General features: G+C 40.7%; 1 protein-coding gene across 7 annotated transcripts; it reads left to right on the forward strand.

Annotated features, from left to right (window-relative positions):
• The first annotated feature begins 38794 nt into the window (after positions 1-38794).
• Positions 38795-145821, forward strand: ATXN10 (ataxin 10). Of its 7 annotated transcripts, XR_007508627.1 has the most exons (13): positions 38795-38940; positions 44615-44806; positions 47846-47928; positions 67734-67830; positions 68769-68933; positions 81237-81317; positions 87160-87325; positions 92281-92389; positions 95576-95745; positions 99838-99859; positions 100178-100430; positions 125120-125183; positions 143996-144014. XR_007508627.1 is itself a non-coding variant. In XM_049821491.1 (12 exons), the coding sequence occupies exons 3-12, from the start codon at positions 44619-44621 to the stop codon at positions 144181-144183; spliced, it is 1311 nt and encodes a 436-aa protein (XP_049677448.1). In that variant the 5' UTR covers positions 38888-38940; positions 40030-41211; positions 44615-44618; the 3' UTR covers positions 144184-145821. The 7 variants fall into 7 exon arrangements, 5 of the variants coding, with proteins under 5 accessions (XP_049677446.1, XP_049677448.1, XP_049677447.1 ...); XR_007508628.1 differs by lacking the exon at positions 100178-100430 and having other exon boundaries at positions 143996-144023; XM_049821491.1 differs by lacking the exons at positions 99838-99859; positions 100178-100430 and adding an exon at positions 40030-41211 and having other exon boundaries at positions 38888-38940; positions 143996-145821.
• The last annotated feature ends 88596 nt before the right edge of the window (positions 145822-234417 follow it).

The raw sequence follows: 234417 nt of genomic DNA on the forward strand, positions 1-234417 counted from the left end.
TGTTTTGTGTATAATAAAATTAAAGAGTGCTTAGTGCCATGGTCACTGTGACGTGTCTTAACTTTTAGTAGATGAGCATAAAAAACCTAGGTAATTCAGTAATGGTAGGAAAGATTAAATATTTGTCTCATCCAAACCTGTGACGACAAAGTTTCATTTGTTGCAAATGGGACAAAGTAAAACTACTTGTAATTTTCATTGGCAAATCGTTAAAGCAATTCAAGTGTGAGAACGTGCTTATGAAATTGTCACCGAGATCCACTCACTTTGAGGGCTTTTCTTTTGCTGTGCTCTCCTTGGATCGATTAGATCTAAATTCAAATTATTTGCATTGTGGGGAAACAGAATCACATGCAAATGAGCATTTAGAAGAAAACAATGAGAACAAGTATAGACTGCTGAGTGTTCATTAGTCTGCTTTTTAAGAGTCATCTGCTCAGTCATACACAGAATGGTATCGTGTGCCTTGGAAAAACAATCGCGCACCATTAAAAGAATGAGTAATAATAACACACAATTACAGATACTACGTAGGATCAAATTACCTGATAAACCAATGTATTTGACACTAGATGAGTACAGAGAGACAAAAATCACTCGAATGAGCAAAGGCTCACAGGTGCTAGCCAGATTCCCGATGGGAGGAGCAGCAGGTCTCAGGTCGTTCTGCTAAAAGTCAGGAATTCTGCACAGATGGGAAGACTTCTTGTGTTCTGCAGGGACTGCTTCTAGGACAAGTCTTATGACAGAGAAAATTGCCTCGGAGTTTTTTCTAGTGGGATTACAACAGTTTGAGTTGCCTGAGTAAGCATTCCGTGTACGTAGACGGTTCTGAGTAATCGGGGCCTTAGCCTTAGTCAAATAATTACAAACCTGGAATATTTCAGATCAGTTTGCTGATAGACTGATGTACTTTCTACTTCTTCCGTTTAAAAATCACTTCCTGATGGATCCGTAATTTATTAGCAGGTAGAGAAGGCAAAATAGCGTAGAATATGTGATCCTAGCGTAGTTGCTCCTTCTACAGAGGGAGGGCACGACAGCCAAGGACGATAGCAGTGGAAAACAAACAAGTTTCATAACAGTGTTCGAATCAGTACATTCCACATATGGTAGCTGGATAAGCTTGTGCAGTGATGACAAAAGTTATTTCGTGATTTGGAGAGAAATACCGTGCGCCTTTCCAGGGTAGCTGTCCTAACTCCAGTGTATGGTCACTCTTGGAAGGCGCCGGTGACTGACTCTAACACTCCAACATGGCAAATTGCTTGTCAGCGCTGAATATGTCCATTATTTGGAGCTCGTGCAGCATTAATGTGTTCCTGCCTCAACCGCAAAATCACACTACGCCTGAGTTAGGCCCATGAAAAAAACCATCGCGTCCACTTTGCCCGGCCAGTTCGTGACTGCTGCTGTGCCTGAACACATGCAATCAATCAGTGCTGCGAGCAGCCCTGGTGAAATCTGCCTTGGGCAATGCGGGGTGGAGAGAAAAGCACGGTCCAAGGTTCTGGAGCAGAGTGAGTTACACCAGTGTCACCACCACGTGCACTTTTTTTGGAAGCAGGCTCAGTGCAGTTGTGTTCTCACAACCACGCCGGTATAAAGGAATTAAACCAGAGACGGTTTCCAGATTAGATACAAAAAGTCTTTGTAATGGTCTGTAGCTGAATCGGCAAGTGTGTGTGGATGACAGCCCGTATTTCAAGCCAGTCAAAAACATGCATACTGGTAACTGAAGTGAAGGCAATTGTTATTTAATATCTAATTCTGAAGAGTGGCACAAAGCCACCAATTTAACACTGGCTGCCTTGTATCAGCTGGTATGTAGGTACGGCTGTGAAGACACCTCCTTCCAGGAGCAAATGTCAGAAGATGTTTAAATACGCTGTTTGTTCCACTGAAGACAGAGAATATGCTCTGCTCATCAGTCAGTGTGATCTTGCTAGCTTTATTTTTTAAATAACTATTTGTATTTTTGGTCTGTTTGTGAAAATGTAATTGATGCAGATAATAGTAGGTGCCTGCTGTGACAGAAGAAAGGAGCACAGGCTCTTAGAAACGTTTTCTGTGAATAACAGCCTCTAGTGATCTTCTTGCAATGTTTCAGGGGCTTGGATTTAGAATTCCGTAAAAGGCTTTTACAGGGATGCATGACTTTTCTGTATTCTGTGATGGTGTTAATCCATATTGCGTAAGAAAATTGTGTATATGTATGTATGAGGTGTAGCTTGCGAGGTAGGCTCTTCAGAACAAGAAATCCTGATGCCTGAGCAGCGATTCACACCTGCTGGAGTGGAGAAGATGTTCATGCCATGACCACGTTGCCTTTTTATCTTGCCCTTCTGAGCTTGACGGCTCGTCTCCCAGGTCTCTTGCTCCTGACACTAGCGAGATCACTAACGCAACTGGACAGGAAACCCAGCCCAGGGGTGCCGTCAGTGGGACGGGCTGTCCCAGGTCGGTGGTCCTTCACAGAAGTGAAACGAAGGGTCGGTTCCCTTTGCAGTCAGGTGTGTTACATACGGAGCCATTTTAATGTCGTGTGTTCCAAACTTCCCGTGAAGTTGCAGCAAAGTCTAGCCTGTGTCCAGTCAGGGGAAACTGCTATTAACAGATGAGCTAGGGGAAGCTCACCCTGAGTTTTTTCCTGTTAAAGTCCAGGTTTAGAGGCAGTTGGGTAAAAATGTATTTCATCCGAAGTAAGGGTGATGCACTTAGTACTGTCCCTCTTAAATACACTGCCAGATGACACCCTTTTTGAACACGACAATAATCTTACTTGACAGCTTGACACATTTACTGGCCAGCTGAACCTAAGACATTAAAGTCCGGCCTGGAAGACCCCAACGTGGTTGGGCACGGCAAACGTGCAAGCGCCGCTCGGGCAAGGGCCAAGGCCGAGGGCCCCGGTGCGGGTCCCGAGTCGATGCGTGTGGTGGGCCTCACGCCATTTTCTCCACAGGGGCCAGCTCAGCGTCACTGAGCCGGCCCGGAGCGCCGGTGGCCAAGGTCCCAGGTGGGGAGTGGGGGGAAGCAGCTGGAGGGGAGGGTTACGGAGAGAGGCCATTACAGGTGGGTTGTGCTAATTAGTGCTTGTTGGTACATTCAGGGCTGCGACAGGACTTGGTACCTTCACAGCCGCCGTTACGGGCAAATAAATCTGATGGTAATGGAGAAGCTGAAGAGCAAGGAAAATACGTGGAGGAAGTTACGAGAGACCAGGCAAGTCGGAGCAAATGCATTTATGGGTTGCTGAGACAGGAGCGACTCGCACGGTGGCAATAAAGCGTTTACAGACACCCCGTGAGCGACCAGTCAGTAGCACTACAGGGATTTTGAGACAGGAACGTCAACTACTTCAGCTTACTTCCATCTGAAGTCAAACCCCAGGTGTCCCATGGGGACGTCCCTTGCTTTTGCTACGCCAGGCGTCACAGGGCAGGAGATGCTGTACCGTTTGAGAGCCCCCACACGAGTGGGCGATGCGCACCAGTTTCGGCGGCCAACCGCACCCTGTCTAGCTCCCTGTGGGTCCTGCACCCCTCGACAGCCGGGCTCTCCGCAGGCTGCCTCTGTGGGAAGTGCCACGGCTCACAGCCCGCTGCCCGCAGCAGCCTCGGTACGTACGGGGCTCCGGGTCCGGCCATGCCGTACGTGTCAGATGAGCACAGATTCCTCCACACCCTCTCTGGTAGTAATTCCCCGAAGGTCATGTCACCGTGACTTATTTCAGAGAGCTTTTGTGAACGTAAAATATTGCTCGCTCTTCCTTTACAGAAATGGCCGAACGACCGAGGGATGTCGGCTCGCTTGCAGTTAAGTGCCTTCTCGGCATTTTCTCTTCTAAATGAGATTGTAAAGTGTATGGAAAATAATCTTGTCTTTTGCACATGATCTATGTGCTGTACTAGATCACTACAAAAGTAAGAGTTAATGTAGAAAACTGTTTGGTTGTCCCCCGCCCCATATCTGTTTCATTTAACTTTTATTGCTAGTAAATTGTGAGGATACTATTTGTAAAAATAGCAGGAAAAATATTCATGCAGTGGTAAACTCCACTTTTCTCTACTTTTTGCTTGATGATCTAGTGCATCTCAAAATAAGCAAACGATGTTACGGACAACAGAGTAACTTAAGTTTTGGGGGTTCAAAATGAATCCGAGGTAATTCCAAGCAGAATTCAAGACAAGGGTGTCAGAATTCAGTAGAATCAAAATAAACAAATGTGCTCCTTAATATTATTTTCTTTTTTTTCTTTTTGAGAAGATAAAAATCTGCTTATGAAAGCATTCTGCAATTTTTTTCTACTGTGGGCATACCTACTGTCTTGATGTTACATCTTCTCATTTGAAAGGTATTTGTGTTCTATAGCAAGATTTGAGTTTGGGTCCACTGGCTGCCGCTTCGCTTTTGCTTTTTAGTACATTTAACACAGTCGGAACTAATTAAACATATTCCTTTTGATTTGTGGAAAAGGCATTCTCTCTGACAGGACAAAAAAAAAAAAATCCTTCTCTTCCCTAAGCTGGGATTTTTGCTGGCTCTTTAAAAGATGTCAGCTGAGGTCTCCCAGGGATGCTCATTCCAAGGGCGTGCAGTCAGTCGCCCTCGAAAATAGCGCTTGATTGTTCTCTCTTGGCCGAGTCTGAAGCAAGCGCACTTTTGATAAAAATGCCAGAGCCACTTCTGGTTGGCCGGCGTGTGCTCAGCCATTAGTTAAGAAATACCGTTTCTCCTAAGGAAAGCAGGAGGGACAAGAATATGATTTAAATCTCGGGGTCCCGAGTTTGGCTGAGGTTCCAAACCTGCCTGCAGGCAGTCCCGCACCCTCGCCTGCCCTCCGCACACCTCAGCTTCTGCCATCACGGCCGGGGCTCCCCGGCGGCCCCACGGGGCTGTGGAGGACGCCCTTCCCTCAAATTACCCATCTGGTCTGACGCTGAACCGTCGTCCCCGCTCTGCAACGGCAAGGAATGCCAAAGCCCTTCCCAACATCACTTCTGCTTTCTGAGCGCCTTTGTTCCCTGCTGCCTGTGGTGAGCGCAGGAGGTGTGAGGCTGCGTGGAAATTGCTGCTACTAGACAAGAGAGACATAAAGTACACCCACCAAGTCTCCAAAATCACTGATCTGATGAAAGATCTTTCATTCCTGCTGTGGCTAAGAATGCACTATCTGTTCTGTAATGAGCCCTTTTTTTTTTTGCTTTCACCTTATCCTATTTCATCTTTTTTCCCCCTCTCCCTTTCTTTTTATTGGATTCTCTTCTCCCTCTCCTTATTTTCACTCCTAACATCCATCTTTTTCTTTTCTTCTATCACTGAGTGTTTACTTGTAACTGAGCAATTGAAGTTAAACATGTCCACCAGACGCAGAAGAGAGGTCTTGAAGAGCTGCGGAAAGAAAACCTATCGCTGCAGACAGACAGAGGCACGCTTTCATACCCCAGACATTTATTTTACCATGGCACTCTGAATCACATCTAGATCATGCCAGGATGGACACCTGCGTGGGACAATTTACGGCCACCCTCTTTTCAACTTATTTTGTACAATCCACGTACCTCATCACTTCGAAGTGCAATAGCTGATGTAAAGCATGGGGCAATAGAGAAGACCCAAAAGCCTTCTTCTGTAAGATATTCCCATATGGGATGTGACTTTGCCACTCCCTATGGGAAGAGAGGCCGCACAGGGTGTCAGTGAGCTTCCAACATCTGTGGCAAGGAGAATATGTGAGTCAATCATGCTTCACCTACACTGGGTCGGAGGATCCGGGTTAAATCCCTGCTGACCGTGGCTGATGCAGAGAAGCAACGCAAGCACAAGATGCAAACACACTTTCTCCCTTCTGCTTCCAGATCTGTTTTACTGGGGTTTTCTCTGTGCGTGTGTGCTGCGGATGAGAGAACGGGCTGACACGTGTCCTTCAGGCCTGCATGGCTGTTTGGGGGAATCCGCCACGCTCTTTGCCAGCTTCAGTCCCAAGTGACACTTTTGCCAGTGCCGCTGAGGCCGATGAGGGTCAGTCCCTCATCGTGGGCCCACACTAACGGACTGCAGCACGTGGCACTGGGTCAGGGCTGTGGGGAACCACCTCATGGAGCCTGAACCACTTGCAGACACAGGTTCCCCACACTAGTTCCCATGTCCTACCGATAGCGTGTTCTCACCTACCATGAAATGTCATGGCCCCACCACCAACTCATGCTACAGTCAGGTTCTTGGTGCGTTAGAGGACATTTGGGGTCTGCCTGTCTTAAACAGCAACTGGCAGAGCTGGCTTGTTCCATCAGAAGACCTGAGACTTTGAAAACAGCAAGCTGGGACTTTCCCTCCCCTCCTGCAACCAGTGCTGGTCGCTCGCTGGGGAAACTGGGGTCTAGAAGCACAAGAAAGGCTCTTCCCTGGAACCGTGCTTAATAGCTGAACTAAATGTCATGTGGGCAACTATGAACAACTTGGAAGTTTTATGCTTGTAGCACTGAGATATGCCCCAGCTCATGCTGAAATAATGTTTGGTAATGACAAAAAGTGAGGATTAAGGATCCGGGCTGTTTGATACTATTCTGGTAAGTGGGTGTATCATCCGGCCCCTCCATGCCTTCATCTACGCATCTGCTAGCGGCTCTAGTAACTTCATAACTTCCACTGAGCCGCCGACCACGAGGAGCAAGGAGACAGGACTCACGACTCGCTCCCCTCTACTTCATCAATGGCAACTGGGCCACGGGAGTTCCTCTGCTCTGTGGCGAGAGGAGCAGGTCACCAACCAGTGCGCGATGATCCACGCGGTGTGGAGGTGCAATGCAGGATTTAACAGTATGCACAGCGTTTGAGATCACGTGAGGGCAAAGCATGGGTTTTTTATGATCACACCTAGCTTAAGTGTGGCATTGGTATTGCTCTGACGGAAATTGATCCCCTCACCCCACTTAAATAAAAAAAAAAAAAAAAAAATCAAATGAAAGGAACACAGTTGTATCATGCCTGACACCACAGGTGATAAATATCTTGGCCCAGCAATTCTTGCAGAGTGACTTTTGCAAGTTGATTCCCAAGATGGTGATTAGCTCTTTTGTTTTGCCGCTAGTTGATGGTTCTCACGTGAGTGAGATCTGGTGCAGGTCACGCAGTGATGGTGGGGGAGAGCTGATAAAAGAGAAAAGCTCTCAGGTTTCTCTAGTCAGGCTGACCCTGGCAAAGGCAAGAGCAACTTTCTCTGAACCTGCCCCATCAGTGACCTCGGACCTGATCAGAGGGACCACCCTCAACTCTGGATGCGAGGTAAGTTAAATTACATGCTGCTGAATTGTCCTAATACTGCCAACATTTTGGGCAGAAGTTGTAATAATGATAAAAAAGCACCAGTGTAATGGATACCATCGTAACTCTGTAACTACAGTTTAGGTTTTGAAAATTACAAATATGTGTTTAACTAAGGCTAACCAGAAAGTACTAGATGGTGCTTTAACTGTGGCCAGCTGTCTAGTATTTAGAAATTAGAAAAGAATGTTTTTTCCCTTCCAAAGTGGAAAAATTGCTGTACATTTGTACATATTGAGCCGGTGACCATTTGTCCAGCTCTACCAGGAAGCATCAGGTTATCTGTGGTATCAGGAGATGACAAAGTAATTTGTAAACCAACTGCACAGCAAGGAAAAATGAACTCTGTAGCCTTCAACTTATGATGTGCTTCACCTCTTATGGATTAGAGACCTCATCTGCAGCCACTAAATTCCATACTTTTTTTTATCAGAGCCCCTCAGTTCACAGGTCACGGTAAACTTCATTTTCTTTAGTAACAGTGAGTTTCATTTTATCTTGAATTACATGTGTGAAACTTAGTTCAGTGATGTTTCTTCTACTTGTAGAGGCAACTCTGTTCCTTCCAACTTATGTACCTTTGGCTGCTGATCTCTTTCAAAGTGTTTATAATTCCTTTTTTCCCCTACCCTGAGTAAGCTTCACACCTGACCCCTTACTCCACCTTCCCCTCCTTAGGTTTCTCAGATGTGGAACAGCTGGGAACATGCAAAGCGTATTTCAGCTGCCAACGTCTGTGTCAGCCAAACTGAACTGAGATGTTCTGCTCCCATAAGACAACATGTTTGTAAAGTTTCTGGCTCCGTGTCTGAGACCCAGTGAAGAAGGTTATGTGGATGACATGGGCAGATAGAAGCAGCAAGCCAAGAAGCGGGCATTAATGCAGTCTGAAAACATGTGGGCTTCCCTGAGTTCCTCCTAGGCGAAGGTTAGACTGAAATCATTGGTGGTTCAGGCTTGACTTTGTTTTTGATGTCTGGCCAGACACAGTTAGCTGATAGGCGTGGGTGGCTGGAAGATTGCTCTCATTGAAGGGTATTGACAAAATGAGACTTTTTTTTTTTTTTTTTTCTAAACCCACAAGATTTCCCAGATCTGCAGATGAACAGTTTACTGGGACGGGGTTAGAAGGGAGCCAAAACAGAGCTACGTGTCTAGGGCAGAGATGGGCTTACCTAGGCAGTGGCAGAAGGGCTCTGAACAGGCACAAGGGCTCGGTTGAGGTCAGACCTGGAGATCTGCTCTTCAGTGGTGGTTTTGTACTTGATACTTCATCTAGAGGCTGTCTCTGCAGGAACCTTTCCGGAAGGAGACGGGAAGGAGAATAAGCAGTTCAAAGAGCAGTTTGGTCCACAGGATATCTCTGCAGCAGAACTCAACACCCCCTTCTCCGGACATCGGTCTCCTCTGAAACATGGAGGCAATGGGTTCGCAAGATGGACTGGGAAACACCTGGTTCGGCCTCTTTTCCATAGCAGTCCATTATGTTTTAGAAAAACAGAGAAACCACTCCTACTGAAGCAAGGAGGAGGAAAAATAAGAGCCAACAGGATTGATCTCCCAGCTGGGAAGTGTTGGGCAGAGCTGGACGGACAGTCGTGCGCTGTTCAGAGCTGGGGAAGTTCCAGCTGGGGGGAGTTGAGTGAGCCTGTGGAGGGAAGGAATGAGATTGTAATAGGAGGAACGGCTCGTCACGTCTTTGCTCTCTGCACAACACCAGGCGTACAGGGACACCATGCTGGCTCCACTCATTTCCAACTGACCGCGCTTGTTGTGCCAGACCTGGCTTCCTAGCTGCTCTGCTGCCGCGGCATGGGTCTGGATGGCTTCTCCGCTGCAAGCCAAGGAGGCCCAGTGTGGGGTTCCTGAGCTACAGAAAGCAGTATTATCCAATTGCTCTCCGTGACTGCACTGGGGTCGGGACGTTTTGACTTTTATTTCATCTCCTGGCACAAATACTAAAAGCCTGAATTGGTGTCCATTGAACTTAATGAAAAGTTCATGCTTTGTCAGGCACCCAACATTATGAAGAGACTTTGGGCAAGCATTTCACCTCTTCACACCATGTTTAACCCATTTCTTCTGTCTATGGAGACTATGTAGGTGGATACCTGAAAAATCCATGTTTTGATGTTTTGTTAATAAATGCAAGTTGTACTAAACCCTTGGGTGGCAGAGACTCTGTAGGAGAACAAGAAAACTATTAATTGGTTTATCTTAATAGGTAGCTTTAGCTGTATCAAAATGTTAAAACCATTTGTGGAAATATTTTAAGCTCATAACCCAGAAACTTGACAAAAACAGTGGAAAGGCTGGCTGGGCCCACTGCAAGGTGGCGGTAGTAATTGGGGAGGCCAAAAAGAAAGGTATCTTCTGCAGTCCTGAGCTCTGTGCAGAGGTCTAGCTTTGCACCCATGTTGCTGTGGGGTGCTCACCACCATGTGCTAACGGGGTGGCTTTTGTCAGCTCCCGCGGTCTGCAGTGGCATATCCTGAGCTGGGACGGTCCCAAAGGGGTGGTTTGATCTCACGGAGCCGGTCTAAGGGCTCAATGCCCTGTAGCGTGGTACTCCCACCTGCAGCTCTTGGTCCCTGGGGCCCTCTTTCATTGAACTGACTGAAGTCTTTAAAATGACATAAATACCTGCTTTTGGAGTGGGACAGGCAGGTTTTTTCCTGGTGAGCAGGTGGGAAGCAAAGGTCTCGTGAGCAGCAGAGCCAGGAGGGAGGAGAGGCAGCGGCAGCCTGGGAGACCATAGACCATGTTGTCAAGCTGCCTCCCAAGGAAACAGTGGCTCCCTGGAATAGCCACCTCTCGTCGGTCTGAAAACACCTACTGATGGAAATGCAACTGTCTGAAGTAAAAGTAAGACAGGCTGTTAATCTGTAAGGAGTAGTCTGGGGTCTCCAGGGAATTTGGTGAGTTGGTGGCTCATGGTGCCCAGCTGCAGAGGCTCTTCTCCAGCATACCAGTCCCTGTGCATTAGCCCCCCGTGGCCTTCAGCTAGCCCACCCAGTCCTGCCATAATGACCCCAGGCAGACTGGTAAGCAAGAGTTGTGTTTGAAATCGTCCTGCTCTCCCCCACGTAGCTCCAAGACCGCACGTTGTGAAGGTGGAGGTTCAGTCAGAAATACCACTGTCAACAAGGACCTGGCGGGCGGGTTTCACTTGCTTAACCATGAGCATCTAGTGCCATCTTAGATGTCTCAGGGTGGCCAAGACATCTGTGTGTGGCTTGGGATACGACAGAGGATTTCCAGGAGACCCACACCCTTCTGGAAGAGGATGGAGACCAGGGGGCATCTAGGCTGTCATTAATTGCCTGGATTTCAGCATGTGAACCCCATGCCCAGTGCCAGGTCCAGGGCACCCTAAAGCACTAAGGCCTCCTGGTGGGGAGACGCAGGGTGGGTACCGCTGGTGTGGCCACATCTAAACTGGTCGTGTCTTCTCGGTCTCCATTAGGCAAGAGCTGGCTTTATTTATGCAGGGTTGGATCCAGGTGTTTGTGTCAACAGGAACTTCACCACTGAATTCAGCAGCATAAAAACCGGCACAGCTTCACGCTGATGGGCTTTCGTAACCATTTGTTGACAAGCCACTGTAAAAGGGAAAATGAGGTTTAATCTAACAGACATAACAGGAAAATACAGAATTGTGTAGACAAAGAAAAAAAGTTTTCTGTCATCTCGCCATGCTCCTCAGAGAGGATAAGCAAAAGCAGATGCTATCAGTAGAGGAAGGTCTATAAGCAATGAAGCAAATCTGGAGAAGATTTTTCAGTATTATCTTACTTAGCTGGAAGATGGAAAATAAAGACCGAGCAGTGACTGGGCAAAGAAGCTGGAAATGTTCAACTGAGAACTGACCAAAATGGAAACACAATGTAGGCAGAAAGAAAGACTGAACAAGGAGTTGGGGAGAGCTGGCAGTTTATGCGTTTTCTTTTCTCTTTTTCATCTGATTAAAGTAATTTCAGCCCAGTGGGTTTACATCTAAGTGGTTGAGCGGCTGCCAGATAATATCAGTGCAACTGCTCCAATGAGAAGAGGGTTTGATAGCTACCTGTATGTAAATCAGATAATGAGTTATCTATAGACCACAAACTCCAATATATGAATGAGAGGTGCTATCACTTGGCTGGTTCTTGTCAGAAAAACCCCCAACAATTAGACCTCCCAGCCTGCCAAAAGCTATACCCAGGGAGACCTCTCTGTGAAGTACCTCTGAGGGTCTTGTGGGATCCATCTTTGTGGATCTATTGGTGGGAACTACTAACAGCAGTCTAGGAAGTTTAATTCCTATTATTTTTCTGTCATGTATGAAAAAGCAGAGTTAAATGAATTTTTTTTTAACCCATTCACAGAAAGCACATCAAGATTATGGTTCAGGATGACTTATTGATGAAGTCTGAATGAAACAAATCTCATCTTCTTTTAAGGCACACTGTTAGTTAACTTGCATCTTTTTATTAAAATAATATTTTTAAAAATATATATAAAATACATAGACACATTTTACAAAAATAAAATCTAATAAATAGAACAATACAGGAAACCACATCAACTGCATGCCATAAATAAATATAGACGATCAATGTCTTGTCCAAGGAAACCGTAATTGAAGGAACTCAATTCTATCTGTAATCTCTGTTGCCCAGTGAATCTTAGCAGGGGGCCAGCAAGGGTCTGTAACGGAATCCTCCTGAAAAGGCTGTTGAACTGAATTCACTCCGATAGCAGGGTCTTTTTACGGAAACTGGTGTGAACTTTAAATGCAAAACTCTAAATCACCCTGTTCTGCTCCATTTAACTGGAATTTGAGGACTTCAGTCAGAAGGAGTCTGAAAAGAATAATCTTATTCTATTGACAGATCCCCAGACTGGGAGGGAGGCTGCAGTCTTGATTTGACAAGAAAAGAGGGAGTTATAAACGCTTGTTTTCCTTCACTTCTGCTCCTGATCACGAACATTTGGAAAAGTAAACACAGATGAAGTAAATGCAGTGAGGATAGTGCTCATTTGGAGAGAGAGGATGTCATAACAACAACAAAAAAGATAAATATAGCTATAACCAAATTAGCCATGACTAATTTACAATGCTGTGTTGGGGACTATCACATACAGATAAGTTCAACAAATCCACTTCAAACCACAGTTCCCTCGCACAAAGTTTTAAGCCCCACATGTGAAACTAAAGGAAATCCAATAATGTAATTATTTGCAGCATGTTAAAGAGTTTACATCAGATTTTTTGAAGGAGGGGTTTGTGAAAGCAGGTGTATTATAGCCTGTTCACAGGCTAAATACCAACCTGGCAATTACATTCTGCTTATTTAATTTCCTTTGCAATTCTAATGGCATGCACAAGTCATCTTCCTCCCTGCCCTCTACATCTCTTCAGTACCTGCCATGCTTTTTGGCATTTCTTTGGAATATCACGTCAGCCACTGTGTTGATGCAAACAGGCACTGCTCTGTTCTGCAGCTAGTAAATGATGTATGAAACTTAATTCACGCTCCGATAAGGAGCACTCAGGTAATTGCAGCCCTGGATCTGGCTCATAAATGCAATGTGCTAAAATAACTGAGTAGCATCCATCTCCGAACTTATACTGCACATATGTCTTGTCCAGACAATATGCTTTTTATTCCCTTCCAGTTGTGGTTCATGGCCTGAATTTGCTTTCCTGAAGTCAATGGAGCATTGCCATTAGTTTTGACCAGAGAATTTTATTAATGACAGAACCTCTTTCTCTGTTGCTCCTCACCCCATTTTCTTTTTCTTTGATTCTTCTACAATGCTAAATGCATTAGACCCTCTATAACACATCAACCTTATTTTGTATTTACCAAAAAGGAAACTCTTTGGGGGGGGGGGGGGGGGGAATGCCCCAACAAATATTTGATAGGCTCTGTGGATTTGAAACCATTTTCCACATGGCCACGTTTCTGAAGATCTGCAGATGCCTAGTGAGATTGTCATAAGAGTCAAGACAGATTAGTTCTCTGTGATATTTAGGTATGTCAATGCTTTTTTTAATCAAGTCCTTAATCTCCTCAAAATTTGGCTGTATAACAAATCAGAAAGTATGTGCTAAGGTATTTACAGAAAGGCATTTTTTAAAATACCATTCTTTCCTGACTAGAACATGAAAATGAAATATATTGGACTTGCTAGAAAGTAACGTACTTTCCCACTGCCCACCCTTAAATTTAAACCAGAGATTATGTAAGTAAAACTTGAAGCAAAATGACAATGGTATTGGCCCTTCAACTGGGACTGAGGAATAGACATGCTGATATTCTATAAGACACCAAGGCAGTACGATCAACTAACTGTAAACCACCTGCACAGCAGAGCCAATAATCACTAGTTAAACAGTGGAAGAAGGTCTCGGCTGATGGAATGACTTGCAGCCTCTTCACCTTCAGCTTACAGTCAATAAATCTCACTTGAAAAGTAATACTGCCCACTTATCCTTTCAGCACGAAGAGGCTGTCGTCACCATGCTATATTATTTCTGGCTTCACAGTATTTGCCCTGCTGACCTATTATTAGTCAGGTTATATCATCATCCATGACTAAGTAAGTTGCCTTGTCAGAACCCAGTGGGTGGAATTGTCCCAGGCCACTGTGAAGCTCATTGATGGAAGTAAAAGCACTTTTCTATGGGAAAGAAAGAAAGATGAGAGGGACAGGCTGGTGACAGATCAGGTGTGCATCCTGATATGAGGCTACATGTAGCCCGAGATGTTTGGATGCCATAGGTTATAACCGCACACTTAATTGTGTCACATCTTGAAGAGGTAAGAAGCAGCTCGGGAGGGCTGACCTTTATCTTCACACTGTCCTTGATGTTCTCTATGGCCTTGAGCAAGTTGTCTAGGCTTTGTCTACGCTAGCAAGCAGTGCAGCATAAAAGGATCAGAGCCGGAGACTGAAGCAGTTGAAGGTAAGGAGTTGACGTTCACCCTCCATAAACACACAAACTCTACAGGTTGGGTTTTGTTTTTTTGGTTTGGTTTTTTTTCCAAAAGAAGTTTAGTCTTGTCCATAGTACCAAACACCCATGAGGCTGGAGCACATTAGGAGCCCTCTGGGTATGCATCTTGATTTACTGTCATCCAGGGTGAATCCACCATTCACTCTATGACTTTTCCACAGTGTAAATGAAAGCAGAGTAGGGGAGGACAACCAGGAGATTAACTTCAGAAGTGCACTAATGGTGCAAACTGAAATGCCAATGCGGATAACCCTTTTACTCCTGCTGCCTCATAGGGATATTGCTACATTAGCTTCATTTATGTGTGACCCACGTAGCTACTATGATAATGATAGTAGATGTAATAGCATACTTTATTTCAGCATTCACTTCACAATACGTAAGCAAAAATTAAATTATGCTTAGTAGGTGCATAATTAGCAACTAACAAGGAGGTAGTTCTTCACACAATGGGTGATTAAGGTGTGGGGTTCCTTGCTACAGGATATTGTAGATACTAAAACTTCACAAGGTTACAGAAGTGGGTACACAGATTCCCAGAAGTAAAGTTCATGGAAGGGTATCTTTTCAAAGACTTTTCCTGTGTGTTAGGAATTCTGAGCTGTGAATTGCTGGAGGATCAGAGAGTGCGCTTGGGAAGAATTACTATGTGCTTGCCCCAAGTACCCAATATTGGTTGCTGCCAGAGACAGGATAATGGAGCAAGATAGACCTCTGATCTAACAGGTTATACAGTTCTTGAATTGGTCACTTCTTTAAAAGGCTTTAGATTTTTCAAATTTAGTCATTCAAATAATTAATTTCAATGATTCAGGTTTTGAATTATTTTTATTTGAAATATATCTCTTTGGAAATTATATTGGGGTTCCCCAGCGAGAGGGAAACTGGCTATTCCTTCTTCCAGAACAGCTGAGGTCCTTCTACAGACTCAGTCTCACAATAACACCACAAGTCTTCCCCCAAAGTTGGGAAGTGGCCCCTGATGGGAAAGGACACAAACTTTGCTGTCTCAATGATGTTGTGGTGGAGTACTGAAAACTGAATGTTGCTACTTCAGGCTCAGTGTTTTGGGGACTGGGCATTCACATTTTTACACAGAACTATGATTTCCCTGGAACCCAGATGCTTTTTATGAAAACAAATCTGTTCAGTCCAAATCTCAGCGTCCCACCAAACAACAGGCAAAACAACAAAAAAAAAATCCCATACTGGCTCACATTGAAGCTTTTAATCTGCCACTGGTGGAAGCCTCAGTGTGCACATAAGATGCAGTATAAATCTACAGCTTATATGGACACAAGCAGCTAGTGTCACTGTTGGCCAAGCTTGGATTTTTCCATATTCATCAGGGGTTCAGATGTTCTGGTGGCTCAAACCAGGTCTGAGAGCAGCTCCATAATACTCAGAGGGGTTATATACCATGCGATGGGTTTTCTTCTCAAAGCCAGATTGAGAATCTGCTGCTCAGCAGCCTTTTCGAACCCTCCCTGGTGCTTTGCAGTCCCATCATCGGGGTTGATGCAAGTCTTTAAGAATTTGTGTTGTGAACCAAGTCTTTTACACGGTTTGCATTTAAAAAAATAGCACTGTTTTGCTGTGGAAGGTGTTTTAACCCAGGTGCTTTTAGCAGTCCAGTATATAGATCGTAACCTTAAAAGATCACATAAGCACAACAAAGCAGCTATAAATAGCAGCACAAGGGTGTGGAAAAAAAAGAAAAAAAAAAATACCTCCACTTTATCATAGAATTAAGGTACACACAGTTTGCTGTGCCTATACTGGTAGTGACTGTAATTCCTTTGTCCAAATTTTGGCCTCAAAGCAAGCAGCCTTCTTCCACAGTCCCACGCACAGTTCTTTGTGCAATTCAAAATGCGGACTTTTTATCCAACCTGCTTGACATTGCAGGAAGTACTGTTTAACCCCTTCTCCATAGACTGGGTGAGGTCTGGCACTTTTTTCCTTCTGGATCTGTCTGTTTCAAGCCATAAAATTTTGCTGGGGGGTGGCGATTAGGAAATCCCATCTATGGAGGTGAAGCAGCTGGTACTGATCTATTGCATCCTAGGGATTAATAAGTTCTAGCAAAAAAACCCAAACCAACCGAACAAAAAAAGTGTCACGGTGTGAGCCTCCTGGTTTGTAAAGCCTGAGTAAATTTTTTTCAAAACCTGTCTCCATCCTTTCAGAGTAGTTAATTTCTCAGAAAATTCAGAGGTAAGTTAAACCACTTTCTAAAGTTACCTGAAAGTGCATTGGTTCTCATTATCGGAGGTATGTTTATAAGTATGGAGAACGCTGCACAGATCAAAAGCACTCTGTGCTGCAAAAAAGGAAATATATGGTAACTGATAGTAAGAGGCAAACTCCCAGCTCCTCTTTTCTGCTTTACAGGAGGAGCTGGCAGTGCAGCCTACCATTACTTCTGCTCAACGCTCCCTGTTACATGATAATCTTTTCAGTGCCAGGATTTTGGCAAAATCTTAGTGTTTGGGAAGAATCTTTTCTATGCCTCAGGTTAGTTTTTGTTTCTTAGCTAAAACAGTCCTGATGTTTTCAAGGATGAAGCTGTGGCTGCTGAGCAAGTGCTCCCTAGTTCCCAGGTGGGATGGTGTTTCTGTCAGGCAGGCAACATTTTCCATCTCCAAGAAAATCTACAAAAATACAAGAACTGAGAAACTTTTGGAAACCGGCAGCCTGCAAATGCTCAGTCAATAGGGGTATGTTAGGCTTCAGCACCTAGCCACTACATCTTTTTAAGCAGGTAGAATTTAGGTGCACATCTGTTATAGGTGATACCACCAGATCTCACCGAGGCTCTTTGGTATTGAATCATCTTAAGTTTTCATCATCAAATGGACTAGAAGCTTAAATCTGTGCCATGGAGCACGCCCTGAAGTGTCAATCTGACCTTCGAAATTCCTGCCTCCTGCCTTAGGTCACGAGGGATTCATGGATCGGGCATCTCTGCAGCCTCTCAGTTCCCCAGAAAACCCAGCTAGTCAGGTGTGCCGGCCCCTTTTCTTCTCAGGCTCTAGACTAGACTAATTATATGCCACCTTTAGGTTAGGCCAAATATTCTGAAGGGGACCTGGCTGTAATTGTTATACTACCTTTGAATAAAAAGAGGTGATAAAAAGATAAAGAGAAATCTTAAAATGGAAAATGGGGTTTGAAGGAAAAATGCCTGCAACCAATGGGGTTAAAATACTGATGAAATTAACTGTTTTTCAAGAAAGAGTATTTATTTACATGAAACCTCCCAAACCCAAAGCAATTCTCAGTCCCAAGGGTTGTCATGTAATTGTGGTATGGCATTCAAGCTGTTCTGCTGCAAGAGTCTGCCTTCAGCTACATTGCTTGAGAAAGATTAAATGTATCCTGTCTAACTGCTGTGGCACAGAGCTGTGAGAAATAATACTGTGGTTACTTTAGCTTAAGCGATTATATTTTGAAATGGGAATAATGAATTCAGGGCAGAGCTGAAGAAAGCTTTGTGGTGACTTTAATTACTCAGTTCTAGTTGTGTAACTGGATTAAAATGGCATTGCACTGTACTTGACATCCCGATTTTTCTTCCTTAAAGGGTTTTCCATGTCTTGAGCTGCTTATTTTTTCCTTGTGATAAGATTCGGGGTGCCAGTTTGGATGGGTTAGGTAAATGTTTCAGCAATATCAGGATCACGTTGTTTTTCTTTACCTTTTATGTTATAGTGATATAGAAAATTTAAGATGCCAAAAAAAGTGACCGTAAAACCATAATACATGTTCATTTTAGCAACCGATCTGTATGGAAAGCAGCATAGTGTGTTTGTTATTAAGAGCTGCTTGTAAAGGGATGCACACGAAAAGCTGTTTGCAATGCATGGAAGGAAGTGATCTGGTCTGGGAGAAGTAAGTGCCGTCTATTGGGACTTTATCCATCTGCAACTGGCATATCTCCACACGTATCTCCCTTCCAGGATGTATTACTATGCCCGTTTTCAGTCTGAGGTTTAAATTTTGTGAAATGGAGCTGTGCAGCATGGGCAGAAAATGGCCAGATGCTCAAAGGAGTCAGCACAAAACAGCGAGATCTGGAGCCTGGAGTAGAGTCCTGGGAGTGCCGGAGCAATGGCACCGCGGTCCCGTTGAGTTCGACTGCTACACTCCAGCGTATTTACCCATGCATTTATGCAGTTATTTTGTCTCGCCAGCATCCCAGGGCATAAAAATGAAGGGCAGAAACAAGAGCCGGACTCTCCAGCTCAATCTCTCGCAGAGATAATTTTCTTGCAATTAAGGAAATTCACTCTTACTCAGCCAAGGCAGGTGTCGGAGTCCAGGTCAAGCAGGCCACCATCTCTGCTTGCGCTCCCTGTCTCGCAGCTGCTTTCCTGCCTTTACCCTCCCGCTTCCTTACTTCTCCCCCAGCCCCAAGGAGACGTTGGGTCTCTGCTTTGCGTGTGCTGGCTCCTCAGCCTCTGCTTTCCAAGAACGGTGCTTCCCTGGACCCTGGGCTGAGTTTACCTAAGCATTTCCCAGGTATCTGCTTGTACTCTGTGGTCCGCGACGGAGAGCTAGACCTTCGGTCTGACCCACAGCCGTTGTGTTCGTTGCTGTCATTTAGCTCCTGAGCTGTCCCTTGGGATGCAGATGTGTGAAGATGGTTTCTTGGCTGGGATGTGAGGCAGGCAGGTTTAGGGGCCAGCCAAATTTCTGTAATGAGAAATCTCTCTTGCACACAAAGTGTAGCTAATGCTAGAGTTTTCACTAAAGCAAGACTGGAAAAAACCCTAAAGTCAAAAGAATTCAAGGAACAAATTTTCCCTTTCGCCTCTGAAGAGTTTAACTCACAGGCCAGTAGATACAGTTGACAAAAGGATTGGAAAAGCTGATACATGCAGACAGATGCAGGCATGTGTAAGATACATGAAGTAGTTACCTGTAGGCATAAGGATTATAATACAAACATACTGATGTTTGTCCTTGCAAAGGTGGGAATGTCGGTATAAACGCTGGAGTGCTGGTTTCTACGCCGTCACGTAATGATCCATTTTTGACCCTTGATACTGTTTGGGGCAAACTTACTTATCCATTCAGCTGATGAGCACAGAAGCAGTCCGCCCCTCTGATGGCACGGTGCTGCCTGGACAGGCTGCAGGTGTCTGAAATCGGGTGAGATCTTTTCAAGACTGTATTACAGCCTACCTGGGCTCTGGCTGCCCCTCCGGAAAGGTACATATCTTCCATAGCTCCTACACCACATCTGCCAGGCTGGTGTGTGTATCTCGGCTAGCCTATATCATCTATTATGGTGCTGCACATCTGTGTTCAGGCACCTGAATTGCTCCCCGCAGGAGCTCTGCCGGAGCCTGTATTCAGAGAGAATTATGGCCAGGCAACAGTGGATTTTCATCATTGGGAAGACCAACACACCGTGGAAGGAAGAAAAAAATTATAATAGATTACATAGGGATTGCCTGACTAAAATGCTACCAGCTGTGCACAGGAGCGGGGAGTTTTGTTACCGCTAGCAGGAAAGGGAGTAAAATGCCCACTTTATTAGTTGGGGGAGACCCAATTTGTAAAGTTCAAATCTGCATTCAGACCAAAGTCCAGGGTTCTTTTGATCAAAGGAGTGAGTACAGCCTGCTGCAGAGACAAAAAACAATAGCCCGACTGGACTGGCAGAGAGCGAGCTGAAGCTTTCAACCACCAGCTTCCCATTTCTTGGAGTATTGAACCTGGATACAGCTGTCCAGGAGTGAAACAGCGCACAAAGAAGCTGCATTTGGGAGCACAGAGGCTCTGTTAGGTAGATAAGACACGGAGGAGATTAGATTGCAGTGTGCTGAAGGAACATCTGTTTTGGAGAACAGCAGGAGGAACAGAACGAAGACGACAATATAATGTAGGGAAGTTAAGGTTTTGACAGTATCATCAATGATTTGAATTAGTGCATTTCCAGTAAAGTTCTCCTTGTTCTACCATTGATGAACTTTCCTGCTGCTCGCTGCTGGCAAGGAGCTGTGTCGTTGCAGGAGGTGCACGGAGTTTGCAGATAATGGATTAATGGATACTGCAGTGGAGAAGGGCCAGCTCAACGGCCATACTTGATTTAAAGTGGTGAACGGCACTAAAGACAGCATTTATGATGTTGTAAAAGAAGCATCTGCATTGCTCAGGGTTATTTAAGAACTATCTTTATTGAATCACTCATCGGGTCAGCAACATGAATTTAGCAGCACAAACCCCTCCTGCTCACCTCTTTTATCCCTCTGCGTGATGTACTCTTGTCCTGAAAAAATCCAAATAACTGGTCCTGACAACAGTCATTTGAAGAAATAAAAATGCTGACAGGACAGAATTGCTCAGCAGCAGATAACAATTTTGCATTTAGGGTTGCAGAGGCTTCAGAGAGCTCCAAGTGCTGCATTCCCGATGAGGATAACATCATTGATTTATTTCATAATTTCACCTGCCTCTCACTGATAGATGGCTCCTTATTCTGATCCCTGGAAAACAGTTCTGCACAATAACATAGGTGCATTGAATGCCCCAAAGGTCAAGCAGCTTGAGCATGGGAAAATATTTGTGAATGAGGCCCAAAAAAACTACTGAAAGAGGTGATTTCTGGCTCAAAGATTAGTCTTCATTTAGAGACTGAGAATTTATTGCTGCCCAAACCAGCATTATCAGCTTTCTGTCAGCAACAATCATCAGGATTTCCTCTCCCAATCAACGTGAGCTGTGACCTCATCGTTGCAAAGGTGAAACCCTGACAGGGATTAAAGGCTAATAGAGAGAAATGAGGTAGCAGGGCTAAACAAAGAGGAGATTGTTACATGGCAATAGCGAACTCGGGCAGAATGTAACAGCTGAAACATGAACCACGGAGCCAAAGGGGAAAACCAGTATTTTTATGAAGAGCCTGAGTAACGCTGGGTCGTTCTGTCTTTCAGTGGAGAAGGAAGGCAGACTGCCATCCTTGCCATCAGAGATTTTTTGAAGCGGGATTAGCGTAGCCTTGTGGTTTGTCGAGTGTTTAATTGCAATTCTGCAGGGACGCGGCCTGAAAGACACTGGAAACCAATTTAACAATCATGCCTATCATTATATACACCAAATTGCTCCTGTGCACATACAATATTTAGTAGTCTGAAACAGAGATGCTGAGTCTGGGGGCAAGATTTAGAACATGAAAAGTGATGAAAGGCAAATACATGTCTGATACTCATCAAAGCAATTTAATCCACAGCTGAGTAGTGAAAAGAGGTAAAAAGGATCTTTATGTTATTGATCTGTGAGTTATTTTTTTTTCCCACTCATCCCTTCACTTTCTGGAACCAACAAGTGAGGATATTTATTCGGGGGGGGATTCTCCTCTCTTAAAGATGACTCTTGGCCGCTGCAGTGTCTTTGCGTCTGAAAGCTCACCGCAGACATGATTCAAGTCCCAGCAGAAGCTGTGTGGACGGTAACTTCCAGCGGGCTCTGGATCAGTCCCTTCGGCAGTCTCCAACATGCCCCTGTTTTTTTCCAGCAGAGGCAGACTTGCGCTGTAGTCCAGATCCAGGCGTTTTGGAAGTTCATGGCATCCAGGTCGCTTTCTGCATGTTTCAAAGGTCTTCGGCGCTTCAGTACAGGGTAACATCTTCTCCTGCTGCGTGCTGGGCCCTCCCCAGAAAGGGATCGGATAATTTGATCTCCCACCGGCGCACAGAAATCGCCTCACAGTGCTGAAAGCACTCAGCACCTTACTGCATGAAGCCTCTAGGTTGCAATCACTTGTGAGGGTGCAAGTGTGTGATTAGAAACCAAATCCATCTCAAATGTACAAGAATAGTATTGAATTTGATGTGGACCAGATGCTGTTTTATTTGACATGGTCTACCTACAGAGCATCTCAATCTGGCACAATGATTTTGAGTGATCTTAAGCAGAAAGGATGGATGAAAACGCTTTTATTATGGTGATGATAAGCATATATATAAATTGGGGTCCTTGCTGATACCGAGTAGCCTTCAGAAACTACTTGCAATAAAAATATCTCCAGCCTAAATCATTTTAGGGCTTTCTGCGAGGAATCAACACATCTTTAAAACCTCCAAGGGTGCTTTATTCTTTCTATTCGAGAGATTAATGTCAGCCACAAGTACAACAAGGTTAAGTCCTTCTCTAGTAAAGAAATAACCAACTCAAGCAATCTGGTTGATCCCCAGCTCCCAAAAGGTGGAGCTGCAGGAACAGCCTTCAGCTGCTTTTGAGCTGTTTTTAAGCTTGCTCTGAAACTTGAAGTCACGTGTGGATAATCCCCAGCCCACAAGGAAGCATTAAGATGCAAGGTTCATATCTGCGGAGGGTAGCCTGACTGAAATTTGGTTCCTAACTAATGATAAAAACATGCAGCAGCTTGTGGAGGCTGGGCAAAGTCAGTGCCCTTTCTGGGCTTAATTGTGTGTTATTGGCATGGCTGAAACTTTTCACTCAAGGGCATTAAAATATTTAATCGTGTGAAAACCTTAGAAGTATCAGGATTTAGCAATGCTACAGCTTGAGCTCTATTTTTAGTGCTATCAGGCTAAGAAATATGAAGCCTACTGGGCGTATAAAGAGTCCTGTGGCAAAACCCAAAGCTATCCGACACCGAAAGGCAAGTGGCAGGCTTTAGATTTGTTAGACAACAGTTTTCAGAGAGGAAGACACATACATCATGCTGAACTGAAGGGGAAATTTAAGTAGGCACAATGTAATTACCTTATCTGGAATCAGGCCAGGAAACCAGACTGGGATCTTTATTCTCAATGAAAATTGCATGGATTTATGCTTGGCAAACTAATTGCCATGAATAATTTATTAATTTATATGCTGTCTTTTGTTTTCAATTTAATATTTAGTGACCCACAAACAAAGTTAACTTTTCTCTTTTTTTCTTCCTATCTTCTGTTGTGATCAAACACTCATCAAGATCCATTTCAGTTGCTGCCCTTCTTGCAAAGGTCTTGTTTAATTTTATTCTGTTTTCTTTTGGTTTGTTCATGCTATCTCTGCTGCATGGATGACTGGATCTCCAGGTGCAAGAAAACGAAAAAGATTGCAAGATCTTAGCCTATTTAAACGTCAGGTTTAAATGTTTTAACCAACACCTGAGTTTGGGGGATGTGGTTTTGCAGACTTTTACAACATGGGAATATTTTAAAGACAAAATCAACAAATACCGTGTCACTTGTTAACATGTCTTTATCAGGAATGAACATGGAGGTTTCACGCTGGCATGTGGCATAAAGCACCTGTATCTCCCTCAAATTACGGATGTGCGGGCACCTTAATTCCCACAGTCCTGTCAAAACTTTTACCATACAGAATTAAGATATATTCCTTTGAGGTCTTTGGCCTGGTGTGTTTCAATACATTTTTATTTGTATTATAATCAACTCTAAAGCACGCCAGCTAGGGAAAATAGCTGTGCTTTCCGCAACATAACCTATTAAGGGCAGAGATCATCATTACTCTGCTACAGCTACCAGAGCCTTCTTCATTTCCTCCCTCTCTCTGCAAACACACTCTAATTTGGAGTGAGCTGGAACTATTTTTTTCACTACATATATTGAAGACAGACTTGGTGTTTGTGTTGGCCCAGGGCCTGACATGGCATTTGTGAGGATGAACCACAAGCATGCGTACTCCAGCTAAGCTGAGCTATGAAAATGCGTGCTACGACCAGAAACTACTTCTTCTCCCCCACCCCTCTATTTCCAAACCGATAAAGCAAGGGGGAAAGAGCACTTCAAGCTTCTCCTTTCTAACCTGTAGCCACGTACTCCTCTCTTACACCCCACCACTCTGGACAGGCACGCACTGAGACCGCTTCGCAGCGCTTGGGATGGTCAGGGCTGCTTGAGCAAGCTTTATGGGATGGCTCTTGCAGGGGCGGGAGGGCAGGAACATGGAAGCGGTCATAAATGGATGGCGCTTTGGATTTTTTTCCAATAGTTTGTGAGGCAACACAGCTAAGCTTTCATGGAGGAGAAGATATTATGCCCCTAATATGGGTAGTAATTGAGCAGGTTCCCAGCTGGAACAAGGAGGAGAGACTACTCCAAGGAGGCAATTATGCCTCTATATCCCAGTTTTATCCCTGGTGTGCTCCTGGAGTAGGTCTGCCCCTAGCCCCTAGCTAGCAGTAACTCACACTCACACGTTGCAGTGAGCAAAACTCCCCTGCGTTATACAAAGACGCGTTCTGTAGTGTGGCATAATCCGAAATGGTGCGATAGAGCAGTTTGGCGCGTGAAGCAGCTAACGAACTGCAGAACCTTTTGACTTGACGGTCATCAGTTCAGATCTCACCCAAGCTGGTAGCAGCTAAACTCCCCCAGACAGAGACTGTCCTGTTCTTGGTCGTCTTTCACAGGGAATCGTGGCTTTCTCACTGCTGCCCCAACACCCAATACAAATAACACCTCCCTTCCTGGTAGCTTGCCTGAGATAGACTGGTCCTGTGCCAACAGAGCCGGTAATTGATCGTGTTTCAACAGGCACCATTTTACGGTTCTACCTTTGCTGAGAGACGTCAATGGAAGTGCTAGAAACGGAATGCCAGCCGAGACCCAGGCTGTTTCTGTCCCTTAGAATGGGAAAAGCTCCTGGGATATTGCCCTGATGGTATTCATGCTGTACGCATTCTAAGGGCGAACCCAGACGTTCTTTTCCAATAAATTCACAGACTGATGTAAGGAGGAGATGAAGTTCGTCTTAGCATATGTAAACCAAATCTGATTTAGAGTGTAAGGGCTCTCCAAGGACAACTCACTATAGAGCAAAATAGACCAGGTCCAGTCCCTGCGCATTAACAGCGATGCTGGGAGCTGCAGGAGGCGATCAGAGTGTAAGGAGGGAATGGCTCCTGTGCACAGGGATCACGGAGAGGCTTGTCCTTCTTTGAGATCAATGGGAGCTTCTAGATGGCCAAGTAACTTCCATTTTCAGAGCCATTTACTTTCCACCTGTGCTCAGCAGAAGGTTGTTCGTCTGCTGGAGGTAACTCCTACAAAATACCTTCATTTGCAGCGTGACTGGAAAAAATACCATCACTTGAGCTCAATCAGCTCATGTGACCAATAAATTCAGTGAAACTAAGTATTTCTTTTGCTAAACCAGCAAATTAAATCTGTACTTTTTTTTCACAATATTCCTTGAGGCTGTATTGCTGGCACGTAGTATCTGCAGTTCCATACTTAAACTGAAAAGTAGTTGTGTGTTGTCATTTCTACTTAGATTAGGCTGCACTCTATTTCCTCTGGTTTTATCCAAGCGCTGCAAAGCTTTTAATGAAAAATTCCTTCCTCCTTCACATTAAAATGTTTATAAACATTTTTCATTCCCACTTCAAAACCTGGACAATTTCACAGAACTATGTATCTGAGAAAAAAGAAATTGTTACTGTGTTTGAAAAAATCTGAAAAACACTTTATTTCATCCAAATTCAAAATGTTATGAAGATAACGTCATCCAAAATTTGGAAAGATTTCATGAGCTCTGAGACAGGTAGATTTATAAACCATCACAAAGTGGATATAGCCTGGTGGGGTTTTTTGTTATTGAAATGGGTAAACCCTCTTTACATTTACTGTTAGCATGAGCTAAACTGAGACAGTCCACCTCAGCATCTCCTCTACGTGAATTATTAAGAATGCAAAGGTAGACACATTGAGAAACTGCAGTTAATATGTTTCCCTAATACATTCCTCAGTCATTTACACATTGTCTTTTTGTTTAATCATTAAATCAGTCAATCTTTTCTTCTCTGCTTCATGTGTGTGTCTAAATTACATTGTTGTGTAGGGATCTCAGACATTTTTTCCCTCAGCAACCCTGCAGTGATTAACAAAATGTGTTTATAAATCAAATATAAAAAAAAAAATAAAATCAAGAAAAGGGGGTTTGTCTTTGTACAAGCAGATTGGCTTAATTTCTTTTGGAATTATTTCCTCCTTTATTCTCATTATGAAAAAAATTATCTACCTAGCTAGCTTCCTGTGAAGTCCTATCAGCAAGTTTCTTAAATGTGAAAGACAAGTAGGACAGTGCTTTTAAGAGAGATTATTGGACAAAGTGTCTGTAGAAGTTGAAATACAACTATAAAAAGAAGGTATTTTTAAGAATCTTGGCTTGAGGAAGGAAGCTGGAAGTTGCTGTCAGCTCAACTCTTTATTTGCCAGAGGTCAATGAGTGATGAGAAGAGATTACGCAGCAAGTAAATAATGTTGAGTAACGAGCTTTGAAACTCTTCTGAAGCTTTAAGCTTGCGTTTACTTCTTTCATTTATTCTACATCAGTCTGAATAAATCTTCTTAATTAAAAAAAATCAACATCTGGAACAAACATTGATTTGTCATGTAAACCACAGCGCTCGAGAAGCCGTCTTGCTGTTTCTGGCATTGGCAGAGTGCTGAGGGTGAGCGTGCGGCTGCGCCCGCGCTGTACCTGCACAGCAGATGGACTCGGGGGGGGGGGGGGGGGGGGGTGTCCATCCACCCCTTCTCAGGAAGGTTTTCCTCCCTGGACCTAATTCTCTAGAGCTCTGTCAACTGGCAGCTTTCTGCCCTGTGTCCCAGCCTGGGGACAGAAGGGATGCGGCTGGCATTTTCTGGTTCAGGAGTTGCCTGTGGCTCGCTTGGGGTCCAGTCTGGGCTAGGTCCGCCGTAGCTCTGGGCGGTGTCACAGCACTACAGGTGGCCGTCTGCCCAGCACAAACCGCAAAGTTTATCTTCCTTTCCAGCTCTGACCTGTCTCCCCAAAATCACCTGCCCTGTCACGCTTTGCGGGAGGGGTGGCAATGCCAGTTGTCACGTCCTGTCCCCTCACACTCCCCGTCCCACGCTCCTGCAGGTCTCCATCTCCTCCCTTGCGTTAAGGCGAGCGTTGACCCACCACGTGGTGGGCAGGTGTCGGGAACTAATGAAAATAATGACAAGAATATGCATATGGATATGATGTGGCAAAAGCGGAACGGTCAGTTTAGGTCACCAACCCAGAAGGATGAGTGGTCACAGAAACACTCGCAGCAGCAGAGCGTGGGAGATGGGGAGGTGTGGGACACCAAGGGCAGGCGGGAGGAAGGAGGGCAGAGAGTCCCGGAGTCGGCTTCCAACCTTCCTGCTGGATCAGCTCGTTCTTCTGCCAGGTGACTGCTAGACCTCAAAAAACAGAGCGAGGGAGGGAACTGGAACCCGGGACAAAGCAGGACTTGCCCCTTTCCGAGAGCTGCCAGCTCCGACATCGGTCTGCGGCCGTCACGTTCGCCTGGCTCAAGTCCCTGAGCTGGATCATCAGCAACCACCACCAGTGCAGGAGGGAGGCCAGACATTTTTAGGGCAGACAATTTAAGTCATCCCTGGCTTCTGAGAGGTACAGTGTCCCACAGTGTATTTACTGCTCTTTCCCCCATCCTTGTCTACCTGCCAGGGAATGCCGTTGGACAGAAGTGGGGCTGTGAGGATCACTGGCAACCTCTTCTTGACATTTGCCCTTGCACCAAGGGCTGAAAGGGCCCTGAGGGGTAAGAAGGGCTGAAATGTGCCCCAGTTAATGATGCCCCAGTAAAATACCAGCATACCAGAGCAGAGCTACATTGCTCTTGTTTAAGGGAATACATGAGAGGCCAGACTGTTGAGAATGAAGGTATCCTTTAAAATAAGAAGAGGAATTTCTTAGAAAGGCTCTTTGTGGCATATCAATATGCATCAATACAGGAGCAGAGCAGTCCAACTCAAGACTGGGAACGTTGTTAAACAGTGAACACAGTGGCTGAATGTGCCGTCATGTTTAAATGTCAGCTATCATTAATGGGATAGGAGAGGGGAAGAAGAAAAGACAAAAATGGCCCATTCACAACAAAACCAGTCATTATTTCTTCCTCTACAAACAACGGGTAAAAAAGGGAAAAGTGCTCTCATGAGAACCTGTATGAATTTCCTTAAGAGGGTGTACTTTAGCTGGTGAATAAGCTAAATTCTGTGAGATATTTGGGTTACCAAGGTAACAGTACAGCATTTTGAATACAAAAGCAAATAGATGTATAAGCCCAAAGTAAATCATTAATGTGTATCAGTATTTTTGAGATGGTTGGAGTGACTTATATATTGTAGTCCCTCTTTATTTAATATTTCAAAAGTGTTCTTTGATTTAAAAGCAAACACTCAATAGGCCTCTTTTCAGACAGTTATGCTCCCTTTTCTACACAGCACTCTGGGAAGAGACTGGTTATTGATGCTATCTAATCGAACAAACACACAAACTTGGTGGAGCCAAACAGAACAGAGGGGCCTTGGTACATCAAGAAACTTAAACATGGGTGTTATCTGAAGGTTGCTAACCATCCCAAGACTGCTCAGTTTCTTGCAAACTTGCATTGGTTACAGCACGCTGCTGAATTCGAGCTCACTCGGTCAATCCACGTTACACTTTTTAATTGCAGTGAACAATTTTTAGGAACAGCATTTTTTAACTAAGTCTTTCTATAATAACAAATGAAAAAGCAACTATAGATAGGTTGAGGCTGGTCATAACTGTTTTCCAAATAATTATCTTATTATTCGTACCTTATTTTCCTTGTTTAATACAATTAATCCAGTACAGGAGACCTGTTTGCAACTGCATGATGAGTAACTCCTAAAGTCAGTTGAAGGGATTTTTTTACAGGATCATGACTTGTCCTTGACAAGTACAGAACCTCTGCTTTCTAATGGTTGCTAATAACTGTGAATAATCATTTTTTTACCCAAGACCCAACCATTGTTCCAACATCTCTTTCCATTTTCATCGGTATTCTAGTGACACACTCAAAGTTTGGGCCACATATTTAGCAGTGCTAAAACATGGTCATTTAAAAATGCTACCAAGATGGAACAAATAGAGCTAAAGGTACTTAGCTCATTGAAGTTTATGACCAACAACAGAGGATTATTTCCCAGAAGAAAAAGAATACACTGCACACCTAACAAATATGGAAGGGAATTAAACTATGATCTGTAGGTAGAAAATCTTTGTAACTACTTTCATTGGTCCAGCAGAGAAACTAAGGTCTTCTCTGATATAGGGAGTGTTAAATCTGTGGCAATTCATTCAATGCTGGAGTTTCTACAGTTCATAATACACTTGAATGATTACAAAAAATAAGTTCTTAAGAATTTAAGTAGTCTTTCTTCCCAAGATTATTTTTGGAAGCTCCTATTTGCTGTATGTTACTTGTGTCCCTTCTGTCTTGATGCATAAGTGACAGCTAATTGGTAAGCAGCTTCTCTTGCAGGTCTGAAGAAGGACGTGGGTACAGAAGAACCTCTCTGGTTTCTACAACTCTGTTAATGGTCTAACAAAACATACCTTTTCTTGCAAATCTCGCCTCTTTTAGACCATCCTAACCACAGCAAGCTCCCACCACTTCCAGACACAGAGGACAACCTGCTACTGGGTGCAGGCTGCAAAAGTGCCACATCGGGACGCTTCTCTCCCAGGACATCCCGCTGACCGTGCCATGAAGCGATGTGCACGTATAAAGGAGAGATGCGGGAGAGCAGCTGCACGGCTAAGGCTCGGCACGCGGAGGAGGGGGAACTCTGCTCACTTTCCCTGGGAAGCTCCCAGCCGGATGATGGTGCCACACCACATCACTGCTGACAGTTCCCTGAGCAGATTCCTTCCATGGGTAATTAGCCTTCACAAAGCATGAATGGACTAGTTTTCTATCAGGAGACTGAATTTTAGCTGACAAATTAGACAGATTCCCCGAGGCCAGAGTTATGCAGCTTTGCCAGTCTCACTAAAAATGTGATTTATAACAGATTCCTCGGTAGAGGCACTCCTTGCTTCAGGAATGAAGGTGCACACCATACTCAGACTCTTCACCTAACATGATGGTCTTATAAACCTTTGTCTTCTGCTAGGAAAAACTGACTGTTACCTGCTCTTGATTTATCAAGTGACTCCTCTTTTGTCCAACTGAACGTGACAGTGCTGGGAAACTACAGATCGCATTCAGAAGTCAGGCATGCATAGGTGTAAATAACATTTTAGGAGGCAAGGGGTTGTTAGTTTGGGAAGTTATACCAGATGTAGCTGGATGGAGTTTCTAGCCGGAAAAACAACTCCACAGATTTCATCTAAGTTACGACTCTGTCTTTCGATGATGTTGGCATAAAACAGAAGCAGAAGAGCAGAGATCGTGTCCCGCAGAGTTCAGGCCTCTTACCTTGCGTTAATTATATGAGAAATATCTCATCCTGCATGTTCCCCTGCACCAGGGCACTGAACAGTGTGAATCCCGATGCCTGTTATTTCTCAGCACAGCCCCAGGGGCTTGATGAGCCCGCTAGCCGATTCACCCTGTGGGCAAGGATGGCTATTTCATCACTGTGGGGAGAGCATGGGTAAAAGACAAAAATGAAGTCTAGCAGACACGAATACCATATTCTGCTTTATTGCCCTTCCCGTCCTGCCTCTAAATCAGACCACACAGAAAGGGAGATAAACAAGATGTTTTCCCAAGACTAATGGGAAGACCCAGAGCCTTGTGCAGTTGCAGAGTCCCAGGTAACAAAAACGATGGGAAGGAGAAAGGGGAAGAGAGAAGTCAGGAGGGACTTTGGACTAACATAATCCCAGACCCAGTTCTTGCCAACCGAGGCTCCACCTCTGACTCACCACTGGGTTTTCTCCTTATTTACCCCTCCAGTGAAACCGGTATTTGTATTCGTTGAATATCAACGCTTGCTCAGATCAAAAAGCGGGCTCGCCCATCCCTGACAGTGTCTTGAACATGCCTGTGTTTGCACGGTATTAATAGTTAATATTTATTTTAATTATTAATTTATATTACTTAATAACTGCACGCAGTGTTATTGAGGTGCCAGGCACATCCAGAGGCTGGAAATGATGGGGGAGAGGCTAATAAAACTGATGTAGTCTAGATCTAGGAAGTGGATAACGTGTGGCAGACAGATGCAGACACAGTGGACTGATTTTTTTTGTATGAGTTTTGGGCTTAAGGAGGACATTGCACAGGTGAACAGATGGAGAACCCCCTCCTTCGAAATTTGCTTTTATCTCCAAGTGAGCTGGGAAATTTATAGCTCCATAGCATTATTACTCCCAGTCATTAAAGACTGTGGGAGTTTTAAATTTAGAAAATCAGAATCGTGTCACGAAAATACAAATAATGACTTCTGCAGAGGCCAGATCTTATAATCAGCACATGCAGAAGGAAATTATCTAATGTCCTTTATATTCGTGGCTGCTTAAGGAAGTTAAGATGGTGGTTTAAAAAATAATAATCTATAAATCACTTAACTTTAGTCTATGGACATGATCTTGTGAGGAAAAACATAAACCACGAATGGCTTAAAGCTTCCCTTCAGATAGACAATTAAGCAAACTTTTTGGACAGCCTTTACATACTGGTTTAAAAGAAACATTTTTTTTTTTTTTTCAGGTCCACAGGTATGACAGCAAAGTTTCATCAGATATTTCTTTGGTGTGTTAAAGTTTTGAAATTAAAAGGCAATAAAATATCCTGATATCCACAAATCTTCTGAAGATGTTACTTTAATAGCAATATTTGTTCCCTTTTTTAAAGTTTAGGTTCCATGTTTCTTTCAAAGGAATATAAAGCTGGTATAGGACAATAAGATTGGAGATTTTTAACTAGATCTTCATGAGTTTCATAGTATTACATCAAAATTAATACAATTTTCACTACCTTCTTCTCATGACTACTAAACTTTCCATATAGCTGCAAAAATTGACAAAGACCTAAAGAAAAAGATTCTGGACAACTGAAGTTTCAATGCTTTATTTCTCAGTTCTGTATCTGCCAGTCAGTCAAACAACTCTCTCTATATAATTGGATATATTTTGCCCTTAGAGATGGACAGATAATGTATGTGGCAACTTCCGAGTTAACCAATAGCATCTTCTCAAATATTATTCTTAAGGTGACATATGTCTGGCTTTCATAAATGCTCTGAAACCAAACTTTATAGGTATTTGTTTCCTAACACCTAAGATACAAATCCCAGTCCTGTTGCCCTCATCTTACAAAGCTTATCTGCTGACACAGTATTGTAAGTACAGAAAACCTTCTAAAGTCTTGGCTTTATGTGATTTAGTTAGATCCTAATCTCATTTCTGTGTAGGCTAAATGAAATGCTGCAAATTTACCTATCATCTCCTGTGATTTTAGTTTACAATAAAGACTCATAGATTCACTCATGAAATTATTTTATATTTCACAAATGGAAGTAACGAATTAAATGAACAGAACATCTGCAGTGAATAATATGAACTCAGTATAGTCATTCACAGAGACGATTTTAGGTTGCATTCTGCAGCCCATTATTTTACGTCCACTAGATGTCAGTCTGTTGACAGAGCTGGAGGGGTTTAATCCCTATTTCATAGTAAGGAGCATGGTCAGGATCACAGCTACAATTCTTCACTTCCAGTCACCAGCAGTAACCCAAAATAGGAGATACTCTGAGTCACTGTATTGGTTTTTCTTGTTCTTTGCTCTTTTAGCCCGTCTTTTCCCTCCAGGAGATTTCTCAGCATTGACAAGGTCCACAAATGCTGATAAATGGGAGCAGCGCCGAGTAACGCTGGATTCCCTGTGGGCATTTCCCTTTGCTCATCAATTCATAAGGGGTCAGGCTTGACACATCTACTCAGGAGGACTACTTCACATGTGTGTTCCTCAAAAATATTTAAGTGCATGCCTTTTGACTCCCTGACAGTGACCAGGTGGTGAGGAGCTTTTTGGTTATTTCTGTTCCTTAGTAGGGATAATTATTTTTATTTTCTGGGGAGAAGACATAATTTCTGAAAGTACTCTCATCACTCCAATAGTATCTTTATAAGACAGCTGAAGGAGCCAGACTGGACTGCAGGCTTAGCAGATGCATTAGATTTCCCAAGCAGCAGAATCAGGATTATATTTCTAGGACCGTACACAGGATTTTGGAGGATTTTGCTCACAGATGCTAACTGGTGGCTTCCACAGCCCCCAAAAGGTAAGTTTCCCATGTGCAGCTCTGTAAACATCATGCAAGCCCAGCATGTCAGGTTTAATGTGCACGTGGAGAGTGACTACACACTGCGTGCAAAGGCAGCGAGCCTGCCTGAACTCTGTCCTGTGACACGGAGCTACTCCGCATATACACAAAAGCCTGGTGAGCTCAGTATAGAGCACAGGAGTGATTTATGTGCACGTACTTAATAGCAACTTTTTGGATGCTCAGCTGTCCAGGCTGCTGGAGTTCAGAAAAACTGTTGCTGCTATCAAAACACAGTAAAAGCCAAGATTTTCACTTGAGAGATGAGATCCGATTGTATTTGTATGGGAAATCCGTATTATATGGCACAACTTTCAAACTTAGCACTGCTCATGGGAGCATTTTCACACGGGAGTCTAGGACTTAAAATAACATTGGATAGTTGAAAAGGTCACAAGAGGAGACCAGTAACTGCACACTCTCACCTTCACAGTCCTCATCAAGAATCCTCCTTTCCCACAAAACTTTACACAAAATGCTCGCAACTTATTTCAGATATCCTGTCTCTTATGTAGCATGATACATTTCTGGGCATGCCTTTCTGTAAACCCGCTGCTTACTGTCGCCTTCCCCACATCCATCTTTTCTTCTTTAGTCTCAAGATCAGTGTCAACGGCAGCCAGCCTTTTGGAGAGGCATGTCCTTCCCTGCTTTGTGTATTGCCTGGAGCATCCCTGTCCTTTCCTACAGACATTAAACTGCAGTAACTGTTTTTTTTCCCAGCCACAGTGTTAAACTCTATTATTGTGAACTGACACCCAAAAAGGAAAAATCAGTGACTTTTTAAAGGTTTAGTTCTAGCCAAATTTGCACTACCTCAGCATACCGGAAAAAGAACAATGTCATACAGAGGGTCTGGTAGAGAGTGAAGTGGACTGTATCCCACTTTCTCCTCTATGCATCGATTTTCTATTTTGGCTACGCTCACCTCCTTTGCCATCCCAATCCATACTTATCCTGGCTCTCACTCCTCATGCGCCAATCTGAGTCCTAATTTAGCGTGTACTGTACAATAACAGAGAATAACTCCCTGTGCTTTTTACAGGTCTCTCCGTCTCTGATATGCCACGGTTTTACACATGTAAGCAGGTGCAATCATACATGCAGGCATGTACAAACTGAACCGGGTGTCCACTTCTGTAGAGGTGGGTGCTGTGTCCAGCAGACAAAAGGGATCCTGTTGTGCCCGTCATTCGCTCAGGTTCTAAGCAGGCAAGCCCTGTATGCAACGCTGCTCCTCCAACACAGGAGTTTACGGGTTTTGCCTCTGGGTTCCTCCCAGTCCTGGTAATTAAATCCCAAACACGGGATTTAATGTCAGATCCTGTAATAGGGAGATTCTCTATCCATGAGAATAAATTTCTAAACAGAAGGAGGCCTCTTCCTAACTGAGGTTTTTTGCTTTGTTTGTGCCCTCGCAGCATGGCAATTGCTTCTTGTCACAACTACAAACTGAGTGGGTGGGAAGAGGTTGCCACGGCAAGGAAGGGAGCCAGTGGAAAGGCACTTCTTAGGATCTCCGGAGGATGCCTGGCCAACTCGCATCCAAGCTCAAGCAGCCAAAGAGGTATTTTCAGCTGGAGGACAGGAGAGGCGGCAGTTGGGAAATGCATGGAAGGTGCAGGCAGAGCTGCACATAGCACATATGGGTCAGGATGGGGAAAGGGAGGAGGTGGTAAAATAGCACGAGCTTTTCCTCTGTCCTCAGAGGCAGCTGTTGCCAAGGGAAAAGCTAATGACAAGCAGAGAAAGAAAAAATTACTCTTGCCTGGGTGTTTACTGTTTAAAATCAGAATGCTGGAGAACTGCAGAGGTGATGAGCCAGGGCTGGATGCAGCCCTCACGCTCCCAGTGCTGACATGTCCTCTACTAATGTGTAAGACAACCTCTGTGTCCCTTTCACACAGAAACTGCAGGACTATGTACGTTAGCACACACGTAGCCTCCTTTAACTTAGCACCAGACTTCTTTCAATTCAGCTGCCATACCAACCCAAAACCCGACATTAAATTCTACATAATATAAATCAACTGTTACATGAATGAGGTGAAATTCATGTACCATGAAATTCCCCAGGTTATGAAGGAACTAGACTTTGGGTACCAGATATCCTAAGTAGCGTCTCTCCGATCCAGCTGAACGGGGCATGGTTTGTGTCCTTTCATACACTTGTGCAGTTGCCCAACATGATGATGATAATGCTGGTTCCTGGAAAAAACACTCCATGCAGATGTGGCATAAAAACGTTGTGAAGGGCCGATGACAGTTACGAAATTCCTCATTCACTCTGGAAATTGGACTGCACCTAACAAATGAGGTGAGAATATCTGCAGGGACTCTGAGCCTGACAACAGTACAGAGGACAGTGTTTCGTTCGTATTTACTTCTTGGAAGACACCATTCGTTTCCATGACAAACTGCAAGTGCTTTGAACATCTCCAGGGCCTTGCAGGCTTTCTTTCCAGATGGAGGGATTTCTTTCTTATGAAGAATTAAATTTATTTCCGCTATTACATAACAAAGGAGTGACACGTACATCTCGACATCAAATGCAACCGCTCTTTTATGGCCCTTGGACACATGTGTAACATCTCATCTGAAGGCAAATAACCTCTGGAGTTGCTGGCTTGGGGCTGCAATAACTGTTCTTGGGATTAAGACAGTCTGCAGTATCCATTTCATATGGATTCTTCATTGCTCTTGGATACCTCTAAAAAACTTAAAAGCTGTTTTGTGTTCCACCTCTCGTGGTTAAGAAGATGGTACTACCTCCTCTCAGATGTGCTCTTCCTCGTCTTAGCATAGGTGTTCAGAATTCCTTGGCCAATTACTGTAATTTTCCTGGTGTAAGTGGGAAACTGAGGACTGGCATGAGGGTAGTGTGTGCTCCACAGCTCAGTGGATCTGCTGTGGGGCTCACTGCTCAGCAACAAAGGCTAATCAAAAGCATTTTCCCAAGTGCATCAATCAATTTCACTGGATCCTATTAAATACTAGACCTAAAATAAAAGCTTTGGTCTACAGCTTCAAAGCTCTGTGGCCCAAGTCATGCTTAATCTAATACAGGCACAAAATAAGAGACGGAAAACTAATATTTATGCCGGAAACATAACATGCTGTGGGATTTGCTTCCTTAGTGTAAAGTAACTTTTTCCAGAGCCCAAATTTTATCTTCTAATGGAAGTTACCTCCAATAAAAAAGGGCAAGGCTAGTATACGTGTTGTGATTAGAATGTGTGGCCATCTCTCAACATTTGAGACGTGAGGGATTCAAAGTCTTTGACCTGCTTTGCCTCCTGCAGAGCCAGTGTTTGGTGGAACTGGGCAACTGTCTCCTTCCAGAGTCTCAGCTGGGATGGATCTTTCTCTGCGTCCAGCTTCAAACACTGGTGCCTCAAAAGACTGGTCTACCTCTTAATTTGATACAGAACTCTTAAAAATAGGTTCTGCATCATTTTATTTTCAGATGGAGTAGTCAGCTCTAGGTGGATTATTTCCTTTCTTGTAGTTCTCTAAAACTGTGCTAAGAAAAAGAACGTTTTTTAGACTGTAAGCTCTTGGGGGGGAAACTGGATCTTTAAGGGATCTGCCTGTGTTCACAGAATCAGGCAGATCAGATGAGCTCAAGATATAACATCTGTGAGTAATCTGGTAAAAATGACTAAATTCTATAATTGATATCCCCAAGACCCTGCAAAACTCCTTTACGAGAAGCCTATCTCGAAATATTGCATAGCCTTGTAATAAAGATGGTTTCGAGCATGTTGTTGAGAATGAATGAAAGCATGGAAAGACTAAAATGAGGAAAACCAAAACTGCTGTGGCTGTTTAAGGTAGAAAAAAATTCAAAAGAGATCATATACATAGGCAAAACTATTTTTCACGAGGATCCCTGAGTAATAATCAGTAATACTGACTGAGGAGGCATTTGATGAAACAGGCAGCAAGGTAAACAAGGTAAAGCTGGCCTATGGAAATTGTTGGAAGAGGGTATCACCAAGATCAGGACTCTGTTAAGACTGCCAGGGAAAAAAAGACTTTTCTGTTCTACACTGCTTTCTAAGTGTTCTTAAAAAGAAAATATTTATACATGGAGCTGCTGTATGCTATCTAACCTTGCCCCAGGGTGAGCATGAGTTACTTTTGTCTTTATGTCAGCTGGGGTTAAGTTGAAGCCTTAACAATGTACTAGTTTGAATGAGAGAACTAATGCATCTCCATACTGATGTCTTGGACATCTATGGTCTAGTCTGTATTTTCAGCTATTTGATCTGAAATATTTTGCAATGTAACTCATCAGTACACTACATGAAAAATCTGTATACTTAATGGAGTAAAAGCTGGTTAACAGTCACCTTATAACATCAGATGTTTAAAAAAAAAATAAATACCCAAAAAGATATGTTTATAAGGGGTAAATAAAAAATTGTTGCTTACAAGATTCGTGTTTGACAAAAGACAGGTAAAATGTCAGCTAAAAGATGAAGAAAGTGAGTTAAATTGGACCGCTGGGCAAACTGCGTCCCTTCCCAAACAGGGCAGGATATAATGAAATACCAAATTATGTATTTGCAGATAATTTTCACAGAGTGCACGACTGTCTCGTTGGCTTTTAGTGTACTCTACGGCTTCCTTCCTTCATTGAAGTTGTGATCTGCTGGTTGCCCAGACCTACTGAATCAGCAGTCGGCGAGAACACGCAGAAGAAAGTCGTTAGGTGCTATAGCCGTCTCTTCCCCGGAGCCATCCCTGTCGGGCACAACATACTCGGCCGCAGCCAGGACTCTTCTGATGCTTCACTATTCTTAGTCTCAAGTTTCACTGCATTGGAAACAAATTACTCTTTATTCATGAACAGGCAATTCTCAGAAGCAACAGAAACTGTTGGAAGGAAGAACTTGCACGATTGCAAGAGGCCTTGCCCAGCATCTTTTACTTACTTAACTTCTATTTGATTTTTGAAGCTATTTTTGCTACAGGGCTGGTCGTTGGTGCGTTAGTCACACACAGTAACTACCAGGAAGGGGCCTGGAAACACCACTTTCTAACGCACGAACAACTTTGACAGCAGACATAACATAAAGTCTGCCCCACTGGCAACCCAGGACACGCAGATTTATTCCTAAAAGAGGGTGCGTCCTTCAGACACCGGCGGCGGAAGGGCTAGCTGTGGCACGGCGGCGAGGCCCCCTGCTTAACATGCCCTCGGGTACCCGCGACACCCCTCTCAGCACACAGCCCCGCCGCCCTCACCGGCGCGGCGGCCATTTTACCTCCGGGCCGGCCCCGCGAGGCGAGGCGCACCGCCCGCCGGGGCCGGGCCGCCGCCATTTCCGCGCGGCGGGGGGGGGGGGGGCGGAGCTGGGTCGCGCCGGGGCAGGCGACGGCGATGGCGGCGACGGCGGCGGCGGCGCTGCCCGCGGCGGCGGCGCGGCTGGGGCGGGCCGTGGCGGCCGCGCCAGAGGCCCGCTTGGAAAGCGTGCGGGCGCTGGCGGGCCTGTTCCGGGAGGAGCAGCCCAGGTTAGCGGGGAGGAGGGACCGCCCGCGGCCACGTGGGCCGGGGGAGGGAGCTCCGGTCAGCGGGAAGCGGCGGGCCGGGGCCGGGCTCGGCTCGGCTCGGCTCTGCTCCGAACGCCGTCGTGGCCCTCGGGGTGGTCGGCTGCGGGCTCCGCTACGAAAGGGGCCCGCGGAGCAGCGGCGGGGTGCCGCCGTGTTCCTGCCGTGAAGTCTCTTGCTTCCCCCGGGGCTGTTCGTGTGGGACTCGGGGGTCACCTGTGGGGACCGGGGGGGGGGGGGGGGTGTGACTCGTCCCTTCTCCTCCCCTCCTTTCCCTCGGGGTCCCGTGGGGGGCCTGGCAGTCCACTCGTGCCCCTGCGCCTGTGGCAGGCCCGGGGCAGGGAGGAAAGGTTCGCGTCCCCCAGTCACAGGTTGCCCTCCTAGGCGGGTGCGCTCAGGTGGGTTGCAGCCGTGGGAGTAGCCGCTGTGGGGCAAAAAGCCACGGTGAGCCCCGCAGGGTGGCTGGAAATGGGTAAGGCCTGCCGTGTGAGGCCTTGCTGGGCGACGGCCGAGACCAAGGCCTGGGGATGAGGGTGGAGGTTGTAGGGCCTCGGTGGCGGCGGGCACTGGATGGGCTGCGGTGGGGGGACAGGTTGGGTGCCCCTTAGCATCTTTAGGATGGGGAAAGAAAGCGTGGGGTTACAGGAGAAAGCTAAGGGGGTGGTATGGAGCGTTGCTGTGCCTGTAAAGTCGGGGGGACCTCTGCGATACCGCACAACACTTGGCTTCAGCAGAGGTTGGGCCTGCAGGCAGAGGTTCAGCTGCATGAGCGGGTTTGGAGTTGGTTTTGCTCTTCTGGAAGGTGGGAGGAGGCATAGGTTGGTGTGAAGCTTGTGCTCGCTCCTCTCAACAGTAGCTGTTTGAAGGTTATTGCACCTAAGAACTAAGAAATCAGACTTCTAAGCTTAGCATAAGATTGTGGTGGTTTTTTTTGTTTTGGTTTGGTTTTTGTTAATTCCCAATACTATTTTTGTTAATTAAATTCCTGTTTAAAAATGGTGGTGGAGTTAAGACGTACTTACAAACATGTTCTTACGATCTTTGTGTGTACAGGAGACCTTCTTCTGGTGTTCATTTCAATTTCTCAAGAAAGAGAGGAGGACCTGTGCAAATTTTGGGCTTACGTGCTGATGCTTTCTCTGCCTGTTTCTAGCCTTCCTTCCTGAAACCTCTGCCACTGTGTTTTACAGAGGAGTAGATATTTGCCAAATAGCCAAGTTTTGCAGGTGCAGGTGGGCTGGAAGAGAGGCATCGTAATTGCCCTTCCAGAAGGACAAAGCTATAGTGTTAGCTTACATCCTATAGGATGTGACAGAATGGATGTGAGAGCAGCTTTGGCAATAAATTTGCCAACTGTGGAAAATACTGTTGTTGGTGCTGTTGAACCAGAAGACACAACCCAATGGATTTCTGGTATACAAAATTGTGATATTTAGTGACGATTCTTTTGTTGTTATGTGATTGTTCAGTGCTTGTGGAAACAAAGTAATTTACAAATGTGAGTTCTAGTGGTCTGTGATTCAGAAGCAAATAAGGTGAGGAAATAATGCCCCAACTACGAGACCATGGTGTAGAATCTGGGAGACTTCAATTCAGCTGTGTGCTTTACTTGGGACTTCCAGTGCTTTTGAGCAGATGTTATGCTTCCATTACTAATCTACAAAAGGAAGAAAATGGCATTATTTTATTACCAGGAATATTGTGAAGTTAAATACTCTAAAGGCTTTTTAGGGACTCTGCTTAGAAGAGTGGAATTGTGTAAGTACCTAAAACATATAGTAATGCAGAATTGCAAACTTCTGGGATATTCGCATAATTCCTGCCTAATTTAATGATTTTCGGAGCCCTGTCTTTTGAACACGGTTGCATTAATGTTTTTAACTCAGTGTTCACTAGGATGTTATTGCGTACAGTTTCTATTTTTAACAATCAAGCACGTAGGTCTTACAAGGAGTGACAGTAATCTTCCTTTTGGCATGAATACATGAATTCTGACTCTCTGTTTTGACTTAATACAAAACTGTGCATGTCTTCCTTGTCTGAGAGCTGGGCTGCTGTATTCTTTGCTTCTGCTTTCTTTTGTATTCCTGCAGAATACTTCATGCTGAAATCAAGGACAGGTGGCAGTAGCAAATTGTGAAGATCCTTTCTTAGGCAACAAAACATAGGAAACGCGTTTATGGAATATCCACAGAGCAGTTCTGAATGAATTTCAAGGCCTGTTTACAATAGAAGGTATTTTTTAATCTAAAAGCTACTTAGCAGGCTCTTTGCTAGTTTTACAGATCAATATTTAAATATTAGGGAAAAGGTTATGGAAGGAAAATATTTTCCTTTTCAGAAATACATTTTAAATACTTGTAGCCGCTATTTTTATCTGTATGTGAATCTTTGTCGTACTGCTGGAAAAAGATTATTTTTTTTAAACAATGGTTGCAAGCATTGCTGGGCACCAGTTACCTTAAATCACCCTTGACAGATTTCTTAATGTCAGCTAAACACTTCATGCCCTCCTTGCTAATGTGAGAATTTCGTTTTTTGTGCAGAAAGATAATTTTAATTAAAATTCCTTTGTAGTACACACTCAAATTGCAATGATGTATAAATGCTTAAGTCCAAGAGTTGCACTTAAATTTTCTCTGAATAGAATCCTGCTTTACCAAACAACCTTTAAGTCATTCCTTGTTCATTTGGAATAACTTTTGCTTGTTCACTTAGGTTTTTCTTTCCTGTTGTAGGAAGAGATTTGATTTCTGCCCCAAAAGATCTGGCTTAGGAATGTTCATTTTCTTTCATATTGTGTAGAGAGAGAGATTTGGAGTTCTCTCTCTCTTAGCTGATATGTAAAAATGCACATCTACTTCCATGTTCACAGTGAGGACAGGCACTTCCTTGTGTACCTCACACTTGCTCTGTTACAACACACGAGTTTAATCTTCATATTTTACTGGAAATGGCTACACTCTTAGTTGTGGTTTTTGGTTTTTTTTTTTTTTAATTTTCAATCTAATATTAAGAGAAAAGTTGTCACAATGGCCCAGTATGCTTGTGATCCAGTAACTGACTAAAACTGTTCTGCTGCGTAACTAGGTAACGAGAGTGGAAACTTTTCCAGGATAAGAATAACTTTAAGGTGTCCTTTTACTGGTAGAGTCACAGAAACATGCACAAAAGTACTTGCAGTTTTTTTCACTTCTGTTTTACCAATTTCAAATAATTGAACGTTGTACAATAGTACATGTCTTGCACTGACCACTGACTTCTGTATTTTGAAGCTGGGTCAGGAAATGACCAGTTTCATGTGATAATCCAACACGTGGCATAGGCAAATATAAAGTGAACTGGAGCTGGACTGAGAGTTTTCCTATTTTAGAATAATTTCAGTGTTTAAAAACTCATCTGACTAACAGCTAATAGTTCTGTATGGCATCTTCACTCAATAGAGAAGACATGGCTTTTGTGTGTTTGGGATGGGGCCTGTCTGGGTGCTCCTTTACCAGACCATAGCTCTTCTGATGTTTAGAAAAACTTGTGTCTGGATGCATTTACCATGGGTACTGTGGTACGTCAGTCACTGAATCTTCTTTTGGTATGCATGCCTGTTACGGAACAGCAGGAGCTGCACCACTTCTTGCAAGTTAAAGGTTCAAGTCCCATGAATGTTTTTTCTTATGTCTTTAAAAAAACCCCCAAATTCCAAACCTTCTTTCTGTTTATAGAAGCTCCACTGTTTTCTTTATAGCTGAGGGCCAGCTCTGCTTTTGGTCTTTGTTGTGCCACTTCGGTGTTTTCCCCTCAGTATTACACCACTGTAAAAAGTGTAAACTGTGGTGGGTTTTTTAATGTAGATGGAGATTGTGTAAGTGTGTTGGTCTTGATCAACAGTGAGGTTGTAGAGTGAAATACATATTTCCTAGAGATCTGAAATCTAATGTTGTTTTAAGTTAGTGATGTCATTTGTGTACATTGTTGTATTTCTTGCAATGCAAGTGCTCTCCCTTTGTAAGTCTACTCCACACCCTAACAGTCCTTGATATTGCGCACACTGTACCGTAAGATGTAGATGAACATGAAAGTGTCACTATTGGAGCAACAAGAATGGTAAGAGGCGTACAAAATGTGAACTGTGAGTAAAGGCTGAGAGAATTGGTTTTCTTTAGTCTAGGAAAAAGAACATGGCAGGAGCAGGGGTGGGAAATACGATAGTCTTCAGACATGTCTAAGGGTGTTACAGATAGGACACGTAGATGTGGCACTTAGGGAGATAGTCTAGTGGTGGAGCTGGCAGTGTTCAGTGGTTGGACTCAATGATCTTAAGGGTCTTTTCCAACTTAAATGATTCTACGATTCAATGGTTTGGTTTATGGACATGTGATCACTTGTGATAAAGAGTGGGTAGAATTTCTAATGGCGTAAATGTTTAGACATTTGGACGAGCAGCAGAACATGGGTAATACTCTATCATCCACTAATGTTTGATCAAGAAATTTTTAAACTCTCCCTTAGGAAGAGTGTTCTATGTGAATATATTTTGTTTAATATTACTTTCCATTTCATCTCACTTCTGTTCATAGCTTAGGAGGTATTTCTCAACCTTGTTTCAGATCCTAACCTTCCTGTTTGATCTTGAGTACACGAAAAGTCTGTTTAAGATTCAAGGAGGCTGCATCTGGATTTTCCTTTTTTGACTCTGGTCAGAAGTATGGGATGAGCAAATTTATTGAACTTTCCTGTAGCAATGCTATAAACACTCTTTGGTGTGGCTTCTTTTCACCAGCACGTAGTATCAAAACCAAGTTAGCAATGTTTGTAATGTGTTGCCCTCAGATCCTTTCTGAACATAGAATCAGGGAAGAGAGTATGTGAATAGCCGTGGTTTGAAAATGTGCATATCTGTGTGACATATCTGCAGATGTGCATGTCAGTCCTGCGGAGTCTGGTGAATCATATGTGATGCAGCAGCATCAGCTCTCTCATCCATTCATATAATATCTGTCTATATGCTTATGGTTTTGTAGTGTTGTTTTCCTAGGTCTTGATACTCTAAGGAGCGGCATGGCATTTTTTGTGTTGGGGTAGTTGACTGCTGAAGTAGACAGAGTTGACTTTCTCCCTTGGCTTTGATTCACACACTTCAGAATGATGCTAGTGCAGCCGCCAGCTTTCTTCACAGTTTTTCTTTCTCCCTTTGGTGAAATTTGTGGCAGGCTGTTTTATAATAGAGCTTCCAACACCACCTTCTGAAACTTCTAGTGCTGGACATCTAAACTGTGTTCATTAATTAAAGCAATTCCCAATTCTTAAAACAACATGCGGTGTCATGGATAAACATGCTAGCTATATGCATTATAGAGACTTTCTTTTTTTTTGAATTAAGATTCCAAAGAGCCGTTGGAGAGCTGTGAGGAATACAAGTAATATACAACTCTCTCACAGGCCCTTTTCTGAAAAGGCTGGTGGGATGATTGTGTGCATATATTTTGCTCTTTCTACTTGAAGGACCTTCTATACTATAGATAGTTAAAAACCATTGCAGAAACATCTTTGGGTTTATGGTAAGAAGTGTAACTGTCACAATATAGGCTTTTTGATAGCAGTGCATTTTTTTGTTCACTACGAATTTATTTATTTCTTTCAGAGAAATGGCAAAAGAAAGTATATTTAGGGATCTCCTGGAAATCCTGATGAGCACCTCAAGTGAAATTGAGCAGGCTGATAAGGACTCCTGTGAACTGGTAGATCGAGACACCTGCCTGCTGCTCATAGCAGAGTGTTTCAGATGTCTGAGGAATGCCTGTGTTCAGTGTGCCAAGAATCAACATGTCATGAGGTATAGTTATGATCCATTTTAACACATACAAAAATATAACCTTCTGATGTTTGTGTGGTTTTATATAGAGATTCTTATTTTACACTGCTGTGTTAGTTGATGTATTAACTGGTATTTCCTGCTTGATGCAGTCATTTGAAATGAAGTATGCAAGAACCAAAAATAGCTGACCTATTTGTAGGTCAGAGTTTGGGGCACTGCTGAATAATAGAACAAAGTGTTTGTGACCTTAGTATGAGTTTTTTTTTCTTGTTTCTTTAATTTTTTGGAAAACATAATAAGTAAATAGTTTTAATTATCAGTTACAGGATTAGTATGGTTTTTAAGGTGCGTTTAGAGCTGTCTGTTACTCATGGCAAAGTATAGCGTGTAGAATTGTGCATATCAACCCTGATACGTATAGTAAACTGGTATTAATGGATAATAAGTAGTCAGTCTGGCTCCTTAAGTTATTTAGCCTCTCGGGGGTTTTTTTTTGTCTGCATCTGTTGCAACATTGAGGGGATGCTTGGGATACAACCAGCTGTAGTTCCTGAAAATCTGGTACTCTACCTGCTGTCTTTTTTTTATTTTTTTTTTTTTAAAAACAAAAAACCCCCACCCCAAAACCAACAACAAACACTCCCCCTCCAAGAACCCAAGACCACCCAACCAAAAAAACCCAAACACCCCCCAAACCCATTGCAAGTTTGTTAGATAACAAAGAATTGTTGTGGAGTACAGTCTTAAAATTTGGTTTCTTGGGAATTGTCAGATTTGGTTTATTGAACTAAATATAATTTTGATATGACACGAAGTTGCAACTTCTGTGCTGGGGCAGAATTTTGTTAATGCCACAAAAGTTGCAGGACTTTTTGTAGAAGGCATTAGTTTTAGAGTAAGGTAAATGTAAGTTCAGGCTCTTACCTTTTGTTCCTGGCCATGCTAGCACTTGTGATCAGGCTGTGGGTCAAGGCACCCATCTGACAGAAAATTTATATGCTTGTTTATAAATTTTTGCTAGGTGGATGTTCAGCCAGACTGGGTTCCTTACTGTAACTTACTGTAGCTCCATAGTTACTCGTTAAAACAGGGTGAACAGAATTGCATGGCTGGGAGTTGGTAGGATTGCCTTTTTCAGTAGCATGTCAAATACAACCTAGTTATGGATACCTGAATTCCATTAGAAAGTAAAAAATTAGTTTTTACTTCCTAATGGAATTCAGATATCCACCTGCTTCTGAACAAAAATGTGCTCTGCACTGGTTATACTTGTGCTGCGTACTTGCCCTTCCTAGGCAGTTAGCGTAGCCTTGCTCATGTAGGAAGCTGAATGCTAATAATTGTGCTGTCCTTTAGACTGCAGGAGGGAGAAGGCCTGTAGAAAGCTCTGACCATGTTTCTAACAGTGAAGGACTCAGTGGGTCACTCGTTGGATACTGTTTTGGCTTTGTAGCAGCATAACAATTTATGCTCCTTTTAATATCGCACTGGGTGCTTTGAGCCAGCTGTGTATTAGCCATATGTTTGTGTTGATTTTAAACGGTTGCATATGCACAACTTGTTTAGGAATTAAATGTCCTGAATGATCAACAGTTGTGAATGGAAGGAAGGTTATGTGCCTTTGATGTTGAAGTGTGCAACATTCAGATATTCCCCAAAAACCCCCACCCCAAACTACAAATTGTTTGATCAAAATTGAAGCTGATTGTTTCTAGGAAAGAATGGAAAGATTGTGAACGCATGGATTGCATAACGGCTTTTAAACTATTGGGGAATATGAAGCGTTGTTCCTTCCAGGGTCAGTTCTTCTTTGTGTGCTGTGAAGAAATTTGGGGTCTTAAGGAATGGGAAATGCTTTAATAGATTGTATGTATACCAGTGTGCATGTGTGTATTATATATTTATAAATGTATCTTTGGCTTCTCTTCTGTTTTAGAACTTAATGAGAAGGAGTATGTGTTTGTCAGAAAACATCTGCAGAAGACAATTATTCAGTATTCATATGTGATGATATATTTTTTAAGTAACTGATGGATGGGTGTGAAGGTTCGGTAGAGATGGTATTGCCATGTTCTGCAGTTTCAGCCATTCGGTCTTGGCTGATGCCACTCTGCCTTGGCTGATCTCTTCTCAAAAAGTGTGACTACTAAAGTACAAATGAGTTAAAAGCTGAAAACTTCATCTGCTTGTACTGTATTCTTTGACTTAAATTTTTTACTCCTGTTGCATGCACATCCTGGCACGTATGTTGTTTACCTCCAGGATTGCTGATCTCTGGCTGTAGAATTATTTCGGTGTTTTTGATTCCAAATGGCTTCACTTGACTCATTTATCTTCGCTATGACCATGTTTTTTCATGTCTGGGAATGTTCGAGGTCAGGTTGGGTGGGGCTTTCAGCTACCTGGTGTAGTGCAAGATGTCCCTGCCCATGGTGCAGGGGTTGGACTAGATGATATTTAAAGGTCTCTTCCAAGCCATTCTGAGATTATACCTGTGATTCCTTCTCATTGGAGAAAAGATAATGGATTATTTGACCTTCCCTGCTTTCCTCCAAGTGTTTTGTATGTTTCCCTTTGAACTGGCCCTGTTGTTCCTCTGATGGCTGCTAATCACTCTGTTGGTATTTAAAATCCTGAAAGTTTATTACTAAGTAAATGTACATTGACACTTTCCCTGAACACTTGAACTTCAAACAAAGTAAAGTTTTTACACAAGTAAAGCTGTTTAAATTACAGGAATAACCTGATAATTTTGAACATCTGATGTAGAAGAGTAGCAAAAAGAGAGGAAAGGGTACTTAGCTCTGAAGGTGCTATGTCCAGAGTTGTTAATATGCAGGCTGATGCAGTAAACCTGTTCCTTTTGCTTCTGATGGTAGTAGTGTGGCTATTCATAGTCAGGAACAGTTAAGCAGGAGAAAGTGCTTTTTATTTCAGAGTTTCTGAAGTTGTTAAAGACTTGCTGTTAACTTCAGTGAAAAGCCTTTTCACTTTATTTAAGTGTATTTCAAATCAAGTATGGTTATTTTGGTTTTTTTTTCTCCAATTTAATAATAGGAACTTGGGTCTCATCTCTACGTCTGTCCATTTGATCAAATTGCTGCATGGAATACAAATCAAAGAAGAATTGTTATTGACTGGTAAGGCTGTGGATTTTGTTAGATATATAGCCTGCGCTGTATTTTTTTACGTGGGCAGTTAAGAATTGGGGGGGCCTTCTCTTATGCTGCTTGAAAAAATCTCAGCCCCAAGTCTAGTCCAATTGTATTTTCCCTCAACTGTTCCCTGTAGGTTGATAAAGGAAAGTTATGTTGAAATTCTTTAAAATTAACTAGGATATTTGAACGGCAGAAAGGAAAAGTTCTTGTAATACCTCCATTCAAAATATGTTTGCTATTTTTCTGTCTTTTTATTTGATCTGCAAACATAGTGAAATGAAGAAATACTCCTTTTTTATTTTGATGACACTTGAAATAATTTATCTGATTCCAGGAAACAAATTTTGGCTGTGACTTATTTAAAATTATTTTTTAATTTGCATTTCTGTGCTGTGGTTGCTGGCCAGTCAGGGTAGTATCTGCCAAGAACTAAGTACTGATCTGAGTAGTGTTCACATTTCCTCAATGAATGAGTTTTTTCTTTGCTTTTCATGCAGTGAAGAAAAAATCTGACTGTAGTATCCTTCCTTCTTAATGGCAGTTATTGCTATCAATTTCTACCAAACTCATTTCACTTGATATTAAGGCATTTTCAGTAATCCTCTTCACAATCTGCGTTTCCCTGTGTATGGATATGGAGCTTGATACAGGGCATTGGACCCCAGTCTTTACCGTCTGTGGTTGGAGAGAGTAGGGAACATTTGGTTTCTCTTGCTACTTTTATTTCTTTTCACTCCCATTACTTGGATGAGGTTTTTACTGGGTTCCTGTTGCTGCTTTTCTATCATTTTGCGAAAGCAAGTGAAACTACTGTCATACAGTTACTTACCCTCAAACACCTTTATGAAGCTGGGAAAGAGCAGTGAAGTCCAGGATACAGTTTTTCCTTTTGCTGCTATATTTGGCTCAAAATGAAGCCTTTCAGGCATGTGACGGTATTATGCTTAAGCCACGTTCACTCCTTCACCCGTTGCTGGAATCCTCCCTCCAGGGAACGATCAGTGATGCTAGCACAGCCCTTCAGTGTGGGAGGACGAGAACTAAACCCTGTGGGTGGCAAAAAGAGGGCTTGCTTGGTGACCATAAAGAGGAGGAACTGATAGGACACAGGAGTGACTCTCAAGCTGTGTCACAGGGTTGGGCAGGGAGGACTGGGAAAAGGCATGGAGGGCAAGAATGTCCTGCCCCACGGTTGTGAACCCCTCCATAGACCACTAAGAGAAAAGGAAAAGCGAAGGGAACCGAAATGCTGGCTTTGTCCAGCCTGCCATTGTTCCTGCTAGGGTCCTTGACAGCTTTAGGCTTGAAATCTGTCCTGGGCAAGTGGACTTCCCACCTTCAGCTTACTCAAGGCATCAGGAATTGGCGGTGTGAGAATACCACCTTTCAGTGGTGTATCCGAGTATCTAGACGAGAGTGAACAGGATGTACCCCTTGCTGGTTACTGCATGGCCTGAGGTTTCCCCCTTAGTCTTGTGGCTGCTGACCCCTCCTTGATGGGTTATCATATGCATGCATGCTGTTCTGCTGCTGGGACCTGAAGAAGCAGCAGTGAATGTTATTCAGCAAAAAAGAAAGGAGGGGGTGGAACCCAGGAACTTGATTAACTGCTTCAGACTCCTTTTTCTAGCCAGAGGATGTTGTAAAATCTCTATCAGCATTGAAAATTAAGGGGGGCATTGACCAGAAAGTTTTTAACAGTATCTCAGTAAAAAGTGTTTTGTGACCATTACTCTTCGTATCTGTTCAACAAATGGGTTTGAGTTGTAACTCAAATTTGATGTATTGACCCAGGATAGATGGTTTGTTTGATAGTGTATGTAGTATTGATCTCATTGGGAAACGTCTGTGATGAGCATGGCTGAGGTATTCCATTTATGTTAGTACAACAACAACAAAAAAATAGACAAGCAAGTGTTGCTAATTCCTTGCTGAGTGATCTGTTGAACTTTATTCTAAGTGAAAATTAAGCTAGTGCCTAGAGCACCAGCTCCTTCTACAGGGTATACCTTGGAAGTTAACAGTTACATTCAACTGTAGATTATTAGTCATACTTTCAAAAGTGAGGCAAATTGGACTTGAATAGCACTGTTGAAACAGAAGCAAGCCATGAAATTAGTAAATGTTCCTGTGTTTTCTAACTACATTTCTGCTTCATGATTCTCCTCCTTATATTTCATATAGGAAATTGGGTCACAAGGCTAGAGTAGCATGTGTATTTTGTTCTAGCAGATAATTAGGTGTTAAGTGGAATATTTCAGGTTGTTCATTTGGATATGTGTCCCGTTTTCACCTTTAAAGGCTGCTTGGATTTGGTGATCCCTCTCGGTGCCTGTTTCCTTAAGGTATTTTAAATACCTTCATGTTGCATCCATAGCAACAAAGTATAAGGATAAGAGGTAATGCTGTATTGCACAGTGAAAAACAATAATGTTTCAGTTCATGTCCCTGTGACAGATTCCCAGAGCAAGTTATTGTAGGCTAAATAAATTTGAAGTTGCAACATTATATTTATGAAGAGGAGAGATTGAAAATTCTTCATGCAAACTTATTTTAACCTGATCTGTGGTATGTTTTCACTCTTCTATCTGTTGGTAACTTAAGACTTGTAAGTCTCTGAGTGGTGTGGTAGTTTTTGTAGGAAAGTTCAGTGTATTACAATTTGTAATGGATAAAACCATAAATGAAATAAAGTATATATTCTCTGGCCACTACTGTGACCAATGTGGTGGTTCTAAGGGAGGGGACGAACTGCCTGTTCTAATAATATATTAGTGATCAAAGCAGCAAAAAAGGAGGTGCTGTGCAAAGTGGTGTGATTAAAACCTGTTGCTTAGATTCATTCAATTAAATTCGGACTCCTTTACATCATCTCTGCTAGGAGAAATACTTTTTTTAGTACTTTATCTTAGGCCAAAGTGTTACATACATGGTTAATTTGGTTCCTCACTTCAGTATATTTACTGAAACAACTCTACTGCAAGTTTTCAGTATACCTCTTTTCCTTTTTTTTTTTTTTAATGCTATAAAATGTTAGATAACTTCCTGTATGCTTGTAATATACTTGTCCCAGCCAGCTGTGGAAAAAGCTATTGTTTTGAGTACATGATATGCCACTAAGGCAATGGGGCAGAAAATCTGAAGGTAAGTTAGTGTGTCTGTCCTGGAGTAGCTCTTTAAGGCTTCAGATAGGTTTAAAAATAACTAGTTAATTGATACATATGGCATATAAAGGTTGTCCAACCCCAACTGCAAGCCAGCCATCCCTGTAATAATCATCATACCTATATTAAAATAACATTTTTAGGCCTTTACTGTATGGTGTTGCTAGAGATAGCTGTTTGTCCCCATTCTTCCTCCCTTCTTATTTCCCAAGTTAGTTGTAGTTGCATTCCATAGCCTAGTTTCTCTTCTCGTAATTGCTTACGATACATAGTAGTAATTTTTCTTGAGCAATTCATATTCTGTAGTACTTAGAGAATGGAACCTGCTCGAAGGAGTTGCAGAGTGAAAGCCAACAGCTAGATGAGTGCAGACAGTTGATGGGCAGTGATGCTTAACAAGCGTTAACAATTTGTAGCCCTTCTTCTGGGCAGTGCCAAGACTGATTTGTGTCAGATATGTCACACATACTTGTAAATGTGCTCTGTTTTCTTATTGCTCCAGCAGTCCTCCCTCCTTCTCTCTGCAAGAGATAGAACTTCCCGGTCAAGTAGAGAAAAATTCAAGTGCCACACTTCTTGTGACAGTATCTGAAAACTGGTTACAACTATATATGCTGAAAGTCTAGGAAGCAAGTGATTGTGTAAGGACATACTTAACCTTATAGATTACAGAGCTTGGATATTCCTGGTGGAAAGACAGAGAAGATGACAAATGCTGCGCCCCTCTCCCCAGTTCAGAATTAATTTGAATAGGGATTGAAGATGCAGGAACTGTACCTACTCCTGCAGAAATGCTGCATGCAAGAAGGTCCATTACATTTCTTTGTTAACTGATTTGAGACCACAGTCTTCCAACAAATAGCTAGCAAGATACTCAAAATTTCACTTTGAGTCTTAGGAAAAAAATTACATTTCTGCAGAATATAGATTTAATGGAATTTTTGTAGTACCCTCTCCATATCCCTTTTGGTTTTTTTTGTTTTTTTTTTTAATTAAAAAAAAAAAAAAGCCTCATCATAACAAGCTTTTTTTTTTTTTCTGCTGCGGGTATAAAGACCAAGAACACTTGCCAGAAGAGCAGGCTGATGAAGCTGCCAGATGAACTTTAACTGAACTTAAAGCAGACCCAGATCTCTTAAGAGCTAAGAAGTAGTTCAGTATGTTAGGGATTGCAGCAGACATAGGAAATATCCTTGTCAGAAGCCCAAGTAGAAAATCTCCTTCACTTCATAGCATGTGTCTTGTTTTGGTTGTGGGGTTGGGTTTTTTTTTTTCCTTTTTCCTATGGCAAATCTTAAGCTTTCCAGTAGAATCTAGCAGACCTTTGGGAAGGTACATTGAGGTTTGTCAAGATGATGGATCTTTAGATTTCAGAGTGCAAGATCTGGATTTAGGATTCATCTCTGAAATCTGGGAAAAAACAGGTAGCTTTGCTTGTCCTTAATAAAATGCAGTGAGGGTATGCCTGTTTTGAAGCAAGCTTATGTTCAATAGGCTATGTCCCATTTGATCCTTTCATTGATTCCCACCCCTGCCCCATCCCGGACAGAAGGAGCTTTAATCTTTTTGTTTGTAAATAGATCTTCTCAAACCTTTCACCGCTTCGAAATATTGCTGATGCTGAAGAATGTGCTTTGAATTCCAACATAATTGCTTAAAAAGTATTTATCTGCCAAAATACTTTTCTCTCCTCTAGGATGAAAAGGCATTGAATGCCTGATAGCTGCCCTGCGTGGGACAATTTGTTGTGCAAGTTCTCTGAATGAGTTGATTGTCCTCTCTGAGCGGAACTGAGTGCAACTGCACCGTATCAGCGTCAGAGCAATACTGCACTGTTTGTGAGTGCCTGAGAGAGGTGCTCTGAGCATCGCGCCAGCATTCCTCTGTTCCAGGCTGCTGGTGATACTTGAGCTAGCTTTTAACCAAGTAGTGCAGGTATTGTTATGCTGTGCTGGTGCCACCCCCCCTAAGTTTTTAGGGGTTTTACCCTGGTTAGTTAAGCCGCATAAAAATGCGTTAATGGGAGAATGTTAACAGCATTATGTTCATGTCATGGGTACTCCTGGAGATCTCAGTAAAAATCAGGGTCCAGATATGCTAGCTGTTACACAAAGGTTTAGGTCAGTCACTGCTCTTAATGTTATGAAGTCCAGAAACGTTGGGTAAATTATAGTGGATGATAAGCTTGAATCCTTGAACAGGAATTTGAGTTTGCTTCCAATTTTCTGAAAAGTGTTCAGGTGTAGTTAAACTGCTACAGATACTCTATTCAGAACAGAACGTAAAACATTCCTGTAAAAGCAGTGATGAAAGATGACTCTATGTAAATTTTTTAATACTGTGCTTATTATAGTAACTTGAGCATTTTCTGGTAGGATGTTCAGCAACATGAATATCATATGTCTAACACCTGTTCACACCTCTTTTCTCGAGGGAAGATGTGTGGGGAAATACAGAATATCTTGTTTTAAACATTTTCCAAATACTTAAAACGCCATGTACTTACAAGGGAGCTATGCAGAAATGTTTCTTGCTTTGAGCAGAAGAGGAGAAAGCCTGTGATGCTGTTCAGGTAAAGATGACCATGATGAATCTGAAACGTCTTCAGTGCTTTTTTTCCCCCCCTCTTCTGCCTGCCGGTAGCATTAATAATAACTTGGGTTCAGGTTCAGTTAGTGTTCTTTAAGTACATACACTGATTTGGACCTGGCCAGCTATCGTGTATTTTCTTTTAGTTAATGAAAAAACAGTTGCTCTTGACCCATTGCTGCCTTATGGGTTGATCATGGTCTAGGAAGAAAGTGCATTGGAAAGTACTTTGAAATCTGTCAGCGTGGAAGAGAAGTACTCTGCAGAAGAAATGGTAATAAGTAACCTTGGAATTCAGAACTCTGTTAAAATAAAAACAATATCACTCCTTCATAGACATTAAAAAAAAAAAAAAAAGCATAAGGGTGTGCATGTGCTTCAGAAATATTTAAGAGGTAAGGAACCTAGGCTATATATAGCTTCCGGAGATGATATTTGTTGCAAAAGCCAGATGGGATGGAAGCATTTCATCTTTGATGAAATAACAAGACAAAAACTTTCTCCTGAGGTCTGCAGGAGGAGAACATCACACGATTGAGCAAAGAAGGATACTTGATTTCTTTGTAAACTCTTGAAGGTGAAGGCATGCTGTGTTCAAAAAGGATATAACCTGTAGGAGTTAATGTAGTACAAGAAAATGATGTTGACATTTTGTTATGAGAGATCCCTGAAAAGAAATGGGGAGAGATCAGAGATTCCCAGCAGCTGCATTGGGTGGCTTATCCCTTTCTAAAAAGTTGTTAATTCAGGGTCATTTTTAAGGGTTTACAGAAAAGGAGATATTTAACCAAATGTTTTTGTTTTCCTGAAGAAGAATCTGAGCAAAACTGGGAGCTTTGAGTTGTTATGTTTGCAGAAGTATTCCTGAAAACAAAAATGAATGAATACCAGTTAAGTGATTCAAGTGATTTCTACTTCCTCAAGAGAGGCCAGGAGAAGTAAACCTTTCAGTTCTGTCCTCAGTCAGTGAAACAAAACATGGGATGTTTCTTTACTCTGACCTGTTCCTAGTTCTGCACTTAACCATTTGCAAATAGGAATTGCACTGGAAAACTGAGACTGGGTAATTCTGAGGGTATGGAAAAGCAGGGGGAGGTGGTGGTGGTCTCAAACCTGCCAAAGAACACTAAATTGATTTTCCTTTATTCTTTTTAAATGGGCAGCCATGTGTCCTTAACCATTTCTTGATTCTTGCCAATATTTATTTATCTATCTATTTATTTATTTTCTTCCCCTAGAAGGCAATGGCAACAGCAGCACTGTTACTTTTGGTCCCATTAGAACAATTGTATCTTGGCAATAATAGGAAAATGAGCTAGAAGTAAATACTCAGACCTTTTCAGAATGCATCTGAGTGGTACCTTTGCAGAACCAGTTAGTTTGAAAATGAGGGCATTTAGGGCTTATGTACTGACATAGGAGTCTAACTAATCTATGGCCTATTTTCGATACTTTCTTTTTTTCCTGTACCTTATTATTTGGAATGACAGGACATTCAGCAAAGTATTTTGAATTAACAGGAAAGAGAAGGAGAGCGGTCAACTATGGAACCTAAACATTCTTTAACGAATGCCAATATTGACTGAAGGAGGCTGTCTCTTATCTTTTGTGCTTCTTTCTTATTTCCTGTTCAGTATCTTTCATGTTTCTGTTTTATTCTTTAAAAAATTTGCATTCTGTTTTCGCTGCTTTTTGTAGGTATTTAATCATGTTGCACTGAATGGTTTCATTTCCAAATTACTGCTTGTGTTTTATATATGAAAAATAAATATTTTAAAATATACCTGGAAAGTGTGATGGAACAGTAAATTTTTTACTAGACAGACATCATAGCAAATCAGAGCAAATATCCAGAGCTCACCCAGTGCATTTGGGAAACCAATGCTAAGTTTTATTACCTATAAACAGAGGTCTTTTTTGCTGTCTGAACAACAAGTGTCTCCACACAGGCTTGGTTATATGGATTTGATTGTAATGTGATTACAGTTGGAGAAGATGTAACTTTTAAATTGTATCCTGGAGACTCTCAAACACAATGGCTACTAAATTTAAACCAACAGGACTAAGGAAGGAAAGTTAATCCTTCCTCCGTTCCCACATCAGTCCCAGCTATATATCTCTGGAGGAGAATGCATACTGTTTTGTTGGGGAATTTTTTTGTTGTTCTTGTTTGTTTGTTTTCAATGGGTGTTTTATGAGCAAATACTGTAAATTATTACGCTGCAGATTTGTTGTATGAATCATATGTTACGTGCTGATTTACATGGAATGAGGGAATAAGTGGTTATAAAGCTTGAACTACTTTACTTGTCACACAGAGTCAAAACATCATGAGCTGTTAATAGGTGACATTTGTCAATTTATGTTCATATTCATATTAGCGTTTCTTTCAAGGGAGAGGAAGTGGGAGAGAGCAGTTCCTGAATGGACCCACAATCCATGGGGTTAGTTCCCAAAAAGCAGCATAAAAGGAGCATGCCTCAGTTGCTTGGAAGAAAAGAGAATTTAAAAATCTGCAGTTCCATTTATTTTTGTATTTGGGGTTTCCTTTTGCTTACTGCTGGCATAATTAAACTACTTATGTTTTACAGCTTGCTTAAATGGGATGCTAATTTAAACAGACTTTTTTTAGCCATATAAATAAGGGACAGCCCTCATCTTAAGAGTTGCCAGTTTCCATGTGTGATCTTTGCTTTGTCTCTCTAGGCTTTTTGTATGGGGGATTGGTGCCAGTACTTTGCTGCCACTGTTAAAGTAAAAACTATAATTACATTGTCAAAATAATATTTATAGTATTTTCGGGGAATAATTGTGGGAGTGTGACGAATATATTACACTCATCAAACTTTTATGTAAACATAAGCATGAGTTTTTTATTTGAGTTATTGGTGTTGTTTTTGGCCTTTGTGTTTTTCCAATCTGTAAAAATAATATTGGGATTTTCATGGTCTTTGTAGCATTTGCAGAGTGTATGCCCTAACAATCAGTTGATACACTATCTGGTAGAAGTAAACTGCTATTTGCACTTGTATTGGGATTTTGGTTTCATGTTTCCATAGCTTAAGAAAATCCTGTGTTTTTTTGAGTTTTGCTATCCCCTAATTATTATAGCTCAGAGCATTTTACTACTTTACCAAACAGGAAAGTTTTAAGTAATTGGTTTGTTCTCTTGGTACCATTTGGGGTTGTTCGGGGTTTGGGTGGGTTTTTTTCGTTCCTTTTTGTGTTTAGCTCATTAATTTTTTTTTAATTTTTATTTTTTTTTTTAAATTGAAAGTGAGTCTGCGTGCTTTTGGAAGGTGACTCTGAACATCTCCCAGAAACACCTATCCTAGGAAGCGACTACAAGGTTTTCTAACAATAGACAGTTGCCCTTTTACTAGTTAATGGTACAGGAAGGACTTGGGCATTCTTGCTGCTGGGCAATGATAAGTTACCAGATGCACAAATACTTCAGTCCTGCCCTATACTGCAGTTTTAACTTTACAACTGCTCTGTCTGAGCTGTGTTTTGGTGAATATTGCCACAGCGTTGTAATGAACTGTCTTCAGAACATCTACAGCAAGGATTACAGCTGTGCAAACTTCACCCTTGCTAAGCATGTCAACCTGATACCACCTTCTGTGGGCAAGAAGGTTCTCTTGGTCCTCATAGTTTGGTCCAAAATCCATTGAAGGCTGTGGAAAGACTCTGATTTGGGTGGGCCTTGGTTCAGGTCATCGTTCCAGGTCTTTGTTCTTTGGCCCTTTTTTTCAGAAACTGCAAAATAGGGAGCCAACTTTTACATCTCTTTCAGCTGTCTGCAGAAGGAACAGAGCCAAACCTGGACTAAGATAAGTCAAACTGATGAATTGTCCTTAGTTAGCAAACGCTGAATTCTCTTTAGCTCTTGTGCATGTAGTATTGCCCCTATCTGCAGTGGTTAACTCTTGCTCCATTCACTGAGTCCCACACTTTGAATCTTGTGCAGTGTATACAGGCACAACTAACTGTGCCCTGCAGGGTTAGTACAGTAAACTATATTTATGTGATACAGCAGTAACTGTCATTTTGAGTAAATGCCAGTGTTGTTATTGTTTTCAGCCTCACATGTCTCTTTGTGCACGTGGCTTGGCTGTGACTTCTGGTATTAATGTGGAAACTACACATGCCTTAATTTTTTTCTCATAACATCTGGAGTGGAGTGAATTTTGAGGAGAGTAAGTTCAGACCTACTGAAGAAGGGCAGCTTTAGGACCAGGGACACTATTTAAATGCAACATTTTCTTATCTTAATGGAGGAAAAAAAAAAAAAGGAGGGAGTGGGGCTTTCAACAGGCCCTGGATCATCACTACTAGACCCCTGATACCACAGGCAACTGTAGTTGTAGGGTCTTTTGTCTGAATATAGTAAGCTCTAGCTTGCTGTCTTTATCCCTTGTTAGTCCTTTGGAAGGCTCCCCTCTTATTTTAAAACCTTTTCCTAGCTCTGGTCTAAAAGTCCTACTGAGTTTGAATCCAGTGGTTCTTGATAGTGGTTTTTTTCCTACCTTGGGCTTGATTCTCTACTTGAGTCCTGTTGCTTCTGTAGTGACTGACTGATTTAAGCTGTGTTGAGCTGAATTACTTTATTTACCGTGGAGCATGAGTGTAAAAGTGTATTATTGCAGTGGCTTGTTGAGGTACAGTTTGAACTACAGACCAGATCCTGCCTAATGAGGTTCATTCACCTGTCAGATACTGATGACATGGATGGCATTGGAAGCAGACTTTGAAATAGCGACGAAAACGCTGGTGCTTTCCAACAGTTCAACGTTTGTTGCATTGATGATCAAAACTGTCCTTTCCATGGTACTCATGGAAAAATTTTTTGATTGCTGTACCGGGAGACAGAGGTGATGACTGTCTCAGAGTAAATATAAATCATTTTGCTCCTTCTAGGAGAGGGACTAACCTGAGCTAATATCCTTAAGTTATAACAATTAGCAGGCCAGTGGGCTGCCTTATAGGTTTCCCTTTTCTTGTTGCTGATACTGCTTTTAGGCAGTGTGTATAGCTGTTTTGTTTTTTTTCTTGCTCCTGCAATTTGGAGGCTTTCTAGTACAGCCTGCCAAGATGTTGCCGATTTATGACACATGCGTAGTGGTTTTATAATGTGGACTGATATCCACTTGGAGCACAAAGGAAATGGGAGTTTGCTGATGTCTATTTAATTAGAATGGTTTCTGGTTACTTTGGTTGGGGATTGAAATGAACAGTAATGCCTATGTTTATGTGGACCTTTAAATACAGTGTTCTGTAAGCCCTTTCCTTCCTTCCTTGCTCTTTACTGTCCCCTACCCTACCAGCAAATAATGTCAACAGGATTCATAATGAGGCAGGTTTCTAATCTACATAAATACACGTGAATCAAAACTTACAGAAATATCTGTAGATTTAAGATGGTCGCCATTGGTTGACTGGGGGGGAGCGGGGAAGAAAACTACTGTTCTATTACGGATGGAAAATTTGTTCCCTGCCACCTTCTTTCGATGGAAAGGCTGTGGTGGTTTTGCTTTGCTCTGACTCTGTGTGCTGAATCGGCAGCTCCCCAGGGCAGCTCTGGTGTGAGCAGGGCCAGCATATTTCTGATCATCTTACCTTGCAGCAGCTGCTCGGTGGCTGTTTCTAGCTTCCCTTTACATCAAAGGCAGGAAGAGAAACCAGTCTTCGTCTCATAACTTGCTGCTAGACTTTAGCCAGAAAAGGGTGGGCATCAATGGGGTTTGCCAATTATGTACTGTCCCTAATAGAACCTGTTGTTATTGGCAGTGATGGGCATAGTGCAGGTCACATGCTTCTTCCCTGTCTTCTGGCTGTGATGGAGGAGAAGAGATAAGGGTATGTTTATTGCAAAGATTACATTATTTTCTTACAGGATGTGACCAGATCTAGGTTGTTTTTGTTTTTCCCAGCAGGGACCATAAGATCAAGGTGGGAAGAATGGGCTAAACAAACCTTTTAATGCAGAGAGCTTCCTGAAGACAGAGTGTCCTAAATATAATGTAGGGAGAGAAGCTCAACTGTTTTCACATGTACGGAGAGGAAATGCCCGTACTAAAGAGTCTCCCCCAGAGGCCCGAGAGTGCTATAGTTCTTCATCCAGGGAAAGTGAAGATGGAAGAGGGGTGGAAAGGAGCTGGAGGAAGATCCAGGCAAAGAGAACAATGTGAGGCATCTGCTTGTCTTCGGGTAAACTGTTTGGATAAAAATCCAAGTAGTTATAATTATGTAGAAGTTCACCATGGCATTCTCTCGATCTTTTCATTATCATTGCCATGGCACAACTTCCAGATCTCCAGTTACGTGAGCGTTGTTCTGGTGGAAAAGGAGGGGGCTGTCTGTAACTGTGGCTTTCCAGACACAAGCTACAAGACTTTTTTTTTTTTCGATTCTGCAGCATCTTTTTTTGCTAGCAGCTTTGGGATTGGAGAGAAATGCCTCGTGCCCGTCTTTCACTTTTCAGTAAGAATTTTGGGGAATATTGTGAGAGTAGAAAGGGTAAGTTATGAGGTTTGTACCAGGAGACATCAAGTTCTTTCCCTTTCTTCTGTCCTCTGGGCATACGTCGTGATACAGAAGGGACTGTAACAAGGCAATGAGAAGAGGCAAGCTGCATTTATAGGTATAAAAAAACCCAAATAAAAATAAATAGTAATGCCCAAAAGCGTGGATGCTAAAACTGTCGCTGTATACTGTAATGTGGGTATGCAGGTAAAAATACTAAATGTAAGTTTACTTGTTGATCTCTGTCTATTCCAAAAGGACCATCATCCATTTATTAGTCAGATACAGAATATAAATGGTCTGAGGGGGGAAAAAAAAAAAGTCTGATATCCTTTCCACAGACTTACCGAAAAAGATCATTTAGCTTTTCTAGGGAAAATGTAAGCACTTCAGTGGAAATTTTTGGTTTAAATGAAACAACATCCACAGTATGCCATCAAAAATAATTGGAGAAATTTGCTTATAATCTTGGTTACATGTTAATAATTTTCTTCCTTTTTTTTTTTTTTTTTTTTTTTTGACCTGTACAAGGTATCATGCAGTAGTGTGTCATATGGTTAGATACCACGAATAACGCTTAGTGGGTGGCCGGTCCTTTTTGTTATTTTTCTTGGTTTCCTGGCATGGTTTAAGTCCAGGTTGAGACTCCCCAGTACTTCAAACTTGCTGATTTTGCTACAACAGGGTCTTTAAAGAGACATTGTCTGTTAGATTTAGGCTCAACTTTTAGGTTGATTCAAGAAAAAGATTTTTACATCCTAACACATGCAGGAAGCTTATAAATGCAGTTCCCAAGTCTGCAAGCACTTACATGTGTTTTACTTCACATAGGAGAGTAATCTTAGGCATGTGTTTTTGCTACTTGTGGGGATGTAACAGGAGTCCCATTTATTATGCCTTTAGACTTTAATAGATAATTTATTAAAGAAATGAACACACTGATGATGTTTACTTTCTAAAATAAAATGATTCAATTAAAATACCAGAAGATAAAGAGGAACAGTCCTGTTAACTGTATTTAATAAGCCTTGCTAATGCTGTATGAATCTGAATCAGAATGAAACTGACCTCAAGTCAGGCAGTGGGCTGTCAAACTGACTCTTTTCCTGGTAAATGCACAAATACATTTTTTTTTAATCTATCATTATGAGATCTCATTAGAACTTAATTTGCATCAGAGGTTAATTTGATGAGTGGTCTGATGGTTTCTTCCAGCTCTGTTCTAATTTGCTTGTAACTCCACATTTTTAGTAGCGTGGTGGGAATTTTTCTTGCTTTTGAGTCAAAGTGTCCTTTTTAGTAAGAACAAAGTGTTGATATTTTGCCTAGACATTTATCTTCCAAGTACAGAATGGTTGCCCGGTCACTGCACGTAATGTTCTGTTAATATTAGAGTTGGCGTTTCTGAAGGGAAAGAAAAAAAATTTAAGAGTGTTACTTTCTGTTGGAGGTGCAGGAGATGAGGAGTGGGAACAGAAACTTATTAAACGCAACATTCTTGGTATTCCACAGATGGTAAAAATGGGTTACTAGTCTGCACTGCAGCAAGTGCAGTATGATCAAGGCGGAAATATAATCGGTAGCTAGACGTTCATTTTATTTACAGAAATAAAATACTAAGCACTATTTTAAATAACTTTAAATGATAGAGCCCATATATGTATTGTACATTCAATCCGAGTAGTCTAGACAGACTGTTTTCCAAGGAAAATACGTTTTCATCAGTATTTGTGGTATGATTCATGGTGGTGAAGAGGCAAATAACTCTTTTTTATGACTGGAAGTTGCTTTAACTTGCAGCCACAAGGAAACAAGTCAATGACCGGATGATAGTGGTGGAAACTAACATTTTATAGTAATAGAGGTCTACACCTTATGCTGAGTTCAAGGTTTTATTTTTTCCAGGGATGGCAATATATCACAAAACATTCTGCCATTATTTACAAACAACCAAAGGTGGTCTGTGTAATGGCTCACAGTCCACAATTTAGATTTGCAAAGCTCACAGGAGGCTTAAAAGGTGTAGAGGCTGTCAGGAGGCTGTGATTTGGTATAAGTACTTGTAAACCTTTGTGCATACCCCCAGTGTAGAGGGGGCACTCCAGCAATCTCTTTCATGCATAGTTAATGGTTAGCAAAGCATTGAAGAGAGATATGCAAGTTTCCTAGCCTTATGTTTGCAGTCTGGCATGTGATATTGTACAGCTTCTTACATGCTTTGATTGGATTTATTATATATCTCTGTGTAACTCCAGTAAAGGCAGAGGATTGTACTTATAACTATCTCTGTGCTGTCTGTCCCAAATAAAAAGAATGGAAATCTTTTCTTATGACTGTTGTAAGCCTCTGCAGCTAAGGTCAAGGTTTTTCATAGTGATTGGTGAGCAAGTTAATGGCCTCCTGTTCTTGACTAGAGAAATTGTAGTAGGACTTTGAAAGGCAAGTCTGATTATCCACCAGGAAAAAACTCATATTCTGTAAGGAAGATGTAAAAATGTGTATGAATATAAACATTTAAATAATACACACTACAGCAAAATATGTTGCATAGTGACATAATGCTTGTGTGTAGCAATCTAATCAGGAAAGATACTGCGGGGGAGAAATTGCAGTTAATCTTGTTGATAGAGGCTAACCAGCAATAAACTCTTCTAACTTCAGTACTGGAACTTTAATAACTTTTTTTGAAATATTTTCACCTAACCATGTGGAACAGAAAGAAACAATGTATTGCATTTTAAAATCATAATGCTTAAAATCTTTCTCCTAATAACTTCAAGGATTTAAGTTTTCATCTAATACTCAATCTGATTCTCCAAATGACACTGTGTGAAATGACGTCTTTGTGAGGAGCAAGACGCAAGGTCAGGACTGTGAAAGGTTCATGTGTGTCCTCCAGATCATCTGGGTAGTAGTGCAATATAATTGTGAAATAAAAAGTGTACGCTAGAGCTTGGTTCAGTTAGTGTGTGATTGTAAGAGACTGAAAGGAAGAAATGGAGCTGTGATCTTGAAGGTACTGAACTGCAGGAGTGCATTTTAAGTCATCCTCATGCAGGGCCGTAAAGTATCAGCTGCCTCACCTTGCATGGGTGGCATTGAGCAACTCTAAAAGATCTGTTTACATGTAGACAGACATTTAGGTACCAGAATTCATACGGAAAAGTGTCAGGGTTTCCCCTTGTACGTGTTGCTCTGTTGTATAAAGAGGTTTTTTTTTTTGTAGAACCTAGAAAATTCTCCATAACCCATTGCAGGCTGATTGTGAAAGCAACATGTAATCTAAGTATTTGCATTTGCAAAAGAACATCGTGCTTTTATAGGAACCATTGAAATCTCAATGGGGGAAAAATATCTTCAGCTCTAGAGTCGATTTGTGTATCAGAAGTTACATCTTAGTACATGTAATTTCACAGTGGTTGACCATCAGGTTAAAAATAGTCTTGTGACCACACACAGCGTAATGGTTTTTAAATTAAAATTTAGTTGTGCTGATAGCTACAGAAATATTTGTTAAAAGTCAGTGCTTACAGACACCAGCAGCTAGGGGGTGGACTGAAGATGTTAAATAAATCAGTCCTATTGAAAAGACATACTTTTTTAATAATTGTTATGAGTAGTATTTCCCAAATACTAAGCTAATGCAGCTGGAAAGAGTGGCTGACAATATTTTAGCTTCATAAAGATCTGTACATTTTCAGGTAAAAAAATGAAATAGTGTCGTCTTCCTTTTTTCTTTTTTTTCCTTCCCCTTTTCAGAAAGCACATGGCTTATTGAATGGATGGCAAAATAGTTTCAGCTGGTATACTGTGTGGAAGTCTGTCGTAGTTGGTGTCTAGATTTTCTTGCTTTTGCTCTAAGGACAATGAAATTGTTGGAGAGGAGAAAAGCAGTATCTGTATTTTACAGATTTCTAAGCACAGTTGAATCACATGTTGCAGCAGTCAAGTCCAATAGAGGTAAAACAAAAAAGAAACATGGAAATTGAATGCTAAGAATAGAGTTCCATAGTTGGGAATGCAATACTTCACTTGTAGCATTTGCATTTTTTAACACATGCATACCTTGCTGTGAAATAACAGCTCTAGTTGGATTTTTTGCAGGTTTCTTTTTTTAAAGCATAAATACCAAAGTATAGATTTCCAATGGTCATATCAAAATTCAGTGTCACTTGGTAGCTTGGTGCTAGGCTAGTACATTTTACCTGGAATCATCTTTGGAGAAAAACACTGCATATGACACATTTGCATACTCCAAGACCAGCAGGTTCACCTGTGGGGTTTTGAGGGGGAGTATTTGTTTGGGTTTTTTTTTTTAAGCATAACCGTGCAGATGCTACTGTGATGTGATTCACAGAACATGTTGTGGTGAGCTACTCTAGTGGTGGTGCTATAATGACTTTTAATGCTGTTTGCTCCTCTTCATCATTGACTTTCTAACTGTGACTGCTGGACATGGCGCATAGAATCACAGAATGGTTTGGGTTGGAAGGGACCTATAACGATCATCTAGTCCAACCTGCCCACCATGGGCAGGGACACCTTCCACTGGACCAAGTTGCTCAAAGCCCCACCCAACCTGGCCTTGAACACTTCTAATAATGGGGCATCCACAGCTTCTCTGGGCAACCTCTTCCAGTGTCTCACCACCCTCATCATAAAAAAACTTCTCTTATATCCAATCTAAACCTACCCTCTTTCAGTTTAAAACTGTTGCCCCTTGTCCTGTCGCTACAGGCCCTGGTAAAAAGTCTCCCTCTCTCCATTTTGATAAGCTCCCTTTACATATTGAAAGGTTGTGATACGGTCTCTTGGGAGCCTTCCTCTTCCCCGGGCTGAACAACCCCAACTTTCTCAGCCTGTCTTCACAGGAGAGGTGTTCCAGCCCTTTGACCGTGTTCGTGGCCCCCCGTGGACTCGCTCGAACAGGTCCATGTCTGCCTTGTGCTGGGAACCCCAGAGCTGGACGCAGAACTCCAGGTGGGGTCTCACTGCATAAGTCTGTCCAGCTTGTTGGTGAAGACCCTCTTGTCCCACTTGGTCGGGGGAATCTCCTCAGTTCCCAGCAGACCTGGCTTCTCAGAAGCCAAAACATGAGTGTTCACTCTCAAGTACATGAGCCGTATTTGGTGTATGTCGTTGACCTGGCATCACACAAAGTACTCTGAAATGAGTTACAGTTTTTTGTAATAGGAATTACATTTTTTTTTAAATAGGGAAAAGGAGTGTAGGCACTGCAGCAGCAGCGCAGCAGTTACATTGTAGTTGTGACGGAGCACGTGAATTGATTGAACGGATTGTACGCTAGGTCCTGTTGTGTGTAATCTGTACTCCTGGTGTAGCTCAATTACCTCAGGTGTTTGTAGAATCAGATCTTTTTTAATTGCTGAGATTCATCACATGAGATTACTTGCACGGGGAAGTGTTGCATTATCAGGACATCTTCTTTTTCTGCTTACTTGTGAGTAGATAACAGTAGCTTTTCTCACAGATTATCCGCTTGCCCATATATTGAATTGTGTCCTCTAATTAAAGGAAAAATTTTAACCATTACTGGTTAAAAACCAGTACTTGTAGATTACACTGTTTGGGTTTTTTTTCCATAGTACATCCACAGAATCATGGCCTTTTCCTGGATCCTTCTTGTTTGTTCAAAACATCACAATTGAACAAGGGCAGTGTTGGTTGCTTTCAAAAATACTAAGACTCCAATGTGTGATTAATAGAGAATTTGTAGATATTTATTATTGTATTGCAAGTGTGTTCATAGCATTTCATCTTTGTTACAGTAAGGATGGCAACTTCTTTTTAAAAGATCTTTAACTATTATTTTTTTTCCTAGTCTGTAGTATTTTTTTGACAGCTTAATCTCTAATGGCCAAAATGTGACTGATAGCTGGAAAAGGTCAAGCAAATTCAGGTAAAGGTTGGAGTATAATCAACCAACTTCATGTTTCTCATAGTAGAGTAGGTAAGGCGTTCACGCAGAGAAATAATACCCTATTCCTAGGATTTACTGCCTCGTTAGTTTCTTCTAGCAGGGAAGTATTTCCATAAAATGTCTGCTAGAAAAGTAGCGTGCCCATGCTTGCTGTCCTTAAGAAAAATTCTGAGTAAGCAGGATGGGAACCAGATGGATGGGAGAAGCGGAAGCGTAACGACGAGCAGAAAATAATAAAAAAGTGCAGATGTGCAGTGAGAGAGAACAGAGATCTTAAGAACTAAAGCATAAAGGAGATGATTCAAAATGCATTATGGAGAGGACATGCATATTTTGGGCTTAAAAAAATATATATGGAAAAAAAAAGTTACTATTCCCTAAGCCCAAGTGACCTCATTTTAGACTTGCTTTCTTTTTGTTCCCAAGAGGACATATATGCCCAGACCTCTGTAGGAAATCTGGCTGCCAGCTGGCACAGCACCTTTCAAAGAGACCTAATTTTATATTTTCAGAACCTGGAAACATCAGCCACCTCCATCTGTAATAAGCTGGTGTTTGTAATATCTATTAAACTGCATTGTAATGTTTAAGTTTCTTTGCCAACCTATTAATAAGGGCCAGGCTATTGAGAGCTGTCAGTAGGGCCAAAAAAAGTGGTTTAATTTTGTGAGGTCTGTGGGTTCATGCTTTTATTTTGCATGAATTTACATCTTTTGGCACGCTTCAGGATATTAACTTGTATGATGAAATGTCATCTTCCCATATTTTAAGTCTGTATTGAGAGGACACTGGAATAAACCCTTCGTAGCAGTAGAAGTCTGCTGTATTAAATCCAGTGTTAAAATTGGAGGCAAAGTTACTTGGAGTACTGGCTTTAATTTTTCTGGGAGAGAAAACAAAGTATTAAGCACATCATCATATTATATAATGATTTGTCCAGCTACATAGAATTTAATGTGGGTAGCGAGGGAACAGATTCAGTTCTCTTGCTCTGGCTCTACCTGCTGCAAAAAAATTTTCAAGCCGTCCCTGGCCAGCTTAGGGAGGGTGCGTGGGGAGCTCTCTTCGTAGCAGGCAGAGCTGCTCTTGCAGAGTTCAGGTGATGACAGGCAGCCTATTTGTGTTAATATAAGCAAGAAAGCCATCTCAGATCTGGAAGAGGCAAAATGGCCACTGCCATGGGGCAGCCACTGGTTCAGCACGGGTCTGCTTCAGTTTGTGCTAACTGTAGCTCCAAGCGTTCACTAATTTCAATCTGTCTTAAACCTTGACAGAGTCAATCAGTTCTTGTAATCACTAATGACCAGTGTTTAATATTCCTATAAGTCTAACTGAGGAAAAAAATTGATTTGTTTTGGGCATAATTCTAGAATACTTTGTAAAACTATTTGCATTACAAGAGAAAATGCAAATATCTATGTACAATAGCAGTGAAATACTGCACCCAAATCTTAATTTAGATGGATTCTGTAGTGTATAGCTGTCACGTTGAAGTTTGTCATTTATATGAAATTTATTAGTGTTTCTTTCAATTCCTGTTAATATATTTTCTGGGGGTTTTTTTTCAGCTCTTCGTTGTAGTCTCCAGTTTCTTGGAAACATTGCAGCAGGAAATGGAGATTCCCAGAATAGCATTTGGAAGTGTGCTTTCCCAGATCTCTTCTTGTAAGCATGGATGCGGGTTTTTTTTCTAATGTAATTTCTGTGGTTGTATTCAAATCTTTTGTACATGATAGTTGTGCCTCTACTAGCACTGTGAAGCTTTGAAAAATAACTTTGGTGAGAATGGGATAGTTGAGACCATATCCTGTAGATGGTTGTGGGGGTTTTTTTGGTAGTCAACCGCAGGGGTCAGGACCTTTAAAAACCTGCTTGTTCTAAACTAACAGTAAATTGATTTCATCTAACAAACTGGAAGAAAACTCTATTTCAAATTATGAGCTTCAAACACAAGCTTTATTTCAGAGGTGTTTTCAAGTAGTTAGACTCACTTCCAAGAATCATAGCTTTTTCTTTATTCACTTTGCTGCTGTGCAGACCTGTCAGTACTTGTGCATCAGCTGGAATCTACAAAAGTGACTTAGTTTTTGTGTCTTCCAATACTTTTGCCCCCCTCCTAACCTCACCAGAATATCTTTCTGGAGGTTTGAAGACACATGTGTAATGAAATATTACATAAAAGATTTTGTGCAGACACATGACAATATTGTTGATGAGTTTGGCCAAAGTTCTCATATTGAGCTAGTAACAAAGGCGCGTTCATTCGATTTGATAATCATTCTGAGTGTGTTTTTGGAGCCTGCTTGTCAGCACTGGATGTAGAAAGACCTTATGATAGTAGAGGCAGATGAATATTATGGTTTCATTCAATCTCTAGATCTTCAGTTAGCTCCAGTTTAGCATTAGCATCTGTTAAGTTTGACCTTCAGCTGGGAGTTGGATGTTTTTGTTTGCAGATGATTCCTATCCCTCTCAGGCAATGACAAACTCGTGATTCTCTAAAAGACAGCAAAGAAGAACAAGTCAATGAGCTGAATACCACTAGGCTGCTTTTCCAGGGTCAGTTTTAACGTATTCTTTTAACTCCTTATTTTCTCTTGAAGGACGTGCCTAACGTACAGTGATGAGAAGATTGTTGCCTATTGTTGTATGGTACTGTTCACCTGCCTTAATTCAGAGAAAGTGAGAGAACTGCTGTATCCTGGGAACTTGACGGTGGCTCTTCATGTCCTGAAAGTCTACAAAGAGCAGCTGGAGTCTGAGTGGTCGTATGTATCTTTAGATTTTTTTCCCCTCTTAATTAGATGTTTTTCTAGTGTAAATCACTGTATTAAAATGTCTAAATTTGACACTGCTAAGTAGTAAATGAAGATCTATTTGGAAGTTAGTAATTTGGTATAGAGATTACTTTCATGATACTTTCACTGACTGTTTTGATTGCTGCTAAAATAAGACTAGGTATTTGTTGAGGATATAGGCAGGAATTTTAAGATCATGGTCTGTTGGGGTTTTTTTTGTTGTTTAGTGAAACAGGGTTCTAGAATGTAAACTACTTTATACTTGTATGCTGGTTTGTGGAGATTTTGGAGATAAAGTTAACGCAGAATATAGTCTTACAGACTTAAGTTATTGGGTCATGGTAGGAAGACTTGCATGACCAGTGCTTGTGAGTACTACATAAAATGTGGGGGGTTTTCTTCTTTTTTTTTTTTCTTCTTTTTTTTTAAACAGATCCGTTGTCTCGTGCAACATGCAATCACTTTTATACCAAAACAGAGAAGGCGTTTTGTTTGTGAATCTTGCACGTTTCATTTTCATACTTTAAGAGCACCTAATCAGTGGTCTTGTTCCATTGAGCTTTTATATTTTTAGCTAATGGCCATTCTTGTAAATATTGTTGTCAGTTATTCATTTGAGAAATGTTCTGCCCTGCATCAGAAAGGATGCACATTCAGTTAATTGTTATATGATGCATTCCAAGGGCGGGAGGCAGGGAGGGGAGGATAGTTTGTATGTTTTTGTAGCCTTCTTTTGAAGGTCATCTTTCTAACTACATTTTGAATTTAAACAATTTTCAGGGGTTTACTAGTTATTTGGAAAGTCTCTAAACAGAGTTAAGATGATTGAATGAAAAGCAAATGTCATTTAACAGTTTGCTTTTGTACTGAAAAAATGAAAAAAATTTGTTTGTGGCTGGGCTTTTTTCATAACCAGGTCAATTTGCTTAGGACATAAATAGTTTTCAGAAAGCAAACTTAAAGTTTCAGGGTCAGGTAACCAGACTTCTATTTCAAAAGTGACAAACTGAGTCTTTAGTTTTGGTATCTGTCAATATAAACACATGTGAGAGACTGCTTTTCAGGTAATTCTCTTGATTGTCCTTAATTTTCTTTATGTATTGAAGATGTGCTGAAATGTATTTTGACTGAGGTATGAAAGCCAGGGAGAGCTGGAAGAGGTTGTCATGGTGTTAAAATTATATTTTGAAGGTAACTGCAGAATAAATGCAGCATCAAAATAAATGCTGAGGTATCCATTTCCCTGATCTTTCTAGTCTGAAGTGCATTCTGTTGATGTTAAAATGAAAATGTCTTACCTCCACTGTGGATGTTTGATGTGGGGAAACGGTCTCCCTTCAGAGTAGTCTTGAAATTGAAAAGGGTCAAACTTCTGTACAAGATATAAGACCGTGATGAAGGAAAAGAGGTGGCAAGAAAAGAGTAATCCTAGTCCTGCCATAAGGCAGTTGCAGAAAGTTTGTCCTGTAATTCCTGTCAGAAGGCTGAGTTCCCCCTACATGAATGTACAAAAAAGCATTGGAATATCTTCCAGGCATTAAGAAAATAATACATTTGGTTTTCATTCATAGTTTTTTAACATTGGCTAGTTAAGTCGCAAAGCTCATTACCAGTTTTCCTAACTGAAAGAAAAAGTAATGAGTTTGTAGTGTACAATTCTTGGCATTTTATACAGTCGTCTTGAACCAAATCATAAATAATGTTGGCACTATTTTCAAGTCAACACAAGTAAAGTGCATTCACAAGTGCAAAATCTAAACCAAAAAGTGTATTGCAACAGTGCAATATCAAGCATTGAATAGGTACTCAAACAGCATTACCTTGAAAGTAAAAAAATTCCTTGCTAGGAGAGGGCTGATTTTTCTGTCTCTTTGTAGCTCTAGAGCCTTTTTGTGATGCATCTTGTATCTGTTTCCCCCTGTTTCTTGATCCTCACTTCATTTGTTCTTCTAATACTCCATTTCTTATCTCAAGAAACACATTTACTTTCTGGTTCTCCTTTGTGTTTATCTGTCCTTATTGTGAGATAATATTTGTCATGGATGAGGGTAATTTAAATGGCAAAATATGTTCTTTCTTCATATTAGATTTTTTTTTTAAAGGAAGTGATTTCAATCCTGAAAGAAACTATGATATTTATATATTAGAATACATGTAGTATCTTTGGTCTACTTGGTGCAGAGAGGGAGGTAAGAGAGTAACATTATCACATCATTTTTTTAATTAAAAAAAAAAAGTTGGTGTAAGGTTTGTTTTTCATATTTTCATTGGTTATGATTTTTCTGTCTCTCAATTTTTTTTTTTCTTCCCTCTTCCAGTTAGCCATAGGTCAGTGTGTTACACTAATGTAATGCTTTTTTTCTTAGACCATACATGCATCTTGTGAGCCTGTACTGCATGGTGTATTTCTGCGTAGTTAAAGGTTTGGAAGAGCCTACAAAGTTAGTAGTCTTGTTACAAGGAGAACAATCATTGCTAAGTCTTGCAATATCTTTTTTTTTTTTTTTTTTGCAAGCTATCAAGAGGTTTTTTCTTGTTCTCTTGTCAGTATTAATGCAGCATGTATTTTATAGGCAACAAGTTGTTCTTAGTTTAGCTTTAATTACAGAGGGTATTCACTGAGTCCTGTGAATAACTGACTACATTTTCAGAAGGTATCTTCAGCTTGTATCTCGCATTCTTTGCATTTTAATATCATTCTTCCATTTGTAAAGCACATACTGTAAGAGCATTTACAAGTAATACACCTGATGTCACACAGCTGAACCTCCCAATCCAAATAGTTTTCTCTCTTTTTTGTTTTGTTTTTTTTTCTAGAATATTAGAATTGGTTTGTTTTGAGGGTAGCCTTGAGTTGAGTCTGAAAGCCTGTTTCTTTTACTAGCACTAATCCTTCTGTAAGATAAATGTGATGGATACAATCATGTAATGTAATGGTGATGATACCTCCTGTTGCTTGCTTGCTTTCTTACCTTTTTCCTATTGCTAAGCAGCAGGAAGCAAGATGGGCAGCTCTTGTGCTGACTTTCTTGTGTCCTGCCTACTCCAGTAGTTTTCTCCGCCGGCCCTCCGAATTTAGGGGAAAGCTCAGTTGATGCCAGTCATGTTGCATCTGTTTTCTGTAGGAAACTGTTGTCAACTTTTCGCTGCTCTCCGTTTAGTAGTGTAAAGTGCTGCTCTGTTCCTGTGCTCAGAGCGAGCAGGCAGTGTCCAGAAATGGCCTCCTGACACTACTTAGCTGTGAACAGAAAAGCTGAACAGTAACCAGGATTACTTATTTTGGTAGAAGTAATGTTATTTACTTTGGCTGAAGAAAGCTGAAGATTCTTGTCTTGAATATAAGAACACTTTTTTGACAATAAGTGAAAAGCTAAGCTTTGTCCTTGGGTCAGTGTTGGTCCTGACATGTAGTAATGCTGTCTCTTTAGGACAGCTTTTGAAATTGTGTGGGTTTGCATGTGCCTTACGCTGATAATAGCTATCCTTTCATTAGAGCCTTCTATTTCTGAAACATTTTTGGATAACTAATGAATTGCAGTTTTCTGCAATTAGGTGTGTGAAAGATAGTCATGCTGCTTTGAGGGTATGTTTAGAATAAGTTTAGACCCTGGTGTATTGCTGCTCTTGCTTTGGTGTCCATTTTTATCATTGCATATAATCTTCCTGGTTTGAAATAATTGTTGGTTCATTACTAAAGCACTTCCTGTCCCCCCAGATTGAGGGACTATGTTATTTTCTGATACAGAAGAGTATGTGTGAGATAGTCAGGTAAAAGTACATAAAAAAGATTTCTGTCCCTTTTCTTATGAAGTCAAAGCTAATCTTTGGGCGCCTCTCTGGCTGGACTGTAGAAAAAATATATTTTTTTTTTTGTCAGCAATTCATTGAGAATTTGCAGCTGTACTTCAGTTCTCACTGAAGTACATACCACTAGGATTGCTTAAACGAATTTACATACCCGTGGTATTTGCAACAGAGCCAGTACTCTGTTGTAAAGATTTGGGTACCTTGCGCCACAGCTAACAAAGTGCACAGCAACCATTTTTAAGTGGCTGTTACAGCATTATATGGCTGAGCCGAAATACACACTGTTCTTCTTCCAGAAGGTTATGCTCACTGCTGGATTCATGAATGACTAAAATTAACGTGTTCTTACTTTTAAAGTTATAAATATTGCTTAATTCCTGCCTACCTTCTTGTCTCTCAGCTGGAGTATCTGGTTTCGTATTACACCAAATAAAAAGTGAATGCCACGTGTGTTTATTCCTCTTGGCTGGGCTTTCTTGCTGTCAAATGCTGCTTTTAGGTATTGAAAATCTTTCTTGGAATAACGAGGCGAGTTTTGGTTATAGGCAAAACTTTTATTCGTTATTTTATTCCCTTTTCTTTTATTGTGCGCAGAAATTTATGACTTAATGTTCCTCTAAGTTAGTATCCAATGAATTCCACAAATAAACACTTACGATGCTCAAGTTATTTTTGTAGTTTCTGCCATGAACCATTAGGACAGAGAGAGGACATCCAGGACAAATATTTGGATTTAAGGCCATTGGCTGAACTGTAGTCTCTCCCATGGGATCCTCACTACTCCATTCGGCTAGCACATGTTGGGTTTTCTACTCTTCACCTATCGCAGGAGGGCAAGCACATCTTTAAAATCTTTTTTTGGTGAATTGGCAATTCCTCCTCCGTTCGTGATCCCACATTCATGTTTAGAGTCCGGTTTTCTGTCTCCAAGCTAGAAAAGTCCTTGGGGAAAGTTCAGGACAAACCTCTTTCCAAGTGTGATGCCTTTGGCTTCTCCCTCCAATCTCACAGCAGTTCTGGAGGGAGATTTTGTCAGAGGAAATCTGAAATGATTCTGAGCAGTTCCTCAGAGCTGCTTTTTTAGAAGCAGCTGTTGTTAGCAGACCTTTTGCAGTTCCTCTTCTGTCTGCCATAAACCCCTCTCCCAGTTAAAGAGAGCGGAGGAAGCGTCTTTAAAGGCAGGACATAGCTTTCTGGAATTTTCCTGTCACGTTTGCCTACTTCTCAAATCACAAGACGTTCAGTAGAAGACAAGGATCTCCTCCTAATGGGGAAGAAGGAATGTCCGAAGTGTTGGCTCTGCTTCCTAAGAGGGGTGGGTTGTGGGAGAGAAGGCCTCAGTTTAGCGACTTCTGAATCTAGTCAGTGATGGAAAGGCAAGCCATCCACTTTCTAAGCAGTTTTTGGAACAGAGAGCTGTTTTTCAGATCAGCATAGTGAGATTTTGAGACCTTAAGCACTGATGCATTTTTAAAACGTGTTTGTAGATTGACAGCGTAACAAAAATTGCCTCAGAACTTGGAAGAAAGGGAGGTAACAGTGCTGTTATGCACACTTAAGTGTGTCTTCATGAGTGATACGCTTTTTAGTAAGTATTTTCTGTGGCGTGCTATGAGCTAAGAAATAGTTAATAGATTTAGGAAGCAAGTCAGTTCTATAAGGAATGCCCTGGTCAAATTTTGTATTCAGTCCTTGTATGATCATACCTGTTAATCCAGACCAGATGGTCTGAAGGTTCATTTCATTAAGCTTGTGGTTACTTGTAACCATCAGAAATGCTTCTATCTCTGAAATCTGTGAAGTTGCAGAATGTAATTCACACATTTAATAAATATTCTCTTGATTTAAGAACTCCTCCTCTTTCTCTTTTAGAAGCTTGATCCTCTAAACAGCTCCAAGATTTTTTTAATGTTCCTACCTTTGCCATTTTTAATACTAGATGCTGAGTGGCATTTTAGAATAGTATTAATTAACATATATTAGACATTGTCTTTTTAAACTGCCTCTAAACTTCTAGTCAACACGGTTCCTGGACTTGTTTCAGGCTAGCAGTCCTGTAATCTTGAATACTAGGAGCTCTTCTGAGGCTGCTGCTGCTGCTGGTCTAGCTCCCAAGAGCAATGATCTGAGGAGGCAGATTGTGTATCTCCAACTGAGGTTCTTCAAAACATTGCCTGACTGGCTGTATACCCCTTCGTTTTATAGCTTTTGGCTAAAATCTTAGAGCAAGAAGAAACTGGAAGTTTTCAGGGCTGAAAGCCGTTGAAACTTACCTGTCTTGTCCTGAATGTTTGGATCTGTAGTTGGGCTTGCGAAGAGTGCCCAGAGCTTGCCGCTCTCAGAAAGTTTCAAGGCGTATGATACAGAATATACTTCAAAGTGTATGTCTTTGCAAAGACACTGGCTCTGCAGAAACAAGTTAGTTTCCTTTCTTTGATTTGATTTATGGCATACACTAATTAAATGATCCTATCTCCTTGATGGTTCTTTGCTGTGCAGTTGTCTTCTAGAAAACGTGTTGTTCTTTGCAACATGCAGCTACTATCTAGGCTGTTAGCTTAAGAATCAATACCCTCTAACTTTGGTGAAAAACTTCTGTGCTGCTACAGCCTGGTGCGTGAGTGACCGTTCCTGCCCTCTCTGTAGTCCTGACACCTTGTCCTTTATTGTAGGCTCCCCCCTTTCAGAGGTTGGTTACTAGCTGTTGCTTCCAGTTTGCTCTGCTCATGATCACAGCTGTGGGATTAGCATTCCCTCTAAAATACTTCCCTGCACATGGAAAGTTTTTAAACCTCTCGGCTTCAGTTCTGTTGCTTCCACCCTCTTGTGATCTTTTTTTTTTTTCTTTTAGTGTTATGTAGTTCCTTTCTGTTCCCTAGCAGCAGAAGATGTGTCTCTCAAACCGTGATCAGTCTTTCTACATTATGCATCTTTTGGTTCCACTTCTTCCACCTAGTGTTCATCTTCTGTTTCTGCTCAAAGGAATGAGCATGGTTTTCAAGCCCTTGTGAGACAATAATTTATTTTCTATGTGTCTTCCATCTTTCCAATATATGTCTGTAATGGTATGCCGATTTAATTCTTCTGAAGTGTTGACATACTAAGTTGAACATATCTTAAACATGTAAGCAAATGTAAGTTTACTCCATAAGCTAATTCTCTTTTTCCAGTGCTGCTTGCTTTCAACAGCTGCTGCCTATGACAGGATGCTATCAGGGAATTGGACATATCCTTCCTTTAGGAAACAAAGCTGGAATACACTGTTCAGTAACTAAACTGTATTTTCTACTCACTCTATTATTGTGTGATTACTACCAAGGTCTGAAGAGTCCTCTGTAACGAACTCCCTTGCAGTTCCAAATGAAGAAGAAAGCACAAGTACTATCCCATGTAATTTGTGCAGTATGCCAAAGGCTTGCCCAGCACTGCCCTTTTTTTTTTTTTTTTTTTTTTTTCTTTTTCCTGGTAAAAGTTTTTTTTTCTTAAAACATGCAGAGAGCTATGCCTTAGGCTCTGGAAAATTGTGGAGCCTTTAAAAAGTCATTCCTCTGTTTCCCCACACATCCACATTCACTCCCTTTAGGGTTTGTATTAATCAACAGCAGAAAAGCGTGTCACACAGTTCAGAAGCTACTGTATTTAGACAAGAAACCAGCACAGAATGCCACATGAGATCTATTTTAGAATATTGAACCTGCAAACATATGTGTTTTGTAAAACAATTAGGAAAAAGTAGTACAAAATTACATTATAATTTATCCTAACCGAGACCAATGTGTGTTCTAAAATCTGTTTATTTTAGAAATACTTTGGTGGTTCCATTAAAGATGGGAGTATAGCTTGTGTCATCAGTTTTTCCAAGTGGGTGCATGGGGCAGTGTAGCTACTATGGAAAGAAAAAACAGGTTGTATTTTTGATTCCTGAAGAGCAAGGAACAAAAATCCTCCATTTTAAAATAAGAGGCGTAATACGCATTTTGGCTTCCAGAAAAACGATATTAAAAGTGTGGTCAGCTGTTTGGCATTGGAAGTAAGATTTTCTGAACATCAACTTTCTCTTTTTGAAACCACAGCTCAATGATGACTGTAAAGATTAGGATGTGCGGCTCCCCCTCCCCATTTTTTGCCTTTGGTTATTTTGTCCTGGCTTATGGAAAGAAGTGTGGACAGAAACTAGTGCTCCTGTGGCAAGGAGTCTCACCCATGGGCACAGATTTAAAGGCAAAGATGGAACTCCTCAGTAGAGTGCTTGTTGCTTAGTTCGTATGCATGTGGTGGAGAAACCAGAAAATGTTACTTTTTTTTTCTTCTTCTTTTTTTTTTTGGTTTTTTTTTTTGTTTGTTTGTTTTGTTTTGTTGGTTTTTTTTTTCATTTTGGGCTGGCAACTCATATCTCTTCTCTCTGACAGTTTAGGGTTCCCCCTGCCCCCTTCTTCTACTCTCCAGAAAGTAATTCTTATTTTTAATTCCAGGAAAGTTGGAGTTATGTTGCAGGTTCCAAGTTCAACTGTGGTTTTAAATAGTACTGACAATTGGAAAAGTTTCCTTAACTGTAGAGATCCGAGTAGCTTCTACTTTCTATTTGCAGTAGCAGTGTATTGGCACAGATTTCTTCAATCTCTCAAAGCCCAGCCTCACACATTTATTTACCTTGTCACCTCTTTCTTCTTGTATATTTTGTGGAGCAGGCGGGAGCAGGAAGTGATTGTAATTCTAATCGTCTTCCAGTTTTTTTTTTCTCGGTATCTCTTCAGAAAAAAATTATTCCAACTTTGCACATAAGTAAATCTTTTTCGTGCCTTTCAGATGTAGCTATCAAATTGAATGGCCGTGTCTTGTGAATCAGAGAAATGATACAGAAACCTAAACTCAGTTTTCTAGACCTGAGTTGACTTGGTGGACAGTGTCGTGGCCTGTACGGAGGATGCATTCGTTATGGGTAATGCCTTTTGAAGATGGAAGGATGTTCACTGTTGTGCTTGATTCAGCTCAGGAGAGGAGTATTGTGGTGCTTGATGCTTGGGGTTGAGCCTTAAATATGGAAATGTGTTTCCTTATTCTTCTTTGGAGGGAGAAGTGCTGGTGTTTGAGTGGCATGAATTATCTAGTTTCTAGTGGTCTTTATTCCATTTGTTATTAAATAGCTCTATACTTGCAATTGTTTTTTAAGTAGTTCTGATAGGGTGCTTATATTCTTGTGAAAGGACAAAAAAATATTTCTGCTCCTAAAATATTTTCTGGTCCCAAACAATTCCTCATGAGGCATATTGCTTTTTTAGCATCTAAAAAGGCTGGTGATACGGCTTTGAAAGATTAGCTGTCTAAATTTTCTTTTTTTTTCTTCAAAATTCGGATGATTTGTTACATTTGTTTGTTAAACTACAGTAAAAATAGCTATTTTGTTCTTACTAAATATTTTGAATAGAGTGGCATTATTGTAGGATGATGAAAAATGCTTTTGGTTTTGAGATAGGAAGAGAGGTTTGCTGATCAGATAGAGAATTGCTGTGTCATTTTTCTTCTTCTAAAACATTTGGGGGGGTTTTCCTCATTTTCTGCGACTGAGGACACTGGTCTCTAAAGTTGCTAATGGGATCAAATCAACTTAATATGGAGCATGACATTTGATGATAAAGTTGATTGCTTACACCTGGCTTTGGAGCAAGCTTAGTGGTCATTTGGAATATACTGAGCGCAAATGTAGCTTATACCATTTCATCTTGGCTGCTTCTCAAGTTCAATTTGGTACAATGCAGCCCTTGTGCTATTGTAAAGTCTTTGAACTGAACATCTCCTCCTGTATTTATCTACTATGTAAGCACTTGATTTTTTTAGGATTTTAGCCAAACAATTTTTAAAAAGTCAGGAAAATTGGCATATTTAACACTGTTCATTTGTTACTGTGTTACGCTTGCATAACAAGTTTAATTTTCACCATTTCCTTCACTAAATTACAGTGGTCCTCAGTTTATCCCAGTGGTTCTGCTGTTGGCCCCCAAAGAGAGTTTAAATCTCCTACCAAAGCCTTTTGTGTGCATCTGAAATGCCATATTCAGTCAGTAACCCAAAACTGAATATCTTTTTTTTTTTTATTTCAGAGTTGTGGATGGTCTTACTTTCCTCTTCTCCCCTGCCCCAAATGAAAAACAGGAGAGCTGAGGACTAAAGATACTAGATTTAATTTGCCGAGTCCTTGCTTAACTACCACCAACATTTCTGGCCATGGTAGCAAGAGTTGAAAGTGCTTTACTCCACTACTAATTCTTCTGTTACCTTGTGGTGGTGCTCTTGTAAAATATGCTAGGGCTCTATTTATCTGCAGGAAGCAGATAAGGTAAAACAGAAACTTAGATACAGAAGCAGAAATTTCTGAAGTGTTACATCATGTCATGAAATTAAAAGGGTAAGAAGCACATACAGAAGTCTATGATTCTTTGTAAGCAGAAAGTTTATTCAGAAATACTGCAAGCTCCTCAAGCAGTAGAGGTCTAGTCCACAGAACGTGGAAGATACGTGTGAATAAATACAAGAATGTAGACCCAAGTAATGACTAAAATGCAGGTCTTCCACTTTGCAATAGTCATCACTAATGTGCACCCAGTAGCATTAGATCTTTTTGTGATAATTATTGATTGGTTTTTAACTACAAGGCACATAGTCAAGATGATTTCCTCGAAGTAATGTTAGTCATGAAAATTAAGATTTAAATTCATAGTCCTAACTGCAAAATTGAAAAATCGGGCTTCAGTTTGTTAAATGCACTTTTACCATACTTTAGTTGTTAGCTGAAATCTGTGCATTATGAGGCTAAGTATTTTGTTCTGTACAACTCTGATTATTATGCTTTTTTCTTTTACAGCCCCAGATAAAAAGTCTTCGCTTCTACTCAAATCCTTGAAAAATAAAGTCAGTTGTTACCATTCTGAAGGCTTAACTGTGGATGGCTTGTATGCCATGAATTGTTGGTTCAGGAACTGTAGAAGTGTTCCCCTTGACTGCTCTGCTGATGGCTTGATTCAGTTGTTATGGCTGAGTCTGCACTGCTCAGTTGGAATACATTTGTGCTGTTGACTTTGGGGAAGCCTGTAGGTTCAAATTTGTGTTGAGAAACTCTTGAATCAATGCTACACTGCTCGGAATGCCCATTTTAAGTTGATGATTTCCTATGCCTGTACTATATTTTTTTTTCTTGAATGTGTGTACAAATATCAGTTAAAAAAAAAAAAAAAAAGGCACAAAATAGCTTTTCGGCTCCCTCCCCCTCTTAAAAATGTCTAGTTTACAGTAACTGAACCAGATGCTGGCAAAGTCCACAGTTACCGTTAGAAACAGTAGAGCTATTAATCTTTTGGACCTCTTGTTCTCCTGTTTCCCCAGTTGTCACGGAGCATATGTCCCAAAAATACTTCGTTGCAACTGGAAGGCTTCTATGTGATCTTCCTGTTAGCTGTGTGGTGGATTATGGATACACAAAATAAAGGGCTGTCAGCAAAGTGAAAAGTAGGGCGGAGGTGGAGGGAATATTGAAATTGCTTGGCTTTCATAATATTTTAGCTATTCGTTCTCAGTAGCTTCATCAGCTCAGAGGAGATGCTCTGAGATTTGACTTAGAATTATTTTGTATTTAATAGGTAGACATGCCGCTTTAAAAATGCGTAGCTTAGTATGCATATATCTTTGCAGCATATATAACACTGTCAGTACTCCTAGGATTGTAATTTGAGGAGAAAAATATTTTTACATACTTTGTTTTTTCCCCATAATGCTGAGAGTACATGTCTGGGTTGAAATTAAACGACTAGTATCTGCTATTGACTGCTGTGAATGGTGCTTGGGAAAGTGATCAGTGTCAGTAACGGCATTAGCACAAGGGTAGACTGACGATACCTACCTGCCTTGTAGAGCAAGGATTTAGATCTGGTTATCAGCTTAGATTCCTATTAATGAGGATATTTTTTGTAAGCTGAGAACAGTATTTTGCTGCCTTGCATCTGACAAAGAAGTTTCCATTTGCTTTGATGCTTTGCTAGAATTTTTCTAAAAGATAAATTATTTGGGCACTTTTTTGTCTGCTTGGTGGGCTTAAAAACAGTGTCATGATGAGTAGCATAATGGTTTTCAAGCTTGAACTTTGGCCTTTTGCTGAGATGCATGAACAATTCAGTGAGTGTTTTATTATTTGAATTGTGGTGTGCCTTTTGTATAACTGGCAAAAGACTCTAACCAACTTCAAGCATTTGAGTAAAAGTGTGCTGAATTGATGGGAAATGGCCATTGCTGTGTTCAGAAAAGTACTGCAGAACAATGAGCAATTATTTTGTGACAATTTGTATTTATTAGCAAATAGGGCCAGAAGCATGTCACACAGTCATCTACAAGTAAAAATCTGTACAAAGCCAGCATCATTTGGAGTAAATGTAGATGTTGTTTTTGTAGCACCAGTAACACTTTTTTTTTTTTCTTTAGGTTCTTGATTGTTACAGACCATTTGCTGAAATGTCCAGAGTTGGTAAAAGCCCTCTATGCCAAACTGAGCAATCAAGAAAGGTAACCCCAAAACCCAATGTGGCTTTTAGTATTTAGCATTCCATATAGAGTATCCTGTTCACATGATTGAAAAACTGTGTGGTTTCATAGTTGGCACAAAATCTCTAAATACATGTTTCTATGTCAGTAATGGTTTTAAATTGGTTGGTTAACATTACAGCTTAGCCACAACTGGCAGTGATTTATGTAGGGTTGCAGAATCCAGGTTGGCGCCATTACTTGGTAAAGAAATACTTAAAAAAAAAAGACAAGACTTTGTGCCTCTGCCTTTGTGTCTTGATTTCGTAAGAGCACCACACCCTGCAGTGTTTTACAGCTGTATTTGAAATGTCCTCAACTGTTCGTACTCCTGTTGTAATTACAAGAAATTAAAAAGAAACCTTTATTGAAGTTGGAAGTGTGTCTAATACTGGTTAGCAGAACCTAAAAAACATAGATGTGCAGATGCCCATGATTACTTAATCTTGTAGTATTTCCATTACTGTAAATATAAAATACTTCAACAAACCTTCACCTTGAAAGAAACTAGCTAGTTTTCATACAAGTGTTTGAGTAAATGTATGCTGAATTGATGGGAAACGGCCATTGCTAGAATTGGGAAAATGCTCATTTACAATTGCTTTAATAAAGAATTGGGGAAGATAAAAAATTATTTTGTTAGAATCATCAACTCTAGGAGATCCTGTACTATAATTCCAAAGGTCCTCCAACTGTTTGAAGATCTTGTGATCTTGTTTATGTATTCAACATAAACATGTTCCCCATTTGCCCAGGGAAACTGCAAGTTCCTCCTACAATTTTTGCAGGTAAGAGATGAAGCAGGAAACAAAGCAGTCCCTTAATGTTTTTTTTCCTGTGTTTTTTGCTGTGACTAAAGCCAGTGTTATTACCAATGGGGGTACAGATGCTGATCAGAGGTTATAAAGAAACAAAAGGGATGGCAGGCAAAGAAAGAGTATGTGATAGGTTGAGAACCATACACAACATATCATTAATGTATAGGTATGGGATAGAAAACAAGGGATGGGAATGATAAGGAGGGAAATACTGTCGTCTTCCTTTATTCAGGTTGACCAAATGGGAACGAATATGAGCTGTGTGCATACGTGGAGGTAGGGGCTCCTTAACCAGTTAGCAGGAAAGACTGTTCTGAGCGAGCGAGCTAGATTTAATTCTTTTGGGGGATGTCATGAATGGCAATTTGTTTGTATGTTTTTGTAATCCCCTTGAGGACAGCCAGGACTAGGTTAGGGTGTTCAGTTGTACTTACAGCAATAGATGTAATCTGTTTCTGGAAAGGTCTCAGCTGGATTTGTTGTACACACTATGCTATAGATGGCGATGGGCTACCTTGACTGAAAGGCTTTTGGTATAGGCATCATGTGGATGATCATATGCAGGATGGCTAGTCACAGCATATTCACTGAATTTATTATCATTCCCAAGAGTTCTGCAAATGAAGTAAACTCAATTAAGTTTTTTAAAAACATAATCACAGTACAGTTTATTATGAATTTGATACTGCTTAATTTACGTCAAACATGGAAGTGAGTGGTGTAGAAATAGTCCTTTTGCATCTGAGCTATAGAAGAAAATCCTGCCGTGGCATCTTCCTCCCTAACGTTAGCGTATTTAAGAATGCATTCTTTTGAGATATATGAGGAGACAAATCCAATTCAGATAAAAACATTTTGACTGTCATTAACTGGAGAAAAAAGTAACCGTATAAACCAAAGCATAGGGAATTCATTGTTTCAAAACGAGACAAGGAGCCTTCACCGCAAGAGTTGCCGCATTGGGTGTCCAATAAGGCTGACTAAGTCATATAAATGAAGAAAGGACAGATGTGGTATTGAGGTGTCTGGGGAAAGCAGCTTGAGCTCATGAATATATGGTAACTCTCAGTTACAGTATTCTCTATCATGCACATTAAATACGCTTACTTTAAATGTATTTACTGAAACGAAATTAACTATGCTGAGAAAGTTTGCGAATACATACGTTAGTGGTGACTCTTAAAGTTGGCAGTTGCCTTAGATAACCAAAGTATATGCAGTTGCATAACCGCAGTTATTTGCACTATTCACAGCATTCGCAGTATTCAAACTATTTCCTGTAATTGAAATCTAGTGCATTTGTGAAACAGTGGCCATGGTGCGTGCCATGAAGTAGTTCTTGTAGAAGTGGATCTGGAATCTGAATTTTCAATTAAAATAAAATTCCTGACTTCTGGACAACTTTCATTTCCAAGCAAATCGAAGCACTTTGGTTGGTGTTGCATGTCTGAGTTTGCAAATGGCCTGAAATAAATACTGTGATAATATGATCAGCTTTTTTAATGGTATTCTGGCTTTGAAAAGTATATGATGATGTGACAATGCCTGCTGTCTCTCTGCAAGTGATTATTGCAGAAACATATGGCTACGGCATTGAGCCAAAAGATTGTAGATTTTTGAATTCTTTGCCAGATTTGAGATTTCCCTGTACATATGTGCCAGTATTTGGCAGAAGTATTTAGAAAAAGCCTGCATTGCTTTAATCCAAGTTAGCCTTGAGCATGGACAATGTAAGTTAATGCCTTGATGGTCTTAATTACAGTGTACAATCTTCAAAATGAGTACATCTGTGTTGCCCCTTTTAAGAAGGGGTCTTGCTTTAATTAACAGCAACAAAAATGCAACTGTATAGCAACTGAATAGCTTCAGGTGTTTGTAAGATGCTCAACTACTTCCATCTTTAGTTTTGATTTTTGTGTTAATTCTATGTGAAGCGTTCTCAGTGAATGATGTAGCCTTTGATCAAATTACCAGCTGGGAAATGGGCACTCAAGTTGTGTAAGTGGCACCACTTCTTGCTTATGTTCAGCTACAGGGCTGCTAATGTCAATGTTGTGATGGGTTTTTGTTCTTGGTAATGCTCACAGATACAGAATAGCTGAAGGTAGCGTTGGATTATAGTCCTTCATGATTTTATCAATTTTCATTCAATAGGATGTTTACACATCTTGTTCAAAGATGAAAGAATTGAAAGTTTCAAGGAAGGACCTAACTTGTCTCATAGAACCACTGCTGTCGGTGAAGTATTTCAGGAAAGAGAAGTCCTAGTTGCAGAGAAAGGGTGTCCCAAGTGTCTGGCACTTGCTAAGAGGTTATAAACCAAACACACTTGATACAAAAATTGTTTGGCAATAACAAAATTGATAGACTTATACAATACTATTTTTAGACAGGCTTAGCAAGACTTCACTTTATTTTGTAATAATGAGCTTCCAGATTTAAATTGCACTTTAATGCTGTGGTTTATTTGCAGACTATGGGAGACAGCAAAGGGTTTTACTGATGACTGCATATACTTTCTAGTAGTTGTTCTAAGTTCTTGCCAATTTGGTCAACTTCAGGAAGAACTGGTTTAAATTTGGCTAGGGGAAAAAAACACAAGAGACTGACAAAAAGTCTTCTTAAGTGGTGCCTAAAGAAAAGGAAGATGACACTGATGGCATGATCATTTCCAAATAGAAGTATAATAATAAATACAATATACAAAATTATATTTTAGATATTGGACAGAGTGTTACAAAAATTCATGAGGAGGCATGCTAAAACTGGTGCTAGCGGTTGTCATATCTGTTGTATTTAGCTATAGGCAAACAAGCAGGAACAAACTCTGTCATCTGAATGGCTAAACAGACGTGAGATCATTTAAAAGAAATGAGCAAATTGCATTGTGTGGGAGAACTAACTTGGAAAATTTCGGGTGAGTCTTAGAAGAAACCTGGGAGAAACAATAGAAGAAAGGAATGTAAGGGAACTTGCACCAGAACAAAAAGCGTTGCTCTCGGGAAGTTGTTGGCTGAATGGCAAGACTTGCTTGAAATTCAGGGGAAAGATGGGCATGTCCTGAATGACTCTGCCTGGAAGAAAACTCAGGAAAACAGTTTTGACACGAATGCCTAAAGAGAACAGAAAACTTTAAAAGAATTTATATACAGGTGGAGTTTTAATGTCACTCCTATTTCTCTGGAAGGATTGTGGCTGTCTAAAAGGGCACGCGATCTTATTGCAAGAGGAAGAGTAATGCAAAAAATTTCCCTACTGGCAACAATTTCATCTCACTAATTCAGTTTGTGGAAGTATGTGGTGACCCTCCAACCTCTTTACAGAAGGATTGCTTGCCATTTTTAAACGTGTATTACTTGGATTATTGGTGCGACAATAGCTGACTAGAATTCTGTTACGCAGGAGATGATATTTTATTGGAATAATTCCTGTAATCATAAAATCTGTGAGCAGCCTGTTTTCTTAGCTGAACATACGCTTGAAAGGCTCTAAACTTGGTAAAAACTGGCACATAAAACCTAGCCCTGTCTTGGGGATGAATGACATGTCTGTGCACTTAACTTGATTTTTGTATAGCGTGCCAAATCTGAAAGCCTTCGTTAGTTAGGGATGTTGGGTAACTGGACTCTGGTAGTTTGTAGATGGGCAAGCGTCTGGTAGCCAGTTGTAACCTGCAGAAAAACAGAACGCCTGTTCTGTGTTGGTGCTGCGTCACGTGCATAAGCGAAGCCTGTGAGAGAGGTTACCAGTGTTTGACAGCCTTCTGTCTGGAGCCCACCCTTTCCCAAATGTGTGGAGCGCATTTCTGTGCTACCGTGTTGAAAAAGCTTTTTGTCCTCATTCAGATAATTGTTTAATGCAGTTGTATTAATGACATTGAGGCTTGAGTTTAGCAAGAACTGAGTAGCTGTTACGTGATTAATAGGGGTGGGTTCTTGGAGGTTAATAAAGCAGTGACCGTGCTTTTTCCACAGAAAGAGACATTTCTCTTCCCCTTGTGACAACCTGCTTGGTAAATTTAAAAAAAAAGAAAAAGCATTTGAACTATTCCACATGTTTGAATGTCAGTCCTTCCATCTGAATTGCAAATATTTTAGTGAAAGAAAACCCTGAGCCTGCTCTTGAATTCATTCAATAAATAGTGCTCTTTCAGGTTGAGAGAATTACAGTGGGACTTCACTAACCCATGTGCTCCTCTGCGCTGGAGTTGAACAGGGAGGCTGTAGGAGGGACTCTGCCCTGGTAAAGTCCTGCTTCCACAAAACGCTCCCGGATTGCCCTAACAACATGAAGGGATATTGGAAATAAAACAACATTAAAGCTGTTAAAATAAATGACCCAAGTACATTTTATAGAGCAGCTTCGTTATGTGTCCACTTACTTGCTGGTTTAATGCACTGAATAACTCTTACTGGGTGTATGAGTAATTAACTTGGATTTACTGTAGTCCATCTAGTGGCAATTATAAAACAGCTGTAAAGAACCGAGCGTACATACCAATTTTTATTTCTTCTGTTTCTGCTCAGAATTGGTTTGGGGTTGGGGAGAAGAGTTAGCGAAGGACTGCGTGCAAGGCAAGGTCTGTGAAAAGCTGATCTTTTCGAATGGAAGCTGTCAAACAGTCTGGGTTTATTTTGCTGAAATTAACAACAGCTTTTAAGAGCTGTTTTGGTGGAAATTTTAGACATACGGAATATGCACTTACAGTAATGTTATGCTAGGACATAAGAAATTAGAAATTAAAATAGACTTGAGAAAAATATTGACTTGTCTGTCTCGCCAGATTGTATTAATTGAATGATGAATTAAATTAATGGTGTGCAGAAAAAAAAACAGCAAACAGGAACTGATTGTCACTGTTCATAAGGCTTTTTAATTTTTACAAATCAGCTCTGTCATTAGCGTGCTAATAGTTTGTATCGTTTTTAACAACTGTATCTGCTTATTCTATTGATAATTCTGTATGGCTTAGTGAATTTGATTAACAAGTTGTTTTCTGATTCTAGAGTTACTTTGTTAGAGCTGATAATGGAGAAAGTAAGCGAGAAGAACCCAGTTACCAGTGAAGAAATGAATTTGTTCATGAAACACGCCGACTTCCTTGCAGGCTGTTTCGAAGAGAAATGTGAAGCTGTGCTCAAGTTAACTTCTGCAGCAGATGCGGAAGATGAGGTATGACGGATAAAAAGCATTACAGTATAGAATCCCAAGTGGCACTTGTGTACATTCCCAGTTTACTTTGTATTGGGAAAGCATTGACGGAGTTCACAGGAGAATCTGTAAGACAACAGCCCAGTTTTGCTTCTAATTTGAGGATGACAAAGAATACGTTACTTTGAGATAGAAATGTATCTACACAATTTTAAAACTTTTAGATCTTTAACAATGTTGAAGTTTTCATGTGTTTGGATGTTTTATTATGTTCTTACTAAGGATCACGTCTATTGGTTTATTTGGGTTGTGCATTATATTTTATTCAAATATGTGTCAAAACTTAAAATATTTATTTTATGTATAAGTGGTAAGCGGCATCTCCCCCCCCCCCCCCTTAAAATTGGGGTAAAAATGGAGTAAATTTTTTTTTCTAGCGGTACTAAAGTAAGTAAATCTTGGTTTGTTTGGGTTTTTTTTAAACTTAAATAACTGATGACAACTTGATAGTTAATACATTATTAAGGTCCCAAATACTAGTTCTTTGAAGAAGCATTTGGCTACTTGTAAGGCAGGTGTTCCCGATCTGTTTAGGACCTGGAACAGCAAGTTCTGATCATGGGGAGCTGTGGCACGTGTGTGTGATGGGCTCAGTGCAGAGTTGCTGTCTGAAATGTCTAGTGGCCCTCCCTGTAAGCGAGGGCTTTCGTTACTGCCTCTTCCCCATTCTCCAATGATTTGGGGCTCTCTGGTGGACCTTGCACGGCTCCGACAAGGCGGCAGTCCTGGTGCCGGCTAGCATCCACAGCATCAAGTTGCAGAGCTTGCTGGGCTCTTAATGGCAGACGGCTCCTGTCTCCTGAGCACCCAGACACTTGCCCCAGCTCCACTCCACTTGGAAGAAAGCTGTTATTGCTTCAGACTTAATGAACTGGTTCTGTTGAGGATGGCCACAATGAAGTCCCTTTGCAAGCTAAATAGGAAGGCTTTTATGGGTCACAGATGGTTTGTGGGTTGCACTTTGGGAACCTCTGATGCAGAGCTGAGTCCTGGATGGCCTTATTTTATTTCCTCCTTACGAAGTATTCAAGAGTTGCTGGCTACTTGCCACACCATATAGTGCAGTACGGAGGTTTAGGCCATCTAAGGGTAGAGGTCTTTTAAAATAATCTGGTGTTCTATTTTTCCTCTTACTTTCCACAAGCTGCTTGAAGATCTACCACCACCTTTGGGAGCACAGGAAGCAACTTGCACCGTCACTTGAAGTGAGCTTATTTGTGCTGGGTTAGGTCATCCTATTGTGAGCGGTGCCAGGTCATATTGGTCTCAGTTCTCGATCCCTCTCATATAGATAAAGTTTTAATGTTTTCAGCTGATTTAGGGGTGAGGTTTTTGTTTAAAAGACAAGTAGCCAGAAAAGTAAAAGCCTGAGAAATCTAATATGTCAAACATAGAATTAGTTAATCACTGATTCTCACTGATCAATCATGCTTAGTTTCAGAAGTGTAATTAACATATTTTCTTAATAAGATGTTTTGAAAGATATTTTTAAAAAGTCACATCTAGCTTCTACCTTGCCAAGTGACCACAGTGGCATGTTGAAATTGTGTTACCCAGTATATGTGTAGCTGGAAGCATTTTATTGTTAAAACAAAATTAACCTGTAAGTTTCATTCGTAGAAACTCTTGAGAATGGCTGTCATAACTAATTTACTATCAAAGTGAAAAAATATTGATCTTTAAATGCTTTTATATGATAATGTTACACAGTGGTTTACTTGCTGATTTTTTTTTTGTTTGTTTGAATAGACACAAGAATTTTAAATGTATGTTGAGAGGTATTATGAAAAGATGTAAAAAATCACTTTATGAGGAGATGATAGTTGGATGCATAAAACCAACCATACAGCCATCTCTTCTTATCTGTCCAAGAAGCACAGCTTCCCCCCCGCCCCCCCCCACCCCCCCCCAGCTGCTTGGTCTAAGTTATGTTAGAAAACTTAATTGGCTACTTCTGGAAAAGGTTTCAGCTTGGCAGTAAGAGGACATATACTGAGACAGTTCCTTCTATCCCCCTGCCCTGCTTCTCTCTCTGTTGCTCTCTTTTCCTTTGCCCCCCCCCCCCCTTTTTTTTTTTTTTTTTTTTTAAATTCTTTATCCTATGTGGTTACTTTCCAAGTATTCTGTGGTTTCAGTTCTTGGAAAAAACCATTTGTTTGCGCCTAGCAGGAGGAGGTCTCTGTCCAGCTTGAAGGTGCTGGGACAGCAGTATTGAGAATATTACTGTATAACTTGCTCTCTTTGACACTGACTTTTTATCCTTCTCTCACATAAACATGATGTATGATAAGTTGAGTATCACCATTTGGTGGGAAGTGTGGATCATTTAATGAGCACAAAATAGCTTAATAATTGGAGAGCAATGACAAAAAAGTGTGTATATGCATTGTGTGTATACTTTTATTCATAACATACGCTTGCCATGGGAAAAGAGAAATTCCAGCTTAAATTCATAAAACTGTTTCTTTTCTTACTAGAAATGATCAAAAATTGCACCAATTTCTCCTGAATTATAAAAATATTTTAGTTTTTGCAGAACTGAAAAAAATGCAATTATGCATGTAGAGTCTGTCATTAAAAATACTTGAGGCAACATCTGTGATATTAAACTAAACTCTGCCTGGGCTTTTCTGTGGCCTTGAAGCCAAGTGCCTTGGTCAGGCTATGTCTGTACTAGTAAGCTCTCAGCCTCCAAAACTGTGAGGCCACGTTTGAACACTGCCTTTTGGGAACAGTCCTTGAACTGGCCTGACTCCCAAAGTGTTGTCTGGGTGTCCCATCCACTATTTAATTTTTTATATGTACACAATGCCTTTTTTCCCTAAGGAACCTCAGGTCTTGTAGCTTCCATCTCAAACCAATGAAAAGCTAATCATATGCTTCTGCAGTGCTTAAACCAATGTTTAAAATAGCTTTTCCATTATAAGCCTGACTTCAGCATCAGTTTGCTGTCACTAACTTTCAACCATACTTGCAAATAAAACCCTTCCCTGGATTTTAATTTCTTATTTCATCTTTTTATAAGGAACATCTTTTCTGACTCTCTCTCAAAATATGTTTATTTAAAAACTCTTCAATTATTTCATTATTTACTTTTCAGATTATATCCATATCAAGATGGCTGTCAGATTTAAAACTATTTTGGGTTTGAACAGCATCTTGTTGCTGAACTGAAAAAGAAAGTATTCTGCTTTATTGCCTTTCTTTCATACAGGTGGAGGGAGGGTGGGGAAAAAAAAATATTGGAAGGTTGGGGAGGGGGGAACCCAGCCAGAGATGTTTAAACAGTTTTTTGAAAGGATCAAATTTCAAATGTAGTGAAGAATTTGGGGGTTCTTTTGTGCTTTTTAAATAATCTTTTCCTCTTCTCAAATCTAAATGGAACAGTTGCTGAACTGGGCCAGATGGTGGGATAAGAGAAAGGGAGAGATGGTAGTATAAAATCTTGGGACGAAATCTGTCGAGGACAGTGAAAAAAGGCATTTAAAAGAAAACGGGGAGTGTGCAGGTGTGTGTGTGAAAAAGGATAAGGCTCAGAAAGGAGAAGCCACACCTCATAGTATCAGCCCTTGCAGAGCTTGCGTTATGTACGTGGGTAATGGGGTACACATAGGCAGCCAGGGCTGTTGTACCTTACTGGTGTGATTTATAGTTGCCTACTGAAACTTTTTTGCTTTACAGTTGCAAAGCAGGTAAGCTTTTCTTGTGCAAAGGAAAGTGTTAAGTGTATGAGCTGAAGAGCTTTTGGTTAAGCTACTGTCTTGAAACAATGCAAAATGGCTTAAAAATTGTAAGTACCTGCTTACTGTCTCTGAAATACAGTTAGGGTATTCTTACTTTGTAACAGGACAATGACCAGTGTACTCAGAGGCTGGTTTTGTGCTGTTGAAAGCAATTTATTGAATAACTTAGAGCAAGACCTGCACGTCCCTACACCTGTGTGAGGAAAAAAATGAAAATACAGCTTTAGGACTTGGACCCTATACCAGTTTGTTGCCTGGAAGGAGCCTAGAATGGATATAATGGTAGTACTTAATTACCGAACACTATTGTTGATGATTTCATTTATGTTATATTCATTATATTGAAAGTAAATGTTTTTTTGTCCTGGACCTGACAAGGCAGGACTAGTTACTGTGACCTACGTCCGAGTCTTTTCAAGGCTGCTTGCAGTTTACGTACCACACCTTGTGTGGAATCATCTTGCGGTCACAGTCCGGTTCTTGAGCAATATGTGGTGTTCCAAATTATCCCATACGCTCTTAAGGTAGTTTCTGTAAGTGCTGGATTGTCATTATAAGCATGCATCAACATAGTCTGTGAGAAAAAATAGTTCTCTGGCTGAATAAATAAAATGCAAATGAAATTGTGTGTCTTGTACCTAACCAAAATGCTGCATCTACGATCCCAATCCTATTTACCCAAGAATAATGTAAATTCTCGCAGCCAAAGTTCATTTGACCACAGAACTTTACAGAATTCCTGCGGAAAACAAATTGGTGTCTTGCAGGCGGTGTTTGTGTCTTTAAAGTGGGACGCTCCTACTGAATAAACTCAAAGAAAACATTTATACAGAAATAATTTTCTCAGCTAGTAATTTTCTGCATTTCTGCTTTTGGAAGCTACTGTGTTTTTGTTAAAATTTTATCCCTTATGGCTTTGTTTTGGCTTCCCCGTGATTTTTCAGGGCACATATAACGCTCTTTGACGGTAGAAAAGGAATTATTGCAGTGTAATACAGTATTGTTATTGTAGAAAGATGTCCTCATTTTATATAAATTTATTCTTGGCAGTTTAGAAGACCTGCAGAACACCTGAGGTGCTGAGAGTTCCTCTCCTCCGTTTAGATCATCAGTTTTATGTTCTTTATGGTATCCTTCATAAGACATTTTTAGAAATGTGATTTTCATTTACAGGAAGCACTGGTTACAATTCGTCTTCTTGACGTTCTTTGTGAAATGACATCGAACAATGGACAGCTAGAACATCTACAGGCTTTGCCTGGTTTGCTTGAAACAGCCATAGGTGAGTGAAAAGCCACGAGGTTTATTAACTGTTGGCTTGCTCCAAGTCATGTTGCTCTGTGAATGAAAACATGTTTTTCACAACTGGTGGTAATTATGATTCTGACCTTTTAATAAAATAAATAAATAGGAGATTGAGTTAATCTACATTTTCAAATATTTGGTTTGTTCCTGGAATTTTTCCGCTTCTCCGCTTGCTCTGTTGGCTCCTATTACCTAACAGAGCCTTGATTCAACTGTCAGCAATGTGCTATTTGTACAGTAGGAGTTGTGCAAAGGACAGCCGCTTCCTATGTTCTTCCACTGGCTGAATGTGCGTGGAAGAATTTCCTCAAGAAGTAGAAAAAGGGCTTTTCCATGCCTGTTCCCTTCTGTTTCCCAAATCCCTGAAAACTGAAACGAAGTACAGTTTGAATGTTCTTAACCAAATTCAGTGACTTTTAAAGGTCAGTTTGAAAGAGGCTTTCTTCTGCGAAGAAACCACAAGCAAAAGGCTGTACACAAAATTAAGACAATATGGTCCAGAGAGACCCTATATACTTGGGGAGGAAGGAGAAGGAAGTACACGTATGCACGCTGACCTGTGCTTTCCTGAATCTTAGCACTTTCGGAGACTGCTGTATGCCACCTTTTTATGAGAAAATTGTAAAAGTTTATGGATTTTAAAGAGAAATAAGTAATATTTTGGCTAAAAAGCAAAAGGCTGAAACAGCTGTTAACTATGACTATTTTGAGATGTTTAGAGGGTCCTTGCTGTAAAAACAAACAAACAAAAAAGCCCAAAACAACCAAACCTTTATTTTTTGATGACAGGTTCATAGTTTTATTGCTTACAGTAAGATGACTAACAAGATCTGTTTTATGCATGTGTTTGTGTGTGTTTTGAGGAAACTCAGTCATGCATTCTGTCATCTGAATGCTTCTATAAGTCTTTCAACTTAAATGGGGAATTCAAGGAGCTGCAGATCAGTTAAGTTCAGAAGCCTGTGGGCCAGTCCTCCCTCCTCTAGCTGTGCATAGACTGGCTTTTTTTCTACAGCTGTCTCCAGGCTAATGAAATGGGTGCAGGCTAGAACATGGCTACCACGTGCATCCTATGTGTTTCCCACATGCCCTCAGCCGGTAGTTTCTTTTTTAAGACTACCTTTTGGCTACAAGACTCCTTTAATCCTGGATTAGCAAAAAGGGTGAAAAACTGTATTGATGTGTTATATCACCTTCAGTAGTTAGTTCTGAAGACCAGAAGAATAAGGCTAGATAGTGCAAGAGGTTTCATCTAATAGATCTTTTGATGAAGTAGTTCTTCAGTTTATATCATCTTCAAATTGATTGAATGATCTTTTAAGTATCAACTAAGGAGTGTGTTTTTCTATTTTCAGTAATTGTTGGATTTAGACATAAATACTGCAGCGTTGTTAATATCTGTAGCACTGTTAACAGCTTGATTGGACAGTGTTTGGGGAATGTCACCAGGGAGGTAAATGGTCGTTTGGATTGAGGGGCATTTTGGAAGAACTGCTCTTTTGGATAATGAGAGAATGGCAGACTCGACTCGGGTGTTTGAGTTGAGAGCGGGGGTGACATCCTGGGAGCAGTTGCTGTGTTGTGTTGATGTGCAGCGTTTGAGAGGAGCACTGTTCTCTCTGGGTTGGTATCATGGATGGAAGACGGCTGCTTTTCTTCCTTTTTCCTGTACTTCTCTTTCCAGGTAGGTGCACTTCTCATTGCATTTTTCTCTGCATTGTAATAAAATTTAAAGAGTTTTATTTACTTGGGGGGGTGGGGAGTAGTAGTGTTATTTTGTTGTTCATAATCCCTTCTTTCAGCAGTCCCTCTTAAGGGCAGGCAGAAGGTTTGGGAAGACCATGGAATTCCCTCTTATGTGTTTGAGTGGGGGAAAATACTAAGACTGTGAGGCAGGGAAGCACATAAAGTGGAATGCTATGAGAAGGATGTGAGACACTGCTGATTTTTATGAATTTACAAAAGCAAAAAAATTTCTATGAAAGAAGATGGTGTTAAAAGCGATTTTATGATGACATTTTTTAGGGGCAATCAGGAGATTGGTTTTTCCTACTTCAAAATATGAACAAATATAAGTGGTAGCTGTCATACAGGAAGCCTCTAGGCTCTATTATCGTTTCATATTTTAAAAAAACTCCAAAGAATGGAGTTACCTCTTTATCAGCACCGAGATATTTTTTTTTTCTTTCTTCTCCTGTATCAGCCATCTGGGAGTGAAACTATAATATGAGGACCTATGAAGTTTCTTCTAATTTAAATCCAGGAAATCTGGTGCCCATTCCACTATGGATGTTGTCACATCTAGAGCAGAAGGAGCATAGGGCTTAATTACTGCCCTGTGCTATAACCTGGTTTTGCTCCGTCTTGTTGTTCCAGTGTAAGTTGCGTGAAGCACCTTGGGGACAATGGCGTGCCAGGGTATTTATTAGTGTTGCCGGTCACTTAGAGGACAAATACTTCTTAATATTTAAATATAGGCACAGTCTTTAGTGAATTGACTTCTCAGCTGTATGAGCTCTCAGGGGTTCACATGATTTCAGCTTTCCTTCTGGGTGTGGTCTCTGTGGAATGTTGTTTTCACAGATTTTAGTTTCACTTCTCCCTGATTTCTCTCTGAAGCATTGTAGAAAAATCCTAGTTGCTGTAATAGCATTTACCATACAGGAACATTAGTATTTCTTAGTGGACAAGATTATGGCACTGAAGGATTTGTAAAGATGTGTCAAGTTGCTAGATGTACTGGAAATCTTTTCTTATACTATAGAGCTAGGAGCAGACCGGAGAAGAGAGAAAAAAGTAATTCTGTGATTAGTATGTGTTGCTGTGACAAGTTGGAACTAAAAAACTTGGTTTTAGCAACATTTTATGGTGCCAGAATCATCAACAGCCTACAAATTATGACTCTTCAAGTAGAGACCGATAGCACCAGCCTTCAGACTTCATATTGGAATGTAAAAAGGATGCAAAAATGCCTTCTGACCTTTTATAGTTATACTAGCACAAATTAAGAAATAAAGAAAACTTTCAAGGTTCTTTTTACCTATTGCTCAATATCTGAAATTATCTTGATTAACTTGGAACCTAATAATTAGTAGTAAAGCTCTGTGCAAAGTGCTACTAATTTTCATGTGGTAATTAATGAAAATATTCTTGTTTTCTGTAGATACCCTGCGATTAACTCATCTTGCTGGGAAGCAAGCTGTAAATATTTTCACTGCCACACATACTATGACAGGGCAGGAAGAAATTTCGCATCCAGCTGTGGGTTTTAAATCTCATCTCATTCGTTTGATTGGAAATTTATGTTATAAAAATAAGGAAAACCAAGACAAGGTAAGTTTATACATTTTTCTGGCAGAACTCTGACATGTGAACAGATATGTATGCCTGGCCATGACTTTACTGATGAAAATATATTGTTGATCAACAAATAAAGATTGGAATTGGTCAGGTAAAGGAGGTAAATTTTTTTTTTAGTGTCTTTGTCATTAAAAAGTCTGCATACTTGTGATAATAATTCAATGCAATGTGTGCCTGTCTACCTTTTACTTCAGTCCTGTAGAATGCAAGCTAGTGCTAATTCCTTTATTGTTTTCACGTTTGCACTTTCTTTGAAAAGAAAATGTCTGAGACTAAAACCTCAGCTTCACTTTGAAGGGAAATGGATGAGAATTGTTGAATTAACTTAATTTTATATCTTTGAATTAGTCTCTAATGCTCCCCCCCCCCCCCCCCCCAAAAAAAAAAAATAAAAAAATTATTTCATGCCACTTTAAAAATGTAGGGATTTTGAACCCTTTATCTTTAGACTTCCTGTATGGAAAATTACGTTTGTTTCCACAATGAGGAAAAAGAGGAAACAACAGCATGTTTTTAAATATGAAACCTTTTTCTCTTAGAGTGATAAAAGAAGTGGCTTTCCTCCAGGACTTTGTTAGACTAACCTAATTTCAACAAGAAAACCAGTCATTAAATAATGTTGTCTTACAGTTTATCAAAGCACTTCACAAAAATCAAGTAGGTTGCTTTTCTCATTTGGCCATATAGTGTATTACAGTGGCTTCAGTTTAGTGAAAGGTTTCTGTTTCTGTAGTTCCTGTTTGTGAGTTTCTTGTAGAGAAACCCTCTGTTGACCCCTGTATCTTCCTTTTCTTAGAAGTGTCTTTCCTTATGGCAGCCTTGTCCTGGAAGGAAATGGTCTTGAGTAGCCTTTGTTATTCATATTTATTATTGAACAGGGAAATTTGGGATTGTATTCCTTTCTTTATTAATTGAATCAAAGTATTCACCTGCTCTCTAGGAAGCAATTTTTAGGGTGGAAAATTAAAAACACAGAAGGACTGCATCAAAGAAGGAGTAAAAGAGATAATGTAGTATTTTTACTTCTCCTTTATGATGTCAAATGAGGCCCATGTCAACAAGTACCAAAAATACAGTAATTAATACTGGTTACTCTGCAGGAAGTTATGTATGATAAGATACTCTTGAGTCTAATTCTGTGTTGCCGAGGAGCTATCAAGACTGAGTACTGAAAAATCAATCCTTGTTGGAAGCTTCTGTTTCCTAAATTATTTTTTTTTTGGTGATTACTTCATTTTACAAAGATAATAGATTCTTTTGTACTGATGCTATCAAATCTGGTTCCAGCTGCTTCAGTGTCTACCAAGTTAGATTTTTATAATGGCAGCAGGGCGTTTTGTAGTGTATAAGAGGGGCGTTCCCATTTCCATGGGGTTTTTTGTGCAGGGTAGAGAAATGGAAAATCTGAGGAATGCTACCCTCTTTGTCTGACAAATGTTAATAATGTGGGCACGTAGATGGGAAATATGGTAATGATCTTCCCTTTCCCCATTCATATTACGGTCTATAATGAAAGATTTTAATGTTTCTGAAAAATATTACTAATCCTATTAATCACTTGCATATCTCTCTCTGAATTGTTATGATGTAATATGTGTTTATGTAAGTGAAATAAATTTTTGTGAAATACCTTATGATAGTGGAGGGGAGGGGTTTGCTTTCATTTTGAAAGGGTTGATTTGCTGCTTATTGTTCATTTTTGCTGGGCTTTTCAAAGGCCCCTGGAGCAATTAGGCATGCAGGCTTAGTGCTTTCAATGGAAGTTGGGTATTAACTTGCCTTAAATTGCCTGCAAATATTATTGCTTTATGCTGTCTTGAAAATTACTTAGATTCTTGTGTGTGATATCATGAAACATTATTTAAGTGCCGTTGAAACTTTAGAAATGCCAATAGTACGATACCCTGTCTGCACCTTCCGTTTATTTCATACATTTAAATTGGCTCTAATAAACGCACTTGTCATTTTTAAGGCAGTTTCCATACATAAACATGTTCTTGTGAGGACGAGGCAAGCGGCCCATATCATTGCACAGATAAGAAAACTGACGTTTTGAGATGAGAGTGAATTCTTTGAAGCGGTGCATGGGTCAGACCTAGAACTGAATGAAAATAGGGTTAGTTCCTAGGTTCCCATATCTCTCTTCAGAGTAGTATCTCACAATATAGGTCTTATTTTATATCCGTTATTGGGTTTACGCAGAGTTTACTGTATGTATTCAATCAAAATTAATGCAATACAGGGTAGATTGTGTTTTTTATATAACAAGCCAACCGACCAACGCATCTGAGAGACCTTGGGCTTTACCACTGGCTGTTGCTTTTGTATGACTTACCATGTGAGTTGTAGGCACGAGCTGGGGAAGCGGCTTTCTCTCCAGCCAGTTTAGCTGGTTGCCTGGTGTGAGAGGGCTGCGCATCACTTGCCAAAGGCTCTTGAGCAGCACTGTTAGTTTTCTGACTCTTTAATGAACTGACGGTTTCACACTCGTTTTCTCTAATATTTTTCTGTAATTTCCAGTCCCAGCAGAGCTCTCTTCCCAGTAACAATGGTAACGTATTAGTAAATGGAGTAATAGCATGCTACTAATAACACATAATAAAAAATATAGCCTCTATTTTTAGAATATAACCTTAGTGCTTGGTATTGGTCTGCCTGACTTGTTCTGAAAACATAAGTAGTCCCCAAAGACCTGAGGCTTGAACAGTGACTTGGGCTAAGCCCTCTGAGTGAACAGAGCTGCATCGCTGTCTTCAGGACCTTCTTCGACAGTTGGGTGACAACCTTCTTGTTCTCTGGGAGGTGGGTCTTGAGCCAGCCTACGCCTCGGGCAGTGCGTGTCTCCTAAATATGATGGTGCAGTCCTACTGCATGAGGTGTTGGTGGCAGAGTTAAAGCAACAGAGAATGCTTGTAGTGGGAGGATAATTGCTCTGCAAAGGCTGCTTCTCCATCTGTTTATGGGCTCCACCTGCTATAAGAACAATAATTGCAGGGGATTAGTGCACTGGTTTGTTGGCAGTGGTGAAAAATCTTGTAATGCTTTGGAACAGAGAAATACCTTACTAGTGTTTGATTGGTTTTTCACTTTGTTTAAAACCATTCTTTGTTTTTAAAAAGCATTCCTTAGCTTGTACTCTGTTAGCATTAAGAATGCATTCTTTACATCTTCTCTTCCTCATAGTTTTATTTACACTATTGTGATAAGTTCTTAAGATATAAGGGAGTGGGCAGACATTTAAGCTGTAAACTGAGATGCAGCTATTAAAATGGGTCTTGCCAGGCTTACTGCCCACTTGCATGTTTTGCGAGGCTGGATGGGTTGGTATTTGTAAGAAAAGTAATGATAAAATGATGAACTGTTCATTTTGAACTGATAAAAGTTTGGTATAAACATGTCCCGAGTTGCACACACCCTTGCATGAAGAAGAGAGAAGAACAAATAAAAGTGCTGTACTTAAGACACCAAGCGTTGAGCTAGTTCCATGTCGAACCTGCCAAGAGCCTGCAATGGATGTGCCGTTCTCCTGTGCTTTCTCTCTCTGTAGGAGGAAGAGCTGTCAAGAGTGATTGTCATACACGTGGGGCAGTCCTGTGGCTTGTATTTTGTTATGTCTTCTTCCCAAAGATGCATTGTATGTTTTTATGAAATATACTGGAAGGAAGGAGGTGGGTTCTCAGGCTGAGCGAGGAGTGGAGGTTTTGGCTGGTAGTTGATAAATGAAGTTATCAGAAGGAAAAAGTGAAAAATCCTCCATAGTCCCCTCACCTTGTTTGACTTGCCTTCTAAACCCCTCAGCTTTATCACCTGGACAGAATTTGTGCTGTTTTCTTGGCAGGGGGCTTTAGGCATTTATTTTCCACTCTCACTTTTAAAGCTATGAAGTGATAGATTCAGTGCAGCTCTTTCTGCTGGTTTATTGTAGTAGAACTGTTTTAATAAAGAATAAAACTATTGAAAGGAACCTAATGAATGAGGTATAGAGGACATAATTCTTTATTGTAGAAATAAACAAATACTGAATAGGTCATAGCAATTAATCTGCATCCCTATTTCTTTGTTCAGCTACCGGAATATGTACTGGAAGGTAAGATGACTAATCTCTGCCTTATTGCGACAGATAGCAGTGCTCTGCACAACCTTGTTACCTTTCCCTAAAACTGTTGTTTATGTTGTGAGGTGTTTATGCAGTATGACTTGTTGAAAATACTTGATTTAATTACAAGTGTCATCAGTACTTGAATAAGCAACAGAATAATGTCGACCTTATTCTGCATTGTTTCCCTTCCTCTATTGTAAAGAGAGGAAATCGCATAACCTTGCTGGAGTTGGTAAATAGGGAATTGAAAGGAAGTAGAAAGCTGGACAAAATTTAATTGCAATCTTTATTCACTATTCACTTCAGCTCGCTATTACCTCTGAGATCAAATGGGGAATCTGAATTGCCTGGAGGTTCTGTCCTGTGAAAACTATTACCAAAGGATGTAGCGTTGTCTGGAACAAGCTAGATGCAAGACATGAGCTGCATTCCTTGCAGTGGGGGACCAGCCAGCTGGCAGAACGTTGGCGTGCTGAGATCATGCTGTACTGTTGCCTTTTGAGAGGGATCCCAAAGGGAAAAATTGCGACATTTCCAAATGCCAATTAAGCCTAACTTGGTAAGAACAAAGAGCTTGGGTTTGGTGCCATGATCTGGTTGCATTGGCTTCGCTGTCTTTGACTCTTGTTCTGATAGGTAGTTTATTGCTACCTGCTTACTTTGTCTAGCAATGCAGTTAGTATGCTGGGACAGTCTGATACGCGCTGAGACATCGCTATCCCCTGCAGAACAGTGAATACACACAAGTATATTTCTGAGGTGTCTCTTTATCGGCAAAAGCAAAACCGATCCCTTCAGCAATCCATACCCTTATGCCAAGAACATTTTAGGTATTGGGGATGCTGATGCACCCAATGATAGGATGCTAATCTTGGAATGTGTGTATTTCATTGGTAAAGTGGTTCTGTTGTTTATGTAGGGGCAAAAATTTTAAATACAGCGTTGTCTTTTTGGTATTGGCACCTGGCATCTTCTTACCTAAATGGAATCACTCTAATGCAGTGAACAATTTATGAGGGAAACTTTGTCATGCGCCTTTTTTTATTTGAGATGGCAGCACTGCTTCCTCTAATGCAAATATATTGGTTTTTGTCAATGCAGAGTTGAGAAAGGAAGCCTTCTGGGAGAAACGGGGCGGGGGGAATCATCTACAGTTAAAATCAATCTTAATAAAAGTAGCAAGTAAAACATCTGGATACTGTTTAATGTGTTTAATGTAACTTGGATTATTTTTTTATATATATCTAAGCCAAATTGTTTTATATGAGACTAGCTCTCTAATTTGAAGACTGTTCTGCCTGAAAGTATGAACAAGATTTGACTTGTTTGGAATTCAGTTTTCCATTCTCTTTTTTGCTGGGGCAGGGTGTGCAATGAGTCCAGTTAGAATACAGTTAGAAAAAGGTGCCCACATCCATAGATCAAACTGTCACCATTCAGCTCCTTAACTTAATCTTCTTGATGTATTGATTTCAAAATAGAAAATTTCCAACTAAATAATACTTTGTTTTGTTCAACAATTGGCTCTTTCTCACCTAAGGTTTTCAGAAAGACTACATGAGCTTATCTGTCCTTTTTCTTCAAGATTAGTTTAACTTTTTAATATAATTGCATTCTTCCTGGCATGGCAGGATTTGGAGTTACTTGCAGTGAAGAGCGTCCCACATTTATCTGTGTATGCTGTTGCGAGAGGGAGGAGAGAAATAAACCACTTTGACTTCTTCATTAGAAACCTACGTAATTGTGATTATTATATTTTCCTAATGTTAAGCATAAGCCTAAAATGGAAGAGATTCTTGGTTTAGAGTTGAGCAAAAAAGGAGGAGCCTTTTGGATATGGATGCTCTGAAGTGGTGAGCTCCTGCGCACCTAACTGTAAAGTTCTGCATGGTTCCGCTGTTGGATGGGGCTACTCTAATGTTGTAGCTATCTGTGTGTTTTAATGCTTTGCTAGATAAGGACAAAACATTCAGGGTGTTGCAGGACTGAGCCCTTTAATTGGTAACTTTTGTCTAGGCCTAGCCCTGTAAAAGTCAGCAGTAAAACTTAAAATGGACTTTCTCACAGAAGTGCTTTAAAAGCCTAGGTTTTGCTGTGGAAATAAGATCTATACCTAGCTAGTATAGAGATACCCAAAGCAGAAGAGTGTCTGTGGTTCAAGAGTGTCTTTGAAAGTATCTGTTGTGACATATAAGGTAACTTGTCTCTAGTCTTGGTCCCATATGGATTTTATGTTAGTCTTCAGCTTTGTCGCAGTTATGAAGTGCTAGAGACTGTTAAACAAAAAAAATCTTGAGATGTCTAAGTGGTGGGACAATGTGAGTAATAAAGGGTTGGTGTGGAGGGTTTTTTTGCCCAGAGGTCAGAGGTGTATGCCTAATGCAGTATAGTTTGTAAGGCGCTGAATGATTTTTATAACAATGTGATTCATTTGCAGTTAGAGAATAATAAAAAACCATATGCTTCTTTATAGGCAACAAGTTGATGTTCCCTCTTGTCCTGCTCCTATTCCCCCTTCCACCCCACCAATTTTTGGCAATTGATACAGTTGATCCAGTCATTTCTTGTGACTTGTCCAGTTTGACCAATTTCACTTGAAGCCTTGATCATATAATGCGTAGAAAGTTTCCTCTTGCAAGGAATGTAGATGCACTTAGGTACAGTCAAAGTTTCATATTAAAGGCAGTTTCAGTAGTGCAATAAGCTAATATTTTTGGTTTTCTTTAGGTTGTATTTTAAACTGTTTCCATGTGATATTTAAATTGCATACTACATAGAGACATCTTTACATATTGTCTGGATGTATCCTCAATGATTAGGTGAAGGGTAACATACACACAGTACTGTACTTCCCTTCTAGTATATTATTGGCCTGCATCACATGGAGGATTACCATAATTACCATCTAACAGATAAAGGAGTATAAAGATCAATCGATATATTATGTTCTCATGAATCACAGGCTGAGACTTTGACCAAACCTTGAATGTACATAAATGTGAACTACACTGGCAGAGGCCAATGTGAAAATGTCTGTAGAAAGATTTTGTGCAACACACATTTGCCAAAAGCAAGAACAGGACTTGGGCATTTTGGAGTAAAAGAAAGATTGTGGGAGGAGGATTAGTCTTGTGAAGTTAATAGTGTTTTAAATTAAGATGTTGGATAGCTCTAGAAGTTAAATTAATTGATTTGATTTATAGCGGAGAGAGAAGATAGAAAAGAGTAAGAGCACTAGATGTCTTCTAACATTCAAAATTAAAACAATCTGGCTCTGCATACATTTCCAAACAGTCAGTACCAGCTTATAGGCTTGTTGGCCTCTTCTTGACTCCGAACAGTTTTTTGAACCCTATTTGGTGTTGAACCCTATTACCATTGCAGCACAGCATAGGACTTCAGCCCTTTTTAAAGGAAAGCTCAGCACGCCGTTGTCAAACAGCCATTTCCAGACCTCTTTCAAACTCACAGTAAACACTTAAGAGTAAGTGTTGAAACTCCATCTATAGCATTGATATTTCATGTGTCTAAGATGAGCAGCTCTTGTAAAAATACTCATTTTAAGCCAGTTTGAAATCTGAAAATAAGGTATTGAGCTTTACGTGGAAGAATTCTCAAAGGTTCCTGCAACTCCTTTCCTGGTCTGATGGGCTGAATAGTAGTTATACACGTGGCAGACGTGAATTAAACTTGGTGTTCACCAGAGAGTGTTTCATCCTGTTGCAGGCTTTTTAGACCTGCCGGTTTGCTGAATGGCCTGATGTAGGACTTACGTGAAAGGTGTATTGTGTGGCAGTCCTCACTGCTTGGAGTAATTTCTGTAAACACCAGCGTGAACCATATGAGGGGGCTATGCTGTGCTGTAGATATTACAGACGGTTCTTGGTGTGTTACCTCCTTTGTAAAACAGAGGCGTGTTCTCCTGGGCTTTGTGGGAGCTTTCTCTCTTCAAGAACAGCTTCAGCATCTGTTGGGCAAATGCCCTGGTTTGAAGTCCACTGAAATTAGAAAATGCCTTTGCTTTCCTCGGTGATCTTGATCATCGTCATCACTGCTTTTACCAGGTGTATATTTTGAGGCCTATAAAGATGGGAGGTGATATGGGCTAGCTTCTAGAAAAAGGAGTCTGGGAGTCGTGACAACTTTTTTTCCTTTCTCCGGCTTGGATTCAGATGCTTTAGTAAGACATGGGATGTTGAAGTTCTAGCGGCTTGCAAAATACTCTGAGGTATTCAGAGATGGTTTTTTGTTGTTGTTCAAAATATCATTCTCAGTTAAGTGAAGAGGACCATATCAACAGAAAATGTTTCTTGCTAGTTTACTGGGTGCGGAAGAACTGAATTTGTTTGGGGTACTCAATGTTAGGAAAACCGTTACTAAAATAACCACCTTCTGATGTGGCTAATTTAATATTAAAAAAGAAAGTCTCAGAAGACATACTGTACCCTGTATTGCAGGAAGGGGGTTATCTGTGTTTCCTGCTTTTTGCCAGTGTTAGTGATTGCTGAGAGCAAGACCACCATATGTGGAAGAATGTCTACCTTTCTGAATACTTTTCTCCAGCTCACATCTGAGCTGTTAATCCAAGTTCTTTCCACTTTTACTGGTGTCAGATGCAAGTGACATGTTTTTCCATTACTATAACAAGGAATTTCATTAGTTTTCTATGTTGTTTTTCATTGTTCTAACCTCAGCATGAACTTTGAGTTTCCCTATCTTTTATTTAACTGCCATCCCACATACAATTTCCTGGGGGGGGGGGGGGGGGGGGGGGTTTTTTTTTAAGCTGCACCAGACTTCACAGTGGGCTGGTGTTATAATGCTGTGAGTGTTGAACATGATCCCTTTTGGATACATAAAACTTTCTCTTCCTTTCCACTTAGAAGAGGTTGTGTTTGCTGTTTTAATTACCCTGTGAGGCACAGGAATCAATTGTCTTTTCACCTGTTTCCTGGGTAGCTACTAAGTTTTGGCTACTGTAAAATATTAAAGTTTCTCAGCTTGTATTTTTATGACAATCCTAAAGTTTATAAACATAGGTACAAGCAAAAAAAAAAAAAAGATTTTTCTGTTTTGTTGGGTGTTGAGATTTGGCCATCACTACTTGTAATTTGTCAGTTCAGTTCACGTTTTGGAAGCACCAGTAAAATAGTTTCATTGAGGAAATAATGGAACATGACACGTGATAGACTACATTTTGTGATGAATTTACTGCAGCAACTCTTGGCTTTAGTGGTACTCTGTGCTCCATTCAGGGTGAGGAGGACATGAAGGAAGCTTTGTGTGAAGGCTTGTGGAACGAGGTGGTGGAAGATCCCTTACCAGCGATCAGCAAGCAGGGTGCTGAACACACGCCACTGAATCCTGATGCTAACTTTCCCACCAAATCAGAGCTAGACAGAAGCTTACAAAGGTGCTTACAGAAGTCTGGTGTCCCTTTTCTGTTTCATTCTGTTTCACAGTGGGGCTCAGTTACTTAACTACCTCCACTCCTGTGGCAGCCAGTCATCAGGTTCAGTAGAGGTGTAATGTCTTGCAGGCTTCAGCCTGGCTTTGCCCTATCAAAAAAGCAGCAGTGAGCCTTCAGTTCTTGTTGCCTGCATGCTTTGAGCCAGTATAATTTCTGTTACCAGCCCTGAAAATTGTTTGCTAGAACCGTTGAAGCATGTGAGGCCATATCAGAGCACCTAGTCCTCAGATAGAGACCAAGCATTTGGGTTTTTTAGGGGTTTTTTTCCTCTTTCTTCTGTTTTTGTATCTTTGGGAAGAGAAGGAAAGTGCAGTGACTGTCATCTGCAGTTTTGAATTTCTGCCATTGGGTGATGCTGTTTGTTCTAAATTGTAGACCTACAGTATTCTGCTCCTTGCTGTTCAGCATGGAAATGCTTAAGTGAAGTTTGGTGATGCTGGTGCCCAAAGGGAGCCAAAGTACTTGAATAGTCTAATTTTTAAAGGCTGCAGAAGCAGAGTGGGGCAGGGGGGAGGAACGATGATACACATGTCCATGTAGGCAAAGGTTCTGCCTGTTTAGCTTTTATTTGCAGGATTCCACTCTGTTATCTTTTGTACTTGAAATCCAGGGTTCTTTGAAGAGCCCCGATATTAGTAGAGGGCTGCAATAATACAAAAACAAGTGGTGAACACTTTTGCATCCTTTTATTAACTGTAGATTGGATAATCTACTTGCTATCAACAGCCAGTGATTGGAAGAAACCTAACTAGTTTTCGTGCCTTCTTTTATCTATGCAGTAGTAGAACAGGTGAAAAGAGAACTTCTTGTGATCTTTAAGGAGATTTTAGAAAAATATCTCAGTTCTCACATTGTTTAAGGACTTCATAAATAGTGGGGATCTTCTGTCTGTGTTTTGAGGGAGAACAGAGTTAATATTCCCTTTACAGTCTATTGATATCTTTATTTTGGTGATTCACATCAACTGTGCTTTTTGAAAAATTTCTATTCTTTACTCGAAAAAAAGCTCAGTATTTACATAAAGAAGTGGCAAAGATAAAAATTGCCTCATTAGTGAGCATTTAAATGTTTAGAACTGCATGTCTCCAAGTTCATACATCATAATTACAGTCAATCAGACATGTTCAGATTGTTATGGCAGAAGTTGTTTGCTGGAAGGATTTCAAAGGGACATTGACCAAAGATCTAGTAAAGGCACTGGAAAAACAATTGGGTTTTAGTTTAAGTTCCTTGAATGGAGCACTGCCTATATTTAGACGCTGTAGCAGTGGCAGCAACATCAAAGTCAACTATGTCAAGTGATCTCTGTGCTGAAAGTCAGAGCACCACGATTTTGAATTAATCCTCTGCTGTTTGTGAAATGCAGAATGAGCTAAATTTGCAAAAGCCAAGATGATGGCTTGATTGTATGTATCAAGCTTTAGTTGATTAGAGTCTGCTAGTGAGATTCCTTCCATCCTCCCTCCAAGCATTTCCACCAGAAAATGCCACAGGACTGGTTGCTTGCATCACATATCCCGACGCGAAGCTCTTCTTTGAGGAAAGAAGAAACCTGTGCCTCCAGTCTGATTTTTCTTCTTGCTTTTCAGGTTATCACTCAGTAGGGTAAGATTAAGTGCTTGCTAATAATCAGTGTATATTCAGGTGGAGGGTCCCCATGGGTTTAGCTTGAGAGAGAGTACCTGAACAGACAGCAGCATTGCACATCTGTTTATCCACCTTCCAGACACTGATACAGGCTCCTCTGGACTCAAGTGGGGTTGTATCTTCTTGGAAAAGGAAAGCGATAATACAAACATCGTATGCCCCAACAATCCTCGTCTCGAAGACTTGACTTCATAAATTTTCAGATGCATCCTCACAGTCTGAAATTCTGAAATGCACTTTGCCACTGATTAAGGACTGAGAGAAAACAAATATCTGTGTGCAGGTTTCAAATGGCTAAAATAGGTATAGAAGCTCCTGGCAGTTTTGATACACAAATAAGGGACGGATTTGACCAAAGTCATTCTTTGCAAGATAAAGCAAGATTGAAGTTCAATATAATAACTAATATGTAATCATTATGGTGGGTTATCATAAATGTCCTGTAGGTGTAAAAGTTTAGTGATCTGAGGAGGTACAGTTTGTTTTGCATGTACTTTGAGCACTAATCCACATGCTTGTAACAAATTGTTTCTGAAATTGCAAATATAGCCTTTCTTTCAAGATGGTATTCTTGTCTTATTGTTCATTGTTCTCATTTATGAAATGGAATATTTTCCATAATTATAGGGAATAGGGAAATTGATAATCAATAGAAATCAGCTATTTTCTGGTTTACTATCTGTAGTCTGTATAATTTTTTTTATATATATATATATGCATGTGTGTATGTGTATATTTTATATATATATAGGTGCCTCTGTGTGTATATAAATATATTAATGAATATAAATATATAATATATACCTAAAAAAGGAGCGTGGCAAGCAGGTTGATGGAGGTGATGATTCTTCTCTGCTCTCATGAGACCCCAGGTGGAGTATTGCATCCAGCTGTGGGGCCACCAGCACAAGACAGACATGGACCTGTTTGAGCAGGTCCAGAGGAGGGCCATGAAAATGGTTGGAGGCCTAGAACACCTTTCCTGTGAGGACAGGCTGAGAGGCTCTGGGGAGACCTTACTGTGGCCTTTCGATGCTTAAAGGGGACTTATAAGAAAGATGGAGAGAGACTTTTTACGAGGTCCTGTAGTGAAAGGATAAGGGGTAATGGTTTTAAACTGAAAGACGGTGGGTTTACATTGGACGTAAGGAAGAAATTTTTTACCATGAGGGTGGTGAGACACTAGAACAAGTTGCCCAGAGAGGTTGTGGCTGCCCCATCCCTGGCAGTGTCCAAGGCCAGGTTGGATGGGGCTTGGAGCAACCTGGTCTAGTGGAAGGTGTCCCTGCCCATGGCAGGGGGTTGGACGAGGTGACCTTTAAAGGCCCCTTCCAACCCAAACTATTTTATGATTCTATATACATACATACATATGTATATACACACATACAAACTGATCAGTTGTCTCCATATACTACTGGGGGGGGGGGGGGGGGCTTCTTTGGAAAAAATACAGAAGAGGGGTGTTATTTTTGGTTGAAACTAATTGCATTGTACATCTTTGATTTACTAGTCTTCCCACAAGCAGTGTTTAGATTGTATTACTCATACATACTATGAAAGAGATTTTCAAATATGAGACTAATTAATCTCTTGAGTAAGAATCATAACTTTCGTTCCATTCCTGGGAAAAAAGTTGTATTGTTTAATTTAAAAAAAAAAATAAAAAAAATAGAATAAGTTCTATGTACCTTGTTAGATCTTTTTCTCATTCATGGCAAGATATTGTCTTTTGGCATCTCTCAATGAACTTTGTTAAAAAATGAGCTATGGAGCAATCTTAATGAACTGAGAAAAACAACAGTGATACTTCAAAACATGAAAAATTTCATACAAACATAAATTACATGAATTTACAGAGGGTGAAAAAATCTTACTTTGTAAGCTAGCAGTTTGAAAACTACAAGTGCCAAAAAAGTGCGAGTCTTGAACAATGTGTGTATCCCACTGTGCAATTTAGATATGATACGAACCATGGAAATTATATTCCCCTCATGACTGTTTCCTCAGGAACAGAACACCCAGTGTAAGGGGTATTTGCAGTATGAATGGACTGTTGCAATATTTTAATTTGAGTTTGAGATTCATTCTGCTTGTCTAACTTAAATATAATTTTGTTGCTTTTAAGAGTAACAAAAAATTTTAGATAGTTGACTGCCTCTAAAGTAAAAATACCCAGTGTGCTTCATTTCAGTCTAATAATTTTGAGGTGGTATGTGCAATATTTCAGGTTGCTTTAATATTTTAAAGTTATAATCTGACTGATATTTCAAGTGAAACATTGAAACTGGACTTAGTATGAGGATTAGCTTCATCTTGAGAAAAATAAGTTTTTGCATTCTTCATAAACTAAAATAAGTATTGAGTTGCTTGCTTTTTTGTGTGTGTGTTTTGGCATCACAGTCTGCTTTGGTTTGCATTAATCTTACCTATGACAGAATAAGAAGAATTTAGATTTTGGTCTAGCAATTACTGTTCTAGAGCACAATTAGGGAGTTCAGTGAATTCATATTGAAGTTGGTGACATTTCTATTGAGTTTTAGTAAGAGAAAACAGCAACATTTACCTCCAAATCGATTTTTAGCTGTCCTTTTTAGAAAAGGAGGGGTGTTACCCATGGAGCTGTTCAGGGCTTGCGATTTTCTGTAGGACAATTTCCAACTTTTCTAAAAATCCTTTCACCCTTTAGTCCAGCAAAGTTAATGTTGTGCATTTGGCTTTGGAAATATTGAAGGGTGTTATTACAGGCAATTGTTCATATTGTAGGAAAAAAAAAATATTAAAAAATTGCAGTGTTTTGCCTGCAACAAAAATGGAAACAGTTCAGTGAAAATTAATAATAAACTGCTAAGTTCCCTTGAACTTGCATCTAATATATGTGACCTTGAACTTAATTAGACATCACTACCTTGATATTTTCCAACCAGGTCTATTTAGTTGTTTCAGCTCTGCCTGTTCCCCACAGCTCCGGTTATGAGAAGCTGATGCAATTTGAGAGGGCATTCACTACTGCCAGTTCTTCTGGAACTTGCGATCCAGTTGGAGTATTTGGTGGTTGGGAGTGTCGCCTTTTAATTCCAGCTCTTGAGTCATAGAGTTTCGTGAGCACCTCATCATTTAATGCATTTTTGAAGGTGCTTTTAGAATTTGTAGCTGCTGAGGAAAAAACAGCTTAAAAATGCTTTCTTAATTTTAAAAGTAACTTTTAATGCCCTACAATAGATCAACTGGTGGCAGCTGATTGAGGTTCTGATTCAATGCTTTTTCTCTTCTCACCTTCTGACCCACCATTACTGTCAACTTGCTCCTGCAGGCTTCTCTATAAAAGTGTCGACCTGTCCCTTTGAAAATCAACTTCAAAGAAAACAGCGTTTATTAATAAACTCCCATAGAGGTATTCTTTGTTCTTTAAAAAAACCAAAACAAACCATAGTGACTTGTAGATCTTTAGAATTTTTTAAAAATGTTTCTAATTTTATGATTGCATTTATTTTGGTACAAATTTCAGCTACTGAAATGTACCCTCCAGCTCTGTTCATATGAGATCTTTTTTTCCTTAATGGACTTGCTAGGAAGAGTTGCTGTGCATGTGTAGGTTTCCTTTAATGAAGTTTTAATAACATGGTGTATATATGTATACTTAATGTAGAGTAATGAAACAGTATCTTGAAACAAGAACTTTTCTAGTTTTCAGTTAGAACCTGCAGTCTTGACTTTATAGGTACAGACCTGTAATCAAATTAATGATCTGGTGCAAGAAAGGAAATAACAATATAAATAAAGCTAAACAGAACATTTAAAATTTAATAAACAATTGGCTTAGTGCCTGAGGATATATATACACACACACCTTGTTTTGCACAATAATAGTTTCATGTAAATTGGCCATATGAAAGGATGCATTTATTATGGAATTTTTAAAACAATTTAAACAACACCTTTACAAATTTAAAGACTTAGAATTCTGTTCCTCATGGATATGTGAGTTCAGCTAGGAGCTGGGAATTTTACTTTCATAGTACCTGCAGCTGTTATTACCAGACGGCAAGACGTTTAGAGACACAAATACTCAAAAAAAACCTCTGGTAGTTGTAATTTAGAGGTAAATTAAGAAGCTAGTTTGCAATCTCCTTATGAACAGCTTCATGTATCATCTCGCTCAATAGCCTGAGGCATTAGCAAGCTTTCAGCATGAAATTTAGTGCTACAGCATGCATACCTGAGTTATTGTATATCATGCATACTAAATATATGGCTTTTATAGACATATAAATCACAACATCAGGATTCTTGTGTTTTCTAAATGTAAAGTTGATCTTAATCTCAACAAGGTGGCTAAATTTATCTTAATAAGAGAATCTGATCCTGTGCAAAGGTTATGCTTGGTGAATCATTAAAAGAAAATGTGTATTCTTAGAATTTCAGGTAAATGTAGAGAATAATTGCTCAACTTTTGTGAGACTGGATTGTCAGCAAAGAAACATGGTCAATGTCACATGAGGACTGGGCTAGTCCCTAGTGGGTACAGCAAGTAAAATGTGTTAGGGACTACTTCTAGCCTTGAGGGCAAGTTGCACGGTTTGGCACGGCTCGCATCCACATGGCAGCATTCTCCTTTATGGGCTTCTCTTCCTTCAACTTCGTCTTCCCCCACCAAAATCAAATCACAGAACTGCCTTTCCCACACCTCTCCTTGGGAAGAGCCCATAGCCTACACTATATACCCAACCATTCCTGAACGTCGTCCAGAGGAGTGCGAGTTGCCGTGAGCGAACAGTCCCTCAGGGACCATCCAAAAAGGACAGCAAGAAACGGCAACCGCAAGCCGGTGCTGAAGTCTGGCATCCTGGCTCTGCATTTCTTGCTAATGCAATTAGAAGCTCTGCTGAAATGAGTTGGAATGTTCCAAGTTTGTTGGAGCCTTCAGACTTCACTAGTGTATTGTTCACCTAAGATGAGGCTGATGATTCTTTTCCTTCCTTCCACCCTACGTTCTGCATGTCCTGTAATGATTCTGGTACTTGTTTTGACCACAGTAAGAGGAATTAGACTTTGGGTCCCATTGGCTTGGGCCATGGAGACCCCACCTCAAGATGTTCTGTGTAGGTGAACCTTGGGCAACTCATTGCTAGTTCATTTGCAGATCTCTTGAACTGCAGCACATGGTTTTGAAGCTGTTATGCCCTGCTCCTGTATTAACTTCATGGCATTCTCTAGCTCCTAACCTTTTCAGCAGTTTGTTTTCCTTGAAAATAGTTTTCAAAACACAGATAGCTCTCAACCTGCAGGAGAGGTTTGTTAAGTATTGCGTTTATCTGTTTGTCAAAGGGTGCTCTGGGGGACAGGCATTTGGAGGCGGCATTGGCATTTCAGAATGCAGTTGAGCTGGGTTATGAAGCAAGTGGACCATGTCATTTGATAACCGATTTCCTCAGCTGTCATGGGGGTGTAGTGTAAGGTGCAAGGCTTTATTCTGCTCTTACATGTTGGTATGTTTGTAGATAACTGCTGGAAGGGGCATTACACTAGTGTAACCTAGAGTATAATTTGGCTTACTTTCTGAATCCATTTGTGGTTTGGCAATTTGGGACTTTCCAAAACTATAATGGAAAAGTTATGAAAACTTTATGCTGCCAGAATCACACTTCGTAATTATTGTTAGTGGGAAAACTCTCTAGCAGTTATTTTTAACTGCAGTTATATTAGCAAAAGAGATTGCAAGTATCAAGAATGATGAACACTCATTACATTAGAAGATCAACATTCGGATTTCTTTTTCAGTTAAAAATGAAACACCATTACTAGCAAAATTCTGGAATTATTGAGGATTTGGTTCTGTTTGTATAAAAGCTGTAAAAAAGACCCCAAACCAAAGTTAAACTCTTTTTGTTCTGCAGTGTGAGGAACATTAAATGTTTGAATAATATGCGTGCAGAGGGATTTCCCCTACTTATTTAGTTAAGCTGATAAAGAATAACACTTCAATGCAACTATACTGGTTTACAAACCTTAGGTTAATATTTTTCTCTTTAAACCACAGAAAAAGCTGGTTTGTAATGTTCCAAGGCATTGAGATTTTCCAGGTTTCATATTAGCCTACAGTGCTGCTAGCTACTCCATAATAGGTTGGCAGTTCAAAACACATTCATTAGTACATCTCTACTTCTCATTACATGACTAGTTTATGTAAGACACATCTGATGAGAAATCAATTTTGATTTAAAAAAATCAAATTCATAAAATAACATTTGTCGAAATAGTCATCGTTTTTCACAGGGTGCCATAGAGTGAGAAGAATGGATCTATCACGTTACTGATTCTTAACTTGAATAAAGACTATCTTAATGTATTTGAGCACTTTTTTCCATTGTAAAGCATTTCTCTCATGCCCAGCTTCTGTTGCATTAATACTATGAAATCTTTTAAATATGTCACTGAAAGTCTTCTGTCTTTTAATGTTTGGTTTCAGCATGTGAGAAATCATTTAGTCTGGCTGGGATACTCTGTTTTCAAGAAAGTATCTTCTTCAGGGGAAGTTCTTAACCAGGAGGGGTGTTTATTCATAAAATATGCGACTATAGTTGTCTCAGTAAAAATGTTGCTCAAGTGGTTTGTGGCATTATTTCAGTCATGAAGAAATAAATTTGATCTGACTTGTAAACAATGCTAAACTGAACCAAAAGTTATTCTGTTCATTTTATAATCCCTTAATTTATGGTACTGTCTTATTTTTGACACTGCTTACAAATACTTTGTTTTACTTTGCAGTAGATTCTTTCTACAAAAGCACAATACCAAAAAGAGGCATAAGAAACTTAAATAAGTGAACCCCAGCACCTGTCAGTCAGTCTGTTGTTGCTACATATGAAGTAAATGTGGTAGGTTTTAATCGCTGTTCTTCTAGGTAATATAGGCAGAAACTGATAGATAAGTACACAGAGCTTGTGAAAGAGGATTGAAAGGATCTTGATGTTTGATCATGTTTAGAAGAGGACCCAGTCCTCACTACAGAGTTAAGCTAAACACTTCAACCTTCTCTTATCCTTTCCTGAATATTCCAGTGAAAGTTGTTGGGATTTGTTTGTGTACTGAGCATTGAATAAATAAAAATTGTACTGAATTTGGTTATAAAATTACTTGGAGGTTTTACAGGGAAGTACTTAGACCAGGATTGATATTTTGTACAGGATTATAAAATGAAAAGGAAGCAAATTAATTTTGAAAGATTAAAGAAAGCATACTTGCTTTGCTTTGTATTTGAAATGACGTGCCACCTGTTCTATTTCGGATGAAGAATACTGTGACTCAAAGGTATAATAAAGGAAAAAGTTATTGGGAAGAAGAAATTAATCAGTCCCAGCAGAACATGTCTAAAGCTTCTTTCCCCCCAACTCGAGACTTGATTTGCACCTGCATTAGCCTCCTTTGAAATTATCCCCAGTAGGCTGTACGTATTGCTCTGCACTAAATTGAGACCACATCTGTTAGTCCTGAAACAAAGCAATTATGTTAATTGCAAGATTCGGGGGTTGTTTTTTCTTTCAAAAGGACCGTAGTTCTGTTTTTTATACGTTTCTTGGAAGATGTAACATTTCATATAAAATGGAGCGTGAAATTGGCATTGCTCAGTGAGAAGTATTATTTACTGCGGTATTAAGCGATGGAGTTGTATGGCTGGCTGCAGACTTCTGAGGGCTTCCCTGACTGGCCTGATTTAAAACAGAAGCAGCAAACACCATTAAACGGTCTTCTGGCTTTAAGTAGTCAGCAGGGTCCTGCAGTCTACCATTTATAATTTCTGCAGAGTTCTAGAAGGGCATTTTACAATCCTTTCCTGAAACACTTGCTTTATTTTACTACGCTTTAACCTAGTGAAAAATTTAGTTATCATCAAGGATAGTTTTATACTTAACATGTAATAGAGTGCACGTCCTTTACACGCATGCTAGAAAACTAATGGTTTGTTCTTTGACCCATCACTAAAATCTTGCATAAAAGCTCTGCATACAAGGGAATGTGGAAACAGAATAGTGAATGCCATTAATAATGTCTTTGTGCTGTTTCCAATCTTCTAGCCTACTAGCTTTCTCCTTTTCTTCTTTCCTTCCACCCCACCCTTGGCTGTGAAGTTTGAGGTGATATAAATATACTCAATAACTTATTCTTTACGGTTCCTTAAAAAAATTTATCACTACTAAAGTCACTTCATAATTGCAATAGGAAACTCCGGGGAATTATGGGAAGCTGCCACCACTTGGGTGGTTGTGGTACTTTGTTTTTAGTCCTGAGTCTGTCAGTTCACTCCAAGTGCTGCAATTCCATGTGGCATGCTGTTGTATTTAGCTCCAGAATTTTACCATGAAGTGCAGCAATCGCCAGCACAAATCGTTGTATGTTTTGAAACCATCCCAGATCGTTTCTCATACATTATTTTCATCACTTGAGTATTGTGTGTTGCTGTCTTTGCCACAGGTGAATTTATATGTCTGATGTTGAATTTTTTTAAACCCTTGGTTCAAAGTGAAATAAAAGCAGAATGCTAAGTAATGCTGGACAAAACAAAAGTCATCACTGGGGCACAGAACATCTGATTGGCATTTATTTTTGCTTGCTGAATTTGGAAGTTTCCAAGGGAGAGTTGCAATCCTTGGTGTTGGGAGTGGAAGCAATTTTGGAATACAATGGTAATGTGGGAGAGCGATGACACAATGTGGCCTCAGCGAGGGTGTGTATTCATCAAAAGAGGGTATGAATGTGAATTGCTTTTCCTCCTTTTCTGTTCCCACTCACTCCAAGTTATAAGCAGCTGGCGGTTTTCAGGGATGTTTCAGCTGAACTAGGTGTCAAGGAGCAGTTGGAATGTTGAGAGAAGGTAGCAGCAAAGCCGGTGTGCAGGCTGTTGGGGGGAGAAATGAATTAAGTACCAAAGGTGGCATGAGTAATAGAGTGAAGAGGTTAATAGAAAGTCACAAGACTGTTGTGCTGATTTTTGGCTAGAAGACTGTGTGATTGTGTGTAGAAAGGTAATGAGGAAATCTACAACAGAAACATTCTGTGGTAATCTGCTTTTCTGTCAATGTCAGTGATTTTCAAAATTGGGTTATTTTATGGTATGCCTGAAATTTGGTTCCAGAAGAAAGCTATTCCAACATAATAAAATAAATGTGAAACTGAAAAGGAAAAAAAAAAAAACCAAAACACACACCCCCCAAAAACCTCAACCAACAAAAAGTCCCTCATTTTAATTGAGAGATGCCTAAAATGCTTTAATCTTGACACGGAAAATAGTAAAAATACTGTAGGCACCAAAACAGTGGCAGCTTGCCAGAATGACTAGGAACTTCCTATTGCAATGGTGATTAAAACAGCTGAAATTAATCATGTGACTTACCCAACCTTTATCTCTGTATTTTTTCAGAACTTTGGAGTAATTTGAAGTCTTCAGTTTTCACTCTGCTTTGGAACAAAATAGAATTTTGAAATTTTGATGATCTTGTATGAGTCGTGTCCTCAGCCCAGTTCTAGTCACATAGTTAATTCTTACACTTAATTTCCTTTAACTTTTCTTGTTCTAATGAAAGAACAAAATTAAGAGAACCACTTTTATAGCAATGATTTGAAATTGGCAAACTAAGACTATCTGGTTTAGTGGACTGAGAATAAGATGGTGAGTGACTACAAGTAGAGAACATAGTAGTAGAGAAACACAGACAACGTTGCTGATGCAAATTTGTACATATTCAACTGATACAACGCACGGGGCTTTAATGCTGGATGATGCTTAGCAGCATTGTTTTCTCTTACTGCTGCTGCCAGGACAGGCAAAGGCCACGCTAGCAAATATTGTGTGTTTCAAGTGAAATCCGTCTTGTGTTGGACCTTACTTTATTTTATCCATGTTAAGTAGCAGATCTAAACCTAAAAGGAGCTAAGAACCTGCTCCTCATAGCAGCACCTGTTTGTTACTGAAAAGTGGCTTCTGTTTCAGGAACTGTAAATGAGTGAGTGATGAAAGCTGAATTGTTTAAAGAACAAATGAACCAGTTGTGTTACTGTATCTTGCAGGAACCTATTCTGAATTCTCAAGTATTTATATTATCATCTCAATGGCTGGAAACTCCTGTGTTTTGCTCTTGGAAGGACTAGTGGAAAAATTTATTAAGCAACTGAGATGGCTTGTTACCCTCTCCTAGTAGCTGGACACTCTAGCTTCTGCTTGTTTTGGCTCAATCCTGACTGTGTGCTTGGTACCTTTGCGTTGTCTTGCCTTCCCCTTCAGCAAGGCCAAAACCGTCACCTTCTAAACCAGTTCTCTTTGGAGAGTTTTAGGACATCACAAAGGAATCCCACTTTTAGATATATTTTTTTAATTGTTTTTTTTATCTCCCAGGAAGAGGCAAGGGTCACCTCTTTTGGGAGAGTGGAAATAAACCTCATGTCTCTCCAGGGAATAATGCTGAAAGAGGGAGAATATATGTTAAATTAATGTAGCAGGAAGAACAAGTTTTGCTGCCGTGATTTCTGAATTTCAAACGTTAAAATGTTAAATACATGCTTACCTAAACAGTGCAGTAGGTGGAAGAGTATTCTGGGGACGCTACCTTGACTGAGGTGGACATAAAGATCTCTCTCAGTGATGAAAGTCATTCATGTTGGTGCAAGGAGCTTTCAAACTAGCTAAGCAAGTCTGCTGTGTGTGATGTCCTGGAGAAAGGAGCCTCTCTCCACAAGTATTTCAGTAGATCTGCAGGATGTGGTGAACTCCAATAATAGACTTGATTGCCACAAGCCACAGCTGCCTCTATTCTAAGCCAAAGTGCCTGTAGTCTGCAGTAGACCTAGGAATCCACTAGCACTAAGGGATTAAAGTGTTCTTTTGTCCTTTGAAGTAGAATCTCCTGCGTATCTCCTCTCACTTCTGCTGCTTGGAAAAAAAACAAACAAAAAGCCACCCCCAAACTGAGACTCACAAATGAAAAAAATAACATTTTTCAGTACCATTGTAGCTGCAGAGGAGCCAACTTGTGAACCTAACTAGTTGATATATTCCTACTCTTATTAAGCTGCTCTGTTACTCAAACTGAATGCTGGATTCTGCCCAGATGTCTAATTACTAATTACCTATCTTGTTGAGCAGGTCTTGGAGGAAAATTGACTCCTACTGGTCAGCCTGTTTGGTGGCAGGACCTGAAGGATATATTTCTCATTACATAGTCGTTATGCAGTCCTCATGTGGCACATTCAGAAGAATAAGAATAAACATATCTTTAATGATGACCAAAGATTGGCAACAAATCGCCATTGGATCACTTTTCTTTGGCATGATTTATTCTAGTAGGATTTTCTATCTGAGAAAGTCATGGAGACTTAGAGACAGAAGGGATTCAAAGGGCATAACCACTCACCTCTCCAGAGCAGATCTGGTTAGAGGACTCATGGTTAAGATTTGTCATGTCATTCATGGAGACTTGCAATATTGGAGACTGCTCCAGGAGTCTGAGACTCGCGTTTCAGTGTATTATAGTGCTTGACTGACCATTACTGGTAAAAATATTTTATGAATGTGTAATGTGAGCATTCTGTTTGTTAGGCCCATTGCTTCTCATCCTCCTGGATGTAGATAATAGAACATACTTTTTTCCTTGAAGCTGATTAAAGGTTCTGTGTTCACTAGCAACCTTCTGCCATAGGTTAACCATGTTGCTTATGCTCTCACTCTTGCCCTCCCCTCCCCCCCACCTCCCCCCATGAATTGTGGGGTTTAGACCTTTTATTCCTTTATTTTTTTCCTGGTCAGCCCAGATACTTCTTCAGTATATTGGTTTGTGCAAAATTCTTACCTTTTACTCTAGAAAACATGAAGTTGTCTTTGTACAGTTGAGGAATCCTTTTTAATTCAAAGTTAATGTGAGTTTATAGGAACAAATTTATATGAATGGTCTGGCACCCAAAATGCAAATTATTTTAAGATTTCTCTGTCGTGTGAAGTCAGTGAATATGCAAGATTATTCCACCGATGGGCAAGAATCATATTTTTTTCTAGAACTGTTTCTATTCGTTACATACCCTGATAAATTGTTTGTGACAAGTTTTTCCAGCTTTATAACCAAGAAAAGGGCATATTAGGGTAGAAGGAATCTGGTCTTGAACTAATGTGAAGAAAAGAACGGACTTACGCTCCTTTCCATGGTCTTAGCTCTTTTATTTTTGTTGGAGAGAGGTGGAAGAGTCTTAGACTCGCGCAGTCATTCAGGCTGGAATGGGTTTCAGGAGGTCTGTAGTCCAACCTCCTGCTCAAAGCTGCGTTCAGAGCAGGTTGCTCAGGGCTTTTCTAGACAAGTCTTGAACACCTCCAAGATGGAGACCCCACAGTGTCTGTGGCCTACCTGCTCCATATCCTCATAGTACAAAATTTTCCTTGTATCCCTTCAGAACCTTCTCAGTTCCATTTTTATGACCGTATTGTCTCTATTTAACTGTGAACCTGAGTCGGGAGAACAGCTCTGTCGTCTTAGTAACTTCTTTGTAGGTACGGGAGGACTGCCATCAGCTTCTCCTGAAAGCTTCTCCTCTCTAGGCTAGAAAACCCTAGTTCCTTCAACCTCTTTGCATGGCATAGCTTCAGCCCCTCGAGTAGGTTGCTGTCTAATGAGTACCAAGGAGAGAAGTTGCTTCCCTTGATCTGCTGGCTGTGCTCCTGTTGATACAGCTTAGGATGCTGTTGTTTCATGCAAGATGGATGCTAATATCTTGGTGATTCAGCTCTAGAGAAGTATGTTGAAATGTTACCATTTCAGTAATCTAGGGCACTAAGAGAAAACAGAAAATATAGTCAATAGGTTTGTTTTCTGTGACCTTAATACATTCCTCAGGTTCTCTGTGGCCGTGCTATCCCAGCTGTGTTGTTCTTCCCCTTCTCCCTTACTTGCCCTCCTCCAGCTTTTATATCCATTACCCAGTTTAAATCAAATTTGTCAGAGAAATACGGGTATGAGAAACACCGTTATACTCCTACTTTTCGCCTCGTGACAACCAGCAAAAAGGCAAATGAGAAACCCCAAAGTAGTGGTCCTGAGGGGGGAAGCTGGATAGTGGCAGCTTAATCCCTGATCCACTGCAAACTGGGGCTGATTCTGACAACCGATCAGCACACCTGTACCTGTGAACCATCTGCTGTTATTGCCTGCTTTTCGACGCTTCTAGCTGCGTGACAGAACTAAGAGCGTTGCAAAGAGTGAAGTGAAGGAGCCAAGTCCATAAAAATGTAAAGTTTGCCAGTTTTGTTGCTCCCAGAAACCTTTTTTCTTTTCCATGATCTGAATTGAAACTTAATACTCTGGAGCTAAACGTCGTTGGAGACAAGACTTTTTCTCTGGTAGGAAACTGGTGATCTGTAATGAATGTCATATCTGGAGCTTTTCCATACAAATGGTTCCTGCTTGTTCCCATTTTTTGACTCATTTCTAGAGTATGGGTTTCCTGCCCCCGACCACTTTTTAAACTAGAAATTTGTCTTTCTATTTGTCAATGTACTTACCAGGAACATGTAAAAAGAGTGAGTGTTAGCATGGATTGCTCAAACTGTTAGTAGTCTACTTCTGTTTGTGAGAACGCATTTCCTTTTGCTTACCTATAGTTAGACCAAATGGAACTTCTAAGAAATAGAAGTATTCCTATGGCTGAAACAAACATATTTTTCACTCTGCCTTCTGCATCAACTGAAGACTGAGAATCGGTTGCATTCTGGTGGAAGGATAATTTATGTTCAAGCAGTTGCTATCTAAAGGCATAAATGCTCTTTTTGCATAATAGTATTCTTTTAGTTGACTAGGTAATGTTTCTAATGCCTGAAGTATTAATGATTCTGTGAAGATATTATTTTTGCTGGAGGTTTTCTGTTTCCTGTCTGTATAGTTGCTGGACCTGGAGATTGTAGTTGCCTTTTACTAGATGCACGTAAATTCAGCAACAAGCACTGTCATGCTCGGAGAATTTGCATTCTTACCCCTGAGCTTGGCTCCATTGCTGCTAGAGGGAAAGATTCAAGAAATAGTCTACAGTTAATTTATACTTTTTTGGGCTGTACTGTGAATGATGGTGTTAATGATAATTACTTCTGTGAACTTCATAAGAAAATACTGAAGGATTATCAGAAGTAATTCTGTTCAGGCAGATACCCTTAATTATGCTAGTGACCTCATTTAATATATTGGTCAATAAATGTGGTAAGATAATATAAGAGCTTTAATTTTGGTCTGAATATTTTCATTGGTTATCAAGAGAAAAAGCATAGCTTTTTTTTTCTCAGGGCTGACATGTCCCAAACCATCCGAATAAAACACTCTGTTGTTCCTTGGCTGTGAGAGCAGTGGGCCTGTATGGTCTGGGCTGGTCACTTTCATAAGCTTTTGTTTAATATTTATATAGCACCTCTGCCTAAGTGGGCTTCCCTTTCGTGTCTGCTTTAGGTAATTGCAATAGATTATTAAATTCCAGGTACAGAGAAAGAGGAAAAAAACTAGCAGTCATTTTGTCACCAGGGAAGGCATTTTCTTTTAAGTGCAATATATTTAAATTTCTCACTGGCATGATACCGATCTTCATTATGTTTCAAAGGCAAGTACAGAAAACAAGTGGGACAGCAATATACAGCTGTGTTGTGAAAGGTATCTTTTTTTTAACTGGCAGGATACCTGCCTTTGAATGCTGGATGTTCTGTTTTTCTGCTTTTTAGAAAACAATTTCGGAAAATGACATAATAACATTAGGGCAAAATTTTTGGTACTGGCTTGACTGAAGCACTAGAGATCTCTAATGCAAAGCTGTATTTTTTTTATTTTTTTTTTTAAATTTTAAATGTGTGTTAATTAACCTTTGTAACTAACTTAAATGTGGTTGAGATTTCAGCCTACTAGTAGTTTCAGTGTAGTTCTGAATAAAGTATTATAGTTCTTCAGAATAAAATAACCTTGTGGTTTTGTTACAGTCCAGTGCAGTTCCATGTTACTGGCCAGCTATGTTGTCAATAATGTAAATGGAGAATAGCTTTAGTCATCTTTTCTAACACAGGCCGATGTGAGCAATTATAAGACAGACACCAGAACTGTCCTATTCCTTAGTTTCTGTCTGTAATTTCTTCCAAAATCTGGATGGATTACAGCCAGTTTCCCACCAGCCACTACATGTTTTCTTCACAGGATATTTTTGCACCTTATTTAAAGTGAGATTTGAGGCTTGTGCAGTATTGACTCCTTTCCCAAGCCCTGCAGAACATCCCTGCAAAAGGTCCACTGCCTTACTCTGCACTGTGCATTGCACACATTTCTCTTCAAAGGGAAAACTCTGAGGCCAAGAATTAGTTGCAAAAATTGGCTAACCTCTTTGTATTGGGCAGTATAGTTCCAATAAATCTGTGTGAGAGGTTGAGACTTAGGATGGTGGTTTCTCGATATTTACAAAATCTGCTGGTGCGGGAGATTACAGGCAGATGAGAGTGAGAAGATTTGCCAGCCCGCAAGTGGGACAGTCTGGTGGGGGACAGTGATTCCTTCCTTTGACTAACTGTGGCACTCTCATTGCAGAAGTGGCTCTGCATGTAGCAGAGCAATTGCTGAACTGGCTCCCATTGCAACCCAAATCATTACAGTACGCTGGCATGAATTTCAGGTTACCATAAAATGCTGTTTCAGTGGATCACCAGTGGTTCAGGAACAGCTGGCATGGGCTGGAACTTCTCTCGTAGTGGTTGCTCAGGCATCAGAGCTCCTCGCCTCATGAGTCACTCCAAGAAGTATATAGATTTGTCTTGGGTGGGTACATTGTAAGGTTTCTTTTCCTTGCGTCATTTCGCTGTGTAGTAAGTCACAGGTGACATACTAGAGCTGGCCTCGTGGTGACAAAAGCTATGCCTAACTCGGTCAAATTATATGTACAGTTTAATTGTACAATGTTCAAGAGACTCTCAGTGGGTGTATAAGGCAGTGGTAGTTAGCAACTGGTTTTTACATTAAGGTATCACTAGGGCTGTGGTTTGCTGCTTCTCTTCCCACTTTAAAGGAATCTCATTATTCTCCCACAGTAACTTTTTGAAGCATGTGTGGATTTTAATTAAGATTTTACTTTCCCCAAATACTTACTCTGTTAACCAAACGTCTCATTTGAATCAAACTGGAACAGATTGCATGGTTTATTTCAGCTGACAGCACTTAATCTAGATTAATTTGTACAGTTCAGCATTTCACTGATGGAAAATAAAAGGTGACATTGGAGGCATATCAGAGTTTGCTTACAGTGTGAAAATCAAAGAAGAAATGTTTCCCAAGCACATGCAAGTACTGTATTACTGAAAGGTCACTATTTGTTCAAGCTTTGAAGTATGACATCATACATAATGCATGACCTTTGGAGAAAACACAAGAATTTTATGAAAAGAATGGATATTTTCAAACTTGCGTTATTAACTGTATTTCATGTAGGTATAGTTATGCATGTTAGCACAGATGTGCAGCTAGGTCTTAAGAGCTAGCAATGCTCTCTTTTTTTTTTTTTCTTACATGCAAGCCTTGCCTGTTTGTATATCTGTCTCTGTTACTGTTACTTTCTCATGTTATAGCTTGAGACTCTGCAATTAAATTATCTGAAAAGGAACTTGTAAGAGGGGTGTGCTCAGATTTGTCTTTGAATTCAGCTTTACTCATCGGTAGTCTGTTTTGCATTTCGCATTTAAATCTCCTCCTACCCAGCTTTCCTCTTTTACCGTAGAACTTGTATTTTAGAAAGCTCGTCAATCCTGCAGTGTAAACTTTGTCATTTGTTGTTTCACGTGGTATATAAAAATGCATCTTATAAAAACGCATCTTATTTGGGGCAAAAAAGGTGGAAGAGAGAATCCCATCATCAAGCCATAACCTAAATTGGTGTTCTGTCGAAATTCCTTTGCCTGCCAGTTTGAAATTAAATTTTAAGGAATTGAAGAATTTAAGATTTGGACAAGTACGGTTTGGCTATCAGAATCACAGAATGGTTGAGGTTGGAAGGCACTTCTGGAGGAACCTCTTGTCCAACCCCCTGCTTAACTGCAGATCAGGTTGCCCAGGACTGTGTCCAGGTGGCTTAAAGAATATAAATAATATATGGGTATGAGAATATAAAAAAGTAATCCTCATGCTTTTAAGTCTTTTTAAAACTACTTTTGTAATTTAAAAATTACAAAAGTAGTTTTAAAAAGACTTAAAAGCATGAGGATTACTTATATGTCTTAAGACGGTGTTTCCAAGGTTGAAATTTTGCAGATAATTTAGAACAGGTTTTCATTTAAATAAGTAACACTTTCTAAAGATATAAATATGCAGGATGATGTATGGTGTTACAGTGTACCTTAGAAGTCTAGATAAACTTCTTATGGGATATACTTTTCTTAAGGCAATTATGCTACATATTTATTGTTAACAATACAGCTTGTCCTGAGTTCGTGGTAGTGTGGATATATATGTATGAATCTATTAGGATTATATGTTATTATCTCATACACACACACAAATGTGTTAGTGTAATTTATGAATTCACATGTGTATGTATAGATAGAAAATAAAAAATGACAGATCTCATCTTTGCTGGTTTGCTAATAACATAATGAACACCTTATCACAGTTTAAAAGTCAGCGGCTCATACTTGATATAAAGAATTTGTGCTTAGGTACATACAGGTAACATACTGCTTTTGAAGGTTGCATAGGTACTGAAGACACATGGCTCCATGCTAACTTGTGTACATGTGTATATGTATTTTTCAACTTTTTTTTTTTCTTTTTTTTTCATGGTTCTTCCTTCTGGAAGCAAGCATGAGCTGTCAATAAGAATGGCTTTTCTGGCTCAGTGCGAGAAGCACAACATAGAAAATGCCTCAGTCAAACACATGCTAAATGAAGGAAGAATGTGAAATTAATGTCTGCTTGTGTTACTATTTTGTGGAATTTACTGCTGTTAATACCAGATTTACCCTGCGAGTGTGTTAACATGTTCAATACTTTTGGTGAAACAAACATCCCTGTTATGTTTTTATTTATTTCTTGCATGAAACATCACTAGTACTGTTGAGACATCTGTTAAATTAAACTTCTGTTTATATTTAGGTTTATGAGTTAGATGGCATCCCCTTGATCCTGGACAGCTGCAGCATTGATGACAACAATCCTTGTATCCTTTACAAAAGAATTCTAATTATTGAACATGACTCATAAGAAAAGGTGTGGGGGGGGGGCTAATGTATTTATGCCAGCATTGCTTTCACTTGGTACCTAAGTCTAACTGGCCTCATGAGTTTCTAGGTTGTATTTAAGTGCTTGGTTTAGAAGTGAGAAAACTCATAAATATACTTTCATGAACTGGATTCTAAATAAGCTGAACTGTGGTTATATTCTGTTTCCTAAAATAACAAATATTACTGTTTTACAAATGTTAATTCAGAGAGCTAACTGTGATAGAAATCTGAATTAAGGCTATGTTTGGTCATTGTGTCAGATCTAGGAGCTTTTGCTTCAACTGCAGTCTATTCAGTAGACTGAAATAAGTACCCCATCAATTCTGTATGCTTATTAAATCTGACTGGAGAACTTATTCTAAGCACAGAGACAAGGCTAGCAAGCTGTAATGAAAATGTGTATAGTTGAGAGATTTAATGATGCAGATTACTGAAATGCTGGGGAGATTTTAATATAAATGGCATTGTGCTTCATATTTGGGACTTTTTTCTCCTAGAGTTTAAGAGCAGAGACTTTCCAAGATAGATTGCTATTAGAGGGAAATAACTTTATATTGAAGATAAACAATTGTTAAGCAGACTTATCCATCTCTTCATGAACTGCATAGTAATCTTGCTGGTGGGTTCAGTGGGCGAGCTATTATTTTCTGTCATCTAGCCATTAGCTCCTTGTAAGTTTCTGATAAGTGCATCTGGAAATCAAATGCCTTTCCTGCCTAGAGTAATGTGAGCTTTCTTATACTGAACACATGAAATGGATTTTTTTTTAAATGAATTTGTCAAAAAAAGTTCACTTTTTAACAAGTATCATAAAAAAAAGTTGTGAGAATATTACATGTTCTCATAATTATGTACTGTAGAACATCATCTACATATAAATATATCTTAAAAGGATGACATCATGTAGGAACAGATGATAGCAAAATGGTAACAAGCTGGGTGGAGGAGCAATGGGTGTTAAGTACCCTCTGAGTTATTCACTTTGTTTCTTTATCTGCAAGGTTTTTACATTCATCACTATTCCTATAGTTGGAGACCTGACTGTGTGTCTCTTGAGAGTGCACCAACTAAGCAGCAGAGTTGTGCTTCCACAGTCTGATTCTGGGGAGGGGCACTGCTGGATGTGGTGGGAAGGGCAGGGAAAGTTACCTTTGCTAAGCAGAAGAGCAGCCCTGAGAAAACCTAGCAAGGAGTTTTGATCCCAAGTCACTTTTCCTTTGCTGGAAAGCACAGCTGTGCAGTGACTTTTAGAATTTCTTTCTAGGATTAATCCTTCATTTTAGCTGTTAGTAAAAGAGGATAAAGTTTGAGGCCTTCAAAGGCTAGAGTTGTAATTTACGATCTTGAATGAAATGAAAGCAAAATACCATGGGAGCCTTTACTGCATTTTGAGCAATGTGGAACTTCTTACACCTCCTCATACAGGCTGACGTTTTATGGCTGTACTATAAACTCCTCACCAGAGGATAAAACTTTGCTTACTTGGTTTTTAAAGACTAACTAGATGTAATGACACTCATTAATATGAGCTTTCACCACTGATCCATAGCATACAGTATTCGGGTATATGAAAAAGTAAGTAGCACTTGGGCAGAGGGGGGACTTGGCCTGCTGTGACAAAGTTTGCTGCATCAGCTTTTGGAGCACAGCTTCTAGCCACTACTCGGTTTATCGTTTTGACCTAGAGCTATTCCAGGTGCTCTTGTGCTACATGAAGTGAATGCTGCCCTGCTGCTTTCCTGCCTCTAACGTTCCTCATCTGCTGCGTTCTCAGCATGTCTCATGCAGGGAAGCAGAAGAGGAGTTTGCGCTTTATATCTGTCTCTCCTTTCATCTGCTTCACAGCATATTCTGCTACTTCTAGACAGCACAGACCAAGTCCTTAGTAGCATGTAGGTGCCTGACTCCGTTGCATAGCATTCCCCTGAAGAGATTCAACTGTTTCTCTCCTCCCTCTGTGCACCCAGTCCTGTCTGGCACAAATCCATTTTGTGATGCTTGTAAACCAGAGCAATGCTCTTACTAAGATTTGAAAGCCTACTTGCTTAAAATTGAAACATCCTAAAATTGCCTGTACTGTCACTTTGTGATCCAGAGTGAATATATTTTGTCTCTTTTCAAGGAAGATTAATTAAAAACAAGTATTTAGGCAACTCTTGAGCTGGCTGTTGAGAGAGTTGCCGAAATTCGAATAGGATCACTCAGTGGTGCTGCAGTTTGCCAAGGTGATGTAGAAAGCTGCAAGGAAAAGCTTGGTGTAGCTCTTCAGCCGCAGTTCCTTCAGAGAGTCAGGTCCAGAAGCTTCTCTTTGTTTTCTTGTTTCTAGTGCCTGGTTTTGTGATTTCAGGCTCTGTTACTCGGATTTCTCCTTCCATAAACCTGATTGGAAGAATTTTCATCCAGATTCCTTTTATAGAAGAACAACTTAGATTTCTTCGTGAAGTGTTTGTAGATGCACATTTTTTTGATCTTTATCTGTTTTGGAGACATCCAAGCTCTACAGTTAGGATGTCATTATGTTTTCTACTGAAAACAGAGTTGATATACTGATTTTCTATATTTTACTAAGTTCTGCCTCCAAATTACACATGAAAAATTTTCCAAAGAAAAATGTAAATTTTGTGGTAAAAGTGATAAGATTTTTTTTTTCTGGGGAAAAAAAAAAATCATTTTGCTAAAGTATGCAATCCATCAGGAGAAGCTGAACTGCCATGTTAGATGTTAAAAGAACTCTTTATTACCTTTGAGAGCCGAAATCCTTTGATAAATCTTTTTATTTGTAGCGTATGGAAGCATACTGAAAGAGGAAATGGGCCTGCTCTTATCCAAAAATAAATTCCTTTGTAAACCTGTCATTACCTTAAAATTGCATCCTTTGAGATCCTTAACAGTTCTGTAATGTGCATAGAAATATCAGGATCTTCGTCACTTATGAGACTGCTAGCTGAAATTCAACTGACACGTTTGCATTGCTTTAACTTTTTAGGTTTGAATTCATTTTTCAGTGCCCAGTTTGGGAGAACTGTTATCTTGTCTAATTACATCTGAGACAGACTTGAATCTTTTACATTTATACAAAATAGTATTTTTTTCCTTCAGGACATTTCATGAATAAAAGCAACAAAAAACCCTCCAACCTTGTTAGTAACAGGTATGAAGATGATTATGGGCAGTTAAAAGCAAATTTGCTGTACCTCTTGCAATTATTTGAATTGGTATTTTAAATTTTCAGCTACTATAACTTTGCACGGTTCCAAGTAAATTCAATGGAGAAATGCTGAAAGATACCAGATTTTCAGCTGTTAGCTATTAGGCTTTTAGCACAGGGGAAAAGGTAAACGGAGTGAGACTGAGGGGATGCAGTTCATTATAGACCTTGGGGTCTGAAGAGAAGGTTGAATGTCACTTTAACTTTTTCTGTCCCCTTTAAATCTTCCATCTTGGATTGGCCTGTATCCTAATCATAACCGTCCTTCTGTATTCAAAAGAAGAAAGGGTGTTTCAAAATGCAAGTGGACTTGTTTGCCTTTACATTAAGGAGAGATTCTTTCATGAGATGAATTTTTGGGTTTGAAAATTCAGTTTCTTATTCTGCTTCTGACAAGTTGGAAGCATTGTGCTTTACTTATGTAACCTGTGTTTAAAAACAAATAAACCTGCCACAGAACAGCAGAGTGGGTTGGAGATCCCCATCTGGGTAATACCGGTAAAAAATTTACTCTAGATCCTGCTTTTCAGGTTATTTGGGTTGAAAAGGTGTTCTAAATTAAAATATCTTCTATTTTGCCCTCTGAGCCACTATATTCCTCATCTCTGACAGGCTCTAGCATCAGACAAGAGCCCTTCTTTTTGTTCTTGTCTTTTACCTCATCCTAAGCTCTTACTGCTTCTTCCAGCTTCATTTCTGACCTTTCACAGATTACCACTTGCAGACATAAGGAGGGAGGCCAGCCCATTCCAGTCAAAAGACTATTGACTCTAATCATATAAAAAAGGTGCTTATGAAAGACTTTATTTAAACTAACCTGTTTTATTGAAGACTTTTCAGTTTACCTTAACTACGTTGTCTGTTTTTTTGCTACTTCCTAACATTTACACTCATGAGTAACACACAAAGATGTCCCTTTTTTTTCTTTTTTTATTTAATGGCTGTCCCTGGAAATATTTATTGCTATTTTAGGAAAAATGTTATCCAAAGTACTTCAATGTAATAGCTGTTAGTGGTAAAACTTGAAAATCAGAAGTGAAATGCAGTTTTGAAGATGGAATATTCTTGGTTTTTCAGGATGCTTGCCAATCTTACCCTGTTGAGATTCTTACATTAGGTGTCTCGATAAATTGATTTTGTCAATGGCTGAATTTAATTTGAATGACCTTATGTAAGTATCCATATTAACCCCTAATCAGGCATGTTTTTCTGTTAGCCAAAAGTGCAGTCATACTTGGAAAAAAAAAATTCCTGCTGGGGGGGGGGGAGGGCGGGGGTGTATGTACACACACACATATATCATAGAATGGTTTGAGTTGTAAGGGACCTTAAAGATCATCTAGTTCCAACCCCCCTGCCATGGGCAGGGACACCTTCCACTAGGCCAGGTTGCTCAAAGCTCTATCCAGCCTGGGCTAGAACAGGGTTGAGGCATCCACAATTTCTCTGGGCAACCTGTTCCAGTGCCTCACCACCATCACAGTGAAGAACTTCTTCCTTACATCTAATCTAAATCTACCCTCTTTCAGTTTGAAATCATTACCCTGTGTCCTGTCTCTATATGCCCTTGAAAAAGTCCCTTGAAAGTTCAGCTTTCTTGCAGGTCCCCTTTGGGTACTGGAAGGCCGCTATAAGGTCTCCCCAGAGCCTTCTCCAGGCTGAACAACCCGAACTCTCTCAGCCTGTCTTCACCGGAGAGGTGCTTCAGCCCTATGGTCATCTTCGTGGCCCTCCTCTGGACTCACTCCAACAGGTCCATGTCCTTCTTATGTTGGAGGCCCCAGAGCTGAACATGGTCCTGCAGGTGGGGTCTCACGAGAGTGGAGTAGAGGGGGAGAATCGCCTCCCTCGACCTGCTGGTCGTGCTTCTTCTGATGCAGCCCAGGATACTGGGCTGGAAGCGCACATTGCCAGGTCATGTTGAGCTTCTCATCAACCAACACCCCCAAGTCCCTCTCCTCAGGGCTGCTCTCAATCCACTCATCGCCCAGCCCGTATTTGTGCTTGGGATTGCCCCGACCCATGTGCAGGACCTTGCACTTGGCCTTGCTGAACTTCATGAGGTTTGCACGGGCCCCACCTCTCAGTCCTGTCAAGGACCCTCTGGACGGCATCCCTTCCCTCCAGCGTGTTGACTGCACCACACAGCTTGGTGTTGTCGGCAAACTAGCTGGGGATGCCCTCAATCCCACTGTCCACGTTGCCGACAAACATGTTAAACAGCACCGGTCCCAATACCGACCCCTGAGGAACGCCACTCGTCACTGTTCTCCACTCGGACATTGAGCCGTTGACCACAGCTCTTTGAGTGCGACCATCCAGCCAATTCCTTATCCACCGAGTGGTCAATCCGTCAAATGGATGGACCCGCCCTGGTCAGATCTGTCATTATCGCAACCCTTTGGGCCCCATGTTGGGTGCCAAAAAGGACTGTCGTGGTTTAGCCCCAGCCAGCAGCTAAGCACCATGCAGAGAATTGGGGAAGAGAATTGGGGAAAAAAAGTAAAACTCATGGGTTGAGATAAAGACAGTTTAGTTCCTGGACAGTGATCCCCCCAGGCCAACTCCCCCCCAGTTTATATACTGGGTATGACGTCACATGGTATGGAATGCGCCTTTGGCCAGTTTGGGTCAGCTGTTCTGGCTGTCTCCTCCCAACTTCTCGTACCCCTCCAGCCTTCTTGCTGGCTGGGCATCAGAAGCTGAAAAATCCTTGCCTTAGTCTAAACACTACTTAGCAACAACTGAAAATATGAGTGTATTATCAACATTCTTCACATGCTAAATCCAAAGCGTAACACTATACCAGCTACTAGAAAGAAAATTAACTCTGTCCCAGCCAAAACCAGGATACCATGTCTCTCCAATTTAGAAACAAGGATGTCATGCGGGACAGTGTCACATGCTTTGCACAAGTCCAGGTAGTTGATGTCAGTTGCTCTTCCCTTATCCACCAACACTGTAACCCTGTAGAAGTAGAAGGTCACTGGCCTTGTAAGGCATGATTTGCCCTTAGTGAAGCCACGTTGGCTGTCACCAGTCACCTCCTTATTTTCCATGTGCCTTAGTATAGTTTCCAGGAGGATCTGCTCCATGATCTTGCCAGGCACAGAGGTGAGACTGACTGGCCTGTAGTTCCCTGGGTCTTCCTTTTTTCCCTTTTAAAAAATGTTTATATATATGAGGAAACACCCAGCTGGCTATGTTTTAGGAGTAAGAATTTTCAGCAGTTGTGAAAGGAAAACTTGCGGTTGCTGTGGATATCCATACATAGGCCCCTTAGTTTGTATAACGGATGAAAACGTAGAAAATATAAGTTAATTTTCAGATACTCCTTCCCTAAGCTGCTTCTATGATATTCAGTCTGAAAGTCATCTGAGGGGTAGATTGAAAATACTTTTGACTTCATGGCAGCAGCAAGTATAATTGTGGTTCATGAAACTTCTGGCTAAAGCTAGAAGAAATCAAGTTGCTATGGTCTACAACAATGGCAGTTTGTTTTTGTGAGATGCCAGCAAAGACTTTTGGGGGAGCTGACAGACATTTTGTTTCTAAGTTACAAAGTGCAACCTAAAACAGGCCACATACTGTAAAAAAGCCTTACAGCTGAATAGCAGCCAGTGGAAAGCAAAAATCAGAGTGTGAGTTGACTTTTTAGAGTAAACCATCATACAGTTGAGCATTTTCACGTAAATGTGGCTATCTCATGTATGTTGGCAAGAAAATACAGCATAATATTACATCAGTAATGGTTGCGTTTCTTTGGAAAGCTCATTTCAGGCACTGCCAATGGATTTAGTACTTTGAGGTGACCTATTTGATTCTGTATTTTCATAAGCATACATAAAATCATGTTATTTCAGTGGATATGGTCAGTGCAAAGGACCTAGACTACTGATGAAAACAGTAATGACCTCCTCATGCCCAGTCAAGTTCTGCCCACTTGGAAGAAATTACCCTTTTCTTCATCCTATCGACACTTGCTTTGCTGCACAGGTTTGGAGTCTACCTGGGCTAAATGAAAGTGTATTCTTTGGAAGAAGGTTTCAGTTTTGCTTTATTGCAGGTTGCTGCTGCTGCAACCCATATCCTTGGACACAGAGCACTATTAGAATCTTCTTTTCTGTGAACCAGTACTGATTGTGTTACTATGACTTTAACAAAAAAGGTAGATAGTAAGTTTTTAGTGACCCAGCAGTGGTTGAGGTTGGCAGTGAAACAATGGGACTTGTCAGCACAGGTAAAGAGCAGAACCTTGTTGGCCTGAACCTTTAGATTCATAGTGCCAAAGACAACACAAAATATCAGCTGAGTGAAAGCCAACTACCATAGATGGAACTAGGATGAAAAGAAATGGTCAAGCAAGAAGAAGTTGCTGTATTGCCATACTCCAATTCAGACTGATTCAACTCCAGTGTGCTGAGAATTCTTCTTTAACGAGAGTGGGAGGATTTCTGGTTTGTGGCATATGCACAAACCTTAGCTCCTTCTCTGTATCTTACAATTATATTCAGATGAACTGGTCAGACTAGAAGCTGGAACAGGTACAAGTGTGGTTATTCATTGAGCAAGAACAGTCTGAGAGGGACTTATTCCTTTCACCTTATTCAGCAGACCAAATCCTATCCTGTTCCTGCAAGTTGCTGCAAATTCTTTATAGCTATATTTTGTTAGATACTAATGGAGCCTAGGGGTCTGTGTGGCTCACAAGGGAATCCCTCAGTGTTGTATGATAAGGGGATTTATTTTTTGGCTGCAGTGGTGGGCTGGTTTGCTAAGCGACTCCTAGGAGGCTTCAACCTTTTTTGTTATTTCTCATGGTGGAAGGGGAAAAACACAGCTATTCCTGAATGCTGCTTTTGGTTTTAGGTGGGAAGGTCATCTGCTCACCAATGCCTGTCACTATGTGTCAGGGTGTTTTTACACTCTTGAAATAAGCATTGCAAGTAACCAGTCTTGTTCTTACAGAAGTATTAATGGACTAAAGAGGTCTGCATTCCGTTCTAAGTAGGATTTTTCTATATGATATTGAATAAAGTGTCCTGAGTGGGCTTATTGTAAAGCTCTGAAGGGGGAGGGTCTAGGTGCATGCTCCCAGTTGAAAAGGGTACAGGAGGCCTTTGTGTAACCTAATTTTATTTTAATTCACTCTTGACATTGGCTTCACAGCTGAAGAGTTGGGATAATACAACTTCCATGTCTTAACGCATTGTTTATCTTTTCTGTATGTTGCAAACTCTTTGGAACAGAACTTAGTTAAAGGTGAGGAACCAACCAAAAAAAACCTACCACATTAAGCATGATATTTGGTAGATCTAAATTCTGACTCAAAGACTGCAAAGTTCTGAAATGTTGATTACAAGAAAATGTTTACTTTAGAATGAAAACAAAAGCGTGAAGTTTTCTTGTGAGGTGTTCTACATCTACTAGCTGTATCAGTAATCCACACTGTTCCCCAAGAACAAATTTTCTCTTGTCAAGTGTAACATTCTCCTAATATGAAAAAGACTTAAGACCACAGATGGAATGCAGTGTGCAGTACAGGAAAAGATATTCTGCGAAATGAAAGGACTGTCCCTTTTTTTTCTTCCGGAAATGACCACAGATTAAATTTTGTGTTTGGACATTTAACAAAGTTATAATTTCTAATGGTATATTTCAGGTTGCTGATGCCATAATTTCAGGATACAATTTATTTAGTGCATCTATGCAGGATGTAGGATCATCCTACGTGGGATGATTAAACGCTGAAATTCAGAGTTCATGGGAAAGGGGGAGAGTATTAATTTTCTTGACGGTATATAAAATACTAAAGCAGATTTGCAGAGATGTAAATGTGAAGTCTCTTCTTCAGTATCTCACTTCTAGCCAGCTCAAGTAAGTGACAACTACCATCATTAAGAAACGTGTGATGTACAGGGTCCCTCTTAGAGCTGGAGGAAGTTTAACAAAGGTATACAGAGTGCAGGAAGGCTCTTTCAAATGTTACATTATAATATTTCTAATCCTTTGAGAAGAGTAATCTCTGTAGGCTCCAACTCATGCATGTAAAAGTGAAGAATTAAAGTTAATAACTCTATTTCTAAACCAAATATTGTCATATTTGTCCTCTGCCCTAATCCTCTTGGTGGATTTAAATCCATGACAGGCTTGAATTCTTGAAAGAAAGCGGATCTTTAGTTACCAGGAGCACCAAAAAAAAAAAGAAGAAATGGAGAAAATATAATATTTCACTGCTTTTATAGCTCAAACAGCTTGCTTGATTTTTCTGTAGACTTTCTTTTGAAAAATTCCCCTCTGGGCTGAGACGAAGCACTAGAAATTTGAGACCCAAAGGTTTTTGTTTTTTTTAAATAAAGCTAGGAGTGGTTCAAAAATATTGTTGAGAATGGAATGCCTTCTACAACCACCTTATCATATTTCAGTCTGTCTTCTTGACATTGTTTCTTGCATGTCTCCAGAGAATATTCAGATGTCATATGGCCAATGCTTTGCATAATATCTTTATTCTGACCTTTTTCTGTCGTCCCATTTTCAGTCACTATTATTAAAACAAACTGTAACTTCAGCTGGCGAATGCATTGTCCTGTGTAGCTCCTTCCTAATCCTTAAATCGTTTTCCCTCACTTCCCCAGATCTTTGTTTAGTCTTGGTTCTATTCCCAAAACGGTTTCCAAAATGTAACCTTTCCTTTCTCACTAAGGATATATTTGCAGTCCATTCCACTGACCTTGTTGATTTGTTCTTGTCTCTTGATGTTCTGAGATTTCTTCAAGGAGATGCAACCATTTCCTGAAATTGTAGCAGATATAATTGTGGCTAATGGCTATTTTGCAAAACATGGTAGAAAAACGTTAGTTGGTTATAATTTAGTTGCATCTTTCCAAACACCCATTTATTTAACTGTTGTTATTTTTGGATGCACCAGACATCATCTGGTGTCTATGAGACTGGAACTGGAGTCTCATTTACCTTCATTGTTTTGATTATTTGTCATAAAATAATGTTTGAAATCACCAAAAGCAGCAGGGGTGGGAGTTATGCCATGTAAGTTATTCAAAGACCCTGAATCAATAAAATACTCAAGTACAATGCTGAAAGATAAGATGGCATACAGATCCTTGTTGAATCTATATAAAATAGATTAATCTCTAGAGATTATAAATAGAAACAGAGCTTCTGTCCAAACTGTGAGTCAGCTTACCTTGTCATGTACCTTAGAGTGATAATTTATATTTAGTTTGACCACATCTCGGGTATTAACTGGGTTGGGTTTTTAAGTCTAGTGCCAAATTTTTGAAAGTTTTATTTGACTTCTATAATTCCCATTTTAAAGTGGTTTAGAAAAGCTGTTTATATGTATGCATATAAATATACATTAATATATTTCTGTGTGTAGGTGGAGCTTTTTTCTTTACATGTCCAAGGAAATTTAAAATTCCTACAGTCTGCCTGATATTTAATCAGTTTGTGAACACAGTTACCATCCCTCTATGCTTTAGTGCTTTACAGCTCAATGTTTGTGGTAGGTTTTGATAGTAATTTGATACATGAGTTTCAACTTAATGGAATTTTGCAATTTGTTTCTGTACCTGGGAAAAGAAGATAAGCTAAGGCATTTTTAATAGTTAGGTAACAGCAATTGAAGCTCTTTCTTTTTAATGTAACAACCTGCTAACTCTCTGATACCTCTTATAGATAACTAACAGATTTAGTTGTCATGAATTCTTAAAATGGGATTAGTGTAATAGAAGGGACTGCAAGAACAGAATATTGTAACTGTGGAGCATTAGCTTGAGATTGATCAAGAGTGTGATTCTTTCTGTTTTAAAACCAGATGATTTATAGTTACTCATAAATTATGGGTTTCTATTAAAAATGTAAGTCATAATTTAAAAAAAAATTGGCAGCCTAAGCAGCAAAAATGAATGTGTCATATTCATGGTTTTAAGCTAGTATTACAAGTCTGAGTATAGGAAAAAGTAAAACAAACTAGAGGTTATGGCTTAAATTTTTTTTTTTTTAAAGTTCTGTAAGTTTTGGCATAAGAGACATTATAATAAAAATAGCCTGACATAGCTAAACATGTACTATGGCTTTTGTAGCTCTGGAGTACTTGACCGAAATTTTGTGTTTAATCTCATAGTATACTAAGGTGTCTTGGCACTGTGCTTTTAAGTCCCACAGAGCATGAGAAGAGGCACATAGGATATGGATTAAATGTTGTTAAGATGGCAGGCATTAAAGACTAATAGCAATCTGGGTATATAATACTGTTCAGTGGTGTCTTGTGTGATCTGTTAACCTAGAAATACTAGTGATCTGGGGAGAAAAATCCCCACATTGCTCTAGGTAAGAAATGTCTTAGTAACCCAAATTGCTGTAGTAGTAAACAGCACTTTAATGAACATTGGGTACCATTTTGCTGGACGTCACTGAAGTGAGTATGTGGTTAAAAGCAGTCAAGCCTTGGAACTAAAAATGAGCCCTCATGATTTGGCTCTGGATGTCAGAACTGGAGAGTGCTGAAAATGTGTTTCTGAATGACCTGGAGAGCTTGGACTCTACTTGTGGGAGCATAGCTAGGAGTGAGAGGGCAACTGAATGTTCTGAGGTTTTGTTTTTCACTTTTTCTGAGTTATTAATAGCCAGAAGGAGCAGGCAACTGTGTTGCACCTGCAATCAGCCATATAGCAAATTTTGGCAGAATTTGTGACGTAGCTCTGGTGCCTATGCTTCAAAAGGGACACTGAAAAATACAAATGAAGGGAAGAGGTACAAGAATTGTGCAAAGCTTGGAATATCTCCCTCAGTTTCTCTCTTTAGTTCATGCAGAAGATGCTTACCGAGTACCTTGATTATGATCTGTGAATTATTATTTTTTTAATCTATAATGAAAATCAGTGTTTGGAAACATTTCTAAACAAATCTAAACCAGAAATAAATCACAGGCTGTAATGAATGATTTATTTACCCATTGGAACAATTTATTTAGGGACACAGTGAAATCTCCTGGTCAACATTGGATGTCTTTCAGAAAAAGGCATGAAAATATTGTGTGCATGAAACAGAATTGACAGCCTTGATTTCAAGAGTGGCTGACCTTCGGTTGTCTGTGTTCTGTGCAGAAGTGTTGGGCAAAAGAGGGATGTTCGTCCATTCTGGTCTTAAAGTGTATTTGTTGCCCATAGATATTTAAATTGGTGAACTTTCACTGAAAGTTATATGTGAGATACAACATGCCCATCTGTTGAATATACAGAAGCTATCAGCCCCAAAACCTGTATCCTACCAGGCACGCTTTAAGAAATGGATTCATCATTGCAGATGATGGGTAGGATGTTCAGAGACTGATAGAAATACAGGTAGCCAGAAAGATGGTGTTTGCTAGAGGAAGCGGTAACTACTGGTGTGGGGGGTTAGTGAAGGCTTGGGAACTGGAAAAATATATTTAATCTACAGTTATTTTTCTGCTGTGGATGTTTTCTAATTTTTGTAGGCTGTGAATTACAGAAATGTTGCCTTAGTGTTGAAACTATTGTGATGACTTTAAACTGAGTAGTTTTGCCCATTTGTTTATTCCGAGATGGTATCGTTTGAGATCTTCCTCTGGCAAAGCAATGTTCTTCTACAGAGTGGAATTCGAGCTGCAAACCGTAGTTCACGTTTTTGGGGATAGGCTTTCTGTCTTTACCAACATATTTTGTGGCAGCCAATTTGTACGGGGAGTGCTCGCAGTAAGCACCAGCAGCCCACCCTGGTCTCCCTGTCCCAGTAAGGAATGGGAAAGGGCTGGCTGCAGGCACCTCATTTCATGCCTGTCCAGCGAAGCTTTGCTGCCACGTAGTGGTGGAGATTGAAGCTTGTTTGGTGGTAGATGGTCCAACCCTCCAACCCTCCTCCTCTTGGACCAGGTGAGAGCTACCTGCAGCAGAAATGAACCTCTGCTTTAGGTTCCCCAGTGTTACAAATCTTATCCTTAAAAAGTGTGATCAGGAATAAATGCCTTTTCCAGCATCCAGTGGTGCCTCTCCACCTTGGAGGCTTCTAGGTTAGATGAGTTGTGCTGTGTCTCTTCTGCAAGGGCCAGGTCAAGCAGGGGAAAGAAGGAAGGACATTCCTAGCTGAAAACATCACTGTCTGTTTCTAGCTTTTAAACCCAGAACGTGGTGACTGCAGTCATAGGTGATGATAACTGCTGTGGAATAAATAAAAATACAGGCAACTGCAATATTTTAGACCTTTGTTTTCTAACTTGTAGGCAGAGTATTTTAAGTTTGTATAGGCTGAATTCCTAAAGTTTTCTGATGCTCATAATTTAATGTCAGGTATAAATAGCATCCAAAGCATTAATTCTAAAAATATGAATTAGCTTCTTTAAGTAAATAAATTAAGATAAAACCTTCAGTTCTTTACATTTCCTGTGATTATTTTTTTGGTAATGTCTTAAGCACAAGTAAAAGTTATGTAAAAAAGGTAAAGCAGTTGTAAAGAATTGCTATCATCTTACATGCCTTCTAGGACTTCATAAAACTACTAAAACCCCCAACAGGAAGGAACCTGTAGAGCTTTGTAAGTAATTTGGCTGACTGCAAGGGACCAAAATCCTGACTGTCTACTACGTGTGGTCAATCACAGCACGTTGATCCAAACTGTGACTAACAGTTGCAGTAGCTGTCTAGAGACCTCTTTTAATGGTGAGAAGAATTATCTTCAAGTTGCTGTGAAACAAAAGTACTTAAAAAGGACTGAAAGACTTGAAGGGGAAATGGGTTATGTCTTTTCAGTTTGGTCCAGTCAGGTCTGTAAGTGGAAGTGATTCTTCTAACGTGATGCTTTAGTATTTTGTTCTTGTCTGCAGAAGTTTTAGTGATAGTTGGATTACTTGTTGAAGACCAGAAAGAAATACAATTAACAAGAATTATATTTTCATTATCTCTGGTTTCTAGCTCTATAAACCTGTTCCAGAAAAGCTCTTAGAGAAGTTGGGTGGCTTTAGCTGTTGCATAAACAACCTATTTGACTAGGGTTCCATCCCATGCGGGTTGTCTTTCTTGATAAGGTCGTGTATCTTTTCCCATATTTGATTGAAATGTAGTTAATATTTAAATAGTCAAAAATCTGATTTAAATGAGGTAATGGAATTGGGCAAAGAATATCCTCTTTTTCTCATTAGGCCAAATTACTCTTAAAGAAGAAATTTTCTTAAGAAATCATTTAATTATTGAAAACCAACTGTAGTGCAGGAAATGGTCTAACTAAAAAAAAAAAAGTATCTACATGATGTAATAAATCAAACTCTACGCCAAGGATGTTATATTTAAAAATTCTTCGGTATTAATAACTATCAAGGGGACTTAAGAAAACAGATGTATGTATTTCGTTCTCCTTGTTTCCACTCTTCAGCATCCTATATGAGTTAATGATACTACTTAACTTTTAAAACTTACTACTTACCTTACTCAAGCAACATACTTTCAAGATTACTTATGCATTTCTGCATATCTATCTCATCAGATTCAAACCTCATTAATAATTATGCCTTCTATCCTTCATCCGTAGAATCCAAATTGGTTTGTAGAACAATTTGTAGGGGTCCTGATGGCTGCAATAGACTTGCCAATAACATTTAGTCCAAATTGGACCTCCTAATAAGAGAATGAAAAGCCAGAATACTCTCTTTGGGACATGGTTTGTAAGTCCTCCTCTCCAGTAATGCATCACAATAGGGTATTGGTTAGCAACTCCTGACAGTATGTGGTTGTATTTTCAAACACCATTAAACTTGTAACAGTCACTATGCTATTGCCAGCATCGACTCTAGCAACCTCTTGTACCAGAATCCATATGAAAAGAAACAAGAGAAAAAAAAGTTCTCTTTGCAGTCAATGGCAAAACTTCTACAGGATTTAGTAACATAAATTATGGTTTATGTTGATTCATGGTTTATGTTGATTTCAGATAGGAAAATTTTTCATCTCCTGGGGCAGATTGCCAGCACGTTTTCTCTACCTCTCTTCCTTTCTCGCTGTATGCTCCCCTCCCTGACAATTGAAGTTGCAACGCAGAGGAGTTTAGATGATAAATTTTAAATTGCTGTGTGAAGATGTTACACAAGTATGGAACACAGGGCAAGCTGACTCAGTTTTGTTATTGCTTGTATAAGTCGAAATAACATAGGAATCCCATAGCATACAGTACTGATGGATTTTGAAGAAGAGTTGCTGTAAATGCATACCAATGTTTGCTTTCATGCCCTAAACACAGTCTGGTAATGAGGCTCCTGGAAAATGAAATGAAAATTTTTCTTTCTTTTGTACGCCTTCTGCACTGTGACAGAGGTACTGTAATCTTCACTACCTTGTCTATAATATTAATTAATTTGAGAGTGCAACATGTCCTCTTGGAAAAACCTAGACAAGTCTATGCAATCAGATCTACTGTGCTTGCTGCATTTCTTTTATGCAGTTTCACAACAAACAGGCTCATGCTCTTATTTGTAGTAACTATGGAAACTTTAGAAGCTCTCTTTCTAAAGCTGAGCATACAATAAAGTGCTTAAAGTGTTGGTAGGGATTAGAGACTCTAGAATATGTTTAATTTTCTCTCTCTGTCTCTATCTTTGGAGAGGAGCAAGAAGGTAATGTGAATATTAGCTGGGGACTAGCTTTAATCTCTGCTGACACTTAAGTCTGTCTAGGTCTGCACGCAGCCATCCAAAGGTCTTAGCCTCACACAGCATGTGAACAAGGGAGATCATGCATATTCATGACTGAATTTACAATGGAAAACCTACATGCAGAAAAGAGTTTTTGAGTGAGTGAAAACGTTATTGAAACCATTTTGCAGCTTCAGCTACAGTAGTCAATAATGATAAATGCCATAATGATGATAGCGTTCATAAGATAATGGGGATGTCTTAGATATTATGTAAGCGTGAATGGATACGATAGTAGGAAAACATCATTTGCTGTGGGGTTTAGCAGTGGTTTTGTGTTGAAGGAGATAAAGATGATGGTAGCAGGATTATTGCCAAGGCTAATACAGAAAAAAAATTTTTGAGAGTACTTTTTTCTCTGTGTGGCACTTTGTGTGATCGAGAACTGCCACTCTTTGAAAATTACTTCTTTTTTTTTAGGAGGTATTCTTTTATGCAAGTGCTGTGTTTTATGCAAAGCTGTATTTTAGGAACACAAGAGAAGTCTGCTCCTCGTCCCAGGAGCAGAGCCAGGGAGAGTAGTAGCATGTTTCTCACAGTCCATTGGGAGAACTTCATGTTACTTTTTGGCACTCGTGAAGTGCCCTAAATCAGATCGCAGAAGGACCTGCTGGGTATCAGCCTTTGTTCATCTGCGTTCATCAGCTTGCATACTTTACTATTCTGAAATTTCTTTCTTACCATTAGAGCTGATGAGTAAGATTCTGCTCATACATGATTTTATGTCTTTGGTATTTCATTGTTGTTTTACATACTCAAACGTAACCTGCAGTGGAAATACTCAGTTTATATAACTTAAATGTAGCTTGGCACTTGTCTTCTCACTTAACTATCGTAGTGATGCACTGAAAGAAGAGAATACATTGATATTCTCTGTCACGTTCACCTATGAAGGCTTTGATGTGATACATAATTTGGGTGTTTTTTTTAATTTCCCTCCTCTGTCATTACCTCATGCCAGAATTTTTTAAATGAAGGAGGTGTGCAGCATATTTCCTGACAAAGTTTGAAGAACTCTGTCAGGAAAAAGCCCCATGTTCTTACTGCTTTGCCATTTTTGATTTTCAGTTCTGGGCTGCTTGAATGTGAAAATAAATAGAAACTGCTATTAAAGGCAGGGGGCTGTTTTACTGATGCATGCCAATGCAGGATCGTTCCCTAGCGTGGATGTTTCTTGTGATGTTTGTGCGAGCTACTCTTCGTCTAAGCCCTTCTCCCTCTGTTGAGGATTCCTCGTGTGCTTTTTATTTCCGTCCCTTCTCTAGTCTCCTTTGGCATCTAAGTAGCACTGTAGTTGGGTATGGTCATAAACTTTTTTTTTTGGTCCCCTGTATTCTCAGTTTATCATTTCCCCTCTCTTAAAATGTAAGCTTGCGAAGGCAGGACCTGGTCTTATATTAAGAAAGCTGCTTCTGCTACATGTGGTTGTTCATCCATCCACGTTGGCTGGTGCATCCAACAACCAAGCGTGAGAGACTGCCTCTGCCCAAAGTCTATAAGCCCAAGGGGTAGTTGGATGTGGCAGCAAGGCAGGCGCAGCAGTCAGTGCAAGGTGCGCAGAGAAAATGGCAAGACTGCTACTGTAAGACGGTGCATGCGGTAGTACTGGATTTTCCAAATGCTGTCATGATAAATTGTGTAAGAAAGTCCAGTTCCAGTATTTTACTCTTTTGGCTGAAGTTCCCATCTTCCTCAGTTCAGGAGTTTTCCCCTCCAGTCACCCCCTGGCAAATGCCCATAAGAACACTATCGTATCTCTGTGCTTAGACACTGTCCAACCCCAAAGACGTCAAGGAGATGAGTAAATTATGCATATTCTTCTGCTGGATGTGAAGCTACATGTAGTAAATAATTGGTGCCCTGCAGGCAAACCACTTTTGTGTGATTCAGAATGGCTTGCCCTCCCATATGGGTAACTCGGGAAAGATTATATCATAACATAGCTTTTCAGCTGCAGAATTGGGGCTAACATCTCTGACACTTCATAAAATGAACACTGTAGTTCACTTGGAAGATGCCTGACTGATAATCCTGGGAATTTAAATCCTTCGTCTATGGCCCTGACATGTGCCTCAATCCTGGCCTCGAGGGACCACCTTAGAAGGTGAATGAGTTGCAGCTTGTGCCCATTTAAACACGAGCAGGAGCTACCTGCTGGTGATCTTAGCGTCTGTTCCATTGGCAAGTTTGTAAAAGAACCCAGGCACAAAGAACCGAGTTTAGATAGCATTGGAAGTTAACTATTTTTAAGTGTCTCCCACGTTATTTGTGCTATTTTCAGTTGTTAATCTGGGTATGTTTCTCTCTTTCTATATTTCTTCAGCTTGTACAGTGAAAATAGTTGTCGTCTTTCTTGTAGCTGATTTACAGCTCATTTTGTTTGCCAGTTGTTGGAAGTGCAGTGTTGAAGTGTTCAGATCATAAACACAGTGACTGACTTTTTTTTTTATTTTTTCTTAAATCTCACCAGGAAGATCATTGGAACATTTCAATTAACTGTAATTTTGGTTTAAAACAATACATCCTTTTAATTCCTGCAGTTCATTTGAGTTTTGTCTTGTTTTCTTTAATTCAAGATAAAACCCGGTAAACTTGCCTGAAGTTAATGGACATGCCTCATTTAAACTTAAATTACCTCATATGCAAGTATTTGCAGGTTCAGAATCATTGCCTGTAAATGTCTTTTTCTAACCCTTGATTTCTACTGTTTTTCTGGGTTTGAGGGATGGGGGGGCAGCAGGGGGAGGGGAATGCAGTAATAAATTAAAATAAGCATTATTTTGTCTTTAAATAAATAAATGATCCTTAACTTTGTCCAACAGTTGTGAACCAGTGGGCAGTATATGCTATCCGAAATCTCACGGAACAGAATGAGAGAAACCAAGAGCTTATTGCACAGATGGAGGAGAAGGGGCTGGCAGACAATTCTGCCCTTGAGAGTATGGGTTTAGAGATAGAGAAGCAAGATGACAAGTTAATTCTGAGATCTGTCAGGAAAAATCCCTCATGAACAAAACATTAAGAAGAGTCAAATCATTAAAAGAGGATTTCTCTTTTAAAATATTTTTCCCTGCTCAGGCAATCAAGATTTCTTCGGTTTTAGTTCCAGTCTGCTGGAAGCGTTGCATTCAGAAAAACTGCCAAATGATACTTCTGCCTCACTGCTGTAAACAAAAGGACACCTACACATTTTCTAAATACCTAGGTAAATTAACTTATGGAAAAAGATCCTTCTTTTCAGATGGTTGAAATTTCATTACACTATTGTTTTGTTATAAAGATGTCATGTGTGCGGTATTGAGTTGTTATAATTTCCATTGCTGAATCTGGAGATAACTATTATTAAAAACTCAACAAAGAAATAACTGCTTTGCAGTCTGTCTTCTCCGTTTAAAAGATCTATGCTGAGTCAGGGCTAAACAATGAAAGTTACTCATTTTCAATCATAGTGCTTAAATATCTCTGCAGTGGAACATTGCTGTACATAAATATGTAGTGAATTAAATACAACATGCCTCCCGTGTGTCTAAATTATTAGTAAATTATCTTTTCTACCTTGTTACCTTTCAGTCTTCATGACAAGTATATTAAAAACAAAGCTGAAGCTGTTGTGGCAACAGATGCTACATTCCTTTGCACTGGGGCATGTCTCTGTTTTGGAGACTTGGGTGTTTGTTTGAATTTTATTTGTTCCTTTGGATGGTAAGTCAGCCCACTTTCCTTTTATTTTGCACTTCTCATGGGTTTTCTGAACTCTGGCAGACTGCTGAAGAGGTAGTTTCTCACTGTGATTAATTCTAGCAGTTTCTTTTCACCCCTCTGCCTTTCCAAAACATTGACAAAACTCATTTCCAGTTAATTAATTCAAGAGAGGCAGAAGAATGGAAGGCCCTGCCTCTTCATTTTGGGTACCCTCCTATATTGTTGTTGGACCCTGCCACTGTGGAATGTGGCATGAATGAGATGGGGGGAGAAGGGGGGTGAAGAAAGGATGGGGGCATGGTTAACTCTGTGTGTGCCATAGCTTTGCCCTGGTAGCCAAGAAATGTAATCCTCCATGCATAAGCAAAACAAGAATTACAGCTTAATATTACTAGCGCTTGTGTATCATTGCTGCCATTTGGTTATCTTCAGTTGTGTCTAACAGGAAGGTCCCAGAAAAGTTAAATTGTTCATGTTGTTGTCGTCATTTAATCCCATTCCTAAACAGAAAGGCAAGTTTATGTCCTGACACTACATGTACATGTAACAGACATTAAGCCATGTGCATCAGTTTTTGCTCCTCCAATTCGTGTTTTCATTTAAAAATAAAAAAGTACATGGTACTTTGAACTACGAGAAATATATAGTAATACTTAAAACTGATGGTGAGTATAGCTGGACTACTAAGATCTTTTCAAGTTAACCGTAATATTTCAGTGTCTACCATGCTGATCAGGTGGGACTATGGAATTGACCTAGTGGGATTTTAGTCACCTGTTGGTTTTAAAGGCAATGATGCAAAACTGCTGTATTTAGCCATTAATTAAGTAAAGGATGTATATAAAGGGATAACGGCAATAGGAACAAAGACACTAACTTTTCTTGCTTTTAGTGACTTCTTACTGTAAAAACAAATGGGGAAGAAAAGTGTTCTTTGTTTTAGCAAAGAATAAATACAAATATAAGGAAAGTGCTTTGTTTGCTTTTTTAAAATAATTTGACAGGAACATTTCAGCAGATATTAAAAAATGTTGCCTTTAAGTGCTGGTTTGTAAAATAATTTCTTATGCAGGTAGATGCCTTTTGCTAGATGAATGGAAAAGCATATATGGTTTTGGTTCTTTTTGAGCACATGGTCTATCAGATTGTGGTTTCTCAATGATTTCCATAAGCCTTAATTCTTGTATTTAGGCCAGAATTCATTTAGCAGTTTAATTACTGTGTCACATAAGATTTACAGCTGGTTTTGTTTGGGTTTTTTTAATCTTTGTCTCCATAACACAATGGAAAATTCATACTTCTAGTACCTAAGTGGCAAAAAATAAAAATTCTACTCTTAAAAAAAAAAAAAAAAAAAAATTTTTACTCAGAAGGCTACATCATTCAACTTTAAAAGGAAAGAATTAAACTTTTGCTAACAAAGGAGCATCAAATTTAATAGCACCTAGAAATAAAGTTAAGTCATTTTCAGTTGAGTAATTTTAAAGCTTCAAACATTTTTATTTTAGCACCACTATTTAGGAAACTCATGTTAGATAATTTAACAAAGTGAGGGGAAAAAATAGCATAATTATCCTGAACAGAAAATGAACTTTCTATGTAAGGAAAAAATGCAAAGAATTTCCTTTTATTTAGGGTAATAAAGAGTTAAAATCCTGTTCACAAAGCAAATCCAGAAAGAACTTTGGTTGTGGAAAAAGCAGTGGGAGTCCCTTTTTCCTTTTAAGCAGTTGGGAATAGACAGGGGTTTTTAACTTGATGGTTGCCTACCCACCAATGGAATACACAAAACCCGTAAATATAAGCCAAATAATAACAAACACAAATAAATAAAAGGGGTTTATGTGTTTCTGTACATAATGGAGTAATAGTTGTGTTTTCTAAATGGGAAATGTAGGGCTTTCACAGTGGAGAACATGCTGATTACTGTATTGTGAGTGGCTGGCTTTTGATTTTCCTAGATGGATTAATTCTCAGAACACAACAGCTTCCCTGTCCTTCCCCCAGTGGAGTCCCAGTCTCCAATAGGCTTGTTTTATATGCTAGGGGATTAATACAGCACAGCAATCAGTCATAAAAAGCAAGCTTTATTGAGTTTGTAAAGGGGCAGAACAGTCAGATAAAGTCTTGTGACCATCTTATTGCTTTTGAGTGCTTTCAAACAATAGTGATCAGCTCTTTTTTTTTTTTTTTAGGTCTATTTTTTATTAAAGGGGAATAGGGAGTTGGTTTTTCATCGTAAGTGGATGGATTTTTAAAGGGCTTTCTTGCAAATTGTGAGAAATAAGCTTAAATGTTTGCAAAGCTCTGAATTTTTACTGCTGCTAATAGTTTAGATTTGTCTAAAGTGCTTGTAAAAGGTGTTTTTAAATGCAACCAGCAAAAAATAAAATCCCAGGCAGTTGATGCCATTGTCACAGTCTTTATTTAGGGGGTGATTTTATAGTTTGAGGTTGACGTGACTTTTTGCGTAGCGAGGCTCCAAAAAACCCTCAAATGAAAACGAACGAAATCGAAAATGGAAAGTGCAAATGGAAGAGTCCTAAAAACGTGAGCCGAAATGACCTTAAATCTTTCTACCTGGCCTTACCTGTCGTCGTTTTACGTTGACTTAAGAATTGGCTGTCGCCTCACAGCGCTCTAATGTTGGCGGGGGGGTGGGAATGTACGCCCTCACGGAGAAGGCGGCCTTTTCCCCTGGCCTTTTCCCTTCCTTCCCCAAATCCCTGCGTCTTCCTTCTGCCATACCCACCGCCCCTTTGGCGGTGGGGGCCGTGGCCGGGGCCGTGGCCGGGAGCGATCGTGGCGCGGCGGAGCGGGGCGGCGCTGTCCAGGGTGCTGACGGGCCGGCGCTCGGCGGGAGGGCTCGGCCAACCGCCGGCTCCTTCCCGGGGAAAGCTGCTGCGTGGTTCGGTCGCTGCTCTTCTCCTAATTGCCTTTCCAGTTTCTCTGCAGTGCGCTGGGGTCACGGCTGGGCAGTAGCGTGCGTGCCGCTTTTAAAAGATGCTTGAAGGCAAATGTTTCTTACGGCGTTACGTGTGGAAGGTAGTTAGGTCTTTGTTGTTTATGGGTAGACCTGTTGGCAGTGTCCCTCTTCGGGCATAAGTGATGCTTTCCATCTTAAGATCCGGTTCCAGTTGCTCGTAGCTTGGCCAGATAGTAACCATTCAAGTGGAAATTTTCCATGCTGCTTTAGGCTTAATGGGTTTCTTGACGGGAACATTCTCTCACAGTCATTTCTGATAAGGTCCAGTAATTTATGAGGATGAGAAACTAGCATTGGTTTTTGTGTATGTTAAAAAAATTATTTTAGGGATGCTATGAAAGACTAACTATTCCCGATATAAATGAGGGTTATGCATTTTCCTCTGTCATAATCCAGTCCAAATTTGGCCATGCTGTCAACTCTGGAAGTCCTTAGTTTATACATTGTAAGTAGAGACTTGTGAGAGCTGTGCTACTAAATTTGCTGAATTTGCTTTTGCATTGTCTTTGTTCCGGTCATGAATCCAGGGTCTGTACAGGGTGTTTTCAACAGCCATTGCTCCTCACTAGTGTGGTGCTGGCAAAAGAAATGAAAAACTGAGAGATTCTCTGCACTTTCTGAGAGCTGCCTGGTGGTGTCCATCTAATGTGGAGTTAGGAACTGCTTAGACTGGAGAAGGCAGCAACAAATAAAAATGGATCGCAGCGGGTAAGAAAGGGATTAGTTCAGGTCCAAAAGAGGACTGCTGGAATATGGGGAACATGTTATCAGTCTGTTTGTAAAACAAATGAGAGTACAATTGTGTTGCATTATTCTTCCTAAACTCTGACAGTTGCAGAAGCTTGCTGTCCAAAAGGTATCCTTTAGGAAGAGCCTTCCCTCTCCAGGCTACGATCAAAGCAATGTGTAGTTTCACCCCAAATTTATTTTGCACAGGATTGGCAATGTACTTCTTTTAATTGCCTTATGAGAATCAAGGATGCTCTGCTGTCTGGCTCAGCATTGTCTGCAGTCTTACAGCTTACTCTGAAAGTAGTATCAAGTTCAGAAAATACTTACATATTTAAAATATTTAAATTGAAAACAGAAAAGATATTAATAAATCAGAGAATTTTTCATGTCTCTTCATGGGAAAGGAGAAAGCAGCTGGAGGTAAAGAGAGATGGAAGTCCAGAGCATTTAAATTAGCCTCATTCTCTTTTTGCTGCATGGCATCTCACCTCAGTTCAGAAGCACAGCTAATGCCTCACCAGTTGTGATGTAGAGACGTCACTGAACTTCCGTTAGTAAGAGGCACTGTAATTTGCACTTGGTCTTGTTTAAACTTCAGGTGACTTCCATAATGTATTTACGCTAAACTTAAAAGTTTCCTATGGTTTTTGAGTATAAGCAAACATAAGTTTAGAGGGAATTGCACAAATGGGATTTCTGTTTGAATTTTCACTTTGTCATTCCAGAAATATTTCAACCTGTCCATCCAGTTGTGGAGTTGTTATGCCATGCCTTTAGTTTTGGTGGGGTGTTTTGTAATAATTCAAGAGTTCTGAATATCTTAACATTTTTTGACATGTGTTCATAGTCAGTATTTGTTATAAGATGAAGAGTCCAATCTCTAATTTGGTTTTTTGGTGGGGTTGTTCTTAAGAGGTTTTCTTCTCATGGGGTTTTGAAAATGTGATCAAAGTAGGCAGAAAAGCTATGTTGCCTAAGGAAAAAAATCTCAAAAATACATCTGAAATGTGTGAACTGAACAGACCTCTCAAGGGTGGTGTTAACTCTAAAGTATAAGCATTGCAAATGTTGGTGGTGATAGCTATTCTACAGTTGATCTCTTTTTCAGAAGTGCGTGTTTATGTTGTATTCACAGCACAATAATAAGGAAAAAATAATAGATTATGTAATTTATCTTAAATATCAAGTCCTAACTCTGAGTATAGAGGGGATTTTCAGCTGTAAGCCTGGGCTATTTGGTTTTTGAAATTGTGTTTACTGAAAGCTATTATAAAGCTGAATCCTTCTATTATTACATACCTTTTAAAATCTATCCTTTGTCAGCTATTTAATGAATGCTTATAGAAGTATTTTCTTGGGGTTTAATGATAAATTCTTTATATATGGTTTTAAATATATTTAAACAACTTGAATGACAAATCAGTTTAACACTGAGCATTGGCATGTAATGTGTTGTTTGACACATTTCCCACAGAACAGATGATGAAACTAGTGTATGTGGGCTTTTGTAAGATAAACTGCTTATGGGCAAATCAGGGGAAAAACAGGGAAGTAAGCATTTATGACAAAGGACTTTCTTGTGGCTAATTACTTACATAATTCAGAGCTTGACTAGCTAAATGGTAAGTGATGATTCCTTCCCGGTAATTTCTGGAAATACTTTGTTATTGGAAACATTAAGAAGCGATACTGAATTTGTGTAGAGCAATGCCTAGGAAGAACAGTGGAAAGAGTGATAACCTGTCGTGTTCTTTCTGCAGTGCCTGGAGTTGTGGTCTCATGTTCTGAGGCCAGTGTCTTGGGCTAGGCTTTGCAATGGTTTGGGTTTTTTTTTTAATTCGGGGGTTGGGGTTTTGGGGGGAGGGGTGGAAGAATCTATTTGCTGCTTCAGTTTACCTATTCATTAAATGTGAATGAAGCTGCCTGCATTTGCTACAGAACTTTTTTAGCTGTTAATCTTATATATAAGAATTAACGTGGAGGAGGGGAAGAGCATGCTGGAAGAATATGTAAGACAGACTGATTAAAAATATTAGACCTAGAAATACAGATCTAAACCGTCTAAGTTGTCTGTGTTTAAAAAGAAAAAAAGAAAGAAAGAAAAAGGCAAGCCTTGCAGATCAAAGTCCTCTGGCAGGGCAAAAGTAGCTTATTACTTTCGGGGTGATTTTAAAAGAGGGAAAAAAAAAAAAGTTGTTGACAAACCAATTCAAAATTCATATTTTCCCAGACATAGGTTGTAGAGCAGGTGATATTTCCATTCAGATCCTTACCCCCTTTATTCTGCACTATGCATTTCTTTTCCTCTGTACATCCTAGACTGTTCCTACTTTTGATTAAAAGTGAGGTTTGGTAGGCTGACTGATAGGAACAAGGCAAAAAACTGCAGTATTGTGTGTGCACTAATAAATGGGAAAATGTTGGGCCAACAATATTAATGAAAAGAAACACAACTGTCTTGTATTACCCCATGTTCCCCTTCAAACTGCTGGGGCAGCCCTCCTGTTCTGCTTCTTATAGGCTCATCTTGATAGGTTCTGCCAGAAGTGTTAGTTTGTCAACAAGACCGAGCACTCTGCATCAAAGGCAGCCTTCCAGCCTTGCTCACAATACTTAAAAGGTATAAACCCAGCTTCTCTGAGAGATATGTATATTCCACCTGCCTGTGGTTTCCCTCAGTTCAATCCGAGATTCATTTTCTCAAAATGTTTTGAGAAGTCTCGGCAAAACCATTAACAAAAGCACTGCATAAGGGAATAATGGATGAAAATGCCTAGCTCCTTCCTGGGGAGGGGCGGGGGGGAAGCATCCTTACTGACTAATACCTGTCAGGAGTCTCATCCATGATGTCACGTCTTCTCAGCTGGACCAACAGGCTTGAGTACCTCACTTTTGCCACTTGCTGAGGGCAAAGTGCATGCATAACACTGGTACAAATCAGCAAGGGATTTTACTAATAGTGTCATTAAAATTACAGCACATTCTTCATCATTCCAAACATTTGTGTATCATCCAAGTCTTTGCAGGGTGGCCTCGCTCTCTTTTCCTTGCCTTGTAAACTCTTTGTTACAGGAGTTGTTCATTACTGAGTTTAGGCAGAGCTTGGCACCTACTCTTTACTCTCAACTGCTCTCTGGGCCAACGTTAATTATTATTTAATAAGCAGTTTTTTTTAGCCACATATTTTATAAAGTGGTGCACTTCCAATGTTTGGCCCGAGCCCATGTGTATTTAATGATACCGGGATGCGTCTGAAGAGCGTCCTCAATTCTGTGTATTTTTCATTGTCAGTGCTTTATTCTAAAACGCAGCTATCCATTGTGAGCCTGCACTCCATGGGTTAAAGTGTATTTTGATATTAGAACAAGCTTTCATTATGTCTTCCCTCTTTCTCCCCTTCTCCCACCCCCCTCAATTTGGAACTTTAAGCTTTCTAGTTAAGCTATTATGGTGGCCATAAACAGGTGCGTGCTTTACAGAGGGTCTCATTCTGTGGTTTCCACTGGCGTCCCTGGCCTTCTGAACTCCCCTTTGCTACCTCCTTCCCCCTCAATAATTTTTTATGAATGATAGCTTTTCAACACCCTGGGAACAGCTTGTTGGGAAAAACACTCTTCATGGGGTGCAGTCAAATCCTACACATTTCTTCAAGGGAGTTTTATGAAAGGAATGGTACTGTGTTGCAGGTATGACGTATGCATGGACCCCCCCTCCCTGCTCGCTCCCCCACCCCCTGCCTCTGTGATTCACTGTGATAAATTTGCTTTTTAATAATGCCAGTGGACTCTCTCGCCACAGGTGCTTCTCAATTAAAATCCACTTTGTTTAAAAACTGGAGGCTTGTTTAACTGAGCCCCTGGTGAGAGTTGTCAGATCCCAGGATAGGTGACAAAAATAGATTGGTGGCCCTCTGGAGTTGCATTGACAATACTATATCCTGGGGTACCAGAGGGCAGCGGTGCTCTTAAAACAAATCTGCAAGTTTGAGAAGCCCTGGGTGGAATCCCTGGGAGTTGTCGTTTTCAGCGTGGGGCTTTTTTTAATCCATCTTCTAGCATTTTGTTTTGTTCCTCCTACCTTTCTCACACTCCCCACCCTGAAGTACTTTCCCCTTCTTTCTACTATTGATTTGGCTATTTAGAAAATACAAAGGTAACAGTCTCTCTTTTTTTTAGTGTTCTAATGATATTTGCAGGAAATTAATTGGAATGGCAAAGCGGGGTGGGGGGAGGCCTTTCATATGGTTTTTTTTTTAAAAAAAAAAAAAAACACAAAAAAACAACAAAATACAAACACCCAAGCTTAAAGTGTTATGATCTTTATTTTTTTTTTTTTTTTCATTTTTTTCCCCCTTTATTTTCTTTTTAAACAGAAAAGAAAATTTACTTTTGGGTGATCTGATCTTTTCCCTGCCCTCTTAGACATGTATTTTTAGCATCTTGAACGCATGTAATGTCCTCAGATATTGCTTACCAAAGCATTTTGAAATAACTATAGAGTGGATGGGATGACTCAGGGGACTGGTAATTGAATATGGAGCCTTTTCACCTCGAAGTCACTAGTTTGAATCCAACCCAAGTTGCTAGCGACCTAGTGGTTACCCTCAGATGGCTGTTTAGTGGCCTGTCTGAAGTGAGTTGGTGGTCTCAGTCCAGCTTTTCGCAAACAGCTGTCCACATCACAGAAACCACCATCACAGTTAGTACTAATTAGCAGCCTTGTTGGCAGTATCGGTAAGTGAGGCGAAGGACTGAATTAGCCATCGAGCTGTCTTCTGCTGTTAGAGGTGGTCTCTCCGAAACAGAGCCAAGGCACCCTGCTCTTGGAGCCTTGCAGCAGCAGCAGCTTGGGTTTGACGCTGTCTGGATTGTGTGTGCATGTGGATTTTCTCCCACTGGGGAGACTGCAACTTTTCCTACTCCCCCAATATCACGCTGTGAGCCGTGTCCCCGTTTTGGTTTGCTTTTGCTTTGCCCTCTGCAGTTATCGATTCCTGAGTTCGGGGGCATCTCCATACCCGGCAGTTGGACTTTCCCATGCAACCTTTATCAGTCAGATTAGTCCCATAACATGTCCGCTAAATCTGCCACATATAGGATTCTTCACGTTTCGGTCCATTTGTTTCATAACGGCAATCACACCGGTGGCAGCTGTCGGTTCCAAAAGTTTCTATACTACACCCATCGTTTTGCAGTCCTCTTTCTGAAGTGCTTTTACATTTTCTCTCTGCAAGAAGTTTTGTTCCTTTCTGTAGTCATTTTGAAAGTATGAGGATAAAATAGATAATTCTGACCTTTTCAAATACCATACAACTGAAAAAAAGAACCTTGCAATAAATATCTTGTAGTTTGGGAGTAGTAGAGTATAACCCTCGTGCACTCTGAATCGTGCATTAGTGGATTCCCAAAGCCCACAGAGGATCCCTCTGCTGGTAGTAAGATTTTGGGTCAATGCGTAAGTCTCTCTGTGGTAATCCATTTGCAAGATCATGAAAATCTGCACATGTAAAAAGAAGTTGAAGCAAACATGCTTTACAACGTTTAAGCTGTAGGCAATTCTTTCTGAAAATGGGGAATTCGGGATGCATACTCCAAATTCCATTCAGGGGAACAATAGTAACACAATTCTAATCAAAATACAGAGTTTTTCCTCCCAAGTACTAAACTAAGCCCTGTAGGAAGCCATTTCTGGCTTTTTTTCCCCCTGACTTTTAATGTTAACAGTGGTTTCTGCAAAAATAAACATTCCCTCAAAGTATTGGCAGCCCAAATATAAAAGCCAAAACTGAAGGTAACAATAGTGACCTTCTAAATTTTTCTTCTCTAACTTGAGAGAAATAACTAAAGTGAAGAGCACAAATAGAAACAACATGGATTTTTACACTTTTGATTCCTGATATTGGTAAAAGGGTAAGGAAGAATCAGTATAATAAGAGATCCATGTGTTGCCTTTTGAGGAGGAGGACAGGGTTGCAGCTTTTGGAATCTGTGGTTTAGGTAAGGGGTAGCAGCATCACGCTGCACGCTTCCAAGTAACTAGTTAGGCTGACCACTTTGTCGTTTCTAGTCACGCACTGGTAGATGATTAGGTCAGTCTTCACTGGGACTGGATGCATTTCGTGTATCTTTCTGGAATATGGTATGTTTTTAGCTGGCAGGAGGATATAAGGAGGCAGGCTGGAGAGCAGCGCTCTGGCCAGGAACAGCACAACTGGAGGCAAAGGGAAGCCTAGCTCAGGGATTTCTTTTACATTTTGGACAAACTCAGGGAATTCAGACTTTTGAGCTGATGGGAAGGGTCTACAAGGAGAATCCCACACTGGCTGGTGTCTTGAGCAGTCCAGAAAAAGAGGCCAGAATGGTTGCTGTTTACAAATTGGAAAAAGGGAAGGAAGCCAAGAATGTGTTTGAAGTGATTTGCCTCAGTTGTGAAACAGATGTACAACTAATAAGGAGCTGACAGCGGCAGAGCATTCCCTCTTTAAAGCGCGGGCAGGAAGGAGGACTGTCCACAGCGCTGCCCTGAAAACGTGTCTTCGAGTAAGTGTTCCCAGTAGAAGCGCTGGAAGTCTGGAGGAGATGAAGTCTTCTAAATAATGATGGTTTTACGGAGGAGGTCACGCTCTCCTCTCGTGAAGGAAGGAGATGGAAAGAACTGAAGTGGAAACAGTTGGCAAGGTCAGTCTGTCTTGTTGTCACAAGAGTGGCAGGAAGGAGGCCTCCGAACAAACCGAAGCCCCGGGAGTGAGGCAATCACCGTTTCTTCCTGCTCACATTGAATTCTTGTTCAAGGCATTTCCAAATAAGGGTTAGGAACGGAGCGCTGCAACCGCAAGATGACAGTGCAATGCTGTGAAAACCAAGGCTCCTTTTTCCTTCTACTTAAAATAATCCATGTCCAGCCATGAATCAAAGCGCCTCTGTAACCTGCCATGCTCTAAAATAGACTGACAGAAACATACACAAATCCTCCTGAAAAAATAAATAATGAAAAAAGCTTTAGCTGGCAATTCCAGAGTAAGAATGATTAGCAAGTTGCACTGTTGAGTTAACTTGATTTTAATCACATGCTGCTTGTTAATCTCAAGGGAAAAAATGCCACGAGGTGTCTCTTGTGTGAGCACAAGGCACACAAAAATCACAGGACAAAAGTAGTTTCGGCGTAATGGTACCAGTAAAAAAAAAAAAAAAAAAAGAACAAGAAAGAAAAAGAGAACGAGGAGCAAAATTTCCTGGCTAATATGAGTTAGCCTGAGATCAGTGGAGCTTTACTAATCTACACCAGCAAAAGTCTGCCTTGTCACCCATGCCCTTGAAGCCTCCCCTTTAGCTTGCCAACGTTACAGCAGCAGAGAGCCGTGGAGTAGTCACTGAGATGCCTCACTGAAGTAAAAAGCAAAGCAGTATGATACTGAGAAAAAGAAGGAAAGGGCAATTTTCGCATTTAAGACTAGGGCAGTGCTGTCAGGGCGGGAGCAGCTTTGCCAGTACTTGAGCCCACTTTCACTTTGTATGAACTTTTAAATATTTGGGAAACCTTTCAGTGATGTTTTGATTTCAAAAGCTGTCTGGTGGCCTAAATGTCCATACCCAACTATTAAACCATTAAATTCGGAGGCCAGCCTTTAAAGTTCTGAGCTTCAAACACTGCCACTAGTGCATTATTCATGGATTTGTTTTTTGCCTTTGATATCTCTCTATGGTGTGATCTATATAGCAGAAAAGAACCCACATCTGTCTGTTTACACCACCCTGGAAATTCCTGTGGGCAACCAAAAAAGTCAACCACAAATAACTGCTGGGCTACCAACAAACATAGTATCTGGAGCGCCTCCACCCACCTGCCATTGGGCAGAATTCTAAATCTTACTTGAAAATGGGGAAAAAACGGATCGGGGTGAGAGGGAGAAATAGAGGGAGGGCTGGGGGAAAGGACTAGTTTGAAAAACTAACCTGAAATTAGCAGAACTAGTATAGGATTCCCCCCCCCCCCCTTTTTTTTTTCTTTTCTCTTAAGTGGAGTAGGTTACACATGGGCCCTGAGCTGAGCATCACATCATGACACAGTGCATCTCACTAAATAGGATCATTTGACTCATTGTGGGATTTGGGGTTGAACCCTTTCATGCTAAGAGCGGGCAGGTTCTTCTGAGCTGCTTCTTGAGGAAAGGTGGACAGAAAACGTCCCATAAACCATTTTGAAAATTCAGGAAAAATTCTCCAATGGGTTGCTGGGAGAGGCTTTGAATTCCGGTTTTGCCCTAGCCAGTGGGGGCTGTGTGGTCATTCTCACTTTAACTGCAGGGTCCTTTTACATTATTATGGGTCTTGTTGGAGAGAGTTACAATTTCCATTGGTTTGAAAAGCTTCTAAATGCATCCAATGATTAATTCCTAACCAAGGCCTTCATTCACCCAGATAATTATTTTTTTGATGCGTGTACCTGAACTAAAGCATTTGGGTAGCCTTCTCAAATTCAATGGAAGAAGTACTTAAAAGTTGGCATCCACCAAGCTGAATCTCATCCTATGACTCTGCATCCTTGAGAAGTATGGAAAATACTCAGATTTATTAAGTTGATCCTGCATTGTACTACTGGATTTGCAATATTCAGTGAGCTCTTAACTCTGCTTTGACTGTTACTTATCTCACACTAGTATTCAATCAATCAGATGTTCCACTTTGATACACGATTAAAAAATCAAAGCCATAGCGCAGGTGGTACAAAGAATTCATTGTCCGTAAGTAGTTTTTCAGTCAGGACTTGTATCTATTTTTGAGCCTGTAATTCTTGGTGAGGTAATTTCTCCCTGATGCAGATCATCTTATGTACTGGGGTATACTGCACTTACATTGACTTGTCCCCTGGGAAGTTTGTTACTCTTACAGTTTTTATCTCCTGCATCTGCATAACAGTTTTTCCCTTCTAGTTGCGTTCAATTTTCTGAGAAATACTTTTTTTTAAAGTAGCACATGATAATCATTTTTTATGATGAGACATTTACATTTGCTAGGATCTCTTATGGCTAGGTCACAGTACTCTCCACATCCTGAACCCCTTAAAAAAAAAAAAAAAAAATTGTTAAAAAGCTTTTTTTAATCTAATGTTTTTTCTTGGTCTTTCTCTTAAATCAGAAACTTTAAAACGTGATTTTTAATTCTTTTTTTTTTTTTTTTTAAATCACCAAGCCTTCAATTTCTTCATATCAACTGAAAGTCTAAGCAATTTTTGGATTTGGGGTGCCTATTCGGGTCTTGTGACCTTCTCCCTTATTCTGTTTATTGCGGAAGATGGCCACAATTCCTCCATTTCGTGCAAATTAGAGGTAGTGCTGGGGTCCCTGGCAAGTTCCCAATACAGGTCTCAGATGACTTAAATCCTTCCCATGGGTACATCGACACATTATTGAGCAATTACATTCTCTTGTGGCAGTCATCTGTGGAATAAGTAAACTCCCTCTATTAGCCACACAATGATATCATGCACCATAAATGCATGCTTGGCCTCCATTGTGTCAACAATCAGTTACATTCTCAAAGGAAGAAATTCTGAAACTACACTGACTAATAAACAGGTTAGTTTTATTGTTTGTTTCTACCTTGAACGGCAAGATTGAATTTAATTTAAAAGACTACCACAGAAGGAGGAGGCATACAGGTAAGCATAAAGTTGTTATTTATTCATTGTAAATGTATTACCACCTTCTGGGATGGGGAGTAGAAAGAGGGGCCAAAAGAGGAGAGTGTTTTACATTTAGATCTTTTTTTTTTTTTTCAAACTGACGAAATGAAAGCTAGTCATAAAGATAATTTTCTCATCAATAACTTTTGCAACACTATGACGTACGTTACTGATCCTTCGTGGATCTGCTTGCACAAGCAGAATGTTTACGCAACAAGATGTCAGGTAACGCTTTCTTGAAAATTAGGAGATTTCTGATTACGCAGTATAGCGTACAGTTAATATTGTAATGAGTCTTCTTCTTTTTCTCCCTTTTGAAAACTCGTGTGTAAATGTTTTGTAAAGCTTTGAAACCTTCCAAGGGCAGAGTGTATCTAAAAAGGTGGCCTAGCTTTCTGGCTACCCTTTAATAGCGTGCACTAGCTGTCATTAATCAGAGAGCCTGTACTTGGATGCTTTCTTCAGCCTTTGCGTGTCTGTGTGTCATGCAGTGATGTAGTTGAGGCTGATCACTCTCACGGATATGATATTTTAATTTGCTACCCTGTGAAACTGTGTCCAGTGGTGCCTACCTAACGTGAAGACTGGCTTCCTATACCCATTCAAGATGGGACGAGGCTAGCAAGCAAAAAAACCTGGGAAGTAGTTTTACAAGGGAGGGAATTGAGAAGGTTTTAAAGCTTCATACTGTCCTCAGATAAATCGAATGGCCACCAGGTGGGCTGGGACCTCTGCAAGGGAGAAGCCCAACACTCTTTCCTGCCTGGATCACCCTGAAGATGGAGATGGGCAGCGCTGGGTGTCCTACACGTGAGGCCAATGCGGGGTTGTTTCCCGTGAATCTGACGTTCTGGCCAGGGACAGAGCACAGATCCCAGTGTGTTTTTCAAGGTTTTAAAGTATTATTCAGTCTGGATGAATGACTACCCTTCGCTTTGTCATCAGGGAATATTTATGACCATCGAAGCGAGGCTGAGTTCCTGGAGACGGGATAACGCGTGGCTTTATGCTGCCAGACAGAGAGTTCCTTTCGGTGGTCACACCAATGTTTTTTCATACTCCCACGGACACCGCAACTTTTTTGGATAAGGAAGAAGATGATGGAACACAGATGAGGGAAAGAAATGGCCTCAGAGAACTTGGATACGTGGGGGTATTTTTACCCTTTGGGGTTTTTTCTTCCTGAATTTCAATGAGTGACTTATTGGAAACTTCTTTGGGTTTGAAGTGTTTTGTTCTTGTTCCACACACACAAAACTGTTTTGGGTTGTTTTGTTTGTTTATAATGCAGCTGAGATAGGGTGACTTGATATTTTTAAAATAGAAAACTGATGCCTTCTGAGGGAATGGGGGGAACAGAGGAGGACTTTACTAGCTGGAAACATGGGTCATGCCAAGGACAACTTGTTGCTGTGAAGAATGTGTTGGAGATGGGAGGGAGGATTTTGTGGAAGCTGGTGTGGAGGGAAGAGCAGTGCTGCTTCTCCTTGAGTGCCCAACCCACTGATCATTCTCCAAATGCTGGACCCCAAGTGTTCCTCCACCACAGTCACGTATCTCTTTTCATTTATTACCCTTTTTTTCCTCTCTTAAGGCAAATTCTATATTATACTGTTCCTACTCACGACATTAGCAACTATCAGGCACTGAATGCCAAACAGATACCTTCCATTTCATTCACTGCTGTCCTGCTATCTCCTATCACTCCCTTAAATAAATAATAATTAAAAAATCAAACAAACAAAAAACCCAAAAAACCCAAACAAACGACTGTCTTATTGTTGAGGTGACAAAGTTAATGGGATTACAAATCCAATTTTGTGAATTGCTAAGCAGGAGAACCATCACAGAAAATGCTCAGTATCTTGTCCCTTCTCATTTTCATCATTAAAAGAGCCTACGAGGCACTGTGAGACTAGGAGCATGCTTTTTCGGAGCCTGCTACACACTGGAGGCTGCCCAGCGCACTAAGGAGTAATAGTAAATTGTCGGAGAAATAAATTGTAAATAAATTGTCAGATGTGTTGTGGAACAGAAGGATAATAGACCAATAACAGAGTGCCTTCCAGGGATTACCGATCAAATTAACAGCATGAGTCTCCATATGAGACCTATTTGTTTCCACTTTATGCTCGTTAGGAAGAGCGCAGTCCTGTTTTCTGTCTTGTACAAGCACATTTGTGAGTAGCATGAGTAAGGTATTCTATTTTTTCAAAATGATGACCCTTGGAGTAACTTAATAGTTTGAAATTAATATTTCCTCAGCATTTCTATGTCTTTATTATAAAGAATATGGCAAATGCTATGATAATGGAAAGCATAACTAAAATACAAATAATCACTGTAAGGTAAGTCTCTGATGATAATCCTCTTTTCCTTACCTGCTGTCATTGCCATTCCACAGCTGCTTCGCTTTTCTGTGGGAACTGGTCAAACTGGAGACAGGGACCAGAAATTAGTGGTAGTATGGAGAAATAAACTCCATTGTTCTGAAATTTCTGAATAACACATTCCTACTGGTGCTAGTGGGGTTCAAATACAAATTTGGTTAGGCTTTGCTAGCTGCTGCTGGTGGACTAAGAGAGAGAGAGAAGGTGGCATTGGTTTTGCGTATCCATTATCACCCAATTTTGATTTTGTTGTTCAGAAATAGTTGAGATTTCATATATTTTGAGACGTTCAGCAAAGGTACTCTTTGTGCAGATTCACTTCAAACGTCAGCAGATGCTGAGAGCGCCAGGAAATCGTGTTGGACGGGGCAGTATTAGTCAGCTTTTCTACCACTTCCTTTTGAACTGGTGTAAACAAATGCATGTTTTTATGTTCTTTCCCTTGGGAAAGGGAGAACGCTGAACTCAAATGATCAATATGTGGTTTCTCCATGGTTACTCAGGAAACTTCATCCCCAAAATCTTTTTTAGTCACAAGTTGTCTGGCATCTATTGACAGGATCCAGCTTTTCATTTTTGGTCCACTGAAAGTTACGGAATCTGGCTAATAGGAACAAATCTGGATGAACTGGTTTATGGAACAATAAATGCAGGTATGTGTGTGAAAATAAGAAATCTTTAAAAGTGAAATAATCACTGTTTTTAAAAGGGTGGTTAATTTTAAATTTTGTACGCGCTGTAGACTTCCATGTTCATTTTTTGCTCTATACGAACATTTTCCACGTTTGTTTCCTTTTTTCCCCTTGGCATTTTTAGCAGATACGTGGAAACTGGATTTGATGGCTTCTGAACCACCGCGATTTCTTTTCACTTAGCAAGAACCCGAGACACTCCACGTGTGAGTGCGAGGTGCAGCGAACCGTTCTGTGGTGATCAGTGCCAGGACACAATGATATGCAATTCCTGGACTGTGTTTCTGGTGTGTGCTTTGCAGCTCTAGACAAATCACATCAGGGAGGCTTTCGAAGACACACGTCTGGTATTTATTTCCCATTGACATGCAATAACATGACGCGGTTAACAGCCAGTTGTATTTTTCTGAATCCCTCCCGTAGAGTTTTTCCGTTTCCACGTTCTCAGTTATCCCAAATAAAAGGTGAAAGCTTTGGGGGTTTCTTCCCTGGAATTTAAGTTCTGCAAAAATATATTTGCATAGGTGATGTTTTCTGCACGGTCCAACCAAGAGCACTGGCAGCTTGCTCCTGCAGCTGGAGCTGGGTGGATGAAGCTGCTGGGCACCGGGGTGAGCGTGGACCTCCCAGACCAGATAGGAAAGGGGTTTCTGAACCACAACTACCTTCAAGACACTAATGGACAGAGAAGACTCACGTACCACGCTTAGTTTGGCAGCTACGCTGCCGGATTTGCAGGTTTAGCAAATGGATCGCAAGGCAGATCGTGTTCAAGAGGTTGGGAGGAGGTGGGAGGTCTGCGGGATTGTGTTCGTAGGGCTGGCGAGAGATGCGTTGTCAGTGCTGGGTGTCTGGGAATGGCGGTGGAAGGGGGTCCTGGACCTCCGTCCAGGTTTGGGGGGGGGGGGGGGGGGGGCTGGGGCTTGTGAGGCCGAACACGGGGGTTATCGGGGATAGTAGCTGGTGTTTTCTGATGGTATCGCGAGCAGTTTTAACAGAGCACGGTGAGGGCAAACAGTACATACAGGTACCAGATAATAATAGAAGTTGGAAGACAAAATAGTCCTGTGGTTCAGACAACGGATAGGAATCAGGAGTTCTTGGATCAGTTTTTGACTTTGCCACAGATTTCCTGTGTTACTTTCAGCCAGTCACTTAATCTCTGCATCCACCATCTGTGAAACAGCAAGGCTTGGAACAGTTTGTGTCTCTGAAAGCATGTATCTAATTTAGCTGCTGTTATAGAAGTTAAATATTAAGGAACTGTTACATTATCATAGGATAAAACCATACCACATCTATTTTCACTGCGAACTTTGTTCTTATGCTATTGCATTGTTTTTCAGGAAAAACAACATTTTCACTACATAAGAATAAGTCAAGCAGAAATTCATTCTACACGCTGTGAGAGCCTACTTGTAGATCTGGTGTCGGACACTAAAATAAGAGATACACATTAAATGCCACTGGAAAGACTTCAGAGCTGATTGTTCAATAAAATGAAGCACAGGTCCAGACACTGAAAGTAAATAACATCAGGCTCTGTAGAGATCAGTCTCCCAAAGCTGTTCGAAAAGTTCAGTAGCTTGTGTCTAAATGTAGACACTCCTCATCCACTTGTCAACAGGCATGCTGCTCTGAATTCTTTGTTCAAATTTCCATTAATATTCTGTGTCAGAGAAGGGAAATAACTTAGATAAGATCAATTTTCAAACATGTTTCTTCAGGAAGGAAGCGATCCTGAAAACTACCACCTGGAATGTAAAAATTCTGATCTTTGGTAAAGTAAAGGAGCTGCTGTGTGAGATGAAAAATGTCAGTATATTTGGAGGACAGGTGAGTTTGTTTGCCAAACTTGACTTATTTGCAGACTTCGGGTCTGTCTTTTAATGCGGATAGTCAGCTTGTGAGGAGGCGCTTCCAGATGCGGGAAGCACTGATAAATGTCAGGGCAATTTACACTATTCATGTTACAAAACGTAGAAGCTTCCTGTGACGGCTGGCAATTTGTCCCTGTAAGGGAGATGACGGAGGAGACTTTTGAAGAGGTCAGTATGGGTTTAATTCTATTTTCCAGTATTCATTAATAGTAGGGGAAGTGGTAATTACCTAGTTGACGACTGGAGTAGTATATCTACCCAGCAGAGCTGAAGGGATGTCTGTAGCACAATTACACCTACCTAAACTGGCAGGGAAGCAGGCACAGTGTGGCCGTACATGTGCCATTCAAAGCCGGCTGTTCGACAGTATCTCTGTTCTAACTGATAAGAAATTTCACAGCATAAAGGCAGCTTCCAAGGGCTGTAACCCTGAAAGGCACATCTCTTCTCACCTCCCCCTCCCAGCCCTAACCTAGCAGTGCGAGCTAGTAACAATGACCTCTAGCCTTTTACAGAATTTCAAATATTTCACCTGTGTTGTGTCTACATTGCTTATGCACTGATGTGTCATCCCTGAAGCATTCATACTGCCGCATTAAGTACCCTGTCTCAGTATCTCAGCATGCTCTCTGGAATTCTTTGGTGTGAAATACTCTTTAGAAAAAGCATCACCTTTTTTCTCTACTTAGTATTTAATATGATCCACAGACTATTTCAGCCTGGTTATGAACAACTCCAGACTAATGTTTTGGGGAACTTTTGCTCCGAGATCTATAATGTAGGTCTCTTTCCAAAAACTCCAGAAAGCATGCCTAGAACCATCGAATCGGGGAGGTATGCAGTTGGAAAATCATTCACCTTTAGTGGAAAAAAAATCATCCGTATTCTTTGGATGGCCTTTTGTAATGCAGGGACTGTTACAAACCTCAAAACCAGAGAGCTCCTTCGGCTTCTGAAATGGCTGCAGATTTGCACAGTTGTGTTCTCGGATGGTTTGGCACAGCTTTAGCAACGCAGAGCCTTGCTCCAAGGCGTCTTTGTATCCCTGCCTTGTCTGCTGGGACAGATGTGTTGGGTGACATCTTGAACCTACCATGAATTACTTGTGCTCCTTGCTGCAGTAGCATCTTCTACAACATCTGTTACCTTACTTCTGCTATTAGAGGTTATATTTTATATCACTGGAGTTAAATCATAGCAGATCTGGCTGCTGCTTCTATCATTCCATGCAAGCTTGAGTCTCCAGAGTCTAAAATGCTTGGGATTTTTTTTCTTTCTTTCTGTGAAGACGTCAGGAAGAAAACACTGCCAAAAAGGAGGCGTAGTTTGAAGCTAATTAAATGAAAAACTTCAGGTGTCTGCTACACCTCAGGTCTCCATTTGGAGTTGCACAGTCGGAGCCTTTTAGCCCCCCAGAGCCCCGTAGCAGTAGCCAGGGGGCACAGAGGTTCCCCCTCCAAGAATCCCATCGCCAGTAACAGCTGGATTTGTTCCATAACCTTCCAAAGAAGTGGCAGAAGTCAATGCTCGGAAGGGCTGACTAGACTTTATATGGTAGTAGTGTAATACACTTCGGAAGATCAAGTTATAATGGACCGTGTATGATCTAATAGGTCCTTTCTACCTGTTTCCTCTGATGTATGTGCTGAACCTTAAATACCATATGACACTAAATCCACCCTATAAGGCAAAAGGCTTCATTTTACATTACGCATTCGAAGATCAAACATTCTGTGCCTGATAGCGTCTCTGACAGTGGAAGGCAACAGAATATTTTAATTAAAAAGCTAAAACAAAGCACTAATAATACATGTTATCTCACCAAAACCACAGTCATCTCCCCTGCAGCTACAGGATTTGCCAAAAAAATAAAAAGCCATAGAATAATGGATTAAAGATGCTTTCCAGCCTGAAAGCTTTAGACAATACATTACCAAAATATGATTCTCAATAGGAATATTGTGAGGAGCATCATCATTTAGAAACCTAGCCAGCAGGCATTGGATTAATCTTTTTTTTTTTTTTTCCTTCTTTTTTTTTTTATCATCACAGGCTGGCAGTACTTCTCTCCAGATGTACCATTTGGCACATTAAGCAATTCTTTTCTTAGAAGGGGAACCTATGGTTTTGCCATGTAATGCAAAACACCAATGGAATCACTACATAAGCAAAATGCCAGTAATGGTATAGTGGTCCAGCCACAAACATTGGTATGTTAATTTTGTTTTATTTTTCCCAGTGTGTCATCTGTAGTACTGTATTTTGTATCAGGACTATGGCTGGGCTGTTTAGTATCAGATTTTTAAAGTGCGTTTTCAGTGAGAGATTTAAGCTAGGAAACTAATGGGTTTGATGCTTTAAAAAAAAGAAAAGGGGGGGGGGGGGAAGCTGTACTTTATATGGATCTAACTATCATTTTAGCCTGATTTTAGGGAGCAGGCCAAATTTTCCCCTCAATTATAGCTGTTCAACCTTTCAGCTGCATGCATGCACTTTTGATAATGGTATCCAAATACATTGGAACGCAAATAGTTTATGCTAAGGCTGTGGCTTATACTTGCCATTGCTTCCTAAGACTAACTATGCCTTCAAATAAAATTTTGATTTATTGGTAAGTAAGAAGATGAAAATAATTATAGCATATTCAGTTTGTATATGGAAGGCAGTGATTGGCCTCTCAATCCTCTCTGCTATCTTAGTTCTCTAATGTTTCGTCAGATTGTTTGGTTCTTGCAAATGCAGCAGCAGTAGCTCTTATGTTGTATCTGCTGTATTTCAGTTTACTTTCTGAATTTGTTCTATGCTATTGATGTTGTATGGAAAGGAAAAAAGTTGCAAAAAAGTTTGTTTTCCATTCCTTTGTTTTTCTGGCAGCAGAAAAAACGGGGAGGGATTACACAGTGAGGGGTTTTATCTGTCGTCCCTCTGTTTTTGCATGCAGAAGCAGAACATGAGTTGTTCCTTTCTTCATTTGACTTTTCTAGATGAGGACAGCATTTAACCTACAATTTCTTCTGCAGACCTTGTAGAAGGCCATCCAAGATGACAGCTTGTTTGTATTAAGTGCCGTTCATATGTACTGCAAGGCAGCCTGGCCCAGGTGTGTTTCAGTCTAAAGAGTAGGAGAAAAAGTTGGGGGAAGGAGGGCAAGCCAGGGTAGGCGGCCGAGGATGGTGATTTGCACAGGTCCGTGAAGCACATCAGCTGGAATATGATCTGGGGTTTTTTCCCCTCATCCCCCCTATAATACTTGGGATTGCTGGAAGCTGAGAAGGAATATCTCAAGGAGGGTTGTTTTATTCTTGCTATGTTTCTCATACAGCTAGCTTAGGCATCTGCTTCTGGATACCATCAGAGGCAGGATCCTGGGTTAGCCAGATGTTTGGTCTAACCTGGCATGCTCTCATATAGTAGTTTCCTAAGCTGGGATCTGTTTTCTCACCCATCTTATGTCAAGTAATCACAGAGCGCGTTCCGTTTTCCTACCACCTTTGCCCTGCTGTAATACTTCTGATGCCATTAGTCTTGCTTCTGGTTTATGTGTTGTAAGAGAATTGTGGCCATACTCTCTCATCAGCTAGCCACAAAACATGGCAGACGATGGGCTGGAGTCCAAGGAGTGAGTGCATGCCCCGTGCTCCCGTGGCAATCCTGCTTCTTGCCGCGTTAGACCAGTCCTGGGCACATGTGAGGTCCTGAGTTCCCCAGCTGCTTCTGGTAAGGACCTTCAGGCTGGTCGTTGGGAAGCGTTCTCCAGATGATCGTTTAGAGGCTCAAGGTGGCAAGAAATGCTTTTTCACCTTGCACAAATGGTGACAGCGTTACTGTAATTTCCTCGTCTTGCAAGTGAGGGACAGCAAAGGAGCGAGGACATTCCTCGCTTCCCTCTGCCACTATACACTGACTCTTCATGTGTATTACAGAGTTTCTTCCCATCGATAGGGCTACCCTTTCCCCATCTGAAGATTTTTGAAGAATCTCTGCACTTCATGCAAAACATCTTTATTTTCAGTTCCCTACATGAGGCAGCACTTAAATGGGACCATAGCGATGAACAGCAGGACAACTATCTGCCTCCGAGCCTTGGGGCCACGGGAGAAAAAGGAGGTCGGCAACACAAATGACAAATTCTTCTTCGGCAGGGCTGCTCTTTGCACTGGGAAAAAAGTTGTCACCTTGGGGAGAGAGCTGCAACACACTGCCCAGCCTGACTCCTGGCTTGGGTTCCCTAGTATTTTGCTGTTTGTTGTAACAAGTATCCTGTAATTCAAGCTCTCCGTAGGTGGGGTCAGACTCTGCTCAGTAGAGTTTCGGTAGATAGCAGGTTTCTTTCTATTTAATATGACAGGTGTTTAGTTTTTAACTGGCTCCTGCCATTCACCATAAATTTCACCTTTCCTCCTCCCAAGTCAAATATGTCAGTTCTGGCTTTTGCCTGTCCACGTAGTCTGAAAATGACAGCTTCTGATTACCCACATACACAAAGCAGTAGAAGATCAACAGTAAAAAAAAAAAAAAAAAAAAGATTTCTGTCCAAGTTTCTGCTTAAATTAGGCTGTGTGGCCTTTCCAGTTTGATTAACTGTGTAATTAATAATGACCAGGTGTGGCAGGGTAGGCACTTTATTCTGGCTTTTTTTTCTGTCCCATGAATGCTGGGAAAGAATGCAAGGAAGGCACTTAGTTGTGAGAACACTTTCCCTCTCCTGTTGGTTCAATTCCTAAAATCCGGTCATGTTTTAAACCCCCAGGAAGAGGAACAAGCAAAATTTCATTATTTCTCTTCAGGCCTGTAAAGGCTAGAGGATTTCTGAAAGGAAGCTACTTCTCACTCCTGGTCAGCCGCAGGAGTGAAAAGGACAGTGCTGATGTCGTGCCCTGTTTTGCTTTTTCTATTTTCTTTTTTTTTCTTTTCTCTTTGAAGCGAACAACCCAGGGCAAAATATGGTTGTGAAGGTTTTACAACTACCCTTGGAGTTGAAGTGGAGAGAGTCGCCACCGCGTTGCTGTGAGCTCTGCCATGTTGATAGAGCATGGGGGGGAAATGGGATGCCTATTCAAGGTAAACTACTTTTAAAACACTTACTAGCTAAATGTTTCAAATCATATTTAGGCTTTTTCTCACTCCCATTTATGTTGCAGAAAGTGATCCCCTCCCAGTTGTAGGGTGCATGGGGTAGGGGAATTGAGGTAGACTGTGAGATTACTATGGGACTGTTTCTTCTTTGAGGTAAATACGTTAAGTACAGTTAAATTTTGGATTGGCATGTGAATGTAACTCAAAGCACTGGCACTGCTTTACACACCAGTATGCTGTGAGTGAGAGTGCATCCATGAAAGAAATGTTGATTAGGCAATCAACCTGTTTAAGACTTTACCCTGTGGCATGCCATCTACTCTTCATGTTTGCTATATTTTCATAAGACTTAGGTAACTGAACTTACATATTCTCCATTCCAAAGTCCCTTCCATTTTTTAATACTTTTCAGTTAGAGGTCACTTTTCATGCCTGGCTGTCATCCAAATTGCATGTTGAAGGCATTTTTGAGGAAACTCAAAGTTTTAGAGTGTTAATAAAGTGTTGCCTGCTAAAACAAAGCCAGATTGGTTCAACATCAATGCTAAAGAATATGTAAATAGTAAAGGCCGAAATGCCAAAACAAATAAAGATAATTAAAAAATGTCACCCTGTGCTCAAGGCATGTTGGTGACATTTCATGAGCTATGTTAGAGAAGACTATTAAAAATGATGCCTTGCCATATGCTGAATATGTCAAGCTTCCCTTCTATGGCTGCTCTTTGTATGTCAGAGGATTTTTCTGTAGTCATACAAAATCACATATTATGTTATTTTCCTTCAGAATTTTCCTTGAGCCTGCACTGCAAGAATGCCTACAAAGAAGGTTTTGTCTACAGCTTGTTGCAGGTACTTTCTTTCACAAGGCTGTTTTCCTCCTTTGTCCCTGTGCATCTTTTGTCCTTTACCTGTCTGCCTGAATCTACATCTTCTCTCTTGACCTTTATTTGGAAGTTCTCTGAGGCAAGAACCAAATTTACTTTCTAGGCGCATACAGCACCTAGATCCTTGCCCATGATTAATGCTCACTCTTCATACATCCAACAGCACATGGTACTTCCTAATACTGAGTCCTTTCCTTAAGAGAGGAGTTAGGTTAGTCTTTTATAAGGTTCGTCTTTTAGGCTATTTATTTTGTATGTTATTACAGCTTTGGCACAAAAGCAGTGGTCCCGTTACATGAGGATTCACCTAGAAGAAGAGACGGTGAGCTCATCGATAGGACGCACTCTGTGGGCTTTCCCCTTTACCTCTGCCCCACACTCTTCCACATGCTTTTGTCCAAAAACCCTGGGGCTGTGGGCACGATGTACAAAATGGGTTTGTTGGTGCTTTGCCCTCCTGAGTTCTTTGGGATTATGATAAGCCATGTCATGGAGACTAGCACAGAGATCAAGAGGGGAACGATTCTGGTGCTGATTCCTGACCCACCGAGATCCAGTGGGGACATTTGCATTTGGTTTCCATGATTCATTGACAAGTGTTATACTAGTGTGTTGTTGCTTTCCAGGAAGCAGGAGGAAGAAGAACAGGAAGACTGGGAGAAGTGGTTGGACTCGATGATCTTAAGGGTCTTTTCCAATCTAAATGATTCTATGATTCTGTGAATGAAACCTTTAAAGGCTTTTCATGTATTAGCAAAGAAACTGGGTTCCAATAACATCAAGGCAACCTTTACCACTTTTTAAAGATGCCTTGAGGAGCATTTAAAATTAGATTTTACATCAATTTTAATATTCTTTCATACTACTAGGCTCCACTTTAATATCAAAAGCAACTATTGAGTGAGCTTGCATTTGATGTAAAGAATAGCATTATGTCATTGGAAAGGAAGGTGCTGCTTAACCACTAAAATCTTTGTAAAATACTTTTCTGAGTAGATTTGTTACTAATTATACTATATAAATTTAAGACTGGAAATTTGGTTTCTCCATCATCATAACTTGCAAGTCTAATATTTTGCACTGAGCTTTGGAGTGCAGCCGAAGTGCAACTCTCCCTGGAAATTTGTTTTTAATATAATCCCATTTTCTAGTTAAACATTTCAAATGAAGTATACTGAGCAAGAAAAAGAGGACCACTTTGTCTGGAGTACTCTATAGGCAGAAGATTGCCTGAGGACTTCCTTAATGAATGTACCTTATCTTGCTGTGTATCCAGTAACAGATCGAGTTGGAGTGTAAGGTACCTCAAGCTCTGTTTGATTTTCTTTTTTTTTTTTTTTTTTTTCCTTCATCTCCAACTACATGGATTAGAGCTATTAAGATGTTGGTCTAAGTCACAAGAGTTTTGGAGACCGGAAATACTTGATTTCAGTAGTTGAATTTAAAGTTATCTGAAGGTAAATATCTCTTATCTAGGCGGTGTGTAAATTGTGTACTCATCTGATTTCCTTTCCTTACTGGATATCATTTTCCCTTGACGAGTGGTTCGTTTGGCTTCCTAAGCAGAACTAGACAAACTCCCAAATCACTTCATGCTTTCAGTGAGCTGTGTCACCTTTCTCTTTTTTATTTTCTTTAATCATTCTTTTCATGCTTCTGGAACGACTGAGCTGCAGTATTGCAAAATTTTCCTATCATCTTCTGTGTGCTTGTCTCAAACTTCATACCTTGAAATTAGTGTGTCCGATATTCAGCTATCATCTCTCTAATAATGCACGCTTCGGGGTTTGTGATTTCTAACGTGACTGCAAACATTACCTTTCTAATGATACCTTGTGTTGGATTAAAGGATGCAAACACTAGAATTGTGAATACTAGAGTTATGTACCCTTACCAGTCTGGGGAGCTGTAGCCTACTGCTGTAAATTCTTATTCAGGTTTCCCAAAGAGAATACCTTGCCCAAATCCTTTATTAAATGGCTATTGTTGATTGCTAAATAGTTTGTGTAGAGCCCAAAGCTGACTAAATTCCAATGATAGTCCAAGTTTTCAAAAAGGATGTGTGTGATGGATACTATTCTTGTCGTATGGGTGTTTTTATAAGTACCATGTGTGGATACACATGCATATTTGTTCTAATAGCAAGGAATTATCAGTAATTCCAATAAATATCAGTAATATATTAGTTAACCCAATGCTTTGCAGAGGACATTTCTACTTTGAAAAGTCATTCCGAAAAAATTTCACCTTTCCTCCGTACCATTATTGCTTCATAACACACCCGTTATCACTCCAGAACACACCATTATCAGCAAATACCTGATAACATATCCCTATATGTTTGCTGTTGTGAAAGAAATTAATATTTGCTACTTTTATTGCTGCAAGCATTGCCAAAGCGTGCAGCTGTCTCGGTTTTGGAATAAGTCTCGGCATTGTTAACTATTTTGCTACTGTGGAAGCAAATCCTGCCTTTACCCTTGTTCTACCTTATGGGAGACGGGGAGCTGTCCACGTTGAGTCGAGGGCAGAGTTTGGCTCCAGGAATCTCTGTTACTGGTGGTTCTGTGTAGGCCAAATGGAAACCAGTTTGACCTCAGTCGGAGTGCAGGCTAACTTTTCTCAGCTTGGCAACCGTAAGTACCATGCTGCTCAATAAATTGGTATGTGGAAGGATTGATACACTGATATTGCTAGGTTGACTGTATACTTTATGGTCATACGATAAAAAATTGTTTAAAAAAAGAAAATTCTCCCAGCAGCACTGATTGGATCTTCTTGCAGTCCCTCCCTGTTCTCTGCATGTGGAAAGCTGCCGGTTCTGCATTTACTAGGATAAGAGGCATAGAAAGTACTGCATGGAGACACTTGTTTTCATCACACTTCTTGATGCCCTTTCAGAACTATGTAATTAAGAGGCTGACACATCCTCCTTTGAAATCCCAGATGAGGGTTGGAGGTAGGGGGTGGAAGTTTGGTATCACCTGCATACATCTCAAATCATAAGCAGCAGGAATTTGGAGGGACTGTAGCAGCAAAGAACATAGGCGCAGTCTCAAAATCACGTGAACCTACCACTGCTTTAAAGACCTGTCTTAAAACTCTGACTATGCTGATGTATTAATTTACCAGCTGATGAACTTTGAAAAGCCTCATTTTCAGTGTCAGTCATATGGAAAAAATGGGATCAGTACTCCAGTTCTGTGGCCTTCTGTACTGTTTTTTTACATCATGTAAGGGATGGTCTCCACTGCTGTATGTCCTTGCTTTATAGGAATATGGATACACTTCCAGTTAGGCTGAGACAGCGATTCACTTTTTGGTGGCAACTGTGCAGCCTGCCTGCCAAAGTTGTGCAGCTGCTTTGTATTTCATCTCGGGAGTAGCATTTCCTTGAAACTGGTCTTCAGGAATCCAGTGTGTAACTTGGAGGGGGGGGGGGGAAGGTATCCTCAGTTTCATTAAAATCACATCCAGGACTTTTGTGGAGGAAAAGGCTTGGAGAAAGGGAAGAAGCCAGTGGGCTATTAATGAAAACATTGGATTCCTTGCAGAATGCCGCTTTCCTTGCAAGGCAAACACCAAAAAGGGGAAGAAGTGGTTCTTGGGTTTCTGATTTCTGTGGCCCTTTGAGCTGATTTGCAGCCGTGAGAAAGGTGCCAATATCTTTGTATTGTTTGGCAGGGAAAAGATTACCTTGTAACTCATCTTGTCTGGCTTTGGCCTGGCACTGGATCATGACCAGGTTGATGGCAGCCTGTCAGTTTTAAAAGAATATGTTGGCATTTTATGAAAAGGGAAGTTATTACACTTGAAAGGAAGTAAAAACAAAAACAGAAAACCTACGCTTGTCAGTTTTATGGCAGAGAGGCAGTAAAAATTCTGGCATGTTACTTCAGCCAATCCCTGCAACAAATTAGTGAACTAAATTGATTACAAAATCAAAGATGAATTTACATAAGCGTTTGTGTTTTAGTTACACTGCTCCTACAGTGTGTCAGACACTCAAAAGAGTCAACCCCATGCCCCTTACTGTTAAAATTAGTTTACAGCCTAAATTTAGATGTGTGGCAGCAAGAAGAGAGCATGGAAAGAAAAGAAGAGCATGGGAAGGGATGGGACCTCCTGGGTCACTGGCTCCAGTCCCTTCCAGTCTCAGGAAACCACATTGTGTTGCCCTCTTTCAGACTGCATTACAATCTTGACATAGCATTAGATGATACAAAAGATGGGGGTTTAAATTTACAGATTTGTCCCAGTCCAGTATAGTTTTCCTCTGTCTCCATTAGCTGTGGGATTGGACCCACACCGAGGCTTATCGCGAGTTTCTGCTGGTGGCTGGGTTTTACGATGAGGCAATGTGCCAGGGAGCTGGGGACTGTGGAGGACAAAGGCAGCGACGTTAGTGAGCAGAGCATGAAGAACGAGGAGGATTCGGGGTAGCTCTTCCAGCACGCCAGGAGGAGCGTGAGGTTGGAAAATAAGATTTCCAAACGTTATTTCTCTTCCTGTTCCCAGCCTGCTGTCAGAGGAGGGAAAGCAGATCGCTTCCCCTGGGTATGCCCACCCTGCACCGCAGCCCAGGGTGAGCAAGGGGGCTTGGGTGCTGGGGACAGGGTGAACTGGTGCCTGGGGAGCCCCACACTGTGCCGGCCGGGTGGCTTTCCATTCCCACGCTAGCTCAAATATCCCTATGTTGTGTGCTACGCCGACCTTGGAAACCCTTTCTCGTGCCATCCTTCAAAACCCTTCAGCAAGTAGCTTCACCTTCACGCTCATGCGGGAGTTCAGTCTACGAATAAGGCGTACGAAGAAGGCCATGGCCTCAAAAGCAGTTGCGAATTATTTTGCTTTGTCAGTCGGAACTGTAAACTGCAACCGTATGGCTTTAGCCCCGGAGAGGGCTGAGTGGAGTTCCTAGCATTATAGTGTGTTTTTACTCAGGCAACGTAGCCAAAGCAAACGATGAAACCAGACTTCTTCTTGTGGTCAGAAAGAAACAAACAATTTGTTTTGATTGAAGGCTCGGTGCTGTGGAGAAGCCTAGAGTTATGAGCAGCTGCATAGGAAGCACAATGATACGGGCTGGCGGTTGCCAACACGAGTTACATCCGTCGCAACTGAACCTGCGGCGCGATGAGAGGCTGGAGAGCAAGGCTTGCCGCTGAGAGAGGAGGAGATCTGTCACTTCTGGCGAGAGGGAGGACTCGGCCAAAGTGATCTGCTTTTCTTAATGCCGATCAAGATTTTTTGAATGTTGAATGTAATTGCCTGCGTAGATGCATGTAATGTTCGGACTGGCAGTAATTTTCTGCAAGAGTTATGTTTCCTGCTTTGGGAAGGAACAGCACAAGGGCAAGTACGTTGGGTCAGTAACACATGCTATTACACCTTGCTGTGGCCAGAGAATCGGTATTACCTATGCCTCTGTCCCTACAGTGCCTGCATCCTCTGGGTAACTCAGCCTCGTGCTGTCTGAGACTGGCGGCTTTTTATTCTTTTCTATTCTTCTGTAGAACAGGACTTTCTTTGTGCCTGAAGCTGCGGCTCAAAGCAGTCGTTGCCCCATCTTAGTTCTGCTCAAATGGCACTGCTGTCTTCCGTTCAGCTAAAACTATGGAAGCTGCAATGTACGCTTGCATTTAAGAGTAACTGTAGCTCAATTTAGAAGATATAGGTAAGGCAGGTGTCTTAGTGAAGGAGTTCCTCCCTTTGTGTTTCACTTTCAGTTGCTTTCTACTCTGCTAATACACTATTGGACCAAAGTGGGAACATTTGTCCAACCTCTGTGAACTCAGTTTGCAAAGTTTTGCATGGTAACGTAAACTGCAGTGAGTCGGGTGAACAGAGCTAAATTTAACGCCGCAGTAGTAGTTGGGCCCCCAACATTTGGAATGCACTTCAGCTTGTCTTTTAATGCTGTAGTTCCCCTTTTACTTATTTATCATTGCCTCCTTTGCAATATGAGCTTGAAATCGAAGTGCTCTTGCAGTGGATTTCTGTTGTGCTTGACGAGGGCATACTGAGCATACAAGTTCCTTAATGGCTGATGGTATAGGTGGAACCTGAAGCATGTTAAGTGAATACTTTTTATTTATGGCTTGTGTGCAGAAGACAGAGCCGTGATTTTAAGGCTTTCGACTGCAAAATTTACTGGGAGTTTCTCCCAGAAATCGAGAGCTCAGAGCAGGTAGATGTGCCTCAGTATGTTGGCGGTGTTCTGTGGGAAGGTCACCATTGTCCCTCTCTGAATGCACCTTTGAGATTGGACTTTGTTGGTTTTATGCTGTAATTTACTCTGAATCCTGTCACATTTCAAAATCATCTCTTTTGTCATTTGTTTTGAAGATGGATTTAATCTAAAGCTTTGTTCAGGTGATTCTAACTTGCTAATTTATCTATGGTTTCATTTTGGAGGGTTTACCAAACATGAGTATGTTTTCTTTAGATGCTAAAACCAAAATCTGTTTTTTTGGTATTGAACTTAATATAGGAAGTGTGTTTTGGGTATGCTTAGATTCCTTTTAAGCGATTTTTAGGCCTAAGGACTCTTCCTAATTTGTAATTCCCAAACCAATTTTTGCACGAGATGAGACTAAAGACTCCCTTTTCTGATGGGAAGGTTGCAGTCCTATGCAAGTACAGTGGAAAAACTTCAGGTGCTTAAATATATTTTTTTACTGACAAAAGCTCTGCCTAGGCAGTGTGTTTGTGAAAGGTGTGCTCAGATTTTGAGTGTCCAAAATTTTACCTCAAGAACATTAGATGTTTATGTTCAGACTTTGCCTTTTATGGTGGGGTTGGCAGGGAAGGAGGGGATTATCTGATCCTTGGCATCTCTCTGCCTAATTCCTATTTTACAGATGGGAATTTAGTAACACTTCTTAACCATCCAGGGGTATTGTTAAGATAAATATTTGAGCAAACAAATAGCGTGGTAACATAGAGGCCATACATATGGTGAAATACAGCGAGCACCTAAGCTTCTATCTGTCAAAATCTCTAGTTGTTTTGTGAAAGCGTAGGTGAGTGGAAGAATCGGAGCTGCCATTTAAAAATGAGATTTGCGTAAAGCTGTGTTGAAATTGCTTCCCGGGAATTTCTGCAAAAAGAATTTCTGCAGAGCTTGTTGTTAAGGAAATCATGTTAGAAAACGTTCTAATTTTTGCTTTGAAGCCCTTAACAGGAACTAAACCACAAATAATTAAGTGTAGAGTCTGAATTTACTTGCAGAACTCTACCATCCACCAATTATCTGCCTGTAAGTCAGTCAGCTGTTTGTCTGTCCCTGTAAATCTGCGTGATGAAATATGGCCAAGACCAGCAAGAGCCGTGTGTCAGGATGGGAATTGCCCGGCGGGCCGCCTTGCTGCTCCAGAATACCATCAAGCTGTTCAAATAAAGATGAGCTGGAACAATGTAACAGCTGGCCGAGATGAGCATGGGAAAGAAAAATATGGTGACGGGAGATGCAGAAGTGACTCGGTGTGTTGGCATTCCTTTCTTTTCAGGGCAAGGACGTGTGAAAGGGCTTGTCACCAACAGAAAGACCCTCTCACGTTCTATTGTGGTGAAACCTTCAGCCTCCAAATAATACCACAAGTTGTGTGTTTCCAGATGTAATTGGCGTACGCGCATTCTCACACCGCGGGAATTTGACTTTGTCTTCTCACCCCACAGCCTTGGTGACTCGGAGATCTGCTGTTTTACTCAGGGGGGTTGCTTATTTTATATTTTCAAATGCGCATTTCTGGTAAGTTGCTTTTCCTTTTAGCATTAAATTATATGCAGGCTGAGATCCTTCTTTTGTGATTGATTAACTGAAAGTCTTTGATAAATCTTTGAAATGAGGTTTTCTAATTTCCATAGATTGAGTGCACTATGGGATTAGGAGACTCACCTTGCACCTCTAAGTGTCTAAGCTCAAACTTTTAGTTTAGTGTAAGCAAAGCTAATTCCAGGGAAAAAGTGGAACAAAGGAAGAAAATAATAGTATTTCTAAGGGGGAAAAAAGGTAATATACAATAGGGCGTTTTATCCATCTGTATTTAACATGAAAGCCTGTGTTGATTAGGGGCTTTGTGAAAAGTTGATTTTCCAGTTCAGCAAAACTTTTAGAAAAAACACTTGCTTCAGGTCAACTGCAGCTAGTTTCCCTCCCTCTCGCTCATTAAAATGAAAAGCAAGTGTTCCCACTTCATTCAGCCTTGAATGACCTGTTTGATCTAAAGCAGAGCTTCTCCCAGAGCTAGGCCCTGGTCACTGGACTCAGGAGGATTCTTAATTTCTGTGGTTGCGATGGCTCTTTAGGTCACACATAATTAGGCCCCAAAACAAGGAACGCAGTCCAGGGGTCCCACTCCTAGATGGATGTCGAACCACTGGGATGTCAGGGCTTGTGCGATAAGTTTTCATCAGCTTCTTTTTCACATCGAGCTTGAGAGGGAGATAGGATGTCGATCTGTAGCTGATGGAATGGGATGGCCAAGAAAATAAATCCTCCACCAGTTATATAAAGCAGAACATTGCTGAGTAATATTCAGATGCTCTCTTAGAGCATAGAGCGACATTAGCACCTGAATGGGTAGAAAGAGTCACTAGATTAGATTCACTGTTTGTGGAAAAGCTTTTTCAGATGGCCATAAATGGACCATTTAATCACAGTGTTAAGGAGGGTTTATTTTTTCAGTAATAATTTGGTTCATTTTATTACAATGTGTTTCACTCTTCAGTCTAGTGATCTTCAATGCTAGTGAGCGGCTTCAAAAATAGAAGGGAGAAGGGGCAGTGTATCAAGGACTGTATCCACCGTTAGCCTTAGGAGTAGTGTCAAGGAGTCTCAGAGCTTACAGAGCAGGCAAGACAACATTTTTGTGGTCTTTTGTGAAAAACCTGCTTTTATGCATGTTTGGAGAAGAGAGTTCTGCTCATCTTCATGATGAAGCAGTGGTGCTGAGGTGGTGCAGTCACATCCAGACCCTTTGCTCTAGATGCTTCGGGTGTGATCACATGGGTTTGATATTACGCCCAAGAAGGTATGAGATCATACCCTGATCTCATACCATCTGTTTAACAGATGGATTCGTATGGTATGGCTAACGGTTAAAAACCTGGCTCCACTTAGGTCAGTGGTATCAAGATTTTACCCATGATTAGAGGGGGAGGAGGAAAAAAAAAAGTATCCAAAGATAGGTTTCCTAAATCGCTGCTGGGAAAGCATGTAGGCTTCAGAGCCTCGCTTATTTACTGTTCTGTCATTTGGCTGATAGTTATTTGTGCTCGGCCCTTTGGCAGAGTATTTGATCTTTATGTCCAAACCTGTATGTTTGTCAGTGCAGACTGTTAAGATACAGAATTACTGAAACATATGGAGGAAGCACAGCTCTTATTTCTTATGAAACTGAATATTATTAACTTAGCTGGTATTGATCAGAGTCCTGTTTGTGCATGTCTGTTCTGTAGTGAATCTAGGACAAATATCAATCCCATTTATCAGTAAGTTTAGATGTTTTGTTTGCTGCACTAGACCAAACAGTTAGGTTGTTTTCTTGTCAGCTGAATTTGCCTGTTTTCTTTTCTCCTCTTTAAACTCCCAACAACACATAAATTATCCCTGGATTTCTTTAACCCACAGAATACAATTGTTCTATCCTCACTGAAATGTTAAAAGTAGTTTGTGGACTGGAACATGGCTGGGTGGGGCACTATTCCGTTTCCAGCCTAAAATCCGGCAATGGCTTCTAAAATACAGTCCTCGACAGATTAAATCCAGCTGCTGCACAGGTGCACTGAGGCTGTGCAGCAGGGAAGTTTACCCACTTATAAACTTCTGCCTATGTGCGTCATTAAACCAAGATATTTTTGGTTCTCAAATGTATACTTTTTGTTTTTTTGATTAGGCAAGGCAAGTGGTCTTCATTAAAGCCACAGACAGCAGAATGGTTTCATCTAAATTCATCCCTGTAATTGGGCAAAGACAAAACCAAGTATCATGACGTTCCGATTCCTCCCCATCCTGCTCATTCACCCATTCTTACCGTTGGGAGTGAAGTCTACAAAGTCTCAATCATTTGTCTAATTTGACACTTTAACATCCAGTCTGCACTGAAATAGTTTACGTGGAGTTACATTTTATAGATTTTTGCTATTGACTCTGAAAGAGCCATGATATCACATTAGGAAATGGCCTAGGGAGTCAATTTAGTAGAAAAGTTGTTTTGAAGAAGTAGGACAGCATATTATTTATCAGAGTGATTTTATGTGCAGATCCAGACTTCCCTTGCTTCTGAAGTATTCTGTTGGGTAAATAATGTGTACAATAAACAGAATTGCTTCATAGCCATAGACTGCAGTGTATAATTTACCCATGTTTACTGCACTTGTGATTGGAGTACTTTTGTTAACTGTTGCTGTGGTTTAACCCCAGCTGGCAACTAAGCCCTACGCAGTCACTTGCTCACTCCCAGTGGGATGGGGGACAGAATCTCAAGAGTAAAAGTGAGAAAATTCATGGGTTGAGATAAAGGCAGTTTAATAGGTAAAGCAAAAGCTGTGCACGCAAGCAAAGCAAACCAAGGAATTCATTCCCCACTTCCCGTGGGCAGGCAGGTGTTCAGCCATCTCCAGGACAGCAGGGCTCCAGCACGCCTAACGGGGACTTGGGAGGACAAACGCCAACACCCCGAATGTCCCCCCCTTCCTCCTTCTTCCCCCAGGTTCGCGTTCTGAGCACGACGTCCTGTGGTCTGGAATATCCCTTGGGTCAGTCGGGGTCAGCTGTCCTGGCTGTGTCCCCTCCCAACTCCTTGTGCTCCCCCAGTCTCCTCGCTGGTGGGGGGAGAAGGAAAAAAGCCCTTGACTCTGTGTAAGCCCTGCTCAGCAGAAACGAAAACATCCCTGTGTTATCAACACTGTTTTCAGCACAAATCCAAAACACAGCCCCATACCAGCTACTGTGAAGAAATTTAACTCTATACCAGCCAAAACCAGCACAACTTTCATCTGTAATGAAACTTTTTCCAGCACTGCAGACATGGCATGTCCTCCTCTGTAACATAATTATTGAGAGATACACAGACATATCTTAATGCACCTTTGAATACAACATTACTGAATTTACCCTCCAGGAGATTCTTTCTGAAGCTAAACTGATCGTCAGCACTGAGGTTTCTCTCTAACCTGTCCCACGTCCTGTGAAATTACCTCCTATCTTTCTGAGCAGCGAGAGGGGACTGCTGGGGAAACCCAGGTACTCACAATCCCGTTTCTTCTGCTGGCTCTAGCTGGAGGTGTGGCTGATTAAGCAAGGGGAAGGAAAAGCCAATTAACTCCCGTATTTTTTTTTTTTTTTTTAAAGATAACTCTTCCAACGTGTGTAGCAGCTGTGGAGTGTGCTGCCAATAATGACAGGGCTAACTGTAAGCTTTGCCATAACCTTTCCTGGCTTGAAAACAAAACTTGTCACATGCAGTGGCTCTTTCTTGCGTTGCAGCTATGGTCTAGAGGCATAAAACTTAGCACTTCCATAATGACTAAGGATGGAGGGAGGTTACAATTTTATGCAGCTATCTATTTCCATGCCACTACTTGCTGCCTTTCTGATTATTGGCTTCCCCCTGAACAGGACAGGAGGAAAAAGCACATGTCTGTGAACAGGGATCCCCTTGAAATTGCCTATTTTCCCTCAGATACTTCTCTTGTTGCTTCTTGAAGGTTATTTAGATTAACAGCGTCCCGTATTGGTTGTCCTTACTATAAATGCGAGGATCTCTCACTGGAGAATCCTTGTTTCAGTTCTCTTACTAGCCATAACGATTTCCATTCCAAGTCACACCAAATGTCCTCCTGGCCCAGTGTTTTGTCTCCAGCGTGGGCATTAATGGGTGTCAGTTGTAGCACTGTGTTTTCCCACAACGCCCTCCCAGGTTCCAGCTGTCAGGGGCGTAGGTACTTTCTCAGCCAGAGGTTGAGCCTGCACTACTGTTTTAAAGAGCTTCTGACAGATGTATTGTCCATGGATTTATCTGAAGTCTGGTTTTTATCTCAGTCCCAAAACCTCCTGTATCAGTGAGGTCTACAGTTTAATTATGTGTTCTGTGAGAAAGTACTTTCGCTGTTTTTAAACTTACTATCTGATAATTGCATTGGCTATACATTTGTGCTGTATTTGGAAGCAGGCTATTCCAGTAAGATTGACTTTAATGGGATACAAAGAGAAGTGAATTTTACTATGCTGATTCAATTACATGTCTAGGACCTATGTGCTACAGATTGTTGGAGATCCTGAAGATGCTCAAGAACATTTCACAGTCACTGAAATGCATCAACTTCTAAGCTGAAAATGACAGCACAGCAAGACGTTGGCAGTAACAGAGATACATCAAACCAAATGTGCTTGTAGGTCTTCATCAAGCCATCATTGTCTGAATTGGAATTTGGTACAGAAATCCCATCTGGTAATTTGTATTCTCGCAGAAAAAAATCTTTATGAGGAGTTTAATGCTCCAAAAGAATCAAGGCTTCCAATTAATTTTTATCCAAAAAGAAATGCTTCAAACAGGGGTGTCAACTGAGGAACAGGAACTTGCTAGTGGGGCCAGTCCTCTCCTTGAAGGCATTGCAGCATGAGGCCTGCTTAGATTCAGACTCTTACATTGTGCACACACTTTACATAAAAGTTGACGGGACTGTGATCAGCCACTTCAAATTCATCGAGCTGATCCCTGATGCTTCTGAGGGGGACATCAGCAAGCATGAAACTTTAACAATGTGTAGAACCCTTGCTCTTGCAGCAAAGAGGCTTTTAACAGCCTTTTGTTTTAAGAACATTTTCCTTGTTTACCATGCTCTGCTTTCTCGTGTTCCCATTTTAAAATAGAATAATGGATGGCTTTTAACTCTCATTACATTTACATTAATTTTTATATCACTGTTTCCATAAATTTATTAGTCTCTTTGCTGAGAATGTGAACTCTTTTACCTGTCCTCAACTGATACGTAGTTGGATATCAACAAAAAACATTCGGTGTCATAAACCTTACTGGTAAGTACATCTGTGGCTTAATCACAAATCATTTATAGTCATCTGTTGTTTCCTTCTAAACTGATCCAATCCTAAAATACAAACAATTATCAGTAACCATCAACCGACCCAGTTGCTCATTCACAACATCAAACTAACTGATATTTTAGATGGGGAAAAATGTTGGCCTCTCACAAAAAGCTGAATTCTCTGGGCAAATCCATGCAGGGCATCCCTGGAAGGCGCTAGGGCTTGAGATTTCCTATGTGAATCAACACTACCAACTCTTGTCTAAATGCCAGGTTTCCAAGCACTCTTCAGTCCCCACGTATGTTTTGATTGCCTTCTCCTCTACAGTAATCAAGCCAATAATTTGTTAGATCATTTTCAGAAGAATGGTAAATCCTGGTACCTGAGCCTCATGAGTGGTGACATCAACCAGTGATGGATGTGAAAGGCTGGACTCAGCTGTGTTTGGTCCTAATCTGGATCAAATTATTAAATTATAACAGCACAATCCATAAGTGACGCTATTATCTCATATTTCCCAGTTCATGAGATCTCCCTATTCCTGGGCAGATTAATAGGCTAGCTGAGCATCAGTTGTCCCTCTGACTGTCCTGTCACTTACAGAAGTCATGTATGCTCTTTCTGTGTCCTATTTCAGTGCAGATACTTCGAAGGTATTTCTTTGTTTCTTATTTGTTTGCGCACTTTTATTTTCTAACTCTCTGGAGAAGTTGTTTTCCCATTTTAACTTATCTTCCCTCCTGTTCTAGGAGCACTGGAGTGAAGACCCTGTGGGGCATATTTCCTGGCAATGCTTGTAGCTTTTGAATGGTTTCCCTTTTCTGTCAGGTCTTTTGTTTCTATTATAATATTTTCCTGTGATTTTACCTTTGAGTAAATCCTTCAATTTTTTTTCACTGTCAAAACTATTGGCCCCTTTACAAGGGGCTGGAGAGCTGGGTTTTGATCCAGCTCCACAACTGATGTTTTGCTGTAGGCTGTAGATATTAATATTGTGAAATTAAATGAGTAGATGAAAACTATTGTAGGAACATGTTGTTTAGGTTACTGTATTATGCAATAGATTTCACTGTATGGGAAAGCTGTCATCAAGGTGTCACGTACCTTGAACTTGAATTCTTCAGAAATCTACCTGTAGATAAGGCTGTGATAGCATCAGAGAAATAGATATTTTAAATTTACATGTGCGAATGAATGATAAAATCAGTGCCATACTTGTCATATGTGGGTTGCTTCTTTGTTTTTATTAAGTTTTATTTGAGCATTGGAGTTGGGACCTACTTTTTAGAATGGTATGGGTCACCTTCCTTTTTCTTCATGGCTGATGTCCTGCTGAGATGCATGTGACATTTCGTATGACTCCAGTCTTGCTTAAGGCAGACCACAAATTCAGGAAAACAAATTTTATATTCATTTATGTGGTCCTCCAAAATACAAGCCTTCTATTGCAACTGTGGTAGGGAAAAAAAAAAAAAAGAAAAAGAAAAAAAGAGCAATTGTTCTGACTTTATTTAATAAAAGCTGAGATTTTGGAACATAACCTGTAGCCAGTGATGAATTGTGCTGCAAATGCCAGCACCACCAGTGATTGAATTCACAGTGTTCTGCCTGTAACTGAAGTGACATCAACGCTCACAGTGCAAAACTGTTCATTCCCATTCCTTTTCTCCTCAAATTCTCTGATGGGGAAAAAAATCTTTTCATATGTAGTCTAAAACCATATGTGAACTTTTTTGGAAAGTTGGTGGAAAATCCTCTTAGTCTCTTGGGTTATGGGAAAGCACTCTCTTTTGCTGTTGTCATCTGCAGCTTTGGAACACCTGAACTGCGAAACTTGTGCTTAGCATCTGTCTGTATGTGAGAGTGTTTCTACTTCATTTTGTGACTATGTGTCTACAGAGCAGCTGAGAATGAAATTTTTGTGTGATCGAAGGAGAAAAGGGGAGGGCAACAGGAGTGAAAGATGAGGAAGACATTATTTGCCTCTTTTGGTTTTGGGTTTTTTTTTTGCTTTACTTTAGGCTTGGGGTTTTTTTTTATGGTAAATGTAAAATCCATACTCTGATCTAAAAGTGGCTGCTATCTCTGACTTTCCTTATTTTCTGTATTTCCCTTGAGGTCAACAGCATCGAACTTTTTAATATACCTTCATACAGAAATATTTTTGTACAACAAATCATTTCTCTAACAGCTATTTTCTTGGGGATGATGGTAAAGCATATTGCTAACCATTTAATTTAATTTAAAATACAGTGACTGGAGATCAGTTTCTCTGTCATCATTGCTCATTATGAGGTTCTCATCAGATTTTTTGGAATAGCATGTGAAGGTACTGAGTCAAAAATGTATGAGTTTGGACAGACAATACATCCCTATTAAGGTAGCAGTTAATTTATATTGCTTGTCACTGGACTTCGTTGTGTCAGGTGCTGTTCAAAATTCTCTATGTAGCTGTAGCATTACACTTCTGTCTCAACTTGTAATGACCTCTGGAATTCCAGTCCAGGCTTTCTTTTAAGCAAAAATTTCCAGTTGTGCAGGATTGTATGGTGGTTTTTCATTGTTGACAGAAGTCCGCTAGGATGCAAACCACCGAACTCATTTTCACTGTGACCTAAACCAGGATTTAAACTGAAGTCTCTGGAGGTGAAAAGTGAGACTACTAGCAAGTGACGGGCAAACCTCAAATAGCTCGGTTCAGATAAGAATCTAAAAGTTTAACTTTTCTGAAACCATTCTGGTCCAGAAATCAGCCTTCTAGTCCCGTGAGAGTAGTCTGCCTTGTCTAATTTATTGCATATCCAGATTGGGACTGGATTTCTGAGACAACATAAAGATAGGGTTTTTTCATAATACTTTTGCCTAAAACCAGTAAGTGAAGACATGCATTAAAACAAAGCAAAAAAATAACTCATGTTTTGAAATCTTAAGTACTGGATTTATTTTTTTTAAAAAATCAGTTTTTCTCTTATTCAAAATTTTGTCTTCCGTAATAGTAGGCAGCAATGTTAGAAGGAAAACTCTGGTCCTCACAGAAGTGATGGTTAGGACAAGAACTGGGCTTAAATAGACGTTAGGAAAAAAAATTAATAGTAAGAATAGTGAATCACTGGGACAGGAATGCCTGGGAAAATGGAGTCATTTCCATCACTGAAAATGAGAGGGGCTAGCTGAAGGTTTTGAAGAGCTGACAAATTTAGGGCTGGTCCTATCCTAGGGTTGGGAGTGTGCATTGCATGGTGTCTTCCGCCGTTTCCTGGGTTTATGATTCTGTGATTATTTATGTCATGCAACACAACTCTCAGGAATATTAATGTTCATGTGAAAACACCTCTATGAAAAGAAATTTTTTGTTGTTAATGAACACTCTTCATTTACTTCGGAACAGTTTAGCAAAGACTTCTCTGTTAAAAATGTCCCAGCTTCTGCTTGACGGGGCTTCTCTTTGTGTCTTCCACAGCACCTTTGCACGAAGCAGTTGGGAGACGCTAACTGACTAGTATCTATGTCCTGCAACTACTGTTCACATTTTAGCCCCAAAATAGTGGCTTATTTTGCGTACTGGGATGAATAGGGTGTTCCCACTTCCCTTACTCTTGATACTTGAAAGTTGAAATATGTGTGGGAGAGACATGCAGAGGAAGAACTGACGATGTGAGAAGTACAAGATATGACTACTGGAAATGATGGTTCCAGTAGATGAGACCCACTCGGATAATAAAAATGTGAGTCAGCTCTCACTCATGTGCTAACATGGTAAAAGTCAAATTTTCTCTGACCAACTGTTTTTAAATATTCTACATAAACACCATGATGCATCAGGATATGTCTAAAAATAATTTTTCCTCCCCCCAGCGGATATATCCACAAACCCTGTGTGAAACCACTCGTGCTTCTCAAACACAACTACTGTGCTATGAAGCTGTGGGTGAGTGAATAGGCTTGGTTGAGTTTTGATGAAACCTTAGCGAAAGATGAGAAAAGAAATAATTTCTAGAATGCCGGTTCCAAAAGAGCTGAATGTGCCACCGTGGGTCCTTCTCACTACTGCTTAAATACAGCTTTGTCAAGTCTCATCCTGCTCATCGGTGTGATGTATTTCTCTGAGCTTCTCCTATTTTAGCTGTTTTCTGGAAGTGCTGTATCCCTGCTAGCCCTGCTGTTTGGCTTTCCAAGAACTATGAAAAGTGCCCCTCATCTGAGCTGGGTAGTTTCATACAAAAAAATTTAATTCAGCTGAATCGGTGCCTGGCAAAAAGTTCATGAGACGCGTGGGTTTTGCTGTGGTCAGCTCTAGTGGGAGCTAGGTGAAAGGAGACTGGCAGATAATATTTGGAGCTGAACGTGGTGGAGGGAAAGTGGTGTTACGCTGGAAACCAGGAAACAAGCTGGTTTTTCCATTTGTGGTTTTGCTTATTAGCAACCTGCTTGTAAACTTGTATTGATCTAATATTGATCTCATATTGATCTAGTGCTGCTTAGTTCCGTGAGACAAAAGACATTCTGACCATCCACGTTCCATTGTCGTGCTAGATGTGCCTTGTTGAAGTGCGCGCACGTGATGGTGCTTCTACTGGCGACCGTACGGCTGGGGTTTTGGGGTTGGCTGTGGAACTGGCTATACCCAGAGGAGGAACAAGGATGGGGAGGATGGGACAGGGCAGCTCTGAAGTTTGTCATAGCATGGAAAGCCTGCCTTCTTTGAACCACCGAAGTCAGTGACAGGCTTTGCACTGACCTCTCTAGGAGCTCCTCCTGAGGACCACCAGGATGGCAAGAGGTACCAGCCGCTCTTGAATAACTTAACCTCTCTAGAACTTTACTGAGTGCGTTGTTTTAAGCTAGGCATAAACATCTCAACTGCCATAGCTTCACTGAAAAAAACAATGCTGGTTTCAATGGAGTTATGGCTTTTTACGCCACGTCACAATCTGTCACGCGAGCTGTGCAACACCAGGCATCTCTCCTCCTGATGGTCTCTCACACCAAAACCTGGGTAAAAGCCCAGTATTTCTGGGCTTTTATCAACCTAGATGTTAAAGTTCCCTCTCGCATTCTTCTTGAGTCATGAAAATCTGTTTTAAGAGTTTTAGTTCATTACCCAGCAAAAATTAGCAATCATGACCTAAATGAGGTCATAGTAGGGATCAACTTGGGATTTTCAGAAGTCTTCTATGATGACCTAATTCTGGTCCCATTTAAGACACCACTGGGATTGAACTGGATTAGAGTTAGATGCAATATTAAGTGCTTTCAGAAATCCCATCCTAAGTACAGAAGAAGTTAGGGTTATCATTGTGGTACATTCTTCAAAAGAAATAAAAAACAAGCAAAAAAAAACCATTTGAAGTATGACTTTGACAAATCCTGTCATTTTATGCAGACAGGCGTTTCACAGATATGTATGGTTTCTACAAAGATAACTTCAGCATTAAATCTTGAAAGATTAACTATCGTCTTTAACAATTTAAAAAAATATATTTTTGCTGGCTGGGTTTTTCAAAGCAGTTTCTAAATTTTAAATATAAAATAGTAAGTGTTGCATGGATTTTATTTTGCCTTATTCCTTGAGTGCATAATCCTGAAATAAATTTTGAGCTAAATCCCCTGCGACCAGAAATATTCCTTTAAACTCTAGGGATTCAGCCAGCTATAGTTATACTTTATGCCAACTATCCAGATGTATTTAAAAGAAAGAAAATTCTGTTCTAAGTAAAATAAATTCAAAACTCTTTACCATAAGGTTTAAAAAATAAAGCTAAAAACCAACATAGACTTTATTCCCACAGAATAAATATGAAAAAAATACATGTCAGATGGGATCAGAACCAATGTTTATGCATTATGGGGTATTGCCTCAGCAAGGACCCATGCAATTGCCTGGACTCATGGAGGAAGTGAATTGGTACAGGCATTTTACGGTTGATAGAGGCATCTCCTCTCTTGTGTAACACTGAATCCTTTTTTGGTCAAGAAACTGAAAATTTTTGTAATTTCCAGTACTTGGCTGAGTTTCAAGAAGCTCTTGTTTGACCGAATAGCTCTAAATAACAAAAAAAGGAGCACGGGGCTTGACAGGGTCTGATTCTGAGTGCAGTGAAGCTGATGAGAGGGTCTCCCCTGACCTGACTAGGCAGGTGAGTATTGGGATCTACACACACAGCTGACCCCTGATAGTGATTTATAAACAGGGATTTAGAATTGTTCTGAAGTTACATCCTCAAATGCATGGTGGAGCCCTAGTTTTCTATCATTTTCCTCCGCCGTCCTTTCCTGGCATTCTCTTTCCTATATTCCTCCATTCCCCCTGCCCTCCGCCACCTTCCCCCCCCCCCCCCCCCCCCATTTGCTGCCATTTAGCATTACATCAGCAGAAAATCACTGCAGGATTGACTTCCATAAAGCAGCAAGTAGACTTAAAATCAAGGAACAGTTTCAAAGATGGGTTTATTGTGTTCCTGTGAATATATCATAACTATAATGAGGGTTTGGAATACGTCTACGCACACCATAGGGGTAACCTCATCATTACCCACCCATGGCGACTCTGATCTCGAGTGATCTCATTCCATATCCTCAGCATAGTTCTGGCATGTTCCCTCTGCATGGAGGGGGGAATGGAGAATGACCTTCCTTTGAAATCCTAGATGTATTTACATGACAGCATGCCAAATGCATTAACAAGTGGTGGAGTAAAACCCCGAGTGAGTAAACATGGTCAGCCCAAACACGTGTAAATAAATCTAAAATTTCTGAGGATGTCATGCCTGCTTTGATTTACACCACAAACTATAGGAGGAAATGTCTGGCCAATAAGAATCTGCTCTATTCATTTATTTTTAATTGCTATTTTGTCGTGGCATAGCACATCAAGGTCTCAGGGAACTCTTTTATCTCCTCTTTGCGAAGGAGATTTGGTTCAGGTGACAACCCTGTTTTGTTGTGACTAACGTGACGTTTCCTTGCACGTAGTAGCAGCTTCTGGCGGTGGATATTTGGGATGTTGCGCTCTCTGTACGCTTATCTCTCTCCTCATCTGCTGCACTCTTACTCGGAGAAAAAGAGAAGGCTGCTGCTAAGCTGGAAGCAGATATTTGGCTGAGTGCTTCCCTGGTTTTGGACGGGTGTTCCTACTTCTAGCAGCATGCCTAGACTTTGAGAGGTACCTTATGATGAGTGAACAGCTATATGAGGAACTTTCAAACTTTAAATCGTATCCAAGGAACCTCCGGTAATAAGGGCTTCAGCTTATACCCGCAAGTGGTCCTGCGGGAAAACTGGTCTTTGGCTTTTATTTCCTGAAAGGAAGGATTGTATGGCAGTGTTGGGGCTTCGGGGTCTGTATAATCAAGGCTCGGCATGATGAATTTGATGTACTGGCATCTGTTCTGTATGCTTTGTAAGACTTCCAATAAAATATGAATAAAAAAGAAATATGCTTCATATGTCTATATAGGACATATGGCAGTTAAAGCTTTAGATATGGCATTTTTGTTGAGTTAAGAGGGATATGTTAGAACACACATAAGTGGCACGGTTCTTTCAAAAACAAAAAGGCAGGGAAGATTTAGGAAGGCAATCAAGGCAGATCTGACCTTTTTCTTGGATTTTTTGGGGGGCAAGGGGTTGCTTCAAGCTTGAGTGCACCTTTGAAAAATCTGAAGCTCCAGACAGCATCGTGTTACTGTATATAATCCTTCAAAGAGGGCAAGGTGTGAAAACAAGCCAATAAATGTGTAAGGGGTGAAGGAAGATTTTTACAGATCGGAGTCAAGGTTGCCAGCTTTTCTCCACCACAAAACCCCAACGTCCCTCTCCAGGAACTCGACCCAGAATATTATTTTTGGATGACTGCCTCTGCAAGTCAGTACAGTGCAGATGAGGGCCCTCCCCCACGATCAACTTCCAGCCCCTCTGAGTGCAGAAAAGGCAAAAATAAAGAACGAGGCTGGAGTTTGGGTGATTTTGGTTTGTGCTGGATTTGCCAGCGCTAGCAATGTGCCCTGTCTTTCCATAATGAAAATTAGAAGCATGATCAGGTAAACCAAGTGTTTCCTGCCTTGCTTGTCCTTTCTCTCAAAGCAAAACCGAACGGTAGCTTTCTTCCTCGCGTTTTTTCTGCAGCTTCTTCCCCCAGTTTCTCCTCGGGGCTTGCCCACCAGTGCTCCCGGCCAGCTCTGATGTGGGGCAGGAACGAGGGAAGATGCCGCGGTGGGCAGCCGTGCCGGGAGCCTCCCCGCGTTGCTCAGGGGTCGCATCTCAGCCCAGCCCTCCCCCTTGGTCCTGCAGCTGCAAGCACCGGTATGAATGTTATTGCACGATTGACGGAGCCATCTCTGGGAACAGAGGGAGTTTCGGTGACCCCTCAGAGGAGAAAGCCCTTTGAAATTTTGGGGTTACACCCGTAAAGCAAAGGGTTGTTAAAATTTCTTGTGCACGAACTCTCCCGATGCCACTTGTAGGGTTCTGAAGGAGTTAACAAACAGAATTGAAAGAGAGAGAGCTCGTTCCCCTGGAGATGGTCCAAGGGAATATTTGTGGAAGATACTTCACAAGCAATGGGTAGCTTATGAATCCCCTGCCTCAAATTTATGAGACATGAATTGGACAGCAGATGAAATGCTTTCTGACATGATTTGGTTTCAGTCATTCAAGCTGATCATGAGCTACCCACTGTTCAGACTGGCTGCTTGCGAGAGCAGAATAGCACCCTTGAAGAGTACTTATTCAGCGCAGTGGCCTGGCAGAAAACAGCTTATCGTCAACCTGTGCTTTCCCGCTGGAGAGCGTCCTCTGGACCCAGCACCATGCGGTCTCTTCCACATGGTGCATGTGTTTCTGCTCCTGCTGAATCCCCTGAGTCTGTGAAACATCTGAGTTCATTCTACTTTCCTTCTGGCCCAGAAATGTCCTTTTCTGCACCACAGCTGGGACATAACTCACCGTAACAGCACCAACCCACGTTCCACAATTAGAAACGGTCTCCTGAGGACAGAGGCCAATGGCTGCTCCTGCTTCCCGATCCTCCGCAGTGTACTGGTGAGCTGGAGCCAGAACCCTTTGAGGGAGAAGAACAAAAATTTCATTTCTTTTGCAGAGAAGACAACGAAGGAAAGCGCAACTAATTTCTAATAGTGCAGTACAGCTAGAGGAGGAGATTTTGTGCAATTCGGATTCTGGCTGGAAAAGGCAGTTATTTTCTGGGACTCATCTAAGGATCCCCCTTCCTGGGAAACCCGTGAGAGCCACCAGCCTGTGTGGACTGCTGTGGTGAAAGGGAACCAAAAACTTAATGAGCAGCTGTGCGAGGTGAGGGAATCCCACATAAAGGAGATGGGAAGGGACATAGAAAATGTTTCAGATTATTTTATATCGAGGCAGAAACCATCTACTCATGGTATATGTTGGGGTAATAGATTCTTAATGCCTGGTATCACGTTCATTATCCGTTCATTTCACTGGGACAGCTCTCTTCCCTGCAACCTTCTTGAAAGAGGGTATGGTAGCGATGACTCTTGGCCTTGCTGATCACAGCTTAGTATCACATATGTACGATCCCATGAAACCAAAACATACTCTCAAAGAGCGCTTGTACTCCAGGGCTTCCACTTCAGGAAGGATATTAGATTTCAAAGCATATTTACTTATTTACTGTAATACTTCCAAGAGCAGGTTTTTTTAAAAGGTTATAGCAACATCTGTTTGCCTTTGATGGGGACAATTCCTCTTGCTTATGTTCCCTAGACTGTTGAACTCCTGAATCTTACAGAAATCTTAAGCATTTTGAATTGTCTAAAGGTTTTTGGGGGAGGGGGTTGGTGTAAGAGGTTAGAAACCAACTGGCTGCAGAGTATTCATAGATGAAACGAATAGTAGAGCAGCATGCTCTAAAAACCTCAGTTACACTTCTAAGTTTGTTGCATTTGCTAAACTTAAAAGAAAGAAGTCTGACCATGTCTGTGGTTCATACTGTGTTGTGTGTGGGATACAGCGGCGCAAAAGGGAGAGAGAACGTTTTCTGGTTACTCCATAGCAATGAAGTGGCAGAAAGATGTGGAGGAAATTCCATAGTCAAGTAGCTTTGTGAGTCCTTTGTGGGATCTTAAGTGTTCAGCAATCATGAGTCTAATAATAATATGATTGGATTAAAAATTTGAAAAGCAAAGTATGAAACTGGGAGGGTTGAACCTTGGAAATAAACACTGGTTATACTTTCTAGCTATTTTTTTGCAGCCATCAAGTTCAGTAACACATTTTTCTTTAAAAGTTAAAAGCCAATATTCCTAGTGGCTGTAAAATTTATCAACATCAGATACCGTGAGATACATCGATGCAATTCAATAGAAACAGATAAATGCCAAGAAACCTTGCTTATTTGACTGTCAGCTGTGCAGTCCATGTTCACCTGTGTATAGGAAAGCACTTTATAATAATTTATTGGAGTATGCTAATGTGGCAGTATTTCTAAGTGGTTTAAAGAGCTACAGTAACATTACCCTCTCAAAAAACCTGAACTATTTTGAAGTCTGTTAATGAAAAGTGAATGCATTAGTCTTATCTTCACCTCAGCTGCTGTCTGTTCTGTTGATAGCTTAGCATGAACTTTGGGAAAGCTAGTGTTAATGTTGCTTCCACACTTTTCAATTTGCGTGTGCCTTGGAAACTCTGGCTTTCAACTGGAAGTAGATATGGCAGAAGACCAGGATATTCTTCCGGGAATTACAGAGGGACAGAGTAAATAAAGCTGGACAAGCTGGGTCCAGTAGTGAAAGGCAAAAAAAGGCTTGGGGCAGCTTTTCTGAGGTTTTGTCATCCCCTTTGTGTATTCAGACCTGAAGCTTCCCGAGACAACTCATTTTCAGCCAGCCTGCTTAACCCCGGAGGCATAGGTATGCCTCACAGCTACCAACAGACATGGGACATTTGTGATCCTCCAACATAAATTCAGTTTCACTGGCACTGAAGGTGGATTGGTGCTTAATTTATAGGAAAGGACACTATCCAGACTCTTGATCTCTCCTTTATCCCTTAGAAGTCTGGTCTTCTTAAAGGCATGAAATTAAAAAAACCTAAGCTTTTCTTTTACCCCATCACCCCTACCAGCCAACCCTGCTGCTCAGCCAGCAGATACCATGAGGGCACCGTATGGACCCACGTTCCCATTGAATCTCAGCTGTCCAGCCTCATAAGAGGATTGTTTCGAGTTAGCGCAGTACAGACAGCAAGAGAGATGCTGGTCCCTGTACGCTGACCACAGCTGGTGGTAAGATTGTATTAGATGGTGCTGAGTGCATCACAGTCTCGAATTTGCATTTCGTTTATCTTTCTCCATGTTTTCCTCAAAGAAGTATGCAGAAGAACTCAGTTGATTTGGATCACTTGTCATCTGTCAAACTGCACATGAGTTTTCCAAGTTGGGCTTGAGGAGTCTTTCAGGTGGGGAAGAGAGGCAGGGTTGGAGGGTCCATGACCTTTGGGAAAGTATCTGATCTGACAGCAAATTGCGCAACTCTGACGGTCATGCTTTGATGTAGAGGAGCAGCAAGAGCAAGAATTGGAGAAATGTGAATCCTAGTCCCAGTTCTGACTCTAACATCCCAGGTGCTCAGAGGATGGGTTAGGTCTTTGCTCTTCACTTTGAACAAGAAAATGATAAAAGCATCATTTAGATTCATGATTCCTAGAGCTGTCCCGGCTTTAAAAAACATATGGCTACCAGACCTCATGACTTCTCCTAGTTTGTTCTTCAGGGAAGTGGGAAAAGACTTGACTATTTTGTTTATGTGTTTGACAGATTCTTCCAGTGAACATGGAGGAACGTAGACATTTGAACAATGCAGAGAGCTAAGCTAAATCTTCCCAAATATTAACCTGTAAGTGAAATTGCAAATATGATCTTTTTACATTGATATGTGTTGGAGTGAAAGAAGAGATAGAAGTGGGGAGAAGAACCATGGTTCTTAGGTTTTAGGTCTATTTCTAAAACACTTGTGTTTTCAAGTGGCAGTTTAGTGCAAATGTTTATGTTTAATTAAAGATGTCTTATATGTTGGAGGATCATACCTACCACATGTATAGTATCTTCCCAGTTCTAATGTCATAGCTGGATAGTTGTGGAGTTAGAGCGTTAGATATCAGCACAAGACAAGCATGCTCTCAGAAGACATCGTGCAGAGGGCTACTAATACACTTTTCGGGGGGGGGGGGGGGGGGGGGGGGGGGAGGAGGAGGCGCAGGAGGATGAGGATGTTCTCCTCCTACTCATGCAAGGAATCTCTTTTTGTCCCTTGCTGTATCCTTAAAGGGAGTACAGGTGATCCTGTGTCTTCCAAATATTTGAAATAGTCAACAGCTGTGATTTTCTGGGACTTCTTTTTCTTTATAATCACCTTTCTATTCGAAAAAGAATGAAGAGGAGAAGCAATATTTGTAATATCTGAACGAAGATTGTTTGTTTGGTACAGCTAAAGTTCTTTATCCCACAGCTGCAATTATTTTAAATAAACAAAACCTTGTGGTTTTGTCCCATAGAAAGAATTTCTATTATTTTCTGTATGCTTAACCATCTCATTTGAATTGTGTTGGGGATTAGTCTGGGAAATGTTACGCAAATGGCTGATTTTTTTTAATTTTATTTTAGCAGATCAAAACCCCTTTTCAGTTTATGAAAGCCTTTTTCCCATAATTGATATTATTCTTTCTTTTTCTTTTAAGTCCTTAGAGGATTACGAATGTCAGTATTAGAATAAAAGGAAGATTGCTTTAGATAAATTTATGTGCAGGGCTCCGTTCCAAAGGAACCAAACTCAGATGGGGATCTTTGAGAACACTGGTAAAGCGACATGATAAAAATAAGGTGGGGGTGAAGAAGACCAAAGTGGGGGAGGGGAAGGAAGAAAAATCTACAAATCAAACTCAGCAGAGGTTTCCAATATAGCTGACATTCCACACTTTTGGTCATTACGATCCATCTGGAACGTTTTGATGCTGTAGCATAACGTTGGTTCAAGATTGTTTTCACTTAACACTGATGATTTTTTTCCCCCTGTCTTCTGTGAAGCTTTCCAGTAATTGGAGTAACGTGATGTTATCCTAGTTTAACACAGGACGTGACTGTAGGGAACCAAAGGCGTAGAAACTACATCCCTAAGACTGTAATGTCTAATGCCACAGTTGTTTTCTGACTCAGGAGTGGAAGAAGAAACTCTGAAGGACAATTCTTAGCGTATAAAGTCATATTACTTCAGTTCCCACAGGAGATGTTATCCCATATCACAGAGATGTCATGCTGGCAAACCCCTCACCTACATCTAGAACAGGAAAGAGCAACGGCTCTTTTAAAAGTGGCTTTTTTTAACCTGATTTTAAGTCTATCTTGGTGGCCGCCCTTTAGTTCTTCTCAGAGACCACACCTGAAGAATGATTCTTCTATTCTCCACTACCTGTGCCTGGCAAAGCAACATTTGGAAAGACTAACTATACCGCAGCACTGCTGTATGACCAAGCAGGGTTTAAGGGTGATGAAGAGCATCAGGTGGCACAGAAACATGTGTTGTATGACCACTCCAGCTGCGGAGGAGACACGAGATACATTCACCCTCCTCCCCCTAGTAAATCTGCTTCCTGCTTCTGAAATGCTGTTACTTCATTGTTAGAGGTAGAAATGGTCATTTCCAAGCAACTTGCCTCTCTGTGGTGTTGCCAGTGCAAAAAAGACTCATTTAGTAAGTGTAAATGAGTATTATAGTGCCTTATACATCAGATACCTAAAATAAGACATAGGAATAAATATGCTTTCCTCTTTTCTATGATGTAAATGTTTAGTAATGATTTTTAGATGAGATGCAATGTGGTTTGAAATCACACCTCCCATTAAAAAACTACAGTGAGTAAGCTTGTAGGACATCTTTTGCCATTAATTTGAGCAGACATGTGGGAAATGTCCTAAACTTGTACCAGTCAACCTACAGGTTTTTGTTGGCAGGCAGTGATTAAGATTAAGTTTTCCTCCAACTTTTTAGTGCATTGGCTGTAGCAACCTTAGAGTGACAAGGAGAGAGGTAGGGATGTGACGGAAATCTACTCAGCCTAATGCAGCTTCCTAAAAACCTAAGTCATAGATGATGACAAGGGTACTCCCACTTTTCCTGGGGAACCTCTGTCAGGTTGTTATGTCTAGCCCTTCCAACCCAGTCCAAGTCTGAGTGACAACAGTAACATAAAAAGAGTCCAGTTAGCAACTGAGAGTGTTGAGAGTGCGACTCGGTTGTCATTCTTGTAAAGTTTCTGCCTGATAGCTTAGTTGTCCTGAAGCTCAACTTTTGATGATAGGAAGCAGAGCTGTGCAGTGATTGTATTGAGGAAGGATACATCAGAAGTTAGGACACTGGTTAAGAGGTGAAAGAGGGCCATATTTTATTTTCCCTTGGGCTGAGGTGCTTTTTCCTGAATACCTGTAGAACAAATTGTGGCTAAATAATGCCCCAGATGATTTAGCTCCTTCAGGTGTTGATACAGTCAAATCTGCAGAATGCCATAGAAGCTGGAGAACTGTCAGCCTAAAATCCAGAAAAGCAATGAGGTTTACTCTACAGTAAGCATAATAATCTAGGCTAACCGTAAAAGTTAGTGTCTCACAAAGTTAAGGTTAAATATATGAAATATTTTAAAATAGGTCATTATGATGGTGGAATATACCTATATTAGATGAAAGTTTGGAATCCCTTTCTAGAGTAATATGCTACAGTCCAGAAATGCTAAGAAAGTTGATGAAGTTATGAAACCATGATGTGGCACACAGCTACTCCTGGTACCTTTTAGAGGCCTCGTATTTCCATTAGACCCAGCTTTGTGCCACGTGGACATCTCTTAACGTTTTGATCCTGCATCATCTGTTTTTACCCAGCTACTTGCTTCCCAGTGAACAAATTGTGTGACTGGTGGAGATTTAAACTGTTCATGATAATTTAGCAATTGCTGCCAAATTATGTGGAATTATAATCCAGTGGATGGGCATTCTTGTCAAGATCTTTAAGCCCACAAATGAAAACCTGTCTTTCTAATTTGCTATTTAGGAACATGAAAACAAGACCTATGTTTTCCATAAAGCTGGGCCTGCACCTGGCATCACCTGTCAGAAGGTGTCAGAAGATACTCCAAATCTTAGAAAACCAAAGCCCATTTCCAAAGTGCTCAAATAAGAGTTTAGGAATGGAGAAGTATGCACCACTTCGGGGAATTTCATCTCTGAACAGAAGGAGCTTGGCATAAACCTCCCTGACAATGAAACAGTACAATCTTCCCCAAGAGAAGTGAAAAATGGCATGGAAGCTGGCCAACGTGAGATCAGAGCAGCCGTAGCAAAGCTGGAGAGAAGTCAGCTGCAGATGAAAAGCAGAGATTAAAAACCTTACATGTTTTTCTCTGAAGCCCTGTGAGCTTGCATTTATGTGGGTGAGTATCACTGATTTTCTAATGAGTCACTAGAGCAGCTGAAGCAAATGATTAAATGTAGAGTAATTATGTGTTGCAACAAAATGCCAAAGGAAGCAGCGTGTCCTCTGTCTCCTGACGTCTTCAGACAAAGCCTCTTCTGGAAGATAAGCACTGAAAAGACATAAGTTACCAACTCTGGTGCTGGGGTGGTTGAGGGGTATTGCCTTGTTTTACAGGGGGGATCCTTCTGACCTTAGGACCTGATGGGCTCTTCAGTGAAGAAGTGACTTGAATACATGGTTATGGTCCGATATTAAACCCTTTTTGATTCCTCTGCTGCCTAGTAGGAGTACAGAACAGAAGCCCAGTCAGTAAAAGCAACAGCAAGAAGAATCATTTGGATGTGCATCTCTGATGACCGGCTTTGGGACTGAGGTGCTGCCAAATACCCATTGTATCGCTTATTTGGCTGTAAGGGGGGGACCTTTGTCTCATTGGCCTCGTCCAGATAGCTCTTTCACAAGTTTTCTGGTCATAGAATAAGCTTGGGTAGATGGTTACAACCACAAACTGAATGTTTTCCAAAGCTGTAATTGGGTTAAAATTCTCTGGGAATCACCCAGGCTGTGGATACCCTCTAAGGCTCCCGCCTTTACCCTGGGTAACGATGACTCGGATGAGGTCTGGTGCATCGGAGGGTTGTTTTCATGCTCACCCGCTTTGCTGGATCAGAGCGTAAGTCACTTCCCCTGCAAATCTATAAGAAGACCGTGCACAAAATTCAGAGTATCGCTTCCCGCATCCCACTGGCAAAATTGTTTCCCGTTTTATTGAATCACTTTATTTCATTTACTTCAAAGTAGTTTTGCAGGAGTTAGACTGGTCTGCACTTCAGTATGTGCCTTTCTTCGGTAAGAAGGAATGCAGTTTTAAGTAGCATCAGTCACAATAACTGTAGTTTTATCCTTAATAAGTTATAGTTGCTTCACAATTACACCTTAACATGCAAGAAAAACTGGATAAATCTACAGGGTTCTGGGTGGGAGGTTGTTTTGCTTTTTGTGCAGCTTTCAACAAATTAGAAATACAACTCACTTGGGGGATTCTTCTTCTCTTTTCGTTGAACGGCGAGATTCATTTCAGCAACTGGAAAAACTTAGATTCAGTGCCACCATGTAGATTTTCAGTTGGACAAAATGATGCCATTGCCTTGTATATTATTATAAAAAGACCACATCAAACTATGCAAGTGTCCTGTAATGTCATGATTACAGTGTTAGACCCGTACCAGTTGAAAAATATGACTAATTGAATATTAGAATATTCCTTCAATGATATGTTTGGCTGTCCACATAGATATAGGCAGTCTGTTAAAATACTATGTCAATTTGTACTATGGCAAGCTTGGAAGGTTTCCTGAGAAGGAAAGGGGAGGCTGGAAGCTCAGCCTTCAGCATGCGTTGCGGTATCACCTAATCCTGCCGTCTCATCGGAGCCTGCTCATGGGCAAAGCAACGGGAAAGAAAACCTCCCAGGAACACCCACGCGGTGCAGGAAGGTGCCGCTGCTCATCGGGGTAAGGGCTGCTTTTCCAGCCCGAACCCGTGCCTCGCTGTGGGGTGAAGTGGCATCCTGTAGCAAGAGGAGACCTGTTTGGGATGACGGGAGAAACCAAGGTGCCGGTCACGGCACGGCTTCTGTAAGTGTCTTTTTGCAAGAACTTGAAGCGCTTTTTGAAAGAACCTGATTTCTATTGCCAAATTACAGCCTGTGTAATTATATTCTGGTTGCCTCAAGTACTCCTGCAGTTTCAGTTGAATGCACGGATAAATAATAAATAAATAATGTATTTTAAAAATGCTAACTGGGCAGAATGGCAGAAGGCATAGGGGTGTGGTCACAGGGGTTGAAAAAGCATACTTTATTTTATTTTTTGATACTTTTGCCTGAAATAGCCTCATATTTTCAGGTCAGCTTATGGCCAAGAAAAACACAAGTCGAACCAAAGCCCACAGGAAACCGTAACAGCCCTAAGAAAGGCCAGCGAATGAAGGGTGTAGAAAAATCACTGTGAATGATATCATTGACCACTGGCAGTGGGAAACTCTGAGGACTTGTAGCTGCTTGTGAAGAGGGGTTGGGGAAATGAAATGTTAAAATATTCTGGATTTTTATTTATTTGTCTTCTGTTTTCTAAGAATCCTGGGAAAAACAGCTTCGTTATGATTGCCACCCATTGCTTTCTGACTTTTAAGGTCCCATGGATGCAATTTATGCCTCTGAGTTGCTATAGATACAGGGGATGAAATCCGTTCCTGGCCTCGCTGAAGTTGCTGGGAGTTTTGCCATTCAGCAGGGGACAGATTTCACCATAGATTTTCAGTGGCACAATCTTAACTTCTAACAAAGACAGACTAACTCAAAATGCTGCCGCTTCAAAGAGCACCAATTTGCAAAGGAAATGAACCCGTGTTTAACCGTTTGTGGCTTAGAACGACTTCTGTTACTTTATCAGCATTGCGTACGTTAGCACGGTGTGAATTAAATACGCAGAATAAGCATTTGCATGTTTCGTTAGAAGCAGCTTTCTCTGATGTTGACATGGATCTAACGCTAGAAAGCCAAAGTGAGTGAGCATAGAAACAAACTGAGAGCGCTTCAAGTGGATATTGAGCTGGACTTATTAGATCACAATCATCTCCTGATGATACAAAAGGGCTTTGTGTTTAAGTATTTTTTTAAGACTGGCCATGATCTTTTGTTAATGCATCTGAATGCACTGGCTTGTGAGCTGGGGTTGTATTGCTCTCCTCTGCTGCCTTTTAGAGACTTGATTTCATTCGTGTGGTAGACTCCATTTTAACACAAAGCTTGTATCACAGATCACCTTTCCTGCTGCTTCTGAGCACAGATTGTGCTTCTGTAGTATCTGTTGCAATGATTTTAATTGAAACATGATACTGGGAAAGCAGAAAAGATATTGTATATCATCAGTTCATGGTTTCCACTGCTCAAAAGTCAAGGAGCAAATGCCACGTGACGAGGCAATTCTCAGCAGACCACAGCCTGGGGAATGTGGAGTGTAGCTGCACTCCCCCGATGCTTTCCTGGTGGGAGAGGAGGAGCAGCTGGCTCCCGAACTTTTTCTGTGCTTCAGTGTGTAGGCAACCTCCCGTTTCAGTTCACGGGACAGCCTTGTTGTGCTTTGCTGCTGCTGTTTGGATTTGGTACTGTAGCACAGGAGAAAGCCCCGGCTTGCTCGCAGTTGCAGATGTTTCTACAATAGCGTGCTGCAAGATTATAAAAGCTAAAACTGAAGCAGAGGCAAAGTGAACCAGGGTCACAAGTCAGCAGTAAACTCAGGACAAATCCATAGCTCTGTGTCCCAGTCTAATGCCCTGTCCACCAAACTCAGTGGATTGGCGTACAGTGCTCCTTTCCCAGCTTCAGCATCTGGCTGACACTGGAAAGAGTTGGCTGAAGTTCAGTCCAAACAAACTGAAGGTGACGTAGGTAGGTGTTGGTGTGGTTCATCTTATAGAGATGGCGAAGGAACTGCGTTAAATACTGCCGTTTTCTCGCTATCATCATTCCCCGAAGAGTCACAAAATACTTTACAATGTTAAATTATCTGTATTAAAACAGTCTCTCCAGTGCAACTGGAGACCACCCAGAACTGATCCTAGATACAGCAGCATCCTCTCCAAGGAGATAGGCTGAAATTATTTGGAGTTCACTGCCCGTAAGGCATATTCTGGGCTGGATATATGCACACAGGCAGTGCTCTGGGGACTTGTCTCAGAGTGCTCTGTTACTGGTGTGCTTTGTTTGCATTTGTGTAATGGAACCATTTAAAAAATAAATAACAGTTTAAAAATAAATGAGTGATCTTCATATTTAATGTTTATCTAGGATAACTGGCATCCGTGGCCATGCTAAAAAACCTTTACTGACTTTACGAATCTGTTTATTCAAGTATCTGTATTTCAAAAGAGGCTTATAATATTTGCATGTTAAGTAGCACACAATTTCTTTTACTGAGAAAGCTTCTTCCCTATATAATTCTATGCTGAAAAGACAATATCATGCTTTATAGCAAAGCTTTTAACTAGATTTTCCAGAGCCTCAGTAGCATGAGTAGTTCCAGCGTAGTTTTGCTTTGCCTTAGAATCTTTCGTCATAGACTCCAGACTTAGTGTAAGAGCAAATCAAGAACCTCACCATTTGAAATAATTTATTATTTTGTTCAGCTGGAAAAAAAATGTATACTGGCATCACCAGAGGACTTTAGAGAGAGTTTTCTGTGTGATTTTTAAATGAAAGACGAATGACTTATCAGGCATTAATTCTGTATGTGCAGTCTTCATGTTATGGTCAGAGGCAACGTGGATTATTAAAGAGGAAGGTTAATAACAACTTGAGAAGATCAGAAAATCTAAGATATCTTTATCACCTGCTCATTTTGGATGTCTCTGTGTGGATTGTCCCTTGATTTTACATTAGGCATTTGACAAATTGACCATGTTGTCCCAAATGTTCACTTTTTCAATGGAACTGGCTCCATCCAAGTCCCTTTTTGGGCTGCGAGCGTTTAATGTCCTTCTGCTGAAATAATCCTTGATACTCATTTCAGCTGCGTAGGGAAGTTAGCTGGTGTCCATGGTGCTAATATGAAATACAACAACACAAGTGATGTAATTTAATTATCTAAAGCCATTTTGAAAACGCTTGAATCTTTCTTAACAGGTCCTAGTGTAAGTTACATTGGAGTGAGCTTACTGTGGGGATTTGAAAGATAGTCATGGGGATCAGACACCGAGAGTTCATACCCGTACGAAAGGAACAGAAGAATTACAATGCTCTGCGGAGCTTTGATTAACTGTCTCCAGAGTAAATACAACCTCTGGAAACAAAAGCTTTCTCTCACACCAGGCCCCAGAATTGGCAACTTTAGCACATTCTCTTTGTTCACCTCCAGGATGGCTGGCAGGTTCAGCCAAAGGAGAGAGACTGTAAATTACAACAAAAAGGGAATTAGAAGATGTTATTTTAATCAAACTACTGAATGACTTCATTGCCGAGCTAGTGCACGGTGTGCACAGTAATCAGACTTCTGTAGACCCGGCGCAGTAGCTTTCACGGTGGGGTTGTGCCGGAGGAGGCTCAGAAAGAAATCTTTCAGCACGCCCTTACGGTTGAACGGTCAGGCAAGTCCTGTAGTCCCTTCCCTTGTACTTCTATTGTATCTACTTCAGATCGCTCTTTGCATAAACTATAAGGCTGAATTCTTTTAGCCGGGACATCAGGCACCGATTTTGCAAAACATGATCGACTCGGGTAGACCCAAGTGCTCACAGAGAGTCCAGCATCCTTCCAAAAGTGGGTCAGGGGATCCTCGCTAGGAGCTGCTGTTGAATGATTAACTTTCACCCAAGTCCCCTGCATTATTTTAAACTCTGCCCTTGTTCTTATAGAGAATTGCAAAATATTAGAATGTTCCTTGTGCTGTGTTTTATGTTGTCAGAGCTAAAATCTCACTGTTAATCGCTGGATTTAGTTTCCTGCTCTGCCATAGCTCTCCCGTGCAGGCAAGCTGGATTTCCTTGCAGTATTTCAAGTGAGACATTTAGTGCCAGTGTTAGCCAAAGAAAGGATTTTTAAATGCTCCCTTATTTTGAATTATTTTCCCTGTCAATTGTACGCTTCTTTACACTCACTTTCCCTAGGCTCTAAACATCTCTTAGAAAAAGCAACCTGTCTTTCCCACAGCAAGGTTCAAGAGTTGTCCCCCAGAGTCTGGTCCTGAGAGCTGGTATGTGTGAAGCAAAACCAAATTGCAGGATTGGATTTTTCAAGGGAGCATACCTGCCATTATTTAAAAGAAAAGAATGCTTTCCATTGAACATTGCCATCACGTAGGTGACTGAGCAAGAGGCAGCAGGACTAGCAGACTGTAACGTAGTTGGAAACTTAATGAATAAAATTACTGGTTGTGAGTCTATTGAACAGGATAATTTATAGAAGAACGTTAGTCTTCTGAGTGTTTCTGTGGAGCTTAGTGGAGCGGATGCCATGACTATTTGAACCTTTTATATGGGGAGGAGAAACTGGTGGTGCAAGTCAGGAATATTCTTTAGTGCAAGGCTGTGTATTTGGAGAGATTGTGTGTGCAGCCGTTTTCCAGGTGAAGATGCACACCACCATCACCAGAGGAGGTCCACATTGCCTCACTCCATTTTCCAAAAGCTCTGGCTCAGGTCTGCTCAGGGCAATCTCCGTGTTTGTATCTTCTGTTGTCCACTGCCTTTTCCTAATACCACCGACACATGTAGGTGCTTGCTAAATTCACCGTGCCCAGGAGCTCTTTGTGTCACCAGGCAAGGAGAGCTTTGTTCCACAAAATTCAGCTTCTGAGTCAATCTTGTCATGCAGCACACTGCTTTGCAAATTTATTTGTACTTATTCCATTAGGAAAGTAGCTAAATTGTGCTTTTTTATTATTATTATTTTAAGTTGCTACTTGGCCTTTAACTTTTAATGTGGACTATGATTATTCTGGACTGTGTTACCTCCAAGTGGGGTGAATCATCTTTTACAACAACATAGCAGGTTTTCCCCCTTTTTTTATCTTTCCCATGAAATTCCCAGGACAGCAGCCTGTGTTCTGCAAAGTCCAAGTGCCATCTGAGTGGCAAAAAAAAGGAGCACCAGGCAAGGAGCTCGTGAAGCAGCAGGGAGTGGGTGTCTTCTGGAAAGAGGAAGGGGCAGATGCACACTGAGGGACTTCGAGATGTGCCGAAACTGTTGCGAGTCAGGTAGGTCCTACCTCCCTGTAAGCAGAATTACGGATGGTGAAAAGCAAGCAAGCCCCAAAAAGATGCACCCTGCAACAATGCAGGCATCAGGTGAGGAAATAATTACTTTCCGTCTGTTTATCCTGTTCTGCCTCACTTTGAGGGCTTTTGGGGGTGCAGGGGAGTGAAGAAAATGAACCTAGCATTTGAATTTAAAAGCCTTATAAGTATTTTTAGGGTGCTTAGCATAAGAGCCTGGGCAGACCCATCTCAGTGTCATGCTTCGCTGGTTAATGCCTCGATATCTGACATCACTTTTGTAGTCTCTTTCATCACTAGAATTTTTAAACTTCTGACATTGCGTGTGTCTGATATTTCCTAAGTCACGTGAGTGTAAGGTGTGACAACCAGCATAAAGCCTCAGTGTGCAGAGAGAAGTCATCTAGAGAGTAGGTGCTAAAAAACCCCCCATGTACAACTCAGCCTCCCTGCTGACCCCCCCAGACCCCAAGGAGAGAGCTCCTTAATGTGAGAAGCAGCGATGGGGCACATGGTTCCGCTACGGACTTCTCTTTGTGAAATGCTCATCTATAGAGAGAGTTTCCACAAAGCCTGTTTATCCTAAGCCTACCACAGGCCTGATTTTGAGAGCCTGAGCTTATTTGTTTCCCTCAGAGTGCTTTCCAGGAGGGTAAATAAGCCCAGACTGTTGCCAGGAGAGAAGCAGACCTAACCTGGACATCTCCTGTGGAGCGAAAAAAGACTACTGCGGAGACACACGCAAAGAGCCTTTGTGCTAAACTGTGCCTGGAACGTGAATGTAGCTACATGGCTTCGTTGAGGAGATAAAGGTTAACGACAAAGCAAGTTTCTGTGGAGGTTTGGATGTCCTCTCCTCGTAGGATGCTGCCCAGTAGAGGTGTCTACAGAGCTCTTCGTGACTGTCTTGGGAGCAGCCGTGAGTGCAACACACGACTTTCTGGTGCGCTTCCGTGCCGAGAGCTTTTCCAGTCCTACCTGGCAGCGTGTCAGGCCACTTTGTCTCCCCAAGCACGTGGGGTCCCCTTTGTCACGGAGGGACAGCATGGGGCTGCACACTTGCAGATGTGTGTGGTGCCCCTGGGCAGCAAACTGGAACTTGGCAGCAGCCCCAGGTTGCTCCTCCAAACACAGCATGAACGTTTCCCCTGCGTGGTCTGTCAGGGGTGTCTAGAGAAAGTCTTGGAAATCCTAATAGTTTCATCGGGCTGTGCTTAACTCACTGACTGATGAAAGCTAGGGCTGATTGGCCCCCACCTTGGCTTGTCCTTCAGTACCTTGGAGCCAGGCCACCCCTTTGGCGGGGCAAGGGTCTGAGGCATTAGGAACTCTTGTTTTACCACTTCATTACTTACCTGGACAGCCATCTCTTGCAGCATATGGTTTGCTATTGCTGGCATCATATTAGAATAAAAAACACACCAAAAAAAAAAAATCAAAAAAAAATGCCCACATAAAAAGAAAAGCCAAACCCAAACCAGAATTCAAGGTTGCTCCTTAAATTTGGGACTTTCTGTTGCTTGCATGAGAGAAATGAGGGACTTGAGTCTGTTCCCTCCCCCTTAGCCCTTCTTCCATTTTCTCATTTCTTCTGGTTACATTAGTTTTCTTTCCCGGTTGCAGTTCTCTTATCTTAAGCCTGCATTAATTCAGGAGCCAAGGGTGCATGTTGTTCATCACGCCACGAGGACCTTGGTAGCCATACATCTTGATGTAGTTTTGTATGGATGACTGCAGAGTTTGCAGATCCTTTTCCCCCTCCCTCATAGCTGTTTGTGAGGTTTTGAGCCCTTTTCTCCTGCGAGCCTTGCTCCCATGGTTTTCTTTTCAGTGGTTTGGATGCCGAGGCTAGCATTAGCGCCAGTGCCATATTGCTTGTTTTCAGCAGCACTGCTGGACTATTTAACTTTTTTCCTGACTGGGATCTAATCTCACAGTTTGGTTATCTATACTGTTCGAAGTCTGCCTCCAGCCACCCTGGAGGAGCTTTGGGGTCCTGTGGGTACTGGACTGCTACTCTTACATCTGCTTCGCTCCTGACTTCCTACGTGATCTTGGAGAAGTCCTTTTGGATGCAGTTTTCAAAAGCACTGTTGAAAGTAAGTAAGACTTCTGCTCCTAAGCTGCTTCAGCCTTTCAGAACATTGTTCTGTGTCTTTGTTGTCTGTCTGTCTTCCCACCTCTCCTCCTAATGGCTTGTCCAGGCTGCCGGCTCTTTGGAGCACCGCTGCTTCTTGCTGCTGTTTCTGCGTACGTGCCTTTGGCCTAATGCGGTGGGATCCTGGTCTCAGTTAATAGCGACGGCGTCTCGGGGCAGATAAATGCGGGACCGAACCGGTGCTCACTACGAATGAATCTGAAATCTAGGCTGGAATGACCTGACCAGGGGATGTTGATATTAAACGTTCTTTTCTGTTAATCAGTTACATATGGTGGCCTGAATAAATAGGTGTATGCAGGGCTGGGTGCAGCCCTGTTTAACATTTGGGAGCGTGTATCTGCAGGCCTGGGTCACAAACGGCGAGCGTGGAGGAACCGGGGTCCTTTAGCGAGCCCACGAGTTGTGGACGCGTCCGACCCACGTGGGCTGGGCAGCAGCTGTGCATCAGGGCTTGTGGGTGCTGTGCACCCCACTGCACCTACGGCCCCGACCCGGCCAGGCAGCCGTCCAAGAGCCAAAGCGATGCACCGCCGCAGCTGCTGCAAGTGGAGAAAGGAGAGGTTAAAGACCCATTAGCCGCCCTTAATAAATCTGTACCCAGCTGTGATAGAAAGAAGGGTGCAGGAGGTACAGGCGGGACTGTGGGCTAGTGCAGATATTATTTTTTTTAATCCCATTTTGCTTGAGGAAATAGAAAACAGTGCTGTGTAAAATATGACAATATATATTTCTTTAAAAAAAGATAAATATTGCCAGGGAGTTTATTCCTCCAGCATTTCCACATACATGTTAAGATATTTGAATCCATGTTTAAAGAAGAGGAATTTAAAGCAGAAAACTCAATACATGAGTTTACCTACCTGAATGATGAGTACACATCAGTTCTGTCAGAGGTTGATCTGAGGAGATACTACTGGTTGGTGGGAGTTGTTGCTCTTTGTGCTGTTTCTTTGCAAGTGGGGATTTGGGGTCTTAACTTTATGGCTCTGTTTTGTAAATCCGGTATAGCATTGCTCACTGGAAAATGTTACAATCTATGCAAAACTGTAAGTATTCTATGCCACAAGCCTCAAATTTCCATCACTTGACTATTACACCACCTGTGTATAATTAGCAGCTTGACATTGGAAGACAACTAGAAAGTTAAGTTAAAATGGAAAACCTAGGCAACCTGACTTTCAATTTTCATTTTAAACAGACAAGAATAGACACCACAAATGCACACCAGTCCCTTCCGTGGACATATTCTCTCAAATATTTCTTAGAGGCTTTACTGTTTTAATCAAGGACGTAACTGGCTGAATGCATATCAAATGCATTGCTATTAATGCTAGTATTTTCAGATTAGAAGCTATCTGTGGTATATATAGCAGAAGCTGTTTCAGTGCTAGCCAAAACCCGAAAGCTGCAGTTACTGAAGGTCTGGCAAGACAGAAACCTATCGTCGGTTTAAAGGAGCAATGTGTTGCGAGTACACGACCTGCCTTCAGGAGCGGTTCTGACAGACGGAGGGTTCTAAGCTTGTTAACGTCGTAAGCAAGTTGGGCAGATGGTTTAGTGCCTGCGTTGTCCCTGCTGAATGAACGTAAAACTGTCCCAGAAAGGCTGGGCTGAGGCAGAAGGTCTGCTCAGGGTGGGAAACAACAAGGACATCTCCGTGTCATGGCTCCTGACTACCCCCCGTCTTTCCAGAGGTGCCCAGGGGACCATGGCACCTGAATCCCATTGCCTTGCCTGCTTAAATGGCAACCAGAAAAAGTGAGTGCCACCCCCGACGCGCACACACGCACACCAGTTTTATGATCCTCCCACCATGTCCTTTCCCCAGGACTAGCTTCTTCGCTGCCAAACTGCACACAGCACAGCACAACCACATGAAACCCATCCGCCGACTGCGAGGTTTCTGGTTACGGAGCCAGCTCCAGAGTGAACTTGGGCCCTGCTGCAGAGTTAATTGGAAATATTTGTCCAGAGAACTTGCCTGGCCGATTTTGTGTGCTGTTTGATTTCCTCATTCTTGGTGTTTAACCTGTCATATCGGAACGTGTGGCTTAACGCAGGCGGTTGGTGCCATCGAGAGGAGTGGGAAGGACGGCGGGCGAAGCCAGCCGACAGCGCACCCCCGGCGAGGCGAGACCCCCGGCTCCCCACCCGCTGGCAAGCCTGACGGGGACGAGGGGGGCCAGGTTTCGGCCAGAGATTTTGGAGGAGGAGGGTTGATGGACGGCTGCCTGCTGATAGTAGGCGCTGGTTGGATCATTGGCATTCAGTACAATGCCCTCCTTTGGGTAAAAGTGATAGAAGTAGGATATCTCTGTGCAGGATCGTTGGCTGATTACCCCAGTGTGATTGCCAAGCAATCCTAATTGCGTTTGTTCTTTAATCCAAAATGTTCTTAACCAAGTCATCTGAACTCTTTAAAGTAAAAGTATTTGTTTTGTTGCTAAAACAAAATAGTCTAAAAATAGGTAAATCTCTTCTTCCTTGCTCTTTTTAAACTAGTTGAGCAATACGTTGACTTTGTTTTAAAGCCCTTTTGCCAAGTTTTTGTCTTAAGCACCAATGACAAGAATATGAAAGGAATTAGAAAATTATTATGGGATTAAGACAGAATCACGCTCACACACAAAAGACATGTTGATTCCTTGTCCTCCAAAGAGAGGCGTATAGGTTCTGCAATTAAATCTTGTGTAGCCAAATACAAAAGGAGCTCATGTGCAGTAATGCATGTGGTAGGTAGGAAAGTAATGCATGGAACAAGCTTTGAATAAAAAAACACCAACATCCCCCCAAAACAGTCTTTAAAGGAATAGCCAAAAATCTCTTTCAGTTTTTAGTCAACTGAAGAAAAAGTATTTCTCACCTACGTTTGCAAAGAAATAGTTATTTCTGTCTATGGTAAATAGCAGAAGTGGGTACACTTCTGACTTACTAATTTTATAATGTGTTGTTTCTGTCTCTCTTTCTCATCGGCAAAGAGATGCTTTGCTGCATGGGCAAACAGTTTTCTAATTCCATATTGATTTCCCACATAGAGTAAAATTAGATGGGATGCAAAAATAATTTATTTGATACTTCTTTGAGAGTTGTCCTCCACATCTAATTTTCAGCAAATAGAAATGCCCCCCTCCATATACTCTTCCTTGTAACCACAGATATGTCCACGGTTTTCATAACAATGCCATCTATATGAGAAGGAAACTTTTTTTTGTGGAAAATGACATACAGCTCTCTGGATTCCTGTTTGTTACAAAATCTGACCAAAAAATAATTACTTTAAAACTCTAGTGAGGGGACTTTCAGCTATTTGAAACTCCCAGCTAACTGACAGTCAGTCTTAAACCATGAACTCTAAGCTTAGTGCTTGCAAACCAGAAAGTTAATGTCAATGGGAATCTTGCATCAGTGAGGACTTCAGGATGTGGCCATGTGCATTACTCTGTTGCTTATTCCAGTTCCTGTTTTCTTCTCCCTTTGAAAGCCTCGTTTGAAGTTGCTTCTTAATCTCCTAAGATGTTGACTTGAAAGTGCATATCGGCCCTCTTAAGTATGAGTCACACCAGCCCTCAGGCATCAGCATTGTCCAGAAATGTAATGTTTCCCTTCTCATCTCTTCTTACCCCCTTAACCAAGGGCAGCTATGATTCATACTGTAAAAGGGCTTGATTTGCATTTGATTTGAGTCAACAACTAATTCAAGATCAAGAAACAGCATCAAACAGGCTTTACAAAAAGGGAAGGAAGCTTTCTTGTTTACTGTGGCTGAATCAAAAGTAGAGGCATAGACATCATACTTGAAAAATCAAAAGGTAGATTACACTGTCTCAAAAACCCCTTTACGCAGATACTACAAATGTTTGAAGAAATTAATATATGATAAAATATACTGTGTTCCAAGCAAATCAAAATGTTGCTTCTTTCTTAAACATCCTTGACAAAGAGACATTTCTGCTTTTAGTTCTTTACAGAAATCTCTGTGATAGGTGAGCAAAACAAGATGAAAAAATCTCCCATAAGAAATCCTTTTAGGAATGCACTTAAAGCGTACAAATCTCATCTTTATTCTAGACATAAGTAATTATGTGCTTACCTGCCATTGATGTCTGTAGGCTTTAATCGCCTCTTTAAAGTTAAGTACATTTATCAATCATTTTCCTCCATTGAGGTCTAAATGCACAAAATGGGGCAGAAATCTAGGGAGGGGTCAAGGCAGGCCAAACAGCTAGAATAAATCCATAGGTCCCTGCTTACAAATCTAGAAATTTACTTCAGGGATCTTGAACTACTACCATTGATCAATTCTGGATGAGTAATACAGCTGAGCAGGAACAGACATCGTGGGATAACTGCACCCCGTAGTCTCAGGGCAATTTTCCTTAGACCAAATTAATATACGTACTATAAATCTTGTCTGTCTTTTACCCTCTCTTTTTCAAAACTCACTTTGCCTGGTAGATGACCTATTTCTTTAAACTGTCTTGAAAGAAGATGCTGGAGGAGATGGAAAGGGAAATTTTTAGTAACATAGTAAAGGAATTAGTATGTCTGTTTTCCCTCCACTTGTCTCTTAATATTCAGCTTCTGTTGCTTCCCTTTTCCCGTCTGCCATCATCACGGTTGTCTGCCTGAACTGTAAGTTTTGTGCAGCTTGTCTTGTGTCTTTAGGTGGTGACCAACAAATCACTTGGCAATTTCAATGTAAGCTAATGACTGCTCAAAAGAAGAGTTTGGGAGAAAGGGAGATGGATCCCTGATCAAAGTCAGGCTGCTTACCTTAATAGCTGTAAACTAACAGGACAAAATAAGGTGTCGGACCTCACGGAGGACTTTCATTTCTCCATGAAGGAGGGGAAAAAATTTAAGTGACAATGCAGCAAATTCTGCATAGCTCTCCGTCAGGCTCTGAGCTGGTGCTCCTTGTAGCTCTCCACAATGTTTTGTTCAGTCCCTTAAACCGATGTTGGCTGATCCCCTCTCTCTTTTCTAATCTGCTCTGGTTTGGATCTTGGAGCCTCAGGATGTTTGTCTTTCCTCTTGCTTTCGTACAGACTGAAGGTGGGCACTATTTGTGTGGACTTTCTTAGTAATCTCCTCAGAGAAATGAATAAACTTGTTCTACAGGAAACGAGTGATTTTTATTACTGCATTTGCTGTCAAATACCTTGTGTGTGCTATTTTGTGACTACAAAGACTTTAAGTCCTGTGATATACTGTCACAGTATGTCTTCTGCTTCAATTTGCTTCAGTATATTTATAAAAATTTATAAAAATGCGTTAATAGCATCATTGGTCCTCCAAGGCAGGTAACTTCTATGCAAACAGAGATTTCATTACGTGAGATCACATATCTCATGATTGCATGTTCTAATGGTGGTACTTCTGGAAATTAGGAATAATAATCCACAACCAAAACATGAATAGTTATTCATCTGTGTATATAAACCTATATACACCAAATGTGGCCTATAGGTCTAACCTTGTTTACAATCAGAGTTTCTTCTCTTTCCCCCCACAGTTTCTGAATATTCTTATTTGTGACATTTGTTGGGGAGGGGTCCCCCTATATCTGTATTAGTTTTGAGGTAGATACCATGTGTTTTTAACCAGTCTTCTCCACTCCTGGTGTCCACACACCTTTCACATACTCGCTTTTGTATTATTTCCTATGTTAAAATTTTACACGCTATGCATCTAGAACCTTTTGAGTAAAGTACCATCTGCAACATAAATTTCTCCTCCAAAGCTGTTAAAAGGAGTAGGTTTACATTCAGAAGGCCAGCCAGCCTTAATCGCTGGTATTACCTTTTGCAAAGTCTCATTTTTGCATTACAGTCTCTTGCAGTGACAGACGGCATCCTGTCTGAGACTGAGAAAATTTTCTCGAACCTATTTACATGAACAACATCAGACTCTGGTGTTTGTACTACCTCTCTTTTATTGAAAGCTCAGACAGAGTGTCTGCTGACACAAGGTCTTTTCCAGGTTTATATTCTAGCTATAAATCACCCATCTGCAATTGAAAGAATAACCTTTTCAACGAAAGCTGTGTTTGTGAAACCCTTTTCTCTGCCATTGTCATAAGCGGTTTGCAATCTGCTTCTGCAAATGAGGAACTGGGGTTTTTGTGCATGCATAAGCACCGGAGACTTTTCATTTTCCTGTCCATATTCACTGGCATTCAGCTTAAGTTAGGTTTCCTGCAGCATTAACTACAGCCTGTGGTGATTCCCATCGTTGCAAAAATGTTGTTGCGAGGCCTCACGCAGTGGGCTCAGTTGACAATTTTGTACAGCAATTACCGTCAGAAAATCAAAGGAAGGGCGTCTTCTTTATAAACTGTTCTTAAGCTAATTGTTATCATTAGTGACTTTCATACACTATCCATTTTTTGCAGATTAAAGTTTTTAGATCAACATTTATGACAGCCAGATTGGATAGAATTTTTTAGCCAAATTTATCATTCCTGTGTACTTTCCTTCTCTGTAGGTAGAGAAATATTGATAACCATCTCTAACCCCCCAAGGCCTAGCAGGGCCCCTAGATCAGTCCTGGTTTTCCTACATAAGTTAATTATTCACCCCTACATTTACATTGCCGTCTGTTAAGTTCCAAGCTTACACCGCTGGCTCCGTGTCTGTGATACTGTTCCATTCTTTATACTTACAGCAAAATACCATCGGTAAACTTCAGTATCTTCCCATGCTTGGATATCTTTTTGTGAAATGATACGGGTGCAGAGCGTAGCCGAAAACTTATGGTAAAGCACTGTGTTCAGACAGCATAAGTTAAAATTTCACAGACATGAGCTATCTTTCTAAAGAAATTTTCCACAACCAGGTTGAAGTACTTAGGGTGAGATGAGATAGAGAGGGACAAAATACATTTATTAAGAAACATCTTTCCTGGTAGATATGTGGAGTTCTGTACACAGGCATTGGCTTGGCCCCTTAGAAGGTAGATGTAGGTAAAGAGTTTCCCCTTGCTCTTCTGGAGTTGGTAGAGAAAAGACTCCTTCTAAAGGTGCATCAGTACTCTCTGCTAGATTCAGAGCAATAAGTCTAATTTCTTCCTTAAGTTTTTGTCTAAGTACGCTTCTAAGTATGTGTTGGCACACGTATAACAGGGAAATTGAGTTCTGTTAACTATATTTTGTATTCCGTTTATAGCTTTTCTATGCCATTAAAAACATCTGAGAATATATTTTCTGTCTTTTAATGCCTTCTGTCCTCCTACTGTATTCACTTTCTTAACAACCTAATATCTGGCATTTTCACCCCTTGAGTAAGTACTCCCTTTCCTGAAAATGTTTTATAAGAAAACAGTTATAAATGTTATTTCTTCAAGATTTTGTTATACTTTCACACGGAGTTCATATCCACACATAACGGTTTGATTTCATTCTAATGTCATCAAAGAAAGCTTTTATCAATTGTTTTTCCTATAAATAGGTTTTCTTTTCAAAACTGTTTCTGTAACTTCAGCTAACTAGTAGCCTGTACACACTCTCTGGGTGTGAGAATAACTTATGCACTGAAGTCTAACCTATAAAAACTTGATATTTCAGTTACTGGTCGTATCTGTATTCAAAAAGAGTCCCACAACGTTTTCCCGTCTTTTCCTTTTCACAGTATGGGCACGCACACTCCGTTTCTTTTTGTCCTGGGGTTTGACTATGTCAAAGCCTTGCTGAAGCCAAGGTATTCAACATGCATTGCCTTCCACACTGCCTTTGTCCACAGGGCCGGTCACCTTGTTAGAAAAGCAGTGGGGTTGGTCACCATCCTTTGCCCTTGGTAAATCTATGCTGACTGCTCCCAGTCCCCTTCTTGCCCTTCTTAGGCGTGGAAATGGCTTCTGCGAGGATTTGCTCCGCAACCCGCTCAGGGACCGAGGTGAGGCTGATTGACTCGGACCATCCTCCTTTCTACCTTCTTGCAGAGGGGTGAGGTGTTCGCCTTTTACCGCTGATCAGGAATCTCCCCCAACTGCCAAGACCTTTCAAAGAGGACGGAGAGCAGCCTCGCAATGATGTTGGGCTGCTCCTTCAGCACCCTCGGACCCATCCGCTCTGGTCCATGGAGTCCCATGTATCCAAGTGGGTTAAGTGATCCCTAACTTCTGCTCTGGATACAGCTTCATGCCCATGGACTCTGCTAGGAGGCTCAGGGAGCTGGGAGATACGGGGGCAAAGCCCATCAGTGAAAACTAAGGCAAAAAGGCATCATGTAACTGAGCCTTTTAGATGTCCTTTGTCACTAGATCCCAATGAGCAATGGGACCATGCTGTTCTTAGCCTTCCTTTTGCTGTCAATGTACTTATAAAAAAACCCTTCTTGTATTTCACATGCCTTGCTAGTGCCAGCTCCAGCTGAGTTTTGGCTTTCCCAGCTCTATCCTTGCCAGCTCAAGCAGTGTCTCTGTTCCTCCTGGGTAGCTCGTCCCTGCTTCCACCTTCTGTGGGCTTCTTTTTGGTATATAAATCAGATCAGACTTCCTCTTCAGTTTTAGTTCTGTGATCCACATAATCAAATCAAAATCTGATAACAAATTTAAGCAGTCACAGTCAAAAAATAGTTATAAATACCTCAAGTCTTTCCCTCTTTTTCTCTCTCCTAGGAGATTTCTATCCCCATAGCTTAATTTTTCCAAAAGCTGTATCGTTGTGATTTCTGTAATTTAGGGTGGCAACTCATTTGCTCTTGTCCTCAATAAACCTAGTGCTTCTGACCCTGCACTTTGAAAATAATAGCTACTTTTGCCCTCCCCCCCACTTGTCTTCATGAAGAGGAGAATGTTGCTTGAACCTCTTCCAGCTGTGTGCCAGGTGTATTGGAGCAGTGCTGTGATGGGCATGAGCCCTGCACTTATCCCTTTATCTTCTCCTCATCTTCTAGAGGCTGCCTCCAAATTTACGGTACCAGATAATGCTCAGGAGTGATCATCACTCCAGTGAGAATTTTCCATTGCAAGATATAAACTATAGCGAGTCTTTTATAGAATAAGCAAACTGTGAAAAGAGGGAATTGGTGAGAAACCGAGGCAGAGCGGGCTCTCCATGAAGTCAGTTAAATCTAAGGACAGGCTAAAATGGAAACACTCCATGCCTTTTAGACGGGTAGTTCTCTTGCAGTGTGTGTTGTCTTTTGCTCTAACCCACAAAAATATTGCCGTTGTTCTCACAGGAGCAATAAGATGGGCTTCTTTTTAATCATGTTCCAGTTACTCTTGTGCTTGATCTGAAAAGGAAAATACATGAGACCAATACTTGGCAAACTGGTTTTGTATAGCAGTTAAGAATAAGTAGGTGTACCACCGAGGTAATAATCAGCGAAAATTTATATCCAAAGCCAATTGTGAAAATATGTAGTCATTTTTTGAAAATGTTTCCAAACTTGCTTGACTTCCACAATATTTCAAAGAAACTGTGTTAATTCAGATTTCCCCAGTCTTCCCTGCAAACCGTCTTCCTCTCTGAACAGTCCACACACATTCACTGAAGGTACTGATACTTAAGATGACATTCTGCTCTTTGTCAGAGACTGCTGCTTTAACAGGATTATTTACATTGCACAGATTACATTTCTAATGTTTTTTGGGCTTACATTTTGGAAATTATTTTATTCCAGTATTCAAGCTTTTGGGAATTCACCTTTTCCCAATATGCTTTGAACCGCTCAAATATTAGTTGAAGGACAAGAATGAATCATAAACAGAATTGAATAAAACTTAATTTTGCATTTCTAATGAGTTACTTGCTGATCATCTCACCCACTTTTGCTGTGGAGAAAGGGGGAGGCACTTGCATATAGAAGCTGAGTGCCTGTAAACTCATCTTTTATTTGTATAGGATAATGCAACTGTCATACGGTTTCAGAGGAATGACACAGAATGGTTGTTATTTATTTGTGATACATAGCATAGGTTGTAGGGCCAGACTGATTTTAATTAAACTAAATACAAAGGAGAACAGGCTGAAGAAAGAGATCAGCAAAACCCGAAAAGTTTTCTACATCACAGCATGATTCAGGTTTTACAATACATCTCTGCTCTAATGGCTACAGGGTTATGCTTATGCATTGCCCATGATCTGTTTGGGTCTTGCATTTTCACTTTAAAGAAGTTTATCGGAAAGTTTTGACTTATTAAAGTACTCAGAAGCTAAATAGATAGCTTGAAAAATGCCAGGTGAAATGGCACCTTTCAGTGTTCACAGCTGATTTTCCTATGTTTTGGAGCAATGTAACTCTAAGCCAGTGTGTCACAGTACATGAAGTTCCTGTGAAAGTTGGTCGGGATATATCCTGTAGGATTGTTATGGAGCGTGCAACCACGAAATATGGATCAGAAACACAAAAATGGACCCAGAAATCTGCAACTAGTTAGGGCTGTGCAAGATGTCCACAATGAAAACAGAAACTGCTGAGATTTGTTTAGTTTGAGGATTTGTTTAGAAATTCAGAATAAAAACTGCGTTTGTCTGAAGGTTTGTTCAAGTTCACTAACTTGCCTACCGAGTCTAAATTCATTTTCAGATAAACCTGGGTTGATTTATAAGCCGGTATCAGAATCGCGCTCAACTTGCGGTTTCGTACGGTTTAAACTGGCCATGCTACCAAACCAGGTAGCACTCTGTGGTTCTGGCTGGGTTTTGACCGGCTATTTCGAGTTCATTAGAGCCCCAAGCTCAAGGTGGAAAGCCTGGAGGTGCCAACCCTGCCCCGCTCCCCGCGGGAGGTTTCGGCAGGGCTGCGGGAGTCGCGCAGGGGAGCCGGGTCGGCTTCTGCAAGGGCAGGGCTATCAGTGAAGGAATCCGTCTTTCTCTCGGGAGTAGAGGTGCTTCTGTGCTCCATCGCAGAAGTGTGTGTGTGTGTGTGTGTGTGTGTGTGTGTTTCTGTAAAGAGCTGAAAAGCTGATTTGGGGAGTATGCGTTCATGCAGAGGAGGGACTGCTGCAAGTTCAAGACTTATTTATCCAGTTGTGAGCTGAGAGTGTTTCTGCTTGCGTTATTATGTCTACTAGTATTAACCTCTTTCTTCAACTCATGCCAGATTTTATCAGCAATATATGTTTTGAGAGACAAGTAGCTATTTTTGGAATGGGGCTTGTGTTTCCGTGACCACTTCTTCTGCATCTGCCTTTGGTGATTCGGGAGCAAATTCATCTACTTGGCTTCTCCGAAGTATAACCCGCCGTGCTTCTGCTATTATGTGCATAATTTCACATGTTAAATTTATTTCTCGTGCTGTATTTATTTTAAAACTTTATTCAGTCACATGTCTCTGTGTGCATTTAAAAGGAGCCACAAATATTTACGAGGCAATTTTAACGCTTACCAATTACTTTCGTGGGGCTTGGTATTAGAGTAGGTACTTTAATAGCTGTGGTTGTATCAACCTTGGCTGATATTTCCAAATTATTCATATCTAGAAGTGTTATCGGCCATCACAGAGTGTTACCAGCATCATTTTTAAGCTCTCTTCACCTTCTTCAGTCTGGGTTTTATTTGAAAAGCAGACATGCAGTCCCCAGTGAGAATTAAAGTAGAAGCATTAGCTTGCAAAATATATGCCAATGACCTAATGATTCTGACATTTCCACAATGCAAGCTTTACAAGAAGGCATGCAGACAGCAAAGTCTGTTTTTCTATCTCATATTTTTTTAATGGCTAAATGTTTGGAGGAAACAAAATGGATTTATTCTGCTCAATCCAGGGTATAATATCAGGACTTATCCGGTTCCGGGCCCCAGGGCTTCAGACAACTAACAAAACACATCTTACTTCTGCTCTGCTAGTTCTCTGTTATGCTTTTCACATGCAGGAAGAAAGAGTAAAAGCATAACCCAATTGAATAAAGCAGCATGGCCTGCTATTCTTTGCTTATGAAGCATCACATGATAGACACCAAATTAAGAAGAACCCCCCACCTGTGGTTAAGTATGTATGCAACTGTCAAGCCGTTTTATGTAATATAGAGGGAATTTTGCCATCCCCTTCACTGCCAGAGTGCAGGAATATGTTAAAAATGTTAATGTCTTACCAAAGCATACTTCATTGTTTTCAAATAATCTGGTGATTTTACATCATTTAAATAAAATCAAAGATGCTGCTCCCTGATCTATTTTGAAATGCTCCAGCCTTACAAATCTTTTGCTCTGATATGTGGAAAGAAAGCTAATCTGAGGTTCTCCTGGTAGAGTTTAAGTCGCAATTTGTTTTTTGGCTGTTCAGTCGCTGTTTATGTAAGGATGTATTGGGATAGGGCTGTCTGCCATGATATGGTACAAAAAATAATATCTTTTCTAATAAAAATAAGATGCTATTTAAACAAGAGGTTAAAGGAAATCTATCCTCTCCGTTGACCTTTCAGACTGTGGTAAGCATAGAACATACAGTGCCAATTTTATGACACAGTCGCGTCAAATAGATTGTATGTGATAGATTTTAGTTGTGATTTCAAAGACGGTTTTGATGTAAGAGTTAGAAGGGAAAACTCGTTCAAATGTGTTCTTGTTACTTTATGCACAGTAACTTCGTGGACCAACCACCTAATGCCTAAGACATGCCATATGCAAGAACATTCCCTTAACCACGGGGTTTTCTGGTTCATTTGCTTGAAGTACTCCAATTTTTTCCTGTCGTTGCCCTGAGAAGTCACAAGCAAATCTGATGGTGATGTCAAAGTCTTAGAGGTATCTGCATATTTGTTCGGATACTGGACTGACAATTTTCTCTTTTGTTTTTTTCCTTCCTCTCCCTCTTTTGCAGGCTTTACCTACTTAGGTGACGAGCTAGTTGCAGTGATTTCTCATACCTACGTATATTAGGGTCCTTGCAGCAAAAGGCCTTAAATTTCAGAGGTGGCCTATGTACATTAAACCCCTGTAAATCTGGATTGCTTTCTTGTGATACAGTGTTCAGTAAATAAGCAATGAAGGAATCACTTCAGATTCATTAGCAAGGTCTGTACCACAGTTGCCACTGCTGACTTCTGTGACAGAAATATTTCAAATACCTGGCTATAGACCAAGGAGATGCAAGCTTCAAAAGTGGCTCGTCACTGTGTGCAAGACCCCAGCCCTTGCTAAGCGTAAGGATCATGAGTTTCTTTGGGGGATTTAGCCTGGAATTATCGTGACTCCTTTTCTTCTAAAATTTCTTCCCCGCGGTTGCTGGTTCTCTCTGTGCATGTAGAGGAAAAGCATTGCTAGTGCCATCATAAGCGCACGGCGCCTTTCTTTTCTTTTTAATGTGGGCTTCTATTTGCCGCAGAGGTGAAAGCTGTGGAAGCCTTGTGCCTTTGAAGAACTACTTAAGATGAAATGGTTCTGAAGTGCATTTAGGGGTGTTTACTTTAGGCACTTTATTTTTTTCTTTATTTTTATTCCTATTGGAATTGGCTAATGTTATTCATTAAACTAACAATTTCTCCCCTGCCTGTTCTTAAGTGTGACTTGTGACCTTGCAATCTGTGTATTTTGTCATCACAATGTGTTACCATGGAACTGATTTTGATGTCATGAATAAGGGCATTGTGAGTTTCCACGTTCCCAAGCATATTTGAGACACAGGTTTGGAAACAAAAATGACTTCACCGGTTAAATATTGTTAGATCCTATAGTATATCAAAGGTAAGAACACTTGTGGCCTATATTCCTTTACATAGAAGAATCTAAGGTTAGGAATTTCAAAGCAGGTATATACAAGAATGACACTACAAATAACATTTCACAAGATTAAATATTTTGTGAGAGCATTGAACTCTAACCCCTTAATGTTACTGTAGACAAAAATCTTTCATATTGTTCATGGAGACTTCTCAGACAGTCTAATATGGAGCCCATATAAAAAGGAAGAAACACAGTGTGCATAACAGCACTGGGATGCTGCTGGGACTTAACTCCTTCAAGACAATAGTGGCCGAAGGGAATTTTCTGCATGAGATCGCTCGCAGGCAGACAGAGGGCAATGTAACATTGCTGGTTTTGAAGCTGAGAGTAATATTTGGGCAGTTTTCAGAAAAGAGCCTTACGCAGTGCTCAGAGGAAAAATATACTTTTGCTGTGCAGCAGCGTGTGTGTATTGTGCGCCTTAAATTAAAAAGAAAGCAAGTTCCCTCGGTGATCTACCTACCAACATGAGGTTAAAGGAGTTCAACTGAATCTCTTGTCAAGCTGTTCCCCGGGGTGTTTAATTCATCACAGTTAAAGGGTTGATAAGATTCTGTAGTAATGAAAAAGTTTGAAAAGCCTCAAGTGAGATTAAAATCCCGGGTTGCACAAAAAGCGCTAGTATAACAGTGACCTCAGATACATTTCTGTTTATTTGCTTAGCTATTTTTTTTTCTGGATGAGACTTAGCCATCCTTTGCATTTTACACTCTAGCCCAGTACTATTTCGCTCCTGGCACCAGGCAAATATGTCCTCATTAAGTAAAATTTATGCTAATACCATTCTGATTAGCCAGCAGTCATTGATATTCACTCTCATTAGCTAAATTGGTTCTCTGGAAGACATCCCACTGAGGATTTTTTTTTTTTTTTTTTTTCTGTTTTAAGTGGAATATAAAATGTATGGATTTGCAGAGATGACAGATGATGATAATTATACCCCGTGTTTACTCGAGCAGGTTTTTTCTATCCTAAAGGCCCCCAAAGTACTTTGCAGCATTTACATCTGCAAGGAGAGAGGAGACTCTTTTTTCCCCCCTCCTGAGAAAGAGCCTCTGTGAGAAATATAGAAGCCATTCTGGTTTCACTGTTGTTAGGACAGATTGCACAAAGGAATCTTCCATTCTGAATTCAGGAGCACTTCTTAATGAGGCAGAATGCGGGTCAGTTCATAGGAAATCTAGCTGGGGAATAAACTCAATTTATGCAGTAATGGGACTTTCTACATACAATCTTTTTGGAGTAACCTTGCAATCTGACTTAACATCTCTGGGAGTTTTGCCTGCAGTAATATTGCAAAATTAGCCTCAGTGTGAACCTTTTGTCAAAATTACAAGGATTCTATCAGCTCATCCTTACACATCTTGGTTGAGAGGACTGAAAATTTCAGCTGAGAATTTTATTCTGTTTTCTTGTGTTAAAACATATATGATTAATTCAAGCCATGGTTTAATACAGTCTGGAATGATGCTGTGATGAGTTATCAGCCATTTTCTTTTAACTGTCTTAAAGGGCTCTTGTTATGCAGGGATGACCAAGTAGGAAGCTGGTATTGCCAAGGTGTGATAATCTTGTCATTAACTCTGTTAGGGCTAAGAATATGTTTCTTTGTATAGTAGCCTCCATTTCAAGTGCAAGATGGAAAGCAGTGGTCTTAATGCCTTACATTCTTACTTCTCTTCTTAAAAAAAAAACCTCAGTAGATGTCTATCTCTATATGCAGGTATATCTGTCCTTTAGAAACTGCCCCTATATTCTTCTAATAGAGCTCTGTTTACCTTTAAATATTGGTACTGCGTATACTCTGTGTTCTTTAAGGAGGGAAAACATTTCTCTCGTCCATTCAATCCTTGACCTTACTAGAAGGATTATAAACACGGATGTCTCTTCATGCTATTTTTTTTTTACCTTTTGAATCTGTAATCAATACTACTTCATTTAGGCTGCCAAGCAGCAAGCAGATGGCAGCAACCATTGACCATCGGCAACGGCAAGATGGGGAAACACTGGCCTACGGTGACCTTCGGCTGGGCTTGAAATTCCTCAGTTTGTCTTTGAATCCCCGCTGCTGAACAGTTCACATCACTCCTGTGCAAGAATTGCAGTGGTTTCACATGTGCTCTTCTGTTCCAAATTGTCTCACTCTTATATTGATCTAATCTTTTCTTCGGTAATCAAAACTAATTTCACATCCAAAAGATACTTTGGAGGGGAGATCTGTGACCACAAACAGTAACGTGAAACCACCCAGATGCAGATAAATTGCCATTCTCCTTCACTGCGCAGAGAAATTGCGTCCTAATGGTATGGCAATTACTTTGTTTCCATGGTGATCTGTGTGTGTGTGTGTGTGTGTGAGAGAGCGCTATAAATAATGTTTGATGTTTATAAACAATTCAGTTTATACTGAATTATACATACTATTTGTATGCTAATATCCAGGATGCACTTCTAGTTATTTCACAGCAATAGACTAGCGAACAGAGAGCTGAAAGTTTTGGGAGCACTGCAGTGAAACGTGATTTTTTTTTTTTCCTGTACTTATGTCCAAAGGAAAAACTACATGAGCTGAGTCTATTTCCTTATCGTAATGTATACATTTAATAATGAATAACTGAAAAAAATACTAGAAAGAAAAACTCACAGAATTAAGAGATTTTTTGCTGCCTATCATCATTACTATACCAGGGTTTCATCCCAGAAGGAAAAAAACATTTAGGTTACAATTCAGCAAACTGTTTCTGTGCACGCTCATTTTTTAAGCCTGTAAACTGATAAATAGCTTAGTTTGATGTTTTAAAATTACTTTTCCCCCCCTATTATCGTGTAATAGCAAAATATTTTCTATGTTTTTGTTTTGGCACGGAATTTTCATGACTACTACAAAACCAACAAAGAGCCGTCAGCATTTGCTTGAATAAGGTAATAAATTCCCTTCAGTAGAAGCTTGTTTTCCAGTCACAAATAATTGTCAGGGAAAAAACGGGGCTGTTACTACTATTTAATATGGTTGCAAGAATAGTTGTGGAGAAGGCAAATTTTGAGAATACGCGTGTGAGTATCCACCTGCAGGTAGAAACCCGCGGACGAGGGCACAGCTCTGAAATGAAGGAGCGCGGTCGAGAGCATCGCATTAGAGGCACGGAGGGAATTCCTCCTCCTTCCTCCGCCGTGGCTGGGGAAGCACAGTTCACTTCTGCAGCTCCTTGGCCACCGGCCAGCGTGATTAAAACGCTGCACCCTACCTCGGCGCGCTTTAATTGCTGCCTACACACTTCGCGAGCAGTGTTTGTACTTGTTTAGCTTGGGACCTTTGATAGGCTTAGCAGCCAGGCTGGAAGAGGGAAGCAAACACAAGCGAACAAATTTATGTTAACAGACGGTAAGTGTTCGTGCTGCATAACACCTGTGGGCAGACACGTAGACAGCGGTGGGTATGCCATTTAAACAGCGAGAGAGTGCCATTTACCCATTGTCTGGGAGTAAATGAAATACATTGCATTAAATTTGTTCCTTGGCAGTCATCCCAGTCAAACTGCCGTGCTGGTTAGCTGTGGACGCCCCTGTATTTACATTAAAATAGTTTGGAAAATTTTGCCTTTATTCACGCCCTGAGTACACAAACACGATCTCCTCGGCGCGAGGTGTACGGAGCGCTGGGCTTGCGCCTCTCCGGCTCCTCGCTCCGCGCCGCGGTGGTTTGCGGGCAGCAGGACAGCATCCCGAGGGCAGCAACCCCGGCCCGGTCCCCTGTCCCGGTGGGGTCCCCTGTGCCTTTGATTTCTTGACACGTGCTACTGCCAAAATGACATTTTTTGGAATGGAATATTTGCTTGATTGGCTGCAGGGGTGGTGGTGTTGGTTTGCCTCATCCACACTCGGAGTGTCTCTGCGACCTGTGCTGAAGGTGTGTAACATGCTCTCGTGACAGCATGTTTATTTTGCACCGATTTGTTGCTGGTCTTGAAAAGAAAGACACTTGCCGCCAGCTTTTGGGAAAGCACCGAGAAAAAAAGAAAAAAATGACCCAAGGCATTCTAAATAATAGAGGATAAATATTGCGGGATTCGGTAGGGAGCTGTTAGCATTATGACAGCGCTGCGGTGTCACTTGAGAAGAGCGCTGTGCTTGGGCACCGACTGCATCTCGCTCTTCTCTCTCAAATAACTTCTCCATCGCTGGCCACCAAGTGTTCTCCAGAGCTGACACCGCAATAAGCAGAAATGACTGCACCGATGCCAGAGCACTGGTTTTCCAGCAGTTTGCCTGTAGGTCCCAAACCCAAGCCTTGGAGATTTGCCTTCTGCCCTTTTCTCCCCCAGAGGATGCAGAAGCAGTCACCACCCGACGGTGCAGAGAAGTCGAGCACATTTCATGGCTGAAAATAACTCTAACCACGAATTGCCTATGGTATGGCTGTTCGTAGGAGAATTCTCCTGTTTCACAAATGGCCGTGGTGACATTAAAAAAGCCATGGCTAGTCTGTGCATTGCCACAACTTGCATGTGCTGCCTGGCTCCCTGATTGATTTGGTCTCCCTGAAGTGTCCTCTGCTACACCTGACCTCAGGATCCAGTTCTACCAGGGTTTTCTGAATGAAGGAAAAGGGGAAACTATCTAGTCGTTGGGCAACATTTCACAAATGAGACCTCAAGTCTGGCCAGTAAGCTCTTGTTTAATCACTTGTGTTCATTTTAACAGTCTGAGAGGATATGACACCCTGGCTTTGTTTTAATATTAGGCTTCCAGTATTAAAATGTTGTTTTCTGTGGTTTGTTGGTTGTTTTTTTTTTTCTTTATATTCCCACCACCTTTAAAAAAATACTCAACACCTTTTGGCTTTATATATTTATCTACAATGAAGATGATGGTATATTCCAGTTTTGTTTGGTTTAGGTGTCTGGACTTGGAAGAATGACATCTAATAATCTATAGTATATATCTGAGAAGGCTTAGAGAGAAGAAAAAAAAGGACCTGTCTTCCTTTGGAGCAGAAGTAAGAAACTCCACCTCTGTGACATGGTTGGTCTTTTTACCAAAGTAGGAGGGTAAGAAAGATTATGGGCTCTATTTGAACAGAAATGTTCAGAAAGATACTTCTTAAGCTAGGAGTTAAATGATTTTCCCCTTGTGCACAAACACACAAAAAGAATCCTGAAAAGTATTTTTGTTCCAAGGGAGCACAAAAATTTATAGTTCCTTGGTTCTAAGATAGGGTCTGGTTTGGGCCATCCAACTTATTTCAGTCTGATAATTGTGAAATCTTTCTGTATCTTGTTCCTTCTCTTTTTCAAGCTTTTAGCTTATTATATTAAAATACATAATCAAAATGAAACAAAAATTAAGACATTGAGGAAGCCTACTCTAAAAAGTTTTCTCACTTGCTAGTCTCCCATTATTATCGTCAATTTGAGTGATGCATCACAACTCTACTTTACTTTGGTCTTGATTAACCTCTCTTTTTTCACAAAAGAAACTTTTTTGCAAAGTCCTCGCACAGGTTTAGGGGTTTTTTCCAACCAAGGTAAGTGTGTGAACATGTTACAGGACAGATGAATGTGTGCAACCATGCCAGCCTCATAACTGTTGCAATTGATATACCGAGTAGGATCTGTGCTAACGTTACTGTTGTGCCCTAACTCCATCTTTTCATCAGTTTCAATTTTTTTAGTCTTCATGTGACTGCTTTTATGATTTATTTTTTTTTCCTTCTGGAGCTTCTGTTGAGTGTGTGAGCTACATTGTCATTTTGAGACTAATCCTGAAAAATCCCTTGATGAGAGGTCTTTTTTCAATAGCTGAATTACTGAAGGGTAGTAAAACATGGGAATTATGCTAAACACAAAGCTTTTAAATGAAAAGTGTTTCAAAATATTCAAAACTGAAATGGGATATTTAGGATGAGGTGTTCAAAAGTCAGAGAGATTTAAACGTTTTTGAAGCCGGACTTAGAAAACCCTCTCATTTAGGTCACAGCATCCTCTAGTCCGGCTTTGCTGGAGGTGGAGTCGGAGCTGAGTTTGTTGGAAACATTCACTCACCTTTGACAAGTTTCGGGTCAGGAGCTCGAGCAGGGCCTGATTTGATTTATTGCTCCTTAAATTGATGCACCTTACCTTGCAGTCATCTGCGGTTGAAGGTAAAGCTCAGCTCCCTCCTCTTTCGGCTGGAGACGATGAGAGCAGGCAAACACTTCACTGCTCTGAAGTGCCAGCAGAAAGGCTTTCGGGACCGTGGCCAACACCCTCTACAAGTACTTTTTGGATCTGTCTCAGCTTGAGTAGAGACATTTGAACAGGCATCAGATTGTGAGGGAGTGTAGCTAACTACAAAGCTGAAGTGGAGAAAGAAGCGCAAGTGAACCCATCTAGGGAAAAGAGGCATGTCCTGAATGCCAAAGGTTTTAAACAGAAAACTGAGGGTACTGTTTTCAAAGGAAGGCAAATGCAGGTCCTTGGAAAAGCGTCCATTTGGCTGGGTTTTTTTTAAATTTGATTTCTGTTAGTTCTCTTTGCTGGTGGGTAGTTAGGCATGGGGAGAAAATTTCAGGAATAGCTGTAAAAAATTGTCAGTGCTCGTACTTCCGCTAAATGTGTTTTACATATACATGAGTTGCTTCTACAGAGTCAAAAACTACAAAAATGGTTCATATACTAGTAGAGGGCATTTGACTTATTAAATCTTAATTTCCGCTTCAGGAAACCATCACCAAGGGGGTGTATGACCACTTATTATCTGCTTGTAAAAATGTGTTGAATGAAAATGAGTACTGCCCTTCATTTTAAAAAGTAATATGATTTGAAAAATATGCAGATTAAAAATAAACATTTTCCATGCATACGTTATCATTTTAATACTAAGTTTGCAAATACAGTCAAGTCATACAGTAGCATTACCAGGGAGTGTTTATGGCTCATTGCTTCCTACTTCAGATCTTTGGGACTGAAAATCAGAATTTACAGATACCTCTAAAATGGGAATACCTCTAGATGAGCTAATGGGAGCATTACATGCACTCAGGAGTTTCTGTTTTATGAACCTGAAGACTAGAGAAGCTGAGTATGAGTAAAGTCCTTAGGCACAAGGAAATCTGGTGTTCTGACCTGACGCCTGTCCCTTTGCTATTATTTTTCCTTTTTCAAAAATAATTTGGTAATTTTATTGGATATTACAGGGATTATTTCTCTTTCATGGAGACTCTTCAGCACAGAATATATAGACTGTTGCAATGGGTTTGGAGAGGAAGAGTGCTAGGGGTATAATTAGTCAAAATCAGCGTGGGTGAAAAAAATCCAGGATATTCAACTTCTGCAAAAAGACCTTCAACCAGAATAAAAGAATCTTGTTCAGAGGCTTATACCAAGAATAAAATGTATTATTGATGCTTAGGAGTGGTTATGTTTGACTAAGAAAATGCCATTAGAACCAAGTATTTATGACTAAACTCACTTGAATAGAAAACACGCAGAGAAAACTCATGGTAGTTCATTTGTCAAAAGCTGGCTGAACTGGAGCCCTGTAATAATTATGTACTGGGTATCACAGGCAGAGAAGCTGGTGACCGCAAACTGACTTCCTCATTCCTTCTCCTTCCTCCAGGAGTGGTTTGGATTAGGTAGTCAGCTGAAACTTCCAAAGCACATATTTTCTTACCATGCTGCTGTGACCCATCTGCAGGTATTTCTTGCTTAGATTCCCACTAAATGGTTGTGGGTTTTTTCCCCTTCTGCCCATGAAATGAAAAGTTTATTAACACATCGACTTAGTTAAATGCTTCCCAAGTCCCCCTGCACGCGTGCACACACAGACACACGAATAACCAGAGACAAAAGTAACCTATGCACTGAAAAAACCAACAACTGGGCATTGCTGAACGTAGTCCAACATCTCTCTGGTTCCTTGTCCTGAACAACAGATATTCTGTATCACCCAATATTAACAAACAAAAGACTTTTTCCCACGCCATTATATATTTACATTAGCCTACTGTTCGAGCTTGGCATGTTGGCTTCCTAAGACTATTTGATCCCAGATGCAGCTCTGTGCCAGAATTGCTGGAACAAAATGCAGTGGGTGGACAAACCTGTCCTGCTGCATTGCTTCTAGCCTTTTAAAAACAGAAAGCATTTATCTGACTCATTACTGTAAATGTACTAACAGAGCACACCAGTGATGATTTTCTGACTGAAAGTGCCTGCATCTGCTCAAAAGGTTAACACGGGTGCAAAGTAAGTGCGTATCATGACACATTTGTTGATACCAGCCAGGGGCAAATATTAAGTAGCTTATCTTTTAAAGAGAGAGATAAGGAAGAAGGGTTGTGAGGTTCTTGCCAATAAACGTATATTCATCACAACTGACACTCCCGGGCATTGCAGTAACCATGGCGGGTAGGGCTGGTAGTCGGAGCCCCGGACCAAAAACCAGGACACCTGAGTTGTAGCCCTTGTAACTCTCCACTTTTGCTGGCGGCTTTGGCAAGTGATTTAGGGCTAAATTAGGCTGCCTCCTCTTCCTGAGTAGATGAAGGGGAGGGAGGTTTTACACATCTCCACTTTCTCCAACTGCAAAATGAGAGCTTTTTTGCTTTTCTTTGAGACCTGTAAACAAAAAGGCCTACAAATGAAAGAAAGAAGTGTTATTATGGTGCTGATGACACAGTACTTCTGGAAGGAAATGTGGAAAATTTGCATACCTGTATTTCAACAAGAAGCCACAAAATCCACTCCCCTTGAAAAGGGAAAAATTGAAGAAGAATCTTAGAGAAATTGCTCTGAATATCTGTGCTGTGTATTTTTCAAATACACACACGCATATATTTACGTGTTTTTAATATATTTACGTGTGTGTGTATGGAAATACATGTATGATGCATGTGCATATGAGGCTTTTTATTTGGGATATACAGTGCAATTTGAGGAATGCCTTTTTTCCTCTCTCTACGCAGGTTAATGTTTTTCAAGTAGTTATGTATATATTTCTTTGTCTTTAGTAGACATAATACTTACCCCAGAAAGGTGTTGAGACAAGTGTGATGGCTAGCATTACTGAGAATACGTGACTGTTAAATTCCACTGCCTTTTTAACAAGCTTAAGCTGTAGGCTGAACTCAGCTTCGATGGCAGCGTGTGATCCATGCAGGTAATTGGGATGCAGCTGCTGCGAGAGCCTTTTGTTGTAGCCTGATGTGCTCAAGGATAGCAGCATGGATGCGCTGCGATGAAATAACCAGGAGAACATTGCGATGCACACCCGTTAGGATCCTTCACAACCAATATCATAGTACTATTAAAAGGTCACCCCTTGGATTAAAGTTCTCTACACAGCGCATATCTTAAGAGGAAGTCAAAATCATAAATATGCTGCTTTGTAGGAAACTGCCTCATCAAATCGCTGGATAATAGTCCGGCTTTTACAATTCTCTTTGAAATCAGTTCTGCAGGGAAATAGTTCATGCATAAAATCGGGAGTCGGAGATTGGTTGGAAAAGACAAGAACAGGGTGGCAGTAAAAAGGAAAAGCAAAGCCAATTTCACTGACATAACAGAGTATCTACGCCACAATACGTAAAATAATAAAGCTTGCAGTTAAAAAAAAAACCAAGGAAGATATAATTTGTGCCCCAGAGCGGCTGAGACAAATGGTAGAGGGGAAATGGGAGTTCATTCATATGACAGAATTTTTGGTGCTTAATTTCAGTGGATAAATTATCCGGCGTTGCCTCCCTGGGGTTTTTCTCTGGTTGAGAAGGAGAAGAGGGTCCGTCAGAGCTGAACTAACGCCTCCCCCAGAGCAAGCTTGCTCTCCCTATTGTAGCGGGAGCCCAAAGAGGCTGTCAGCTCACTTAGCCGGTCTTTTAGTCTTTTAAGTTGAGTGGTGTGAATAGTCTTCGAAATGCCTTTGGGTTTCCCTTTACCCAAAGATTGAGGGAATGCTCCTTTTCATTCTCAGCCACAGGAATTAAACAATAAGATCAAAATCTTGTAATCTCTTTGGGAATTCCTTTTAGCTGTATGGGATCTAAAATGCTGGTTTTCCCCTAAATTGCTGGGCAAATGAAGGCAGAGGCTAATCATACAGCTGGCTTTCAATGCAAATATTTCCAATGTCTGGTGCAATGCCATTTGTTTGGGATTGCCTATGAAAAAAATATCTTAATCATTTTTAATACCTACACGCAAGTTTAAATGTCATTAAGCTGGTTCCTTATTCATCTTAAGGTCTGTTTACAGTGACAGTAAGAGGACCTGGAATCAAAGTAAACTTTATTATTCCCATTTTTCTGGTCTTTCATAGCACCAACTTATAAAAAGGACCAGCCTATAAAATAGAATCTCACTAGGGTCTCCAAACAGGTAATATTGCTTTCAGTAAAAGCAGTAAAAGCAGGTGTATTGCTTTCAGTAAAAACAGCCCAACTAAAGATTTTGAATTTACAGCAGTATTATTCCCTCTGCCTCTGCGCTCTGTGGAACACATTACAAAGAACAACCATGTATTATGTGAAAACTGCCAACTTTATTCTTCACCAAACAAATCTCTTAAAGCACATGTATCTGTACTGCAGGAATGTGCAGGGGAAAAAGCCCTAGATCTTCATTTAAAAAATGAGATGCAAATTTTAAATTTCAAACTGCGTGTCCCCTGTCAGAAAATGATCCCCTACGATTTCCTAATAGCAGCTAAAACACCAGAAGCAAAATACTTGCCAGCTTCTGGGCATGCTTGTTCTCCAGTTAAATAGTCTGGATGTGCAGAGATGCAGACGGAGACTTTGGATTCGAGGGGAAAAAAGTTTGTGGGTGAAGTTCAGCCTACAATGCGGTTTGTTTTGCGTGCAGGAGGTTTCTTACAATATCAGTGTCACAAACTGAAATTGCTTACAACTTCCCCTGCCTTTCCAACTTTGATGGTTTTTTTTCCTTAGACATAGTTTTAGTTGTGTGTATCCCACATCTCGTTGTGGCCGTCACTCGGAGAGAAGAATGTTGGGTCTTTACTACACCACTTACTGCACCGCCTTCGCTGTGGGAACTGTCATTGCAACAAAAGGTCTGAAGGATTGGAAAGGAAACATGCAGTCATCCTGTCCAGTTATGAAAATTGCTATGAATGCAAATTATCTCTAGCTTTATAGAAAGCATCTTCTGTTAAACGCCAGTTGTGGCTTCAATAGTGAAAGGCTTATCGAGTTATTCGTATGGGAAAGCTGGTATAAGGGAAGGCCTTGATTTGTTACCTTCAGTATCACTTTTGGGTTTTAACCTTAAACTAAGAAAGAAATCCATGGAAATATCTTTGAAACTTTAAGTGACCTACTCGCAACATGCTTTAGATTTGTTAAAAGATTTGCAAACCTTTTGATGAGTTTCATCTACTTTCCAGATGTCATTGCAGAAATGAATGTAATATTACCATTTGCTATGAAAACTTCCTGCAGCTCTATTAACAAGTTTCCCATGATGTAATTAGAAAGAAGGTGCAGTGTTTTCTTTGGCATCCATGGGTAAAATGCTGTGCATACTTATGCTGCTATAAACCCAGGGCAACTCAGTTCATTTTAATGAAGTTATTTTGGAATTAGTTCATGTGGAATTTGGCTATACCTTTATCTAATGCTGGATATCTTCCCCAAGGGGCAAATACAACAAAGGCTGTGCATTTTCTTTAGATTTTGTATAGGAAGACACTATTCTCAGTATCAAGGAGGTTGCTACTATTCTGACCAAGGTAAATTCTGTAAAATCTTTTAGGTCCAGATTCAGGTAGGGTTTTCAGATGTGTCCATAACTTGCTTGAATAAGCTGGAACATGTGCAAGTGCTGAAGTCAGGGCCTTCAAGCCTCTCCTCTCTGCCTCTTACTCCTCTCTGTTTGCCAATCTGTTAGGTGAGGTTCATGGTCAAGAACCATTTTGGAGTTGGATGCCACGTTTCTATCACAAAACATCTATCTCCTTTTCATTTGAGCCAACCGAAGTCTCTGGCAGTAACAAGGTTGGTGCTTCTGCCAGTTCTCTGTACCGCTGGTGTAGGTAGAGGATTTTGGACTGTGATACCAAACACAGGTGTGTTCATTACTGTTTCTCACAAAACACAAAAACTGCTTTGGACTTGGAATCTGCCTATTGTTTCTCATCCAGAGAAGCCTGTACACAAATGGCCTTCGCACAAGGCGTTGTTGCCTTCTTTCTTTTTTCTAAATGAATAACAAACAAAAAGAAAGGGAACTAGAAGGGGAAAAAATTAAGTTTTAATGGAAACACATTTCATCTTTTGTTTTCTGCTTGCCATAAAACATTAATGTAGTAAACAAATTGATCTTTGCTCTTAAATTCTTTAATAACATACAGTATTTTTAGTTTTGTCATGGCTAAAGTATGGTTAAACCACGTTGTGTTGCTGGTTGCATTCAAAACTCTATTGTCACAGTTCTTTGACATCGAACTACTTTTTTTTTTTAAATAAAAGTTATGTGTAACCCACTTCTGTTCACAGACACCTTCATTAGAAGGTGACCATTTTGGGGGGGTGTTTCAGTATATTAGTGGTAACGGTGTTTTCTGACCAAAACTACTTTTCCTTGGGACATAGTTCAAAGTCCATGCATTCCTGTGGTCAGCCCCCGCTTTGTGCCATACAGTACCTTTCTGAATGCTGCACCCCCACATGAGCAAAACTTTTATAGGATGCTCTGAAACATTATATTCTAGACAGTGAATCCAATCACAGGACTGTTACCGTGGTGTTACAATAGCTGACAGAGCTATTTGAAATAGGGGTATGTAAAAAAAAGAGAGAAAGTGTCACTTTGGTCCACTTTTCGGAGTGGTTGGTGTTATAATATATAACCTTTTTTTTCTTTTTTAACGCAGTGTAGTTCACAATAATTTAAAATACTCTATAGACATTTAAATGATATACAATAATATAACTTAATTGGATTCCTCAATTGTACTTAACAAATACTATTCTAATATATTTACAGTATCTAGTACCATAAGACTGTGCATTACTGTGTTTGGGAGCTTTATTTGCTTCCTGTCAAGAATGTAGTGAAAGTACAGTATATCACTATTATTCAACAACAATACCCATGAATTTAAGTTATGTGGGGTAACTCTAGCATTTTGGAGGGCCCCTGTTGACTTCTGTGGAGTTGCACCCGTTCGCACCAAGGCTGGTATTTAGAAACCAACAGCAACGATGAAAAAAAATGAGCTCTTCGGTTTTGGATTGCTCCGTGGGAGACTCATCAAAAGGGCCTGATTTTCAGAGGGTAAGTGCTTGGGGTCAGAAAGGCAGGTCCTCGTGAATGTTAGAATGAAGGTCCCCAAGTGATTAGTTACTTTTGATAATACAGGGCCAATAACTATGGAGGTAATCCTGGCTCATTCACATATCCAGCACGGGAGCTGGGGGAACGGTAGCTCCCCCAGCCCCTTGCCCCAAGAGCACCGTGTGGTGTAGCAAGTGCTCCCATGTCAGATGTGGAGGGCTCATGGCTGGGCAGCCCCTCAACAAAAGTAATAAAATGAAACAAAAGCTGGAAATGCAGATACTCAGACGTTAGGAATTTTTTAATCCAAGTTTTCAGAAAATCAGGTAGGGACCCTTGCTACAAGTAAACATTTATGGGATTAAATGTGCTGTGTTATAAGTGGGCATATCTGGCTCTTAGTGTTAGAAACACTAGATTTTACAGTAGTAAAATATCTGAGAATTTTTTTTTAAATCTCTCGTAGGGAAGAGGTGTGTGAATTAGAATTCAGTGCTGGTGTAAAAAGTCAGCTTCTTTCTTAACATTCATGTATTTACGAGGGAGTATGCTATTGCCAACCTTAGAATAATGACGACACAGACTAACCCAAATTATAGCTTTCTTACGCTCGTGAAGTCACCACAGCTCACAGGTTGCAGCAACCTAGAGCTCAGCTACCATATTTTTATTAACTTCTCAGTTCATACTGGGCATAAGTTATTTAAAACTACCAGTAATATTAACTTTCAACAGTTAAAGGCAAAATGCAATACTTGGGAGATCCAGCCAGTGCTTTTGATGGCCAAGCAAAAC

Source organism: Accipiter gentilis, chromosome 18 (genome assembly GCF_929443795.1).
Source record: "Accipiter gentilis chromosome 18, bAccGen1.1, whole genome shotgun sequence".
In the NCBI taxonomy this organism is placed as follows: domain Eukaryota; kingdom Metazoa; phylum Chordata; class Aves; order Accipitriformes; family Accipitridae; genus Astur; species Astur gentilis.

What these genes read in the sequence shown, in the direction of transcription:
- ATXN10 (XM_049821489.1), top strand. Translation starts at nt 38,810, where the DNA reads ATGGCGGCGACGGCGGCGGCGGCGCTGCCCGCGGCGGCGGCGCGGCTG. An exon ending in AGAAGAATTGTTATTGACTG is followed by an intron (nt 47,929 to 67,733) that starts GTAAGGCTGTGG and finishes GTTTTTTTTCAG; the next exon opens with CTCTTCGTTGTAGTCTCCAG. An exon ending in AAACTGAGCAATCAAGAAAG is followed by an intron (nt 81,318 to 87,159) that starts GTAACCCCAAAA and finishes TTCTGATTCTAG; the next exon opens with AGTTACTTTGTTAGAGCTGA.